General features: G+C 34.3%; 1 protein-coding gene across 3 annotated transcripts; it reads right to left on the bottom strand.

Moving 5' to 3' along the window:
• Positions 1-73,881: 73,881 nt before the first annotated feature.
• Positions 73,882-226,061, bottom strand: LOC136027658 (zinc finger protein 675-like). Of its 3 annotated transcripts, none has more exons than XM_065705093.1 (8): positions 225,848-226,061; positions 158,872-159,007; positions 145,088-145,270; positions 138,991-139,236; positions 133,274-133,443; positions 129,086-129,251; positions 95,094-95,174; positions 73,882-74,828 (listed from the first exon to the last, which is right to left on the bottom strand). In XM_065705093.1, the coding sequence occupies exons 1-8, from the start codon at positions 225,881-225,883 to the stop codon at positions 74,701-74,703; spliced, it is 1,146 nt and encodes a 381-aa protein (XP_065561165.1). In that variant the 5' UTR covers positions 225,884-226,061; the 3' UTR covers positions 73,882-74,700. The 3 variants fall into 3 exon arrangements, with proteins under 3 accessions (XP_065561165.1, XP_065561163.1, XP_065561164.1); XM_065705091.1 differs by lacking the exon at positions 225,848-226,061 and adding an exon at positions 172,598-173,196; XM_065705092.1 differs by lacking the exons at positions 95,094-95,174; positions 225,848-226,061 and adding an exon at positions 172,598-173,221.
• Positions 226,062-268,977: the final 42,916 nt, after the last annotated feature.

Below are 268,977 nucleotides of genomic sequence, written 5' to 3'. Positions count from 1 at the left end.
CATCTGATTCAAGATCTGAACCCCATCAGATCTTGAATCCCATCTTCATCCCAGGTTTTCAATTTTCAGTAGTTTGCTTATGATGCTCTTAGACGAAGATTACATTGGAGCTACATGACGTAACTTAACCACTTAGCATGAAAAATTACGTACGCAGTGTGTAGGCCGCTTTTAATTTAGAGGTTGAATTTAGACTAAAAGCCTTCTTTTACATATATATATTATATATATATATATGTATATATATATATATATATATATATATATATATATATATATATATATATATATATATATATATATATATATATACACTTGTTACCTAGGGACAGCTTAGTAATTGAAGCCACGCATGGAAACAGCTCGGATAGTAGTTCAATCCTGCCTGTCGCAAGGAAGTTTCTTCAAAGATTTAAACTTTAACTAAATTTGGTCCAAACAGGTCTCGAAAATCCCTGATGCTGGGTGAGGCGGAAACGCCTGATTTCCGCCACAAGCACTATTTTAGCAGCCTCAAGCCTCACTATTTTAGCAGCTCTGAGTTTAAGCCACAGATACCAGCAGCTTTATTATTCTTGAGTCTTTTTATTGCATGTCCAATTTCTGAGGGGCTGAAATGCTCATCTGGAGGAACATCTGTTCCAGGTCTTTGACTGCAAGGTTGGCTGGGACTATCATTAGGAGGCGCAGACGGACCAGTATTGTTGAGGAGCGAACAGAAGTGGTCCTTCCACCGCTCAAGACAAGAACCTTCGTCAGAGAGATTCGTCAGAACTGGACAGGACGGGACCCAAGGTGGGAGTTTTATTTTCAGTGAGGTCTCGGAGATGCTTGAATAGGCTGCCCATGTCTTTCTTTTTTGCAGCTAGCTCAATTTCATCGGCTTTCCTTGCAACAAACTGGGTTCTATCCCGGTGAATGAGTCTGTTCCGCACTCCATTGAGCCTCCGATATGTGGTCATGTCCCCAAGAAGTCTTGCCTTCCGTCTTTGCTCTATGACTTGCAGTGTTTCATTAGTTAGCCACGATTTTTTTGGATAACTCCTCTTGCCAAGCACTAGTTATGCTGCTTCACTGGTCTGCAATTTAAAATGCTTCCAGAGATCTTCGCTGCTATTAAGTGAGCCAAGGGCCTCGAAGCGATTCGATATCTCGATACTGTACTTCTGGCGAGTATCTGGTTCCTTTAGTTTCCCAATATCTGCAGCGACGGGTTTTCTTTCCGATCGTTGTGCATGGAGGCGAAGCCGTTAAGTGGGTCGGGGGATACAGGACCAACTGTGCCACGCCATAAATCCATATCATCGCGCACTGTCTCATTAAAGTCGCCAAGGAGAACAGTTATATCATGGGGGGGGACTATTGCAAGGCATCTGGACAAAGCAGAGTAGAAATCCTCCTTAGTTGCATCATCAGAATCATTGGTCGGGGCATAGCATACGATGACAGTCATCTTGCCATGCTTGTTTCCAAAGCGGGCCTTCATTAATCTGTCCGTTACAGCTTCGTGTAAAAGTAAGGCCTTTCTTGTAAGGCTATTTAGTGCAAGGCCAACACCATTCCTTCTCGAGCTTCCTCCAGACCGGAGCAATGAGTCACTGTTACCTATTCGCTCTTCTCCGCTTCCGGTAAGACGTGTTTCTGTAAGACCTGCAATTGACACTTTATTCTTGCGAAGTTCTTCAGAGAGTAGGTTCTTTGACGCAGGTGCATTCAAAGTCAAGACATTCCAGGTGGCTATTCGTAGCCCCCTTCGGTCCATAAGGTTTAGTCTGTCAGTCTTTCTGACGTCGTCAGCATGTCCATTGACGCGCGATGGTCGAGATCTTAAAAGGGAATCCGGGTCCGAGGCTATATTGTTACTTTTTGTAGCACTTGATTATCGGGTGGAGGGTCGCTAGCCCAACCGACCCTAGGCCTGGAATCTGATTAGAGCTAGGTTAAACCTAGGTACTGAGATTCCCGGGGTGGGCTCCACCCGCCACATGAGGTTGTGGCCGTCCTGATCGGAGTGTTTAGTTAGGGGAGGAACCCCATATCCAGAGGCACGTGTTCAGCAGACAGAGTCTGCCTCATTCCGGACGAACTCCATTCACCTCCAAAAAAAGTGATAAATAACCTCAAAAATACTTGTGAGCGTTAATGGGTAGAGTCTCTTTAAGATTGAGGGTCCTACTCTGTCCCCTTTTAATCTTAAAAAAATATATATACTGTGTTTTACTATATAGTGGCTATAAGATAAACCCGTCCATAGTTAAGCCCCTCCCCAATCCCCATCTGAGCCGAAACAGAATATTTGCTATATTCCTGTTTAAAATAATATAGATAACAAAAACTACATGATTATTGTTAGTGGTTTTAGCTATATTTATTTCAGCCTCGGGTTTTAAAGACAGTCAAAGCCAGCATATTCAAATTATCAGTAAAAATATGCGTCTATTGTGGGTATGCTGTAAAACCCAAAGCTTGAATAAACTTTTGAAACTTAGTTGTCATCATTAAAAATAATCTTTTTTTTTCATTTGGTCTTCCAATTATTTGTGTTAGATATGTTACTGCAAATATCCGCTAATTGGTGAATGTGCGAAATATATTTTTTGTTTCTCCTTGGACTTAGTCAACATTGCCAGTCAAGTTTTTCAATTTAATACAAGGTTTGATAATAACAGGTTAGATTAGGTTAGACTAAGTTTAGTTAGGTTAGCATAGGTTAGGTTTTTAACCCATTTCTGATATTTATAACCAAATTTGACATAACCTAAACTAGCATAATCTAACTTAACCCAGCTTTAACTTTTACCATGATAGCTTGCATAAGATTGAAAAACCTGACTCGCGAAGCTAATTGAATTCCAATTAGCCAGATAAAAAGGATTTTCGGACATTCACCGGTGGATATATATATATATATATATATATATATATATATATATATATATATATATATATATATATATATATATATATATATATATATATATATATATATATATATATACCAGATTTCGGACATATATATTCATATATATGTTAATGCTGTTAATATCGGTATATTTATCGACATTAACCAGATTCCGGACATTCACGGTAACACATAAACATTTCAATTACTATTATTAGCAAGATGTCTAGCCTGTATGTTTGGTTATCCTATATTTTTAGAAAATTTTACTCAACCAATCACTGAATGTTTACACAGCTTACTGCCAAATAATGGCCAAAGTGCCAAATAATACCTTCTGCTACACTAATCAGGAAATTTACACTCTTCAGGTTCCATGATGGTATGTCTTTTTTGCTTTTTTTTTTTTTTTTTTTTTTTTTAATTTACCTTTTTATGTTTGAACATGGCAACCACGAGTAAAAAAAACGGATTGAAAATTGAAGATCTTTTTAATTAAAAATTGAATTACCGGTTTTTCTGAAGTTTTAAAGACGTATATAGTTATGTAGATTTCCACTTAACCAATTTAAAGAATTGATTTTCTTTTTTAGTGTCCTTGGTAATTAAATTGTATGTATCTTTGTATACCCCAAAAACTTGATTAAATTCTTCAAACTTAGTCGTCAATATTAAAAAAAAGTAATTTTTTCATTTGTTCTTGTAATTATTATTTTATTTTAATACAATTCATTTTCGTTAAGGGGTGAGGCGTATTGTATGTCTCCCGGGTATTTTTAGTGATTTTCTTCATTTTTTCTTGTCCAATCGAGGGAAGTAATAGTGCTTGGAGCTAAGGATTAATAAGTTCAAACTTATCCAACCCCTCTTGTCTTTGCATTACCCATTTTAGGTTCTTATGTATTATACCAAACACGCTCAAGAAGTGAAGTTAGGTTAATCATAAAGAAATATAGCCAAACACGCGAAAAATATAATACTTTAGTTTGTAAAATAATATAATTTGGGCTATATATTTTGCAAGTTATGGGGGGGGGGGGTAAAGTAACCTAACCTTACCCCTCCCCCGCCAATGTGCAAATATATAACCCAAATTATACAAGTCCAATGCATTGTGTCATTTGTCTTTGTGGCTATGAAACCGGTTTTCTAAGATCTTATATTCAGCAAACGTCTCGAGTGTGTTTGGTTTCATACATTAGTACCGAATTTTAATTATACCCGTTTTGACCATTTTATAGTCACATTTTCTTTCTTAATCTACAAAGTGACGTGAACCCGCCAGCCCCTTGATTGCATCTACGAAAGGAACAATCTGAAAATCCATAACGTTTATTTTTCGTTAGCAATATTTCATCTGTTTCGGCAGATTTGCTATCAAAGAACTCCATCGCGATAATCCGTATTCCCAGCACGACTTAATCTCTTTGCACCTAATAGTTCGATTTTATCAATAAGTACCTCAACGACAATGGCAAAGCCTCTATTATTATAAATGACTCTTATATTTGTAACCAATTTGCCGCTTTTTATTGATCCGACGTCAGATAAAAGCTACCAGACTATTCAGTGTGGAGCCCTTATTGTGTCTTTTTGGCTGAACATTTGGGGCGTTGTTTAATCATGAATAATGAAAACTTAGTAATTAATGGACCACTCGCTTTTTTCATCTCTTTGCAAGTTTATTTTCAAAGACTGTCCGGAGTAGGCTTATCATCCCTAGTTATTTATCACTATTTCTAGTGGTTTTTGTATTGCCTAAACATAAAAATCACTAAATCAGCACATAAATTACCAGATTATTGAAGAAAATCACTAAATCAACCAAAAAATCACTAAAATCTAGAGTTTTTTCATTTAGTGGCAACCCTGGTCCCTGGGTTGTCAACTTTCAAAAATCGTAAATACGTTTGACGAGGCATGGCCTGACAGACGTGTGCGTTCAATGAATCCTTCGAGACTGCCTTTGCCAGTCACAGAGATGAATTATTGGCCCTATGGTTAGGTCTTTTTGGCCCTTCTTCCCTAAAACCTGGTACTTTTTTTATTTTCTTTTTAATAGAAAATGTTCCAGAAAGAAGTATATAGCCCTGTTTTCATTTGGTATTCTATGGATAGAACACCCAACAAATCTGCCAATAGAAGAAACAATTTTCTTGCCCTGAGTTGAAAAAAAAAACACATTTTCTCGCGTTTTCATTGGATGATAAATTATCCGTTATGTCTGTTAAACTGTGAATGAAAATGTTACCGTGAATGTCCAAAATCTGGTTAATGTTAGTATTTACCGGTGAATGTCCGAAATTTCTTTTCTCTACTTGGATTCAATTAGCTTTGTGAGTTTTTTCAGTCTTATGCAAGCTATGATGGTAAAAGTTTAAGTTAGGTTGGATAATGTTAGTTTAGGTTAGGTTAAATTTGGTTCTAAATATCAGAAATGGGTTTAAACTACAGCTAACCAAACCTGTCATCATCAAACCTTGCATTAAATCGGAAAAATTGACTGGCAAAGCTAATTGAGTCCAAGCAGAGAAAAAGGTATTTCGGACATTCACCGGTGAAGGTCGACATTCACGGTAACAAGGACCTGGCATTTGAAATAAAACTCAGAAATTGAGTGAAAACTAAGGTAAAATTTCATTAATTGGTTAAGGTTAATTTAAGGTCAGAAATTCAAAGAAGAAATAGACAGTGTAAATATTTCGTCTGTGTAGGCAATAAAGTGTCTCGGCACAGCAAAAAAAAAAAAAAAAAAAAAAAAAAAAATGCTAAGAAGTTCAAATTCAAGCGGTTGAATGCAGTTTTTCGGCACTTTAAAGAAAATTGCTAATTGTTCTAATTAAACGACCCTAAACTTTAATTTAAAACTCTAATTTAAACTTTAGCGTAAGGAGCGAGGTGTTAAGGAAGGGCCAACCCCCTCGTGTACTTAATGATTTCCGTTCGTTTTAAGTTTTAATGTTCCTCCTCATTTTCATTTGAATTTTTTTTATTTAAATTTAATTTCCAATCGTTTTTCAAATAACGCCAGTATACCTGGCTCCATATCTTCAGAAAAATCCCCCTCCCCTCAGAAATATCCTCTGGGCAATACAATCCAAACCTGGAAAATTACCCTTAATATCTCCGTAGCTAAAACTAAATTGGTAAAGAGAAAGCAAGACATATAAAGAAATTTCGTGTAGGGATTCTGGAAAATTCACACAGTGCAAAAATTCCCCCTGAAAAGTTCACCCCCTGGAAGCTTCCATGTCCATGAAAAATTCTCCCTGTGCAGAATCCTCCCAGCAGGAAATTTGTCCTCCCTACCCGAAAAATGTATGCATACTTTCCAATAGCAAATAAAACAATGTGTATATTTCATAAATTAAAAACCTTTCCTCAGGGGCTGTAAGGGGTCATTTTATCTCTAAAAACAGTTATTGGGCATTTCAGTTATGCTGAAGAAAAAATCTATCTCAAGATTCTGACTAGATGATTTTGGGAAGAAAGTGGTTTGGAAGGGGTCTTAGTTGCCCTCTAATTTTTTTGATCACTTAAAAAGGGCACTAGTACTTTTCATTTCCGTTATAATGAGCCCTTTAATGAAGTTTTAGGTCCACTGGGTCGATACGATCACCCTTGAAAAAATAAAAATAAATAAACACGTATCCAGTAGGCTGTCTTCCTTCTGGCAAAATTTTCAAAATTCCACATTTTTGCAGATACGAGCTTGAAAATTCCGATGGTGTGATTTTCATTAAAATTCTATAACTTGGAGGGGTCTTTGCCCTTTTTTTGGGAATGAGACAAATTTTCTGAGGCCCGTAGCTTATGATGGATAACACTAAACTTAATAGAACTTGTATATTTGTAATCAGCATAATAAGCCAATTCTTTTGATGTATCTATTTGCATCAAAATTCCGTTTTTAAAATTTGGATTACTATTGAGTCGGGCCGCAATCTCCTTACAGTTCATTTTGTTTGATTTACCATCAAAATCCAAACAGAGTTCATTGAAATATTGATCTTTTTTTCTGTGTTACCAAAAGTATTGTATACATAAAACTTCGCAGTTTCTTGGAATGTAACTAAACAAATAGAAAAGTTTTTCAACCAAAGTAAGGACCCCCTCCCCTGAACCCCCCCCCCCCCACGAAACAAATCCCCCTGAAAAAGTCTATATACTTCCCATTAGCCAATACTATGTATAAACAATGGGGAAAATGCATAGCTTGCATAACTTGCATCTCCTGGGGAATGAGGGCGATTAAGTTATCCTCAAAGACATATTTATTATATTTTTTGACTATGCTGAACAAATTGGCTATCTCAAAATTTTGATTCGATGACTTTGGAAAAAATGAGCGTGGGAGGAGTCTAGTTGTCGTCAATTTTTTTTAGTTACTTAAATGGCACTAGAACTTTCAATTTCTGTTTGAATGAGCTCTCTCGCGGTATTCTAGGAGCGCTGGGTCGATACAATCACCCATGGGAAAAAAATAAACACGCATCCGTGATCTGTAATCTTGGGAAAAAATCCACAGTTTTGTAGATAGGAGCTTGAAACTCTTACAATAGGGTTCTCTGATACGCTGAATTTGCTGGTATGGTTTTCATTTCAATTCTATTAGTTTTAGGGGGTGTTTCTTCTTTTTACAAAAATATGGCAAATTTTCTCAGGCTCTTAACTTTTGATGGGTAAAATTAAACTTGATGAAACTTATATATTTGAAATCAACAGAAAAATCTGATTCTTTCGATGTATCCATTGGTATCAAAATTTCGTTTTTTAGTATTGATTACTATTGAGCCAAGTCGGTCCTTACTTACAGGTCGTTACTACGATCTGTTTGATTTCTGGTGGCTTTGAGTTTGAGTTATTGTAGCTTTCTATTTTGTCAGATCTGAAGTTTAATATGACCTTTAATTTTCTTTAGAAAACTACTTTTTGCGCATTTTTTTTTATTAGTTTAAGGAAAACGGAGATTGTTTGATATTGAGTGTGCGATCGACTTGCAACTTTCAGTGATATTTTTTGTCAAAATAGCCAAATAGTTTGCTGTTAACGGGAGAGAGGCAATTGGCGAAATTTCCCAAAGTTTTACTTTGGGAATTGCCCAAAAGTTTTTTGGGAGTTTCCGAAATTTCCCAAAGTTTTACCTGCACCATGTGTATCTGATTTCGCCAAAGACTTACGATATCTCAAAACTGGCTGAAACTGTCGCGGAGCATTAGAAAGGGAGGAGTCCAGTGCGATTTAAATATTGACCTGAGGAGGGAGTAGAGATGAACTAAAAGTCACTACTTTTATCCGGCTCATCCAAGTACCATGTTTGTAATATCATTGGAACGACTTTGGGGATGGAGTCGAAAATTTTAGGTACTATCAGACTACGAAGTAGGAGGGGCTAAGACAAATTGAAATTTAGTACTTTAGAGGGGGAAGGGGCTAAAAAATACATCCAATCCAGACGAAATAACGCTTGTGCATCATAAGTTTTTGTTGGACTTATAATTTATGCATAGTTAACTAGTGAGGTAAATCAAAAGCACTGTATGCTCACAGGCTGACAGGTGGCATATCTGAAATATTGCAAGAACGGCTTAGGGTATGAAGCTGAAACTTCTAGGGAATCTTAATAGGAAGCATTTGCGCATACAGTTATGATTTAGGGGAAATTGTAGGGTGAATATCATTTGTATCCAGATTATCAAAATGCATACCTGCAACATCTTGGGAACGGAAATGGGCCCTTGAAATGCAAAATTAGAAATTGTAGTTGTCTTCTTAGGAGTCAATAGTGCCTGGGGGGGCAACTCCCCTCGTCTTGCTGTTTTTCTTAACTGCCTTCGACAATCTCGAAGTCATCCGATCAAAATTTTGAAATAGCCTTTTTGTTCGGAAAAGTTGTAAGATTGAACAGATATACCTCCAGGGATGGCAAGATTCGTACAGTTTCTGGGACAAAGGCTGTAAATTATGCACAAATACCTCTCTGGTGTTTAAAAGGCTTAAAAGTGTTAGCCTTGCTCCTGTTTGTAGTAGTTTCTGGTTGTTTTAAGCATGACTTGATCACCCAATGTAATTTTTGCTCCTTTTGTGTCTCATTTATCTATTGATAATAATTTGTGTTCATTTTAAGTTTCAATTAGTTCATGATTTTAGTTTTTATCGTCCTTGGTTTAGTGCCGCATAGTTCTTTACTTTTCTTCGAAAAGCTCCGTTTTTGTAAAAGCTTTTTCAGTAAAGCCTCACGTAAGAGTATATACTATGTATCCCCCCTTTTTTTTACTCTTATCGATCCACAAACTTCGTAATCGGTGTGGAGGAAAATGCGCAGAACTGTTTCCGGGGGGGGGCAACAATAAAATAACAGATTTATCTGATGATTTTAATAAAAGGTGCCCAAATATTCGCGAAAATTTAGGTTTGTTTTATTTGGAAGGGGGGGCTGAAGGACCATCTTATGTATCAGTTATAGGTGAGAAGGGACTATCTAATCAGCGTGGTGGCACCGAAGCACAATATGGTCAATTGGCACGGTTGGGGATTAAATTTACATGAGAAATGAAGATTATTGATCTGGGGGTCTTCTAAAGGCTTCAAAGTCTCAACGAAGTCTTGTTTCTTTTCGTGTATTGTATTTCCAGGCAAAATACAGCATTGGTAATTTACATTTATGCTAGTAACGATTTATTATAAGCCAATTTGGAAACAGTGACCGGTAACAAGGCCGTATCCAGGGGCGGGGGTGAAGGGGTTTGAATCTCCCTCCCAAATTTTTTTCGACTCATGAAAATGTAACGAAAAAGCACAAACAATGTCTGTGCTTTGGGTTTTTTTCCTACCCCCCCCCCCCCTCGAAAAAAAATTCTGGATACACCCTTGACCAGTAAGCGACAAATTACTTTCCAAACGCGAAGTGTATTTAACTCCTAAGGAAGACGGTTAAATACATATAAAAAGGGGTGTTAATGTTCTAAACATAAGTAGGCTTACACAACCTACCTTTCGTAAACTTTTGCCACTTCCCCCAAAAAGTGCCAGCTGGACTCCCCTTGCTAGTGTTCGCTCTTGTAAGCTCGTAATATTGGATGAAAAGGGTAATATTTTCCAATGCCATGGTTTGTAATATATTGGGAATTAACACTAGAGTCTGCTTCATCAAAGTAAATTACCCTCTAAAGCATGAAATACAAGCTGTACAAATTCTATTTCGGCTTACTGTTAGGGTTGCCAAGTGATACGAAAGAATAGGTGAAGGCCAATTCGACGTTGTGGGCAAACTCACCTTTCTGTTTTGAGAAAAGCATTTTAGGGTGTAGCTAAAAATAAGTTATTTATACTCTCAATTTGTTTTCTTAAGCAGACGGCCGCTTATTTTTTTATTTGAAAATTACTCTACAATGACGAAGCTATACCACAACCATACATATGTGCTGTTTATGCGATTGAAGAAAAATCAACAACTTAGTCATAAACCAAACGTCTGACCGAATCTCATACAATCTTGGTCTTTGATTCAGCATTGAAAGCATGCTTTTAGTTATTTTTTTTCACTGGAATGAATTGCCTTTTTCACCTTACTTGACATACCAGTCCTGGCTGTGCTTTCCTGAAGTAAGGTTGCTAGGACTGTTTTAAAAAGATTTTAGTCTTAATGGTCGTATCTCAATGTAAGCGTTTCTTATATTTTGATTTGTTTTATTTCCAAGTTTTCATTTCCAAGTGGCTTTTGATAGGACAATCGTGGCTTTTGACAATCGTGGCTTCTCTATCGGTAATTACGATAAGCCAAATTTGTAGTCTTTTGATTACTCTTGTTCTCGTCGAAAACCCCCTCATATGCTTCAAATGTCCTGAAAAGTTTATTTTCAACCGTTTCCACCTCGCCAATCTTTACAACGCTGTCGAGCTGCCTCAAATCCTCCATGTTATGCCTATTTGTGGAAGATATTCGCTTAAACTATAAAGTAAAATATATTCCACCTTTACCTGTTTTGCCAAATATTGGCTCCGCTTACCCACTATGTGTTCGAAGCTCAAAATGATTAAGAAATATACCATAGATCCAGTTATCGAAGCTTACAAACCTTTTGAAAGACATAAAAAGAAAAGACTAAAATTAAAGTACAAAGGAAAGTGAAAATTGATTATGATTATTTTAGTAGGTTAAATGGAAACTTTCGAATTCCATTGAAGAATTCAATTTTTAATGAAAAAGGCGTTCATGTGCAGCTCTGCAGCTTTTGCTAGTAGTGGGGGACAATTAAACAAAAGCATTAAAAAAATAAGCTAAAACCATTTGCCATCAAACAGTTCAAGAGCTAAAAAAAGGTGTAGCGTGAAGGTGCAGTTGTGTTTGAGAATCGCCAGCTTGTTAATATTCAAATTTTTACAGACAAAAGCGATGTCAAATTTAACTAATATATTTTTGCTTATTTATTTTCAAGTTTCATCATGGCAACACTGAGAAAAATATGACACTACCGTAAGAATTTTATAATTTTGAAACAGATAAAAGAAGAGCCTTACAAAATTGTGGCTTTCAGGTATGAAAAAGGCCGTGTCCAGGGAGGAGGGGGTTCAGTTTTTTAAACTCCACCCACCCAAACACCCTCTCTCCAACCCCCGAAATTTTTCTGACGCCCCTTAAAAACGCAACGAAAATCGATAAAAATAATTTTATAATTCGAATTTAATTTTTTTTATAAGCCCCATTGAAAAAAAAACAACCCCTGGAAAAGATCCTGGATTCGCCCATGGGTATGAATAGAAATAAGATAGGTCAAGGGTGCTGAAGCGGTTTTTATTTTGGTTTCCTTAAACTATATGTCTTCTCTCAGATATTTGATGTACGTATTGTATCAATTGCAAATTGACAAGGGAGTTTTTCATTTCAACCTCTTACTCTTCTTAAATGGGTAACGATTAACAAGACTTTTTGATTGGAAATGTCTTGATTGGGATTCTGCGTTACCTTGGCAATTGTTTTCGGATGGGGTGCATCACGCAAGGTTTTTTTTCGTTTTCAACTCAGAAAATATTGCATTAAATGGATTTTCTTCATTTTCAATTTGGAAAACGTCCTCTCTGAACGAATGATTGAAGGAGGAAGATACCTAAATGTCGGCACAGAAGTAGACATTTATTGGAATGAAATACTACTGGTCTTTGTTTCGGATTGATAATTTACTGATTTTTTAAAATATAATTTAAGGCATAGAAGTTTTCATTGTTTGAAAATATTTCGGTTAAAGAAAATTACAAAAATTTACAGGGCTGTGTCCACTCCGGAGTTTCCTTACCTAATCAATCAGTTCGTGGTAACGAACTGTAGTAAGGAGTGACCCGGCTCAATAGCAGCCGAAACTCTAAAAAATGAAATTTTGATACCAATAGCTACATCAAAAGAATTGCATTTTAATGCTGATTTTAAATAAATAAGTTTCATCAAGATCAGTTATACCCATCAAAAGTTACGAGCCTGAGAAAATTTGCCTCATTTTTGAAAATAGGGGGAAACACCCCCTAAAAGTCATATAATCTTAATGAAAATCTCACCATTAGATTCGGCGTATCAGAGAACCTCACTGTAGAAGTTTCAAGCTCCTATCTACAAAAATGTGGAATTTCGCATTTTTTTTTGCCAGAAGACAGATCACGGATGCGTGTTTATTCGTTTTTTTGTTTGTTTGTTTGTTGGGTTTTCTTCCCCAGGGGTGGTCGGTTCGACTGAGTGGTCATAGAATGTCACAAGAGGGCTCATTCTAACGGAAATTAAAAGTTCTAGTGCCATTTTTAAGTGACCAAAAAAATTGGAGGGCACCTAGGCCCCCTCCCACGCTCATTTTTCCCAACAGTCACCGGATCAAAATTCTGAGATAGGCATTATATTCATCATAGAAGAAAAACCCAATAGCTATGTCTTTAGGGACGACTTACTCCCCCGCAGTCCCCGTGGGAGGGGCTGAAAGTTACAAACTTTGACCTGTGTTTACATATAGCAATTGTTACTTGGAAGTGTACTGACGTTTTCAGGGGGATTTTTTTGGTTTAGGGGGGAGAGTTGAGGGGGGCGGGCTACGTGGGAGGATATTTCCATGGAGAAACTTCTCATGGGGGAAGAGAATTTCAATGAAGGGAGCGCAGGATTTTCTAGCATTATTTGAAAAAACAATGAAAAAATAAATACGAAAAGTTTTTTCTACTGAAAGTAAGGAGCAGCATTAAAACTTAAAACGAACAAAAATAATTACGCATATGAGGGGTTTACCTCCTCGTTATACCTCACTCTTTACGCTAAAGTATTTTTAGTAATTTTAATTATTTATTCTACGGCCTTTTTGATTCATAGGTCATTCTTAAGGAATTGGGGCAAAATTTAAGCTTTAGTGTAAATAGAGAGGTATCGACGAGGGTTGAACCCCCTCATATACGCAATAAAAACATACGAATATAGAAGTTCACTACGAAAGTTAATTCGTAAGTTACGTATATTTTTTACTAATGAAAACGTTTGTAAAAAATCAAAAGTTCTAGTTGCTTTTTTAAGTAATCAAAAAATTGGAGGGCAACAAGGCCTCCTCCCTCGCTCCTTTTTTCTCAAAATCTTCCGAAAAATTGCAAGTAATTAATATGCAAATTTCGTTTTGATTATTTATGTGCTGACAGCCAAGATCAAAACATGCATTAATTCAAAAACGTACAGAAATTAAATAAAAAAAAACAAGTTTTTTTAAATGAAAGTAAGGAGCAACATTAAAACTATTGCTCCATATATGAAAGGGGCCTTACCTACTCAACGCCCCGCTCTTTACGCTAAAGTTTCTTACTGTTTTAGAAATAGAGTTAAGAGAAAGAGTCAAACTTTAGCGTAAAGAGCGGGTCATTGAGGAGGAAAAGCCCCTTTCATATACGGAGTAATTTCTGTTCGTTTTAAGTTTTAATGTGGCTCCTTACTTTCATTTAAAAAAACTTGTTTTTTATTTAATCCTTGAATTAGGGCTAAAATTTTTTTCGGAAATTTTTATCGGATGTATATTTCTCGATGTTTGGCGTCCGCAATGGGATCGCAAGCGCCCTGGGGTATACCAAAATAAAAAAAAATGTCAGTGGCAGACAATAACGAATATAAACTTATTTCACTGGCAAGAAGCGTTAATTTTGAGTTTCAAGTCTTGTGACTAGTTTCAGAAATCATTGGGCGTCAAGGAGAGGCAATGATTACTTTACTCAGACTCAGTGATTCTGACTCAGTGACGCGACATCGGACATAAAAAACTTCAAGGTGTATCAAAACTAAGGAATGTTTGTACAAGAAAACAACCTTTCTTTGTACTTTACGTATTCTAAGAACTGGAAAAGTCAATGAAAATATGCTATAAAAACATTACGTATTAAATGTTGGTGGCTGTAAAAAAAATCTGTAAAAAAAAAAGAAAAAAAAATTCAACGGATAATTCAAAATAAATCAAACAAGTAATAAGTTATTTACGTCACGGTGGCAAGAAACTTTGAGGGAGAGAAAACATCAAGGGAAGCATAAAAATGCTTATTTGTATGACAATAATATAGGAAATTACAGGGAAGTTCTGATATTTGAAGGTGAGGGTGCGAGCCAAAGGAGTCCCAGCTGCTTAATTCCCCCTATGTGTATCTCTATTAAAATTATAATCAGTTGCGATCAGGACTAGCAAGATGGTATGGGGGTGAGCAAGGATGGTAAGGGGGTCGCTGAAGCTCAGTGTGAAGTTCTATATATGATGCAGAAATTCAAGTTATATGTTTAATTGTTTTTTCTTTTGGTTTCTAAATGAGATAATGCGCTATTTTTTTTCAGCTAATTCAAAAAGGAAAATCAAAGGGATATACTGTAATAAAACTCGAGAAAATTTACGTTACAGAACAAAATAAATCGAGGGAAGCATTGTTGCAGTTTTGAGCTTCCAATTCTCACAATCACTGCTTTAACCCTGTCATATTACTATGTGCGATAGTATATTGCCAGAAAAATAAAAGCAGAAAAAAATAAAGAGACTTAATTAAAGGAGGTCCCAGTTTTTCTTCTTGATGGCCTTTGTCCTGAGTAAATTTTTCCTTAATAAAATAAATTGCAAGGACACTACTGGCCATGCACAAAAGCGAGGGTGGGGGGTCCTAACTTCTTATAAATACAAATAACAAGTAGAAACAACAGGGAATTTATTCTTATGACAATAATTCCAAATTCTTGTAAATACAGACAACAAGTAGAGACGACAAGGATTTTTTTCTTAGGACACCTTAACCCTAAACCCTAACCCTTAAGAGCCTTAACCCTAAATGAAAATCTCGATCCTGTTTCCAAGGGCCGTCCTCAACAAAACAAATCAAAATATAAAAGAGACTCACATTGAAATACGACCATTAAAACTAAAATCCTTTTAAAACACTCCTAGCAACCTTACTTCAGGGAACCACCACCAGGACTGGTACGTCAAGTAAGATGAAAAAGGAAATTCATTCCAGTAAAACAAAAATAACTAAAAACACTCTTTCAATGCTAATCTTGCCTTTTTGGCCGCTACACTTCGTCACTATTTAGGTCCTAAATTTTCTTAAATTTCTAGGAATTTCTTGTTAAAGTTAATAAATTAATTTGTTTTGTTGTGTTATTACCTCTTGTAGAATAATCACCACATGTGTACCTGAAGACACCGTTTCAAACAATAATGGGAGTGGAGTTGATTATGGCGAAGGTATTTCGTAAAACGAACTGTAGTAAGGAACGACCCGGCTCAATAGCAACTGAAACTCTAAAAAACGGAATTTTGATACTTATAGATATATCAAAAGAATCACATTTTAATGCTGATTTTAAATATACAAGTTTCATCAAGTATAGTCTTACCCATCAGAGTTACGAGCCTGGGAAAATTTGCCTTATTTTAGAAAATAAGGGGAAACACCACCTAAATGTCATCGAATCTTAATGAAAATCGTACCATCAGATTCAGTGTATCAGAAACCCCACTGTGGAAGTTTCAAGCTCCTATCTACAAAAATGTGGAATTTTGTATTTTTTGCCAGAAGACACATTGATCACGGATGCGTGTTTATTTGTTTATTAAAGTTGTTCATTTGTTTTTGAAGGGGTTACGTGGGAGTATCTTTCCATGGAGGAAGGGAATTTCCATGAAGGGGGCGCAGGATTTTCTAGCATTATTTTAAAAAAAAACGATGAGAACTGAAACTGAAAGTAAGGAGCAGCATCAAAACTTAAAACGAACAGAAATTATTACGAACCTCCTCCTAATACCTAGCTCTGTACGCTAAAGTATTTTTAGTAATTTCAACTATTTATTCTACGGCTTTTGTTATTCAGGGGTCATTCTTAAGGAATTTGGACAAAATTTAGCTTTAGTGTAAAGAGCGAGGTACTGACGAGGGACGAACCCCTCATATACGTAATAAAAACATACGAATAAAGAAATTCATTACGTAAGTTGGTTCGTAAGTTTTGTATATATTTTATTAATAATAATATTCGTAAGAAATTAAAAGTTCTAGTTGCCTTTTTAAGTAACCAAAAAATCGAAGGGTATCTAGGCCCCCTCCCACGCTCACTTCTTTCCCAAAGTCACCGGATCAAAATTCTGATACATCCATTTATTCAACATAGTCGGGAAACCCAATAACTATATCTTTGGGGACGACTTACTCCCCCAAAGTCCCCGTGGGAGGGGCTGCAAGTTGCAAACTTTGGCCAGTGTTTACATATAGTAATGGCTATTGGGAAGTGTAGATACGTTTTCTTTTTTTTTGGTTGGGGGGAGGGGTTGAGGGGAAGGGGTTACGTGGGGGTATCTTTCCACGGAGGAATTTTTCATGGGAAAAGAGAATTTCTATGAAGCGGGCGCAGGATTTTCTAGCATTATTAAAAAAAAACGATGAAAAAATAAACATGAAAAAGTTTTTTTTCAACTGGAAGTAAGGAGCAGCATTAAAACTTAAAACGAACAGAAACTATTACGCACCTCCTCCTAATACCTAGCTCTTTACGCTAAAGTATTTTTAGTAATTTCAACTATTTATTCTACGGCCTTTGTGATTCAGGGGTCATTCTTAAGAAGTTTGGACAAAATTTTAGCTTTAGAGTAAAGAGCGAGGTATTGACGAGGGGGAGAATCCCCTCATATGCGCAATAAAAAGATACGAATAAAGAAGTTCATTACGCAAGTTAATTCCTAAGTTTTGTATATTTTTTATTAATAAAATGTTCGTAATAAAATTAAAAGTTCTAGTTGCCTTTTTAAGTAACCAAAAAATTGAAGGATAACTAGGCCTCCTCCTCCGGTTCTTTTTTCTCAGAATAATCCAGTCAAAATTATGAGAAAGCCATATACCCATAAAAAAAACATATATGCTAATTTCGTTTAAATTATTCATGTGCAGAGAGCCAAAATCAAAACATGTATTAATTCAAAAACGTTCAGTAATTAAATAAAAACACTAGTTTTTTTTAACTGAAAGTAAGGAGCGATATTAAATCTTAAAACGAACAGAAATTACTCCGTATATGAAAGGGGCTGTTCCCTCCTCAACGCCCCGCTCTTTACGCTAAAGTTTTTGACTGTTTTAGAAAGTAGAATTTAGAGAGAGAATCAAACATTTTCTAGTATTATTTAAAAAAACAATTAAAAAATAAATAACTTTATTTTCATATGGAAGCAATGAGTAGCATTAAAACTTAAAACAAACATAAAATATGACGTATATAAGGGGATTCGTCCCCTCCACAATACCTTGCTCTTTACGCTAAAGTATGTTTAGTAATTTCAACTGTTTATTCTACGGCCTTTGTTATTCAATTCTTAAAGATTTTAAGATAAAATTCAAGCTTTAGTGTAAAGAGCAAGGCATTGACGAGGGGGCAAACCCCCATCATATACGTAATAAAAATACACAAATATAGAAGTCCGCTACGAAAGTGAATTTTTAAGGTAGGCTACGTATGTTTATTAGTAAAAAAAAAGTTTGTACAAAAAATTAAAAAATCTAGTTGCATTTTTAAGTAACCGAAAACTGAAGGGAAACTAGACCTCCTCCCCGAACCCTTTTTTTTATCAAAATCGTCCGATCAAAACTATGAGAAAGCCATTTAGCAAAAAAAAATTAATATGCAAATTTTGTTTTAATTATTCATATGCGGTGGGCCAAAATCAAAAGATGCATTAATTCAAAAACGTTCAGAAATTAAATAAAAAAACAAGTTTTTTAACTGCAAGTAAGGAGCGACATTAAAACTTAAAACGAACTGAAATTATTCCGTATATGAAAGGGGTTCTCCCCTACGCAACGCCTTGCTCTTTGCGCTAAAGTTTTTGTATTGTTTTAAAAAGTAAAGTTGTGACAAAGAGTCAAACTTTAGCGTAAAGAACGAGACGTTGAGGAGGGGACAACCCCTTTCATATACGGAATAATTTCTGTTCGTTTTAATGTCGTTCCTTACTTGCAGTTCAAAAAACGTGTTTTTTTATATTTAATGTTAGCAAGAACAAACAGGAAAGTCTGTGACGTTACTTATTATCTAGGAAGGAATCAAACCCATAGATCACCCCGGCTATGGCTTTGTATTACATGCCAATGTTTTCAAGCCCTGCGTCGGAATAACAATTCTTGATGATGACATTCAGTTGAGTGACAGTTTTTCAAAGTATATTGAAAAAGTATTTACCTGATTTTTTACCAAAGAAATCAGCTTTCTGTTCCTATCGAAAATTTCTAGACACGTTGTTTCTGTAATGATCGATTCGGAGGTCAAGATTTTTTGAAAAATCTAAATTCTAGAATCGCTTCATTTTATTCTTCATACAATACAAGCTAGCTAATTTACCAGTTTCCAGGAACAGAAATTTTTGACGATTGTAATCTTTAATCAGAAACACCTGAATATATTGCTTGTGATTGCGTGATACTCGTTGGAATTTATTGCAAATCCATATTAGTAATTACACACAGTGAGGAAATCGGATGACCAGATCAGCAAACAGTTTAATTACAAGAAGCCTCAGCACCTTTCCCACGATCAAACTTAGCCTTTAATAGGCTACTGTCAGTAGATACTGTACTGATCATAGGGTATCTGTCTTCTATGCGTGCTTGTACAACTTCTTAACATCTGACATTTATGTATATTCTCAGATAATAGGAAAAGCTGAAGGTGAGGGTCAAGTTGTTAAAGTGTGCTACTGAATCTGAGCCCTGTTCAGCTATGCAAAAAGATGGCTATAAATAAGGTAAAGATGATCTAAGATATTCCAAGTACGCCTCCCAGTCGAATAAAAATTAATTAGGAACAACTTTGGTTTAGTTATGAACCATCCGTCCTACCAGATTTTTTTGTGGGACAGGGGTAGATAAAAATTATCATGGTTTTAATCTGGAAATTGACATTGCCTTTATCAGACCTTGGCCACCCCCAAGTTTTTAATATTATTCTTTCTATCAAAGTTAGCAAGACTGTTTTTAACGAAATTGTAATGCTGCCATAAATTGTAGCAGTGTTATGACTTTGAAAAACTGACAAACACTCCTGCAACATCCCACCATGTTTAAAATTTTTGCTTTACCCACCTTCCAACCGCAGAAGGTCGCCCCAAAATATCATAAGCAAATTGCCACTGTCTAAGTAATCCCTTGGGTTAATACTATTGAAATTTGACTTTCAATTTGACAAGCAAAGTTTTCAAGACTGTACAGACTTGACGCTACAACAAGATTATCGCAACCCGTGTCATATTCTTAATCTTGCCTCCCATCACAGCTTAGATATACAATTAAATAAAAAAAACTAGTTTTTTAAACTGAAAGTAAGGAGCGATATTAAAACTTAAAACGAACAGAAATTACTCCGTATATGAAATGGGTTGTCCCCTCCGCAATCCCTCGCTCTTTACGCTAAAGTTTTTAATTGTTTTAAAAAGTAGAATTGCGGCAGAGAATCAAACTTTTGATTCTATTCTTTTGATGTATCTTTTAACATCAAAATTCCGTTTTTTAGTTTCGTTTACTATTGAGCCGGGTCGCTCCTTACTACAGTTCGTTACAACGAACTGCTTGATACAGTTATGAAAACGCCTATCTTGCCCATGAGAAGCTTTTGGTACAGAGCTCTGAGCTTGGCGCCTCCTAGATCGTACTACAACACCATAGGTGGGAACACAATTTTGTTTTGTTTGTCCAATTGCTCCGATCTTTTAGATTCAGACTGCCAGTTTCCTGTCTCTAGCAGCTAGCATCGCTACTGCGCACTGTGTCCCAAAATAAATCGAGTTTTCATAACTGTATTGTATATCTAAGCTGTACCTCCCATACTGTTTAAAACGCTTGCTTTTATCCTCTCATGAAGTCCTTGGATCAGTCGTGTAAGTCACAAAAGAGTAAAATACATGTTAACCAAATAAACAAAGGAGGGACTGAAAAGTAAATCAGATAGGATGGCTTGAATCTCTCCTTTTAAAAATTTTGCTTCTGGTAAAAAATGGAGGTCTTTTATTGCGATTAAATAAAAAAAAGTTTTTTTTTAACTGCAAATAAGGAGCGATATTAAAATTTAAAACGAACAGAAATTATTCCATATATAAAAGGGGTTGACCCCTCCTCAACGCCTCGCTCTTTACGCTAAAATTTGACTATTACTCACAACTCTACTTTTTAAAACAATAAAAACTTTAGCGTAAAGAGCGAGAAGTTGAGGAGGGGTCAACCCCTTTTATATATGGAATAATTTCTGTTCGTTTTAAGTTTTATTGTCGCTCCTTATTTGCAGTAAAAAAAACTTGTTTTTTTTTTATTTAATTTCTGAACGTTTTTTAATTAATGCATGTTTTGATTTTGGCTCACCGCAAATGAATAATTAAAAATAAATTTACATATTATAAATTATTTTTTTTGGCTAAATGGCTTTCTCATAGTTTTGATCGGAGAATTTTGATAAACAAGGGGTGGGCGAGAAGGCCTAGTTGCCCTCCAATTTTTGGATGTTTAAAAATGCAACTAGATTTCTTGATTTTTTTGTTACGAATGTTTTTGTTAGTAATAAACATACGCACATTACGAATTATTTTACGTAACGAACTTCTATATCTGTGTATTTTTATTACGTATATGAGGGGGTTCGCCACCTCGTCAATACTTTGTTCTTTACATTAAAGCTTGAATTTTGTCCCAAATCTTTAAGAATGACCCCTGAATAACAAAGGCCTCGGAGGAGACCAACCCCCTTATATAGGTAATATTTTATGTTGGTTTAAAGTTTTAATGCTTCTCATCACTTCCAGTTGAATTTTATTTTCTCATTATTTTTTTTTTAAATAATGCTAGAAAGTCCTGCGCCCCCTTCATGGAAATTCTCTTCCCTCATGAAAAATTCCTCCATGGAAAGATCCTCCCACGTAACCTCCTCCCTGCGACCCATCCCCACCCCAATGCGAAAAGGTCCCCCTGAAAACGTCTGTACACTTCTTAATTAACAACTACTATATGTAAACAATAGTCAAAGTTTGTAACTTGCAGCCCCTCCCCCAGGGACTGGGGGGATTAAGTCATCCCCAAAGACATAGTTATTACGTTTTCGACTAAGTTGAACAGAATGGCTATCTGAAAATTTTGATCCGATGACTCTGGGGGGAAATGTGCGTGGGAGGGGGCCTATGTGCCCTTCAATTTTTTGGTCACTTAAAAAGGGCACTAGAACTTTCAATTCCCGTCAGAATGAGCCCTCTCGCGACATTCCAGGACAACTGGGTCAATACGATTACCCTTGGGGGAAAAAACAGCAAAAAAAAAAACAAATAAACACGCATCCGTGATCTGTCGTCTGGCAAAAAATACAAAATTCCACATTTTTGTTGATAGAAGCTTGAAACTTATACAGTAGGGTTCTCTGATACGCTGAATCTGATGGTATGATTTTTGTCAATATTCTGTGACTTTTAGGGGATGTTCCCCCTATTTTCTAAAATAAGACAAATTTTCTCAGGCTTGTAACTTTTGATTGGTAAGACTACACTTGATGAATTTTATATATTTAAAATCAGGATTGCATTAAAATTCGATTCTTTTGATATAACTATTGGTATTAAAGCTCCGTTTTTTAGAGTTTTATTTGCTAATTATTGCAGCACAACATAACATAAAGTTGCAACATAACACAACATAACATAGCATAAAACACAACATACACAACATAAAGTGTGTGTATCACTAATCTGAATACAACTACATGATGATGTACAATGGGTGAAGTATCAGAATCAGTTGATTTTTGGATGCTTACAATAGAGTAAAGATGTTTTTCTTTTTATGCATGAACCCAAGCGAGTACATCTTATTATAGAGATTGCATATATTCAGTAAGTTTCCTGAAGAGATGATAAGCTTTATAGATAGTTCGGTAGATGTATTGTTTTGTCTTACAGCTGGGGAATCGAGAAAAGACTTTGGCGAAAAGTTCTACTTGGAGGAGGCGGACTAGGGGACTTTTAGTTTCGTGTTTGGTGGAAGGTGGTAAATTAAACTAGCAACTGATTGAACTAGAACAGGTTTGGTGACTAGTTCACAAAAAAACGCAAAGCTGAAAGGCTTAGGGGTCAACGATAAAAAAGAAGGAGCAATTTACGTAGAGCAATACCACCCGATTTGAAAGTTAAACATTTTCTTACAATGATTTGCTGGGTTAAAATGCTTTATATGCAATTAGCAAATTACATTTAAATTCGCCTGTTCTTAACTTGCTGCAGACAATTGGGTCATTTCTTATGTAAATTAAAGGGCGCTATCCTTGTTCATTATGACATACTACTAATTAGTCAGTACAAGACCTGATGATAAGTCGTGAACTTCAGATACAAGAAAACTTTTCTCAGGATATTTATTGCTCATAAATTGCAATTATATCGTGGACATCAGCATTCACAACAGGTAGAGTCTTGCCTATAGTCTAACAGTAGCGGCTTCTGCGCCCAGCAGGCCACGACCATATTCGACTGCTTTTAGTCAAAATCGTAGCGTTTAATTACAGGCACAACAACCAGATGAGTCTGAGCTGTATGAATTTCTGTATAAGTACCGTCATAACTCGTTGCTTACTGCCGTACGAAAATACTCAGCAAGTTGTCCATTAATGAGCCTTAATGATCTTTTATGAACTGCGAGTCTTGTACCGCGGTACGTATTTAGTAAGTAGGAGGTCTGTCTTATGGGTACTATTACAGTACATCTAGTTGCAATGATTAGACAGTTTTAACATTTTTTTTTTGCCCAACCTATTGTAAAGAATAGAATTTTGTACCTTATGTAGGCAAGCATAGGTATCAGAGTCGTATCCAAGAATTTTTTTTTTTTGGGGGGGGAGGCTACAGGAAAAACTTTGAAAAATGTATCAAAAAATCGTCTATATTCATTTTTGTTACACTTTTACGAGTCGGAAAAACAGTTCTGCTGAGGGGGTTCTAAGGCCCTTGGACAAGGCCTTGGTACTTATTCAAGGAGGGGGATCCATGGGGTGGTTTTTTCGGCATGTGCACTCACCCAGAAGGTTGAAAGTTTAACTAACTACAGAAATGGAAAGATCAAAACACCAAAGTAAGATCCCTTGGCAATCCCCCAAACTTCAATGCTGTATCCGCCCTGTAAGTTTATAGGAATTATTTGGTCGGGGACTCTAAAAACACTCAACATAGGCGAATTATATGGTAAATACAACAAATTAGAAACAATTTGTAAAAACAATAACATTTTCTAGGGGGCATGGGGTAACCGTCTAATTAGGCTATGAAAATCTCAACCCTAACGTTAAGTTTTTTATTGAAGCAAAGTAATAAAATTGAGAGTTTAAGAACAGTATTATATTATTTTGCACCTAATTACACTCTGATCTTTAGGAGATCCCTAAAGATTGCGGCATCCCCAGTCCTGTTTGCAGTAATAACTGCCGTCTTAAGCTTAATCTGGTTATTTCTTTTAATTCTTCTTCCTTTTACGTTTAATTTTTTATTCTTAGTAACTTGTGTATGCATAAGTTTTATTTATTTATTTATTTTAGTATCGGTTTGCTTCAAGGCTGGAGCATGAACTTGTTTCCGTTTGGTCTAGGTTCCAACATCACACCACACACACACACACACACATATATATATATATATATATATATATATATATATATATATATATATATATATATATATATATATATATATATATATATAGATTTGGAACAATTTTTGGAACCCCCACTACAGAGAATAAGCATTATAGGTAAATGTTTAGTTTCGTTCCGAGCAAGATTCTGATGATCGCATATTGTTTCCTTGTCATTATCAGAGAAGCACATCCCAATCCCCTCCAACGACACTAAAAATGCGTAAAGTGGGCTTGCTTACAGCTAACATTACCTATAGAGCGAAGCGTATTAGTTCATGAGCCCCGCGGGTAGTGGGGCGAGGTCCGTATTCTATATCTATTCAAAAAAGAGTAATAAAACTAAAAAAAAAAAAAAAAAAAAAACATCAAACGAGATTGGACTGAGCTCGAATTTACACTTAGTCATTACCTAACTTTTGTCGGCATCCGTCGCCATTTTGGAACTTGGTTGTTTTGCATTAAGTCAGGACTAGGCTTTTCTAGCAATAAGTGTCGTATTAGCTCATTTTCTTGCCAAGCCCAGGACCCGGTCCTACACCGTCCCATCGAAACTTTGCCGCTAGGACTTTTTCTTTTACCAAGGAAGGACTGACCTCCTTTTCAATTGAATCAGATCTTTTTCCATCAAGTCAAGAGTTGGCTCATTCGTGTATCCAAATCAGGACTTATCCTTTTTTGTCACAATTCGGTCTAAGAATTCAATTTGATTCTTAGTCAGGACTTCACTTATTTTTACATGGATTCAGGACTTTCCTCATTTTGCACCAAATTTGCACAGAACATAGCTGGCTTTTTCAACAAGCTGGGACTTTCCCCGATTTTACTCTATGTCAGTTCTCAGCTTGATTTACTTGAAATTGCACTGATTCATGACTTAGCTTCCTACTGCACTCAGTCAAGACCTCACTCATTTTCACAGCAAGTCAGAGTTTTGGTCATTTTCAAACAATGTCAAGACGTTTTTCAGACTGAGTAGGGAGCAAAGTGAGTGTGATGTTTGTTTTTGTACCAACTTTATTTGCTGCTTGGATTTGGCTCGTTTTAGCCCTGAGATTGTGAATCCTCGTACTATTCCGGTTTAAACAAGCTTGCCTGTCTTTGTGGAAGTTCGAGGCTTAGGAAGGAGGTGGGGGATGGAAGTGTCATGGAACTGGCTTATATTTTCCATCATGTTGATTTAATTTATTTATACCCTCTGACCACTTGCAACCCTTGCTAAAACGGCTATGACTTTAAGTTTGAAGTTGAACAAGTTCCTTTTTTAAGTTCCTAAGACTATCCGTTCTATACGAAATGGTGGAGAAAAAACAAATGTTTGGGGGGTACATCACTCTTTGCTGGCTTAAGACTGCCCTGTGTTGACTCCGACGAGACAGAAATAATATTTTGAGAACAAGTTACGACTGGGATAAAAACTACATTAATTTAAGAGGATTCAAACCCTCGAGCCTCAAAATCTCAGTTTCTGCATCTAAAAGGGTCATCGTTTCTACCTGTCCAATAGTTATTGCTTCATATCACAGTAGCAAAGAACTCAGGACAATGAGATGTTCTTTTTTAAGTCCATCGTTGGGAACCGTTTCTCTGTCTTTGTGTCATCAGAAAATATACAATTATTTTAACATTCGATTGTATCCTAATTACTATAGAAAACTAATTCAGTGACTAAATTTACATGCAAAGTTTCTAAGTTAATGTTTGAAAAAAAACGTGAATGACCAGTAATTAAAAACAGACGGAGCATAATCACAATAAGAACAAAAATAAAACAAGGAGTTGAATGTATATGAAAATGAACGAAATCGTTTAACCAGAAATTACGTTCAAGTAGAACATTTTTTTCAAAACCTAAACTGGCAATGGATCTATTAAAATAATTAAATAAAAAAAAAAAGTTTTTTTAACTGAAAGTAAGGAGCGACATTAAAACTTAAAACGAACAGAAATTACTTCGTATATGAAAGGGGCTGCTTCCTCATCAACGCCCCGCTCTTTAAGCTAAAGTTTGACTCTTTCTCTCAACTCTTCTTTTTAAAACAGTAAAAAACTTTAGCGTAAAAAGCGGGGCGTTGATGAGGAAGTAGCCCCTTTTCATATACGAAGTAATTTCTGTTCGTTTTAAGTTTTAATGTCGCTCCTTACTTCAGTTAAAAAAACTTGTTTTTTTTATTTAGTTTCTGAACGTTTTTGAACCAATGCATGTTTTGATTTTGGCTCTCCGCAGAGGAATAATTACAACGAAATTTGCATTTTTTTTTTTTGCTAAATGGTTATCTCATAATTTTGATCGAATGATTTTGAGAAAAAAAGAGCGGGGGAGGAAGCCTAGTTGCCCTCCGATTTTTTTGGTAATTAAAAAGGCAACTAGAACTTTTAATTTCTTACGAATCTTCTTATTAGGAAAAGATATACGTAACTTATAAATTTGCTTACGTAAAGAACTTTTGTATTCTCATGTTTTTATTACATATATGAGGGGGTTCGCCCCCTCGCCAGTACCTCGCTTTTTACACTAAAGCTTAAATTTTGTCCCAATTCATTAAGAATGACCCCTGAATCACAAAAGCCGTAGAATAAATAGTTAAAATTACTAAAAATACTTTAGTGTAAAGAGCGAGGTATTAGGAGAAGGTGAGCCCCTCATATGGGTAATAATTTCTGTTCGTTTTAAGTTTTAATGCTGCTCCTTACTTCCAGCTGAAAAAAGCTTTTTCATATTTATTTTTTCATGGTTTTTTTTTAAATAATGCTAGTAAATCCTGCACTCCATTCATGGGGACCGTGGGGGAGTAAGTCGTCCCCAAAGACATAGTTATAAGGTTTTTCGACTGTGCTGAATACAATGGCTGTCTCAGAATTTTTATTTGTTGACTTTGGGAAAATAATTAGCGTGGGAGGGGGCCTAGATGCCCTTCAATTTTTCTGATCACTTAGAAAAGGGCACTAGAACTTTTCATTTCCGTTAGAATGAGCGCTGTCGCAACATTCTAGGACAACTGGGTCGACACGATCACCCCGGGAAAAACAACAACAAAAAAACAAAACAAATTCCTCCATTCCTTGGAGGAATTGGGAGGTAAAATTCCTCCAAGGAAAGTTCCTCCAACATATCTCCCTCTTCTCAACCCCCCCCCCAACCTAAAAATCCCCCTGAAAACGTCTGTACACTTCCAAATAACCATTACTATATGCAAGCACTGGTCAAAATTTTGAAACTTGTAGCCCCTCCCACGGAGACTGGGCGAGTAAGTCGCCCCCAAAGACATAGTTATAAGGTTTTTCGACTACGGTGAATAAAATGGCCATCTCATAATTTTGATCCGGTGACTTTGGGAAAATAATTGGCGTGGGAGGGGGCCTAGGTGCCATCCTATTTTTGGTCACTTAAAAAGGGCATTATAAATTTTCATTTCCGTTAGAATGAGCCGTCTCGCAAGATTCTAGGACCACTGGGTCAATACGATCACCCCTGGGAAAAAAAACAAACAAAAAAACGAATGAACACACATCCGTGATCTGTATTCTGGCAAAAAATGCGAAATTCCACATTTTTATAGATAGAAGATTGAAACTTCTACAACAAGGTTCTCTGATACGCTGAATCTGATGGTGTGATTTTCGTTAAGATTGTATGACCTTTAGGGGGTGTTTCTCCCTATTTTCGAAAATGAGGCCAATTTTCTCAGGCTCGTAACTTTTGATGGGTAAAACTAATCTTGATGAAACTTATATATGTGAATTCAGCATTAAAATGTGATTCTTTTGATGTAACTATTGGTATCAAAATTCCATTTTTTAGAGTTTCGGTTACTATTGAGCCGGGTCGCTCCTTACTACAGTTCGTTACCACGAACTGTTTGACAAAGGAGTAGAAGAACTTGTTTATACCGCATTGAATTGGTTATTAAAGAGGCTAAACTTAAAAGAACTATTCTGAGGCCTTTGTTGGTTTTACGAGAGAGAAAGCTTCAAAGGGAACACTACTTAAATGCAGGGGGGCTCACTAGCATTTCCTTGCAATGTTAAAAATTCAGAATTAGGCGATGAGAAGTAGGGTTTCAAGAACCACTTTTATTTCTTAGAATGCTTTAAATACCCCGAGGATTTGTGTACAATCTCGATTTCCTGGCGTTTTTTGAAATAACGGTAAAAGAGTAAATAAAAAACGATCTTTTCCATCTGAAAGTAAACATACAAAAATGGATATGAAGATCCTCCTATGAGCAATTGCTATTCGAATCGTAGAATCATTGCTGGTCGGGCGTCGAATCGGCGTTTGAGTTGATGGGTCTTTTTTTTACAGGGTCAAGTAGCAAGCTTGTTGCCCAGCCTTGCTGCGACGGGGATCAAATCCGGGCCCCCTATTGCCAAGAAGAGCATCAATCCACTATGGTACAACAAGGCTAAAGGAGCTGCATAAAAAATTAAAACGAACAGAAATTATTCCGTTTTCAAGCTGAAGCTTGACTTTTTGCCTCTATTATTTAAGAAAGACTGCTCAACCGCAAGGGTCGTTGAATTTGACTGAGAAATATTTTCAAAGCTTTAAGACTTTAGCCTAAAGAGCGGGGGCTGAGGAAGGGACAGCGCCCCTTTTATATGGAGCAATTTCCATTCGTTTTCAGTTTTAATGTTGCTCCTTACTATCAGTTGAAATAACTTGTTTTCTGTTATATAATTTTATGAAGGCATGAATCCTAACTGTAAAATCAAGTTAAAGAATGGTAAGGAACTTGCAACTGTAGCGAGTTTTCATCATTCTTTGACTTGGTTGGACAGAGAAGGAAACAAGAAAAGTTTGCCTGATCCTTTTTAGTTAACTAGAGGAATAATGTTTAATGAACGTAGGAAGTGAGGAATGAACTGGAATGAGGCTTCTTAATAAGATGAAATCAAAAAAATAAAAGTTTTTTTTAACTGCAAGTAAGGAGCGACATTAAACCTTAAAACGAACAGAAATTATTCCGTACATGAAAGGGGTTGTCCTCTCCTCAATGCCTCGCTCTTTACGCTAAAGTTTGACTCTTTCTCACAACTCTGCTTTTTAAAACAATAAAAAACTTTAACGTAAAGAGCGAGGCGTTGCGGAGGGGAGAACCCCTTTCAAATACGGAATAATTTCTGTTCGTTTTAAGTTTTAATGTTGCTCCTTGCTTGCAGTTAAAAAAACTCGTTTTTTAAAATTTAATTTCTGAACGTTTTTTAATTAATGTATGTTTTGATTTTGGCTAACCGCACATGAATGATTAAAACGAAATTTGCATATTTTCTTTTTTTGCTAAATGGCTCTCTCATAGTTTTGATCGGACGATTCTGATAAAAAAGGGGTGGGGGAGGAGGCCTAGTTGCCCTCCAATTTTTGGTTACTTAAAACTAGATTTTTTTTATCTATTTTTACGAACGTTCTTGTTAGTAATAAACGTACGTACCCTACGAATTAACTTACGTAACAAACTTCTATATTTGTGTATTTTAATACGTATATGAGGGGGTTCACCCCCTCGCCAATACCTCACTCTTTATACTAAAGCTTGAAATTTGTCCCAAATCCTTAAGAAAAACCCCTGAATCACAAAGGCCGTAGAGTAAATAGTTGAAATTACTAAAAATACTTTAGCGTGAGGACCAAGGTATTATGGAGGAGACGAACCCCCTTATATACGTAATATCTTATGTTTGTTTTAAGTTTTAATGCTGCTCATTACTTCCAGCTGAAAAAAATTATTTATTTTCTCATTGTTTTTTTAAATAATACTAGAAAATCATGCGCCTCCTTCATGGAAATTCTCTTCCCACATGAAAAATTCCTCCATGGAAAGATCCTCCCACGTAGCCCCTCCCCCTGACCCACCCTCGCCCCAACGCGAAGAAGTCCCCCTGAAAACGTCTGCACACTTCATAATTAACCATTACTATATGTAAACAATGGTCAAAGTTTGTAACTTGCAGCCCCTCCCTGGAGACTGTGGGGGATTAAATCGTCCCCAAAGACATAGCTATGAGGTTTTCGACTACGCTGAATAGAATGACTATATCAAAATTTTGAGTCGGTGACTTTGGAGAAAAAATGTGCGTGGGAGGGGGCCTAGGTGGCCTCCATATTTTGGTTGCTTAAAAAAGGCACTAGAACTTTTAATTTATGTTAGAATGAGCCCTCTCGCGACATTATAGGACTACTAAGTTAATACGATCACCCCTGGGAAAAAAACAACAACAAATAAACACACATCCGTGATCTGTCTTCTGGCAAAAAATACAAAATTCCACACTTTCGTAGGTAGGAGCTTGAAACTTCCAAATTAGGGTTCTCTGATACGCTGAATCTGATGGTGTGATTTTCGTTAAGAATCTATGACTTTGAGGGAGTGTTTTCCCCCTATTTTCTAAAATAAGGCAAATTTTCTCAGGCTCGTAACTAGTCAGGCATGAAACTTATATGTTTAAAATCAGCATTAAAATTTGATTCTTTTGATGTAACTGTTGATATTAAAATTCTGTTTTTTTAGAGTTTTGGTTACTATTGAGCCGGGTCGCTCCTTACTACAGTTCGTTACCACGAACTGTTTGACAGGCAGATATAACTGATCTATACGCCTATAGACAGGACTAAGAAATATCAGTCTGTAGTATAAACTGTAGAAGAGGCCAAGCTGGCTCCTAGCTTACACTAGACTAGGTAAATTTTGGGGACTTTGGGAACTAGGAAATTGCTAGAAGGGCTCTACATTAAAAATTTCTAATAATAGTCAAAAAGGACCATACAGAATAAACTAGACACTTAGAAAATATATAGCAAGCGCAAAAAAAATAACAAAATAAAGCCAAGTTATTTAGTTTAATATCCATATTTTGCTGGGACCGTTCATCAAATCCTTGAATAAAAGGTAGTCTCCCATCAAAGCTTAGAAGCCTCATTCTCAGTCACCCACAAGCAATATTTTTTTATTTATTCATCTGTTTTTTTTTAGCATTTGAATATTTTAGAAATTAGTCTATTTAGAACACTTACTTAAATTATAATATTCTGGTTATTTCAATATTATTTAATATTAGTTAGTTTGACGATCTGCCCCAAATCACGTATGTACTCCTGGTCGAAGGCAGAGAATCAGGAGATCGACACCATTGCTACGCGGGCCATTGGCCACCATACAAAAAAAAACAAGTTTATTTAAATAAGGATGTTTAGTACATTAGTAAGATATTTGGATTTTAAGAAATTTTTTTCATTATTCCATATTTTTTGATAAATTTAAGAAAATACTATGCAGTCAACTCCCTTTTTTCCCAGGAGAATGCGTCTCTTCTGCGTCCTTTTTTCATTGATAAAAATTTGTGCTTTTGTTGCAAGATCCATTTCATTTGAATACAAATCTATCGCTAAGAAAAATCACTCACGTAACATCAAGATGCACCTAATATTGGTTTTTACGATACAATCGAATCAAGTCCCTGATCTTAGAATAAATCAAAAGCTGTTGAGACCCAAAAGGCGGTTCCAGATCATATTGAAGAAGATTTTGTTTCTTCTAATAACTACCTGTTTATATAGCGCTCGTTTTTGGGACCGTCATATTGAATTTGTAAAAAGCATCGTTGTTCAGCCCACGATCATGTAATTTTCGAAAAGGAGCACCTCCTTCTCGAACCTTTTTCAATTGAAACTTATCGTTTTTCTCTCAACCTAAGAAAAATACATCATATAATTATGCAATCTAACGAGGGGTTTCAAACTTATATGAAGTGGAATATTAAAAGCAAAACTAGGATGAAAAGTGGCTTCAGATGAATATATAGAAAATTACAAGTTTGGAAGGGGATGAATAATTAATTAAAAAAAGTAACTCATGAGTTAGGTTTAAAATTGTATAGATTGTGCAAAGCGTTTTTTATATTCATAAAAAAGATAGGCTTGACTACCCCTTCCTTCCTGTTTGTACACGAGTTGAGTGGCTTTCTTGATCATTAGTCATACGCCATAAATAAAATAAAATAAAAAAAACTCAAAGAGTAACAGATGAATTGAGTTTAAATACACCAAAATATGAGGGGTTATGTGATATTCAAAAAGGAGGGCAATCCTCAACATTCCCTCTATGTATATAATGGAAAAGCTATAGTAATGTGTAAATTGTTTCAGTAGCCATGCACCAGTTGGCCAGGAACAAATACAAAAAAAACACAAATAAAATACAACTAACGAGTTAAGTTTAAAATGCGAGAAACTATGAAGGGGAGAGGAAGACGAATATGAACCCTCGTTATTCCTCTACATTTGTGATCAAAGTTTTTGCAACAAAAACATTAAACTAATTAATTAATTTTAAAGTAAAGACACTGCAAAGAACATTTGATATTCAAGGATGAGCATGATCTTGACCCCCTCTCCCCTACATAAATGATGGATTTTGGTGATATATAGAATGTTTTAGTTTTCATAAATCAAATCAATGCCATCGGCCTTTCTAGATATCTACTAAAGCACTTAACGATGCGAGAATCCGCATTAGCAGAAACAATGTGGACCTGCAAAAAAAAAAACAAAAAAAAAAAAAAAACAAGAAAAAAAAAACGGAATAGGCGACTCAAGCTTTTTTTTCAGCAACATTATGTCGAAGGTATTCGCGGTGTGCTCCTTTTTGTAGCATGGGGGGTGGTATCAAAACATCTAGTGATGAATCCTATTAAATGCCGAACAATTGAATCCTTAATTAAAATAAAAAATATTTTATCAAGGATTTTTTTTATGCCCAAATTAAAAGTTGCAAACATTTGAAATGTCAGTTTTTGCAAACTAATCTTAAACTTATGCTTTTCAATTGCTTGCAGCTTCCGAATAGATTTTTTTTATTTCAGAATTACTTATGTTTTTCTTCATTTAATACTCGAATGTTCAATATTTTACCGGGGCTTCCATTCACATTATGTCACTACTTTCGTCATACATGGTATGGTATCATTTGCTCATGGTATGCGCAGCTGTTGTGCTCATTTACTTGCACAACTGTTCTCATACTCATTTTTAACTGTGCTCATGGTTTTACCATGGGTGTGCCAGGATGTAACCATGTTTTAAATGTCTCCCAAAGTCCAATGAGTAACTATCGAAAATTTACCGAAAAATGTAAGTTTTTTGAACATTTGTAGCATTATTAAGATCTTTTCAGCCAGACAGCTTTTTCCTCCAATAATCTTGAAATACATCAGTACAGATTCTGCGCATGAAGGTAATTTCAGAAGAAATCTTAATGAGGAAAAATAAGCAGTAAAAACTAAAATAATTTATCCGCTATTAAAAATCGAGCTTACACAGCCTGGATCTTCCAGCTTTATTAGGGCCGTATTTTGTTTTAGGGGGGGGGGGACAAAAATCTTCAAAAATGCGTCAAAAATATAGTTATGCGTTTATTATGTTTTTACAAGTTATAAAACATTACAGGAGAGGTGGGCTAAAATCCCCCTAAAACTTCTTCTAAATACGACCTTGAGCTGTGCTTGAATACGGCCTTGAGCTGTACCGAATACGCCCTTGAGCTGTATCCTCTACATCAAAAGCAGTAATTAATCGAAATATGAATTCTACATTGCCTTAAAAAGAAACTTATTTTTATCTTGAGAAATCGTTGGTTTATTAACATCCAATGAAGCTTTTTGTTAGGGTTTTGTTCTTAATTCTGTATTCATGTAAATTCAAATTTTGTATTAATTATTATATTTAATATCTTGAGCTGAGAAAAGTTAGGTTAGAACGGAAGGTAAATTTGTTTTCGGAAATAAAAATAAAAATCTTTTTGTAAATTGAAAACAAAATGTTCTACCATTCAAAAAATTGTTTGACTCCATAAATATCAAAGCCATTTTCCATTTACATTTTTCTGCGAATTTTTTTTAGCAAAAGGGAAAAACGTATTCCATTATCATTTGTACCGCGCTCTGGCTGAAAAATTTGTGTTTTATTATAATTTTTGAGCAAGTTACTTAGAAATTTCGTAGTTCAGTCAACACTTGTGCTGATCAATACCCTGTAGTCAATGCCCTTGTGCTGAGACCAGACATATTAGCACTTGAAGCATGATCCATTGGTACATTTATCTCAGTAACTTGTTTTAATATAACAGGCTGTGCGAGTTCATCAGAGATGTTGTGTTGAGATAACTTAGATTGAAACGCAAAATAATTTTTGGGCTTTATTCGTTAAGGCCCCAATAAACAAGAATATTTTCTAAAAAGTAGTCTTTGCAACATGGCACCTACGTAGGGATTTTTCTTGGGGTCAGGGGCGTAGCTCCATTATTTTTAATAGAGGGGAGGGGACAAGAGTGGTCCATATCTAGATAATCAAGGGACATGGACTATAAAATAAGTTTTTTCTCCAAATTATTGGGGAGCCACAACCCCCCTTGCCTCGCCCTCGAAACGGAACTCCTGCTTGGGCGCATTAAAAGAAATATGGGAGAAGTGGTAGCAATGATTTTTTAAATTGATCTGAATAAGCAGTGCCCCGAAATTCAAAACAAAATTTAGGGCTTTCGGGGGCCCCGACCCTAAATCCCCCTACGTACACACATGTTCACAATTATTTACTTCCCATACAATTATAACCAAAATTTAGGGCTTTCGGGGGCCCTAACCCTAAAACCCCCTACGCACACCCATGTTTACACTTATTTACGTCCCTTACAATTGTAAACAAAATTTAGGGTATTCCTGGGCCCCGGAATATTCATCCCCCGAAATTCCCCCCAGGAAGATTCTCCCAATAGAAATCCATCCCAAGAACACCCCCCCCCCCCAAAAAAAAAGTATCTGTATATTTCCCAATAACAAACACTATACGTAAAGCTAAGCAATGGACAAATTTCATAACTTACAGGCCTCTCCCCACGGATTGTAGGGGGTCAGTTTACACTCAAAGACACAATTATTTGGTTTTTCAACTATACTGAATAAAATGGCTATTTCAAAATTTCGATCACATAACTCTGGGGAAAATAAGGGCGTGGGAGGGGGCCTAGGTGACCTAAAACCTTTTTGGTCACTAATAAAGAGCACTAGAACTTTTAATTTCCATTCCCGATCTAATAGGACCCTTATTTCGATACAATAGCCCCTGGGGGAAAAACCCAAATAAACACCCATCCGTGATCTGTCTTCATGCAAAAATAGCAAAATTCCACATTTTTTCAGATAGGAGCTTAAAACTCCTACAGTGGGGTTCTCTGGTACGCTGAATCTGACGGCGAGATTTTCAATAAGATTATTTTAATTTTAGGGGATGTTTCCCCTTCTCTATTTCAAAAATCCGGCAAGTTTTCCCAGGTTCCTAACTTTTGATGAGTAACACTAAACTTGACAAGTTTTGTATATTTGGAATCAGCATAATAAGTTGATTTTTTCGATGAATCTTTGATATTAAAGCTCCGTTTTTTTTTAGATTTTCAGTTACTTACAGTTCGTTACCACGAACTGTTTGAAAGTTTCATACTTATTCAAAAATACTTCTTATACTTCTTCAACGGGTCTTGTGTTTGAGCAGTCTTACTGAAAGAATCGTGGCAAAAAGCCAAGCTTCAGCGATGAGTCAAGCTTTAGATGATTTCTAGATGCAGGTATCTTTCCTGATGCAACATCTTTTTGCATCAGGATTTGTATGAGAAAAATAAATAAAACTTGCAATTAAAAAGTATTAAATTGACAATTAAAATCGTTAAAATGCAATAAATCTATCACACATACTGAGTGTCAGATATTTATTTTTGACCCTTTGACATATGGAAATGTAAAAACCTATTACATACCCCCAAAATATTTCTCTTTCTCTGGCCATTGCGATTTTTGACAAGCTCTTATAGCTACAAATCTCATTGCATAATTGTTCTATTGTTTTAATTTTCTTTTTTTTAATCTCCGTTTTTATAGAATTAGAGGTACCCGAAAGGAGAGACTGAGTATTTTCTTTCAAACTGGCCTACCCATATATATATATATATATATATATATATATATATATATATATATATATATATATATATATATATATCTATATATATCTATATATATAAAAATAAGTTGTCTGTGTGTGGATCTGTGGATGAATCAGGTGACGTCATGTTTGTCCGCATATGACGTCTGAATTATTTCAGACTAATACAAAAGAAGAAAAAAACTAAAAAAGGTAAAAACTACAAAAAAAACTAAAAAGAAAAAAAAACTAAAAAAGCTAAAAAACTAAAAAAAGGTAAAAATCTAATAACTAAAAAAAACTGAAAAAAATAAAAAAAGGCAAAAACTACAAAAAAAATAAAAACTAATAAAAAAACTAAAAAAGCTAAAAAACTAAAAAAACTAAAAAAAACTAAAAAAAGGTAAAAAACTAAAAAAAACTAAAAACTAAAAAAGAAAAAAACTAAAAAAAGGAAAAAACTGAAAAATAAAAGAGAAAAAGAAAACTAAAAAAATATGAATAAATATATATAAAAATAAGTTGTTTGTGGGTTATGTCTGTCTGTCTGTCTGTCGAGTGACGTCGTGTTTGTCCGCATATGACGTCTGAATTATTTCACACTAATACAAAAGAAGAAAAAAAACTAAAAAAGGTAAAAACTACAAAAAAAACTATAAAAGAAAAAAAACTAAAAAAGCTAAAAAACTAAAAAAAACTAAAAAAAGGTAAAAAACTAAAAACTAAAAAAAACTGAAAAAACTAAAAAAAGGCAAAAACTAAAAAAAAACTAAAAACTAATAAAAAAACTAAAAAAGCTAAAAAACTAAAAAAACTAAAAAAACTAAAAAAAGGTAAAAAACAAAAAAAAACTAAAAACTAAAAAAGAAAAAACTAAAAAAAAGGAAAAAACTGAAAAATAAGAGAAAAAGAAAACTAAAAAAATATTAATAAATATAAAAAATATAAATATAAATATAATATAAATTAGCAATCAACAAAGCACCGAGACACAAATGACGACCGGGACACAGGGAGTATAAATGACGACCAGGACATAAGTAAAAAAAAAAAACTAAAAAAACTAAAAAAATGGTAAAAACTACAAAAAAACTAAAAACTAATAAAAAAACTAAAAAATCTAAAAATCTAAATAAACTAAAAAAGAAAAAAAAGAAAAAAGGAAAAAAATAAAGGAGAAAAACAAAACTAAAAAACGAATGTATATACAGACCGGGACACCGGGATACAAATGACGACCGGGACACAGGGAATATAAATGACGACCGGGACACAGGGACACAACTACAATGGGGACGCCGGGGGGCACAGGGGGATATAAATGACGACCGGGACACCGGGACACAAGGAATATAAATGACGCCCGGGACACTCAAAGAGAAATCACAGACTGGAACACCGGGACACAAATGACGTCCGGGACACAGGGAATATAAATGACGACCGGGACACAGGGACATAACTACAAAGGGGACGCCGGGGTGCACAGGGGGATATATAAATGACGATGGCGACTCAGGGAATGGTCGATTAGCAATCACCATCAACAAAGCTCAAGGGCAATCATTAGAATCATGAGGTATAGATCTGAATACGGATTGTTTTCCCATGGACCATTATATGTTGCATGTTCAAGAGTCGGTAAACCTGACAATCTATTTATATGCACAGACAATGGGACAGCAAAGAATGTTGTATATTCGCAAGTTTTACGTAGTTAAAAACATATATATATATATATGTATATATATATATATATATATATATATATATATATATATATATATATATATATATATATATATATATATATATATATATATATATATATATATCTATCTATATTCACAGGTGGGACATAGGGACACAACTACAATGGCGCGTAACTAATATGGCGCGTAACGACTTACGCGTGCGGGGGGGGCTTGGGGGGGGCGCGAAGCGCCCCCACCAACTAGGTGTTGGGGTGGCGCGAAGCGCCACCCCAACAGCTAGTATATATATATATATATATATATATATATATATAAAATATATATATATATATAAATATATATATATATATAAATATATATATATATATAAATATATATATATAGCCTACATTTATATATAAATTTTATATTTGGATCTGATAAATTTTGTTGAAGTTGAGATTAATTTGCTAGCTGAAAGTTAAACTTAACATCTTAATTACCATTCAACGATCGTTCCAAATATATTAGCTGCTATCCATTTAATGTTTCCCAGCCCCTCTATTTGCTGGATGTTGCCCTTGGCTATATACAAAACTATCCTAAATTCTTTTTTTAATTTTATTATTTAGCATTATAAAGCAACTGTTGACAAGAAACCGGAAAAATAAAGAAATACTGAAAGGATACCGAAAAATAAAACAAACAAACAAGGTGCGCTATGTTTTGTATATAGTTATAGTTTAGGCCTATACCCTTTAAACATAATGATATTGACTCTGGGAAGTTTCAGCAATTTTTGTTTTCAATGTTAAAATTACGAATGACTCTTTAACATGTATAAATTAAGATTTGTAAATATATAAAAATATTTTTGACGATACATATTTTCAAAACCAATTTGTTGTCAGTTGAGTGCAAATTACGCTCCCGCCTATAGAAACTTTAGTGGGAGGGTCACTTCAGGATATTGTTCGGTTTAGGCTTCATTTGTTTATCCCTAGCAGCCAGCATCTGTTTTTTTTTGTCTGATGTAACTAATTATTTTAATTACTGTTTGTCTTTCGATTTTACTTAATCATTCATTTTGAGTTTGGATTATTAAATGACTTTTTTGCCTTTCGTTTTAGGTTTTCATGTAGATTTTGTCTGGTAAACGTTTTTATTGAATCAATGACAAAAAGTGGTTTTGATTTCCTAAAATGTCATTTCATTATTACATGATTGTATAAGCCTATTAATTCAATTCAATTCAGTTCATTTTATTTACACTCAATTACCAAAAACATACACAACTTTCACATGAAGGGCACAACCGTATCCTGTGTGGGAGCGCATGACATTTAAAAAACTAATCATCAATAATAATACACATTTCCTACTCCCCCCCCTACTCCACCCCTATCAATTAATAATAATAACCTATAAATATTTATTAAAATACTGGGAGAGATATTCCAACTTTACCTAATTTTCAAAAAAAAAAAATTCATTCTATTTTTAACACATTATTACCTCCGTATTCGGCCTGGACAAAACCATACCACAAATCACAATTAACTAATGAACAAATATTATTTCATTTCGGTCAAACATGCATTGCTTCTGACAAAAACATGCTGAATTAAGTTTTTTAGTTACTTTATTGATTTAAAGAGGGTTGATTTGAGTCGGAGGTAAACAGGGATAATTTCCAGAAGGCTGAGTTGAATGGGGGTGAGTCACCTGGGATTGAGCTGCATGGGAGTTGGTCACGATGGGATGGAATTGAATGGGTGGAATAAAATTAGGTTTCGAACGAATGGGGTTAATTGAGTTGTTTGAGCTAAATAGATTTGAATTGCACGGAATTAATTTGAATGAAGGTTGAATTAAATGGGGTCAGATGTGCAGGGGGCTGGAATCAATAGGGGTCTGGTTGCATAGGGAATGAGTTAAATGGGGTTGAGTTAAATAAGAGTTGAGTTACATTATGGTTGAGCATAACTAGGGAAAGGACGAATGGGGTTGACTTGCAATAAGACATACATATATTTTACTAGGCTGAAGGACAGGCAAGCTAGAGAAAAAATACATTTTAAATATTCTAAAAGATTAAAAGAAAAGTAGAAATTTCAAAAAAAAAAAAATTCCGGGGTAAACTTTTTTCGGAACTGAACTGCCTAGAGGATCTTTACGTGGAGGGGGGATTTCTCCGTGGAGGTGGAGCCAGATTCCAGGGATTATTTAGTAATTGATCTAAAATCAATTAAAAAAAGTTTTTCCAACTTATAGTAAGGAGCAACATTAAAGCTTGAAACGAACAGAACTTATTACGTATATGATGGGGGTTGCCCCCTCCTCAACACTTCGCTCTTTACGCTAAAGTTTAAAAGTTGTCCCCATTCCTTAATAACGACCCTTAAAACACAATCGTCGTTTAATTAGAACAGTAAGGACCTTTTTTAAAAATACCAAAAAGATTTAGCGTGAGAAGCGAGGTGTTAAGGAGGGGGTAACCCCTCATATTCGTAATAATTTCTGTTCGTTTTAATATTGGTCCTTACTTTGAGTTAAAAAAACTTCTTTTTTATTTAATGTATAAAAGGATGAGTTGCAGCTTATTAAGCTCTTAAGCACAATTGAAAAATAATTAATTGCAATAAGTTTGAATGAGTGCTTTCGAACGTAATTTGATAATTGCACATGGCAATTGAACGCCAAACATCACAAAAATCAATTGCGATCAGTTTACTGAGCAAGGAATAAGAGAAGGGTGAGACTACCTAAAATATATTTGTCAGGTTAAAGGCATGTTTTCATGTATTCAAAAATATTTGAAGAACCAGAGGATATCATAATAGAATATGTTTTGCCCATTTGACTCTTTTTAGGTCTATTCATATCTGAAAACTGCAATTTTTCAATGCTCTTTTTTTTACTGCTCCGAAATTTTACAGATTTTATGGTAGTCCCACCTTATCATCAGTGTTGCCATATTGAACCGTGAAAACAAATAATCTGAGTTAGTTAGTTGAGTTTGACAGCACTTTTTGTCCGTAAAAGTTTAGACATTAACAATCTGTAGGGTGTTAAAAAAGAAGGCTACACCTTCTTAAGTCGTTTGGTGCCATATATTTTCAGCTTATATTTTGGCCGACTTTTCACCAAAGGTTTTTATTTTCAATTTGGCTTCCGCCACTACCAAAAACTGTGTATGGAAGTCTTTTTTATTAAAAATTAAATTCCTATTTTTAAGATATCTATGTTCGTGCAAATTTCTACTTAACCGAAACAATCAGATTTGATTTTCGCTATCCTTGGTACTTGAAAAGGAAGTAGTGTTTGAACACCACCGTGGTTTTCCGCCACCATATGCTTTCCGCCACCTTTTAAGTCAGGTAGGTCAGAATAGACATATATATATATAGACATAGACACAGACTTAGATATAAGAACAGACATTGACATAGACAAACAAATAGACATAGACACAGATACAGAAAAAAACATAGATATAGATATAGACATAGACTGACCTAACCTGTCTATTCTGACACAACTAATCCTCTTGATGATGCAAGATATCCTGGGTGGCGGAAAACATACGGTGGCGGAAAACCGCGGTGGTGTTAAAACGCGGTGGTCAGGGCCTGATAGGTAGAAAAGGGTTGGGTATAGTAGCTGCAAAAATATCAAGGCCTTAGTTTGGACTGTATACCCATTCTTAGAGTTTCGTTTCCGAGACCACACTGGCTAATAATAACAAGACGAAAGAATCATAAAGAAGAGAGATACAAGGTTAATATTAGCCAATGAAAAAACAGCCAAGAGGAGAATGGAAATATTTCGGTTAAGACCTCCGCTTGACCGTCTTCAGTGCAAATGAAAAAAACACAGAAAAAATCCAAAAAGTAAATAAAAGCACATTCACCAAGGGATTGGCCTTAACACAGATACTGGAGAAACCTATCGAAGCCCTATTTAGAATGAACTTATTAATTCTAATTGTTTTTATATCCATCCACAAAATAACATTTCGCAACCTAATAGAATATCTAATAACACCATACATGGTGAATGATTGGCCTTTAAGAACGCTTTACATAAAATTAAATTTTGAACTGCCATCCAGGATTGTATTTTAAATTCAGTTACCCTTTCACCGTTGCTTTGAAAGGGTCTTAACTATTTTTAATTCCAGTGTCTTTTTTAAGGTTTAGATTTTCGCAACCCCCTTCGTCTTCGCAACCATTCAAAAGGCCACCACTCTTCCCTGAGGTATATACGTGCATGGATACTGGTCTCCCACATAATGACATTGCTGATATGAATGTCTTTTGATTTACTGAAATAAGTAGTAACAATGTTGAACTACATTCAAAACCGTATCAGTTTTTATTATCCATTTGACATCTCAGCTAAGTCGTTGAGATTAGATCCGGAATTCCCAGAAGCAAAGAGTTTGCTAATGGCTAGTACACACGATACAGTCGTCTTAGCTTATCGCAATTAGATGCTTAGAACTCTCTAATTTACTTCAAAGACACGGCGCCGGGTTGCCAACAAAAACCGGCATATTAAACTTTATCGTAGTGCGTTACACGGACCTTTTCTATGTCGTTCTCGTTGTGTGGCGACCGGCTAGCAATTATCCCTCGTAATATTCAGAGACACCAACTTTTCTCAGCTTGGGGGAAGACGCTAATTTAAAGCGATAAAGTTTATAGATCCTACTTCTTTGTCTGCGTTTCCAAAGTTAAATACATGTGCTAAGATGTTTCGCCAGAATATTCATAGTCCTTTCAGATCTCATTAAATAGTCTAATGACCATTGTTTTCCGCTCTTTACTTGTATTTGTATTGTGAGTTAAAACAACTCAGCCGTTAGCTACATTGTAAAGGGAAATTGTAGCTTCTTCCATTTTTACGGCTAATATAATTATATTATCCAGAATTTAAGCTGGTCTTTATGTCTACCATAAAAATAAATTGTCATTGTCCATGATTTTTGACAATAAATGATAAAGTGCACAAATAATTGCTTGTGGTTTTGTACTACTTGGTGGCATATGAACAGATAATGCTTGCATATAATTGAAAGGGCAGCAATAATTACCAAAATAAATTCCTTAAATTATTTGTCACCGGATGGAGCTACAACCATTTACGCTAAAGTTTCGTTTAACTAAATTGATTAATTTGGAGCTTGATAGAACTATGTCCAGTTATGTATAATTATATATTGGCCATAATGGACAACGGCTGGTAGATCTTTGTATAAGTTGAGGGAGTCTGCTTGAAGCCTCAAAAAGCATATTTCATGCCCAAATTTCCCAATTCTCCATCAGTCATAAGATAAAAGCAAAAGGAGGTTTGAGGAGGAGTAAAATTAATACCTACTCCTCCTTGATTCCCGGGAAGATTCTTGGACTACGCTTGCAATGTAAGTGCCGCGTGGTGACAGCGTCCCTCTTATAGCAAACACTTTTTTCTATATGGCGTAACAGATTAAACTCACACACTGATGCAAAGAGTGGAGAGATGGGAGGGGGGATTATGACTGTCACCAGAAAATTTCCGTCGGAAGGGGTGCAAGTACTACCAAGAGCTTTGTTTTAACCTAAATTAAAATAGGAACAATTCTCATATTTCCATTTATACAAAAAGGTTTGATGTCTTCTTGTTTTCCTGGAGGCATTATCCATGTCCTTCCCGCTGAAATCTGTGGGAAGTATACTTTTATATAAGATTTGGTTTGAGAACCTGCCTTTTAAAACGTAAGAATGATGCCTCTATAATTAATTTTGATATTTCAGGATCCTCCTTTTTCTCTTAACAAATATTTTGAATGGTATATTTTTTCAGGGATTACTATCAATCCCAAATTCTATTATACGAACACTAAACTTGAACGTAAACAGAAGAGTTAAAGGAGGGAGTAGCAGCTTCTTTTGCATTTAATAAAACCTTTGGTTAGCCTTTTGTTCGATGACAGAAAATCTTTTGATTTTGTTCGATGACAGAAAACAGTTCGTGGTAACGAACTGTAGAAAGGGGTGACCCGGCTCAATAGTAACCGAAACTCTAATAAAAGGGATTTTGATACTAATAGTTACATCAAAAGAATTGTATTTTTATGCTGATTTTAAATATATAAATTTCATCAAGTTTAGTCTTACCCATCAAAATTTATGAGCCTCAGAAAATTTTTCTTATTTTGGAAAATAGAGGAAGCTTAACGAAAATCACACCATCAGATTCAGTGCATTAGAGAATGCTACTGTAGAAGTTTAAAGAAGTGTAGAAGTTTACAGTAGAAGTCTACGAAAATGTGGAATTCTGTATTTTTTACCAGAAGACAGATCACGGATGCGTGTTTATTTGTTTTTTCCCCCAGGGGTGACCGTATCGACCCAGTGGTCCTAGAATGTCGCGAGATCGCTCAGCCGCGTTTTTTAACGTCCTATAACGAACCCCCTACCCAATATATAAAAGTGACCCCTGATTGCAGCAAAGTGACATAATATGGGTTATATTTTCTCGTCTTACAACGATTTTAAACAGTCAGTGAAAATGACAATGGCATTCGTCCGACGACAAAATAAAACCATGACACTTTTTTTTAACGACGCTTTACAATGACCGGGAAACGTAAGTAACATTGCCATTACAAAATGTAATCAAACAGTTCGTGGTAACGAACTGTAGTAAGGAGCGACCCGGCTCAATAGTAAACGAAACTCTAAATCACGGAATTTCGATGCTAAAAGATATATCAAAAGAATCGGATTTTTATGCTGATTTTAAATATATAAGTTTCATCAAATTTAATTTTTGTCATCAAAAGTTACGAGCCTGAGAAAATTTGCCTTATTTTGGAAAATAGGGGGTAACACCCCCTAAAAGTCATAGGATCTTAACGAAAATCACAACATCGCATTCAGCGTATCAGAGAACCCATTAAAAAAAATTTCAAGGTCCAATCTACAAAAATGTGGAATTTCGTTTTTTTTTGCCAGAATCACGGGTGCGTGTTTATTTGTTTTGTTGTTGTTTTTTTCCAGGGGCCATCGTATCGACCAAGTGGTCCTAGAGTGTTGCAAGAGAGCTCATTCCAACGGAAATGAAAAGTTCTACTATCCTTACTCCTACTATCCTACTATCCTTGGAGGGCACCTAGGCCCCCTCCCACGCTCATTTTTTTCCCAAAGTCAACGGATCAAAATTCTGAGATAGCCATTTTGTTCCGCATAGTCGAAAACCATAATAACTATGTCTTTTGGGATGACTTACCCCCCACAGTCCCTGGGGGAGGGGCTGCAAGTTACAAACTTTACCCAATGTTTACATACCGTAATGGGTACTGGGAAGTGTACCGACGTTATCAGGGGGATTTTTTGGTTTGGGTGTGGGGTTCAGAGGAGGGGGCTATATGGGAGGATCTTTCCTTGGAGGAATATTTCATGGGGGAAGAGAAATTCAATGAAAAGGGCGCAGGATTTTCTAGCATTACTATTAAAAAAAAAAACAATGAAAATATAAACATGTAAAAGTTTTTTCAATTGAAAGTAAGGAGAAGCATTAAAACTTAAAACGAACAGAGATTATTACGCATATGAGGGGTTCTAAAAATACTTTAGCATAAAGAGCGAGGTATTTAGGAGGAGATAAATACTTCGCTCTTTATGCTAAAAATTTTTTAAGTAATTTCAACTATTTATTCTACGGCCTTTCTGATTCAGGGGTCATTCTTATAGAATTGGGACAAAACAAGATTTAGTGTGAAGAGCGAGGTATTAACGAGGGGACCAACTCCCTCATATATATAATCAAAAATATAAGAATATAAAAGTTTGTTACGTAAGTTAATTCTTAAGTTACGTATATTTTTTACTAATAAAAACGTTCGTTAAAAATTAAAAGATCTAGTTGCCTTTTTAAGTAACCGAAAAATTAGAGGGCAACTAGGCCTCCTTCCCCACCCCTTATTTCTCAAAATCGTCTGATCAAAACTAAGAGACAGCCATTTAGCCAAAAAAAGAATGAATATGCAAATTTCATTTTAATAATTTATGTACGGAGAGCCAAAATCAGACATGCATTAATTCAAAGCTTTCAGAAATTAAATAAAAAAACAAGTTTTTTGAAGTGAAAGTAAGGAGTGACATTAAAACTTAAAACGAACAGAAATTACTCCGTATATGAAAGGGGCTTTTCCTCCTTGACACCCCGCTCCTTGCGCTAAAGTTTGATTCTTTCTCGCAACTCTACTTTTTAAAACAATAAAAAACTTTAGCGTACACCATTTTCTGGACACCATTTTCTCTACAGCATATTCTCAGAAGACTAGCTTTTGATGTGATGGTAAATAATTTTTTATTTTTTTACGTAAATAAACTAGCGTACTGACCTACTAAATACGCTTTTTCTACTGTATTTATCTTATAAAATAGATGTCATCGATGGGGCGAATACTAACTCATATTATGCCACTTTGCTGCAATCAGGGGTCACTTTTATATATTGGGGAGGGTGGGGGGAGTCGATAAATACCAACGTTGTTCAATTACAAACTTATTAACAGCAACGCATACAGTAATCGTTTGGCGGAACCTTTGTAACTGTAATATAATAAGCAAAGTTTAGCTGACGGGCAGGGACTCAACGGGAGGAGGGGCTAGAGCCCACCAGGAATTGTCGGGTTTTAGATTCTTCATTAATAACTTTATTGTAAACCAAAAAATGCTGTCGCAAAACTATTTTTATGTTCTCAAAATTTATTGTGAAACAATAGACACATTAGAAGATATGTTAGCAAAAAACTTAACCCACAATGAATTTGCAATCGACAATACAATTTGTTAGTTACACCAAATGGTTACCTAAAACAAACTTGGGATTCATTTTTAGGGTTAACAAAGGGAGGGAATTGTTGATATTACATTTAACATTTTTTTTTAATATGATATTTTATGACGGACCATTGTATTTTTGTATTTCCGTTCTGGTTATAGAAATTTTGCTTTATTCTATTCATTACGTATCATTCTAACTTATCATGCAGTTGGTAATATTTCGCATATCCTACCTTGCGTCAATAGATTATCTATCGATCAGACAGTCCGTGGAAAAAAACAATATTGTAAGTAAAGGTGGACTCGTACCAACAGTAAGCGAACTTCTAAAAGACAAATTTCCCACTACAATATGTAAATCAAAAGAATTTGATTTCTTGTTCTAATTCCAAATATCTAATTTTTTTAAATTCATTCAATGCTAATTATCAAAAGCTATTTGCATAATACGAAAATACAGAAAAGACGGTGATATTGAAAAAATTATTACACCTTCAAATATAGCATGTCCGAGAGCCTTATAATGAAGGCTTCAAGTCCATATATTCTATAATATAAAATTTCAGATTTTTTCTTACAAATTTGGTCACAAGTTCGTGTTTCTTAGTTTCTTTATTAATTTTCCCCAGCAATAATTGTATCCAACCAAAGATCGTACAATATCTAAAGAAAGCTCATTTGAACAGAAATATAAAGATTTAGTCTTATTTTAACGCAACAAAAGGGGAGCTTTCCAAAAAGAAGTACCGATTTCTGGCATTACATTGACAAAATTTTGGCTGAATTGGGCAAAGATACTATTGATTGAAAATTCAGAAATAACCTATGATTTTAAACTATCCAAAGGCTATATTCTGTTATCATGGCCCTCAAAAGTGCCAATTTCTACCCTCACCGCGATAAGATTTCGCCGCGACCAAATAAAAATTCTAAAACAGCCTATGGTTCACAGCTTAGATACCAGTAGAGTTATGAAAACTCGATTTATTTTTGGGACACAGTGCGCGGTAGCGATGCTAGCGGCTGGAGACAGGAAACTGGCATTGGTATCTAATTGGTAACAGGAAACTGGTATTGGTACCTAAGCTGTGTATGCAACAAAACAAAATTTTGTTCCCGCCTACGGAGCTGTAGTACGATCAACACGTCGGAGCGCGGGCTTGGAGGAGGCGCCAAGTTCAGAGCTCTGTACCAAACGCTTCTCATGGGCAATATAGGAGTTGTTATAACTGTATTGGTATCTAAGCTGTGCTATGGTTGCGAAGCATCCAAACGCTGTGCACACGGTCTCCGGTTTTCTGATCATGCCCCAAGAAAGTGTCAACATCCCTCATTTTGTAGACCAGAACTAAAATTTCAGACGGATTAGGACAAAAATACTGTTGAGTGGAAAATTCCAAATCTGCCAATCGCATTAGAAATATATAATTAATAAAATTAATATAAATAACATCTCAGTTTCAAATCGTCCCACAGGAAAGTGTCCTCTCCTACCATCGTATGCCCAGAGAATCTGAGTCTCAGAACAATCTGAGGTAGCATATTCTAATCGAGAAAAAGCGTTACTTGAAATTATTGATGAAATAATTGATGAAAATTGATGAATAAATCAATCTTTAAACGCGTAAAACTTAAACTGAATGTGCAAATCAAGCTTAAACGAATAAATTTTTTTACTATTAAAGAATAAATGAAACATAAACCGAACGTAACAATAACAATGAAACAATAAAAAACAAAATATGAAGTAACAATAATCAGCTTGCATAACTTGAAGCTCTTGTCCTGGGCACTGTTGGGGGTTTGTCAATCCCTGAGTTATACTTATTTGACTTTTGGACTATTTTGAACAAAGTGTCTATATCACAATCTTGATCGGATTTGAGCAAGAAGGGTGTGACAGGGAGGGGGCTGGTTACCCTCCGATCACTTTTGAATCTTAAAAAGGGAAGTACAACTTTTAATTCCAATTCAATGAACCCCCTCCAAAGTTTATGCAACCGCCCCTTCCATAAAAACCTTATAGGTTATCAATAGGCAATTAGTATAACTTATAGCCCTTTCCACAGCGAGATTCAGGCTTAGGTTAATGTGCCCGAGGACTGATTTGAATAAAATGGCTACCTTAAAACTTTTAATCGGAACAGTTTGGGGGAAAGGGTGCAAGGAAGGGCTGTTTGTCCTTCTTTGAAACTTAAAGAGAAATTAGAACTTCCGATTCCCAATCAATTGAGCTAACTCCAATGTTTATGCGACCATCCCTTCCATAAAAACCATATATGCCCTTGGGCATAACATACAACCCTTATACCCGGGCCCTGGATGGTTGTTTCAACCATGGAGGCATTGCCATATGATCTCAAAATCAAAAACAAGAAGAACAATAGGAAATTCTTTTCGTAAGACAGTGGAAATCTAATTTGAATGAACATTTCGGACCCATGTCCAAGGGCTGTCCTCAGCGAAACATAAATATATAGAAGGAAAAAAACTTACTGCAACGTACGACCAATAAAACTAAAATGATTTTTTTTAACAGTCCCTGTATCCTTACTTCAGAGAAGTTCAACTTCGCTGAACACTATTCATTGAAGGCAATTCATTGAAATGAAAGAAGAACAACTAAAAGACGTTTTTAGTGCTATTTTTTTTGGCAGCCTCAAAGAATCCTGCCCTCATTAGCAATGACCTAGGCATAAAGCAGGTAGTTCGAGAATCAATTGAAACAAGACTTAAGATTAATAATAATATTTCCTTAAATAGGGACTCGGGAGAATATTGACTAAATGCTCTATACACAACTTTAATTAAAAACGATCTTACAAACAATTTTAAGAAACCAGTAGATATTAACACAGAACCAGTCACAAATAGACCTTTGAGAGGAGGGATGACTTATTAAAACTAAATTCAAAAGGGTAAAGGACTTGTGACTTGATTCTATGTTTTGTTCATTTTTTCCTGGTATTATTTTCTGATAATTCTTAGCCTGTGGCACTCAATGGCTGACACATGGCACCCTCTGGCAAGTATTGTGACACATATGATATTTATCTGACATTTTCCGACAAAGACATAAGTTTACACTAGAAACGATCGGTTAAACTTAAAAAATCCAGAAAAGCATTTCTTCTGATGATTCCTGGCAATCAAAGCAGACGTGGTACAATGTACCAGCTTTTTCTAAGCTTTAAGTTAAGCTGAGAGGTGTTAAAACTTCTTTGATTGATGGTGGAGTGAAATCTAGCGCTAAGTCAAAGAAACGAGGCATTTTCATGAAAAGCTCTAAAAATATCTTAATGTAGTTTGAATTTACCTTTAACGAGAATATTTGAAATTTGAAGAGGAAACATTATTCACATATGCTATTTTACACCGGGACTGCATAGTTTTAGCCAAAAAAGCGGCATTTTCATTAAAAGCTCTCAGAAACATCTTTTAATTTACCTCTAATATCAACCCTCCTCCTCTCTGGAATTGGTTGCCAGCATCGCCGCCTTTCTTTAATTCATGGTTCCTTTTCCTTATATTTCATCCTTTATAAGCTTTTGACGTTTTTGTTTTCTTTTAGTTTGTTGAGTTTAAACTGCTCTTTCCATGATTTCATGATTTTATAATGTTTTTTTTATTAATAAAATTTGTAGTTGCATAAGTTTATTCCTGGATAAAACTTTAATACGTAATCAATTACGCAATGAAATATCTAAGGCCAATGCTACGTAGCATTTCATTGATTTAATACCTAACTTAAGCTGACTAGGTCACATTAGAATATCGATAACATTAGAATAGGCAGGTGCATCTAATGGAGCTAAAATCAACAGTGTTGGGATGCTTTTGCACTTTCATGTGGAAAGGACTGGAAACATCCGATGAATTTAATCATTCTAGTAGGCGCGAACAGGGGATTCTCTTTGCTCGCAATTGGTTATCATGTAGAATGTATCAGCCGAATCAAACTATTAGAAAGATTTTCATAGTCCAGCTGTCTAGGGCACAGTTTTATTGAGGAGGAAGCCCAATGACACCCTCTGACACACATTATCTAACTTTAGTGCTTTTCAACCTTATACCCACAAAACTAACTTTATAAACTAAAAATGACCATTGTTTTGATTTGAATAGCGGAAACTTGTTAGACTACGCTTGTTAGAATCTCTGTTATATTACGATGTTCCATGGCAATTCTCATTTTGTGACACTTAATGGCTAACACACGGCACCCCATGGCAAGCATTATCACACATATGACATTTTTCAGGCGTTTTCCAGCAAAAAATATCCGTAAGTAGTTTTAGTATTTTTTTTTATTTCGTAGGAATAATTATTTTGTCTGTAGGAACTGTTTCGGATTATGTTTGAGCTTTTGTATTCTATAAGAAGTATTTTAGATGCTGTTAGAATTTTGAGTTTTTTAACAAGTATTTTTTGTTCTCCACCAACTATTTTTCATTCTTTTAGAATTGTTTTAGAATAGTGAAAAATATTTTTGTATTTTGTAAGAGTTATTTCTGTTTTGATTGAATTATTTTGGATTGTGTACTTTTTGTAGTTTGTAAAGTGCATTTGGGGATGTTTTTAGAATTCTTTTGTTTTGTAGCAAGTATTTTTTGTTCTGCAGCAACTATTTTTCGCTCTGTTAAATGTATTTTAGAATTGTGCAAAGTATTTTCGCATTTTGTAAGAGATACTTCTGTTTTGTAGGTATTATTTTGGATTGTGTATGAACTTTTTGTATTCTATAAGAAGAATTTAGGATGTTTTTAAAACCTTTGTGTCTTGTAGCAAGTATTTTTTGTTCCACACAAACTATTTTTCGTTCTGTTAGAACTATTATAGAAATGTGCAAAGTGTTTTGTATTTTGTAAGAGATATTTCTGTTTTTTAGGAATAATTTTGGATTATCTATGAACTTCTTCTATTAGAAGAACCTGGGATGTTGTTACAATTTTTGGGTATTGTAGCAAGTATTTTGCGCTCTTAGCCAACTGTTTTTCATTCTGTTAAAACTATTTTTGAATTTTGCAACGTGTTTTTGTATTTCGTAGAAATAATTAATATGTTTGTAGGAATCATTTCGGATTATTTTTGAGCCTTTTGTGTTCTATAAGAAGTATTTGGGATGTTGATGCACGAATTATTTTTATTCTCTTAGAACTATTTTAGAATTGTTCAAAGTGTTTTTGTATTTTGTAAGAGTTATTTCTGTTTTGTAGGCATTTTTTGGATTATGTTTGAATTTTTTTTGTATTCTATAAAAAGTATTTGGCATTTTTTTTAGAATTTTTGCGTTTTGTAGCAAGTATTTTGTGTTCTGCACCAACAATTTATCATTCTGTTAGAACTATTTCAGAATTATACAAATTATTTTAGGTACTTTTTGTATTTTGTAAGAGTAATTTTTGTTTTGTAGCAATTATTTTGGACTATGTTTGATCTTTTTTGTATTCTATAAGAAGTATTTCGGATGTTGTTAGAGTTTCTTTGTTTTGCAGCAAGTATTTTGTGCTTTGGACCACTATTTTTTATTCTGTTAGAACTATTTTAGAATTATGCAAAGTATTTTCTGTATTTTGTAAGAATTGTTTCTTTTCTTCGACATTATTTGTATTGTGTTTGAATTTTTTTTATTCTATAAGAGGTATTCAGGATGTTGTTAGAATTTTTGTGTTTTGTGGCAATTTTTCGTTCTCCGCCAATAGTTTTTCATTCCGTTAGTACTATTTTAGAATTGAGAAATTCAGAAATTTTAGAATTGTATTTCATAGCAACAATTTTTCAATTGTTTTGGATTATGTTTGAACTTTTTGTATTCTATAAGAAGCGTTTGGGAAGTTGTAAGAATTTTTGTTTTTTAGCAAGTATTTTGCGTTTTACTTCCACTGTTTTTCATTATAAGCTCGAAGGATGTATTTTGTGTTCTGCACCAACTCATTTCCATTCTCTTAAAACTATTTTAGAATTGTGTAAAATATATTTGTATTTCGTAAGAATAATTTTTTGATTTGTAAGAGTTACTTGGACTATGTTTGAAATTTTTGAATTCCATAAGAAGTATTTGGGCTGTTGTTAGAATTTTTCTGTTTTGTATTAAGTTTTTGTTTTCTGCACAAAATATTTTTCATTCAATTAGAACTATTTCACAAGCACACACAATTGAATTTAAAACGTGTTTTATCATGAAAATATCTGTAAAATGTATTAGGAATGATGAGGGTGTGCCAGGGGGTACAGTCATAGTGTGACACGATGACGTGAATAAACATGGTGTTTTACGGAAGGTTGGCTTGCGCAAAATATGAATCAATGGATTTAAATCATATATTTTTCATTAAAATATCTGGAAAATGTATTACGAATGATAATATGTATCATCAGGGTGCCATGGGGCAGCCATATATTCCCACAGTTACGTGAATTGCTTGGACTAACATTTTCTCCAGCTTAAAGTTAAGGTGGGATGTGTTAAATGAGTTTTTTGTTGGTGGCGTGACTGAAATCTAGCATCCAATCAATTGAGGGATTTTCATTCACACCCCTTATAAATAAACCCTTATAACGTCCAAATTTATGTCTAATAGCATTACCCCTTCTGAAATTGATTGCTACGTAGGGCTAGTCATATATTGTCACGGTGGCGTGAAATCAATTTTTTAGAGCTTTAAGTTAAGCAGAGACGTGTTAAATTTTTTTTTGACTGAGGGTGGAGTGAAATCTAACGCTCAGTCAAAGAAACGAGGCATTTTCATTAAAAGTTCTAAAAATATCTTAATGTGGCTTAAATTTACCTTTAACGAGAAAATTTGAAATTTGAAGAGAAAATATTATTCAAATATGCTATTGTAAACCGGGACTGCATAGTCTTAGCCAAAAAGCGACATTTTCATTAAAAGCTCTCAGAAACAGCTTTTAATAGGGCTTAAATTTACCTCTAATATCAACCCTCCTCCTCCCTGGAATTGCTTGCCAGCATCCCCGCCTTCCTTTAATTCATGGTTCCTTTTTCTTCTATTTCATCCTTTATTAGTTTTTTCACATTTTTTTTTAGTTTGTTGAGTTTAAACCGCTCTTTCCGTGACTTCATGATTGTATAATGTTTTTGTAAATAAAATTTGTAGATGCATAAGTTTGTTCCAGGATAAAACTGGAATACGTAATCATTTACAGAATGAAATATCTAAGACCAATGCCACGTAACATTTCACTGATTCAGTACCTAACTTAACCTGTCTAGGTCAAATTAGAATATTGATAACATTATAATAGGCAGGTGCAGCTAACGGAGCTCAAATCGACAGTATGGGGATGCTTTTGCGCTCTCATGTGGAAAGGGCTGGAAACATCCGATGAATTTAATCATTCTAGTAGGCGCGAACAGGGGATTCTCTTTGCTCGCAATTGGTTATCATGTAGAATATACTAGTCGAATCAAACTATTAGAAAGATTTTCATAGTCCAGCTGTCTAGGGCGCAGTTCTATTGAGTAGGAAGCGCTTTTGAATCCTAATTTGAACATAATTTTTTTAGTCGATAAATGTTCCCTGAGAAAAAAAGAAAAGTGCCCTGAATAACACTGGTAAACATTCCCCTATTACATAACAACCAAAAAAATCTCGAAACGTCTTAAAAAAGTCTTGAAGAAAAAATGTCTTACTAAAATTCTCCCGCTGGACTATTGGAATCTAACACGTCCTATCACGTAACAATAAAAGAAACTATGGTGTAACAACCAAACCTTATTACATAACAACCAACGTAAACTTTCCCTATTACATAATTAACACCTGCGTCTTGAGGGAATTGCCGTTCAGCTTAAATCATTAAAGGAAGAAATGAGTAGTGGCTATGTGCCTCACGAACAGACTTATGGCGATACTACTTATAACTTTTCCTGCAACCTAAAAGCAGGTTGTTTAGTTTAAAAGTTAACCCCACAGTGAGAACGCCCCTTTTATTTAAAGTGGTAATTACAGTAGTTAAATAAAGCTACAGAACGATAACTTTTTTGATATGATGTTTTCTCGTGTTTTTTTTTTCATTTTTATATTTCAAGGCTAAAATCAGTATTGTTTATTTCCAGATGTTTCAATGATTTCTTTTTTGGGATTTCAACAAAACTCTTGTTTCAAACGTAAATCTTCTTTGGCTTCATGTCATTCGTCAAAACATCAAAGGAGGGCTATAATTCTCCCTGCATCCCTAGATTACGTGACCGATACCTCTTTTAGACTCTATACCAATTATTTTACCAAATACTATTTCATTTACTATACCAATTTAATGGCAAACTGTCAAAGTGACAAATTGCCAAATTACTCAACTACTATTATTAATAGTGTAATAGCTATTATAGCTTTTGACAACGCTGTTCTTATCATTATGTTACAATTAACAATGTTATTACAATTTATAGTATTAGTGACATTATTGATGCAATAAATACCACACCACTATCATTAAAAACTATTATTTCTGAGTAGCTTATAAACTGTCACTACCGTTTATACTTGTATTGCCTCACTTTCATAATATATAGCTAAATGAAACCGAATGATTGTGTAATTATAGCCATTTAATAATATAGATATAATGATGTAGCATATAATATATAGAATATAATAATAATATATAATAATACATATTATATATGCTCCATATATATTATTTTAATATATACCAATGTATATTATGTATCATTTTATAACATATAATAATACATTAATAGCAATGTGACGGGTTTTGACAAATTACAAGTAATACTATTCATAGATAGAATAACGGTAAAATGTATGTAAAACGGTAAAACTGATTATCAAATGGATAAATATTCAGAAAAGCAGCAGAAAGTTACCTTTTTCTGTTTTTTTTCTTATTATTATGGAGATGCTTTAACACACTAACGTCACCAAAATCACTTAACAAGACCTACGCTGCGTTGCTACACATGAGATTGAACCCTCGATACCGTATCCCATTGAACCAGTACAGGACAACAAAAAGCAATTTATTTCCTGATTCATTTTTTACTAGGTCAATCAGTGCTAAGTGCGCCTAGAAAAAGACAAAGAACCCCCTCAAAGATGGCATGAAATCGAAATAAAATTATCCGACTTCACACAAAAGTACGCCATCGATATAGCCATTATTGAAAACCTGGTGAAAATCTGGTCTCTCATCTTGAAGAGCAGTGAAAAACGATCTTATTATATGACTTTTTTCCATTATTTTTCTAGTGAGGGAAGATTATGGTGAGAATTAGACTTCTTGCGCTAATCCCTATGGGGTCACGATATAATTTTAACAAAATAATAATAAACCCCAAAAACTCACGAAAAAAATACAACGCATTGATCCCCATAAAGGCTGCATAGCCTGTGAAGGTGCTCGGTGTTTCCCCGGTAAAATCCCCCCACAGTGGAAAATTTCCAACGGAAAATATACCCTGGATAATTTTTGGATGTTCATTAGAACAGAAAATGAAGTGGTATTCACCTGTTAAAGTCAGAGGCATAATCCTATAGCGTTGCCTATCAGAGGTTAAGCTATAGCATTGTCCACAGTAAAGAGCCATTAAGGTTTCAATGTTTTATTACTTATCAATTTGTTTTTTTTCCCCAGATATACTTCATATAAAATGGGTCGTCATTTAAACTTCGGAAGGGGCTCGTCCGATAGGAAATTGGGAGTTCTAGTGTCATTTTTAAGATGTAAAAGCGATTGGAGGGCAACTTGTCCCCCATGCCCTTTTTCTCCCAAATAAACTCATTAAATATTTTCAAATAGCCATTTTGATCGAAACAGTTCAAAGGTCAGATAGCTATACCTCCGGGGTTGACAAAAAACACAGCCCGGGGGCAAATGCTGTAAATTATGCAAGTTGCCCGCTAATTTTTTTTTAGCACTTTAAAAAACTTCTTATTCTACTTAAACGACCTTTGTGTTTCAGGAGCCGTTCTAAGGGACAAGCAGTCAAACTTTAAATGTCCTTATTTTTAGTAAAAAAAACAAACTGTTTTTTCTATTTAATTTCTAATCGCTCTTCATGGAAAACTCCCTCCCCTCGTGAGAAAATCTCCGCGGAAAGTTCCTCCGACGTAAAGTATCACCCCCACCTGTATAAAACCCACCTGAAAGTATCGCCCCCATGAGATATTTACAGCTCTGTTACATTCAATAACAAAAATAATGCAATATGTCTCCTGGAAGGATTGGTGTCTTAGAAAGGGGACGGAAAATATTAAAAAATGTCTGTATGGGATAACACTATATTCCCATAGAAACCAGAAAAATGTCGTCATAAGCCCCATAGATACAAGAAAATATACCATTTTGTCCATATGCCCCTTAGAAACAAGGTAAAAAGACAGTAGCTACCCTAGTTCCATGAACGCCCCTGATGGCAGGTTTTGAACTCCTGGTGTAAACCATTATGAGGGTTTCTGCTGCTGATATAAATGTAAAACTTTTAGAAAATGTTTAGGGGAATGTCAACCAAACCAAAGTACACTATGTGTAGCAGGGCTGTGGAAAGGGTTCAAGAGCAATATCTAATGAATGCCGAAGCGCATTAAGTCGGAACTTTAAAATCATGTTGAGAGGGAAGTTGAAAAAGGAACGGAAGGCAACCAGCTCCCCTCCTCTTACCTTTTTAGCTACATCCCCTTATACTGATAGAAACCTTGAAAATTCATTGTATTCAAAATACTTCCAAGGTCTAATAGCTATGCCTCCATGGATGACAAGAATTGCATGGAAGAATTGCATGCATGGAAGAATTGCAAATTATCCAATTGGTCCATTCTTAATATTCAGGATTTATCTCTAGGAAAATGGGAATGTTTGATTCTGGGTGTGTCCGAAAAGACTAAGAGAATTGCAGGGAAGTGTCGGGGAATATTGAGGGATTTATGTTAAGCCAAATCAAAAAACACTGTCTGCATCTATCTTTCAATTATGATTAACCAAATGGCTATCTCAGAATTTCAATCGGATGTCTCTGTGGTAGAAAACTGGCATGGGAAGGGGACTAGAAGCACTCCATTATGTTTGATCGCTTGAAATTTTAATTCTTGTTCGATCGAGCCCTTTTCCGATCTTTTAGGACCTATGATTTGACACAGTCATCCCTGAAAAAAAAAAAAAAAAACAACGCTCATCGGTGATCTTTTAACAACGACGAAGACCACGCTGCTTTTTCATCATAAAATTGGGACTGGTTAAGTTTTTCCATTTTATTGTACGTTTTATTTCATTTATATATGTAGTTTTCTGAGGACGGCTCTTGGATATAGAGCCGAAGTAATTTTAAGGTCTTAACAAATTTCACTGTCTTAGGTAACTTCCCTGTTGTTTTACTTGTTGTTGTTTTTATTTATGATCATTCTTTTGAAAAAAATACACAATTCAAAATATTTGAATATAAGAGCTTGAAGCCTCTACAGTAGGGCTCTTTGATCGTTTTGAAGCTAAGAAGGGGGTAGACGTCTCAAAAGGTGCATTTTAACGCCAAAACATCATGACCCTCATAGAGCCTTCAGATTAAAATAGAATTCGTTCTAAGGAACGGGTTGGAGAGATGGATGTAGAAATTTACATATAGTCCCTCTTGATTTCCGGAAGTATTTCTGGTCGATGGTGTTATAATGAAAGTATAGAGGAACGTTAAACACCAGAAAAAGCAGAATTTGTTCCGCATAGGAGGGCAGCTGCCCCTTCCTTATCCCCAACCTCCCCTCATGGCCATCAAAACTTTGGAGGATACTCATTCAATCGGAAATAGAGAGAGTTCTAGTCCATTTTCAAAGTCGAAACCAAACAGCCGCTATCCTACTACCGTTTTGATATCTGGTTCTTTTTTATGGTGATTACACATGGGGTCATGGGATCTTTCTTTGGTAAAAAGAAAATGCGCAATTCCCAACATTATTGGATGAGAGCTTTGAACCTCCACAGTAGGAATCTCTACTTGTTTGTTGCCAGGGAGGGAGGCAGATGCCTCTAAAGGTGCATCTGCTGCTGGGATTCTCCGCTGGGGAATTTTCTGGGGGGAACTTTCTGATAGGGGGAACTTCCCGGTGGAAACGCCGGCTGCAACCTGTGGAACAGGGGGGGGTAAAAACTCTATTTAAACGCTAGCTCATAAAGAGTAAAAAAGAGGCGTAGAGGGGGGGGGAGACTTCATCGATTTACAAGAAATTATTCTGATCACTGAAAGTAAAACAGTTCAAAATAGGGATGAAACCTTTTAATTGACAGTGAACAGATATAAAATTATTTAACCGGATATTTCGAACACATATACAGGGTTCATCATCAGCAGTAAAACTCTTTTACTGCTTGCAGAGTTTTACTGCTGATGATGAACACTGTATATGTGTTCGAAATATCCAATTAAATAATTTTATATCTGTTCACAGTCAATTAAAAGGTTTCATCCCTATTTTGAACTGTTTTACTTTCGTCATGGAAAGGCATTGTGGTCTTCGAAGTTATCTGATCACTGAGCAAAAACTAAACTCTGGTGATGAAACCACTGGATACACATATTGCCTATTGATTTAGTTTAACATACCCCTCAACATTCTCCAAAATGTTACCTTAATACCCTTGTCCTTTTTGGACATACCCATAGTCAAACATTTCCCCTTTTCCTAATGATAAATCCTGCACGTAAACAATGGACAAGTTGCATAATTTAAAATACTTGCCCCAGGGCTATGGGGACATGCAGCCCCTCCCCCATTTACCGTATGAAGATGCTCCTCCCCAATACTGATCGAAATTTTAAAAAAAAATATTTGCTTAATATAGTCAAAAGGTCTACTAACTATGCCTCATGGGATACCGAACCCCTCCACAGCCTTCTGGGTAAGGGTTATAAATTATGCCATTTGCTCATTGTTAATATAAAGAATTTATGGCTGCAAAAAGAGGAATGTTGGATCGTGGCTGTGCCCAAAAAAGCTAAGGGCGTTAAGATGAAACTTCAGGGAATGCTAAGAGGGATGCTGAACAGTATCAAACTATGCTCTTTGTGTCCAGATTAGGTGTCTCCAAGTATCTTAGGAACGGCTAAGGGTACTAACTTGAAAATATGAGGGCCACAACAACTACTGCTACTGCGGCTGTGAATATGACTGGTTGCAACTACAACTGCGACTATGTGCATACCGATTGTGAAAAGGGCTCATCAGTAATATCTAAGGAACGGCTGAGGGCATTAGGTTGAAACTTTCAGGATATGTTGAAAAGGGCGCACCTGTGCGTACCTGTATTTGTCTCAAGAACGGCTACCGACATTAAGTTGAAACTCATATGGAATGCTAAAGGGGATGTTAAACAAAATAAAAATAATATTCCTATTTCTAGAACCATTCGTTTGTCTAGTTTTCCCAGACCCACTTGTGAGCTGTTTAGAAGAATATCCCTAGGCATATTAATGGTTACTGTGAAATAAAAATTATAGTCTTATTTTAAAAAAAAAGGGCATGTAGGCTACACGTTGTCCCCAATTCATATTAAATTAAAAAAAAAATTTCAACTGGAAGTAAGGAGCAACTTAAAACAAACAGAAATTATTACGTAAATAAAGGGGGATATCCCCTACTCAACACCTCGCTCTTTACGCTAAAGTTTTTTATAACTTCAAAAAATAGAGTTGTGACAAAAAAACAAAGTATAGCATAAAAAGCTAGGCGTTGAGGAGGGGGCAATCCCCTTCATTTCGTTTTAAATTTTAATGTTGCTCCCTACTTTCAGTTGAATTTTGTTTTTTTATTTAATTTCTGATGTTTTTTTCTATTTGAGTTCTGATGGAGAAATTCCGGCAAATTCCCCCAAAGTCAAATTTACCCTGAAAAGTTATAACCAAAGAAAATTCCCTCCCCATGCAAAATTTTCCCCTTGAAAAATCCCCCAGCAGAAAATTCACCACCCCTCCTCCCACCTTAAAAATTGTATGCAAAAATAAGAAATAGTATACGGAAACAACGGACAAATTTTAACTTAAAGACCCATCTCCAGGGATCTCTATAGGCATAGTTTTCGACTTTTCAACTTTGCTGAAAAATGACTATCTCAAAATTTTGATCGGATCATTTTGGGGAAAAAGGGGTAAGGGAGGCGAGCTAGTTGCCCTCCAATCTTTTTGATTACTTAAAAATGGCGCTACAGCTTTAATTTCCGTTTAGACGAGCCCTCTCCTGATGTTCTAGAACCGTTGTTTCAATACGATCCCCCTACGAAAAATAAAATAATAAAAACACAAATTAACACGCATCTGTGATCTTTCTTCTGGCAAAAAAAAATACAAAATATCCCATTTTTGCATAGAAGTTTGAAACCTCTGAATGATACGCTCAATTTGATGGTGTAATTTTCATTAAGATTCCTCGACTTTCAATGGATGTTTCTCCCCTTTTTTCCAAAATCAGACAAAATATTCTTGGGCTCGTAGTCTTTGATGGGTAACACTAAGCTTAAAGAATCTTATATATTTGGAATCAGCAGAATAAGTCAATCCTATTATGCATCAATTGAGATCAAAATTGGGTTTTTTAGAGTTTCAGTTACTATTGAGCCGTGTCGCTCCTTACCTACAGTCCGTTACCACGAATCGTTTGATATTCGAATATCTCATTAATTTAAAAATAAGCACAAAAAGAGGAAGAAAAAGGTAGGTTTTTGGTGCAAGTAGCAATTCTATGCATCAAGCTCAGATTATAAGTTCTAAGTAGGCTATAAATTTTAGGCATAAAAAATGAAGAAGAGCAAAATTGGACTAAAAATTTTCGTATAATATAAATTGTAACAATGATATTTCTAAGCTATTTTGACAAGACATCTTATGTTCGTCCTTTTCTTCAAATTGTGACCGGAAGTATCAATTCCAGACTCTAAACCTTAAGTTGTCTATTTTAAAAAGAAGAAAGGCTTGTTTTAAGAAGGGAAATAGTAGATAGTAAATTTGAAGTATTATTGTAATGATGATATTTCGAGAACTACTATGTTCACCATTTATTTTTAATAATGATAAATGTGAATTTTAAGAACTAAGCAATAATAATTTAAACATCTTGCGGGAATTTTCGCAAAGAAGTTACCCACCATGTCAGCCCCTAAATCGAACTGAAATTGGGATAATTACGGTCAGTTGTAACAGTTATTACTTTCTTTTCAGGATACCATAAATTGTAGGAAGCAATTAAATAAACTTGTCTCTTTTCTTTGTCCACTATAATTTGCTTCTTTTTTTACAAAACTGTAAGTTATCACATAAACTATATACTTTACATGTAATAACAAGGATATCATAGGCAGTGCAATAGCGCTGCCTAAGTAAAGAGCAAAGTGGGCACAATATGTTGATTTTTCTGACCAAGGCACTTTTTATAGATGGAATTGTCGTAGAAAATTCGATAGGAACTCATTCGGATGGAAATGGAAAGTTCTGTTGCCCTTTTTAAGAGTCAAATTTGATTGGAGGGCAATCAGCTCTTCCCTACCCCATCATTTCCCCGAACACACCCAACATAATCTAGAGATGGCCATTTTGTTCAGTATAGTTGAAAGGTCCTGTAATTATGTCTTTGGGAATGTCAACCCCCCCCACAGCCCTCAGGGCGAGGGCTGTAAGCTATGCAACTCATCCATTGTTTACAATAGTATATGCTATTGAGAAGGGGGGGGGGTGTTTGACCTTCGCTTTCCAAAAATACGAAGGGCATTCCAGTGAGCCTTTCTGATAATGTTAAACTAAATCAAAATACGTTATGCACATGCGGATTGTCAAAATACCCTTTAAAGGCCCCAAGGAAATACAAAAAAGACATATTTAGCCGCCTACACCGACCTTATGTCTACAGATACCTAAAAGCTTTTTATTGACTGTTTGGAATTGTGAAGTTTTAAGAGTATTTTAGAGCATCTTCAAAGACAAGCTACAATTTTCTTTAGCTGATTGGTGCCATGAAGATTGTACATGGTTGTGTAAGTTTCCACTTAATCAATTCCAAAAATCAAATTTTATTTTTATTGTCCTTGCTACTCTAGCCTATGCTTTTGAAGCATCTTGATTGTCTAAGGTTGCAAGAATAGCAGAAAAATTGGCCAGTCCAAACCTCAGATGTAATCTAGGCATAGTATGTGCCACCTTGAATGGGGTAGTATACAGTCCACCCTTTAAAGTAATTGCAATAATTCAAAAAACATTAAGTGATATTTTACGGTAAATTTACATTTAGAGCTCAGCCCCTTATAATAAGCATGATATATCGATTAGACAAGCCCATGCCTTTCTTGCTTTAGTTCTTAAGATCTTCTTCCATACCCGCATAAATTTATCAAAAACGTAATTCTTTATTTAAAAATTATTTTTGCCATATTTGAGTCGTTTCCTATTTGTGTATTGTTCTCAGGAATTGAAGGAAGAAGTTGTTCATACTCGACAGGGATATGGAGCTGAGATAAACTCGATTGTAAAAGGAATTATGTTTGTGAGAAAAACACTTGAAATGAAAAAAAATGTCAAAACGCCCCAATAAACAATTTAATTGTATAAAGTTAGATCTTGCTATGTTTATTTATATTGATTTTTTTTTATTGTTAGATTGTTTTATTTATACATCTAAAATGCAAAAAAAGGAAAAAAAAATCAAAACTACCCCAATAAACCAAATACTCACAAAAAATAAACCCTGTTATGTTTATTTATTTAGATTGTTTTATTTATTTATACTAGTGTTTAAAATACGGTGCCAAGACCGTTCTTATCGGCTAATCATCTAGGACCATATGAAAAGCACATCGTACCCGAATGGTCTGAGAGGTGAGTCATAAGGAAGCACTTCAGGGAAATTGGATCTTTGTAGGAGAATGTTAAGAAGAGGGCTTTAAAAAGATTAGAATGGAGGAGGAGTGTGTTCAACTGTGCTGGCCTCAGGTGACTTGGTATTACAGTGCCAGTTTGGACCTTATGGATCTAGTACCGTCATGTTACTTACTACTATTAGTTGCAGCATTTATTTATATCTGTTTCTTATTTGTTTGTTAGATTTAATTTTATATTTAGATTTCAAAAATGTCAAGTTTTATTTCATCCGAGATCACTAGGAGGATTTATTTGGTCTTAACTTTCTACGAAAATGCTCAGCTATTTGATCAGAAAATTCAATTGGAACACAAGTTTCTCAGTCAACGGCTAGCACAAATGATACTGGAATTAATGTTACCAGATATGTATAATTATGTGGAATGTAGGATAATTAGGAAACAAGAGCATCCAAGCATAATACTCCTTAGGATAGTATAATCGTAGCATAATGTAAGAAAATGTAGAACAAATTATAAAAGTACATCTAAAAATAAAACAAACCTGATGCTTTTGAAATGCATATGCCATTCAGTCCATTTATGTCCTGCTACTGCCGCTGCAGCTGAGAAATCAAAGATTTTCGAAGAATTTGTGAGGATGGTTGGGAGCAGGGTTGCCAAAACTTATTGGGACTAAAGTGTCAAATTCAGCAAAAAAGGGACACTTTTAGTGTCCTCCTAGAAAATTAGCCAATATACTTTAAAAGTTGACAAAAAAGGCTTTAAATGGCTTTCTCGCCACTACTCCAGAGCCAGATTTACGTTCTTCTTTTTCAATTAAAAGCAAAGCGGCTCTTCGAATAAGTAAAATCCCATGCAAAACCTCAAATCGCCTAATACGCGAAGAAGAAAAAGAATTCAGTACAATTTCTCGGGTTCTCTCGCACCTTCGGTTGTACTAGTTGCCGCTTTTTGGACGACCGTTTTCATTTTCGTCGTTTTTGACAAAAAATTCGAAAGTGCAGTCTTATTTCAGGAGCTCTGAATCATTTGTGCTGCGTTTGCGGTGTTACAGGAACGTAAACAAAAGTTAGAGTAGTACAACTAAGATAAATGAAAAAATGCGTTGTTTAGTTTTTACGTTTTCAGCCAAAATGTCTACTCTGTACAGCGAGAAAACCTGTCTTCACTATGAGCCTCCCCAACCGCCTCGGCCGTAAAACGCCATAATGAAGACAGGGCTTAAAAGATTTGCGCCAACACACCACATATGCGATGTCTGTTGCTGCCGACACGGCTTAATTGCCCTCGCTCCCTCTTTTCCTTCAGTAGCATATCATATCTTCTGCAAAATTTCTGTCGACCATTTCCCGCAGACTGATATCGAAAAGCGTGTGAAACGCGCTTGGCTTGGAACGTGCTTCACATCCTTTTCACCTGGCTTTCGCCAATCTGTTTGATAACGCTGCTCTCGCAAGAATACACAACCACATTATTATTTCACCCAATAATTAATGTATTCATGAGATCAATTGACTAAGAGATCAAACTTGATAAGAAGAGAAATAATGGCAAGACAAATATCACTTGTTCTGTATAAAGCTAATATATTCTTCAAAAAACAAAGAAATGTCAAATTCTTTGCAAATAGTGACAAGACAAATATTACATGTGCTTAATCAAATGTTGAAAAAAAAAAGAAAAAGCACAGAAAACCAAAGAAAAAGGCCTTTTGGTGTCAAGAATAGCTATGGTTTTTCGAGGACCGTTTCTCTCTGCCTACTCTCTTTCTTCTGAGAAGAGGTCAAAGGCGTCTGTAAAACACAATGGAAAGGCTTATTTAATCACAATCCTTTTCACCAAAAGCAGAATGGTGCACAACAAATGTCTGAGCAAATCCGAAATATTTTGAGCTAGGCCTTTACCATCCTCGCGGCTCAAGATGGACCAAACCGAAAAACCTAGAAAGCATGAAAAGACCTTTACAAGGGAAAGCCTGTGCTGGATTTCACATACGGTGCATTTCATGTTATGAAGGCTTACGAAAAGTGAGCAGATACAAAATGAATCGGATTCCAATTCAGAAGCGTTAGACAGAGGTCCAGCTTGGTTGTTTCCAATAATAGTCTTCTGTTTCTTCTCTAAACAGTCCACCAGGTTTCAGCATGTAAAACAAAACATTTTTCACTGCCGTTCTTGCATCCTTTCATCACTTTAGGCAAAAAAGCACATATCGCTAATTAGCACTTAGCACACTGGATGTGATGTCCAGTCTATGACAGTATTTCATGATCTTGACAGTTACCAGAGAATTTTCTAGTGAGACTGTACCCATATGGGACAGGGTCCACCCTCTTAAATGCATGTGAACCTAAACTGTATATTTACCAAAATCCTAATGTCTTAATCCAGAAAATCAACTGAGGTTCACCCTCGTCCAAAAAATGATCAAAAAGCAAATCAGATCAGGATCAGATAGTTTACTACTAACTACTGTCCAGGTCGCACCTTTGCATACTCCTGTAGACTACAAGTCATAAAACACCTTAAGCTTTTACTTACCAGCAGTTATATGCTTGCTTCAGTTCTTTTTATCAATTTTTTTTTCTAACCTCTCTTGAGCAAGTCACATGTTTCATCACGTTTGAATTTTCGCGCTTTTGAAAAGTAAAGTAGTGCGGATACGACAAAAAAAAAATCCCTAAGACGAAAACGAGCCTGAAAGGCGCAAAGCACAAATTAAAAGCAGTTGCAGTTAAAAAAGAAAGAAAAAAACTGAAAATAAATACATATGGTATTGATTTTGAAAAAATGCCAAAAAGTGTCCTTTTTTTCAAAAAGTTGCCTTTTTTCACTCAATAGTGGCACGGTGTCACCCAGAGTGAAAAAGTGTCAAAAAATCACTAAAAGTGTCCCTTTGGCAACCCTGCTTGGGAGGACTGTGATTCCTTTTGAAGTCCCCTTAGGTGTAAACACCAAGATGGTCCAGGAACCAAAAGAAAAATTAATCCATCACAAAGTGTTGTAGTAAACGAATTTACAAATCTCATGCAAAAACAGATAAATATTGATTCTCTGTAGTGCAAACTGCCATATGTTTTTAGTGACTCCAAAAAGAAAGGTTTGAGCAAAATGACTACACATTTGGTGTGGATAAAAATCCGTAAACTGAAAAACTTTACTAACAAGAGAGTTTTTACAGATATTGCAAGAGATAGCCGAGAGGGTCCTTTACCTGCTGCATTCGAACGTAGACTCGGAAAGAATTTTTTCTTATATTAATGAGGTAGAGACAGAAAAGCCGGAAAGGTTGAAGAAAGAAAGGATTGAAGCCATCCTGGTCGTGAAATCGCAACTAAGAACAAAATATACCGGTTGCTGCGAGTATGTCCCTACAAACAATCAGATAAGTTACCACGATTCTGAAAACCTTTATGTAGCCCCTCTACCCCTGGAAACGAGTCCGAAAAACGATGGAAACGAGTCCGAAAGCGAAGATGAAAAGATTGGCATATATGGGTTACAATTAGCATAAAGGATTTGGAGTCGGCCGCTGCGCGCCTTTGCAACCAGACCCAGCCACCACACGAAGAGGAGCGCCTTGGAATTAATGAATTTTGTATATACTTGCTTACAAGAGGAGTGCCTAATTTGCATAAGTCAGCCAGAAAGCCTAATTCACATAAGTCAGCCAGAGATCCAGATAGGTTGAGTCTGAAAGCGAAGATGAGAAGACTGGCATATATGAGTTTCAAGTAGCATGGGGGATTTGGAGCCAGCCACTGCGCGCCCTAGCAACCAGATCCCACCGCTGCGTGCCCTAGCAACCAAATCCAACCGCTGTACGAAGAGAAGCGCCTTGGAATTACTTACCTTTGTATGTACTTCCTTACAAGAGGAGCGCCTAGCTTACATAAGTCAGCCAGAGTGCGTAATTTACATAAGTCAGCTGGAACTCATATGAATCTCGTTAGAACACCTAATTTACATCAGTCAGCCGGAACTCCAGATGATTTGAGTCCGAAAGCGAAGATGAAAAGATTGGCATATATGAGTTGCGAGTAGTACAGGGGATTTGGAGCCGGCCACTGCACGCCCTAGCAACCCAATCCAGCCTCTGTATGCCCTAGTAGCCAGATCCAGCCCAAGTACGAAGAGAAGTGCCTTGGAATTATTAGCCTTTATGTATATTCCTTACAAGAGGAACACCTAATTTACATAAGTCAGCCGGGGGACTTAATTTACGTAAGTAAACTTCAGTGAAAATGCAAAAACAAATCAAAGAAAATACCAAAAAAGTAATTTAGGGGGGAGTGCAAAATCCTAGGGCACCAGAGATATTACCACCTCCTTCTAACTCGAATATTAATTCCTAGATAATACAACTTCAATATCTCTATTGACTCTCAGCGTCAAGTACCGTTTTAAACTGGTTCTTGCAGAAAACCTACCGAGGGCTAATTTGGAATCAAATACAATTACCCCTATTCGGAAAATATTGATCCTCGGTACATTCAACTCAGGTATGAGTTCCCTTTCTGTTTGTTCTACTCGTAAGCTCGCATATTTTTTTCTTCAATTTAAAATAAACTGGATGTTGAGCAAGTGCACAGTCGAAAGTTAATCTTTGGTTCTAAAACGTTTCTGCGCATAAATTTGATTGTGGTAAGTGGTGGTAACACTATGGTAAAAAGCTAAATGTTTCAGGAATTAATGCAGCTGAAAAATCCACCTATCCATCAATCTAGCAACCCGATACAGCCGTTGTGTGCCCTAGCAACCAGATCCAGCCCCGGTACACGAAGAGCAACGCCTTGGAATTACTGAACTTTATATATATATATATATATATATATATATATATATATATATATATATATATATATATATATATATATATATATATATATTCCTTACAAGATGATGAGCACCTAATTTACATAACTAAACCGGGGCACCTAATTTACATAAGTCTGCTGGAACTCTAATGATCCCTGATAGCACCAAATTTAAATAAACCAGTGGGAGAGCCTACGTAACTAAGGAGGAGTGTCTAATTTAAATAAGTCAACCGGAGCGCCCTAGCAACCAGATTCAGCAATTAACACATAAAACTAACACTTAAAATCGCTATTGATCGTCATGAATAAAAACTCACATGGATATCGCTTATCATTTTTATTGTATTTATTTCTAGAGGGAGGGAATTGTTGTTTTTTCAATGAAAATGTAAAAACAAATCAAAGAAAATACCAAATATGTAATTTAGAGAGGGATTGTAAAAATATACGGGGCCAGAGATATTACTTCCTCCTTCTAACTCGAATATTAATTCCTACATAATACAACTGGAATATCTCTACTGACTTTCACCGTCAGGTGTTGTTTTAAACTGATTCTTGCAGAAAACCTACCGAGGGCTAATTTGGAATCAAACACAATTACCCTTACTTGGAAAATTTTAATCCTCGGCACATTCAACTCGGGTACGTAGCCTTTTTCTGTTTGTCTACACGTAAGCTCGCACATTTTATTCTTCAATCTAGAATGAACTAGATGCTGAGCAAGCGCACAGTCGTAAGTTAATCTTAGGTTCTAAAACTTTTCTGCACATAAATTTGATTGCGGTAAGTGGTGGTTCTACTATGGTAAAAGCTAAATATTTCAGGAATTAATGCAGCTGAAAAATCAAACGTCGATCATACGATTTCACTGGTGGATCGGGGGGGGACCCCAGGACCCTCTTGAAAATTATTCTGGCGCCCTCTTTCCCTTCTTCGCTGTGTTTTAAAAATAAATTTGTCAATTTAGTCGATTATTGGCACCCTTGTCACATAAGACCCTTCCAAGATTTTTCTTACTGGCAACCTTGTCAAAATGGGCCCACCCACCCCCATAGCTTGCTCTAGATCCGCCCCTGTAAGATTTGGTATGTTTGGCGTGTACGTACCAACTAATTAGACTCTTGATTTCTTGACTTAAAGAGACCCATTTTTCTTGAAAAACGTTTTCTTCAAACGATAAAATATTTTTAATATGGGAAGGACTACTACCACTGTCTCCATCTTCTTATATTGGAGCTAAAAAGGATTCGGGTCGGAGGGGTAGGGGGATAAATGCCGCAAATAAATTTTATGGTCGCATTTCTGTATTTTGTAAGGAAAGGATTTCTTCCCACATTTTTTGCTAAGGGGTACTGTAACACCTCTTCCTTCTCAGCTAATAATATTTTATTTTACGAACATACATTATCGAAATAAGAGGGGGTCCAGCCAACAGTGTTCTCATTGTACTTTTATAATCAGCTGTATTATGTGTTTTTTGAAAAACAATTATTTTCACTTTTTACATGTATTTTCCTCCTCATGCCACTCGGCGTGGAGGGAATTTTCATAAAAACCAAAAAGGGGCTCTTTTGATTGTAAAGTTAAAGTTCTAGGAACCTTTTTAAGAGTAAACGGTGATTGGGAGGAAACCAGCCTTCTTATACCCTCTTTTTAGATGCCTGGTCCCCCATCCCTTGAACCCAAAGACAACCGATCAAAATTTTAAGACAGGCATTTTTTTCTCGCAATAGTCGGAAGGTGGAATAACTGTACTTCCAGGGATGACTCACTCAGTTTCTGGAGTAAGGACTGTAAATTACAAAAGTTGTCATTTTTTACACATAGGTTTTAATGTTGGAACAGGAGATGTTTGACCCTGGGTGTATGAAAATGCTAAGCGTTTTCAGGTGAAACTTTCATATAATGTTGATGAGAACGTTCAAATAACTCAAAAGACGCAATGAGCATTCAGGTTGTCGAAAGGGAGTATCAAACAGTTCGTGGTAACGAACTGTAGTATGGAGCGACGCGGCTCAATAGTAACCGAAACTAAAAAAACGGAATTCTGGTGTGAATAGTTACATCAAAAGAATTGCATTTTAATTCTGATTTTAAATATATAAGTTTTATCAAGTTTAGTCTTACCCATCAAAAATTACGAGCCTAAGAAAGTTTGCATTATTTTAGACAATAGAGGGAAACACCCTGTAAAAGTCATGGAATCTTAATGAAAATCACACCGTCAGATTCAGCATATCAGAAAACTATAGAAGCTGTACAAGCTCCTATCTACAAAAATGCGCAATCTTTTATTTTTGCCAGAAGACAGATCACGGATGCGTATTTATTTGTTTTTTTTTTTCTTTCCCAGGGGTGATCGTATCGACCCAGCGGTCCTATGATGTCGCAAGGTGTCTCATTATAACTGAAATTAAAGGTTCTAATGCCCTTTTTAAGTGACCAAAAATTGGAGTGCACCTAAGCCCCCTCCCGCGCTCTTTATTTCCCAAAGTCATCGGATCAAAATTCTGAGATAGTAATTTTATTCAACATGGTCGAGAAACCTAAGAACTATTTCCATGGTGACAATTTACTCCCCCACATTCCCCGTGGGAGGGGCTGCAAGTTACAGACTTTGATCAGTATTTACATATAATATTTGTTATTGGGAAGTGTACAGACGTTTTCAGTCGGATTTTTTGGTTGGGGAGGAGGGGTTGAGGGGTTACGGTGGGTGATTTTTCCATGGAGGACTTTGTCATGGGGGAAGAGAATTTTCATGAAGGGGACGCGGGACTGTCTATCATTATTTAAAAAAAAAATAAAAAATAAATATGAAAAAGTTTTTTCAACTTAAAGTAAGGAGTATGCGTTCTACGGCCTTCAGGGGTCATTCTTTAGGAATCGGGACAAAATTTAAGCTTTAGTGTAAAGAGTGAGGTGTTGACGAGGGGTAGACATATACATAATAAAAACATACGAATATAGAAGTTCGTTACATAAGTTAATTCATAAGTTCTGTATATTTTTTACTATAAAAACGTTCGTAAAAAATTAAAAGTTCTAGTTGCCGTTTTAAGTAACACAAAAATTGGAGGGCAACTAGGCCTCCCCCACCTACTTTTTTTCAAAACTTTCCAATCAAACTATGTGAAAACCATTTAGCCAAAAAAAATAATACGCAAATTTTGTTTTAATTATTCGTGTGCAGAGAGCCAAAATCAGAACGTACATCAATCCAAAAACGTTCAAAATTAAATAAAAAAACAGGTTTTTGAACTGAAAGTAATGAGCGACATTAAAACTTAAAACGAACAGAAACTACTCCGTATTCGAAAAAGGCTGTTCCCTTCTCAACGCCCTGCTCTTTACGCTAAAGTGTTTACTCTTTCAAGAAGTAGAGGGGAGAGAAAGAGTCAAACTGATCACGGATGCGTGTTTATTTGTTTGTTTTTTTGTTGTTTTTTCCCAGGGGTTATCATATCGACACAGTGGTCCTAGAATGTCGTAAGAGGGCTCATTCTAACGGAAATTGAAAGTTCTAGTGCTCTTTTTAAGTGACCAAAAATTGGAGGGCACCTAGGCCTCAAAATTCTGAGATAGCCAATTTATTCAGCATAGTCGAAAAACTTAATAACTTATGTTTTTGTGGACGACTTGCTTCCCCACAGTAAGTCGCCCACAGTTCCGCACTTCCCCACAGGGGGGGGGGCTGCAAGTTACGAACCTTGACCAGTGTTTACATATAGTAACGGTTATTGGGAAGTATACAGACGCTTTCAGGGGGACTTTTTTTGGCTGGGGGAGGGGTTGAGGGGTGGGGGTCATTCTGGGGGAACTTTCCGTGGGGAATTTGTCATGGAGAAAGAAAATTTTCATGAAGGGGGCGTAGGATTTTTAGTATTTTTTTAAAGAACAATGAAAAAATAAAAAAGGTTTTTCAACTGAAAATAAGGTAACAACATTACAGCATACATTACAGCATAACAGCATTAAAACTTAAAACGAACAGAAAACGCATGTGAGGGGTTCACCTTCTCCCGATACCTCGCTCTTTACGCTGAAGTGATTTTATTAATTTCAACTATTTATTTTACTGTTTTGTCATTTTCAACTATTTTTTACTGTTTTAAAAAGTAAAGTTGAGAGAAAGAGTCAAACTTTAGCGTAAAGAGCGAGGCGTTGAGGAGAGAACAGTCCCTTTCATATACGGAGTAATTTCTGTTCGTTTTGAGTTTTATTATTGCTCCTTACTTTCAGTTAAAAAAACTTGTTTTTTTAATTTAATCTGTAAAAGCTCAGGTTCGGCTATAGGCTTTAAACTGTATATATATGTTTCACCTCAAAATATGTTTTAGGGGATGCTGAACTAAATGAAACAACAGAATGTTTGCCCAGATAGTCAAAAGGGCATATCTCCAATACCACAGGAATGGCTAAGGGGGTTAAGTTGAAACTTCTAGGGCATGCTGAAATTTATGCTGAACTAAACCAAAAGATATTATGTCCATGTACGTTGTCCAAGGGACGTATATGCAATGGTTCAGAAGAGGTTAAGGATATTAAGTCAAAACTTCTAGGGAACGTTGAGGGAAATGTTGAAGTAAATCAAAAGAAACTATGTGCATCCAGGTTGTCAAAAGCGTGCATCCACAATATTCCAGGAACAGATAAAGGCACTGGTTGAAACTTTCCGGGCATGTTGAGGGCATTGTCTGAGCAAGCCAGGATAGGACGTTTTTATCACAATGTTTTAAGAACAAATAGGCGCTTTAGTTGTATGTGCTAATACAATTGAATTTTCAGTCTAAATGTGTCGAAATGCAATAGGCAATCACTAAATACAATTAACAGCCGGGTAATATTTGCTGCGTTCTAAAAGGCTTTGAAGAAAGTATTGGTCAAACGCAAACCTTAGATTGGTGGTACGATGGGGAGGGGGGCAACAACGCCCTTGTTTATGTAACGCCGAATTTTAAGTTTAGTTGAAAAGAATTCGCTTTATTTTATTCATTTTACTAAGGTATCTGAGATCAACACAGCCACCAACACTTAATTTAGAGCTGAACTTCCAAAAATCATAACTTTGGAGGCATATTATACTGATTTTTGACAGTCTAATTTACCTTTACCTCTTCTACTACAAATGGGGTACAAATTCACGAAAATTTAACAAGAGAGGGAGATTTTTTTTATTTCTTTTTTGTTTTAAGATATAAAAAAAGAGTTTTGCAAAATCCGTATTTTTATTTTTTAACAAAAAAATACTTGTAAAGATCGAGGGGGTTTACTCCGATTCCCCCCCCCTTTCAATGGACATACCTGCTACTGAGGTGCATAACAAACGCTAAGCTAATTTGTATATTTGGTACTCTGCTTAATGAGATGGAACAAGAACGTATGAAAATCCTAACCATACAAAAAACTAACCCAAACTGCTCTTCATCCATTTTCACTAAATTCATTTAAAAACAAATTTATTTAAGTCTAATTAATTTTAAGTCTAAAATTTTAAGTTAAAATTTTTTAACTTAAAATTAAATTTTTGTTTTAATTTTAAGTTTTAAGTTTTAATTTTAAGTCTAATTTTAAGTCTAAATTTATTTGAAGATACTTCCATTTCCCTAGTGACTTTTAATGAGGTGAAAGGCGCCTAAATGGAGATATTGTACTATGCATGTCATAAATATAACTTCTTTAATTTGTTCTAACAGAACACATACAATAAAACTGTTATAATGAAATAATACATAAATCAAAATTGGTCACGCGAAAAAAATGTGAACATAAACATTTTATTGCCACTTGTAACATGTTTCAACATTACTGATCACTGGGTACTCTCATAAACATAGATTGTAAAAAAGAAAATCACGAATAACTAAATAACAACATGAATATCAAATGAATTATCTCTAAGCTCCAACATGAAATCTTTTACAATACCAAGGACATCAAAATGAAAATATTTCCCCCCTCCCTATTCTTGACCCATGTTAGGTCTGATCATGTCAGAAACCCACGATTTTCTATAGTTTTTGGTTGTTTCAAAATTACATAGCATTTTTTGGGTGGCAGTACCACATTTTTGTCAGTGTTGCCGCGTTTAACCACGAAAATAAATAAGCAAAACCAATTAGTTAAATTTGACAGCGCTTTCTATCCGTAAAAATTCAGGCATTAGTAATTTATGGACTCCCAAAGATATCTGCACCTTCAAACGAAAGCAACACTCTCTTAAACTGTTTGGTGCTAAATATTTTTAGCTAATTTTTTGCTGAATTACCGTCCGCGTTTTTTTCTTCTTTTTTACACCCACTACTAGCAAAAACTACATATGCTGGTACTTTCCGTTTTTTTCCGAGCTCCCGATTTTTCCTAATTTTTCAAGATATATAATAACAATTGATATTTTGGTTTGGAAAGTTTCCACTTAACCAATTCAAAGAATTAGATTCCATTTCAATAGTCCTTGGTAATTGCAGTTTTCGTCCATTTTTTATGTTGTACCAGGCTTATTTTGAGCCGAATGAGCCACTCTACATTTGTTGCACTCTTTAACATCTGGATTTGCCGCTGGTATAAGGAAAACTCTTTCACAGCGACTGCAGGTCTCTTGGGGTTCGTCTGTAATAAGGGAAGCATGTCACTATTTATATGTAACGTTCTATTCAATATAAATAAATATCACTAATATTCTTTTAAGAATATTATATCAAAAAATAAATTATTTTGATATACAATGAAAAATTTACAAATAAGAACAAATTAAAAAAATTAAAACACGCTTCAAATATTTGTTCATATGTATTTTTGTTAAGTTTTTAGGAGTTGGACCAACATTTCCGGGGGGGGGGGGGTCAAACTCAATGAAAAATTATACAATTATATTAATAAATTATAAAAAATTATATTAAAATATGTATACTAATATACAAATCAAAATTTTAAATTAACCCTTAACTTGCATTTTATATTCTAAATTTATATGTTATATATATTGTGCATATATTATATTATATATATTATAGTATTTTATATATTATTAAATTTATATATTGGGGTTCGTCTGTAATAAGGTAAACATTTCACTATTTGCATGGAATATTTTATTGAATATTAATAAATATCACTAATATCACTAATAATAAAAAATTTACAAATAATAATGAATTAGAAAAAAACCTTAAAATAAGCTTCAAAAATTTGTCTATATGCATTTTTGTTAAGTTTTTACGAGTCGGACAAACATTTCCGGGGGGGGGGGGGGTCAAACCCCCTAGTTCCTTTATCATGATACGGCCTTGGTTGCACAAAAGAGGTATCTGATAGGGCGGAAGTACCGAATAGAAGATAAGAAAATACAAAATTTAAGGGAAATGTATAAGCATTCTAGATAGAATTTATACAGCTTTCAATATAACATAAAAAAGTACCGTCGTAAAATTCTGTAGCCTACTTTTGAGGAAAATGCAATAAAAAATTATATAACTATATTAATAAATTATAAGAAAACTCTTAATATATGTATACTAATATACAAATCAAGATTTTCAACGATATTTACTCTCTTAACTTGAATTTTATATTCTAAATTCATATATCATTGATAACTTCTACATTTTATTTAAATATTTCGCGTCTGGAGTTCCTTCTGAAATACCGTAAAAATACTCTTAATTACGTATAATATTTCATCAGATGCAAAAACATATTTATAGTATTTTGTCAAATATACATAGTTGAAAATTAAAAATAATTCTTTAAACTTTTTATTAATATATTTGACACATATCATTGGTTCGTTCAAAAGTTCTCGGAACGAATAAAACTCTCTCACAACAATTATGGTCTCTAGGGGTTAATAATAGTAAAAAAGAAGTATTTACAAATATTCAATCACATTTTTTAACGAATATCTAAAGTCGTAGATATGAGAAGACCTCTTTCACAGTGATTACAGGTCTTGGGGTTCGTTTGAAATAAAGCAAAATTTTCTTTTATTTACGATAATATTTAATTTAGTAACAACTTTCTGAGAAAGTAAAAAAAAAAAAAATATGATTTTTGGAAATATATTTGATAGCATGCATCTTTGCCTAAAATCAAAATCCGACCCGTGCACAAAAAGAAGTTGTGGTCTCAGAGTTACTGGGATTAAATTTAATAGGTGACTAAGAAGCTTATACCGAATGATGAGTTTCGGAAAAATGACGAATCGTTTAAAGTCATTGACAGCACTAATTGGTAAAGGCAAATCAAACTTGAAATCTTATTTTGCAGGGAACTGTTGGGCTGGGATACCCTCGCACTGCTCGGTTCCCGAATGGCCCGATGTCGATGCAAAGCCCTCATAAGCTCCGATTATTTTCAAATCCAACATAAATATATGTCCATTGTTAATAATTATTAAACAAACAGTTATTAATTCAATCATAAATGGCAATGTTTAATTTTGAGAGGCATTTAAAAAAAGCATAGTTTATGATTGTATCAATTCGTGACCGAAATATCCAAAATTTTCTTTCGCCGATCAGCTTGAAAGTTATAGGTAAGCTCGCATCTAGGATTTTTATTCGGAAAGGGAGGGAGTTGCAATAAAAAACAAATCAAAAATTTGTTTATATGCATCTTTGTTACATTTTACGGTCCAGGCAAAAATTCAAGAGGGTCAAACCCCTTAACCCCCCGCTTCCTCCCTGGATACTGCCTTGCTTACAGGGCGTGCAGAAAGAGATAAAGAAAGTCCAATGATTGCACGACATGTCCGAAAAATATTCAGCAGAATTCATTCGTGACTTCCGAAATTTTGCTTTAAAGTCTAAAAAGCAGAACTATTTTTATAAATAACCTAAACGTACATTTTATTTAACTCATATTTTTGAAAAATAATAGTTGTACAAAAATCACCCTGAAATATTCCCTGATAAGTAAAATATGGATTAACAAAGGAGTTTAAGCTTATGATGAATGTCACCAAATACTTCGTGGTAACGAACTGTAGTAAGGAGCGACCCGGCTTAATAGTAACCGAAATTCTAAAAAATGGAATTTTAATACCAATAGATACATCAAAAGAATTGCACTTTAATGCTGATTTTAAATATATAAGTTTCAACAAGATCAGCTATACCCATCGAAAGTTACGAGCCTGAGAAAATTTGCCTCATCTTAGAAAATAGGGGGAAACACCCCTAAAAGTCATACAATCTTAACGAAAATCACACCATCAGATTTAGCATATCAGAGAACTATACTGTAGAAGTTTCAAGCTCCTATCTATAAAAATGTGGAGTTTCGTATTTTTTGCCAGAAGACAGATCACGGATGCGTGTTAATTTGTTTTTTTTTTGTTATTTTGTTTTTGTTTTTTTTTCCCAGGGGTGATCGTGTCGACTCAGTGGTCCTAGAATTTCACGAGAGGGCTCATTCTAACGGAAATTAAAAGTTCTAGTGCCCTTTTCAAGTGACCAAAAAAATGGAGGGCCCCTAGGCCCCCCCTACGCTCATTTTTCCCCAAAGTCACCGAATCAAAATTCTGAGATATCCATTTTATTCACCATAGTCGAAAAACCTAATGACTATGTCTTTAGGGACGACGTACTCCCTCGCAGTCCCCATGGGAGGGGCTACAAGTTACAAACTTTGACCTGTGTTTACATATAGTAATGGTTAAAGGGAAGTGTACAGACGTTTTCAGGGGGATTTTTTTGGTTTAGTGGGGGAGAGTTGAGGGGGGGTGGGGGTTATGTGGGAGGATATTTCAATAAAGAAACTTCTCATGGGGGAAGAGAATTTCAATGAAGGTGGCGCAGGATTTTCTAGCATTATTTGAAAAAACAATGAAAAAATAAATATGAAAAGTTTTTTCTACTGAAAGTAAGGAGCAGCATTAAAACTTAAACGAACACAAATTATAACGTATATTAGGGGTTTACCTCCTCGTTATACCTCACTCTTTACCCTAAAGTATTTTCAGTAATTTCAACTATTTATTCTACGGCCTTTGAGGTCATTCTTAAGGAATTGGGAACAAAATTTAAGCTTTAGTGTAAAGAGCGAGGTATCGATAAGGGTTGAACCCCCTCATATACGCAATAAAACATACGAATATAGAAGTTCGTTACGTAAGTTAATTCGTCAGTTACGTATATTTTTTATCAATGAAAACGTTTGTAAAAAATTAAAAGTTCTAGTTGCTTTTTTAAGTAATCAAAAAATTGGAGGGCAACTAGGCCTCCTCCCTCGCTCATTTTTTCTCAAAATCTTCCGATTAATTGCAATTAATTAATATGCAAATTTCGTTTTAATTGTTTATGTGCGGAGAGCCAAGATCAAAACATGCATTAATTCAAAAACGTTCAGAAATTAAATAAAAAAAACAAGTTTTTTTAAATGAAAGTAAGGAGCAACATTAAAACTTAAAACGAACAGAAATTACTCCGTATATGAAAGAGGCTTTTCCTCCTCAATGCTCCGCTCTTTACGTTAAAGTTTCTTACTGTTTTAAAAATAGAGTTAAGAGAAAGAGTCAAACTTTAGCGTAAAGAGCGGGGCGTTGAGGAGGAAAAGCCGCTTTCATATACGCAGTAATTTCTGTTCGTTTTAAGTTTTAATGTTGCTCCTTACTTTCATTTAAAAAAAACTTGTTTTTTTATTTAATTTATATTAAAGGGTGTCCATAAGATGGAGGTTAGGATGGCTTCAGAAAATATGCCTCTGGAATCCCGTAGCAGAGTGAAAAATGCACAGAATTTCAAATCCGTGTGATTTGAAATTTCCTTCATGACAGCTACAAATTTTATAGCAAAAATAATTTTAAAAACTCATGCCAAACTATAGGGGCGGATCTAGAGTAAAATATTGGGGGAGGCCCAATGTAACAAGGGTGTTAAAGAGCAAAATCTTGAGGGGGACCTAATATGACACAGGTGCCAATAATTGGCCAAATTGAATTTTTTTTCAAAAGCAGAGTAAAAAGAAAAAAACAGGATGAGAGGGTGCCAGAAGAAATCTTGGGGGGTCAGGGTTCCCCTAGCCCCTTGGATCAGCCAGTCAAACTAAGACTAATCGAATGTTTTTACGGAATGTTCAAATTCTGCCAGTAGTTTAAATAACAATCCAATATTTAAGTTCTTAAGAAAAGCTTAAAAATTACAAATATTCCTATAATTAATAAACAATGTCAATTCAAGAAAATAGCAAAATTAATTGAGAAAAATAACTTTAAAAAGTGTTTAAAGAAAAGTAAAGAGTGATACTAAAACTTGAAATTTAGTAGAATCATGGTTGCTGCAATTGTTGCAATTTATTAAAAGCAAGATTAATAGTATAAGTAAAACTTAAAAAAAAACAAAATTGAGTGAATGAACAAAAGAAACCTTAAACGAGCAGAAATTGAAATGAATAATTAAGTAAACCTTAAAAAGGATAGAAATCTAATAATTAGTTCAATGAATTAATAAAAAAGCTGGAACTAACACAAATTAAAATAAATAATTAAGTCAATCTTTAATTACCACAAATTGAATGGAACTTACCCCTCTCAGCCCCCCCCCCCGAACCCTGAAAGGCCTTTGTGGTTGCTGCAATTGTTGCAATTTATTAAAAGCAAGATTAATAGTATAAGTAAAACTTAAAAAAAAACAAAATTGAGTGAATGAACAAAAGAAACCTTAAACGAGCAGAAATTGAAATGAATAATTAAGTAAACCTTAAAAAGGATAGAAATCTAATAATTAATTCAATGAATTAATAAAAAAGCTGGAACAAACACAAATTAAAATAAATAATTAAGTCAATCTTTAATTACCACAAATTGAATGGAACTTACCCCTCTCAGCCCCCCCCCCCCCGAGCCCTGAAAGGCCTTTGTGCTTTGCTGAAAGTACAAGATAATTTGAAGTTTTTCTTTCATCGGTATAATATTAAAAAATTAAAAACAGCTCAGCCATCCAGGAATTCTCTTTTATATATCATTTTGTTTAGAACAATCAATCCAGTTTCACTATTCTGATATGCAGTAAATCTTGGTAAATACTTTTCTCTTTTTCAACACATTCCTTTCACATGTATAGAAGATCAATTAGTGGATTATTTGCTGACTCTGCGATTCAAAATTTTGCAACAACAAAACAGAATGCAATGAAATTACCCATGGTCAATTTAAAAGTTTTATTTAGGTATCAATTTTTGGACAGCATAAACATTATTCCGTGTATGAGGGGAGCTGTCTCCTCCTCAACTCCTCGCTCTTCTCGCTAAAGCTTGACTTTTTGTCCAATTCCTTAAGAACGACTGCTGAAACACGAGGGCCATTGAATTGGAATAAGATCTTCTTTTAAAGAATTTTAGCGTGAGGAGTTGAGTAGGGTGCAGCCCCCTCATATATGGAATCATATCTGATCTTTTTAAGTTTTAAAGTGGATTCTTAATTTCTGTTAAAATTAAATAAAAAAAAACAATTTTTTTTAACTGAAAGTAAGGAGCGACATTAAAACTTAAAACGAACAGAAATTACCCCGTATATGAAAGGGGCTGCTCTTTCTTCAATGCCCTGCTCTTTACGCTAAAGTTTGACTCTTTCTCTCAACTCTACTTTTTGAAAACAGTAAAAACTTTAGCGTAAAGAGCAGCCCCTTTCATATACGGGGTAATTTCTGTTCGTTTTAAGTTTTAATGTCGCTCCTTACTTTCAGTTAAAAAAAAACTTGTTTTTTTATTTAATTTCTGAACGTTTTTTAGTTAATCCATGTTTTGATTTCGGCTCTCCACAGATGAATAATTAAAGCGAAATTTTTATATTTATTTATTTGGCTAAATAGTTTTCCCATAGTTTTGATCGAATGATTTTGCGAAAAAAGGAGGGGAAGGAGGCCCTTTCATATACGGGGTAATTTCTGTTCGTTTTAAGTTTTAATGTCGCTCCTTACTTTCAGTTAAAAAAAACTTGTTTTTTTTTATTTAATTTCTGAACGTTTTTTAGTTAATCCATGTTTTGATTTCGGCTCTCCGCAGATGAATAATTAAAGCGAAATTTTTATATTTATTTATTTGGCTAAATAGTTTTCCCATAGTTTTGATCGAATGATTTTGCGAAAAAAGGAGGGGAAGGAGGCCCAGTTGCTCTCCAATTTTTTGGGTACTTAAAAAGGCAGCTAGAACTTTTAGTTTTTACGAACGTTTTCATTAGTAGAAGATATACGTAACTTACGAATTAGCTTACGTAACAAACTTCTATGTTCGTATGTTTTTATTACGTATATGAGAAGGTTCGCCCACTCGTCAATACCTCGTCAATAACTCTTTGCATTAAAGCTTAAATTTTGTCCCCTGAATCACAAAGGCCGTAGAATAAATAGTTGAAATTACTAAAAATCCTTTAACGTAAAGAGTGAGGTATTAGGAGGAGGTGAACCCCTTATATGCGTAATATTTTCTGTTCGTTTTAAGTTTTAATACTACTCCATACTTCCAGTTGAAAAAAACTTTTTCATATTTATTTTCTCATTGTTTTTTTAAATAATGCTAGAAAATGCTGCGCCCCCTTTAAGGAAATCTTCTTTCCCCATGACCAATTCCTTCATAGAAAATTTCCCCCACATAGCCCCCTCTTCTCAACACCCCCTCCCCCCTCCCAACCAAAAAATCCCCCTGAAAACGTCTGTAAATTTCCCAATAACCATTAATATATGCAAACACTGGTCAAAATTTGCAACTTAAAGCCCCTCCCACGGGGACTGTGGGGAGTAAGTCGTCCCCAAAGACATAGTTATAAGGTTTTTCGACTATGCTGAATAAAATGGCTATCTCAGAATTTTGATCCGACTACTTTGGGAAAAAATGAGGGTAGGAGGGGGCCTAGGTGCCCTCCGATTTTTTTGGTCACTTAAAAATGGCACTAGAACTTTTCATTTCCGTTCGAATGAGCCCTCTCGCAAAATTGTAGGACCACTGGGTCGATACGATCACCCCTGGGGAAAAGAAAAAAAAACAAAAAACAAACAAATAAACACGCATCCGTGATTTGTCTTCTGGCAAAAAATACAAAATTCCACATTTTTGTAGATAGGATCTTGGAACTTATACAATAGGATTCTATGATACGCTGAATCTGATGGTGTGATTTTCATTAAGATTCTGTGACTTTTAGGGGGTGTTTCACCCTATTTTCTAAAATAGGACATATTTTCTCAGGCTCGTAACTTTTTATGGGTAAGTCTAAACTTGATGAAACTTATATATTTAAAATCAGCATTAAAATACGATTCTTTTGATGTAACTATTGGTATCAAAATTCCGTTTTATAGAGTTTTGGTTACTATTGAGCCGGGTCGCTCCTTACTACAGTTCGTTACCACGAACTGTTTGAAAATGTGTTTATTTTTGTTTTAATACAATGCAAGGACTGAAGCTGAATCAAATGCTATTCATAATCTATAAAACTGAGGACTAAAGGGGTCTGAGGACTCAGGCACAATTCAGTTATTATTCTAAGAGAGAAAAACTGGTCGACTCCCCCTCTCCCCTTCCTAAAACCACACCGTTAAGTTTAACTACACGAAACTAAATTGAATGTACCAAATCTACTTGTTCTAAGAAATATTTTTTTTATTTCCTGTAACCTTGAATAATATTGCATTTCTTTTTTAATTTCTTGTTTTGTATATAAGATAAACTGTCCGAATCTCGTTCCAGTAAAACGCAACAAATACCTACTCGAAGGGGGTTTGTGGGTGCAACTGTCCTGTTCTAGCTTGTGGTAATTTCTGTTTGTTTTGGGTTTTATTTGATTATTCATTTTAGGTAATGGTTTTACTCTATTTTTTTTTGTCCATATTAGTGTCTGATGCTTTTAAGCATCACTTGATTGTTCATAATAACTTCTATTGGTTTTTAGCTTGACTTATTATATGACTTTAGTTCTGCTCGTTTCAGGATTTAATATCACTACATTATTTTCCTTCCAAAAACTTTTTTTAATTGTTTTGATGAATAGTGTTGAGTTTGCAACTATAGCCTATATAATAGCACATAGTGCCTTGAAGTATTTCATTTAGTGAAAAAGGGGCTATAAGTAAGGGGCTATAAGTAAAAAGGGGCTATAAGTAAAATGAAAATATTAAAGCACAATAATGAATGAATAAACAGCCAAATGGTGATGCGGGATTTTTCAAGACTCCTCAGGGAAATGTAACCTGCCTTTAAGGATCTTAGCATTCCCACTATCCCTACTCTGCAGCAACTCATTAAACGCCACCATATTCCAATCCTCCATCACTTAATTCCCCATCTACAGTTTATCATTTCAAAATTCCAACCTGTCAAAATTTTGTCTGAATTTTCGGTATTTAGGCTAAAATGGCTATGAGAACTTTCCAAACAAAACACAATAAGTAGCTATCAGAGTAGCATTAGAGTAGTAGTAACTACCAGAAGTAAATAGTAACAAGTAACTATCAGAAGTAGCTTCTAATTTCTGCCCTCCAAGGATTGTTCAGCTTGCAAATTAGTTCATAAATATAACATTGTAGAATCCACAAAACCAAGACATGGTAAGCAAATATTTCATAAATTGTGTTAGACATCCACCAAAGATGGTATTTACTAGTTCTGAGGTATCTTTGCACAAATATGAGGCTAAAATTGCGAAGCAATCATCATAAAGCAAAACATCATTTTGCTATCGCCTTGTTCGAGGCCCAATTTTGCGCTGCCTGTGCCGAACATTCCAGCATCTGGTGCGATCAAAATTTGAAATTTGAACGTAATATTTTCAAGTTTTGAAGCCCCCACCCCGGAGCAATTAAAAAAAAAATATTAAAGAAGATACCTCACCCTGCCTTAATAAACACTATAATGGTATTTTTAACAAAGAATTTGGATACTAAAAAATCTTTACGAAGACTTAACAAAAATATCCCGTAAAAATCAGAGCGTCAAATTAAAGGGGGGTGTACCCCCTAGACTCTTTCACTCCCCTTCTAGATTTCGAAAAATATTTTTCTTTGGGGTATTTTTATTAAAAATGCCTGTTTTAGTATATTTGCCACAAATTTGCTCTTTCTCCATAGATTTTGAAAAATAAATTTTAACCCCCTCCCCCAGCTTAATTTTCCAGAATTAACACCACAAATAGCAAATTTTACGAAAATATTCTAGAAGGCTTATGAAAAAAAAAGGTGTCAAGATTTTAGAATAATTTTTGTAATAATCTGTATTGCGGTTTTAAAGATTTAAAACTGAACTATTTTTCTGAAGTCATATTTGGGGCAGAAATTAAAACAATTGACGTGAGTAGGACACTTACATTGCCAGTTTTTACTGTACAAACTGAACTTGGTGTAATTTGCATTTATATTCAAAAATATATTCAGCTAAAAAAGAAAATTAGATAAGTTTTTTTCAGAATTCCGCCTAACCACCATATTTTTTCTGTACTGATTAACTTGACAGTTTATTCTGATACAATTGGATTTTCTGGTAATGAGTGTTAATATTTGAAAATTGAATTGATTAGAATGCAGAAATTAATAAGTTTTTCACGAAATTTTGTATTGCCTACCAAGTATCCCTACCCTAGAGTTTCCCTGTATCCCTACAGGGAAACTCTACTAAATGCTGGGATACAAAACTTTTGTATCCCTACCACAGACTTTCCCTACCGACCCAACCTACCCTACCATTTGTAATTAGTGACTTCGAAAGCCCTGTTAATGTCAACTTTCGGGGAAGTCAAGTAAAATTTTACCCTATGATTCAAAAATTCTGAAAAATTTTACGCTATGTTTCAAAAATTGTGAAAAATTTTACACTATGATTCAAAAATTGTGAAAAATTTTACCCTATGGTTCAGAAATTGCGAAAAACTTTACACTATGTTTCAAAAATTGTGAAAAACTTTATACTATGTTTCAAAAATTGTGAAAAACTTTACACTATGTTTTAAAAATTGTGAAAAATTTTACACTATGGTTCAAAAATTGCGAAAAATTTTACACTATGATTCAAAAATTGTGAAAAATTTTACCCTATGGTTCAGAAATTGCGAAAAACTTTACATTATGTTTTAAAAATTGTGAAAAATTTCACATTATGATTCAAAAATTGTGAAAAATTTTACACTATGATTCAAAAATTGTGAAAAACTTTACACTATGTTTCAAAAATTGTGAAAAACTTTACACTATGTTTTAAAAATTGTGAAAAATTTTACACTATGGTTCAAAAATTGCGAAAAACTTTACATTATGTTTTAAAAATTGTGAAAAATTTCACATTATGATTCAAAAATTGTGAAAAATTTTACCCTATGGTTCAAAAATTGTGAAATTTGGTGTTGTTACCGATTAGTAAATATTTTTACAGTTTAAATGATAGGGATTTGTGTGACAAGTTGTTTGATATGAATCTATGAGACGGGGATTTATTTGGTAGGGAATTGTGGGAGTGATGAGTATTGGAGTTTGAAGCTGTGGGAGTGAATATTTGCGTGGACGTTGGACATCAGCGCTTTGAATCAAAGATTAAAATCCTAATGTAGTGTTCTGTTTATTTCCTTGTGCTTAACACTCATAAATATTAAAAACTTAAATAGGATTCTTTATTCTAAACTGATATTCCAAATGCTTATTAAAATTCAGTTTCATATTAATTATTTTCATTCATTCAGAAGTATAAAATTTGTTTTTATTCTAGATGAGTAATTCTCATAAAAAGTCATTCCAATCGATTCAATTGATTAATTCAATCGGGGCGGCCACCCCTGGTGGCATTTTCCAAGAGGCTACTCATCAAATCCCTTGAGGATTTAAAGAACAAAATAATTTGTTTATTTTCCAGAAAAGTACCAAGCATGTGCACCTTTCGTGTATTTCTATCTTCTGGGTGGAAGGTGGGATGCCTCAAAGTAGACACACATCTTGTAGTGACAAGAAGTTGACTGTGACATTCCACAAAGTAAGGAATAATATTTGCTAACAATCTTTTGCATGTGCTCATTTTAAACTGATTTTCGATAATTATTGACAATCTTCGATTTATACGAAGATAGTATACTATTTAGTAAATGGAGAGAAACAGAGCTTTGGAATATGGCTGGGAAAAACAAACAGAGCTTCGTAAATAGACGGAATATAGATTGTAAATTCATAAGCATAGTAACACCACTTAAAGGAAAATGCTGAATATGACACATTTGGCATCAGGAATGTTCTTGGGAGAGAGTGTTCCTTAGAGCCCGTTCCCCCAGAAATATGGGCACCTCTTAATCAAATTGTTAAATAAATTTTGTTTTTATACTTGCCCCCCCCCCCCATTTTTTTATTATTGCCTCCAATGAGAAAGGTTTCTTTTTCGTTGGGGGGGGGGGGCAAAAAGCCCTCCTCTCATTTTTTTATTATTCCCTCCGTTGAAAAAGGTTTCTGCTGACTTACCTTTTTGGTATAGTGAAACTGACTTTTTAATTCGATAAAATTTTTGACATAGACCATGGAAGCATGAGGATTTTCGACTAAGGTAGAGTTGGTATAATACTAAGTAAGTAAAGAGTATCGAAGTTTTAAACTATGGATAAAAAAAAACAAGCCGAAATAAACAATAATAAATAAATTAAAAAAATAAATAAAAACAGCAAAAGAAGCCAAATGATTGCAATGAAAATTGAACATAAAGGATTCACTATTTTCCGATTACACAAAGCTAGTATAATAATTACGAAGTGGAAAGCAACATAATTTTAAACTATGTCTAAATAAAACCCATTAAAACAAACAAAACTTTTAAATAGACAGAATATAGAAATTTTCTTCGATAGCAGATTCATATCGTTCAAGAAGATAAAAATGAGCATGATGAAGCATAAAAAAAGAAATTATATTTCCGTTGTATTTCCAGCCTTATTTTCAATTGTATTTTCATTGTATTTTCCAGCCTTATATTCAATTATATTTCCAGCCTTATATTTCCGTGTTGAAAGTGTACTTCAATTCCAATTACTTATGGACTTTTTTTGTCCACATTATTCTTTAAGCACATGTCAGAAAAGGAAACCAATTAGCCCCACCTCTTTACTGTCGTTGCTATGTCAAGTTTTGAACCGGTAAAAGAAATTTAAACCTGGTTGGTTCTTTTGTCGGAAATTTTAAGCCAGTAAGAAGATAATAATATTTTGAGTTACAACATTATTTATAAGTGAACTTTCTCTTTCTCTGTGGTTTGACACATTTGGTAAGCCCTATTTTTATTTAGTATGCCAAATTCGGCGAATTAAAAAAGAGCAATCTTCCCAAGCATAGATTCACACAAGTAAAGTCTGTTTGTGGAATTTATTCAGATATAACATGCAATATTTCAACTTTTTATTTCGCCTCAATCAATAAAATATGAGGATTCAGTTGCTTTAAAAAATAAAACTATAAGTAAAAATGTCGTATTTACCTTTCTTCATACTTTATTGAAACTTTTAACTTATGCTTTTAACTATGCTAAAATTTTGAAGATCTTTTGATTATGGGAAAAAAAAGTCAAAACAAAAAAGAGATACACTTTGGAAATAGACAAAGTTTAAAGGGTTTTTCATAAGGAAAATCAAGCAGCTTTAATAATACGTACGTAATTTTTCATGCCGATTGGTTAAGTTACGGTACGTTAAGCATAATCTCTCTCATTTAAACAAGTCCTTTTACGTCATGCTGATGTAAAATCATCAAACCGTGATAACTGTGCAAACTGTGCAAAAATTAAAAATGTGGAATGGAGGCGAATATTCAAGCTCTGATTAAGCGTGTAAGGCCTTTTAGAAAAAAAAGTGTATTGTTTTACTTTTTAAGTTTATTACCTGCTCATTCAGAAATTCTATTTTTTTGCAACTGTTTGGATTTTTCATAACATAACATAAGCTTACGTAGCGTAAGATTCTCCGTGGATCTCGATTCTACGTTCCGAACATAATATGTTTCGTAAGATTGTGTAATGCAACCTAAAGTCTTTTGTTATGCTAGTGGGCAAGGTATTACGGCGTAGTGTGAAAGCACCGATTACGTTGATCAAGGAGAAAAAAAAATTGGGTACAAAACATTTCAATGACAAGATTTTGACATAGGAATATAACTAAAATGATAAATTTGGTAGTTCACATTTAAAAAAAATGAGAATGAGAGAACGAAAAACAAAAACGAAAAAAAAACATGTTTTTGGCATAGAAACACAAACTTGTTGGCTATTTCTGTTGTAACAAGTCAGGAAATCTCACTGAAACAAAACAAAAGTGCCATCCTCCCAAATCCAAATTCACCCTCGAAAATTCTTTTTGCGTTTCATGAAATAGTTGTGTTAAAACTCATTTTGCATAATCAGTAAAATATTCAAATTCAGTAAAAAAAAAAACATAGTAAGAAATAGTAAAAAACAGTAAAAAAATAATTTGGTAATTAGCCATTTTGGCCGTCCAAACATGAGAAAACGCTGTTTACTTCCTGTTTAACAAGTAATATACAACAGGAGGAACTTTACGCTTAGTTTAGCTATATAAATACAACCTTTACGCTTATTTTACTAGTTGCGGAACAAAGATACTAGTTATTCCAATTAAGTATGTTTTAGTTTCAGAACATCAATTAAGGTTCATTTTTACTACGAACAGAAAACAAACAATAATAATAATAATAATTATAATTACAGCATGATAATTATAGCTTTGTATTTCGCGCAGTGTGTAATAGTAAGCGATAAGGCGCAATATAGGAACTGCAAAACCTAATATTTTCTTTTGCCTTCATAAACAAAGATTATCACATAACAAAATCTTTTGTCTACGAAACTTTCAATTTCGTTCTAAAAACGAAATGTCAAATATATATTTAACAATATTTTCAATATTTCCCTTGACATAGCTAATTGCAACTACTACTACTAACAGCTCGCTGCAGTACCAAGCCACCTAAGGCCAGAACAACTAGGCACGCCCCTCCTCCGTCTGAATCTATTCAAAGCCTACTTCTTTACAACTTCCAAAGAAGTTTTTATGTCCCTGAAATCTTTCCTTGCGACATCCTCTCAAGCCATTCTGGGGCAACCAGCTTTTCGTTTGGCCCTAGGTGGTTGCCCGTCAAGGATGATCTTGGGCAATCTGTCATTCTAAATCCGCAGAACCTGTCATATCCATCTGAGCATTTCTCTCATTATAGCCCTAGAAAGCGGGATTGGCCAACACTTTTCAAACAATTGCTGTTAGAAATATGGTCAGTCGGTCGGGTACCCAAAATAATCCATAGGCAGTTTATCTAGAAAATATCTAGCAAGCCCTCCTCAGTTTATTTGAGTAGCTTTGGAATAGCTAATTGGATTAGTGAAACTTCAGAATATGTTAAAAAAAAGTCACATGTTGGACTGCGGAGGTGTATCCTCATTGATATTTTTTTATGTTGTTTATTGAGATATTTTTATTTACTTGTTTTTTAAGCAGTGCTCAGTGGGCCCGCAACTAACCAGGGGTAACTGGGACCAAACAGTCTTCCTTTTCTCCTTCTGTCTTTTTTTTTATTTTTTTATTTTTTATTTTTTTTTTGTGTTGGTGCTGTTGCATTGGTGATTTCTCTTTTCATGATATATATATATATATATATATATATATATATATATATATATATATATATATATATATATATACATATACTGACAAAATACAATAAATGCTTCCCCCCTAAAAAATGCATACATAATATTTACAATCCATCAGGTAGTAAGAGTTTAAATGCTAACTGTAATAGACGATTACCCACACAAATTGAATGTTTGTTGTTTGAAAATTAATGTTCAGAAGACTAAGTCACTAAAACTAGGAATAAGCGAAGGTGAAAAGGTGATGTTGGGTAAGGAGAAGATCGATCAAGTGGACAGCCCCACATACCTAGATATTAACCTGTTCTCAGCATCTTACGCAGCTTATTGTCTCTGGGTGGGATGGAAAGAGGTGGTAAAAAGGATTTAAAGGAAATAGGATTTAATTCAGAAGACCAAAGTCATGGCTAATTGTAGAAAAAGCCAAGACAAATAGTCCAATGGAGTGAGAGGCAATTCTGGCATTAATCGCCCCTTATTAGGATTGTATAAAAATGAGGTTAGTTCATTTGTTAAATAGATAGGTCTATCTATTATCCGTCCATGCGTCATTCCTAGGGCAGTAGAACCAAGGTAGATAGTCATAGAGCTAAGATAGTGATAGAACCTATAGTTTTCCAAGTGTTTGGCTTGGGTAAACGTCGGAAGTATGCGGGTGCCTCTCTTATTGGATCAATATTTGTTTGTTATCTTTTAGCAAGTCACGCCTGCCTAGAGTCTCAGGCAGGTTGACCAAGAATTTAAAATTGACATAGGACCATTATATTGCCTGGAATGACAGGAAAAACAAGGGCGCCTACCTATGGTCTTAGTCAGGTTGAACCAAGAATTTAGAATTGACACAGGACCGTTTGGTAAAGACGGCCTTGGTAAAGACGGTGGGTGAAATGAAGATGTTAAAAGTGGAATAGCCAAGGCCCAAGGTATTTTTTCACAGTTGAAAAAGTTTGAAAGAATATGAAGATAAGTCTGAGAACTAAGATGAGAAGATTGGAAGCTACAGTGATGACAATAGTCAAGTAAGGTTTCGGGGTGTGGGCGCTCCAAATAACGGAGAAGGATTTGCTAGATGTTCAAGTTAGCTACGGCCCCTAAGTTAAGAAAAAGTACCATCATGCCCATTGATGTGAAAAATAGTAAAATGATATTAAATACGTTAAGTATTTAAGTAATTACGGAGACCACACTGTCTTGCTAGCATAGAAATTATGAAGTAAAGCAAAGGAACAAATAGGGCTAATTTTTCAAAATAAATAGGAACAGGAAACCTCGTAAAGAAACTCCCAAATATTTGCAGCATTCATCGTCAGCAGAAGCAGTATCAAATCAATAAAGAATTAAAACATCTTACAATAGAATACGTGAAACTACGAGCCTATTGGCATAATGAAACCGAGTTGTCAGTATGTGAACACAAAGCTCACAATTACTGATACATTGTTTTAAAGTAGCTTAATTGTTTTAATAATTGATTGTTTCTAATTGATTTATTTTTTTAACTGTTCCGGTGGTTTGATAATGCGCCTGCAGAGGCAAATTGTCACTTGTTGAGTCCAAATATTCAAGTTCTCAATTTTTTTTCAAATAATTTTGGTTTAAATTCCCCTGGTTACAAGACCAAACCTTTTAAAATCAATGTCCCCGTTTACATGCAAGGCATACAGCGTTTTAAAATTATCTATGACTAATGAATACTGAAAAGAGATATATAATACTGAAAAGATAATATAATACTAAATATAGAAAAGATAATATAAAAGATATAATACTGAAATACTGAAAAGAGATATATAATACTGAATACAGAATACTGAAAAGAGAGGCAAGGGTGGTCTCATTATTAAGTTTAATACGTTAGATTTCCTAGTAAAAACATGGCGCTAGGAAAATATAAGAGATTTGCTTTAATGTCATAAGACTTTTACCTATTACTAAAAAATTTATATATTGTTTCTTTTTAAATATTTACTGACGATTTTCGGCGTCATGGCCTTCCCTGGTTTTAAATTTTAGATTTAAAAATTTCAACGATAGGAAACCATTTTTTTTTTACTTTTTAGTGTATTGAGAGATGACTGTTTTCTTTTCTTAAAGTCGTTCTTTAATATTTATATTGTTGTTCCACTGTATTGTAAAATTTAGCCCCGTTCATTCTTAGTTCTGCTAAGCTTTTAAAAACATTACAATCCCCGCTTACACTGTAACTTTAAACCAAATATACATAAACTTTCGGATTAATCAGTAATCTGACCCCCTAATAACTTGGCTCATTAAAAGATAATCCTAGGTGAGTTCGCCAGATTAAAAATGCAAATTGACTACTCAACTCAATGGAAATACCTGAACTAAGGGGCTACAAATCTTAAGTTGCTTCATTTACACCAAAGAAAGATCGACTTTGATAATTCGAAAGGTGTTGTGTAACACGTTGTCAAACGATATTTTTTTCAATTACCGTCTCCGACCTAGCACACGACCCGACCACTTAGAAAGTTTTTATTTTACCCTAAATGTGCTATGCCCCCTTTCCTCATATTTAAAACAGTGAAAAAATCAACTTTTGATATTTAAAAAGTTTATACTGTATACTTTTTCCCATCATCCTTGCAACTATTTGTTAGAAACACTAATGTTAATAATAATAATAACAAGCAACTACTTGTTAATTTTAATAATGTTGATAACAATAACAACAAACAACTACTTATTAATTTTAATAGTGTTAATAACAATAACAATATTAACAAGGAACACCTTGTTGATGATAATGATGTTAATAACAGGAACAATATTAACTAGCAACTACGTGCTAGTAACGATAATGTTAAAACATAACACCTTTTGAATCCCTGCAGATGAGCACGGATAAATGGATGTAAAACTAAACTAAGGGTCGTTGAAGAAGTGGAGTTATTATGAAATTCTTCAAAAATTTCCCTAATGGACCAAAAAAGACATTTTTCTCTTAATGACGTTTTAATAGAGTTTTTTGAAAGGCATTTTTGTTTTAAAAAGACTTATATTTTGTGGCATAGCACCTTTAGAATTCCTGCAGCTGAGCATGGATAAGTAGATGTAAAAATAAACTAAGGGTCGTAGCAGATGTAGAGTTGTTATGAAATTCCTCGAAAATTTCCCTAATGCATAAAAAAAGACATTTTTCTCTTAATGAAGTTTTTCTTAAAGACATTATTATTTGAAACAGATTGAAGTTTTGTAATATAATACCTTTTGAAATCTTGCAGCTGAGCACGGATAAGTAGATGTAAAAATAAACTAAGGGTCTTTGCAGAGGTGAAGTTGCTATGAAATTCCTCAAAAATTTCCCTAATGCACCAAAAAACGACGTTTTCCTTTATCCTTAAAATAGAACTTTGCTTTCTTCAGTCGAAATAAAATCACACGGATTGTACCAGATGGGGTAGGGGGCTTCTAATTTAAACATGACAACGTCTCACTGGGATATGAATTAACCAGCTAAATTTGGAATTGAATGCATTTAGAGGTACCAAGAGGGACATTTAGAGGTACTCAGTTAGAGGTACTCACGTATTATGAAAAACACACCCAAGTTTTTGATCAGAATTCGGGCTATATGTTTGCACATTATGGGACAGGGGTGTGGGTAAAGTGTAGCGGGTCTGGAAGCAAACTGGATTTTCCCAGTTTGCGCACGCTTTATTGCAAATTTTTTTGCCAAAATACGAATTACATAGTTTAAAAAAATCATGATTTTATGCATTTTATTAGTTTGGAATTTTTGCCTAACTTACTTTTCTAATTCAGTTAAAGTGAGATACTTTTCCTAACTTTACTTATCCTTGGTCCCCAAAAAACGTCATGAAATCCTATTCTACCCAGCCTTCTCTGATTTGTTCTTATATCAATGTTTAAATTCTCCTTTAGCGAAATATTCCAAACTTGTAACAGGGGCATAGCTTGCTATTGGGCAGGGGGAACTGCCCCCCAGCCACCAAGTTGCCCTCCCAGAGCCCAGTTTGACCCCCAGCTGAAATTTAGTTTCTTCATAAAATTTGTGATAACTAAGATAAGCCTGCATAATTCAAGCAAGCAGAGAAACAGGTCAGTTTTCTTTAGTATAATTTTCCATTATGATACTATATGCCTCATTTTTCATTTTTCACTGTCATTTTCACTTGATTTGGGAAAGCTAACTCCGACTTTGTCCCCCCTCCCCAGGATTGATGATTGATGAAATTACACCATTGCTTATAAGCCAGTTGCTATGGTGTAATTTTTCAAACTTTTTTTTATCCTTGGGACTAAAAATAGTTGAAACAACTTGAGACGTTAATGGGGGGAGGAGCAGATGGCAGTTGTCACCTTAGATTTTTTTACCTTGCTCGAGTTTGAAAAAATATCATTTTGGTATTTTCAATGAAAAAAAAAATCTTTTTTCTTGGTATTTTCACTGAAAAACAAAAGAGAAAACAAATTGCCCCTATAAATTTTGAAAAATAGATTCTGTATCCCTCCCTCTGCCTTTTCGTGAATTAACGCACAGATGATATCCCATTTTAACCAACTTCCTTTGTTTTCACAATTTTGATGCTTACATTTTACTTAGATAAGAAACTCCAACATAAATTTGGCTAAAATTTGAAAATAGAAAAAAGTTAAAATAACGTATCTTTAACAAGAATTTCTTCAAGTAGGAACCCTATTAAGAAGCACAAGATACACCAAGCCATCTCCACTTAAAACCAGTCCCCGAATTTTTGGGTTTTACCCTAAGTTCTTCTGGAAATAAAATGCATTCATAGGAGAGTTAACAACTTAAAACTTATGTTCCTCACTTATCATGAGTTTTCACGTGAGTTTTATCACGAATTTTTAAGAAGAAAAAAATCCATAACCACTCACTTTCCCCATAAAAAAGGCCTATATGAAACGAAGACTTCCTATTACTAGAAAAACTAGAAAAAATCGCCCACTCCCAAGTATTTTGAAAACTACAATTCATTCCTTCCCGCACTAAATTTCCTGAATTTTAGCTAAATTTATGTTTTTAGTTTCTTATCTAAGTAAAATGTAAGCATCAAAACTATGAAAACATAAAGGAAGTTGGTTAAAATGCGATATCATCCGGGCGTTAATTCACAAAAAAGCCAGTCTTCCAACTGCCAACTGTCTTCCAGGAAAAAATTCGTGGAAACCACAAAAGGACTGCGTACAAGAGACAGATCGAGAGCTAGCAACCTAACAACTAAGAGCTAACAATCTAACAACTTTAAACTTATGTTTCTCACTTACCATGAGTTTTCACATGAGCTCTTAAATTACATGACAATGCAAATCGTTTTGGACAAAGATCGCATGCATGTGGCTTGTCTCCTAGAAAAAAAAATTGACAAATAAATAAAAAAAAATTAAACAAAAATAATTTTTTATTGTTGACTAAAAGCACGCTGTGTTTCAATCAATGAAATGACTCCTCATGAGACTGTATGAAAAGTTTTATTTATGCTACAATTTGAAACATACGATTTTATTACTTTTTTCTTGTATCAGTGACGATCCTCAAGAAAAAAAAACTGATGTTATGATGTTATGAGGATAATATGACATCATAATAGGACATAATATGATAGGACTTGGTGCATTTGCACCGAAGTTTCTGATATATTGAATATCATCAAGCAATTTAGGGTAATTTTTATTCTCCTATGACACAAGGAATATAAATGACGACCGGGACACAGGGACACAACTACAACGGGGACGCCGGAGGGCACAGGGGGATATATAAATGACGACGGCGACACAGGGAATGGTCGATTAGCAATCACCATCAACAAAGCTCAAGGGCAATCATTAGAATCATGAGGTATAGATCTGAATACGGATTGTTTTCCCATGGACCATTATATGTTGCATGTTCAAGAGTCGGTAAACCTGACAATCTATTTATATGCACAGACAATGGGACAGCAAAGAATGTTGTATATTCGCAAGTTTTACGTAGTTAAAAACATATATATATATATATATATATATATATATATATATATATATATATATATATATATATATATATATATATATATATATATATATATATATATATATATATATATATATATATATATATATATATATATATATATATATATATATATCTATATTCACAGGTGGGACATAGGGACACAACTACAATGGCGCGTAACTAATATGGCGCGTAACGACTTACGCGCGCGGAGGGGCTTGGGGGGGGGGGCGCGAAGCGCCCCCACCAACTAGGTGTTGGGGTGGCGCGAAGCGCCATCCCAATAGCTAGTTATGACATAAAATTTGATTGTATTACCCTTCCCCCCAAAAAAAATTTGTTTTATTATTGGGCCCCCCGGAAATAGTTGCTGGGTAATAGTTTCAAAGTTTTTCTGACGGAAGTAAAGAGCGAAGTTAAAACTTAAAACGGACAAAAAATTATTATTTCACAGTCTATCTAATATAAATCAATAGAACTAGTATAAATAAACCAATGAAATATGTTTCCCTATGTTTCTAGGATTATAGAAAACTAGCACTTTACTGAAAACATAAAAGTCAAGCATAAAAAACAGTAATATTGATTTGGCAGTCAAAAGTGAGTACGTAGCCTTACAACAATAAAATAATCTATACAGCTTTTTATAGTCTTAAACCAGTTGTGACGTCAATAACTTTCAGTATACAATTAAAATTGTCTTAAAACATAAGCGCAAAATTAAATATTTTTAACAGCCTCAAAGTCACTGAACAGCATACAGAAATATTGGATTGATTTATAAGGTAGTATTTTGGTTTCGCCAGCTATGATACCAATAGTGAGTAATATACAATCTTATATTGTAAGAAATGTGCTTTAGTATTACTCGAAATGAAGATCAAATAAGACATAATATAAACTCTGAAAATCTGGTTATTTCACAAATTTACGCAAAAAAGAATTTTCATGTGTGAATCTGGGTTTGGAAGGATGGCACTCTTGTTTACAAGAGTGCCATCAGAAATAGGCAACAAGCTTGTGTTTTTTTTAAACAAAAAAAACATGTTTTTTTGTTTTCATTCTCTTTTTTTATAAATCGCCTACTGACTAGCAGAAACTAGAGGGCTAAGAGGGGCTTTTTAACAAAAGAGGGCTGTTTAAGGGCTCATTTAAGAGGTTATTTTTAAACCTAATCGCCTTTTATAAATTTGATTGCATATTCCCATAAAGTACACTTTGGATTGTTTTTGTCCCTTTTTTCAAATGTAAAAACGGCCTTTCGCCTTTTCTAATGAAATGACCACAAAAAGGTGTTTTCAAAACCTAGGCAGAAGCAAAAAACTAAGGGAACAAGGACGTCCCTTCCCTCAATTGCTGTCGTTAGAACTAGCACACAAGCCTCATCGCAGAAGGTTCAATTCGAAACTGTTGATCTCATTCAAGCTTAATTTTCAGTAGATTTTCATTTGAGAAGTTTTTAGTTTTAGTTAATTTTTTTCGTATAATCTTGTACTTTTAAGATGGGTAGACGATTTATGAAACTAACTAAGAGGGTATGGAGAGGAATTATATGTGAGGGATCCTCATAAGCATCCAGTTAAGGGCTTTGGCAAATAATTAGTGCAATGTTACTGTTTTAGGCTTCCAAACTTTTCCACTTAAGAAGTGGCAACAAAAGTGCTGTTTTTAGTGCTATATGGCACTTATGGATGGTAGAAGTGATAAAAACCACGTAGATATGAGAAATAGCTTTAAAATGAGCCTTCCTGAGATATGCTTTAAAAACCGAGTGCATCACATTTGCAAAAATAGTGGATTATCTGAAAAGTAACCATAAGAAGGGACCTGCGTAGCTCATTAAGGGGGTCTGGAGGAGGAACATAAGGGCAACACTCTTGTAAATCTCCAGTTAAGGGTTTTGGACCATAATTATTACAATGATACCGTTTTTTACTTCCAAGATTTTTCACTTAAGAAGTGGCACCAAAAGTATTGTTTTCAGTGCTATATCTAACTTACGTATGGTAGATTTGATAAAAAGCACGTAAATATGAACAATAGTTTCCAAATGAGCTATTAAACATCATTCTAAAAAGTTCTGGTAGCCCACTAGCCCAAGCTTTTCATGACACCAAAAATGCAGATTATGTGCCATGCAGATGGCGCAATTTACAGGAAGAGCGTATATATGAGCAATATTTTTTATATGAGCTATTAAAAATCCTGCTAGCCCCACTACTTGAAAAATGGCATAAAAGTGTCACTTTTCCTGTTTTCCTGAGTGTTTCCAGTTTTCCTGTTTTCACTGGTTCCAGTTTTCCTGAGTGATGTTTCGATCTTGTTGATTCCAATGGTACTACTATGGGCTGTGGTTCACTCTTTACTAGGTTGTAGCTACTGCTGCAACCATGATAACTCATCTCGGCTGCTATTAGCATGAGTCACTGTTTTCTTAAAGTTAACTGCCACAAACAGTGTGTGAGATTATGTAACTCTATTATCTATTCAAAGTATATATTTAATTATATTTTAAAAGATTCGATCTGAATTATATATGCTGCACTTCTCTAGCATTCAATCCAAAAGAAATGTTGACAAAGTTATTGGCATCAGTGGGCCACGGGTCCAAACTTAGAATTGAACTTTCCGATGATTTCCAAACGTTGGGTTGTTCACACCCCCCCTCACTTGCTGGATTCCCTCAAAAATGGAGTTCTTGTTACGCCTCTTTTGGATCAATTATCAAAAGCTTCTAAATATTTGATACAAGGCAGTAATTTTTAATTACTAAATCAATGATGAACCACTGGGCGTTTTTAATTATATAGTTGCGGTTATTCTAGAAGTTTGACTTTCAATCCTTGGCCCATTTATAGTAGTCTGAATAGTGCTTCACTGGAATTAGATCCTTCGGATTAAATTTATTGTATACTCTGCCTATTTGCATTATCAAACATTTTACAAGGATAATCACATAGGGCAGGCAACCCTAAAATGGTTACTTATCCAGCATCTTTTTGTTATTCAGAATGTAATAGTTTCTAAGGCTGTGGTCTACTACCCTGTGTACATTACTAATACCTAAATAACAATGTTGCCAACACCTTGTTTATGCTATGTTGATACTATCAGATATAAAAAGGTTCTTTGAATAATTCATACTGTGCACTCCTGTGTTGAATTTCGCACATTGTCAGATTCAGGGAGGTAGTAGACCGCATGTCGTTATACCCTTAAAATGACTGGCAGATAATGGTATGTAGATTTTAAATTGTTCTTAGTGGGGGAGGCTGCTTCTGATGACCAAATGACACAGCAAATAAGTAGACTAATTAACGTTTCCAGGGAGTACAAATTGTCTGACTACGTATTACAGAAATATAAAAATTATAAAGCATAGACAGATAAAAATCACGCCTTTTTTCGAATGTAAGTGTTGGAGACCAAGTAAGAGCGCTGGGGGACGGATGTGCCTAAAAATCACCCCTGAATTCCTAATTTTTCGAATTTTACCCACTTCTTATTCAACTTGTCAAATTTTTTTCTGATCATTCCCCCCCCCATGGAACAAATACTTCTTATGTGCCTGGTTAAGACCTTTCTAGATTTACTATTCTCTATCCTCTTTCTTTCTATATCTTTCCTGGAGATCGTTAAGACAAATGCGAAAAACATCATAAAAAAGCAATGAGCAACAATTCGCGCAAATGAACGGGAGAGAGGCGAAATATATTTTTCAAAATCTAGATGAGTACAACTTTGTTGTTTTTCGTGTTTTTTTTAATGAAAGTACACCACTCCCCCAATTAAAGTCCCTGAAGAAGATAATTTTAAAAGAGTTAGAGAATTTTCATAGTAAAAGCAGAATCTGAAAAAGCAAAAAAAAAAAACAAATTCATGGCAGGGCCACCCAGTTTCCAGGGATTTTGTTCTTCTTTTTTTACCTACAATATATGAAAGTCTAAGTGTCAGAGAACGCCATAGTTTCTCGTTTTTGTCCCGTTCAAACACGTTCTGATTTTGATACAAAAAATAAGCAATTAGCAATTCCGGAGTACGGATTGTCTGGTAACGAGTCACCCAAATTCTTTGGGTCTTAAGTTGTCAGTTTTGCAGTGGAGATAAGCGACTTTCACATTACGAACACAATTTTCTAAGCTAAATGATTAAGGTATATTACATTAACTATAACCTTCAACACTTTAAAGAACCCTTTCATACTAGGCTAATGCTGAAACTCATCATAGTCATCACCTAAAACCATTATAATCACCATGAGCAAACTATTTGAAATTTTAAAATGTGGAATGAAGACTGATATTCAAGCTCTGATTAATCATGATAGACTTTCGGGGAAATATTCAGTAATTTGCTTCAAAATTTATTGATGGATCCTCAACAAATCCTGTTTTGTTACTAATAGATTCACTTTTCTTTAGCGTAAAATAAATTTAGATAGCAAATTTTGTAAAGCTTTCTTTCACATAGAGACTGCGTGCGATCCAGAAAAAAATTGCTTGGTAAGATTCCATAACGCAGCTCAAGGTTTTATGTTATGCCAGTGAAAGTTTCTAGGCGTTGTGTGAATGCACCATTAATCCTAGCCGTCGAAAAAAAAAAATACTTCACCCCACAGGACAGGTATCGCTTCTGAATTTTTTTTTTTGAAAAAGAGAATTCCCGTTTTCGGAAATCCACTGGTACAAAATGACTGATAGCCAACTATTGATCAACAATCAAATTAAGTCAAACTTAAAGACATATTCCAAAGAGCTTAGGTAACTTGCAAGAGTGAGAACTGGCGCTAGTGTCAACAAAAAAATAATCAACGACATCTAGAGTTAGCGACACTTGACATTTTTTTAGTAAATAATAAGAATGATTAATTTGATTTGTGTATAGTGTAGTAATAAGTATCTGATCTTAGTTCAAGACAGACAATCTATTCAGAGCTTGAAAAATACCGAGAGTCTCCAAACGCTAGATGGCGCTGATAATTTTTTTTTCTAGTTTCCACTGCACTATAAGTTACCCATACTCTTTGGTCATATGCTATCAATAAATTTAGAGGAAATTAGATTTTGCAAAAATCAGCTGTTGTAAATGTTATTCCAAGGGTGTAAAGCTTCTTTTTTACGGTGTTTAAATGTGTCATTTATTTAGTTTCAAGGATGTTTATAGATTTCCTAAAAAAGCCAACATAGCTGCACAGGTCACTCCTCCATCCCAATCTATTAAAACTTTACCCTTATCTACCTCCAATGAAGTTCCAATTTCTTCAAACCATTTCAACCTTCCTTTTATGACCCTCATTATGACTTCCTTTTGCTTTACTTTTCCCATACGGCGCTTAATTCCCGCCATTTGGTGTCCATCTCAGAACGTCACTTGTATCGGAGAGTTCCACCACGCTTGGCACGCTCCTCAAAAAGCTTGGCATAGTTCTGCCCCGCCGGGCATGCGTCAACTGGTGCACATGAATTCTGAGATAAAGTGGCCCCTCGCCTTTCCCTATTTGACCAACCGTTCGAGGATATTCTGCTTTAGGTATGACTAGATAAATTTTCAAAAACTCAGCCATCTTATCGTAGAAAGTTGGATCGAACCACATAGCATGTGGCTACCAATCTTGGACATTATGAATGAACAAAACATTTTTTCAAATGAAATTAAATAGCGAGATTAAAAGTGAAACAAACTGAAGTTATTCTGTGTATCATGGGGAGGGAGCTGTCACCCTCCTAAACCCTTATTCTTTACGCTAAGTTTTGACTGATGTTACATTTCTGTCAAGTCAAGCAAGTCGATTAGCTCTTTCATTCGCGATGCGTGCGACAAAAAAAACAAACAAAAAAAAAAAAAAAAAAAAAAAAAAAAAAAAAAAAAAAAAAAAAAAAAAAACAAACAAAAAAAAACATGATTGTTGTTTTAGAGGATTCGTTCGTTAAATTTTGAAAAAAAGTCACACTTTTGCATAATGAGTAAGGGCTCTTGAAAAGTCCCTTGAAATTTTGGTGCGCCACTATTTATTCGAAAAAAAACTCGTCTCAGAGACAAAATCTGGTCACTTTGTGCTCTTTTAAGAGCACTAAAAACTCGGTATTTCGAATGACTAAGACCTCTTCCAGAATATGATAAACACTGATTATATACGGTCAATCCTTGTAAAAAAACAATAATCACACCCATCAGACTAAAAGTACACAATTTTGTATTTATGGGCTTTATGGCATTAAAATTCTTCCTAAGATCTTCCCATAGGTGTTATTCAGGCGGTCACTTGCCCCCTCCCAATATTTTGAAAAATATTTTAATTTACTAACTAAACCTAAGAATGATAATTGGCAAGAAATTGGTTTATGCGTTGCTGGGTTAATTTTTCTGTCAAAACATAAAATCAGACTGGGTTCAGAGGTACAATTTGTATTACTTTTGTTTCAATTATCGTTAGCACGGCAAACATTACGATAGTCTTAGTTTTGCTGGCTTGCACGCCAGCGCTGAGAATCCGCTGGTAATTTTCCGCTGGTAATTCTACTAGCGTAGAAGCAAGATTGCCAACTTAATTTTACGTCTGTTTAATGTGTGTGCATTGTTTATTACGTACTGTGTAATTTTTAAACTAACCAATTAACGTCTTTGCTAAAAAGCAACTTTCCGACGTTACCGCTTGAAAAAAATGTTCTATTGAACACTTAGTCCCGGCTCATGCCACCATTACCTTTTTTACGGTTTGGGGTTCAAAACCTATTACAAAATAATAACATTTAGGCTTGTGTTTTTCACAAGCTTTCGGGGGAAGGCTCCCAGAAATCACTATTTCCCCGGAATGGTATCCCGTATCCCCCAGATTTATCTGGACCCCTTGCCCCTTCCTTAATCAAAATGCAGAAATTAGCCCTATGGGGCTGTAGGGCTGTTGAGAATCTAAAGCTTGATGGTGCAATTTTGGTCTGAATCAGGTATTATTCGAATTTGTTTATGATATTAACTTTTGCTAAGTACCTTTAAAGTTTGCATTTTTTTTTTTGCATATTTGAAACCAAAATAAAGTAAATTTTTTTTTAAATGTATGTATAGTTTCAAAATTCCGGTTTTTAGCGTTTCCGTTACTATTGGCGCTGGTCGTTCTTTACTTGCGTTCATTAGCACGAATTGCTGATCAAAGACCAATTAAAATTTCTGCCAATTTATACCACTTAATAATTTTGCTACGATAAAAATCCAAATAAAAAGTAAAATTACGCTGAAGAACAAAGAAAGTCCCGTGATGGCTACTAGCTTGCATTAATCACGCGATATTATACTGCTCAATTAACCGTAAAAATTGGTAGCATGTCTCCAAGCTGGAAGCTAAATGACCTGGACTTGCTAAGATAAGTCACGCCAACCAATCTTTTTGCATCTGATAACCAAACACGTCAATCTGTCTACCTGTCAAGGGTTTTTTGGTGCTACAAAATTTCAACCGGTAGCACAACTGCTGTCATTACCAACTATTAAATCTCAAAACCTATTCAATATACGTGGGTACTTTTTTGGTAACCTCCAAATTATATATATATATATATATATATATATATATATATATATATATATATATATATATATATATATATATATATATATATATATATATATATATATATATATATATATATATATATATATATATATATATATATATATATATATATATATATATATATATATACATATATATATATATATAGTCCCGTGATGGCTACTATCACGTGATCCCCGTTTCTTGGCCCTTCAGACAGGAAGTACAATGGGGGGGGGGCAACCATCCTTTGCTTTCGCACACCCTTCCTGTTTACCTTCCCCAGATTTTTCCAGGTACCAATTTAGAGCTGGGTGGACTCTGGCTAAGCTTACAGAGTCACGACACTGACCCTCGTCTCTACTGAACAATTGGGTAAACTGGGATTTGAACCCGCGTCCTCTCGGACTAAAGATCCTGAATCCAGGGCACCAATCCACTCGGCCAAGACGACTTTTAAACACTCATTCAGAATCCAGTTCCAGTTCCAAAATTAGTATAAGGGTATATGGACTACCAAATTAGTCCTTTCACCCCTTTCACTCCACAAGAGTATCTTCGGGTGGAAATAAAAATATCCTCCCATCAGATAACAACGGGTTCTCCCTATTACTTAATTCTAATGATGTGTTGTGAGAAGTGCGGGTACTTCAGCTGCCTGTCCCAGTAGTTTAAGCCCTATATGCCGATTGGTGCCTTTACGACTCTTCCCACTCACTCCCGCTCTCTTCTGCACATTCCATAATTATTATATAATAAACTACTTATCCGTTGTCTTCTTCATGCTTTAGTACATAGGTCAAACATTATAAGATTTCATAACTAGCAACGCTAGTTATTGATAGAAGGCAAGTCAGTGGAAAATCGACAATTCTGTTGCACCGCTCAGCAAACCTACATGGCAGTTCGTCAATTTTTTTACAAATCGCGAAAACACCTTACCGTCAGGGATATATAAACATATATATATATATATATATATATATATATATATATATATATATATATATATATATATATATATATATATATATAGATAGATAATCCAGTCAAACTACTAGCCGTAAAAATTGATATCTTGTCTCTAAGCTGGGGACTAAATGAACCGGACTTGGACTTGAGAACTGAGACAATTTCTTTTCAGCAAGCTACTTCTCCATTAGAAGAAGGTAAGATCCAAACTGAAATTAGTATAGAGCAAAACGATAATAAAAAAAAGCAGCCTATAGAGTCCAATGTAACAAATGTTTTGGAACCCCTAAAAATTGATGATCTAGCTAAAAATACGACGAAGAATCCACCGATCCAACAGTAAAAACTACTGAAGTGACTGCAGAGGCAAGAAACAAACAGAAATTACCACAAGCAGGAGTAAAGCTACTGCCACTCAAACTTTCTAAGGGGTATAGTATTTTAAACATTGGCTCTTTTCATAATTATTGAATAAAAAAAAAGTTTTTTTCAACTCAACGTAAGAAGCAACATTTAAACTTAAAACGAGCAGAAATTATTCTGTGTATGAAAGGGGCTGTCCCCTCCTCAAGCCCTGCTCTTTACGCTAAAGTGTTTTATTGTTTTAAAAAGTAAAGTTGTGAGAAAGAGTCAAACTTTAGCGTAAAGAGCGGGGCATTGAGGAGGGGACAGCCCCTTTCATATATGGAATAATTTCTGTTCGTTTTAAGTTTTAATGTCGCTCCTTACTTTCAGTTAAAAAAACTTCTTTTTTTATGTAATTTCTGAAATTTTTTGAATTAATAAAGGTTTTTATTTTGGCTCAACGTACATGAATAATTAAAACGAAATCTGCATATAAATTTTACTTTTTTGGTTAAATGGCTTTCTCAAAGTTTTGATAGGACGATCTTGAGAAAAGGGGTGGCGGAGGGGCCCTAGTTACCCTCCATTATTTTTGGTCACTTTAAAAGGCCACTAGAAATTTTAATTTTATTTACAAACGTTTGTATTAGTAATAAGTATATGTAACTTACAAATTAACTTACATAACGAACTTCAATATTTGTATATTTTTATTACGTATATGATGGGGTTAGCTCCCTCGCCAATACCTCCCTTTATACACCAAAGTTCGAATTTTGTTCCAATTTTTTCAAACGACATCTGAATCACAAAGACCGTTTAATTAGAATAAATAGCTTTTTTTGAAATTACTAAAAATAATTTATCGTACGGAGCGAGGTATTGAGGAGGGGATGAACCCCCTCATATACGTAATAGTTTCTGTTCGTTTTAAGTTTTAATTGCTGTTTATTTCATTTCTCATAATTTTTTAAATAATGCTGGAAAATCCAGCGCCACTAGTCCTACAAGGAAAGATCCTCTCACATAATCACCTCCCCCCGACTCCCCCCATACACACACCACTAGAAAAAATCCCCGACGTCAGTATACTTCAAAATAACCGATACTATGTGTAAACAATGGGCAAAAATCATAACTTGCAGCCCTTCGCCCAGGGAATCCGGGGGTTAATGCGTCCTCAAAGACATAATTATTAGATTTTTCGACTATGTTGAAAAAAATGGCTGTCTCAAAATATTGATCCAGCGATTTTGGAAAAAAATCAGCGCGGGAGGGGGCCTAGTTACCCTCCAATTTTTTGGTCACTTAAAAAGGACAATAGAAATTTTGGAAATTTCTGTTAGAATGAGCCCTCTCTCGACATTCTAGGACCAATGGGTCGTTGCTGTAACCCCTGGAAAAAAAAAAACAAATAAACACGCATCTGTGATCTTTCTTCTGGCGAAAAATACAAAATTCCACTTTGTTACAGATAGGAGCTTCAAACTTCTACAGTGGGATTCTCTGATACGCTGAATCTGATGGTGTGATTTTCAATAAGATTTTATGAATTTTAGGAGATTTTCCCCTATTTTTTCGAAAATAAGGCAAATTTTATCAGCCTCGTAGCTTTCGATGGGTATAACTAAACTTGATGAAACTTATGTATTTAAAATCTACATAAAAATGCAATTTTTTTTATGTGCATATTGGTATCAAAATTCCATTTTTTAGACTTCTGGTTACTGTTGAGCCGGGTCGCTCCTTACTACAGTTTGTTACCACGAACTTTTTGATAATTGTATAATCATATATACAATTATCTGTTCAATTATATATAATCATAGCTGTAACTTTCAAAAATCAAGAATTGTTGAGATATCAAGAAAAAACAGAATAATATTAATGAATAAATAGTATATTGAAGGCTTATGGACCTTTATTACTGGCAACACCAAAGCGCTGACTATGATGATTTGTTTTATTCTACTTTTTTTCCGAGAACCACCTCACATGAAAGAGGCGGTCATAGAAACTTTACGAGGAGCTTATTCAGAAATGGAAAATTCCAGAAGCTTTTTAAGAATGAAAAGTAATTGGAGGGCAACTATCCCTCTCCTTGCTCTTTCCTGCTTCCGAGAATGTTGAGGTGGATGTTGAACTAAATCAAAAGAACCTATATGCAACTGAAAGTTAAAACTTTCAGGGATTGTTGAGACGGTTTTTAAACTAAGCCAAAAGACACTATGTGGATACAGCTTGCATACACCTCAAATGGGGTGTATGCAATATCCCAGGAATGGCTAAAAGTGTTAAAATGAAACTTTCATGGAATGTTCAGGAGAGGGAGAGGGTATTCACCAATGGTTGCAAATGAAGCTGAAACTTTCAGGGAGTCTTATGTTTAAGTGAACATCGAATTTTTACTTTGTTACCTAAGTTGGGCAGAGGTAAATAAAAAGACATTGTGTGCATCCAGATCATCGAAATTGCATGTGTGCAATTCATTGAGGACGGCTTGGGGTTAAAGTTAAAACTAAATGTGGAAAAGGAAGGGTGACAATGTAAGGGGTTATAAAATGTTGTGCTGGGGAAGGGGAGGGTGGTACACAATTTGTGTCTCTAGTCCACAAAGAAACTTTGCACTATAAGCTAAGCTCCTATGGGACTTAATTTTTATACAGTTAAATAGCGAGGTATATCAAAAGACACATACTTTCCTATGCAGTCAAAAAAAGTGTATTTGTAATATTTTGTGAATGGCTTGGGTTTCAAATTGAAACTTTCACAGAGAGTCTAGGGAGGGGGAGAGGTGAGTGAACAACGAGCTATGTCGTTGGGGAGAGGGTTCAGCTGAGTGAAAGTCACTATGTCCATCCAGGTTATCATAAAACCTTGTCTGTAAAGTCTTGGGTACAGCTCAGGGGATAAAATCGAGTCTTTACAGTCGTCAAAACAGCATCTCTGCAATATCTTATGAGAAACTTCTTATAAACTCTTAGGTATCATTGCGGAAACAAGGGAGGAGATTGGGACAAAGAGACTTCAAATTTTAATTGGTTGATTCTACTCATATCGGTTCTTATAGGTTGAAACAAGTAAAATGTGAATACGACACTAGTTCATGGAGGGCAAGATGTTTAATATGCAATAGAATGCCTAAAAGACCATAGATTTTTAACCTGGGGCCAAAGTCCCATACTGTTCAATCATCGGTGTAGAGACAGTTGATGCAAAAAACTGCGACTCTATAAAGTGTGGAAAACGAAATGTAGATTACAAGACTGCCCGTATGTAATAGAGCTGTTAAAAAGCAAAAATGTACCAAAGAAACTATTTGTTTTTTAAGCGCTTTGCATCAAAGGTATAGTTTATAAAATAAAAATAGTGCTTTGAAAAAAAATCTAATGGAGAGAGTTTGATGTACAACTGCTTAAAAGCACCAAAACAGTACAAAGACATCTATCCACAACGGACACTAGTATAAAAAAATACTTTTCACACTGCGCCTTGTAGTGGCTGACATGCGCAGGTACCGATCTCATGATTCGATGCCTTCGGCTGAGAGTACAATGCATGGTTAGGGGCAAATCATCCGACGCTTCCAGTGTTTCTCCCCCAGATTTCTCCAGGTACTCATTTAGAGCTGGGTCGATTCCGGCTGATCTAACAGAGTCACACCATTGACCTTGGTCCCAAACCAAATAACCAGCGACAACAGGGCTCGAACCTCTGACATTAGGATTTCAAGTCAGGAGCGCTAACCAATCGGCTAAGATGGGCTACTAGCTGTTAGCTGTTAGCCGTACTGGCTGACAAGGGGGCTAATATCTCAGAGGATAACAATAACATCAAACATTCTAACTAATTAAATAGCCTAGTATTGATTAAACAATACTAGCAAGCACAGACAGAACTGCTGAAAAAGGACCATATTGTCGCCTTAAAAAAACAACAAAAACAATATCAGTATTTAGCTTGTGCTTGAATAACTGAACTAGCAATTAAGGACATGACAAAACAAGTATTTCATTCAAACACTCCTTCAGCTCCAAGAATCAAACGTCATAATTACTGTGCATTCCGTTTTTGCTGTTGAGTTTTTCTCCTTATCAAGCAAGTAATCCATGGAGACCCGGGAAGATTATCAAATGGCACGCAATCCCAGTAGCGTTTATTTCCATTTGCCAAAGACTGCTGTCATGAATCATTTAGGTATTTTTTTGGTAATGACAGGGTTGCAAACTGAATGTAATTCTTGTCAGAATGACAAGTTTGATTTCCAGTTTCAGTGTTAGGATATTTAGACTCTTTTCCAATTTAGTTTAAATGAGGTAGTAAAGAAAAGGGATTATCTGTACAAGAGCATTGTAGACTAACTTTAGCCTAGAGAAAATGTATTAAGGTTCCCAAGACAAGAAAAATATGCGCTCATTTTCAAGAGTTTTTGGATAAAGTTGGTGGCAACCCTGATCACAACTATTTACTCTTATTGAATAAATTAAAAGCCAAAGCTATCATCATTTTTATAAGAGAGGAATCAGATTGTTCGTGGTAATGAGATGTAAGTATGGAGTGATTTGGTTCAATAGTAGCCAAAAATCGAAAAAATGGAATTTTGGTAAATAATAATATAATAAATATACATTATAACGAATCATTGTAAATATAATAATAAAATGTATATATATATATATATATATATATATATATATATATATATATATATATATATATATATATATATATATATATATATATATATATATATATATATATATATATATATATATATATTTCATTTGCTGGTTATTTTTTTCATAGGCATGTGTTTTGAGGGTGATACCTGACACGGGGATGCCATGGATATTCTGTGGTAGCCACAACACTTGACTGGGTAGAGAATTTAATGTGGCCAAACCCTATAGGCAAGTGTATTCTCCTGATGAGCCCTTGTGTTGGGTTGTTGCCTCTGAATTATTTGTCTTTATTGTTTCTATTGTTTGGTAAATGACGACTTATACTTATTGACGACATGACTGCCTGTCCATGGATTATTCTTTATGGTTGATTGTGTATGGCTATGCTGTTTGACCTATGTGATTGTATGGATGAGTAGGGTTAAGGCCTCATTCAAGTGCTGGTCTATATTAGTCACTAATTTAGGAAAACAGTCTTCCTTTTCTCCTTCTGTCTTTTTTTTTTTTTTTATGTGTTTGTGCTGTTGCATTGGTGATTTCTCTTTTCATAATATATATATATATATATATATATATATATATATATATATATATATATATATATATATATATATATATATATATATATATATATATATATATATATATATATACATATACATAAATAATATATATAATATGTAATATATATATAATATTATAATAAATATAATAATATAATAATAGATATATGAAATTAATCTGGGTGCTGATTTCAAATAAAAAAAAAATTGTTAAGTTTATAAGTTTAACCATCAGAGGCTACCAGCCTGAGAAAATTACGTGATTTTAAGAAAAGGGAGAAACACTCCCAAAAAGTCAAGCGACCTTAATGAAAATCACACTATCAGATTCAGCATATCAGAGAGTGATGCCGTAGAGGTTTTAGGCTCCCATCTACAAAAATATGGAATTTTGTACTTTATGCTAGAAGAAATATCACGGATGATTGGCTATTTACTTAGGTTTTTCTTTTTCAGGGATGATCGTGTCAAACCAATGGCCCTTGCAGGATCGGAAAGGGCTTATTTGAATGGAGATGAAAAGTTTTATAGCTTTTTTCAAGTGATCGGTAAGTGACTTCGTTTAAAGCTGAAATTACATCCTCTGCTCTTAATAAATTGAAACTGTCCCTTGTAATTGTAAGTTAATGTCATCAAATTTTTTGAACAAACCTGCCAAATACGCTATGTGTGCTTTCGAATTGATCAGGTTTTCTCTTAATCTGGATCTTTAATTTTCGACAATTTAATACTGATTCAAAAATTGAGTAAAATCTTGTTAAACATTAAATAAAAAAAAAACAATTTTTTTAGCTGAAAGTAAGGAGCGACATTAAAACTTAAAACGAACAGAAATTACTCCGTATATGAAATGGGTTGTCCCCTCCGCAATCCCTCGCTCTTTACGCTAAAGATTTTAATTGTTTTAAAAAGTAGAATTGTGGCAAAGAGTCAAACTTTAGCGTAAAGAGCGAGGGGTTGCGGAGGGGACAACCCATTTCATATACGGAGTAATTTCTGTTCGTTTTAAGTTTTTTTTTATTTAATTTCTGAACGTTTTTGAATTAATGCATGTTTGGTTTTGGCTCTCCGCACATAAATTATTAAAATGAAATTTGTATATTAATTCTTTTTTTGGCTAAATGGCTTTCTCTTAGTTTTGATCAGACGATTTTGAGAAATAAGGGGTGGAGAAGGAGGCCTAGTTGCCCTCCAATTTTTCGGTTACTTAAAAAGGCAACTAGAACTTTTAATTTTTAACGAACATTTTTACTAGTAAAAAATATACGTAACTTAAGAATTAACTTACGTAACAAACTTTCATAATCTTATATTTTATTATGTATACGAGGGGGTTTGTACCCTCGTTAATACCTCGCTCTTTACACTAAATCGTAAGTTTTGTCCCAATTCCTTAAGAATGACCCCTGAATCAGAAAGGCCGTAGAATAAATAGTAGAAATTACTAAAAATACTTTAGCATAAAGAGCGAGGTATTTATCTCCTCCTAAATACCTCGCTCTTTATGCTAAAGTATTTTTAGAACCCCTCATATGCGTAATAATCTCTGTTTGTTTTAAGTTTCAATGCTACTCTTTCCTTTCATTTGAAAAAAAGTTTTCATGTTTATTTTTCATTGTTTCAAACAGTTCGTGGTAACGAACTGTAGTAAGGAGCGACCCGGCTCAATAGTAAACGAAACTCTAAATAACGGAATTTTGATGCTAAAATATACATCAAAAGAATCGGATTTTCATGCTGATTTTAAATATATAAGTTTCATTAAATTTGGTTTTTGTCATCAAAAGCTACGAGCCTGAGAAAATTTGTCTTATTTTAGAAAATAGGGGAAAATACCCCCTAAAAGTCACATGATCTTAACGAAAATCACACCATCGCATTCAGCGTATCAGAGAACCCTATAGCAAAATTTTAAAGCTCCTATCTACAAAAATGTGGAATTTCGTATTTTTTGCCAGAAGACAAATCACGGGTGCGTGTTTATTTGTTTGTTTTTTGTTTTTTTTTCCAGGGGTCATCGTGTCGACCAAGTGGTCCTAGAATGTTGCAAGAGGGCTCATTCTAACAGAAATGAAAAGTTCTAGTGCCCCTTTTAAGTGACCAAAAAAATTGGAGGGCACCTAGGCCCCCTCCCACGCTCATTTTTTCTCCAAAGTCAACAAATCTAAATTTTGAGATAGCCATTTTGTTCCGCATAGTCAAAAATCATAATAACTATGTCTTTAGGGTGTTTACATATAATAATGGTTATTGGGAAATGTACAGTCGTTTTCAGGGGATTTTTTTTTTGGTTTTGGGGGTGGGGTTGAGGGGAGGGGGCTATGTGGGAGGATCTTTCCTTGGAGAAATATGTCATGGGGGAACAGAAATTCAATGAAAAGGGCGCAGGATTTTCTAAAATTACTATAAAAAAAATGAAAAAATAAACATGGAAAAATTCTTTCAATTGAAAGTAAGGAGTACCATTGAAACTTAAAACGAACAGAGATTATTACGCATATGAGGGGTTCTAAAAATACTTTAGCATAAAGAGCGAGGTATTTAGGAGGAGATAAATACCTCGCTCTTTATGCTAAAGTATTTTTAGTAATTTCAACTATTTATTCTACGGCCTTTCTGATTCAGGGGTCATTCTTAAAGAATCGGCACAAAACTTACGATTTAGTGTAAAGAGCGAGGTATTAACGAGGGTACAAACCCCCTCATATACATAATAAAAATTTAAGAATATAAAAGTTTGTTACGTAAGTTAATTCTTAAGTTACGTATATTTTTTACTAATAAAAAAGTTCGTTAAAAATTAAAATTTATAGTTGCCTTTTTGTGTAACCGAAAAATTGCATGGCAACTAGGCCTCCTTCCCCATCCCATATTTCTCAAAATCGTCTGATCAGAACTAAGAGAAAGCCATTTAGCCAAGAAAGGAATTAATATACAAATTTCATTTTAATAATTTATGTGCGGAGAGCCGAAACCAAACATGCATTAATTCAAAAACGTTCAGAAATTAAATAAAAAAAAAACTATTTTTTTTAGCTGAAAGTAAGGAGTGACATTAAAACTTAAAACGAACATAAATTACTCCGTATATGAAATGGGTTGTCCCCTCCGCAATCCTTCGCTCTTTACGCTAAAGTTTGACTCTTTACCACAATTCTGCTTTTTAAGACAATTAAAAGCTTTAGCATAAAGAGCGAGGGATTGCGGAGGGGATAACCCATTTCATATACGGAGTAATTTCTGTTCGTTCTAAGTTTTAATGCCGCTCCTTACTTTCAGTTAGAAAAACTAGTTGTTTTTTTTTTATGTAATTCTTATAGTAATGCTAGAAAATCCTGCGACCTTTTCATTGAATTTTTCTCCCCCCCATGACAGATTCCTGCAAGGAAAGATCCTCCAACATAGCCCCCTCCCCTAAGCCCCACCCCCAAACAAAATAAAATCCCCCTGAAAAAGTCTGTATACTTCCCAATAACCATTATTATATGTAAACACTGGTCAAAGTTTGTAACTTGTAGCCCCTCCCCCAGGGATTGTGGGGGAGTAAGTCATCCCCAAAGACATAGTTATTGTGGTTTTCGACTATGCTGAACAAAATGGCTATCTCAAAATTTTGATCCGTTGACTTTGGGAAAAAATGAGCGTGGGAGGGGGCCTAGATGCCCTCCAACTTTTTTGGTCACTTAAAAAGGGCACTAGAATTTTTCATTTCCATTAGAATGAGCCCTCTTGTGATATTCTAGGGCCACTTGGTCGATACGACGACCCCTGGGAAAAAGAAAAAACAAAAACAAAACAAATAAACACGCACCCGTGATTTGTCTTCTGGCAAAAAATACAAAATTCCACATTTTTGTAGATAGGAGTTTGAAGCTTCTACAGTAGGGTTCTCTGATACGCTGAATCTGATGGTGTCATTTTTGTTAAGATTCTACAACTTTTAGGGGGTATTTCGCCCTATTTTCCTAAATAAGGCAAATTTTCTCAGGCTCGTAACTTTTGATGGGTAAGACTAAACTTGATGAAACTTATATATTTAAAATCAGCATTAAAATGCGATTCTTTCGACGTAGCTATTGATATCAAAATTCAATTTTTAAGAGTTTTGGTTACCATTGAGCCGGGTCGCTCCTTACTACAGTTCGTTACCACGAACTGTTTGATGCACCCTTTAATAACCAGCGTACTTCAGTATGTAAGAGCAATCGTTGAAATTCTTCATCATTTTCATCTCACAATTATACAAATAAAAGCGTATTCAATGCATTACTTTTTGTTTTGTTAACTGCATTTAATCACAAATTGAAGTGATTGGTGCAATTTCTCACTAAATTTTTCGCTACTGGATGTTGTCGATGGATGACGCAGTGAATTGCAGTTACCTTTGGAACTTTTTTTTAAGATGGCTTTTTACCCACGATATTGCCCGACCATGGCAGGAGCTCCATCTTTTGCCATGAAATAATGTTTGTGAATGACGATTTGTCCTTAAAAAATCACTCAGGACTAACTCTTCATGAATTTCTTGGTCCATAACAACTCGAACATATGCCAATAATTTTGTTTCATTACCGGGTAAGGTCCAGTTGAATAGAAAAATGTGTTGTTTGCAGATAATTACATAAGAAATTTTAATATCAGAGCGCCAAAGGTTCCAACACCTCCCCTGGAAGAAAATGCCATCATGCCATTGGTCAGAGCATAAAAACATAAAATATATAACACCAACTGCAAAATCATCATACATAAATAGTAGCTCTTCATGAATTTCTTGGTCCATAACAAATCGAACATATGCCAATAATAATGCTTCATTACTTGGTAAGGTCCAGTTGAATAGAAAAATTGGGTGTTTGCAGACAATTACATAAGAAACTTTTAATATCAGAGCTCATATCATCAATACGTCTTTGTACAGTGTTGTCACTCAAAGGAGTCCTTTTGATTATGTCGAATGGAGATTTGGGCTAGAACAGTTTTTAAAACCTCTTCAACAGCGGGTAAAATTAACTGTTCTCCAATGATGTGCGGTTTTCCAGATTTCGCTTTAAGTAATGAGATATTGTAAGACGCTCGCAAGCCATCATCGTTTCTTTCAGACGTTGAAGCAAACATACTGTGCTCAGTGGGTCTCTTTAAATTTTTTCCTTCAATTTTTGAAAATATTCAAGATCTTTATCTATTTTATCAGGATGACACCTTCTCAGATGATCTTTGAGCTTTGGTGGTTTCATAGCGTCATTGCTAAAACTTTGTTGCATAAAAGGCATATGGGCAAATGCTTGTCTGCTTTTGATGGTAGAAAATCAAATTTAAATAATCAACAATGTATTATCTACATTTTTTCGGCACCGTTTCGTATTAATTACTTACCTATACATTACTTACCTTATATTATATATATTATATAATATACATATATATATATATATATATATATATATATATATATATATATATATATATATATATATATATATATATATATATATATATATATATATATACTAGCTGTTGGGGTGGCGCTTCGCGCCACCCCAACACCTAGTTGGTGGGGGCGCTTCGCGCCCCCCCCCAAGCCCCCCCGCGCGCGTAAGTCGTTACGCGCCATAATAGTTACGCGCCATTGTAGTTGTGTCCCTATGTCCCACCTGTGAATATAGATAGATATATATATATATATATATATATATATATATATATATATATATATATATATATATATATATATATATATATATATATATATATATATATATATATATATATATATATATATATATATATATATATATATATATATATATATATATGGTTTTAACTACGTAAAACTTGCGAATATACAACATTCTTTGCTGTCCCATTGTCTTTGTATATAAATAAATTGTCAGGTTTACCGACTCTTGAACATGCAACATATAATGGTCCATGGGAAAACAATCTGTATTCAGATCTATACCTCATGATTCTAATGATTGCCCTTGAGCTTTGTTGATGGTGATTGCTAATCGACCATTCCCTGTCCCGGTGTCCCGGTCGTCATTTACATCCCCCTGTTTCCCCCGGTGTCCCCGTTGTAGTTGTGTCCCTGTGTCCCGGTCGTCATTTATATTCCCTGTGTCCCGGTCGTCATTTGTATCCCGGTGTCCCGGTCTGTATATACATTCGTTTTTTAGTTTTGTTTTTCTCCTTTATTTTTTTCCTTTTTTTTTCTTTTTTAGCTTATTTAGATTTTTAGATTTTTTAGTTTTTTATTAGTTTTTAGTTTTTTTTTCTTTTTAGTTTTTTTGTCCCGGTCGTCATTTATATCCCCCTGTTTCCCCCGGTGTCCCCGTTGTAGTTGTGTCCCTGTGTCCCGGTCGTCATTTATATTCCCTGTGTCCCGGTCGTCATTTGTATCCCGGTGTACCGGTCTGTATATACATTCGTTTTTTAGTTTTGTTTTTCTCCTTTATTTTTTTCCTTTTTTTTTCTTTTTTAGTTTATTTAGATTTTTAGATTTTTTAGTTTTTTTATTAGTTTTTAGTTTTTTTTTCTTTTTAGTTTTTTTGTAGTTTTTACCTTCTTTTTAGTTTTGTTAATTTTTTTTTTTACTTATGTCCTGGTCGTCATTTATACTCCCTGTGTCCCGGTGCTTTGTTGATTGCTAATCGAACATTCCTTTTGTCCTGGTCGCTTTCTCTTTGAGTGTCGTCATTTATTTTTTTCTTTTTTAGTTCTTTTAGTTTTTACCTTTTTTAGTTTTTTTTAGTTTTTTAGATGAAAATTTTTTTTAGTTTTTTCCTTTTTTTCTTTTTAGTTTTTTATTGGTTTTTACCTTTATGTTAGCTTATTTTTCAGTTTTTTCCTTTTTTTTTAGTTTTTTTTTATTTTTTATTTTTTTTAGTTTTTTACCTTTTTTTAGTTTTTTTAGTTTTTTTAGTTTTTTTAGTTTTTTAGCTTTTTTACTTTTTTTATTAGTTTTTAGTTTTTTTGTAGTTTTTGCCTTTTTTTAGTTTTTTCAGTTTTTTTTTTAGTTTTTTATTGGTTTTTACCTTTATTTTAGCTTATTTTTCAGTTTTTTCCTTTTTTTTAGTTTTTTTTAGTTTTTAGTTTTTTTAGTTTTTTACCTTTTTTTAGTTTTTTTAGTTTTTTTAGTTTTTTAGCTTTTTTATTTTTTTTATTAGTTTTTAGTTTTTTTTGTAGTTTTTGCCTTTTTTTTAGTTTTTTTAGTTTTTTAGCTTTTTTATTAGTTTTTAGTTTTTTTTGTAGTTTTTGCCTTTTTTTAGTTTTTTTTAGTTTTTTAGCTTTTTTATTTTTTTTATTAGTTTTTAGTTTTTTTTGTAGTTTTTGCCTTTTTTTAGTTTTTTCAGTTTTGACGTCACCTGATCCAGTTTTTTCAGGTGACGTCACCTGATCCACGATCCACAGACAACTTATTTTTATATATATAGATAGTTTTTTTTTTTTACTTATGTCCTGGTTGTCATTTATACTCCCTGTGTCCCGGTGCTTTGTTGATTGCTAATCGAACATTCCTTTTGTCCTGGTCGCTTTCTCTTTGAGTGTTGTCATTTATTTTTTTCTTTTTTAGTTCTTTTAGTTTTTACCTTTTTTAGTTTTTTTTAGTTTTTTAGATGAAAATTTTTTTTAGTTTTTTCCTTTTTTTCTTTTTAGTTTTTTATTGGTTTTTACCTTTATTTTAGCTTATTTTTCAGTTTTTTCCTTTTTTTTAGTTTTTTTTTATTTTTTATTTTTTTTAGTTTTTTACCTTTTTTAGTTTTTTTAGTTTTTTTAGTTTTTTAGCTTTTTTACTTTTTATATTAGTTTTTAGTTTTTTTTTTGTAGTTTTTGCCTTTTTTTAGTTTTTTCAGTTTTTTTTTTAGTTTTTTATTAGTTTTTACCTTTATTTTAGCTTATTTTTCAGTTTTTTCCTTTTTTTTTAGTTTTTAGTTTTTTTAGTTTTTTACCTTTTTTTAGTTTTTTTAGTTTTTTTAGTTTTTTAGCTTTTTTATTTTTTTTATTAGTTTTTAGTTTTTTTTGTAGTTTTTGCCTTTTTTTAGTTTTTTTAGTTTTTTAGCTTTTTTATTAGTTTTTAGTTTTTTTGTAGTTTTTGCCTTTTTTTAGTTTTTTTAGTTTTTTAGCTTTTTTATTTTTTTTATTAGTTTTTAGTTTTTTTTGTAGTTTTTGCCTTTTTTAGTTTTTTCAGTTTTGACGTCACCTGATCCAGTTTTTTCAGGTGACGTCACCTGATCCATCCACAGACAGACAACTTATTTTTATATATATAGAAGATTGGACTTCTAAGTTAAGGCTGTAGTAGTGGATCCTAATGAACTGTGTCAATGAGTGAAAAAATTATATTGTTTTATATTATATTTTATTTTGTATTTATATTATATTATGTCTTTATACAACATACCACCCCAACACCTAGTTGGTGGGGGCGCTTCGCGCCCCCCCCAAGCCCCCCCGCGCGCGTAAGTCGTTACGCGCCATAATAGTTACGCGCCATTGTAGTTGTGTCCCTATGTCCCACCTGTGAATATAGATATATATATATATATATGGTTTTAACTACGTAAAACTTGCGAATATACAACATTCTTTGCTGTCCCATTGTCTTTGCATATAAATAGATTGTCAGGTTATCCCCCTGTTTCCCCCGGTGTCCCCGTTGTAGTTGTGTCCCTGTGTCCCGGTCGTCATTTATATTCCCTGTGTCCCGCGTCCCGGTCATCATTTGTATCCCGGTGTCCCGGTCTGTATATACATTCGTTTTTTAGTTTTGTTTTTCTCCTTTATTTTTTTCCTTTTTTTTTCTTTTTTAGCTTATTTAGATTTTTAGATTTTTTAGTTTTTTTTATTAGTTTTTAGTTTTTATTTCTTTTTAGTTTTTTTGTCCCGGTCGTCATTTATATCCCCCTGTTTCCCCCGGTGTCCCCGTTGTAGTTGTGTCCCTGTGTCCCGGTCGTTATTTACATTCCCTGTGTCCCGGTCGTCATTTGTATCCCGGTGTACCGGTCTGTATATACATTCGTTTTTTAGTTTTGTTTTTCTCCTTTATTTTTTTCCTTTTTTTTTCTTTTTTAGTTTATTTAGATTTTTAGATTTTTTAGTTTTTTTATTAGTTTTTAGTTTTTTTTTCTTTTTAGTTTTTTTGTAGTTTTTACCTTCTTTTTAGTTTTGTTAATTTTTTTTTTTACTTGTGTCCTGGTCGTCATTTATACTCCCTGTGTCCCGGTGCTTTGTTGATTGCTAATCGAACATTCCTTTTGTCCTGGTCGCTTTCTCTTTGAGTGTCGTCATTTATTTTTTTCTTTTTTAGTTCTTTTAGTTTTTACCTTTTTTAGTTTTTTTTTAGTTTTTAGTTTTTTTAGTTTTTTACCTTTTTTTAGTTTTTTTAGTTTTTTAGCTTTTTTATTTTTTTTATTAGTTTTTAGTTTTTTTGTAGTTTTTGCCTTTTTTTTTAGTTTTTTGTCCTGGTCGCTTTCTCTTTGAGTGTCGTCATTTATTAGTTTTTTCCTTTTTTTTTTTAGTTTTTTATTGGTTTTTACCTTTATTTTAGCTTATTTTTCAGTTTTTTCCTTTTTTTTAGTTTTTTTTTATTTTTTATTTTTTTTAGTTTTTTACCTTTTTTTAGTTTTTTTAGTTTTTTTAGTTTTTTAGCTTTTTTACTTTTTTTATTAGTTTTTAGTTTTTTTTTGTAGTTTTTGCCTTTTTTTAGTTTTTTCAGTTTTTTTTTTAGTTTTTTATTGGTTTTTACCTTTATAGTTTTTTTAGTTTTTTAGCTTTTTTATTTTTTTTATTAGTTTTTAGTTTTTTTTTGTAGTTTTTGCCTTTTTTTAGTTTTTTCAGTTTTGACGTCACCTAATCCAGTTTTTTCAGGTGACGTCACCTGACACATCCATCCACACATCCATCCACACATCCACAGACAGACAACTTATTTTTATATATATAGATATATATATATATATATATATTATATTTATATATATATATGTTATTATATTTATATTACTATAATATATAATATATATTTATATATACATATACATAATATTATATATAATATATAATAAAACATTTTCGAGAAAAAAACTGAAAAAAAGAACAACTAAAATAAAAGACAAAAAGACAAAAACTAAAGAAAAAGAAAAAAAACTAAAAAAAAAACTAAAAAAAGTAAAAAACTAAAAAAAACTAAAAAAAGGAAAAGCTAAAAAAACTAAAACAGAAAAAGAAAAAAAGAAAAAGAAAAAAAGAAAAAACTAAAAAACTAAAAAACTAAAAAATAAAAAATAAAAAAAAACTAAATTAGGTAAAAAAAACTTACAAAACTAAAAAGAAAAAAGAAAAAACTAAAAAAACGTCAAAGAATAAAATTAAAAAAAATAAAAAAAAATAAAAAGAGAAACAAAATCGATAAAAAGATAAAAATCTATAAATGACGTCCTGTTCGCAACACAAAATCAGGCTTGCGGCTGATAGAGATAGTAAAAAAAGAAGGCGTGTCGCTGTATAACAAAAGCAATGTCTGTATAATTATCCTACAATGTCACCAAAAAGGGAGCACCAGGAGGAAACACCAGAGCAACGCAAAACCAGGTTTGCGGCTCAAAGAGAAAGGGCCAGATTAGGAATGTCAAATTTACGTCATCAATTCGATCCAAAAATATCTATCTTCATTTTTTGAAACAAAATAACAAAAAAAAGGTTTTTTTCAAATACTGGGGGACTTTTTAGTTGTTTTTTTTCCGATTTTTAGTGAAAATAATGAAAGAGGTATTTTTTGTAATCTAAGGGAGAGGGTAATTTCCCATTCCCCCAATTAGCTGCCCTAATACTGAAAGAGTGGTTCCTTATGAGTAGCAGTCAGAAAAGATGACTAAAAAATGCCCATCAATAATTTTATGCCAACTCTGCACATTATTATACTTATTCTCTTTTAGTAAAACCCTATTAGAGGCTATCTTAGGAACACTATTCCAGTATTATTGTTCCTACTGCAAAACACGCTGAAAGAAGAACCTTGAAGGAGTTCCACTGAATTAATAAATGTTTACTTTCAGTTTTCATTGGTATTATTGAACACAAAATCTTTTGAGTTCTAGTCTACAGGACCGCCAACACGCAAAAATTCAATTGGGGGGGGACTGGGAAAGATTTTCCAATATCTGGAAGGAGATTTTTCCCCGATTTCTTCAGTACCGATGTCAAAAAAAGTGTTCTCTTCAAAACATTCGGGGGAAGGGATCTAAGGGGTAAGGTGAAAATAGGAGAGGTAATTGACCTACCCCTATACCTCTCTCAAATTGGTGTCCCTGTAAGTTTGTTCAGAAGAAAGAAAATTTAGTGTTCATGGTATTGGAATTACACTTTAAAAGTTCAATTCCATGTTAATTTCGGCAGAGGTACGAAGACAGCATTGCCGAAAAATATCCACAGGAAATTCTGGAAGACGAGCATGGTAATAGAGTAGTTGTTTTATTTTGAAAAAATAATCCATAATTTATTTTATTTTCATAATTCCATTGTATCCATAAATTCTTACTTTCAGAATGCAATGACATCATAAACCCTAAACCCTAATTTTTGAAACCCAAACCCTAAACCCTAATTTTTGAAACCATAAGCCCACAATCATAAACCCTAGCTTATTCAGCAGAATGAATATTAAGCATTTATGGCACTGAACATAGACGCTATGCGCTCTAAAAATTTAATTCTAAGCATTTTCAATAAAAGCAGTAATACAACATGCAAGTTGTAATATCAAATGATGAAACTGAAATCTTGCTGCCAAAAGATGTATCCGCAGATAAAATATGAATGATCAGTTATATTTATTTATGAGAATCACTTATCATTTGTCTATCTTCTTTCACGACCTCTGGGTTAAACTCCTAGTTAGCAGCTCAGAGGGTGATTTCTTATCAAGGCATAAAATTGACGAATTACACATTCAAAATACATCATTGATAACGGATTCAAATTAGAAATTCTCAGCTCAAAACTTTAATTTTTTTTGAAACAGATTTTTACATTGCTCCTGGAGTTCCGTATGATAGTTGTGGCATACCTTATGCTTGTTTTAGTATGGGTGTGCATTATGCATACATACACGCAGCGTGTACGTCTAGGCACCCGGAGTGCGTTAGATTGGCTCCCAAGCACGGTGTTGGGATATTTATGGCAATTTGATGTCTGCGCCTGCGCTCGCCAAGATTAAAGTCTTTCAGCACTGAAGTAATAGATGGACAAAGTGTCAAGCTGCCACACAGTAGGGGCAAACAGAGTATGAGAACTTGAGAAATTTAGCTACTGTCTTGGATATGTTTCAAACAACTTCTCCGCATGCTTTCAATCCATTTTGAGAGACACTTAGATTTGCATTAAGGCAGAAACAGATCAACTATCTCATCTTAAAATGCAACATGCTTCTCTTATATGGACATGGAAGTGCTTTTACCCTTCTTAAAATGTTAGTTTTCTAAGGTGCCGTTAATGGACTAAATTATAGGTTGTATATAAAAAAGGACTTTTATATTTGGTCAAAGCTTTAACATAACTAGAGGTAACATTACCTTTTTTTAATTCATATTGCCCTTGTGGATGGGTTTACTTTGGAGCATTTGAATTTTTAACTCCTCAAACGTACTTTGCAATTTGGTAAGAAATTATAGGATTCTAATACTATGTCATTTTGTAAGTCTGTTGCCAGTGATTCTACGGTTGTGACTAAGGGATATATCGTACCATCTCAATTTAAATGCCACTTACCATATAAATAATCTTTGGGGTTGACAATTCCACAATATTCAGATAATTTGGGCTTGCATTTCTTACAATATAATAATACGAAAGATTTTCCAAAATGCAGAGTAAACGAGTAGGCTATTATTTAAGACTAGCAGAAAACAGTCAGATATGGAATAATCAGAAGTACTATGAATATGGCAGTGTCTAAGGCCGTGTCCAGGGGGAGGGTTTAGAGGGCTTGAGCCCCACCCCCAAAATGTTTGTCCAACTCGAAAAAAGGAACAAAATGTATATAGACAAGTTTTTAATTCGTTTTAAAGGTTTTTACCCACTAAAAACAACATATCGGTGCTACCTATGCCTTGGTGTTTAAAATGGAGTTTGCAAGTTTCCTCAATAGGGTTTTTGGCAATGGTTATTCCTATCGTGTACTTTTTGTTTGATAGTTACCACTCCTGAAAGAGCCACAACTAGCCATTTGTTCTCACTAGACAGTTTTTTTAACGGACTATTGCTCACTGCACTGCAGTGAGCACTACTCACTGCAGCACCGAGCTGCTTGAGGACTACACACCAACAAACTTTCCTTCTTTACCCCACTTCATTCAAAACCCTTCCAAGAAGTTCTGGTTTCTCTTAAATCCTTCCTTAAGACCTCCCTCCCAATTTGGAGACGACCTGCTTATCGTTTGGCCCTAGATGGTTGACAGAAAAGGACGATCTTTGGAAATTTGTCTGCAGAGCTTGTACTCGCCATCTTACTCATTCTTTCATTATATCCCTAGATATAACCATGTTTTTTGACAGAACCAATTTTTTGATAGTATAATTTTTTTTTGTCTAGCTTAATGTTTGAAATACGGTCAGTCGGACGGGTATTCAAAAGAATCCGTAGATGATTCCTCAGGGGAACATATAAAGAACCCCTTCGTCTTTCAGACAATCCACGTTTCAGAACCACACTTGACCACTGATATCACTGTACCCTCCAATACTCTAATTTTGGTTCGCAGACTTAACTTCCGTTTCTACCAAATTTTTTCAATTTTGAAAAAACACCCTGGGCTTTGGCTATTCTACTTTTAACATCTTCATTGCATCCACCATCTTTAATAATAATAATAAAACAAACAAGTTTCATCAATTAAAAGTAAGAAGCAACATTAAAACAAAATACGAACAGAATTTATTACGTATATGAGGGCCTTTGTCCCCTCCTCAATACCTCGCGATCACGCTTAATTTTTCGCACTTAAAAACAAAAACTTCATATTGATCTAATTAACCAACCCTTCTGTTTCAGTATCGTTCTTAAAGAATTGGAAAAAAGTCAAATCCCGAAATTAGGACCGAACGACTTTAGCAAAGATAGGGGCACGACAGAGGAGCTAGCTGGCCTCTAATCTTTTTGGTCGTTTACAAATGGCACTAAAAAATTAAATTTCCGTTTAAGTAAGCTTTCTCCTGACATTCTAATGTCACTGGTTCGATACGATCACCCCAGAAAAAAAAAACATGGATCCTTGATCTATCTTTCTTTTGGCCAAAAAAGGAAAAAATTCTAAATTAAACATTTTTGAAGAGGGCTATTGAAACCTTTATAGTAAAATTCTCTAGTACACTGAATTGGACGGAATGGTTTCATTAAGATTCCTTGACTTTTAGGGGGGACGGGCCTTCTTTTCATTAGAATCAGGCAAATTTTCTCAGGCTCGTAATATTTGATAGTAAAATTCAACTTAATGAATCTTATATATGGAATGAGCACAATAAGTCAATTCTTTTGATATATCTATTTATATCAAAATTATGTTTTTTAGAGTTTCGGTTACTATTGAGCTGCATTGCTCGTTACTTACAGATAGATACTACAAACTGGTTGGTACTATCTAGACTAATTAAAAAAAAATACGAAAAAGAAGTTTTTCAAAGAAAAGAAAAGTTCATTTTAAAATTAAGATCAGCAGATACAAATATCTGTTAAAATTCAAACTTAAGACAACCAGAAGCTACTATTAAAGAATAATTAAAACCCAAAACGAACGCAAATTGAATAAACAATCATAGTAAAAAAAAAACGTACAACAAGTAATAATATAAATGAATAAATAAATCTTAAAGGGAGTAATGCTTAAATTGAATATGCAAATCAAGCTTAAACGAAAAAAATGCTATTGGAGTGTAAATGAAATCCCAAAACGAACAGAAATTAAATAAACAATCAATGCAAGCAAACATACAATAGATACTAATTTAAATGAACAAAATAAATCTTAAAAGGAGTGAAACTGAAACTGAATATGCAAGTCAAGCTTGAAACGAACAAAAATCACTACAAAAAAGAGTATGGGTATCGCCTCCTTCTCTCACTATAAAAGTCTAAAACCTTTTGAGGCATTGGCACTTTACTGAAAACTATATGTGATTAAACAGTCACTCTTGGAAAGTATAAACAAAATCAAATTGAATATTTTATATATAATGATATCCATTGTTGAACGATCTATCAGTTCAAGATTTTATTTCACCGTAATTTTATTTTCATTTTCAATACTGTAACAACTGAAAAAGAAAATATTTGTAATATAATTCGCTTTCAGTGAAGCACCAATGACGCAGGAGGCTTTAGGTTTTTGCAGTTAAGAATGGGGGCAGCATCCAAACTCTTTTTGCAGTGAAACTATATTCGTCTTGAACAATTTTATAAAGAACTAATAAATTAAACTAACATTTGATGTATAACGATAGTAATTGCTGAAAGCTCATCAGTTAAAAATTTTACTATAATTTTAACATTTACTTTCAATATTAAGTACGAAAGAAAATATTTTTAATATAATTCCTTTTGAGTAAAGCGCCAACGACGCAATAGGTTTTTAAAAGTTTACAGTGAGAGGAGGGTGCGATACCCAGACTCCTGTTTGTAGTGATTTTTGTTCATTTCAAGCTTGATTTGCATATTCAATTTAATTTTCAGTCGTTTTGAGATTTATTTATTCATTTATATTAGTATCTATTGTATATTTGTTTGCATTGATTGCTTATTTAATTCCTGTTTTGTTTTGGGTTTCATTTCTTCTTTAATAGTTGTTTCTGGTCGTTTTAAGTTTGGATTTTAACAGGCATTTGTCTCTGCTAATCTTAAGTTTAAAATGGCCATTACATTTTGCTAAAAACTTCTTCTTCAGAATTTTTTTTAAATTAATATTTGTTCGTTTTTGATTGCAAATAGTTTCAAGTTTTTAAAAATTTCTTATTTCAAAACTTTTATTTTCTACATCAAATGTCCATAATATCAAAATTAGTATCAAAGTAATAGTATCAAAGTAAGAAAAAAACGTAAAGAAAGCATCAATGTAAACAAGGTATCAAAGTAACATTAAGCAACTTGCACAACTTACAACCCTTGCACCGTAAATTGAAGTTGCCACGTAAATCGCAAAACCTAAATATTGAAGTAAACAAAGTGTCAAAGTAACAATAAACAAGTACCGTAACTCAAAGCCACTTCCCCAGGTTTGAGACGGGGGGTTCGACCCCGGAAGCATAGTTATTTGGCCTTTGAACTTTTCTGAACAAAATGGTAATCTCAAAATTTTGACCGGATGCCCTTTGAAAATTTAGTCGGGTCTATTTGAGGAAAAAAGGTGTAAGGGAGGGGTTGGTTGCCCTTTCATAACTTTGGCTTCTTAAAAGGGAACCAGATTACTAGTCAAATGAGCTGTTTTTAGAAAATGAGAAGTTTTTAGAAAAAGACCCAATAAAATATCAAAGCCTTATGGTCTTTATGACCTTTAGTTTTCTATTCTCTATGACTTAGTAACAGAAAAAAAGACTAAAAACTAAAATAGCTTTATATAAGAGATAATCATTCACAAGCAATATATAGAGCTATCCTCCCATTTTGCTGCAAATGGGATTATATTAAGGGTTGGGTTTGATACTAAGGGGTTGGTGGGGCTGGCTTTGCACAACCTTCCCGTCGAGGGAGCTGAAAAAGTGAACTAGAACTTTTAATTTCCAATCAAATGAGCCCTCTCTGAAGCTTATACGCGCATTCCTTCTAGAAGAACCATATTCGCCCCCAGGGCATAGCTTAAAATGCCTGTGCCCGGCCCCGGGTGTTGTGTCGACAGCAATTTTTTGTTATCTGCCCTTGAACTATTTTTTACAAAATGGATGCTTCAAAATTTTTATCTGGTGCATTTGGGGAAAAAAGAGGTTGGGAGAGGAGGCTAATTGCCTTCCTATCACTTTTAACTCTTAAAATATAAACTAGAACTTTCAATTTCCAATCAAATGAGTCCTCTTTGAAGTTTATACGAGCATCCCTTCCATGAGAACCATATATGCAACCAGGAAATAACTTACAACACCCACTTCCGGGCCCTGGGGGCTGTGCCAACATTGGAATTTTTGTTATCTGATGTTTGAACTATTTTGTAAAAAAAAATTGGTCATTTCATAGCTTTTATGGGATAGGTTTGGTGAAAAAAGAGTGTCAGGGCGCTAGTTGCCCTTGGATCTGTTTTAACTCTTAAAAAGTGAACTAGAACTTTCAATTTCCAATCAATTAAGCCCTCTATGAAGTTTATACGAGCATCTCTTCCACAAGAACCATATGTGCCCCCAGGGGATAGCTTACAACGACTATCCCGGCCCCTGGAGGGTTGTGTCAACACCAAAGTTTGTGTTATCTGACCTTTCAACTATTTATTACAAAATAGTTATCTAGAATTTTTATCTGATGCATCTGGGGAAAAGGGCATGGGGGAGGGTGGGGCTAGTTACCATCCGATCTCTTTTGACTCTTAAAAGGTGAACAAGAACTTTCACTTTCCAAACAAATTAGCCCTCTCTGAAGTATATACGTGTATCCCTTGCATAAGAATCATATATGCCCCCAGATCATAGCTTGCAACGCCTGTCCCTGGGCCCTGGGGGGGGGGGTTGTGTCGACACCATTTTTTTTGTTATCTAGCTTTTTAACTATTCTGAACAAAATGTATATCTCAAAATTTTTTATCTCATGCATTTGGCAAAAAAAGAGTGATGAGGGGAGGGGGGCTAGTTGCCTTCCGATCTCTTTTCACTCTTAAAAGGTGAACAAGAACAAGAACTTTCCAAATAAATGAGCCCTCTCTCAAGTATATACGAGCATCCTTTCCATAAGAACCATATTTTCCCCCAAGGCATGACCTACAACGCCTGCCCTCGGGCCCCGGGGTTGTGTCGACCCAAGAATTTTATTATATGATCTTTAAACTATTTTAACCTTAAAAATTTTAATCGGATGTATTTGGGGAAAAAGGGCATGGGGGCTGTTTTCCGATCCCTTTTGACTCTTAAAAAGTGAACTATAAATTTCAATTTCCAATCAAATGATCCCTCTTTCAATTTTATACGACTATCTCTTCCGTAAGAACCTTATATGCCCCAGGCATTAAGTTAAAACGTCTACCCCCGGGCCCTGGACGGCTGTATTGACATCGGAGTTTTGTTATCTGACCTTTGAACTATTTTTCAACAGAATGTGTATCTCAAAATTCTTATCTGATACATTTATCTGATGATTTTATCTGATTCATCTCAAAATTTTTATCTGATGCATTTGGTGCAAAAGAGCATGGAGGGTGGGGTGAGTTGCCCTCTGATCTCTTTTGACTCTGAAAAAGTGAACTAGAACTTTTAATTTCCAATCAAATGAGCCCTCTCTGTAGTTTATACGAGCATCCTTTCTATAAGAACCATATACGCCCCAGGGCATAACTGATAACGCCTGCCACTGGGCCCTCCGGGGTTGTGTCGACCCCGGATTTTTTGTTATATGATCTATTTGAACTATTTATAACAGAATGGCTACCTAAAAATTTGTATCGGATGTATTTGGTGAAAAAGGGCGTGAGGGGGCTATTTGCCCTCTGATCACTTTTGACTCTTAAAAAGTGAACTATAAGTTTCAGTTTCCAATCAAATGAGCCCTCTCTGAAGTTTCTACAAGGATCCATTCCATAAGAGCCTTATATGCCCCCAGGTTATAACTTAGAGCACCACCCCCCGGGCCCTGGGCGGTTGTGTCGACATCAAAGTTTTGTTATCTGACCTTTGAACTATTTTTAACAAAATGGCAATCTCAAATTTTTTATCTGATGCATTTGGAAAAAAAGGCCGTGGGGTGGGGATAGTTGCCCTCCGATTTCTTTTGACGCTGAAAAAGTGAACTAGAATTTACTTCCAATCAAGTGAGCCCTAAACCATATTTGCCCCCAGGGCATAACTTACAACGCCTGCCCCCGGGCCCTGGGGGTCTTGGTGATTTTTTTTTTAAAAACACTAGTGCCAGTTTCCAGTCTTACCAGTTACTCCTACTTTTTAGATATGATGGAAATATGCTAGATTATTCCTACCTGAGTGCAATAAAAGGTGGTTTCGCAGGTTAGTGGCTTTTCCGAAGCCCCTCCCACAGACTGGACACCGGAAAGGCCACATTCCAGAGTGAACATATGCATGAGCTCGAAGATCTCCGGGAGTTGGAAATGATTTTCCGCAATGTGTACACTTGTGAGGCTTCTCCTAGAACATAGAAAGATAATGCTACAGAAGAGAAAATGTTCGATAAAATCTTCAGTTTTTGTATCTTTAACTACCAAGGGCCACAAAAGACAAGTTTTTTACTCCTCACCCCTAGACCAAGAGTGTATCCACGATTTTATTTGGGGGGGGGTATTTTTGGAGAGGGTTTACGAAAAACTTTAAAAACGCATCAAAACTTTGTTACATACATTTTTGTTTCGTTTTTAAGAGTCAAACAAAAATTTAGGGTAGGGCCTGGACCCCCTTGGGTATGACCTTGTTGCAGACCCATATTAGGTCTTTTTATGTGTGGAAACCACAATATTCTTTTCTTTTTTCCAAAATTACCAAGTTTTTGGGGTAATAACACATTTTGGTCGATGTACACGTTGAAGCTTGGAGATAAATAAGCGAAAGTTAAATTTAAAAAATAATTTTAAATTATTTTAATATTAATTTTTAATTTTAATATTACATTTTAAATAATTTTAAATTAAATTAAAAAATAATTTAAAAATTTTAAAAATAAGCGAAAGTTTAAATTTAACTGAGTTAAATTTCATAACCGTTATCATTCATTAGAATTAAGGCAATAACAAAGTCTTGATACGCAAAGGAGATTACACCTTCAAGGGACAGCTACACCTTGATAAGCTCTTTGGTGCCATAGCTTTTGTGCCATGTATTTTTAACTTATTTTGTGCCGAATTTTCACCATCTTTCCCCTAGTTTTACAATTTGGCACGCGCTACTACCGGAAAGTAAAGTGACATGCTTATAATTCAGTTGGTAGCTTTTTTTCTTCCTCTTTTACTTTATCCGTAGTTTTTCTTTTTCGTGTTTATTTCTTCATTTATTTCAGTCCCGATTTACTTCCCTGTGTTTGTAGGATTACAGAAAACTATCGCTTTACTGAAAACGCAAAAGCCAATCATAAAAAACAAGAATATCGATTTAGGAGTCAAAAGCAAAAATGTAGCCTCACAAAACAAACTAATCTATAACGCTTTCATAGCCTTACAGGAGCTGTGATATCAACAACCCGCTCTTTACGCTAAATTTTTTTATTGTTTTAAAAAGTAAAACCGTGACAAAGAGTCAAACTTTAGCGTAAAGAGCGGGGCGTTGAGAAGGGGGCAGCCCCTTTCATATACGGAATAATTTCTGATCGTCTTAAATTTCAATGTCGTTCCTTACTTTCAGTTCAAAAACTTATTTTTAATTTAATTTCTGAACGTTTCTAAATTAATGCACGTTTTGCTTTTTGGCTCATCGTATATGAATAACTAAAATAAAATTTGTATATTAATTTTTGCTTTTTTTGGCTAAATGGCTTTCTCAAAGTTTTGATCGGACGATTTTGAGAAAAAGGGGTGGGGAACGGGGCCTAGTTGCCCTCCAATTTTTTTGTGGCCTTAAAAAGGCCACTCAAACTTTTGATTTTATTTCAGAATGTTTTTATTAGTAATAAATATACGTAACTTACGAATTAACTTACGTAACGAACTTCTATATTCGTATATTTTCATTACGTATAAAAGGGGGTTCTCCTCCTCGTCAATACCTCACTTTTTACACTAAAGTTTGAATTATGTCCCAATTCTTTAAGAATGACCCCCAAACCACAAAGGCCGTTTAATTAGAATAAATAGCTCTTTTGAAATTACTAAAAATACTCTAGCGTATAGCGAGGCATTGAGGAGGGGACGAACCCCTTTATATACGTAACAATTTCTGTTCGTTTTAAGTTTTTATTGTTGCTCCTTACTTTCAGATCAAAAAACTTTTTTTTTACTTAATTTATCATTGTTTTCTTGAAAAATATTGAAAAATTGAGCGCCCCCTTCATGGAAGTAATCTTCCCCCATCATAAATTCCTCCATGGAAAGATCCACGCACGTAACCCCCCACCACTAGAAAAAATCCCCCGTAAAAACGTCTGTATGCTCCCCAATAACCAATACTATATGTTAACAATGGACAAAGTTAATAACTTGCAGCCCTTCCCTTGGGGACTGTGGGAGATGAAGTCCCCCTCAAAGACATATTTATTAGATTTTACGACTATGCTGAAAAAAATGGCTATCTCAAAATTTTGATCCGTGATTTTAGGGTAAAATGAGTGTGGGAGGGGGCCTAGTTGTCCTTCAATTTTTGGTCACTTAGAAAGGGCACTAGAACTTGATTTCCGTTAGAATGAGCCCTCTTATGATATTCTAGGATCACTGGGTCGATACGATCACCCCTGGCAAAAAAAAAACAAATAAAGACGCATCCGTGATCTTTCTTCAGGCAAAAATACAAAATTTCGCATTTTTGCATATAGGAGCTTGAAACCAAAACAGTAGACAGTTAGTTCTCTGATACGCTGAATCTAATGGTGTGATTTTCAAATAAGATTCTATGCCTTTTACGGATTGTTTCCACTTTTTTTCGAAATCAAGCTTGTAACTGTTGATGGCTAAGACTAATCTTGATGAAACTTCACATATTTGAAGTCAGCATTAAAATTTGATTCTTTTGATGTATCTATTGGTATCAAAATTCTGTTTTGGAGTTTCGGCTACTATTTAGCCGGGTCGCTCCTTACTGCCGTTCATTACCACGAACTGTTTGATACAGGCTTTTTTTAGCTTTGACAAGATTTATGGAGAAACTTAATTTCAGCTGGGGGGGAAAACTGGGTTGTGGAGAGGAGAATTGAGGTCTTATAGAACGAACTGAGGTCTGGGGTGTGCACTTTCCTCCGTCTCCCAGCCCCTTAGCAAATTACGAACCTGGTTGTGAACAGAATCTTCAAAGATTTGGTCAGGTATCTGAAGGATTTTGAAAACAAAATTGTGACTTAGACTTAGAGTCTTAGAGACTCTTAGAGACTTAGAGAGTCTTTTAGATTCTTAGATTCTTAGAGAGTCTTAAGACTCTTAGAGAGTCTTCGTGACTTAGAGATGCGTCTTTTCGATCTAATTTTCCAAAAACGTGTAGGAGTCTTAGCTCTGTCCTCTTTATTTCTAGAAACTTCCCCCCCCCCGTATTTCGCACGTAGAAACAAACATACTTCGCAAACCCATATAGTGCATTTTCTGCATAAGATAGATGAATATACACCGACAGATATGCGAATTTGATTCAGGGAATATATTATTCATAGTCTGGAAGGATGTGTTGTGTTTGTGTGTAAGTGGGTGGGTGTTTGTATTTGTGTCTGTTTGTGTATGTATGTGTTTGTGTGTATGTGTGTTTCTGTATGATAACACACTGGATGAAAGAAAAATACAATACCAAAAGTGTAAAAAAAAACTAAACGCTAGCAAAAGTTGAAAATATTTAGGATCGATGTTCATGGCCCATCATCTGTACCTAATTAAAATATATATATATATATTCTTGTGAGTTTTCTTTTTATATATAGAGAAGGCCCATTTTTTTCCAAAACTAGACTTCAATAATTGAAAGGTAAAAAGAAATACCCACTTAAACAACATGTTTGGATAAAAAAAAAACTAATTTTCATCAGATTTCATTGCAAAACCGATTAAAAGGTTTAACTGATTTAAAAAAGAGCTTTTTTTTACGGACAAGGCTCATTTTTTTTGCCAAAACTAGGCTTCTCTGATTAAAAGGAAAAAAAGAACCATTTTAACACGTTTGAATCCACAATTCTTTTTTTGGCAATTCGTTGCAAAACCGATTAAAAGGTCATATTTTTCTATTTTTGTGAGTTTTCTTATGGAAAATGTCCATTTTTTTGCCAAAACTAGGTTTCCCTGATTGAAAGGTAAAAACCGCCCATTTGAACAAAATGTTTGAATCAGCGAAACATATTTTCTTCGTATTTTGTTGCAAAACTGAGCAAGAGGTCACATTTTTCGTCAGTTTTTTAGCCTTTTATGGAGAATGCCTCATTTTTTAGCCAAGACCTTTTTTTAGAATAAAAACCGCGCATTACATTAAACTTTATGACGTGATAAAACTATTAAATATTTGTATAAACACTCTACTATTCGCAAAGATAGACTTACCTTGACATGGGTAAGTCGATGGTAATATAGGTTGGAGGAAGCTGTAAACCGTTTTCCACAAACAGGACATTGGTGAGGCTTCTCTCCAGAATGTATCCTTCGATGAGTGTTCAAGGAAGATGAAGTGGAAAAACCCTTGCCACAAACATCACAACAATGTGGTTTCTCGCCTAATGAATTGAAACAAATTGATACGAAGTTCGTGTATAAGAGAAAAATAAATATTATTTTGACTGCGCTTAATTGACAAGGCTTAATCCAGGGCATTTTCAGCTCTGAGCCCCAACCATGGATGCGTACAATTTCTTATAAAGAAAATGTATGAACTTCTCTGGGTATGCCTACTCTGGGTAGGTACCCGGCTCAATAGTAACCGAAACTCTACAAAACGGAAATTTGATATAAATAATTACATTAAAAAATAACATTTTAATGCTGATTTCAAATATATAAGTTTCATCAGGTTTAGTCTTACCCATCAAAAGTTGCGAGCCTGAGAAAATTTGCGTTATTTTAGAAAATAGGGGAAAACACCCCCTAAAAATAAAACAATCTTAACTAAAATCACACCATAAGATTCAGCGTATCAGAGAACCCTATTGTAGAAGTTTCAAGCTCCTATCTACAAAAAGGTGGAATTTCGTATTTTTTGCCAGAAGACAGGTCACGGATGCGTGCTTATTTGTTTTTTTGTTTTTTTGTTGTTTTTTTCCCCAGGGTTGATCGTATCGAGTCAGTGGTCGTAGAATTTCGCGAGAGGGCTCATTCTAACGGAGATTAAAAGTTCTAGTGCCCTTTTAAGTGACCAAAAAATTGGAGGGCACCAAGGCCCCCTCCCACGCTCTTTTTCCCCCAAGTCACCAGATCAAAATTCTGAGATAGCTATTTTAATTACCATGGTCGAAAAACCTAATAACTATGTCTTTGGGACTACTTACTCCCCTACGGTCCCCGTGGGAGGGGCTGCAAGTTACAAACTTTGACCGTTGTTTACATATACTGGCTATTGGGGAGTATACAGACGTTTTCAGAGGGATTTTTTTGGTTTGGGGGGATGGGAGTGGAGGGGAGGTTATGTGGCAGGATCTTTCCATGGAGAAATTTGTCAAGGGGGAAGAGAATTTCAATGAAGGGGGCGCAGGATTTTCCAATATTATTTTTAAAATAACAATGAACAAATAAATATGAAAAGTTTTTTTTAACTGAAAGTAAGGAGCAGCATCAAAACTTAAAACGAACAGAAATTATTACGCATATGATGGGTTACCTCCTCGTAATACCGCGCTCTTTACGCAAAGTATTTTTAGTAATTTCAACTATTTATTCTACGGCCTTTGTGATTCAGGGGTCATTCTTAAGGAATTGGGCAAAATTCAAGTTTTAGTGTAAAGAGCGAGTTATTGACGAGAGGTGAACCCCCTCTTATACGTAATAAAAACATACAAATATAGAAGTTCGTTACGTAAGTTAATTCGTAAGTTACGTATATTTTTTACTAATAAAAACGTTCGTAAAAAATTAAAAGTTCTAGTTGCCTTTTTAAGTAATCAAAATTGGAGGGCAACTAGGCCTCCTCCCCCGCTCCTTTTTCTCAAAATATTCCGATTAAAACTATGAGAAAGCCATTTACCAAAAAGAAAATTAATATACAAATTTTGTTTTCATTATTTATGTGCAGAGAGCCAAAATCAAAACATGCATTAATTCAAAAAGTTCAGAAATTAAATTAAAAAAAACAAGTTTTTTAAAACTGAAAGTAAGGAGCGATATTAAAACTTAAAACGCAGAAATTACTCCGTATATAAAAGGGGCTTTTCCTTCTCAACGCCCCGCTCTTTACACTAAAGTTTTTTACTGTTTTGGAAAGTAGAGTTAAGAGAAAGAGTCAAACTTTAGCGTAAAGAGCGGGGCGTTGAAGAGGAAAAGCCCCTTTTATATACGGAGTACTTTCTTTTCGTTTTAAGTTTTAACGTCGCTCCTTACTTTCACTTAAAAAAAACTTTTTTTTTTATTTAATACATACTTAAATCCAACGGAAAAAGAGCACATCATTAAGTCATTGTAGTATAAGTAGCCAGTTCTTTCGGTAACTAAATAAAATATTTTCTCAAATCACAGTAAAGAGTTGCATTAAAAATTAAAACAAAGTCCGTATATGAGGGGGATGCCCCTTACTCAACTCCCCACTCTTTGCGCTAAAATTTTATAATGGTTTAAAAATAATTCTTTTTCCAATGCAACGGCACTTGTGTTTGAGCAGTCTTTCTCAAGGAACTGGGGCAAAAGTCATACTTTAGCATAAAAAGCGGGGTAGAGGGGGGAGGCTTAAGTGGGGCAATGTATGGAGCAATTTCTGTTCGTTATAAGTTTTACGCTCTTATCTTTCACTTTAGAAAACTTTTGTATTTGTTTAATTTCTATTGATTTTTAACAGTACACCTAAGGTTGCCCTAAATGCAAGGAGAGCTGCTGCTTATGAAATCCAACTCTTTTAGCCAATATTTAACATTTACATCGGAATGCTTCAAACAAGAGCTCATTTAGCGCATGAATATATATATATATATATATATATATATATATATATATATATATATATATATATATATATATATATATATATATATATATACATTCACGTCATAAGAAAAAAACAAATTTCACATTTTGCAGATAGTGCCTTTAGGGCTCTCGTACAAGTTGAATTCCATTGCATAATTTCCACCATGATGGCATCCCTTTTTTGGGGATTTTAATACCTGTTTCTAAAATTATGCAAATTTTCATGTGCCAATATCTTTTAATGAGTGACTTTAAAATTAATACACTTTGCATATTTTGAATCATCACGAATAATAGATATTGTTGTTGCATATATTTTAAATAAAACTTTTTAAAATTTCTGTTTTTAATGGCAAGAGTTATTCATTACTTATAGTTTTTTAGTTGTTTCATCCACGGATCTCTTAAATGTGAAGGAGCGATATTACTCCCTCGTTTAATCCTGTTTTGGTTTATATTCCAGTTCAATATTCCCAAAACAATGGTTTGAAAATGATATTTGTCCCTGGAGAATATCCCCTTAAATAAATATCCTCAATTCTTGAGTTTTAAAAGCAGATTCTTCGACCAAACCTTCTTATAGGTATTTCTACATGGACGTCAGTAGGGGAAGGGGTTCGTTGCTCCTGGGAAACAAGAAGACACCAAACGCTGTATACGCAAAAGAATCGAAAAATACTACCATTTATTAGAGGCATTGTCCAAAAATATTCATGGAAATCAAGACGGAAAATAGATTAATTTATTATTTAGTTAAATGAACCTTTAGAATAAAATTTTAAATTAAAAAAATAGCTTGAGCAATATGTAAATATACATGCGTGAATCAATATGTGGGGTTCATATATGTAGGAAAAAAAAATATTAGATGGCAAGTAGTCTTACCCGTGCACCAGCTTTGAGGGACCATCGAAGGAGAAGATAGTTTGAAGACCTAATCTTCTCCTGCCTAATATAAAAAATAAAAAACAGAATAAAAAAAGGATATGTTATAATTTTTTCACTTTCTTATATGCAAACTCAAATGTTGAAAACTAAAGAAATGAATGAATCAAACAGTTCGTGGTAACGAACTGTAGTAAGGAGCTATCCGGCTCAATAGTAAACGAAAATAAAAAAACGGAATTTTGATACTAAAATAAACATCAAAAGAATCGGATTCTGATTTTAAATATATAAGTTTCATCAAATTTAGTCTTCAAATCAAAAAACTTTTCTTTCTTGTCATCTTGTAACTTATGTAACTTTTTTGTAATCATCTTGTTTCTTGTAACTTTTCTTGTCATCAAAAGTTACGAGCCTCAGAAAATTTGCCTTATTTTGAAAAATAGGAGGAAACACCTCTAAAAGAATCTTAATGAAAATCACACCATCGCATTCAGCATATCAGAGAACCCTGATGTAAAAGTTTCAAGCTCCAAGGTCCTATCTACAGAAATGTGGAACTTCGTATTTTTTGCCAGAAGACCGATCACAGGTGCGTGTTTATTTCTTTTTTCTTTGTTTTTTTTTTACCCAGAGGTCATCGTGTCGACCGAGTGGTCCTAGAAGGTTGCAAGAGGGCTTGTTCTAACGGAAATGAAAAGTTCTAGTGCCCTTTTTAAGTGACCAAAAAAATTGGAGGGCACCTAGGCCACCTCCCACGCTCATTTTTTCCCAAAGTCAACGGATCAAAATTTTGAGATAGCCATTTTGTTCAGCATAGTTGAAAACCATAATAACTATGTCTTTTGGATGACTTACTCCCCCATAGTCTCCGGGGGAGCGGCTACAAATTACAAACTTTGACCAGTATTTAGATATAGTAATGGTTATTGGGAAGTGTACAGACGTTTTTCAGGGGGATTATTTTGGTTTGGGGGGGGTGTGAGGGGAGGGGGATATGTGGGAGGATTTTCCTTGGAGGAATATGTCATGGGGGAAGAGAAATTCAATGAAGGGGGCGCTGATTTTCTAGCATTATTATAAAAAAAAGGAAAAAAAAATATGAAAAAGTTTTTTCAACTGAAAGTAAGGAGCAACATTAAAACCTGAAACGAACAGAGATTATTACGCATATGGGGAGTTCATCTCCTCCTAAATACCTCGCTCTTTACGCTAAAGTAGTTTTTGTAATTTCAACTATTTATTCTACGACCTTTCTGATTCAGGGGTCATTCTTAAAGAGTTGGGCAAAATTTGAGCTCCAGTGTAAAGATTGAGGTATTAACGAGGGGACAAACCCCCTCATATACATAATAAAAATATAAAAGTTCGTTACGTAAGTTAATTCTTAATTTACGTATATATTTTACTAATAAAAACGTTCGTTAAAAATTAAAAGTTTTAGTTGCCTTTCCAAGTAACCGAAAATTGAAGGGCAACTAGGCCTCCTCCTCCACCCCTTTTGTCTCAAAATCGTCTGATCAAAACTAAAAAAATCCATTTAGCCAAAAAAGAACTAATATGCAAATTTCATTTTAATAGTTTATGTGCGGAGAGCCAAAATCAAACATGCATTAATTCAAAAACGTTCGGAAATCAAATCAAAAAACTAGTTTTTTTAACTGAAAGTAAGGAGCGACATTAAAACTTAAAACGAACGGAAATTACTCCGTGTATGGAAGGGGCTGTTCCCTTCTCAACGCCCCGCTCTTTACGCTAATGTTTTTTACTGTTTAATAAAGTAGAATTGAGAGAAAGAGTCAAACTTTAGCGTAAAGAGGGGGTGTTGAGAAGGGAACAGCCCCTTTCATACACGGAGTAATTTCTGTTCTTTTTAAGTTTTAATGTCGCTCCTTACTTTCAGTTAAAAAAAACTAGTTTTTTTTTATATTTAATTACATTAAAGAATAAATAAAACTCCTACACTGTGAATACACTACCAATTATAGTGAAGCGACAAAACTTTGGATAAACTAAGCTAGGAATGGGGAAAACTGCCCATGACTGCTGTTTTTTGCAGTCGGAGTTTGATGTTTCAAACATGAAAGAGACAAGCTGTTGCGCCCATTCACATAATGCTGTAATGTACGATGAGCTACTACTTCATACTCCAGCCAAGTCAAGAAAAGTCATTTTCTTTTATGAACTGTTTAGGCTACAATTGACTTTACTTCTGGTTATCTTATACATGAGGACAAAATATTTAGTGAAATCAGAAATAATGTACATACCTGTATGTGTACGCATATGCCTACTTAGCAATGAAGGTCGGTCAAAAGCTTTGCCACATACATGACATGGTAGAAGATTCTTCTGTCTTGTTGCAGGAGTTTCCTTACAGGGAGAGCAAAAGGAGGGAACTGGGGTTGTCTGGGATGTTACTGATCTTTCTGAAAGAGCAGAAGCACATCCATCTCTTATAGTAGATGTTACTGTAGGGGATCCTCCTCTTAGCACAGTTAGGTCCAATGGTGTTTCTGTAAATATAAGGTATAGTTTTGTGGGATTTTTGTTTGGCTGGTGAGCAGAAGGAGGGAACTGGAGTTTTTTGGGATGTTACTGATCTTTCTGAAAGAGCAGAAGAACATCCATCTCTTATAGTAGATGTTACAGTAAGGGATCCTCCTCCTAGAACAGTAAAGTCGAACGGTGTTTCTCTGAATGTAAGGTACAGTTGCTTTCTTGTCACTATATTAAACAGCAGCAGCAAAACTAATATCCACATTTCTTTCTGTTGTAAGGGCTGAAAGCTTGATTGGTTTTAAGCTTTATTAGTACCATATGAAACATAACTTTTTCAGTTTAGTCAGAAATAACGAAGATGCTTTAAACAGGCTGGGGTGGAGTATGTTTATTTTGCTTTTGTAGCTAAATGCTGCGGCAAATATGAAGAAGTGAAAGGGGCGTACTACTGAATTTTGCTCGGAATCTAGCTTCAACTAAGCCCATCACATGTATTTTTAGATTAGAAGTAAGAGCCATGATTGAATTAGACTCTGTGTCGAAACGGCAAGGACATTTTGACTTGTATTTTACTCTCTGTCGGCACGGCGGGCGTTCAATTTGTATAATGTTGATTTTTATCGTTTATTAGAGATAGAAAAAAATTCATCGTTTTCTTTGTTGACAAAGAAATGGGAACTTCAAAATTGATGGTGAACTGGTGTTTGTTTAAAAAATACGATGTTTTTTGTGTTCAAGAGTGGGTTGGAGCCAAGGCTGTATCCAGGGAGAGGGGGTAGGGGTTTGAGCTCCCTCCCAAAAAGCTTGCCCAACTCATAAAAAATGTAGAAAAAGTGAATATGAACACATTTTGTATGTGTCTTTTATAGCTTGTAAGGCCCCCCCCCTGAAAAAATCCTTTTACAAGGCCCCCAGAAAAAAATCCTGGATAAGGCCCTGGTTAGAGCATTAGAATAGAATAATTAACTGATTAAAATCTGACAGCTGGTCAAATAAGCATTAAAGAGTGTTAAATTGGTATATTTCGTGGCAGTGCGGAATTACTTCAGGGAAACACTATAAAATTACAAAAATGGCTTGAACAAATTCTAAAATGCTTACTTGTAACATTCCTTAGAGTGCTTCACTTTACTGGATTCATTCTGCAATAGCAGCTTATATTTGAACCTACGCCGAAAAAAGGGCCCCACCATGCTATTCTATTCGACATAAGAAGACACAAATTGAACATTAAAGAGCAAAATGTCTACATAATGTTGACTTTACAATTCTAACCCAAAGAAATGAAACGTTCTCTTCATATGTCTCATGACGAATATATACGATTTTTTATACGACAATATAATTTAACACAAATATTTTTTTTTTACATAAAAATTGAAAGTGATCAAATATCACATGAATCACAGGGTATTGTCAAACAGTTCGTGGTAACGAACTGTAGTAAGGAGTGACCTGGCTCAATAGTAAACGAAACTCTAAAAACGGAATTTTGATACTTATAGACACATCAAAAGAATCAGATTTTTATGCTGATTTTAAATATATAAGTTTCATTAACTTTAGTCATTAACTTTAGTGTGCCCTTTAACTAGAGATTAAATTTAAAAAAAAACAAGTTTTTTAACTGAAAGTAAGGAGCGACATTACAACTTAAAACGAACAGAAATTACTCCATGTATGAAAGAGGCTGTTCCCTCCTCAACGTCCCGCTCTTTACGCTAAATTTATTTTCTGTTTTATAGAGTAGAATTGAGAGAAAGAGTAAAACTTTAGCGTAAAGAGCGGGGCGTTGAGGAAGGAACAACCCCTTTCATACACGGAGTAATTTCTGTTCGTTGTAAGTTGTAATGTCGCTCCTTACTTTCAGTTAAAAAACTTGTTTTTTTTTAATTTAATCTCTAGTTAAAGGGCACACTTATACAATTGACAATTTGTTAACGGTTTCCTAATCCCGAAAATTTCAATGCATTTATTTGAATTCATAATTTATAGTTCATAAATTTGTTTCATTAACCTGTAAGATTTCTTTAGGGGTGGTGGACCTGGGGTTGGTTGACCTTCTTTTGTTTTGTTAAAGTAAATATAATTTTCACTTTTAATAGATTCCCATTTATACACCGATTGTCGGAGAGGAAAGGAACCCATGGTTTCATTATAAACATGTACTTTGGTGTTAAGTTATTACCATCAGCGCCTGTGAGTTTTGTTTATAATGTGAGTTGTTCTTATTTTTTTCATTGTCTTTAGTTGTCGTTTTTTTTATGTTTTAAAAGAAAAGAAACGTTTTTTTCTTCTTTTTTGTCGTTTGTAATTTTTTTTTCCGTTGACAAAGGCTCCCGGACGTGGGGCTGAAATATTCAGATTATTTTTATTTTTTAGCTAAAGTGTAGTTTTGTTTTTATATTTTATTTTTTGTTTACTGCTTTGTCGAAATTAAAACCCGCTTTCTCTTTGTTTAATTTTTCGTATTTGAATATCATAATAGAAATATCAATCAACGCAAGATTTATAACATTTTAAGTACCTTTGAATGTTTAATGTGTAATACTTTTCGTAAAAAAGAGAAAAAATAATAATATTGTAATGCTATAGTCCTTGAGTGTTTTGAGTTTCATCCTGGGCTGAAAATTTAATTAAACCTTAAAACCTTTTCGTTCAAGTCAGCGTTACGTCTCTTTAAAAAAAAAAAAAAAAAAAAAAAAAAAAAAAAAAAAAAAAAAAAAAAAAAACGGGGAAAATGAATAAATGCGTCTCTTCTTTCAAATGCAGCCATCTTTCTTTTATACAAGTTTTTACTGCCGGGTTTGTAGAGTCCCGTATCGCCTGATTTGAGTCCACTTTCAGTACATACGGTTTTTATACGATTTTGCTGCCTAAAAAGAGGTCTATAAAAAAAAAATAGGGCAGATAAAATAGAGCAAGATCAACTCAAAGACATGCAATTGTTAAATTAAAGAATACTGAACTGAAAGAAAAAGGCTCAGTTCAAAAATTGCATGTTGCAATTGAACCTGGATTGGAGCCATCCGGTTCTTAATTGTTCTTCACCCAATCTGATAGGTCTCTCTGGTTTTTTGCAAGGATCCAACTATAAAAATTAATTGACTCTCAATTATGCCACACCCGAATAACGAACGGAAAAGTCTTGAAGTTTTTCTTAATGCGTCCGTGCAAGTATTTTACAGAATCTAGTTTGCCTGAAAAGATAAGGTTTTTGTCCGGAATAAGGAACTGGTATAGCGCAAAAAAATATCCTAAGATATCCATGAGGTATAACCAGAGAGACATACTCTTCTTTTCGGATTATTTGGAAACTCTAAGGCTTATTCTCCAGATGATTCCAGGCGCTAAGTCAGCTGGAATTGAGCCACGGGCTGGAATTGAGCCACAGGACCCGTATTGTCAAGCAGAGGTACACATTGTCAGTACAGAATTTAATACGGCATAGAATGTAATAGCATATGGTAAGAGTCAATTTCTTAGCAAATTAATTTTCCTTTGATATTGTCCCAATGATGAAAATATGAATCCTTTTATGTCTACAACAATTCTGGGTCTATTTATTCTAAAATAGGAAAATGTGGATGAAAAAAAAGAGAAAAACAAGAGCTAAGAGCTAATACCGCACATGTGACGAGGTCGGAAGAGCCAAGAGCTCACATGGCATGAGCTCTAGCAAAATTCTAATAATCAATAGATTGATTTAAAAGGAAAATCAGAGGCTTAATGCCAGTTGGGATTAAAAATAAGAGCTCTGAGGCACAAGGTCCTTCTAAATATCAAAATTCATTAAGACCCGATCACCCACTCGAAAGTTAAAATACCTCATTTTTCCTAATTTTTCCTCTCCTTCCAACCCCCCAGATGGTCGAATCGGGGAAAACAACTCTATCAAGTCAATTTGTGTAGGTCCCTGACACGCCTACCAATTTTCATTGTCCTAGCACATCCAGAAGCACCAAACTCACCAAAGCACTGGACCCCCCTAACTCCCCCAAAGAGAGCGGATCCAGTCTGATTACGTCAATCACGCATATACGACATTTGCTTATTCTACCTGCCAAATTTCATCCCGATCTGTCCACTCTAAGCGTTTTCCAAGATTTCTGGTTTAACCCTCCAACTCCCCCAAATGTCACCAGATCTGTTCGGGATATAAAATAAGAGCTCTGAAACGTGAGTTCCTTCCAAATATCAAATTTCATTAAGATCTGGTAAGCCGTCCTTAAGTTAAAAATACCTCAATTTTTCTAATTTTTCCGAATTAACACCCCCCCCATCCCCCAAAGAGAACAGATCCGTTCCAATTATGTCAATGACGTATCTAGAACTTGTGCTTATTCTTCCCATCAAGTTTCATGCCGATCTCTCCACTCTAAGTGTTTTCCAAGATTTCCGGTTTCCAAGATTTCTGTTTCCCCCATCCAACCCCCCTATGTCCCTGGATCCTATTCGAATTAAAAATAGAGCATCTGAGACATAATCTTTCTATATGTCAAGTTTCATTAAGATCCGATCACCCATTCGTAAGATAAAGATACCTTAATTTTCGCATTTTCCAAGATTTCCGGTTCCCCCCCCAAACTTCCCGCAATGTCACTAGATCTGATCGAGATTGAAAACGAGAGGTCTGAAGCATAAGATCCTTCTAAATTTCAAATTTCATTAAGATCTGAATACCCGTTCGTAAGTTACAAATACCTCATTTTTTCTAATTTTTCCGAATTCCCCCCCCCCAACTCCCCCAAAGAGAGTGGATCCTATCCGGTTTTTTCAATCACGTGTTTTTGACTTATGCTTATTCTTCCCACCAAGTTTCATCCTAATCTTTCCACTCTAAGCCTTTTCCAAGATTTCCGGTCCCCCAACTCCCCCAATGACACTGGATCCGGTCCGGATTTAAAATAAGAGATCTGAGTTATGAGATCCTTCTAAATATGAAATTTCATTAAGATCCAATCACTCCTTCGTAAGTTAAAAACACCTCATTTTTCTAATTTTTCAGAATTAACCCTCCCCCCCCCAACTCCCTTAAAGAGAGCGGGTCTCTTCCGGTTATGTCAATCACGTATCTAGGACGTGCTTCGTGTTTCCACCAAGTTTCATCCACAATCCCTCCACTCTAAGCGTTTTCCAAGATTTTAGGTTTCCCCTCCAACTTCCCCCAGTGTCACCGGATCCGGTCGAGATCTAAAATAAGAGCTCTGAGACACGATATCCTTAAAATTTCATTAAGACCCGATCACCTGTTCGTAAGTTAAAAATACCTCATTCTTTCTAATTTTTCCAAATTAACCGTCCCCCCACTCTCCCCCCCCCCAAATGGTCAAATCGGGTAAACGATTACTTCTAATTTAATCTGGTCTGATCCCTGATACGCCTACCAAATTTCATTGTCCTAGCTTATCTGGAAGTGCCTAAACTAGCAGAACCGGGACCGACAGACAGACAGACAGAACGACAGAATTTGCGATCGCTATATGTCACTTGGTAAATACCAAGTGCCATAAAATGAGATGTAAAATAGGCTTTGTTATCCTTCCGGCTTTTCCAGAAGAGACATTAAATCCTCAGTCGATTCTAGCGATAAACGATTATAACCGTCAAATCATTTATCTGAAATTGTAATCCGCCTAAAATTTTTGCGCCTGGAGAAAGTGACTCTTATGCCCCCCTCCAAACCGCCTCTGACCCAGGAATAGAAAATGAGATTTCGAGGGGAGAAGACTTGAGGACCACCCTTTACATACCATCCTTTACATATATATCAGGTATCATTGATTCAGAAAGTCTCAATGATAAGGCTCCATTTTCACGCATTAACGAGGTTGAACAGGTACCTTAATACGCGATGTAACGTACCTGTTTTGACTATGGGGTCCGCAGACGTTGAAAGAGACTCTTTTCCAGGCAACTTGACTGATTCCTTTTTTAAAATGTTACGGACATCCGGACTGACAACAGAATGTGTCCTCAGCAGGCTTGTTTGTGTTACAAGTTTAGTTCCCGGCTGGATATCACAGACAATTTCATATACAACCATTCCTGAAAACATAGATAAAGATCTTGAAAAATTGGCATGGCACGCCAGAACATGGGATTTGTCTAGGCGAGGAGGCACAACTAACGCTAAATTTAGGAGATTCTACAGAAACATATGCCAATAGGAGACTTTAAAATCCTGTACACTCCCTCTTTTCCACGAGAGAAGATGATAGCTTTGTTTCCCTTTTTTACTGAAACACGTAAAACTACAAATATTACAGAAGTTGTTATCTCTTATGGAAGGTATATTATGCACTGCACTAATGGACAGGGATATGTACAGAGGGTTTTGGGGCATTAACACCCAGCTACACTATGATTTTCAAAACACATCCTATAGTTTTTGTTTAACTCTCTCATTTAATTGAATTTAGCAACTTCACATTCCACCTACAAAATATTTTCTACTTACATGTATGATGGGAATTGACTTCACATATGTATGTAACAAAGCAACATCGTAATTCATAACTTATGAGACTTACAGGCGCAAATTGATAAGAAGAGCCTTGATCCAATAAAAATCTTTACTGAATAAGATCTGAATAAACTCCTATTTATATAAAAACATGCAAATAGCTAAATATCATCAATCTAAGGGTTCCCATAATTTGAGTCCATGCTGCCCAAGCGGATTTGTCCCATTTTTAGAAATACATAATTAAGGGTGATAAAATAGTGAAATCCGGATATCGTCATCCCAGCGTTTTTCTGATAATTAAAGAATGACTGAGATGTATAATCATTCTGATTGAGAATTTGTCAGCAACTGAGACGCTGATTTGGCACCCTCTTCGCACCCCCTCACAAATATTTCTGGAGGAACATCGCCGTTTTTGTGTTCATAGATGTTGAATATACCAACATTTCAAAAATAAGTTTAAAACCACAGAAAAGTCTTTTGATTGGTTCATCGACAGACATTTAGAATACAATAAATGAGACTTTGATATTAAATAGTCAAATATCCCAGTTACCGATAGGGGTAAGAAGAAAGTATATAAGGCATTTAGGGAAAAACGGCAAAATTTATATTTTTCTTGAGAATCAAATAAAATAAACGAAAATGGACAGAGCCAATCATTAAAACTAGATTTCTTTTTTAGAAAGTGGAATGCAAAGCAAATTTTTTGGGGGGAAATCACATACCGCCTTCTGAGCTAACAAAGAAAAACCTCTGTAATTACTTTTTTATAGCCTATTGCTAGGGCATATCTAAAAGTTGATTCAAAGATCCCCAGTAGCAAGGATTTACCCAGGATTTTGTTCGTTTTTTTTTAGAGGAATACAAAAAAATTAAAAAAAAAATTATATGCAGTATTGTTACTTTTTTACAAGTCAGACAGAATTTTTTTTGGAGGGGGGTCAAACCCAAAGACCTCCCTGCCTTGCCCAGTTAGTTGTCAAACATTACCACTATTTTCGTTAAAGTCGCAGGTTTGTTACACCCAAAGGAAAGTACCCAAATCCATCTCCCAAAATAACTTATAATGGGTAATATAATGGTTAATTTTATAACTCAAAGGACATGCTTAAATTCCAGCAAGAAAATTCCTCTTGAAGGAAAATCCACCCAACAATGCATAGACACTAGCTTAGTACCGAAAGAGCCCTCGTGTTTTTAGCAAAGCACTTGTTCGTTTTGAACATAATAACCGGCTATATATGATCTGGATTTTTTATAATGTATACTCGACATGTCAATGACAACTCCAATCCCATGTATTTTTTACTCTGATTGCATCTAAGGGTTCCTTTTGGGTGTTCGTTCATTCAACCTAATTACAGTTTCTCATATGAGAGTAACAGGGCAGCGGGCCTTCAAAAGTATCTCTCAATTAACTAACCGTTTTAATTCTAACTAATTAAAATTTATTCATTGATTTCACTCATAAATAATTTGTAAATTAGAATATAATTGCTAAAATAAGATCAGTAGAATTCATAATACATGAGAAAGAGAACTAAGTTAAGCTGAAATACTGACTAAGGGACGAAATATTGGGTCACATCGTATGTACTGGAGGCATGAGGGCCTGGCAGCAGAACGAAGAGACATTAAGAGGCCCAAGAAGAAGGGTAAAAGATGTAAGAGGTTGCCTCCGAGACACTAGGTCATGCAATGTATTGTATTGGTGCCAGTTTTGTACTCAAAACAATTCAACAATTAGAGGAAAACACTCCCACTCCTAGGACCAATGCAGCGGGGTTAGTCCAGGTACACTCCTCCGAATGAAGCGCTATTAAGGGCTAAAATCAGTTTCTCCTTTTTATAACTTCTAACGTGGAAAAACTTTTCTTTTCTCTTTTTATAATCTTAGCCTCTCCATTTAAAACTTAGCCTCTCCCTTCTATAACTACAAAAGAGAAAAAGCTTCTCCTTTATCCTTTTTGTAATCTCAGACGCTCCTTTTAAAATTATCCTCTCTTTTTTATAACTTCTAACGTGGAAAGGTGTTAAAACGACTTCTAACGTGGGACTGAAGAAATTGAGCTAATAATCCACTTTCTAATGTTTTTTTTCCTGGTTAAATGGACTGTTTAGTATGAATAAAATTGCCTGAGAGTTTAATAATTTTATCCAAAATGTTTCATGTTTTTTTTATATAGTAAACCTGTTTTTAAGTGTTTTCTAGCTACCATTCCTATCTTTGAAATTTTATTTAAAATCGCTGGCCAAATCTGCCGGCTACTGCTCTAATTTATACTGGTGCCGACACAACTTGTGCTGCTCCATTGGTATTTGTATATCTCATCCCTGTATATAGTACAGCTTTCAACCATCTCGGGAGTACTTGCCCCTAAAACCACCTCCTGGATCCGCCCCTGAACATCCTTTGCCCCTAAAACCGTCCCCTGGATCCACCCCTGATCATCAAACTTGGCGGATATACGTGCCTTAGGGATTGTATAGTAAGGTACTGATTACCAGTTCTCCATGTAAATTATTGCTTTACTTATCAACTGCTTTGAATCTAAGCATCGTCCTTCAATAATCATCGTGTTCCTTTTCTAGCTACCATTCCTATCTTTAAAATTTTATTTAAAATCGCTGGCTACTGCTCTAATTTATACTGGCACCGACACAACTTAAGCTCGTATATTGTTATTTTGTATATCTCAGCCCTGTATAGAGTACAGCTTTCAACCATCTTTGGGGTACTTGCTCCTAAAACTACCCCTTGGATCCATCCATGAGCATCAAACTCGGCGGAGATACGTGACTTAGAGATTGTCTGTCTAGTAAGGTACATATTACCAGTTCTCCATAATAATTTTTTCTTTAACTTCTTAAATTTCTTTATTTTTTTTAATATTTAAAATCGCTGGTTACTGCTCTAACTTATACTGCCACCGACACAACTTAAGCTCTTACATGGGTATTTTGTATATCCCAGCCCTGTATATAGTACAGTTTTCAACCATCTCAGGGGTACTTGCCCCTAAAACCGCCCCTGTTCATCAAACTTGGCGGGTATACATGCCTTACGGATTGTGTAGTAAGGTACTGATTACCAGTCCGTTAATAACCATCGTGTTCCGTTCCATCATTTGAATAGAATATTCTGGATATCATACTCAGAAGCTGTGTGTTTTCTAATTTTTCATTATTATATTATTATTTTAATTATTTATTATTATTATTATTTTATTTTTCCCATTATCTATTATTATTTTCACCATTATCCTATTATTATTCCATGCAATTCACCTTTGACTGCTGAATAGGGGATTATGCTCCATAACAAGAATTTGCCTGTGAGCCAACATGTTCAGATACAAGAAAAACTCGCCCCATGCAGGTATTCTGTAGAGACTTCATCTACTTCCCTTTTCTTCCTCAAGATGTCCAGATTATTACGAAATTTTGTTATGATTACATGTGTTTTCATGTTACACATCAGTTTTAGCGGGGTTTCGACGCATTTGACCATAAAAAAAAAATCAAAAAAATCACAAGAGTCAAGTGTGCATGTTTTCACAACGACACTCTCGCCCTTGCTTCACCAGGTTAGACGTATTTGATGTACTAGACGTGTTTGATGTGCGATGTGTGATAGATGGTTTGATGTATGATATTGACCTGTTCTTTGTTAGGGAATTCCTTTTCCTTGGTTTATTGAGAATGAAATTTTATTTATGAGGTTAATATTCGCCAGTTTTCTGAAATGTTTAAAATTTTGCATTTACATCGGCTTGTTAGCTCAATGCATTTCGCTAAAAAATCTTGTAGAATATAGATATTAATAAAAAGAATTAAATTACAAAAAACACATGTGAATGTGACGCCATGTAAATGAAAATATTTTCCAAAATTAAGGCTCTAAAAGAATTTTCCCAAAGTTGTAGCCTATCTAAATCGTTTTTTTTCATACTGGAAAATGGTAGTATGCCACTTGTCATAAAAGGATATAGTATCGTTTTCGGGGAAAATCTATATACACCTGCATTTATTGCTCGTTCAATAATATAGATAATAATAACAACGCGAAGGTATTTTCTGGTAAATACTATAAAATGTGATATTAAAATTCGCCACAATAGAGTTTCTTTTATAATTATTCAGTTGACCCCATCTTGTAGCTCAATTAAAAAGTCAATGTCTCATTTCTGCTTTTTGCTTCTTTTAAAACCTGGAGCTCAATCAATTTAACTTGTGTAACCCAAAATTTTTGAATTGCAGTTTTATTTTAAGATTTGATTGCTACCGACAAAGGCTAGCACACAATGAAATCAAAAATTTCGATGTCCCTCGATAATGAGATAGGAAACCATAACATGTAATCGTCATGTTGGGTCATCATATCGATCGTAAAAGCGCAATTTACGAAATGTCAGACATTTTATGAGACTTTGTTGCCGTTGTTATCACAATTTTATGACAAGGAGGAGCTCTCGTCGGTTTATGGTATCGAAGCTTAATTCCTATTTTGTACCACTTATTGGTTATAAAATTTTTGGATGTAACAACTACCAAATTATAGGTAGTCTACTTTATAAACTTTTATTATTATTCGCTATGATTTTCATGATATGCTTGGTAATTACACCTCAGTAAAACTACAGGTAAACTCGTAATTTTTGTGGCCCAAATTACATATAAAAAATATCGTCTATTGACATAATTCAAACAGGGAGGATGAACACAGTCAGAGGCTCGGTATTCTTGCAACTAAACAGTGACACGGCTTCAAAGTTATTCGCATTATATTTATATTTACGGTATATACTTCTATTGATTTTGAATTAAAATCAAGTAGCTGTGGGCATCTAGGCTTTTTGTAGAAAAAACCAAGATAGAGAGTACAATTGAGTTAGAGGCAAATCTGGCATAAGCCCTTATTAGGATTGTATAATAATGACTTCAGTTCATTTGTTAATAGATAATAGAAGTATAGAAGTTTATACCGTAAGTATAATATGCTTCTAATAGAAGTATACTTCTATTAGTTAGGTTAATAAATATATAAACCGTCCTTCCTGAAGGAGGCCTTGGTCTTACAACTGATTCTTATGTAAATTATCTTGATTAAAGCTAATACATTCTTTTTTTAAATTAAAAGGATATCCTTCTCCCTGAAGTGGAACAAAATTTTTCCAATCTATCCTCAAATACACCAAAAACATTATCAAAAGATGCCGACCCTTTGTCACTGAAAATGACATCGGTATGGTAGTCGATTGTTTCTTACAAGTCTCTCTCTTGTCTCAAAAGTTCAAATACAGTTTTCCACCTGTTATTGACCACAATACTAAAGGTGTCAACCCCTCAAGTTTTTAAAATGGTGCGTCTTATAAGCAAATTCTTGTGCAAAATAACTATGTCACATACTTTTTTTAACCAAAATAATTCCTTAGTTGTGTTAATCTTAAAAATTAAAGTGTAAGAGCTGGGTCCGTCTCAAGTTTGTGCTATGCGCAATAGCAGTGCTGCTAGGGATAAGTAGATAGGAGGATGTTTAAGAGTTTATACTCTCCCCCCTTGGACTGCAACTTTGCATCAACATCTTCAACTGTCTTCAAAATTTTCCCCAGCTCCAAATTAGATCTTTAGTACAGTGTCTATACCCTTTTCACGAAGACTTTGGGAATAGAGGGTGGTCGTCTGTAAACTCTTATAAACCTGGCCCAAGGGTAAAAGATTAAATGAAACTGTGTTCTAAACAGGCTGTGATATATGGTATGTTAAATGGCGCATCTGATATATATATATATATATATATATATATATATATATATATATATATATATATATATATATATATATATATATATATATATATATATATATATATATATATATATATAAAGGTCCCACATCAATCTATTATCAGCTGACACGTTATAAATGACATAACCTATCGTTTGGAATTCGAAAAGAACCAAAATCCTAGTTACTATCCAAAGCCGTATCCAGGGCAAATTCCTGGATACCGCCCTCTTACTGTCTAATCTTCTTCAGAGTAACAAGGACATCAGAGTAGAAATATCCCCCCTTGTTTCATCTTAGGTCTATTCGTCAAAACAATAAACAAGAGCTAAGAGCTCATATGGCACTTGTGATGAGGCAAGAAGAGCTAAGAGCCAAGAGCTCATATGGTATGAGCTCTAACAAAATTCTAAGAATCAATAGGTTGATTTAAAAAGAAAATCAGAGGCTTAATGCTGGTCGGGATTTAAAATAAGAGCTCTGAGCCACAATGTCCTTCTAAATAGGAAGTTTCATGAAGATCCGACCACTCCTTCGTAAGTTAAAAACACGTCATTCTTTCTAATTTTTCAGAATTAACCCTCCCCGTCCCCCAATAGAGCGGTTCCAATTATGTCAGTCACGTATCTAAGACTTCTGCTTATTTTTCCCACCAAGTTTCATCCCGATCCCTCCACTCTAAGCGTTTTCCATGATTTTAGGTCCCTCCTACAAACTCCCCCCAATGTCACCAGATCCGGTCGGGATTTAAAATAAGAGCCTTGAGAAACGATATCTTTCCAAATGTCAAATTTCATTGAGATCCGATCACCCGTTCGTAATTTAAAAATACCTCATTTTTTTCTAATTTTTCAGAATTAACCCCACTCCTCCTAACTACCCCAAAGAGAGCGGATCCGTTCCGGTTATGTCAATCATGTATCTAGGACTTCTGCTTATTTTCCCCACCAAGTTTTTTCCCGATCCCTCCACTCTAAGTGCTTTCCAAGATTTTAGGTTTCCCCCTCCCAACCCCCCCCCCCCAATGTCACCAAATCCGGTCGGGATTTAAAACGAGAGCTCTGAGACACGATATCCTTCCAAAAATCAAAATTCTTCCGAATTAAAAGGATGGTCAAATCGGGAACGACTATTTCTAATTTAGTCCGGTCCGGTCCCTGATGCGCCTGCCAAATTTCATCGCCCTAGAATACCTGGAAGTGCCTAAAGTAGCAAAACCGGGACCGACAGACAGACCGACAGAATTTGCGATTGCTATATGTCATTTGGTTAATACCAAGTGCCATAAAAACCGTGAAGAAGAAAAAACAAGGATAAAAACCACCAGTGAAAAAAACGCAGATTACAATGCAAATATTTCGGTCAAGACCCCCGCTTGACCTTCCCTAATGCAGAATAATAAAAATGCCGACAATATTCCAAAGATAATAAAACAAAAAAGATAATATAACAAAACAAAAATTAAAATAAACACAAAAAATCTAAAATAGGAAAGACCTCTCGAAGTAACAGTGAAAGGGTTTGTCATGATTAGCCAGTGGGGTCCCAGAAATTGGGGCCAGTGGGGCCAGTGGGGTCCCATAAAAACTGAAACATGTTACAGCTTTTGAAAAGAAAAATAAATGAATAAAAACAATAAAAACTTGAAACTGAAACAATCTGTTGATTCCTGGGGACAACTGTACCTTCAATGGGAAGTTACATATTCTTAAGCTGTTTGGTGCCATTTGCTTTGTATTGTTTGTTTGCTGATTATTTTCGCTGGTTTATCACCCACGTTTCTTTGTTTTAAATTACAGCCTGTTGGTTTTTGAAGATAACAGTACCTTCAATGGGAAGTTACACATTCTTAAGCTGTTTGGTGCCATTTGTTTTGTTTGTTTGCTGATTTTTTGCTTTTTTTGGCTGATTTTTCACCCACGTTTCTTTGTTTTAAATCTGGAGCCTTCTACTCATTGACATTAAAAACTGAATGCTCGATTTTCTCTTTTTTGGATATATACGGTGGTTTAACTTTTCACTTAACCGATTCAAACAATTATATTTAATTTTCATTGTTTTCGGTATTTTTTAAGTCAAAATATTAAAATTCTATTTAGGCCTTAGATGCTTTAAATAGTCTATAACTTTTCATTGGATCCGTGGAAGCATTTCAAGGCCCCACAATAAAGGGTATTTTACTCTTTGTTGACAGTCTTTTTCCTACTTAGTTGCATTTCTCTGGTCCAAAAAAATTCTTCACTTCGGGAAACTTCGATTTATTCTTTAAAATTCCCGCTAACTCAAATCAAACAGTTTGTGGTAACGAACTGTAGTAAGGAGCGACCCGGCTCAATAGTAACCAAAACTAAAAAAAAAATTAAATTTTGATATCAATAGCTACATCAAAAGAATCGCATTTTAATGCTGATTTTAAATATATAAGTTTCATCAAGTTTAGTCTTACCCATCAAAAGTTACGAGCCTGAGAAAATTTGCCTTATTTAAGAAAATAGGGGGAAACACCCCTAAAGGTCGTAGAATCTTAACGAAAATGACACCATCAGATTCAGCGTATCAGAGAACCCTACTGTAGAAGTTTCAAGCTCCTATCTACAAAAATGTGGAATTTTGTATTTTTTGCCAGCAGACAAATCACGGGTTCGTGTTTATTAGTTTTTTGTTTTTTTTCCAGGGGTCATCGTATCGACCATGTGGTCCTAGAATGTCGCAAAAGGGCTCATTCTAACGGAAATGAAAAGTTCTAGTGCCCTTTTTAAGTGACCAAAAAAATTGGAGGGCATCTCGGCCCCCTCCCACGCTCATTTTTTCCCAAAGTCAACGGATCAAAATTTTGAGATAGCCATTTTGTTCAACATAGTCGAAAACCATAATAACTATGTCTTTGGGGATGACTTACTCCCCCACAATCCCTGGGGGAGGGGCTGCAAGTTACAAACTTTGATCAGTGTTTACATATAGTAATGGTTATTGGGAAGTGTACAGACGTTTTCAGGGGGATTTCATTTTGTTTGGGGGTGAGGCTGAGGGGAGGGGGCTATGTTGGAGGATCTTTACTTGGAGGAATCTGTCATGGGGGAAGAAAAATTCAATGAAAAGGGCGCAGGATTTTCTACCATTACTATAAGAAAACAATGAAAAATAAACATGAAAACGTTTTTTCAAATGAAAGAAAGGAGTAGCATTTAAACTTAAAACGAACAGAGATTATTACGCATATGAGGGGTTCTAAAAATACTTTAGCATAAAGAGCGAGGTATTTAGGAGGAGATATATACCTCGCTCTTTATACTAAAGTATTTTTAGTAATTTCAACTATTTATTCTACGGCCTTTCTGATTCAGGGGTCATTCTTAAAGAATTGGGACAAAACTTACGATTTGGTGTTAAGAGCGAGGTATTAACGAGGGTACAAACCCCCTCGTATACATAATAAAAATATAAGATTATGAAAGTTTGTTACGTAAGTTAATTCTCAAGTTACGTGTATTTTTTACTAATAAAAACGTTCGTTAAAAATTAAAAGTTCTAGTTGCCTTTTTAAGTAACCGAAAAATTGGAGGGCAACTAGGCCTCCTTCTCCACCCCTTATTTCTCAAAATCATCTAATCAAAACTAAGAGAAAGCCATTTAGCCAAAAAAAAATTAATATACAAATTCCATTTTAATAATTTATGTGCGGAGACCCAAAACCAAACATGCATTAATTCAAAAACGTTCAGAAATTAAATAAAAAAACTAATTTTTTTAGCTGAAAGTAAGGAGCGACATTAAAACTTGAAACGAACAGAAATTACTCCGTATATGAAATGGGTTGTCCCCTCCGCAATCCCTCGCTCTTTACGCTTAAGTTTGACTCTTTGCCACAATTCTACTTTTTAAAACAATTAAAAACTTTAACGTAGAGAGCGAGGGATTGCGGAGGGGACAACCCATTTCATATACCGAGTAATTTCTGTTCGTTTTAAGTTTTAATGTCGCTCCTTACTTTCAGCTAAAAAAAATTAGTTTTTTTTTATTTAATTTTGAAACAAGGATCGCAAAGTGTACATGCAAAAAATAATCCCATATATTGGTTTCTAAAAATAAATAAATGAAAAAAAGTAAAAAATAAAATATAAGAAAGAAAAAAATTACTAGAAATTACGTAAAAGAAAAAGGGAAGAGAAAGAATTGATCACATCAAGCTGTTTAAGCTATTTTTCCTGTTATTAATTTTGAAGATAGCTAATTTTTATGTTTTACTAATTACTACTTAGGAATAGGTTAGGACATGGGATGCAACAAAGTGAGACTTTTACCGTTTGTAAATTACTGAAAGACCGGAAACCCCAATTTTATACCCATTTTATTTCGCAATAGGGCTGCGTAATTAACGCAATAAACCAGATGTTTTGACAGTTTCGCGCAGGGAAGTCTTTCAGCTGAAATAAAGTCATAAAAATACATTGCAACAGCGATAATTACTGGATATAATTTCTTTGTATTAAACTTTGTGCGGCTTTTTGTGGTCTGGGCAGTGTAAAAACAAAGCTGTTATGAAAAAAGTGAGGTCGTGCTGGCCTAGCACTAAATATCTTTGGCAACAAGCAGTAGTGTATAGATTTATAGCTCTTTTTTAATCCAAACCAACCGAACCTAGTAAATTAACAGTTTATTCCTGTGGTTGGTCGCATAATTGTTGCAGGCATTAAATATGATTCTCTTGCGGGAAAGATCTAGACATATTTCTAAATTAAACATATATATATATATATATATATATATATATATATATATATATATATATATATATATATATATATATATATATATATATATATATATATATATATATATATATATATATATACATATACTAGCTGTTGGGGAGGCGCTTCGCGCCCCCCCCCCCAAGCCCCTCGCGTGCGTAAGTCGTTACGCGCCATATTAGTTACGCGCCATTGTAGTTGTGTCCCTGTGTCCCACCTGTGAATATAGATATATAAATATATATATATATATATATATATATATATATATATATATATATATATATATATATATATATATATATATATATATATATATATATATATATATATATATATTATATGTTTTTAACTACGTAAAACTTGCGAATATACAACATTCTTCGCTGTCCCATTATCTGTGCATATAAATAGATTGTCGGGTTTACCGACTCTTGAACATGCAATCTATAATTGCCCATGGGAAAAACAATCCGTATTCAGATCTATACCTCATTATTCTAATGATTGCCCTTGAGCTTTGTTGATGGTGATTGCTAATCGAACATTCTCTGTGTCCCCGTCGTCATTTGTATATCCCCTTGTGCCCCCCGGCGTCCCCGTTGTAGTTGTGTCCCTGTGTCCCGGTCGTCATTTATATTCCCTGTGTCCCGGTCGTCATTTGTGTCCCGGTGTCCCCGTCTGTAATCTCTCTTTGAGTGTCCCGGTCGTCATTTATATTCCCTGTGTCCCGGTGTCCCGGTCGTCATTTGTGTCCCGGTGTCCTAGTCTGTAATTTCTCTTTGAGTGTCCCGGTCGTTATTTATATTCCCTGTGTCCCGGTCGTCATTTGTGTCCCGGTGTCCCGGTCTGTAGTGTCCAATCGAATATTCCCTGTGTCCCCGTAGTCATATTATATATCGTCGTCATTTATTATATTTATATATTTATAAATTACGTGTCTCTTGAGTTTAGGAAGGAGTAAAATGAAGGACAAAGGGAGAAATGGTGCAAAAACAGGGTTTTAACATGTTTTCACCTTTTTATATTTACCTTTTTGAATGCCTGTGTCTAACTTTGTCTGTCTTATACCCTGGTCATATTATAGTCACATTTGTCGATGAAATCATAAATACACACAACTGTAGGGCCAATTATGTACACAGTTTTTAATCTCTCGAGTTGAACTTTGCTTAACTTTCGAACATAAGATATTTAATTAATAAATCAGAATCAAAAGTTAAGGCAAATTTTTTCGGAATTAGAGAAGATGCAGCTTTGTGCAGCCTTTTTCTGTCTGTAGCAGAAATCTGACAGAAAATAAGAAGGCATGGAACGAATAATGAGTAATTGGGAACATTTTGGTGTTGGTACAAGCTTTTCAAGCCAACTCCTTGCTATTTTAATTTTCGCCTCTGCAACACAAGTGTTACGCTAAAAGCAAAAAAAAAACATGTCATTCATAAAACATGGTTTTGATTGACAGATGTGACTATGTTGCAGCCCGAGCATAATGGTAAAATCTTTTCAAAGTCTTCAACCAGCGATTAGCAGGTATGATATAAATCAAAGTCATTGATACGGCTACGGCTGTATAAAGAAAACGTAGGCGTGGGCTTGACACTACGTTCACCAACTAGAAGGACCATGCTACAATAATAACTTGCTAAATTTTGTTTTTATTGGCAACGCCGGACTAGATGTTACAAAATATAAAATAAAGTTCAATTGGAAATTCCGTGCCCTCCTTTCAGCCTATCTTCCAGAACTAACAGCATTGGACTACCCTCTTATTCGATTGATTTCTTGAAAGTATTGTCAAATAAGGATAAAAATTTAGTTTAAAATATAGGAGGATTGGAGGGGCTGACCGTCCTCTCGTTTTAAGGATAGGCCAAAACATAACATACCCCCTCAGCCTTGTGTTCTGTATGTTCAAGTTTGAATTTTTGTTCAGTTTTTAATGCTCAAAATCAATACGAAAATCAAAACACGAATCAAATCAACATCAAAACACATAATCAATCCGATGAAAAGTTAGAGTTTATTTTTATCGTAATTTTCAAGGGGTCACTGACTTTCAGAAATCACGCCCACCAGATGACATTCGTCTAGCGTGACAGAAATGTACCAATTGTGATGGAACTGTACAAGGTTGCGTTCAAATGTATTAGCTGTATTTTCTGCACTCTAAAATTCCTTCAGTAAAGCACTACTTTAGCGCAAAGAGTGGGGGAGGAGTGTAGGGTGCTGCCAACCATCTTATTTGCAAGAGAATTTCAGATCATTTAAAGTTTTAATGTTGCTCTTTGCATTCACCTTTTTGTTTACATTGCACTAACTCTGATGAAAATTTCCCCTCAAAACTGGCAGGGATTTAGCTCCTAGTTTGAATTTTCAGTCTGGCATGCACTTCTGGTAAGTCATGAAGCAAAAAAAAAAAAAAAACGAGTCACTTACGCTAAGACTCTTGATGAGAGTTGATCCTATAGCTATTTTGACCGAACATCGTCACCAAAAATTATACAGTACATATATTACATAGACTAAACATAATAACAACCAATTGAAAAATTAAAGACACAAAACACTGGTTGGAATTATACAATCGACATTTTTAAGGGACAATCGAAAAACTTCACCGTTCTTAAGAGACTTACCATTTTCAATAGTCCAGACAATATTAGGTTCTTTTGCGGGTTGTACAGTATTTTCTAAAAATCGGACCCAATTACATTGACGAATAAAGTGTCCATTTGGCAATTGGATGGTAGTATCGTAACTACCAGGAGGGGGCTAAAATATGAAAATAACATGATTAGAACTATGATATATAAGTACGGGCATAAACATAATCGTTGGAGGCTGTGGGGTGAGCACTGCCAGGTCTGGTACACCATTTAAAGTCATTCTAAAAAACGATGTAAGTATATATATATATATATATATATATATATATATATATATATATATATATATATATATATATATATATATATATATATATATATATATATATATATATATATATATGTTTATGTACACACACATACACATATATAAAGAACCCTTTTTAGGGTAATGGTTGACCTTTAATGGATTTTTAAAAATATTTAGAATAACTTATTTAAGAGGCATTGAGCTAATTCGTTTTATTGTCGTTACTGGGAAAATATATAGGAATGTTCATCAAAAGAAGGTTATAGCTCTTAGCTGCATTCTTTAAAAGAATTAACATAAGAAAATAGTTGTTTTTTTAACAAAGTAAAAAGTGAAACTGAAACTTAAAGCATAGAAAAATATTACCTGTACCATAACTTTGTACCATATGAAAAAGTGTCTGCACCTGCACCATATATTTATACAATTACGGCAGTAAGCTTCTTGCAAAAATTAAAGAGTAAAACTAGGACTTCACTGAAAACATAATTAAAGACAAAAAATCAAGAATATTACTTGGGACTCAAAAAGTAATTAAATAACCGGATGAAAATAAAAGACTGATTTATAAGGCTCACAATAACCATTAGCCAGCCATAATATAGATTCATTATTTTAAAATGTAAAGCAAAGAACTGGTCTAATGATATAAAGTGTGAATCGATACTTTATTATTAGTGTGAATCGATACTTTATTATTATTTGAAATGGGGAGTAAAAAGCTGTAATTTCAAGGTATATCCCAGTTATATCTATATGAAATCCAGAAATACATATCCGTTGTACGGAGAATTTCAATTTAAATTGTTTAATTTCTGAAGGTAGTCCACTATCCTAACACAATCAAAATGCCTTCACTTTGGACCTAAAAAAAGCCAGGGAATATCCATTTTAGCTGAAAGGAGAGCCCTGTAACATACAATAAACTTTCCCTAATTCCTGGACACTTCTTATTCTATTGATTAATTTTTCACTTTGGGCCTAAAAAAGCCACAGAATATCCATTTTAGCTGAAAGGAGAGCCCTGCAACCTACAATAAACTTTTCCTTATTTCTGGACACTTCTTATTCTATTGATTATTTTTTTTACTATCTCCCCCCCCAGGAAAAATATTTTGCATGTGTCTGAGAGAGTCATTCATTGGATTGGGTTCATTTTGCAAAAGTAGTAGCCAAACAAACGAATTTTAACCCTTCCTAAAATACTTTGTTTTCAACTGAAAAAAAAGAATGTAAACATTCCAAAGCTTTCTTTTGTTTGTATTGTGCAAAAATTCTGTATTGCTTTTTTTCAGTAAAGAGCTAGCTACGCATGATTCTATAAATCTAGAGAAGTATCAGCTGTCAGTTTATTTGCGTTAATTTTTATAGATATATGCTGCATAAGCTTAGATGCAACAGTTTTGTTCAGTTCAAATTCTTTTTTTTTTGCTTTTTATTTCCATCAGATTTTTTTCTAATTTAAGGAGCACTAATCAAATTTATATCGTCGTTTTGGGGAAAATGGATAAGAATGTCTAACCTAGAAGGTTTTCACATTTAGTTGAATTCTTTTCCATAAAGAAAAAAAAAGGAATACGGCAATGGACTTTGTAGTCCCTACCGACGGTGCTGATCTCCATTTTATGGACGTTTAACCAGTAAGTACAACGAGTGGCTGGGGGCCAGCCATCTTGTTCTTTCGAACACCCTTCCTGTTTACCTTTCCCGGACTTCTCCAGGTACCCATTCTCACGGGATTCCTCCATAGAGCTGGGTCGACTCTGGCTGAGCTTACAGATACACGCTACAAACCCCCATTATCAATTCAATATAACTCAATAAATACTAATCGATGATATCGATAATACTACTAAATTCTAATCGATGATACTAATTTTGTATATATATATATATATATATATATATATATATATATATATATATATATATATATATATATATATATATATATATACATATCATGTATCATATAACAAGTCAGCTCCTAAAACAACTTTGCCTATTTGTATATACGTCGCTAGCAGAGGGGAGAGGGATCGGACCCCGTGTCCCTGAAATCCAAAATTTCCTGAATTTCTAGGCACTTTTTATTCATATTAATTTTATTTTTGGTCCCTTCCTGGAGTTTCTGTGTATATGCTTGGGCTATATTGTCACTGGTATGTGTAATTTTTTGTTATATGAAATTTGAAAAAGATGAAAAAAGAATATAAGAAGTACTAATCTAATTTATATCATCGTCATTTGTGGGAAAACGAATGTCCAACCTAGGAGGGCTTTCCTTTTAATTGCATTCTTGTAAAGAATACAGCCGATCAATTCGATGTAACTCACACTACTCAATCCTGATCGATGATAGTAATTTATAAGTAAGGAGCAGAGAACACAACTTCAGACCTACAATGATGGATCTGAAAATGATAACAATGTTTCATCGTATGTTCGCCTCTCGATTAGATGAGCTATTAGGCTGCAAATTTGTAATTGGTAGGTCAAGAAGCTTAATAATGAATTGATAGCTTTGATCACCGTATAACACCAATTTTAATTTGTATATAAGTAGATCATAAGGAAAATTGAACAGTTGGGGTTCATGCATGCAATGAAAGTATGATCTGGGAAAATAAAAAAAAAAAAAAAATCTTAAAAAAAAACATGACCGAAGACCTTGATCATAGTGCATTTTCAACCTTAGATATTGACATAAAAAAAAACAAATTTAATGAAAAAATTACATATAGTATTTTGAGAAGTCCATTAGAATAACTCGATGTTAAATTTTCGTTTACAACTAGTAAAGAAAAACTGCACATTTTCCCTAGTCTAGAACAGGTCATAAGAATTACAGCAGTAACTTTTAGTATAACTGTAAGTAAGGAGCGACTCGGATCAATAGTAACCGAAACTCTAAAAAACAGAATTTTAATACCAATAGACACATCAAAAGAATCGAATTTTTATGCTTGTTTCAACTATATAAGTAAAACGGTTCAAAATAGGGATGCAACCTTTCAATTGCCAGTGAATATATATAAAAACTATTTAACTGGATATTTCGAACACATATACAGTGTTCGTCATCAGAGTTTTACTGCTGATAATGAACACTGTATATGTGTTCGAAATATCCAGTTAAATAATTTATATATATATTCACTGTCGATTAAAAGGTTTCGTCCCTATTTTGAACTGTTTTACTTTCATCATGGAAAGGCAGTGTGGTCTTCGAAGTTATCAAATATATAAGTTTAATCAAGTTTAGTCTTACCCATCCAAATTTACAAGTTTTCCCGAGAAAATTCGCCTTATTTTCGAAAAAAAGGATAAACACCAACTAAAAGTCATAGAATATTAATGGTGATAATGCTATCAGATTCAGCGCATCAGAGAGCCGCATTGTTGATGTTTCAAGTTCCTATCTGCAAAAATGTGAAATTTTGTATTTTTACTAGAAGAAAGATCACGGATGCTTGTTTATATGTTGTTTTTGTTTCAGGAGTGATCGTATTGACCCAGTGGTCCAAGAACATCACGAGACGGCTGATTAGAATGAAAATTAAAAGTCCTAGTGCCCTTTTTAAGTGACCAAAAAATTGGAGGGTAACTAGGCCACTTCCCACGCTCACTTTTTCCCAGTCACCCGATCAAAATTTTGAGCTAGCCATTTTTTTTTTAACAAAGTCGAAAAATCTAGTAACTATTTTTTGGGAAATGACTTAATCATCCATAGTACTTGGGGGGAGGGCTAAAAGTTATGAACTTTGCCCATTGTTTACATATAGTATTGGTTATTGGGAAGTATACAGCCGTTTTCAGGGGGATTTTTTCTGATGGGAGGGGGTCGGTGGAGGGAGTTACGTGGGAGGACCTTTCAATGGATGAATTATTCATGGGGGAAGGGAATTTTCAATGCGCCAGATTTTCCAGGATTATTTGAAAAAAACGATAAAATTTAAATAAAAAACAAGTTTTTCCAACTGAAAATAAGGAGCACCATTAAGTCTGAAAACGAACCAAAATTATTATGTATATGAGGGAACTGCCTCTTCGTCAATACCTCGCTCTTTACGCCAAAGTTTTTTTTAGTGCTTTCAAAAGAGCTATTTGTTCTAATTAAATGGCTTTTGTGATTCAGAGGTCACTCTTAAGAAATTGGAACAAAATCCGAACTTTAGCGTAAAGAGCGAAGTATCAACGAAGGGGCGAAACCCCTATACGCTGTTTAGACATTAAGGAGGAGGATGGAAGAAAATTTGATTAAGCTTTATAGAAGGTATAGGAAAATTACTTCTTCTATATGATCCCAATGGGTGCTGTGGATGGGTGCTTGTAAGTGACCACTATACTGTCGTCATTTGAGAAGTAAGAAAATTAGTTTCTGCTAACTTTAAAATTGCAAGTCACAACCCTTAGTGACAAGACCGTCGAAGTAAGAACTAGCAATATTCATTTTTTTCTCTTTCTTTTAGATATACCAACTTTGGCTTGTCATTTACAAAGTGTGCCTTGAATAAGTATGTACAAACCTGAGATCGTCGATATTAGTTGCGAGGGCGCGTTGCGAGGTCGATATTAGTTGCGATATTAGTTGCGAGTTGCAAGAGTCGCAGTGCCGAAATTTTCTTAATGTATAGGATTTGTCAATTATACTTGTCATTATTGGATGGCACCTTCATTTGTTACGTAAAAACATGAGGCCGTCAAAAATAGCCCTGACAGGTAATATTAAAATTCTATTAATGTGTAAGATTTGTCAATTACACCAATCATTATTTAAGGGCATGTTAAACGGGTATATAAGAACACTAGGCCGTCAAAAATCACTTGTGATGACGCCAGTTATGAGGGTGTCTAAAACAGTTCTGGCAATATTAAGATTCTCTTAATGTGCAATATTACAGACCCAACTCCTTGTCAACCTTGCTGCCATCCGGGGTCTTCCGGGAGGGACATCACAACTTGGGGTACGAACCCAGTTTGTTAGGCATTGCATTACCGCCTCGTTTTGAAATGTCTCATCCAGCATTTTTCAGTGTTTTTAAAAATAATGCTAGAGAATCTCGGCATTTGTGAAGGGACACGCATGCACGGAGAGGTGTAGCATAAATGGGAGACACTAACAACGGCAATCAAAGTGGTAAAATTAACCTTGACTGGGCTGCCCACTTAATTGAACAATCTGTCTTGGCTTTTTTCTACAATTGGCCATGACTTTTTTTAAATTCAAATTTCTCTTCTCCCATGACAAATTCCTCCAAGGGAAGATCCTCCCACGTGGCCCCCTCTCCTCAACCCCCCTACAACCAAAAAATCCTCCTGAAAACGTCTATACACTTCCCAATAACCATTATTGTATTTAAACACTGGTCGAAGTTTGTAGCTTGCAGCTCCTCCCCCGGGGACTGTGAGGGGATAAGTCAGCCCAAAGACATAGTTATTATGATTTTCGACTATGCTGAACAAAATGGCTACCTCAAAATTTTGATTTGTTGACTTGGGGAAAAAATGAGCGTGGGAGGGGGCCTAGGTCCCCTCCAATTTTTTTTTGGTCGCTTAAAAAGGGCACTAGAGCTTTTCATTTCTGTTACAATGAGCCCTTTCCTGGTATTTTAGAAGCACTTGGTCGATATGATCAAGCCTGGGGGAAAAAACAAGCAAAAAAAACAAACAAACAAATAAACACGCACCCGTGATCGGTCTTGCAAAAAATACGAAGTTCCACATTTTTCTAGATAGGAGCTTGAAACTTCCCCAGTAGGATTCTCTGATAGGCTGAATGCATTGGCGTGACTTATGTTAAGATTCTATGACTTTTAGGGGGTGTTTCCCCCCTATTTTCCAAAATAAGGCAAATTTTCTCAGGCTCGTAACTTTTGATGAGTGAGACTAAACTTGATAAAACTTACATATTTAAAATCAGCATACAAATTTAATTCTTTTGATGTAACTATTGTTATCAAAATTCCATTTTTTATAGTTTTGGTTACTATTGAGCCGGGTCACTCCTTACTACGGTTCGTTAACACGAACTGTTTGATAAATAGCTATTTCAAAACCACTAAAGATATTTTAGCGTAAAGAATGAGGTATTAAGGAGGGGACGAACCCCTCATATACGAAATAATTTCTGTTCGTTCTAAGTTTTAATGTTGCTCTTTACTTTCAGTTGAAAAGCATTGTTTTTTTAATTTAATTTTTCATTGTCTTTCCAAATAATGCTGGAAAATCTAGCGCCCCCTTAATGGAAATTCTATTCCCCCATGATAATTTCCTCCATTGAAAGATTCTCCCGCGTAACTCCATTCCCCAGAAAAAACCCTGAAAACGTCTGTATACTTCCTAATAACCAATAATGTTTGTAAACAATGGAAAAAGTTCATAACTTGCAGCCGTTCCCTGGGGGACTGTGGGGGATTACGTCGTCCTCAAAGACATAGTTACTGGATTCTTTTATTATGCTGAACAAAATGGCTATTTCAAAATTTCGATGCAGTGATTTTGGGAATAAAACGAGCGTAAGAGCGTGGGAGGGGGCATAGTTGCCCTCCAATTTTTTGGTCACTTAAAATGGCACTAGAACTTTTAATTTTCGTTAGAATGAGCCCTCTCGTGACATTCTAGGACCACTGGGTCGATACGATCCCCTCCGGGGAAAAAAACAAATAAAGACTCATCCGTGATGTTTCTTCTGGCAAAAAAATACAACATCACACATTTGTACAGATAGGAGATTGAAACCTCTACAGTAGGGTTCTCTGATACGCTGAACCTGATGGTGTGATTTTCACTGAGATTCTATGGTTTTTAGGGATTAACTTGACTAAACTTGCATATTTGAAATAAGCATAAAAAATTTGTTCTTTTGATGTATCTATTGGTATTAAATTTCCGTTTTTTAAAGTTTCGATTACTATTGAGTCGGGTCGCTCCTTACTTACAGTTCGTTACCACGAACTATTGCCTATTGTTTCTTAACTACTGAAAATATGAACTTCCATAACGAGCCTTGAAAAAACTTAAAGTTGACATAACAAAAAAGAAATTAAATCTTTAGAAAAATTAAATATAAAGGAAATAAAAAATGAACTGTCGAGACAACATTCAGTGTAATAATTTCAAGGCTTTGAAAGTTGAATATTCGTCCTGTACTATTCCTTGTGTGCTATCAAAATCTCTTGTTTCTTAACTACTAAAAATATGGACTTCGAAAATGAGAAAAATTAAGAAAAATATAGAGGGGGAGAAAAAATGAACTCTCGAGTCAGCATTCAGCATAATAATTTCGAGGCATAGAAGGCTGGATATCCTTCCTGTACTATCCCTTGTGGGCTATCAGAATCTCTTGTTTCTTAACTACTGAAAATAAACTTCCAAAATGAGCATGAAAAAAGCTTCAATGTCATTAATGTCGATGTCATTTTCTTAGTAAGCTATCTTTATGATGGATTTTACAACTTGTGTAATCCTAACAATTGCACTATTACATACAATTATGGTTTTAAGCGATATCGTTTTGTACTAGTGACTTTTGGTACCTTTTTTAACAGCGAATGTGGTCAGCTCATGACATTAAAAATACAAAGGGTCATACGTAAAAAATAAATTAAAGGTTCAAATTTTCTAAATTTTTGATTGAAAATCATCGGAAACTTTTGAAATCTTCTAAAATCACACATTAGAATCATGTTTTTTTTACTTTTTTTTGCAATTGAGGTTCACTCTCCATTTGATATCAAATTTGTTTACGAAGAACCAACTAAAAAATGTTAATTAAAAACTTTAATAAGTGTTAATATGAAGATCGAAATACTTCTCAAGCAACATTTCCAAGAAAAAGGGACTAAAAGGAATCTTGGGTTTCTAAAATGAATCTGAAGCCAAAGAAATATATGATATCCTAGAAATTATACTATTAATCAATTTCATCGCTCGTCTTTTATACTCTTGTATCCGCCAAAAATTGGGTTTCGGATTTCTTTGCTTTGAATCGACTAAAAAGCTATTGTAAAGTCATCTAGTCACTTTTATAGAACCCTCAAAAGTAATGGCGATACAATAGTATGCAAGATCGGAGATGAATTATGGTATTAAATCATTCGTTTCGTCCTGCTCACTTTCTGCCGTTTTTTTTTTTTTTTTTCTTTTTTTTTAGCGAATATGGTTAGCTCATGATATCAAATATACAAAGTGTCACACAGACGACCAAATTAACACCAATTTATGTTCCCTAGATTTTTTCAGTTGGAAAAACGTAAAAAATGGAAATCTTTTAAATCACCATTTGAAATCCTTAAGTTATCAGCTGTCAAAATTCAAGAGACTTTATTTGACGTGTTTTGTTCAGCTGAAGTTTACTATCCAATTGATTTCAATTTGGTTTAGGAAGAACGAACAAAAAACTGTTCGATTAAAAACTTTTAAATGATTTTAATATATGAAGATTTCCAACAAAATTTCTAAGCAAAAAGGCAGCAAAAAAAATTTGGGGATTTTGAGCTGGTTACCCTATGCATTGTCAATGGTGCTGATGTATTAAGTGGTATCAAGTGTATCAAGTGGTGATATCTAAAAAACTATGTGACATATTTCTATGTTTATCATTGTTTAAAAAGCTGCATTTGCTTTTGTTTCCTCATGCAAAATTTATTTTTACTAAGGGACCGCATTTTTCATTTACGGACAACTTTTGTTCGCTAAAACTTAGAATATTACTTTGGATCTTATTCTAACTATTATTAAATGCCAGTAGAAATAAAAGAAGACACAAGAAGTAGATCAGGTCTAAGGAAGCAGGGATCGATCTAGAGCCTTTTTTGGGGACGGGGGGTCATTATGAAAAGGGTCCCAATAAGCAGATCTTGGGGGGAGGGGAACGTGACAAGGGCATCGATAATTGACCAAATAGATAACTATATTTTCAAATAAATTTATGCATTAATGCATCATAAAACATCTCGGAAGAGGGGTCCCTGCGGCCCCCCTCAGGATCTGCCAATGTAAGGAAGGGTCATCTTTTTTATATTGCTTTTTATGTTCTCTGATTTGACAGAACAATGTTGATCTCCGTTTCACGAGAAGACTACGCAACCACATTGTCGGGAAAAGGAGGTATGTGAGTCTGGCACTCCTAATCAGAATATTTAAGATGTTGTTGACATAATGTGTCTATTTTTCTTCAAATTTAAATCTTTTTTTATTTTTCTAATTCTTTTGTGGACACTCCCAGGCGCAAATTTTAGTTCTAGGTAAACCAGTAATTGCGGCATAAGCTACAAATACATTATCCAGCTACAGGGTTGCAACATTCAGCGTCTAGCATTCAAATTTTGAAGGGGATATTTCTTCGCCTTATAATTTAATTTCGGTGATTTCTGCCGTCATTTGACAGCCTACGACTGGATACTGCCAAAGAAGACGAGGTGATTCAGAAAACACCTGGCGGAGAACCTATGACTGAGATCTGTTGACGGCTGAGACCTCGTCAGTACCGAAATGGGAAGACGTCACTGCTTAAGGACTGCTTTGGGACGAGTGGAGAGGCTTCATCGACACCCTATGCGACCCAAAGACTCCGGAGGAGTTAAAGTCTAAAATAAGCAAACATACAGTAAGTAAATTTGTAGCCTATTACAGGAAGGGAAGCAATCTTATGTGCCTAGGAGAAATGGTGCGACCCATTAGTGGCTGAAGTTAAATAGCTTCTAAGTCCACACTGCCGTTCCATGACGAAAGTATAACAGTTCAAAATAGGGATGAAACCTTTTAATCGACAGTGAACAGATATAAAATTTTTAACTGGATATTTTCGAACACGTATACAGCGTTCATCATCAGCAGTAAAACATTACTGCTGATGATGAACACTGTACATGTGTTCAAAATATCCAGTTAAAAATGTTATATCTATCCTTTGTCGACTAAAAGGTTTCATCCCTATTTTTAACTGTTATACTTTTGGCTGAAGTTAGGTTTTTATACCAGGTTCCAGACTTTGCCACACACTTTTCAGATGATTATTCGGGGGGGGGTAGCATCTGGTGCCAGTTCAGGAGAATCTGGGGGGCTAAATAAATGTTTTCAGAATATAGTGGGGCAAGTTTGTAGTTTTTTCGATTTTTCTAGTACAAATGTCAAAAAAATACTTTTTTAATCCAAGCGGTGGGGGGGGGATCCATGGGTTACAAGCCCCGAGTCCCTTCTCCATTGTGACTGATATGTTTTCTAAGAGGGCAATCGTCTTTGGCTCCCTAATAGCTGCCCTTCTGTTTATGTTGGTAAATCGTTATGAAGCTATGCAAATCTCCTCTATAGTGCTTATTAAATTAATAAAAGACAGTTTTTTTTTAAACTGAAAATAACGAGCGACATTAAAACTTGAAACGAACAGATATTATTCCGTATATGAAAGGGGTTGTCCCCTTCTCAACACCACACTCTTTTCGTTTTAAGTTTTAATGTTATTCCTTACTTTCAATTGGAAACAATTTGCTTTTTTTCTATTTAATAAAAACCACAAGCTGAAGACATACAATTTCTTTGGTTTATTATCACATAAAAATCATAGTTAGAAAGCTGCTTAAGGTAAAATTAAATGCTAAGATTGGCTGGAAAATAACAAAAACAAACTACTGCTTATATCGGCCACTATTTAACAAAATTCAGACTTTGGCGTAAAGAGCAAGGTATTGACGAGTTGGAGAACTTCCTCATAAACGAAATATGAGGGGGTTCGCCCCCTCGTCAATACCTAACTCTTTACGCAAAAGTTCGAATTCTGTTTCAGTACTTTAAGAATGACCCCTGAATCACAAAGGACCTTTAATTAGAATGAATAGCTCTTTTGAAATTGCTAAAAATGCTTTACCTTCAAGAGCAAGGCACTGACGAGGGGACGAAACCCCTCATATACGTAATAATTTCGGTTCGTTTTATGTTTCAATGTTATTTCTTACTTTCATTTGAAAAAAAAAACTTGTTTTTTTATATTTACTTTCTGATTGTTTTTTAAATAATGCTGGGAAATCTCTTCCCCCATGGAAAGATCCTCCCACTTAATCCTCTCCCCCGATCCTCCAACAGAATCAACAGAAAAAGTTCCCCTGAAAATGTCTGTATAATTCCAAATAACCAATACTAGGGAATATGTAAACAATGGGCAAATTTCATATATGTAAATAAGGGGCAAACTTGCAGCTCTTCCCCCAGGAGCTGCGGGGAATTAAATAGTCCACAAATACATAGTTATTAGATATTTCGGCTAAGATGAACAAACGGATATCTAAAAAGTGTGATCCAGTGACTTTGGAAAAATTGAGCGTGGGAGGGGGCCTCCCACGTTCCCTAGTTGCCCTACAATTTTTTGGTCGCTTAAAAAGGGCACTAGAACTTTTAATTTCTGTTCTAATGAACCTTCTTGCGAAATTCTAGGACCATTGGGTCGTTATGATCACCCCTGGAGAAAAAAAACACGCATTCGTGATCTTTCTTCCGGCAAAAAGTACAAAATTCCACATTTGTGGAGATAGGAGCTTGAAATCTCTACAGTAAGATTCTCTGATACGCCGAATCTGATGGCGTGATTTTCATTAAGATTCTATGCCTTTTAGGAGGTGTTTCTCCCTTTTTTCAAAAATAATGCAAATTTTCGTAGGCTCGTAACTTTTGATGGGCAGGACTAAACTTGAAGAAACTTGAGTTTCGGTTACTATTGAGCCGGGTAGCTCCTTACATACAGTTCGTTACCACGAACTGTTTGATGAACCTTCCTAATATTTTGTACTTCCAGTTCCACTTTATAATAGCTTAGTTTTATATATATATCTTATTCCTATAATGATAAAATCCAACTTAGTATTTTTGAGAAAAGAAAAAAAATCCTCTAGCTATCAGGGATTAAGAAGTGAGCAGATTTCATGGAATTAACTTTTCATATATTCTACCAAAGTTGAGCACAATCATGTAGCACAATCATGAAGTGATTTAGGTTGTTTAGTTTAGTGACTTATAATAACATGGTTCATTTTTTGAGATTATTCAACTGTTTTTGGGTCTACTTTTCATTTGAATTAGTGTTTCAGAAATAGAAGAAAAACTAAGGGCCCTGTTGGTGCCCAAAGAAATGCGATCCTGAGGTGAGCTGAAAATTTAATTTAGGAAGGGGAAGCTTGGGTTTGAAAAGCTTTTTTGTCAGAATTAGAAATTGTCAGACGAATCGCGCTTGAATGATATTGCATGGTCCATCAAGGGTATGAACACCTGATTTACCACCTCCCCCTTTTTTGGCCACAAAAAATGGTTCGAAACTGACCCATCCTCCCTCGAAATGTTTGTCCGACTCGTAAATACGTAAAAAAAATGCATATAAACAAATTTTTTATGCGCTTTTTAATTTTTTTCTTTAAAAGCCCATCCAAGAAAATTCACTCCCCCCCCCCCACACCGACAAACAAAAATATCAGTACGGCCAGGATCATGGAAGTAAGGTCTTTATATGTCCTTATATATCTAAAGTAAATAGGATAGCTAGAGATGTGTAATTCCGTAATATGACTTCAATTTGGTGTGTAAAGAAAAATTAAAGAGAAAGGTAGAGGCAAAGGTAGGAGAAAGAGAGGTAAAGAAGAGGTTATTTGTGATAATTGTGATAATTATACTTGGAAAGAGCATTAATTGGAGAATTCGTGGTACATTTTTTATTCTATCTGATTTCTGTGTTGCAAGGCAAATTTACGAATAATTCTCCAGATGGTTGAGTTCATGAATTATGAGAGCTCAATGAACTTAAGCATCCTCTTAACATACAAACTCAGATGCTCAAGAGCACAGTTATTCAAATTAGGAAGTTTAAAATTGATTACGGGCCCAATAAGTTGTTTATAATAACTTAACAAAAAACTCACAATCGTTAAACACAAAAATAAAAATTTAAATAGATTCAAGAAGGATAAAATCATGATTGTCGCAGCAAAAACATTCACATATTAACACACATCACATATTCAATCCTGTATTTGTAGAGTAATGACTTTCAAAGCTCTGCAGCAGCTGGCAAAATTTGCTATGGGACAGGGGGCAACTGCCCCTTCAAGACCCTAGTTTGCTCCCCGAGACCCCAGTTTGCCCCCTCAGCTAAAATTTAGTTCCTTCAAAAATCTTGTTATGACTAAGATAAGCCTGAATAATTCAAGTATCCAGAGAAACGGGCCAGTTTTCTTTAGTATATATTTGCCTCTATAGTACTATATGGTTTATTCTTCATTTTTCCTCTGTTATTTTCACTTGATTTGGGTCTAATAGCTCATACAACCTCAGTCAATATCTATTGATCGTATACCAAGGTTGCCACCCCCTAGGATTCTGACGAAGTTACGCCACTGCTCTGCAGCCATAACATATTACATTGTTAGTTCCAGAAAATAATGAATATAGACCGTGGTATCATACCTGGCTTCTTTCTTGGCTAGATTCCTTCGGTAACAGACCAAACCGAGCAACACCACTTGAAGGAAGATATTTTTGTCCTCGATGAATTGGTTGTTTTGCAATAAGTTCTACGTTTTTGCCGGTAATCACTGTATCAAACACATCTGGCATTAGTATCCAAGTGTCTGCTGTTTCTAGGGTCTTAGACAGTTGAAGCTTATGTTGTAGCAGCTGATTGTGAAGCAAAATTCTTTGGTTTAGCAAGGTCTCTTGATGAAAATGCATATCAAGCCGAAGCAATATTTCTTTATTGTGGTCTATCGGTGGCTTCAGCCACTGACCATATGGCCATAGAGGTGGCCTCAAAGTTTCCTGTAAGGGTAATATTGGTGGTGGTATCATAGCCGGTAAGCTGGGTACAAACCCAGGAAAACACAAATTCATATTGTCTATTGTCTGCTTGTCACCACGAGACTACCCATAATCAGAGAAGAAGCTACCATGGTAGCATACGATTGTTTCTGAGATCTGATTTGTCGGTAGTTAGATGCTACCCGTGGCAGGAGGTGTGTCTAAGGAAGGTTTGTTTGAAGATCTTGAATGCTGATAGCTCGCGCTTGAACGTAAGTGATAGACGAACTGTCTACAGTCCATTAAATTGAAGGAGTGGTATTTCTCGAAATCACTGATTCGGTGATACTTCCCGAAAAACAAAATGATACACCAAGTAACTTTAATCGTCATTAGCGGGTTAACAAAACAAAAGCTAACAACGGGGGGCCTTCCGGACGGTGTCTCCGTCCCTCAAAAACTTGGCAGTTTCTTGAAATTCTCTCTTTTTCAGTCTTACTTTTGGCCCCTCTCCCCAGAAGCTCTGCCTTTCCCCAAAATTTGCTATGTATGTGCTTATTGCTAGAGTACAACCACAAATATTTGAAAAAAAAAAAAATCGAGTTAGAAGCTGTATTTAATCCATTGCTTACATGCTCGGAAAAAGATTAAAAATAACAATGGGTTGGTTTCTGAGCCAATTGGTAATAATGAATTTACAGGGTAACCGTATCCAGAGGGGAAGGGTACCGAGTTTGAACCCTTGAATTTTTTCTGACTCGTAAAACCGTAACAAAAACGGATATAAACGAATTTTCTAGGCACTTTTGAAATTTTTGGTGTAAAACATCCAGTCTCCCCCGAAATAGCTCCTCCTGGACAAAATCCTGGATACACCCTTGAGGATAAGGGTGCCTTGTCATCTGACAATTATCGTTCTATTGATAGCAATTCTATAATTTTGTACTGACACTAAAGTGCGAATTCGGCCCTTTTGGGCTTGCAATAGCCTTTTTTTTAAATAAATCTTATCTTATCACCAAATTTACAAATTTGCTGTTCAGAGTTCCTGTTTCTTCCTCCTCCTCCGTTTATGGCTAAAACAAAGCCATCATACAAAATGTGGGTAGTCACATTGGCACCACTCTACCAAGATAGGGGCACAGAGGTGCCAATTAAAGAAAATTTAGGATGGTGGGAGAAAAAGATTTTTTTTATAAAAACAGGAAAAAAGAGAGTTTTATATAGGAAGGCAGTTCATCCCACTCCCACAATGTTATTCTTGATTTTACATAATTCTCAAGCAATAATGCCAGATTATACCATAGTTATAGTTACACCAGTCAAGATAACAATTAACCAAAATAACTAGCTTTAATATACGAAAATGGGCTTTTATATTTGTATACATTATAATGGACTTAAAGGCAAATAGTGTGCCCCTTTCTGAATGGTTTAGTGAAACAAAATTCCTATGCCATTTTCCAAGCTTGTCTTTCAAGTATTGAACGTCTATCATTGTACCAAGGGGGTCCTTGGAAGTTCATCAAATGGAACATTCTTGCAAATACTTTCCTAAAAGGGAGAGGGGCAAATTTAGAAAAGGAGTTCTTTTTAAGAAAACTATTGTAGTTTTTCAGTATATTAAACTATTTAAGAGCTCTTAAGAATATTTATTCTTATTATCTCGATCCAGTATATTAAGGATTGTTTAAGTTGAAATGATCTAGTGTTTGCTAATAGAAATTTTTCTACCACTATATGATATACAGACGTTATGTTTTTATTACTTAAAAGCATGCTTATTGAGTGTCCAGGTTTGTCTCCTGTCGATATTTTATTTCACTACCATAAGAAACTATGCTAACCAAGTTGAGCTAGAATCAAAGTGAACTTTCTGATAAGAAATTATCGTGAACAAAAACATTCTGACCATAAAACTAATATCCCAAGCCGTCGCCGACTCACCGCCATCTGTTATATATTTCAGAGCGTCGCTTGTTTCGCTAAAAGTGGCAAACTTGCCATTTCCACCACCTCGTGCATCTTCATGCGAGGAATGGTAGAATTCATCCCACGTGGCACACGCCACCGGTTTTCCATGGTTCTTAAATAGCGACGAAGACCACATTGCCTTTCCATCACAAAGATCAAAAACCAGAAGAACAATAGGAAATTCTTTTCGCAAGACAGTGGAAATCTAATTTGAATTAATGTTTTTGTTTTTGATGTTTAGAGTCCTGGTTGAACTTTGCTGAAGTCAGGATGCTGGGACCGTTTTAAAAGAATTTCAGTTTAGTTCTATTGGTCGTATGTTGTTGTAAGTTTTTCTTCTTCTATATATACATGTTTTTCTGAGGACGGCCCTTGGAAATGTGGCCGAAATATTCATTAAAATTAGATTTCCATTGTCTTGCGAAAAGAATTTCCTATTGTTCATCTTGTTTTTGATGTTTCCATAATTCAATTTTCGACCTCTCGGAATAACAATAGTTTGACAGATATTCAAAAGAAAGACACTGGGCTAAATACAAATACTTTAACCTGCTTATTTTTCTTTAGCCTGTTAAAGAGAATTTCACGAAAGAGTATTAATTTTAATTAAAATTACCAGTTACGTACGTTAGAGTCAGGATTCAAGGGTGTATCAGCGGTCCATCACACACTGTAGGGATTTAAATGCCCTATATAGAATGCGAAATTACAAGGAAATTACATGATAAGTCTGGGAAGGTAATAGGACAAACTCACTGAAGATGTAATAGACTTGTGAAATGAAAGAAAAATTTGTTTAATAGTGCTAATGGTAATGGCTAGGGGTTTTCAACCCATTCGACTCCCCCCCCCCGAAATGTTTATCCGACTCTTACAAGCGTAAAAAATGCATATAAATAGATTTTGATGTGTTTTTAAAGTTTTTTTTTGTAAATAACCCAAAACACTAGCCCCTCCCCAAAAAAAACAAATATGGAAATGATTAGCTCCTGCTGGGGATCTTTTTTAATCCCACTTCCTTTCGCCTCACTGGCATTGCATTCAGAACCTCTAGAAGACAATCATAAAATTTAGTTTTAATGCCACTACTCTTAATTCCACTTTAAAGAGTACCTCTTAAGTAAAACATTCTTTTCAATTTTAAAATATTAGCCAAATAGTGGTTTCGCATTTATCTTATTGTTCCTAGCTAGAACGTCACACAGACAGTAGCGTTACCCAGGAGGGGAGGGTAAATTTATAGCAAACAGTATTACTGGCTTTTGTATAAAGTGAATACACCACTCAATGCCTTTTTTTATGCTCTTTACGAGTATAATAATCGCTTCTACCGGAGATTCAGATTTAAGCACTTTTTGACCGCTTAAAAATGACCTAAATATGGGGTACTATAAAGGCTAAGAAAATTGGTCTTGAACCTTATATATCTTATAACATTGATCTCAAACTTACTGTTTCATTATAGATCCATTTTTTTTTAATGTTATATAATCCACAAGCACTGATTTTCCAATATTAATTTGAATAAATTAATTTTTCCAATGTTATGATGTTTTCTTCTTCCTTGACATCGAATTTTAAATAAAAGCATGTGTTTTTGGTCAAAAATCTGAAAGCCGGCTATTATGAATGCCAGTTATACTGTTTGCTATAAATTTAACTATATTAAGTACAGCAATGGTTAGTTTACATATTTAATATATGCTATGCTTTACCCCCACCCCCCTGATGTGCAAATATATAGCCCAAATTTGTTTCTAAACTATTACAGAATTGCGATTTCAAATATTCTATTATTTTGTAAAAAACGACCGAAAACGCCATAACATTGATAAAATTTATTTATCCAATTTAATTGTGGAAAATCAGTGCTTGTGGATAATATAGCATTAAAAAAATGGGTTTATAATGTAACAGTAAGTTTGAGTCCAATGTTATAAAGTTTGAGAGCTATGTTTTAAGCCTTTTTTATACCCCATATTTAGGTCATTTTTAAGAGGTCAAAAAGTGCTTAAATCTGAATTTCCGGTAGAAGCGATTATTATATTTGTAAAGAGCATAAAAAAGGCATCAAGTGGTATATTCACTTTATACGAAAGCCAGTAATACTGTTTGCTATAATTTTACCGGAGGGGAGTAAGCTTGGGTTTGACCCTGTCCTCCAAAGTATATAAAAAGTCTCATTAAAACTGAATTTAAGAAAAACATTAAAAAAAAATTTCCAAAACAATAGTACTTTGCAGGGAATGCTGGACGATGGATTACAAAGTAGGCCTATTCTAGTTGAAAAAAAAGCCGTCCTGGCCGTGTGGGTTGGTGCGCAGGATTCGGGATCCCTTGTCTGAGAGGACGCGGGTTCGAATCCCAGTGTATCCAATTCTTCGGTTTGGGACGGGGGTCAGTGGCGTGACTCAGTAAACTTAGCCAGAGTTGACCCAGCTCTAAATGGGTACCTGGAGAAATCTGGGGAAGGTAAACAGGAAGGGTGTGTGAAAGCACAGGATGGCTGGCCCCCAACCCCCCATTGCACTTCCTGGCTGAAGGGCCAAGAAACGGAGATCAGCACCGCCGGTACGGACTGTAAAGTCTAATGCCGTATCCTTTACCTTTTTTGCCTGTTCTAGTTGTATTGCAGAGGAATGCTACTGAATTAGTAGTCATCTTTTTAGTTTTTGTTCTTTTTGCATTATCAGCGCTGTGGAGCTTGTTTTTTCCCGGTATGACGATCATGAAACTAAAAACTAAATTTCCTCTCCAATTTGTAAAATTTACAGCATTATAACAGGAAAAAGGAATTCATGTCTTTGTAGCCCACCGAATAGTAGGCTATAAACAAGGAACAGAATGAAAGGGCATTAGATTTGAGAGTAAACTTCTTAGGGATCAGGTGGTGTTGGATTTTGGCAAGTCTAGACAAAATAGAATATTCTTCTTTTGCATATTAGGACCAAAAACTCAAATTACGAGCTATAATCCCTTAAAAACCTTAAAATAACATGTTTTTTTATCATTTACATTTTTACAAGTTGATTCTTTAGAACTGATTTAGTGGTTTTGTTTTAGCTAATCCAAATACTCTTTCCCAGACACCAGTTTTTCGTTAAATAAATTTGCTAAACTAATATTATCAGTTTACATAGTTTTGGGCACCCTTCCTCGGCCTCAATCTATTTGAAACTTTCATCTCTTCTCCCTCCCTAAAGTTCCAATTTTCTTTAAATCCTTCCTTGTGACCTCTTGCATCCCATTTGGGACGACAAACTTTTCGTTTGGTACAAGAAGGATGGCCGAAAAGAACAATCTAAAGCAATTGTACACCTTTCATCCGCAAGATGTGTCCTATCCATCTCAACCTTTCTCTCATTATAGTCCTAGAAAATAGGATAAAACCACATGTTTGATATAGCTTTTTTGACATACGGTTAGTTAAATATCCATCCAAATTATTTGTTGACAATTCCTCTGGAAAACATTTAACAGATCTTCTTTTGTATTCCAAGGCGCCTATGTTTCAAAACCATACTTGACATCTCCCTAATCTAAGTCTAGGAGATTTTTACTTTTCCATTTAATTTCATGCTCTCCCATAGCCTTTGTCGTATTCCATAGAACAAAGTCCTTGAAAAAAGTCCAAAAGTTCGTGTTCCAAAGTCCATCAAAATGCCAAACACCAAAAACAAGAAGAACAATAGGGAATTTTTTAAGACAGTGGGAAACAAATTAGAATGAATATTTCGGCCCTATGTCCGAGGGTCGTCCTCAGCAATACAAATAAGAAAAAACAACTTACGAGAGGATAATATCAATAAAACTAAAATGAACAATTTTTCAAAACAGTCCCAGCATCTTTACCTCAGCGAAGTTCAACCATGACTGAAAAATAAATTGTTATGAAACGAGGCAATTCAATGAAATGAAAGAAAATGATTTAAAAACAGGTTTTTAATGCCAGCCTTGCTTTTTTCGCTGCTGTGAGGTGAGGTGAGGTTTCTTTTTAAAACTCTCCTAGTCACTGACTGAGGCCCCGTTTATTCATAGTAAAATCCGTTATTTTCAAATTTGATGGGTTTATTCATTTTGTTTCTCTTTACTTAGTTTCTGCTCATATTAAGCTTGTTTTTCCTCGTTTTGAGTTTTACTTAATATATGGCTTTATTTTTCTCGTTTCAGGCATTAATATTGCTTATTACTTTTCTTTGATTTTTTTTTTTAAAGTTCTTTTAAACTAATTTTGAGGAAGGTTGTCACTTATATATGTTCATTTTATTTCCTATCGATGAACGTCGTAGATTGTCGGAGACAGATAATTTGAGTAGGAATTTAAAGTTCTAATGTCGGTTTGAAGTTACATAAAAGAGGCTAGGGCCAAGAAAAAATTGACCAAAAATCTAGATTGAATGGGTTTACAGCTGGTATTAAATAAAAAAAAAGTGTTTCAGCTGAAAGTAAAGAGCAACATTAAAACTTAAAATGAACAGAAATTATTCCGTATATGAGGGAGACTGCCCTTTTTTCAACCCCAGCTTGTTACCCTAAAGTTTTTTAGTGGTTTAAAAAAGCTTATTATTCTAATTCAACGGCCCTTGTGTTTCAACAGTCGTTGTTAAAGGATTGGGACAAAAGGTAATATTTTCCGTAAAGAGTTTGGGATTGAGGAAGGAGCAGCCTCCCCCATATACTAGAGAATTCTGGTCGTTTTAAGTTTAATGTTGCTTCTTACTTTCGATTGAAAAATCTTCTTTTTTAAATCTAATTTTTGATCGGTTTTCAAATCACGCCCAGACCTAACCGAGATATACTGACGGCTAGAGCCGTCTTAATTGCAAATTAATTGGTCAGTCCCGCTTTTTCGATTTTTTGCTTAAGAAGTAAAAAGTTCGACTGTAATTAAAAATTCTGGCAAAATTTGAATATTTAGTCGGAATTTTCGACGAAAACTAAATATTTTGACAAAATTCTTATTTACGTTTTTACTACGGGAATTTCGAAATGACACAAAGCGGAATTGTTGTTCATATGGATGGAAATTATGCGTGGCTTTTCATCCTTTGCGCCGGTGAGGCCAACGCAACCCCTGTAATTGGGTTCTCTCATCTTTGATTACATTGTATACATATATTTAAATGCATTGGCGTTTCAATACGTTTTATTGCATGTTTAAATGCATTTAAACTTTATTTATAAACAGGAAAAGAGAAATACTGACATTTAAAATCACTTAAAACAAACTTCCTGGTAGCACTTGCAACCCCCCCCCCCCTAAAAAATTTCCTGTTGAGGCATATGATCTATTCACCTTTTCCATTTCTCTGCCGGTAGGCATATGAATGTAATATTTTATACTACATAGAAAAAGATTGTTGCAAAGGGCCCTAATACCCCCTCCTCAGCACCAATAATAGAGGCGTAGACCAAAATATTCAAAGTATTGAGCGATTAGATATTCATTTTTACCTCCGCCCTCCCCAGAACTCATTCAATATTTATCTGAAAACTTAATATTTGATCTGAAAATATTTGAGATCAAATATTGATTTGAGATCAATTGAGACTAAAATATTTGATCTTAATATTTGATATATATCTGAAAACTTAAAACTTAAGGATATTTGAGTGTTTTAAAACGCACTCCTTGCACTCGCACTCCTTCATATTTCAAAAAACAATAATTTTTGAAATACGAAGCAAATCCGATTAGTTAAATAAAGCCTATTTGGAATAGGCTCCTATATGGAGCCTATTTGGAGCCATGAAATAGAACCTAACATAAATTTCAGAAACATTTTTCTGCAATAAGAAGGACAGTATCACACCTCAGCACTCCTGTTCAGGCTTAGACTAAATGAAGAGAAACCTTAATTCCTACCCCATTCCCCCATGCCCCTTTCTATGATAATAAGAAGGCTCAAGGAGAGCTAGACCATTTGGTAACTGAAATCATTTTAAGCGCCTGTCCTATCCCCCACCTATGCAATGACCCTCCACCTCACCTTTATAATAGCTGATGCGCAATTATACATCACTGACCATAAATTCATATAAAATCCAGCAAATCAACTTAGTTAAATCAAGCAATAAGATAAATGTCCATATTAACCATTCTCTTTTATGGACTACGTGACTTTTCAGGGACGAATACACCATCATGCAGTACTTTCGGTTACAATATAAAAAATATAAATATAAATAGAACTGTAACTAAAAATTTTGATCGAGTGACTTTGGGAAAAAATGAGCAGGATAGAGGGCCTAGTTGCCCCCCCCCCTCAATTTTTTCGGTCACTTAAAAAGGGCACTAGAATTTTTAGTTTCGGTTCGGATGAACTTTCTCGCGGTATTCTAGGACCACCGGGTCGGTACGACGCCCTTGGGAAGAAAAAAAGACAAAGAAACACGCATCTGTGATCTTTCTTTTGGCAAAAAATACAAAATTCCACATTTTCAAACAGTTCGTGGTAACGAACTGTAGTAAGGAGCGACCCGGCTCAATAGTAACCGAAACTCTAAAAAACGGAGTTTGATACCAATAGTTACACAAAAAAAATCACATTTTAATGCTGATTTTAAATATATAAGTTTCATCAAGTTTGGTTTAACTCATTAAAAGTTAAGAAACTGAGAAAATTTGCCTTATTTTAAAAATAGGGGAAAACATCCCCTAGAAGTCATTGAATCTTAACAAAAATCACACCATCAGATTCAGTGTATTAAAGAACTCTACTATAGAAGTTTCAAGCTCCTATATATGAAAATGTGAAATTTTGTATTTTTTGCCAGAAGTCAGATACGAGAGGCGTGTTTATTTGTTTTTTTTTTTTTTCCCAGGGATGTTCGTATAAACCCAGTCGTCCTATAATATCGCAAGAGGGTTCATTCTAACAGAATTAAAAGTTCTAGTGCCCTTTTTAAGTGACCAAAAAAAATGGAGGGCACCTAGGCCCCCTCGAACGCACACTTTTTCCCCAAAGTCACCGGATCCAAATTTTGAGATAGCCATTCTGTTTAGCTTATTCGAAAACCTAATAACTATGTCTTTGGGGACTTAATCCCCCACACTCCCCGGGGGAGGGGCTGCAAGTTACAAACTTTGACCATGGCTCACATATAGTAATGTTTATTATGTGAAGTGTACGGACGTTTTCAGGGGGGATTTTGTCGCGTTGGGGTGGGACTGGGTCGGGGGAACAGGGTTACGTGGGAGGATATTCCCACAGAGGAACTTATCACGAGGGAATAAAATTTCCATGATGGTGGCTCAGGATTTTCTAACATTATTAAAAAAAAAAACAATGAGAAAATGAATATTTTTTTCAACTGGGAGTAATGAGCAGCATTAAAACTTAAAACGAACATAATATATTACGTATATAAGGGGATTTGTCTCCTTCACAGTACCTTGCTCTTTACGCTAATGTATTTTTAGTAATTTCAACTAATTGTTCAACAGCCTTTGTGATTCAGGGCTCATTCTTAAAGATTTGGGACACAATCCAAGCTTTGGTGTAAAGAGCAAGGTATTGACGAGGGGGCAAACCCCCTTATATACATAATAAAAATAAATAAATATAGAAGTTTGTTACGTAAGTTAATTCGTAAGGTACGCATGTTTATTACTAACAAAAACTTTCATAAAAAAAATAAAAGAATCTAGTTGCGTTTTTAAGTAACCAAAAATTGGAGGGCAACTAGGCCTCCTCCCCCACCGTTTTTTTTAATCAAAATCGTCCGATCAAAACTATGAGAAGGCGATTTAGCTAAAAAAAAAAATACTATGCAAATTTTGTTTTAATTATGCGCAGTGAGCCAAAATCAAAACATCCATTAATTCAAAAACATTCAGAAATTAAATAAGAAAAACAGGTTTTTTTTAACTCCAAGTAAGGAGCGACATTAAAACTTAAAATGAAAAGAAAAAAAGGGTTTTTAAAGGGTTGTCCCCTCCTCAACACCTCGCTCTTTACGCTAAAGTAGTTTTATTGTTTTAAAAAGTAGAGTTGTAACAAAGAGTCAAACTTTAGCGTAAAGAGCGGGGTGTTGAGGAGGGGACAACCCTTTAAATATACGGAATTTCTGTTCACTTTAAGTTTTAATGTCGCTCCTTATTTGCAGTTAAAAAAACGTGTTTTTCTTATTTAATTATGCTTGTAAATTGATCGTCTGTCTCAGAATTTTCAAGCAATTTTAGCTTAGTCCACCATGGGAAAATCGTAGTTTAGCACCACAAAATGGCAGAAAACGCCACTTTCCCGTAGCACAATCTTTTTGTTTACTTAAAAAGAGCACTAGAACTTTTACTTTCCGTTCCAACAACTCTCTCCTGACCTTTTAGGACCATTGATTCAATACAATCACCATGCCTGATGGTAACTTGATTTTAATTCAAAAATCACTGGACTCGGATTTCGGAAATTAAAACAAAACCATGGCTGATTGGAGAAAAAGTCAAGACAGATAGTCAAAATGAGAGGCAAAGCCTGCTACTTTTCTGAAAAAGGTTTATGCTAGCTTTCCCTCTCACTCAGACTATCTGCCTTTGCTTTTGCTCCAATTAGCCATGGCTTGATGGCAATTCAAGTCGCCAATAAAGCCATGGCTAATTGGAGACAAAGTCAAGACAGATAGTCAAAATGAGAGGCAAAGCCTGCTACTTTTCTGAAAAAGGCTTATGCTAGCTTTCCCTCTCACTCAGACTATCTGCCTTTGCTTTTGCTCCAGTTAGCCATGACTTGATGGCAATTCAAGTCGCTAATAAAGCCATGGCTAATTGGAGACAAAGTCAAGACAGATAGTCAAAATGAGAGGCAAAGCCTGCTACTTTTCTGAAAAAGGCTTATGCTAGCTTTCCCTCTCACTCAGACTATCTGCCTTTGCTTTTGCTCCAATTAGCCATGGCTTGATGGCAATTCAAGTCGCCAATAAAGCCATGGCTAATTGGAGACAAAGTCAAGACAGATAGTCAAAATGAGAGGCAAAGCCTGCTACTTTTCTGAAAAAGGCTTATGCTAGCTTTCCTTCTCACTCAGACTATCTGCCTTTGCTTTTGCTCCAATTAGCCATGGCTTGATGGCAATTCAAGTCGCCAATAAAGCCATGGCTAATTGGAGACAAAGTCAAGACAGATAGTCAAAATGAGAGGCAAAGCCTGCTACTTTTCCGAAAAAGGCTTATGCTAGCTTTCCCTCTCACTCAGACTATCTGCCTTTGCTTTTGCTCCAATTAGCCATGGCTTGATGGCAATTCAAGTCGCCAATAAAGCCATGGCTAATTGGAGACAAAGTCAAGACAGATAGTCAAAATGAGAGGCAAAGCCTGCTACTTTTCTGAAAAAGGCTTATGCTAGCTTTCCCTCTCACTCAGACTATCTGCCTTTGCTTTTGCTCCAATTAGCCATGGCTTGATGGCAATTCAAGTGGCCAATAAAGCCATGGCTAATTGGAGACAAAGTCAAGACAGATAGTCAAAATGAGAGGCAAAGCCTGCTACTTTTCTGAAAAAGGCTTATGCTAGCTTTCCCTCTCACTCAGACTATCTGCCTTTGCTTTTGCTCCAATTAGCCATGGCTTGATGGCAATTCAATTCGCCAATAAAGCCATGGCTAATTGGAGACAAAGTCAAGACAGATACTCAAAATGAGAGGCAAAGCCTGCTACCTTTCTGAAAAAGGCTTATGCTAGCTTTCCCTCTCACTCAGACTATCTGCCTTTGCTTTTGCTCCAATTAGCCATGGCTTGATGGCAATTCAAGTCGCCAATAAAGCCATGGCCAATTGGGAAAAAAGCCAAGAGAGATAGTCTGAGTGAGAGGCAAAGGGGAAAAAATGACAACAAATGAACATGCATCCGTTATCTTTCTTATGGGAAAAAAATGGCGAAGTTCCACATTTTTGTAGATAAGAGTGTGAAACCTTTACATTTGGGTCCTCTGATACACTGAATAAAATTGTGTGATTTGCCTTCTCGGGGGACAAAATGGTGCGAACATTTGCCTTTTGGGGGATTTCCACCCCTCTTTCACAAATCAGGCTCGCAGCTTTTGGTGGCTGGCCTTAAACCTAGTAAATTTTATATATTCGGAATCAGCAAAAAAGTCAATCCGTTTGGTATATTAATTCTCATCCTCTTTTAGAGTTTGGCTTATTATTAGCCCCAGTCGCTTCTTGCTTACAGCTTGTTACCATGGACTGTATGATGAGGCTGTTAGTATTCAGTCCTAGTTCCTGGTTCTAGAGACTTTACTACCATGCGATGGTGCATTTATCCATAACATATAACCCTTGGAAAAAGTGTCTATCTTATTACAAAATTTGTATTACTTTGAAATTAAATTTTTATTAAAGCTATAAATTTAAAGTGTTGTATAGTTATTATTTTGTGCTTAACATTCCTGTCAGGTGTCTTCACACCTGGAAGGATGTGCGAAAGCACAGGATGGCTGGCCCCAGTTCCCCATTGTACTTCCTGGCTGAAGGGTCACGAAACGGAGATCAGCACCATCGGTTTGGACCTTAAGGATCTAGTGCCGTCATCCTTACTTACTTACTTATAGGTGTCTTCAATGCCTAGAAACTGCCCTCGCTAAACACACTCTAAGCCGTTTAATAGGAAAAAAAAACTTGAAGTATTTTTTAGCATTTCGTGTTCCAGCAACATTAGGTCCTTTTCAAACGACATTACCAACAGACTTTCATGATATGTAAGTAACATAGTCTAGACGTTACATTTACACTTTGAGGGTATTTGCTCCCTTTTCCTAGATCCTCCTGTATATTTTGAAAAATACCTTTTTTTGGGGGGAGGATAATGAAAAATAGCCTTTTTTGACATTGTCACTGGAAAAAAATCGAAAAACAACAAGATTGCCTCTCTCTAGATTTTGAAAATAAATTTTGCCCCTCACCCATATACTTTCCTAACTTAGCTCCACTAATTTCATACCAATACGCCTGGCAAAAAAAAAGAAAAAATAGGCACATCAATGCAACCCATACAAAAGTCTGAATTCTTTTTTGCTCAAGGTTGAAGACTCTAAACCTCCAGGTATGAGTTTTTGATCGCGATGACAACAAGACTTAGACTTCCTATTTATATTGTGGGCAACCCTTCCCTTAATAATCGTTCTACAATAGGATGAGTACGGGGAATATTACTCAAATAAGTGGATTCAAAATAAGAATAATTCTTGCGCTTTTGTTTTTGCTATAAATCAATACAAGCCCATTTTTAAACTTTTTTTACCCCCTCCCCCCTACAGCTTCCTTTTGCTCCCTAAGTCAAAGTTTGGAATCTACTTGATCGTCCCTTCTAATATTTCCTCAAGTTTTTAATGAGTCAATTAAACCTTTATTTTGCACCCTTTCGCCATTCTTGAGATACTGCAAATACACCCTTTTGACAGTCTGGATGAACAAAGTATCTTTTGATTTAGTTCAACACCTCTTTTTAATATTTTCAGTAATTTTCAACTTAATACCTTAGTCTTTACAAATAAGCCAATTTAACAACCTGAAGGCACATAGTGCCCTTTGATTTACTTCAACATACCCTGAAAATTTCCACTTAATACTAAACGTACGTATTACAGACATTGCGGATAAGGGTTCTCCGATGTTGCACATATACTGTTTTGAAAATACGGATGCTCAGATGTATATGGTGTTTTTTTTTTATTATTATTATTTAAATCAACGTTCTCTTCAACGTACATAGAGATAAAACGTAATACCCTAAGCCATGTTTAAGATATTGCATATATGCCCTTTTGGAAACCTGAATGAAAATAGCTTCTTTTAATTTAGTTTTACAACCCCACCCCCCAACGTGCCCTAGAAGTTTCTACTTAAAACCCTTAGCTACTCCTGAGATACTGTAGATACGCCCATTTAGCAACATGGCGGTAAATATTACTTTTCAGTTAGTCTATGACCCACTCCCCCAATATGCCCTAAAAGTTAATGCCTAAAGTTAATACCAAAAAGAAAATAAATCTTAAAACGCGTAAAATAAATTAAATATAGAAGTCAAGTCTAAAACGATCAAAAACCACTACACACAAGTTTGGCTAATGTCCCCTTCCCTAGCTATAAAAGTCAAAAGCCTACGGCGTTGATGCTTTACTGAAAGCTATATGTCTTGAACAGTCTTGAAAAGAACGAATAAAATTCAACCGAAATTTTGAAAACAAATGATATTAATTGCTGAAAGCTCATGAGTTCAAGATTTTATTTCACTGTAATTTATATTTTTATTGTTGTAATAAGTACAAAAGACAATATTTGTAATATAGTTCGTTTTCAATAAAGTGCCAGTTACGCAGTGGGATTTAGGCTTTTACAATTTGGGAAGGGGGCCCCCTTCCCTAGCTATAAAAGTCAAAAGCCTACGGCGTTGATGCTTTACTGAAAACTATATGTTTTGAACAGTCTTGAAAAGAACAAATAAAATTCAACCGAAATTTTGAAAACAAATGATATTAATTGCTGAAAGCTCATGAGTTCAAAATTTTATTTCACTGTAATTTATATTTTTAATGTTGAAATAAGTACAAAAGACAATATTTGTAATATAATTCGTTTTCAGTAAAGTGCCAGTTACGCAGTGGGATTTAGACTTTTACAATTTGGGAAGGGGGCACCAGCTAAACTCTTTTTTGTAGTGAAAACTATATGTGTTTCATTTATTCTTTAATAGTAACAAATTTCTTTTCATTTTCAGTTTGATTTACACATTCAATTTAAGTTTCACTTTTAAGATAATTTATTCATTTAAGTTGCACCTAATTTTCCCAAAATCAAGTGAAAATGACAGTTAAAACCGAAAAGCGAGTCATATGTTGACATAAAGGCAAAGATATACTGAAGAAAACTGACCTGTTTCTCTGGATACTTGAATTATGCAGAAAATCTTAATTTTGACAAGATTTTTTGCAAAAACTAGATTTCAGCTGGAGAGGGGGACTGAGGTCTGGCTGGGGAAAACTTGGGTCTTGGGTAGGTAGTTTCCCCCTCTTAATAGCAAATTACGCCCCTGCATGTAGGTATTTTTCATACCTACGTATTAGTATTTAGTATGTAGTACTTTCCCTATTTTAACTTTTATTTGTATATTAAAAATGGCAAGAGAAAGTCATTTTGGGCTTGTATAGGCTATTATTATTTTAATTATTAGTGTATTACCAACTTATTTATAGTCGTACCCATTATCTTCCTTGGAGATTATATTTCTGAGAAAAAAGGTCTATCTGATGTACTGACTGTACTTACAACAAATCATATTGCCAGTGAGACGGTCTTTGGGACACCATGTTAAGGTTAATTGCTATTTCGCTACCGATTTGTTGCATGATTAGTTATATAATTAGCACGTAACATGACTTTCAATGCTTTTGCCTAACTCAAACTTGTTGAATTTGCATTCTATCATAAACTTCTTGATCTTAATTTGCATATCTTCAACACGAAGATAAAATTATTTTTTATATTCTATAGAAGGGAAATAAATGATTTATATTTTTTCGCCAACATATCATTAACTACACACTAAAATTCTGCTTTTTCAAAGTGTATCAAATTCTTTATAAAAAACAAACAAAATAAAGTTTTTGCCCTTGGGACCTATCTTAGGTCTCTCCATACTTGAAAATCATAATTTTGATAGATTTTGCTAAATGGGCGTATCTGCAGTAACTCAGGAGTAGCTAAGGGTTTTAAGTGGAAACTTCTATGGTACGTTGGGGGGGGCAGTAAAATTAAATTAAAAGACGTTATGTTCATCCAGGCTTCCAAAAGGGCATATATGCAATATCTTAAACACGGCTTAGGGTATTACGTTTTAATCTCTAGGTAGCGTTGAAGAGAATGTTGATTTAAATTAAAAAAAAAAACAACAAAAAACACCATATGCATCTGAGCATCCGTATTTTCAAAACAATATATGTGCAACATCGGAGTACCCTTATCCGCAATATGTTCGTTTAGTATTAAGTGGAAATTTTCAGGGTATGTTGAAGTAAATCAAAGGGCACTATGTGCCTTCAGGTTGTCAAATGGGCTTATTTGTAAAGACTAAGGTATTAAGTTGAAAGTTACTGAAAATATTAAAAAGAGGTGATGAACTAAATCAAAAGATACTTTGTTCATCCAGACTGTCAAAAGGGTGTATTTGCAGTATCTCAAGAATGGCGAAAGGGTGCAAAATAAAAGTTTAATTGACTCATTAAAAACTTTGAGGATATATTAGAAGGGAAGGTCAAGTAGATTCCGAACTTTGACTTAGGGAGCAAAAGGAAGCTGGAGGGGGGGGGGAAGGGGGTAAAAAAAGTTTTAAAAATGTGCTTGTATTGATTTATAGTATAATTGTTCTTTTTACTGGATCCTACGTAATTAATGGACCCTATGTAAAAGATTAAATAAAAAAAAAAGTTGAAAGTAAGGAGCAACATTAAAACTTAAAACGAACAGAAATTACTCCATATACGAAAGGGGCTGCTTCCTCATCAACGCCCCGCTCTTTACGCTAAAGTTTGATTCTTTTTCTCAACTCTTCTTTTTAAAACAGTAAAAAACTTTAGCGTAAAGAGCGGGGCCTTGATGAGGAGGCAGCCCCTTTCATATATGGAGAAATTTCTGTTCGTTTTAAGTTTGAATGTCGCTCCTTACTTTCATTTAAAAAAAACTTGTTTTTTTATTTAATTTCTGGATGTTTTTAATTAATACATGTTTTAATCTTGGCTCTCCGCATATACATAATTAAAACGAAATTTGCAAATTTATTTTTGGCTAAATGGCTTTCTCATAATTTTAATCGGAAGATTAAGAGAAAAAAGGAGCGAGAGAGGAAGCCTAGTTGCCCTCCAATTTTGATTACTTAAAAAGGCAACTAGAACTTTTAATTTTTTACGAACGTTTTCATTAGTAAAAAATATACGTAACTTACGAATTAACTTACGTAACGAACTTCTATATTCGTATGTTCTTATTGCGTTTTTGAGGGGGTTCACCCATCGTCGATAGCTCGCTCTTTACACTAAAGCTTAAATTTTGTCCCAATTCCTTAAGAATGACCCCTGGATCACAAAGGCCGTAGAATAAATAGTCGTAATTACTAAAAATACTTTAGCGTAAAGATCGAGGTATTACGAGGAGGTAATCCCCTCATATGAGTTATATTTTATACTCGTTTTAAGTTTTAACGTTGCTCCTCACTTTCAGTAGAAAAAAACTTTTAATATTTGTTTTTTCATTGTTTTTATTTAAATAATGCTAGAAAATCCTGCGCCCCCTTCATTGAAAGTCTCTTACCCCATGAGAAGTTCCTCCGTGGAAAGATCCTCCCACATAACCCCCCCAAATCCCCTCCCAAACCAAAAATATCCCCCTGAAAACGCCTGTACACTTCCCAGTAATCATTACTATAGGTAAACACAGGTCAAAGTTTGTAACTTGTAGCCCCTCCCACGGGGACTGCGGGCGAGTAAGTCGTCCCCAAAGACATATTTATTAGGTTTTTCGACAATGGTGAATAAAAAGGGTATCTCAGAATTTGTATCCGGCGACTTTGGGGAAAAATGAGCGTGGGAGGGGGCCTAGGTGCAACCCAATTTTTTTGGTCACTTAAAAAGGACACTAGAACTTTTAATTTCCGTTAAAATGAGCTCTCTCGCGACATTCTAGGACCACTGGGTCGATACAATCACCTCTGGAAAAAAAAACAACAAAAAAACAAATAAACACGCATCCGTGATTTGTCTTCTGGCAAAAATGCGAAATTCCACATTTTTGTAGATAAGAGCTTGAAACATCTACAATGAAGTTCCCTGATACGCTGAATTTGATGGTGTGATTTTCGTTAAGATTGTATGACTTTTAGGGGGTGTTTTCCCCTATTTTCTAAAATGAAGCAATTTTCTCAGGCTCTTAACTTTTGATGGGTAAGACTAATCTTGATGAAACTTATATATTTAAAATCGGCATTAAAATGCGATTTTTTTTATGTAACTATTGGTATCGAAATTCCATTTTTTATAGTTTTGGTTACTATTGAGCCGGGTCGCTCCTTACTACAGTTCGTTACCACGAACTGTTTGAACATAGATTACTATAAATAAATGAGCCATTGAAGGAAAAAAATAGCGAACAATCAAGTCTAACTTCGAAAGAAATACAAGTTACGACGACTATAGGGAATGTTGCTGCACACAAACCCGCCTAAAGACTATATTACTATTCATACTTTACTAAAAACAAAATAAACATTTTGTGCACTTCTTTTTATTACTATTATTATATCTTTAAACAACTAATTACTATTGAAATTTCCAGGAACTTTTTTTTTCTGTAAAGTTCAAGTGTAACAATCAATTTAGTTTTATTGAACTAACTCATAACACGTTTTTGTGAATGGCTTCATCTTTTAAATCCACTCCTTTAAGCTTTCAATAAAGCCCAAATGCCAATATAGCCTTTTAATGAGTTTTAGTGAATCAATACCACATACCACGCTTATTTGAACTTTAATCACGGTGCATAGTATCTGTGTTAATTATTCATATGCCTTCACTGTTTCAAAAATATTTTTATTGCTTTTTTACTTCCTTCTCTGTCAAATGTATCCACTTCCTTAGAATGTTTGGAGAAAATACTTTGGCTGCACAATCGTTTCAATTCAAAAAAATCCATTTAGTTTTCAGTTAAGCACGTAAAAGAGACTTTAGGTTCTTCAGGAGTTTGAGAGGCGGCAATGTCACTTTTTTGTGAAGTTACATATTCGTTTTAAGTTTCAATTTTTCATTCATTCACAATTTTTGCTCAATTTTTTTCGTAAAAGAAAAACTTTACATTTTTTTCAATTTCATTGAAGTGTCGTACAAGATATAAAAGTAAAGCTTATGCTTTTTTGGATCTCTTAAAGTTTGAGTTTCTTAAATATTGTATTTTTTTTTCTCTTGTGTTGAGTCTCTGAAAGGTGTAAAGTGCCTAATGCTGAAAAAAAAAATTATTTGGATATGGGTATGATTTGGATATACCTTTGATAAACCAAGGATAGTGAAAATAAAATCTGATTGTATGAACTTGTTAAGCGGAAACTTGAACAACCATGTGTGTTAAAGAAAATGAGCAAAAATAGGGGATTCCAATTTTTAATGAAAAGACTTCCATGAGCAGCTTCTTAGTTTTAGATGGCAGCGAGCGGTAGCTTACCGCTCGCTGTTAGAACTGACCGCTCCCTGTTAGAACAAAACAGAGACGTCGTGAAAAATAAGCCAAAACCAATACGTATAAGTGGACCGTATAATACGCATACATATATGGGTGCAGGGTGCCAAAAAAATTATTTTGACGTTCTTCGCACTTTAAGGATAGAATTTCATATAATGCAACCGATTTTGAAATGTCCAGGAGCTAAATTCAGATAAAAGAAAACACTGTTTCCCTTAAAGGAAAATCCAATCAGATTACCCCTTAAAATAGGCTTTTAATCACCTTTGAAAGTAATTTACTTTTAGTTGATTACTTTGAATCTAAAAGCTAAGGCAAAAAGCGTAAAATCGGACCACCACTGCTAAAAAACAATGAAAAATCACCTTTGACCTCGGAACAATACATGCTGGACTTCAATGGGTGCTCGAAATGAGACCAGCGGCCTTAATTAATAGTTAATTTGCGTTTTCGACAATGGCAACTATTCATAAACTAAGCATTGGCTGTTCATTAAATTATAGTAACCAGCATAAATACCCTTAAGTTATATATTTGCACTACATTTCCTAAATTATAAATGCTGAATGTGGTGCTTTGTACCCTACTGAAGGACTAAATAGACATAGGGCAATTTACACCCGTCATGGCAATAAAGGTGTGTTCCACGTTAGATTTTAACTCAGAACATTCTTTTAGACTAATTGTCATCTTTAGAGACACTCGTGCTTTATATTCTTGCACCAGATACGACATTTGTAATTACAATGCGGGTTTTGTACTAATCAGCAAAAAAAAATTTGCTGATTAGTTTTTTGATGCGATTCAAGTTTTTTTTTTTACACTGCCTTTTTTCCGATTGTGAAATTAAAGATTTTTATTAAAAAATGCAGAACGTTCTAACATTGAAAAATAATTTAACAAAGAAAACTATTTTTTGCAATCCGAAAACTATGATTTATCACTGGCGCATCCATGAATAACAAGTAGGGGGGGGGTCGACATCCATTGAAGCACCTACTTTTTACATGTCATTTGTTGATACCGCTTCGCAACCTAATTGAGGATCTTCTCATTTCCCATTTGGCCTCAGCGTCCTGATTTTGTATTTGTCCATCTTTAAAATTTGAGTTAACCATTTTGATTTTTCTTTCATTATAACCATAGGAAGTTGGATCGAAAACATTTTTCAGTACAATTTTTCTTCAGAGATGGTCATTTAAACGAAGATCTAAGACCATCCTTAGGCTTCAAAGCCATACCTGCCAACGATTCTTACCGTAGACTAAATGAAAAAAAAAAAGTTTTTTCAACTGAAAGAAAGGATCAACATTAAAACTTAAAATGAACAGAAGTTATTACGTATATGAGTGGGTGCGACCCCTCGTCGATACCTCGCTCTTTACGCAGAAGTTCGAATTTTGTTCTAAATCTTTAAGAATGACCCCTAAGTGACAAAGGCCGTTAAATTAGAATAAATAGCTGTTTTGAAAGTACTAAAAAAACCTTAGCGTAAAGAGCGAGTTATTGATCAGGGAGTGCACCCCCTCCTTTCCATAATAATTTTTGTTTGTTTAAAATTTTAATGTTGCTCCATATTTTCAGTTGATAAAACTTGTTTTTAAGTTAATTCCTGATCATTTTTTAAATAATGCTGGGAAATCCGGCACCCCCTTCATGGAAAACTCTTCCCCCAATGAAAAATTCCTCCATGGAAAGATCCTCCCACAAAGTCCTCTCCACCTGACCCCCCCCCCTCACCAGGAAAAAATCCCGCCTGAAAACGTCTGTTTGTTTCCCAATAACCAATACTATACGTAAAAATGGGCAAAACTTAAAAAGCTCATAGCTTAAAGCCCCTCCCCCTAGGACTGTGGGGGATTAAGTCGTCCTCAAAAACATAGTTAATAAATTTTTCGACTATGCTGAACAAAATGGGTATCTAAAAATTTTGATCTGGATACTTTGGAAAAAAATGAGCGTTGAAGGGGGCCTAGTTGCCCTCCAATTTTTTTGGTCACTTAATAAGTGTAGAGCCCTCATGCGACATTCTAGAAAAATTGGGTCGATACGATCACTTCTGAGAAAAAAATAAAAACAAATAAACACGCATCCGTGATCTTACTTTTTTGCCAAATTTTAAAATTCCACAATTTTGCAGATAGGAGCTTGAAACCTCTACAGTAGGTTTTTTTTTTTTTTTTTTTTTTTTTTTTTTTTTTTTTTTTTTTTTTTTTTTTTTTAATGGGAATTTTTTGCTTATTCCTATAGACTACGACGATACCCATGGTTCTAAAATTATTTTGCGAAAAAATCCCTTTTCTATCACCCAGGGTAGGAGTAATGCCAAGCCAACTTTGTAGGAGTCTGTTGAGCAGCCAACAGAGGTGTCACTGTGCTTTCAGTGTTCTGCTTCTACAGTTTCAAGCAATTTGCTGTAACGAGCTGTAAGTAAGGAGCAGCTAGGCCCAATGTAAAAGAAACTCTAAAAACTAGAATTTTCATAACAGTAGATAAATAAAAAGAATTGGTTTTTGTGCTGATTCCAAATAGATACAACTCATTATGTTTTATGTTACCCGCCCAAAGCTATATGCCTGAGAAAAATTTGCCTGGTTTTCGAAAAGGGGGTAAAATCCTCCAAAAACAGAAGCAATCTTAATTAAAATTACACCACCAGATTCAGCTTATCAGATAAACCTACTATAGTGATTTGAAGCTCTTGTCTATAATTGTGGAATTTTTTATTTTTTACCAGAAAAAAGATTACGGATGCATCTGTTTTTTCTTGTATTTTTCCCCGGGGGTGAATGTATTGAGCTACTAATCTTAGAAGATCAGGAGAGGGCTCATTCAAATGGAAGTCAAAAGTTCTAGTGCCCTTTTCAAGTGACCAAAAAAATTGGAAGGCAACTAGCCCCCTCCCCCACCACGTCCCTTTTTTCCCAAAGACTTCTGATCAAAATTTTAAGATATAAATTTGATTAAACACAGTTGAAAGGCCCAATAGCTATTCCTGTAAGTTGCACAATTTGCCCATTTTCGAATAGGCTATAGTATTTGCTATTGGGAAATTACGTTTTCTCGAGAGGAGATATTTACTACGGGGGGATTTTCCACAGCGATAATTTTCCATGGTAAGGAAGTTTTTTCGGGAAGAATTTAAAAAGGGGGGAGGATATCCTGATGTGTATTGAAAAACGGCCTGAAATTAAATTAAAATAGGCAAGCTTTTTCAACTGGAAGTAAAGAGCAACATTAAAAAATGAAACGAAGAGAAATGATTCCGTATATGATGGGGACTATCCCATCCTCAGCTCTTACTCTTTACGTTAAAGTTCGCCTTTTTGTCACAATTCCTTAAGAAAGACTTCTGAAACATAAAGGCAGTTGAATTTGAATGAGAAGCTTTTATAAAGCAATAAAAACTTCAGCGCAACAAGAGGGGTAGAAGAGGGCGCACACACCTAACATTTAGGATAATCCCTGTTGGTTTCAAGTTGTAATGTTTCAACTTTTAGTTAAAAAGAAAAAGCTTCGCATAATGCATGTAGGCTAAAAATAAGAAGAAAATGCAATGGTAAAATAGTTAAGCAAATGTTCTAGTAAAAGAGAATTCAAAAAGAATGGAAAACAAAAACTGCCTATATTGATACCGTGTTTATATGCAATTGAATGAGGGCATAATCATCTATAATTGTGAGCTAAGTTCCGTTAATAATCAATTAGTTCTTCCTTATGATGCATACTCCTTCTTCAGGAATATACAGCTTTCTGTAACAGTTTTCACACTTTTCTGGATATTGCATTCTTTTTTTATTTATATATATGTCTTTAGGTTATATGTTATTGTCCCTCAAAAACGTCACGGACGTGATTTTCATGTGTTTAAGTGGGTTTTTTTATTTCTAAAATTAACATAAAAAAGAGTATACATATATTAAGCTTGACAAGATATAATTCAACATAATGAAATACTCTGTTAATCATTGCAAATATACGTCAAACAAAGAAGATGTAATTTAAAGACCGCTAAAAATAGCTTGCAGTTGATTAATTTTGTATTAAGACCAATGGAATATGTGCATCGAGGCACACTTTAATGTCTTTTGTTTCTTAATAACAGTTAGTTTGTTTGTTAGGAGAAGGCAGTCTCAGTTTAAGTGAAATATTTTTCGCTTGTCAAAGAGCGAAAAAAAAGCTATATACCATTTCAGTAGCACAATTTGAATCCATGCTGATTACCTTAATTATTTTATTTGTTACGCGCCCATTAAAAGTAGCATGCGAATCCTTTATGAAATTTAAGAGAGACTTATTTGTTGCAGTCCATATGCCTGGTATAAAACAGTGAAACAATAAAAGCGAAAATGTGGTTATTGAACAATTTTTGTCGGCTGAAATGCTTGGAAGGTGTTTTTTTTTTACAAATATGCAGGGAAAACGCACTCATTTGAGGAATTTGATGCAAAACACAGGGCAGTGTCCAGAATTTATGTTTTTTGGATGGAGGGTTCAAAAAGACTTCTAAAAACGCGATAAAATATGTTTATATTCTTTTTTGTTATGTTTTTACGAGTCAAGCAAACCTTATTTTTTTGGGGAGAGGGGGTTCAAACCTCCTAGCCCCCCGGATTTGACATTGGTACAACCCGCTTGGAGAAGCAATATCCAAATGGCGTTAATCTACCCTATCTGCCAGTACTAATTTGGCGGTAAGCCGAGGGATTCTGAAGTATAGTTTTACAAAATCTATAAAAAAAACGTTAAAAAAACACGGTTAGTGAGCAATGAAATAAAATATTTTTAAAGAGTTAGGAAAAAGATGTAAAACATATGATTGCTGCTTATTATTCCTGTTATTGTGTTGCGTGAGCAACTCTTTTTTTTGTTTTTTTTTTGTAATTTGCCGCCGATTTTAGTTTATTGCAAGAAAATGGTAAAGATCTAAACTCTGTGGTTTTCACGGAAAGGGATTGATAAATATATTTATTACGTCTTAGAAAGCTGTAAGTAATTTTTGCCGGGGCTAAAAAATATGTTTTTATTCTGTCCTTATGCCAGAGTCTACAGTGGAGGAACTGAATTGTAGATTTTTTGGTCTATGTCAGAGAGGACTTTGTGAAGTCGTTTCGTTAAGCTTTCGTTTAGAGCCATGATTCTACTCTCGAAAAAAAGTCTCAATTCGATATGGCAAGCAACCAGATGCTAGTGTCGAATTGAATCCAAGCTATAAGTACCTAACATGCACAATGAATTTCTGGCCCCTTCGCCGTTTTATATTCGTAGAATAAAAAATATAAATTTAGGTATCTAAAAAAGGGCATTTTCTCATGGGCCTGGCAATACTTTCATCTACTTTTACACACAGTTTTCGTTGTTGACTTCAGCATTTAGGATTGATATAGATCAGTGGTTCTCAACCTTTTTTTCCCCATGGACTCCTTTTCCCTTCTTTTTATCTTGGTGGACCCCTTCATAGCTAATGGACATAAGAACAATTTTCTATTCTTCACTAATATAAATTTTAAGGTTTTAATTATCAAAGAAATAGTATACGATTAAGCTTTACTTTTAAATGAAAACTAATTTAATACAGATAAAATATTCTACTATAATAATAATAATAAGTATTATTAATATTTTTATTATTGCTATTATTGTGACAATAACTACAATATTGCAATGTTTCTTCCATAGGAAAGCAACACAAGTTCACGGAGAGTAGAGCTCCTCAGGCAGTTTAATTCACTCCAAGGTTGATCCTTCTCGGCGAGTTTATTTATATTTGGTTCTATTGATGTTAATGATAGTCAAAGATCACCCCTTTTCATAATGTCAAGTCTATTGCGATCTTTTGATAACATTTAAGAAAGACGACTAAATCCCGCTTCAACAAGATAAGATGTAGGAAAAGCAATAACGTAGTTTATGCCAGAGCAAAGGGTACTTTGTAACAACATCATTTGTTTTCCGTATATTGTACTTGGTGATCTTTGAATTTTTCATGCATTATTTCATCACTATATAATTCGACGAGGGGCTCTTGCAAAAATAATTCTATTTCGGCAACATTAACTTCGAAAGGAATTGAAACCCAAATCGGTATATCCATTCCGAGTAGGTCACTAAACCGATTCAAAATAATGTAAATTACAGTAGAAATTGAATTCTTAAAAATAAAGAGCATTCCGAGTTGGTTTTCTTCATGGACCCCCAAAATATCATTGTGGACCCCCCAATTTGTTGTGTTTTGCCTGTGGACCCCCGGAAATATTATATGGACCCCTAGGGACCATGTGGACCCCGGTTGAGAACCACTGATATAGATGAATGGTACCATTTGTGCTTTTTAAACTGCAATATTTTTATCATTCCTCTAGTTGATCCACGACGAGAAAACCAAGTTCTCAGCTATGTGCGGTACTTTTTTTTTTTTTTTTTTTTTTTTTTTTTTTTTTTTTTTTTTTTTTTACACCTATCAACAATCGACAATCCTTTAAGAGAAAACATGAGCATATGACCTCAGTTTTTTTCGTGACACGCATAATTTTATTTTACCGTTTTCGTAAACATTGGGAGAAAACTAAACGAGATAAGCCCTGAGTTAAAATGAAAGAGGTAAGTCCTGATTTGGTGTGAAAACAAGCTAGAGAAACTTAGTGGGCCATGACCCCTCCATTTTCCCCACTATCAACTTTTTAGCAGAACAGTGTGCACGTTGCATCCTGTTTGATGTATTATCAACCTGTAGTATTAGGGAAAGTCAGTCGCTAGCCCCTCAAGCAAATCCCCCTGGCCCTCCCAATTCTAACTCGTAGCGTAAAGATAGGCATGTTCACCCTGGTTAAACAGAATACTGTCAAAATTTTTCAATCTGTGTGATTCGTGAACCAAAATCGACCCAAGTCTTCGTTGCAAGTCCTTCGGTCCAATACCATCTTCTAGCAAAAATTTAGTCCTGTAACATTTCGTTTTAACCATAACCAAGCGAAGATTTTCAACCAGTATTATTAAAAGCAAAAATTAGACCAATGGCCCCTTCAGCCCTCCTCAAATCCAGTCTCCTATTTTTTTTTTTTTTTTTTTTTTTAGAAAAGCAAGTTTGTTAAACGCCCCGCTCTTTACGCTAAAGTTTGACCCTTTCTCCCAACTCTACTTTATAAAACAATAAGCTTAGCGGAAAAAGCGGGGCGTTTAGGAGGAAACAGCTCCTTTCATATACGGAGTAATTTCTGTTCTTTTTAAGTTTTAATGTCGCTCCTTACTTTCAGTTGAGAAAAAATTTCTTTTTTTTTATTTGATTTCTGATCGTTTTTGAATTAATACATATTTTGATTTTGGCTCTCCGCACATGAATAATTAAAAGGAAATTTACATATTAAATTTTTCGTGGCTAAATGGCTTTCTCATATTTTTAATCGGACAATTTTGAGAAAAAGGGGTGGGGTAGGAGGCCTATTTGCCTTCCAATTTTTCGGTTACTTAAAAAGGCAACTAGAACTTTAATTTACTTTGAACGTTTTTATTAGGAATAAATATACGTAACTTACGAATCAAATTGCATAACGAGCTTCTATATTCGTAGATTTCTGTTACGTATATGAGAGGGTTCATCCTCTCGTCAATACCTCGCTCTTTACACTAAAGCTTAAATTTTATCCCAATTCTTTAAGAATGACCCCTGAACTACAAAGGTCGTAGAATAAATAGTTGAAATTACAAAAAATACTTTAGCGTGAAAAGCAAGGTATTTAGGATGGGATGAACCTCCTCATATGCGTAATAATTTCTGCTCGTTCTAAGTTTTAATGCTGCTCCTTTACATCCAGTTGAAAAAGCTTTTTCATATTTTTAAGGATTTTTTAAAGAATGCTAGAAAATCCTGCTTTTCCTTCATGGAATTTCTCTTCTCCCATGATAAATTCTCCATGGAAAGATCATCCCAAGTAACCCCCTCCCCTCGATTCTCCTCCCCCAACCAGAAAAAAAAACCCAGAAAACGTCGGTAGACTACCCAGTAACCATTTCTATAGGTAAATTAAATAAAAAAACATGTTTTTTTAACGGAAAGTAAGGAGCGACATTAAAACTTAAAACGAACAGAAATTACTTCGTATATGAAAGTGGCTGCTTCCTATTCAACGCCCAACTCTTTACGCTAAAGTTTGACTCTTTCTCTTAACTCTACTTTTTAAAACAGTAAAAAATTAGCGTAAAGAGCGGGGCGTTAATGAGAAAGCAGCCACTTTCACATACGAACTAATTTCTATTCGTTTTAAGTTTTAATGTCGCTCCTTTTGTTTATATTTGTTTTTTTTATTTAATTTCTGAACGTTTTTGAATCAATGCATGTTTTGATTTTGGCTCTCCACAGATGAATAATTAAAACGAAATTTGCATATTTATTTTTTTTTTGGCTAAATGGCTTTCTTATAGTTCTGATCGAATTATTTTGAGAAAAAAGGAGCGGGGGAGGAGGCCTAGTTGCCCTCCGATTAATTGATTACTTAGAAAGGCAACTAGAACTTTTAATTTTATACGAATGTTTTTATTAGTAAAAGATATACATACCTTATAAATTAGCTTACGTAACGAACTTCTGTATTCTCATGTTTTTATTACGCATATGAGAAGGCTCTTTACACTAAAGCTTAAATTTTGTACCAATTTCTTAAGAATGACCCCTGAATCATAAAAGCCGTAGAATAAATAGTTGAAATTACTAAAAATACTTTAGCGTAAAGAGCGAGGTATTAGGAGGAGGTGAGCCCATCATATGCAAAATAATTTCTGTTCGTTTTAAGTTTTAATTCTGCTTCTTACTTTCAGTTGAAAAAAACTTTTTCATATTTATTTTTTCGTTGTTTTCTTTTAAATAATGCTAGAAAATCCTGCGCTACGTTCATGGAAATTTTCTTCCCCCATGATAAATTCCTCGATGGAAAGTTCGACCAACTTATTCCCCTCTTCTCAACCCCCCCCCCCACCAACCAAAAAATCCCCCCTGAAAACGTCTGTACACTTCCAAATAACCATTACTATATGTAAGCACTGGTCAAAGTTTCTAAATTGTAGCTTCTCCCACGGGGACTGTGGTGGAGTAAGTCGTCCCCAAAGACATAGTTTATAAGGTTTTTCGACTACGCTGAATAAAATGGCTATCTCGGAATTTTGATTCGATGACTTTGGGAAAATAATTAGCGTGGGAGGGGGCCTACGTGCCCTCCAATTTTTTGGTCACTTAAAAAGAGCACTAGAACTTTTCATTTCCGTTAAAATGAGCCCTCTCGCAAGATTCTATGGCCACTGGGTCGATACGATCACCCCTGGGGGAAAAAGAAAAGAAAAACAAACAAACAAATAAACACGCATCCGTGATCTGCCTTCTGGCAAAAAATGAAAAATTCCACATTTTTGCAGATCGGAGCTTGGAACATCTACAACAGGGTTCTCTGATACGCTGAATCTGATGGTGTGATTTTCGTTAACTTTTGTGATTTCTCGTAACTTTTGATGGGTAAGATAAAACTTAATGAAAATTATATATTTAAAATTAGCGTTAAAATGTGATTCTTTTGATGTAGCTATAGGTATCAAAATCCCATTTTTTAGAGTTTTGGTTACTATTGAGCCGGGTCGCTCCTTACTACAGTTTGTTACCACGAACTGTTTGATAAATAAAAAACAAGTTTTTTTAAACTGAAAGTGAGGGGCGACATTAGAACTTAAAACGAACAGAAAATACTCAGTATATGAAAGAGGCTTTTCCTCCTCAACGCCCCGCTCTTTACGCTAAAGTTTGACTCTTTCTCTTAACTCTACTTTTTAAAACAGTAGAAAACTTTAGCGGAAAGAGCAGGGCGTTGAAGAGGAAAAGCCCCTTTCATATACTGAGTATTTTCTGTTCGTTTTAAGTTTTAATGTCACTCCTTACTTTCAGTTAAAAAAAAAACTTGTTTTTTAATTTAATTTCTGATCGCTAATGAATTAATGCATGTTTTGATTTTGGCTCTCCGCACATAAATAATTAAAACGTTTCTCATAGTTTTAATCGGAAGATTTTGAGAAAAAAGGAGAGGGAGAGGAGGCCTAGTTGCCCTCCAATTTTTGACTACTTAAAAAGGTAATTAGACCTTGTAATTTTTTACGGACGTTTTCACTAGTAAAAAATATACGTAACTTACGAATTAACTTACGTAACGAACTTTTATATTTGTACATTTTTATTGCGTATATGAGAGGGTTCGTCCTCTCGTCAATACCTCTCTCTTTAAACTAAAGCTTAGATTTTGTCTCATCCTCTCCCCTCCAAATAAAAAAAATCCCCCTGAAAAAGTATGTACACTTCCCAATAACCATTAATATATGTAAACACTGGTCGAAGTTTGTAACTTGCAACCCCTCCCACGGAGACTGTGGGGGAGTAAGTCGTCCCCAAAGATATAGTTATTAGGTTTTTCGACTATGATGAATAAAATGGCTATCTCAAAATTTTGATTCGGTGACTTTGGGGAAAAATGAGCGTGGGAGGGGGCCTAAGGGCCTTCCAATTTTTTGGTCGCGTAAAACGGGCACTAGAACTTTTATTCTTCGTTATAATGAGCCCTCTTGCAATATTCTAGGACCACTGGGTCGATACGATCACCCTTGGGAAAAAGAAAAAAAAACAAAAAAAAACAAAAACAAATAATCACGTACCCGTGATCGGTCTTCTGGCAAAAAATACGAATATCCACATTTTTATAGATAGGAGCTTGAAACTTCTACAATAGGGTTCTCTGATACGCTGAATGCGATCCTGTGATTTTCGGATGCAAGATTTTGTGACTTTTAGGGGGTGTTTCCCCCTATTTTCTAAAATAAGGTAAATTTTCTCAGGCTCGTAACTTTTGATGGGTAAGACTAAATTTGATGAAACTTATATATTTAAAATCAGCATAAAATCCGATTCTTTTGACATATCTATTAGTATCAACATCCCGTTTTTTAAAGTTCTGGTTACTATTGAGCCGGGTTGCTCCTTTCTACAGTTCGTTACCACGAACTGTTCGATAGTAAGCCAATCCAGATACTTTGTGCTATTAGTATTGAGCTTCTTCATTGAAGTATTGCTACCTGTTAGCGATATACTTATATCACAGTATTCTTCTTCATTACTATGAAGAACTGTCTTCTCGATTCTCCGTAACTAACTTTGCGTTTACACATCCTAGTTATACAGGGAAATATTAACAATTGGTTTCTTTAAACTAGTTTTATAGATATATATCGCAGAGACTGATAATTAATATTTGTTTATTTTAAGTTTAAGTTTCTAAGCAGAGAAGGCACTTGCCCATGTAGAAATTTTAGGGCCACAAAATTTCAATGAATACTCTAGCGGTTATTATCATTTGTCATTTCTAAAATTTTGTTCTTACTAATTTAAAATTGGCGGCATAGTTCGCATTAAGTATAAGCAAGTCAGATTTGAAATATTTATTTTACCCATATCTTCATCACCATTGCTTGGAAATAAAAGTAAGTTGGCCGACTTCATTTAATTTTGATTTTTTTTGTGATATTTTGTATTCAAATTTTATTAGTAAATGAAATTTGTTTTTAAACTTGGCCTTAAAGTTTTTGGGAGAAGAGGGGGAATGGCTAATCGATATTTTGCCTTCCGCGCAAGATAAGCTTGAACAGCCATTAGGGAATACCACCACTCAGTTTTTTTTTTGCACTGATTTTATAAACAAATACCTTATAGGCTAAAAACGATAATTTTTGTCCATTTTAAGTTTAATTTTCACTCTCTACATTAGAAAATCTATATTTTCTTTGTAAACCTATTAATGCATCGCTACCTTTAAGCGATACACTCTTGTTGCTATACTTTTCTTCATTAGTATGGTCATTCGGTTACCTTTATTGATGCTACTTCTGCTCAATGGATATTAAAGTACCAAGGAAATTAAAATAAGAACATGCCCCCCTCCCTGGATCTACCTTAGTCCAATTCTCATCTGAAAAATGCAAATTTCAAAGAATTTATTGGTTGCTTCAAAATTAATAATTTTTGACGATAGTACCCAGTGGCAGGGTAGTATCCAGGATTTTTGTTTGAGGGTTATTTATTTGGAAGGGGGTTACACAAAAAAGACTTTTCAAAATGCATCGTTTGTTTATATGCATTTTTGTTACATTTTTACGATTCGGTCAAACATCTAGGGGGATTTCAAGCCCCCTAGCCCCCCCTTCTGGATACGGCCTTACCCAGTGACGTCAATTTGAAAAATAGTAGGGGACAAAATGTATTTTTTTGTATATTTTTTATATATATTTTAAGTTAATGTAGGGCAATTTTCTTTTGAATGAACATGCCAGAAAGGCATGTTTTGCTGAAAATATAAAAAATTAAGTATTTTTCAAAACCTGGGGGAGGATCTAGAGGGTGTTCAGCCCCACCTACTGGTATCATACATCTTTGCTAGTGTTGCCATATTGCACCGTAAAAATAAATTACCAAATTACAGTAATTAATTAACAATGTATATCATACGTAAGAAGTAAAATATAAAAAAATATATGTTAGCTCCCAAAGACAGCTCTAGCTACACCTTCTTAAGCTGTTTGAAGCTACATTTCTTAAGCTTATTTTTACTGATTTTTCACCCAAGTTTTTTTTCTTTTTTTTAATTGGCACCTGCTACAACTAGAAACTCCACAAATGCATATTTTAGTTAAAATTGAATTTCTTCTTTTCCCTAGTTTTTTAATATGTATATTTACATCGTAAAAATAAATTACCAAATTTAAAATATAAAAAAAATATATGTTAGCTCCCAAAGACTGCTCTAGCTTCAAAGGAAAGATACACCTTCTTAAGCTGTTTGAAGCTACATTTCTTAAGCTTATTTTTACTGATTTTTCACTCAAGCTTTTTCTTTTTTTTTCAATTGGCACCTGCTACAACTAAAAACTCCAGAAATGCATATTTTAGTTAAAATTGAATTTCTCCTTTTCCCTAGTTTTTTAATATGTATATTTGCATCGTAAAAATAAATTACCAAATTTAAAATATAAAAAAAATATATGTTAGCTCCCAAAGACAGCTCTAGCTTCAAAGGAAAGATACACCTTCTTCAGCTGTTTGAAGCTACATTTCTTAAGCTTATTTTTACTGATTTTTCACTCAAGTTTTTTTTTTCTTTTTTTTTTAATTGGCACCTGCTACAACTAAAAACTCCACAAATGCATATTTTAGTTAAAATTGAATTTCTTCTTTTCCCTAGTTTTTTAATATGTATATTTACATCGTAAAAATAAATTACCAAATTTAAAATATAAAAAAAATATATGTTAGCTCCCAAAGACAGCTCTAGCTTCAAAGGAAAGATACACCTTCTTAAGCTGTTTGAAGCTACATTTCTTAAGCTTATTTGTACTGATTTTTCACCCACGTTTTTTTTTTTTTTCTTTTTTTTCAATTGGCACCTGCTACAACTATAAACTCCACAAATGCATATTTTAGTTAAAATTGAATTTCTCCTTTTCCCTAGTTTTTTAATATGTATATTTGCATCGTAAAAATAAATTACCAAATTTAAAATATAAAAAAAATATATGTTAGCTCCCAAAGACAGCTCTAGCTTCAAAGGAAAGATACACCTTCTTAAGCTGTTTGAAGCTACATTTCTTAAGCTTATTTTTACTGATTTTTCACCCAAGTTTTTTTTTTTTTTTTTTTTTTTTTTTTTTTTTTTTTTTTTTTTTTTTTTTTTTTTTTTTTTAATTGGCACCTGCTACAACTATAAACTCCACAAATGCATATTTTAGTTAAAATTGAATTTCTCCGTTTCCCTAGTTTTTTAATATGTATATTTGCATCGTAAAAATAAATTACCAAATTTAAAATAAAAAAAAAATATATGTTAGCTCCCAAAGACAGCTCTAGCTTCAAAGGAAAGATACACCTTCTTAACCTGTTTGAAGCTACATTTCTTAAGCTTATTTTTACTGATTTTTCACCCAAGTTTTTTTTTTTTTTTTTTTTTTTTTTTTTTTTTTTTCTTTTTTTTTTTAATTGGCACCTGCTACAACTATAAACTACACAAATGCATATTTTAGTTAAAATTGAATTTTTCCGTTTCCCTAGTTTTTTAATATGTATATTTGCATCGTAAAAATAAATTACTCAATTTAAAATATAAAAAAAATATATATTAGCTCCCAAAGACTGCTCTAGCTTCAAAGGAAAGATACACCTTCTTAAGCTGTTTGAAGCTACATTTCTTAAGCTTATTTTTACTGATTTTTCACTCAAGTTTTTTTTTTTCAATTGGCACCTGCTACAACTCTAAACTCCACAAATGCATATTTTAGTTAAAATTGAATTTCTCCTTTTCCCTAATTTTTTAATATGTATATTTGCATCGTAAAAATAAATTACCAAATTTAAAATATAAAAAATATATATGTTAGCTCCCAAAGACAGCTCTAGCTTCAAAGGAAAGATACACCTTCTTAAGCTGTTTGAAGCTACATTTCTTAAGCTTATTTTTACTGATTTTTCACTCAAGTTTTTTTTTTTTTTTTTTTTTTTTTCAATTGGCGCCTGCTACAACTAAAAACTCCAGAAATGCATATTTTAGTCAAAATTGAATTTCTCCTTTTCCCTAGTTTTTTAATATGTATATTTGCATCGTAAAAATAAATTACCAAATTTAAAATATAAGAAAAATATATGTTAGCTCCCAAAGACAGCTCTAGCTTCAAAGGAAAGATACACCTTCTTAAGCTGTTTGAAGCTACATTTCTTAAGCTTATTTTTACTGATTTTTCATTCAAGTTTTTTTTTTTTTTTTTTTTCAATTGGCGCCTGCTACAACTAAAAACTCCACAAATGCATATTTTAGTTAAAATTGAATTTCTCCTTTTCCCTAGTTTTTTAATATGTATATTTGCAGCGTAAAAACAAACTACCAAATTTAAAATATAAAAAAAAAATATATGTTAGTTCCCAAAGACAGCTCTAGCTTCAAAGGAAAAATACACCTTCTTAAGCTGTTTGAAGCTACATATTTTCTTAAGTTTATTTTTACTGATTTTTCACTCGAATTTTTTTTTTTTTTTTTTCAATTGGGACCTGCTACAACTAAAAACTCCAGAAATGCATATTTTAGTTAAAATTGAATTTCTCCTTTTCCCTAGTTTTTTAATATGTATATTTGCATCGTAAAAATAAATTACCAAATTTAAAATATAAAAAAAATATATGTTAGCTCCCAAAGACAGCTCTAGTTTCAAAGGAAAGATACACTTTCTTAAGCTGTATGAAGCTACATTTTTTAAGCTTATTTGTACTGATTTTTCACTATTTTTTTTTTTTTTTTTTTTTTTAATTTGCACCTGCTACAACTAAAAACTCCAAAAATACATATTCTAGTTAAAATTGAATTTCTCCTTTTCCCTAGTTTTTTAATATGTATATTTGCACCCTAAAAATAAATTACCAAATTACAGTAGTTAATTAACAACGCATGTCATACGTAATAATTCAAATATTAAAATATATGCTCCCAAAGACAGGTCCAGTTTCAAAGGAAAGATACACTCTTAAGCTGTTTAAAGCTAAATCTTTTAAGCTTATTTTTACTGATTTTTCACGCAAGTTTTTTTTTTATTTAATTGGCACCTGCTACAACTAAAAACTCCAGAAATGCATATTTTAGTTAAAATTGAATTTCTCCTTTTCCCTAGTTTTTTAATATGTATATTTGCAGCGTAAAAACAAACTACCAAATTTAAAATAAAAAAAAAAAAATATATGTTAGTTCCCAAAGACAGCTCTAGCTTCAAAGGAAAAATACACCTTCTTAAGCTGTTTGAAGCTACATATTTTCTTAAGCTTATTTTTACTGATTTTTCACTCAAGTTTTTTTTTTCTTTTTTTTTTTAATTGGCACCTGCTACAACTAAAAACTCCACAAATGCATATTTTAGTTAAAATTGAATTTCTTCTTTTCCCTAGTTTTTTAATATGTATATTTACATCGTAAAAATAAATTACCAAATTTAAAATATAAAAAAAATATATGTTAGCTCCCAAAGACTGCTCTAGCTTCAAAGGAAAGATACACCTTCTTAAGCTGTTTGAAGCTACATTTCTTAAGCTTATTTTTACTGATTTTTCACTCAAGTTTTTTTTTTTTTCAATTGGCACCTGCTACAACTAAAAACTCCAGAAATGCATATTTTAGTTAAAATTGAATTTCTCCTTTTCCCTAGTTTTTTAATATGTATATTTGCATCGTAAAAATAAATTACCAAATTTAAAATATAAGAAAAATATATGTTAGCTCCCAAAGACAGCTCTAGCTTCAAAGGAAAGATACACCTTCTTAAGCTGTTTGAAGCTACATTTCTTAAGCTTATTTTTACTGATTTTTCACTCAAGTTTTTTTTCTCTTTTTTTTTTAATTGGCACCTGCTACAACTAAAAACTCCACAAATGCATATTTTAGTTAAAATTGAATTTCTTCTTTTCCCTAGTTTTTTAATATGTATATTTACATCGTAAAAATAAATTACCAAATTTAAAATATAAAAAAAATATATGTTAGCTCCCAAAGACAGCTCTAGCTTCAAAGGAAAGATACACCTTCTTAAGCTGTTTGAAGCTACATTTCTTAAGCTTATTTTTACTGATTTTTCACCCAAGTTTTTTTTTTTTCTTTTTTTTTCAATTGGCACCTGCTACAACTAAAAACTCCACAAATGCATATTTTAGTTAAAATTGAATTTCTCCTTTTCCCTAGTTTTTTAATATGTATATTTGCATCGTAAAAATAAATTACCAAATTTAAAATATAAAAAAAATATATGTTAGCTCCCAAAGACAGCTCTAGCTTCAAAGGAAAGATACACCTTCTTAAGCTGTTTGAAGCTACATTTCTTAAGCTTATTTTTACCGATTTTTCACCCAAGATTTTTTTTTTTTTTTTTTTTTTTTTTTTTTTTTTTTTTTTTTTTTTTTTTTTTTTAATTGGCACCTGCTACAACTATAAACTCCACAAATGCATATTTTAGTTAAAATTGAATTTCTCCTTTTCCCTAGTTTTTTAATATGTATATTTGCATCGTAAAAATAAATTACCAAATTTAAAATATAAAAAAAATATATGTTAGCTCCCAAAGACAGCTCTAGCTTCAAAGGAAAGATACACCTTCTTAACCTGTTTGAAGCTACATTTCTTAAGCTTATTTTTACTGATTTTTCACCCAAGTTTTTTTTTTTTTTTTTTTTTTTTTTTTTCTTTTTTTTTTTTAATTGGCACCTGCTACAACTATAAACTACACAAATGCATATTTTAGTTAAAATTGAATTTTTCCGTTTCCCTAGTTTTTTAATATGTATATTTGCATCGTAAAAATAAATTACTCAATTTAAAATATAAAAAAAATATATGTTAGCTCCCAAAGACTGCTCTAGCTTCAAAGGAAAGATACACCTTCTTCAGCTGTTTGAAGCTACATTTCTTAAGCTTATTTTTACTGATTTTTCACTCAATTTTTTTTTTTCAATTGGCACCTGCTACAACTCTAAACTCCACAAATGCATATTTTAGTTAAAATTGAATTTCTCCTTTTCCCTAGTTTTTTAATATGTATATTTGCATCGTAAAAATAAATTACCAAATTTAAAATATAAAAAATATATATGTTAGATCCCAAAGACAGCTCTAGCTTCAAAGGAAAGATACACCTTCTTAAGCTGTTTGAAGCTACATTTCTTAAGCTTATTTTTACTGATTTTTCATTCAAGTTTTTTTTTTTTTTTTTTTTTTTTTTCAATTGGCGCCTGCTACAACTAAAAACTCCAGAAATGCATATTTTAGTCAAAATTGAATTTCTCCTTTTCCCTAGTTTTTTAATATGTATATTTGCATCGTAAAAATAAATTACCAAATTTAAAATATAAGAAAAATATATGTTAGCTCCCAAAGACAGCTCTAGCTTCAAAGGAAAGATACACCTTCTTAAGCTGTTTGAAGCTACATTTCTTAAGCTTATTTTTACTGATTTTTCATTCAAGTTTTTTTTTTTTTTTTTTTTTCAATTGGCGCCTGCTGCAACTAAAAACTCCACAAATGCATATTTTAGTTAAAATTGAATTTCTCCTTTTCCCTAGTTTTTTAATATGTATATTTGCATCGTAAAAATAAATTACCAAATTTTAAATATAAAAAAATATATGTTAGCTCCCAAAGACAGCTCTAGCTTCAAAGGAAAGATACACCTTCTTAAGCTGTTTGAAGCTACATTTCTTAAGCTTATTTTTACTGATTTTTCACGCAAGTTTTTTTTTTTTTTCAGTTGGCACCTGCTACGACTAAAAACTCCACAAATACATATTTTAGTTAAAATTGAATTTCTCCTTTTCCCTAGTTTTTTAATATGTATATTTGCATCGTAAAAATAAATTACCAAATTTAAAATATAAAAAAAATATATGTTAGCTCCCAAAGACAGCTCTAGCTTCAAAGGAAAGATACACCTTCTTAAGCTGTTTGAAGCTGCATTTCTTAAGCTTATTTTTACTGATTTTCCACTCAAGTTTTTTTTTTTTTTTTCAATTGGCACCTGCTACAACTAAAAATTCCAGAAATGCATATTTTAGTAAAATTGAATTTCTCCTTCTCCCTATTTTTTTTAATATGTATATTTGCAGCGTAAAAATAAACTACCAAATTTAAAATATAAAAAAAATATATGTTAGTTCCCAAAGACAGCTCTAGCTTCAAAGGAAGATACACCTTCTTAAGCTGTTTGAAGCTACATTTCTTAAGCTTATTTTTACTGATTTTTCACTCAAGTTTTTTTTTTTTCAATTGGCACCTGCTACAACTCTAAACTCCACAAATGCATATTTTAGTTAAAATTGAATTTCTCTTTTTCCCTAGTTTTTTAATATGTATATTTGCATCGTAAAAATAAATTACCAAATTTAAAATATAAAAAATATATATGTTAGCTCCCAAAGACAGCTCTAGCTTCAAAGGGAAGATACACCTTCTTAAGCTGTTTGAAGCTACATTTCTTAAGCTTATTTTTACTGATTTTTCATTCAAGTTTTTTTTTTTTTTTTTTTTTTTTCAATTGGCGCCTGCTACAACTAAAAACTCCAGAAATGCATATTTTAGTTAAAATTGAATTTCTCCTTTTCCCTAGTTTTTTAATATGTATATTTGCATCGTAAAAATAAATTACCAAATTTAAAATATAAAAAAATATATGTTAGCTCCCAAAGACAGCTCTAGCTTCAAAGGAAAGATACACCTTCTTAAGCTGTTTGAAGCTACATTTCTTAAGCTTATTTTTACTGATTTTTCACTCAAGTTTTTTTTTTTTTTTCAATTGGCACCTGCTACAACTAAAAACTCCACAAATGCATATTTTAGTTAAAATTGAATTTCTCCTTTTCCCTAGTTTTTTAATATGTATATTTGCATCGTAAAAATAAATTACCAAATTTAAAATATAAAAAAAATATATGTTAGCTCCCAAAGACAGCTCTAGCTTTCAAAGGAAAGATACACCTTCTTAAGCTGTTTGAAGCTACATTTCTTAAGCTTATTTTTACTGATTTTCCACTCAAGTTTTTTTTTTGTTTTCAATTGGCACCTGCTACAACTAAAAACTCCAGAAATGCATATTTTAGTTAAAATTGAATTTCTCCTTTTCCCTAGTTTTTTAATATGTATATTCGCATCGTAAAAATAAATTACCAAATTTAAAATATAAAAAAATATATATTAGCTCCCAAAGATAGCTCTAGCTTCAAAGGAAAGATACACCTTCTTAAGCTGTTTGAAGCTACATTTCTTAAGCTTATTTTTACTGATTTTTCACTCAAGTTTTTTTTTTTTTTTTTTTCAATTGGCACCTGCTACAACTAAAAACTCCAGAAATGCATATTTTAGTTAAAATTGAATTTCTCCTTTTCCCTAGTTTTTTAATATGTATATTTGCAGCGTAAAAACAAACTACCAAATTTAAAATATAAAAAAAAAATATATGTTAGTTCCCAAAGACAGCTCTAGCTTCAAAGGAAAAATACACCTTCTTAAGCTGTTTGAAGCTACATATTTTCTTAAGTTTATTTTTACTGATTTTTCACTCGAATTTTTTTTTTTTTTTTTTTTCAATTGGCACCTGCTACAACTAAAAACTCCAGAAATGCATATTTTAGTTAAAATTGAATTTCTCCTTTTCCCTAGTTTTTTAATATGTATATTTGCATCGTAAAAATAAATTACCAAATTTAAAATATAAAAAAAATATATGTTAGCTCCCAAAGACAGCTCTAGCTTCAAAGGAAAGATACACTTTCTTAAGCTGTATGAAGCTACATTTTTTAAGCTTATTTGTACTGATTTTTCACTATTTTTTTTTTTTTTTTTTTTTAGTTTGCACCTGCTACAACTAAAAACTCCAAAAATACATATTCTAGTTAAAATTGAATTTCTCCTTTTCCCTAGTTTCTTAATATGTATATTTGCACCCTAAAAATAAATTACCAAATTACAGTAGTTAATTAACAACGCATGTCATACGTAATAATTCAAATATTAAAATATATTAGCTCCCAAAGACAGGTCCAGTTTCAAAGGAAAGATACACTCTTAAGCTGTTTAAAGCTAAATCTTTTAAGCTTATTTTTACTGATTTTTCACGCAAGTTTTTTTTTATTTAATTGGCACCTGCTACAACTAAAAACTCCAGAAATGCATATTTTAGTTAAAATTGAATTTCTCCTTTTCCCTAGTTTTTTAATATGTATATTTGCAGCGTAAAAACAAACTACCAAATTAAAAAAAAAAAAAAAATATATATGTTAGTTCCCAAAGACAGCTCTAGCTTCAAAGGAAAAATACACCTTCTTAAGCTGTTTGAAGCTACATATTTTCTTAAGTTTATTTTTACTGATTTTTCACTCGAATTTTTTTTTTTTTTTTTTTCAATTGGCACCTGCTACAACTAAAAACTCCAGAAATGCATATTTTAGTTAAAATTGAATTTCTCCTTTTCCCTAGTTTTTTAATATTTATATTTGCATCGTAAAAATAAATTACCAAATTTAAAATATAAAAAAAATATATGTTAGCTCCCAAAGACAGCTCTAGCTTCAAAGGAAAGATACACCTTCTTAAGCTGTTTGAAGCTACATTTTTTAAGCTTATTTGTACTGATTTTTCACTATTTTTTTTTTTTTTTTTAATTTGCACCTGCTACAACTAAAAACTCCAAAAATACATATTCTAGTTAAAATTGAATTTCTCCTTTTCCCTAGTTTTTTAATATGTATATTTGCACCCTAAAAATAAATTACCAAATTACAGTAGTTAATTAACAACGCATGTCATACGTAATAATTCAAATATTAAAATATTTCCCAAAGACAGGTCCAGTTTCAAAGGAAAGATACACTCTTAAGCTGTTTAAAGCTAAATCTTTTAAGCTTATTTTTACTGATTTTTCACGCAAGTTTTTTTTTTATTTAATTGGCACCTGCTACAACTAAAAACTCTACGAATGCATTTTTTAGTTAAAATTGAAATTTTCCTTTTTCCTAGTTTTCAAATGTATACATTTGCACCGTAGAAATAAATTACCATAGCAGAGTAATTGATTAACAACGCATATCATATGTAAGAATATATTAGAATATATATTAGAATTTTTGTTGGCTCCCAAAGACAGCTCCTGCTTCAAAGGAAAGATAGACCTTCTTAAGCCGTTTGGAGCCAAAAATTTTTAAGCTTATTTTACTGATTTTTCAACCAAGTTTCATTTTTTTTAATTGGCATTTTAGTTTTTACTCAAGTTTCTTTTCTTTTAATTGGCACCTATTACAACAGAAACTCTACGAACACATTTTTTAGTTAAAATTAAAATTTTCATTTTCCTAGTTTTTAAAAAACATAAATGTGCTATTGGAACTTTCTAATGAACAGATTACGGCCATCAGAGTTCATTTTCACTGTCCTTGGTAATTCAAGCTCCCAGTCCCTAATATGACATTAATTGACCTGGCAATATTTCAAGTTGACGGGTACACAAATTCCAGTTTTTTGTTCTGATGAAATATGTCAAAATGATTTATGTTCAAAACAGTACTGCGGAACAGCAAAATCACAACGGAAGTAATATCTTTATTGTATTATTATGACATAAATTCAAACATAGTAATAACTTTGAAGGAAGACACTTGAACAAGTGCAGAGTAAAACAGTAAATCAACCCAAGTAGGTGAATCATAAACGTACGAAAATTAATGACCAAAAAAATAAAAAGTAATTATAAAACCTATCATAATGTTTTATCTTGTAATTTTTAGTGAGAACTGGGAGCGGGTATGGGTTTCAAAATGCTTGATTTTATCCAAAGAGGGGTTGCACGCTTGACGGGTTCGTGTGCATCAGAAGGAAAAAGCAATGTATTCCTGCGAAAAAAAAGAGCGAAATACCTGTCCATTTCGAACTGATTAACACTCAATACGAGTAACACGAGCAGTAATTACAAGGTTTTTGTATACCAAATTACCTTTCCGTTCCCAATTAAAACTAAAATATATTTGTAACGCTTAGAGAAACAGTGAAAAAAATCAATAAGATAAAATTGAATCTTCCCGCTTCAAATCTGGAAGTCTCAACGGAGATTAAAAAAAACAAAATTGTGTACAATAAACAAACAAAAAAACACAACAAATAAAAATCTTTCTTTTGTTTCTTAGTCGATAAAGTCAATTTTCCATTGTTCCATTATTAGTCCATTAGTCAATATCATTAGTCCATCAATTAGTCCAATTAGTCAATAAAGCTTGTTGTGCTTTTCTTTTTGTTTTGTTCAGGCTAGTTTTTTGCCATTTTTTTCCCATTGTTAGAGGCGTCCGGATGTAAAGCCCAAATGTTTAGCCTTTTGTTATAATTTTTGTATTAAAAACCTTTATATTTTCTACTGTTCTCATTAAGATATTTTACCTGTTCCAATATATTTTTGTTTCAATTACAAATGTCAACAAAAATTCACTTTCCTATTAGTAACTCCAAAGCATTGAAAAAAGTTAATGTTGAAAGCTGGAATACTTTCATTTCTTTTCTTTCCTTACTTCATTTCTATTCTAAACAGAACTTTCTATTATATAAACAGTTTCTTATTATATAAACAGTACTATTCTATTATACTTTCATTTCTTTTCTAATCCTTAGGCCTTTTCTAATCCTTTGCTATTTGTGGTATAGTTAGTACAAGCCATACGCTTGAGTTTTCTCTATGGGGGAGGCGCAAAACACAAGGCAGGGGTGGATCCAGGATTTTCCTTAGGGAGGGGGAGCATAAAAGGTTGCTTGGATTAACTTGCGAACAAAGAAATACCCGTTATTTAAAGAGAACCTCGACAATTATGCGTCGTAGGTCGTATGTCGTAGGTAGGTAGTGGAAATGTCGTAAGTTTAATCTAAAATCTGGTGAGAATAAAGTTCTAATAAATCTGTGGTTATTAAAATAGTATAAAATATTGATACAAAAAATAGTAGGTTATAAAAACTACCCCGCCATAAAAAAAGCTATTAATCATTTATAAAAAAAAATTATATTTAATATTTTCTGCATAATTTTTGAATTTGGACTTCTGATCCCTATAGCGGATGAGTTAAGCTTTTTATTGTATAAAAAAAAAAAAAAACATCTTTTGGGGTTATGCACTCTGTGACAATTTGTATAGGTCAGACCATTTAGCATGTCGCCTAACTTTGTGGCATCGCTTAGTAACTATGGTAGTAATGAAGAGTAGGAAATGAGGATAAAGGCATAACTTGTATATTCCTAAAATATATATCAAACAGTTCGTGGTAACGAACTGTAGTAAGGAGCGACCCGGCTCAATAGTAAACGAAACTCTAAAAAACGGAATTTTGATGCTAAAATATACATAAAAAGAATCAGATTTTCATGCTGATTTTAAATATATAAGTTTCATCAAATTTAGTCTTTGTCATCAAAAGTTACGAGCCTGAAAAAATTTGCCTTATTTTAGAAAATAGGGGAAAACACCCCCTAAAAGTCACAGAATCTTAACGAAAATCACACCATCGCATTCGGCGTATCAGAGAACCCTATAGCAAAATTCAAGCTCCTATCTACGAAAATGTGGAATTTCGTATTTTTCGCTAGAAGACAAATCACGGGTGCGTGTTTATTTGTTTGTTTTTTTTGTTTTTTTTTTTTCCAGGGGTCATCGTATCGACCAAGTGGTCCTAGAATGTTGCAAGAGGGCTCATTCTAACGGAAATGAAAAGTTCTAGTGCCCTTTTTAAGTGACCAAAAAAATTGGAGGGCACGTAGGCCCCCTCCCACGCTCATTTTTTCTCCAAAGTCAACGGATCAAAATTTTAAGATAGCCATTTTGTTCCACATAGTCAAAAACCATAATAACTATGTCTTCGGGAATGACTTAATCCCCCACAGTCCCTGGGGGAGGGGCTGCAAGTTACAAACTTCGACCAGTGTTTACATATAATAATGGTTATTGGGAAGTGTACAGTCGTTTTCAGGGGATTTTTTTGGGTTTTGGGGTGGGGTTGAGGGGAGGGGGCTATGTGGGAGGATCTTTCCTTGGAGAAATATCTCATGGGGGAACAGAAATTCAATGAAAAGGGCTCAGGATTTGCTAAAATTACTATAAAAAAACAATGAAAAAATAAACATGGAAAAGTTTTTTTCAATTGAAAGTAAAGAGTAGCATTGAAACTTAAAACGAACAGAGATTATTAAGCATATGAGGGGTTCTAAAAATACTTAAGCATAAAGAGCGAGGTATTTAGGAGGAGATAAATATCTTGCTCTTTATGCTATAGTATTTTTAGTAATTTCAACTATTTATTCTACGGCCTTTCTGATTCAGGGGTCATTCTTAAAGAATTGGGACAAAACTTACGATTTAGTGTAAAGAACGAGGTATTAATGAGGGTACAAACCCCCTCATATACACAATAAAAATTAAAGAATATAAAAGTTTGTTACGTAAGTTAATTCTTAAGTTACGTATATTTTTTACTAATAAAAAAATTCGTTAAAAATTAAAATTTACATTTGCCTTTTTATGTAACCGAAAAATTGCATGGCAACTAGGCCTCCTTCCCCATCCCTTATTTCTCAAAATCGTCTGATCAAAACTAAGAGAAAGCCATTTAGCCAAAAAAGGAATTAATATGCAAATTTCATTTTAATAATTTATGTGTGGAGAGCCAAAATCAAACAGTATTAATTCAAAAACGTTCAGAAATTACATAAGAAACTAGTTTTTTTTAACTGAAAGTAAGGAGCGACATTAAAACTTAAAATGAACAAAAATTACTCCGTATATGAAATGGGTTGTCCCCTCCGCAATACCTCGCTCTTTACGCTAAAGTTTGACTCTTTGCCACAATTCTGCTTTTTAAAACAATTAAAAGCTTTAGCGTAAAGAGCGAGGGATTGCGGAGGGGACAACCCATTTTGACTGACATGACGTCAGTCGACACACACGTCCCAGTCGTCATTTGTGTCCCGGTGTCCCAGTTTGTAATTTCTCTTTGAGTGTCCCGGTCGTCATTTATATTCCCTGTGTCCCAGTCTGTATATACATTCGTTTTTGAATTGGTATATGATGAAATAATTTTTTTTCCTTTTTTTCTTTTTAGTTTTTTTTTGGTTTTTACCTTTTTTTAGCTTTTTTAGTTTTTTCTTTTTTCTTTTTAGTTTTTTTTGTAGTTTTTACCTTTTTTTAGTTTTTTTTCTTCTTTTGTATAAATGCTAAAGCCAAGGTTCGAACCTGGAACCTCTCGGACCTAGAACCTGGAACATAACGCTTTACCAACTCAGCTACTTCGGCTTGAATCCATTTACCTTTTTTATTTTTTTTTATTTTTTTTTTTATTTTTTTAGTTTTCTTTTTTCCTTTATTTTTCAGTTTTTTTCCTTTTTTTAGTTTGTTTTTTCTTTTTCGGTTTTTAGTTTTTTTTTGTTAGTTCTTTTATTAGCTTTTAGTTTTTTTTTCTTTTTAGTTTTTTTTGTAGTTTTTACCTTTTTTTAGTTTTTATTATTTTTTAGTTTTTAGTTTTTTACCTTTTTTATTATTTTTTTGTTTTTTTTTAGCTTTTTTAGTTTTTTTAGTATTTTCTTTTTAGTTTTTTTGTAGTTTTTACCTTTTTTAGTTTTTTCTTCTTTTGTATTAATGATAAAGCCAAGGTTCGAACCTGGAACCTCTCGGACCTAGAACCTGGAATATAACGCTTTACCAACTCAGCTACTTCGGCTTGAATACATTCGTTTTTGAATTGGTATATGATGAAATAATTCAGACGTCATATGCGGACAGACAGACAGACCTATAAACAAACAACTTGTTTTTATATATATAGATATGAAGGGGATTTCCCTCTCCTCAACACCTCGCTCTTTACGCCAATGTTTTCTGAATACTCTTAAAAACAGTTATTTAATGTTCTAATTAAACGAACCATTGGTTTCATCGGTCGTTCTTAAAGAATTGGGACAAAAGTCAAACTTTAGCGTAAAGAGCAAGGTTTTGAGAAGGGCACAACCCCCTCATACACGTAATACAATGCCAAGAAATATGGCTCCACCTCCACGGAAAAATTCCTCTTCCCCATGGATATGTCCTCCTGACAATTCACTCCTAATGAAAATTTACTGCTGAAAATTACCCTAAACATCTCCACGCGTAAAATTGAGTCGACAAAGAGAAAGCAAGACATAAAAGTAAAATTTTACCCCATTGTATAATTTTCCCTGAAAAATTCAACCCCTAGAAACATCCCTCTCCATTGAAAATATTTCCCGTGCAAAACCCACACAACAGATAATTTGTCCCCGCCTCACCCAAAAAATGCATGCATACTTCCCAATAACAAATACTTTACGTAAGTAATGGGCAAATTTTGTAACTTAAATACCTTTATCCAGGGGCTAGGAGGAAGTGTCATGTTATCTCTAAGGACATAATTGTTCAGCTTTTCAAATATACTGAACAAAATGGCTATCTTAAAATTTTGATTGGACGGTTTTGAGAAACAAATGGGCGTAGAAGGGGGCCTAGTTGCCCTCTATTCGTTTTAGTCACTTTGAACGGGCAGTAGAACTGTTAATTTCCGTTCGAGTGATCCTTCTTCCGATATTCTCCGACCGCTTCGCTCATACGATCACCCCTAGGAAAACACACAGATAAACACACATCCGTAATCTTTCTTATTCTGGCAAAAAATACAATTCCACATTTTTGCAGATTGGAGCTTGACACCTCTTCAGTAGGGTTTTCTGATACTCTCAATGTGATGGTGTGATTTTCAATACGATTCTTTGACTTTTGAGGGGTGTTTCTCCCTGGTTTTGAAAATCAGGCAAACATTCCCAGGCTCATAGCCTTTGATGGGTAAGACTAAACTTAATGAAATTTATATATTTCGAATCAGCGCATTTACTTAGAACCTCGTCAATACCTCGCTCTTTACGCTAAAGTTTGAATTTTGTTCCAATTTTTTAAGAACGATCCCCCGAGTCACAAAAGCTGTTTAATTAGAATAAATAGCTATTTTGAAATTACCAAAAGTACTTTAGTATAAAGAGCAAGGTGTTGAGGAGGGGAGGAACTCTCTCATATACGTAATAATTTCTGTTCGTTTTAGTTTTAATGTTGCTCCTTTGTTTTCTATATTTTATTTATTTACATGTTTTTTATTCAATTTCTCATTGTTTTTTTTTTTAAATAAAACTGGAAAATAAGCGACCCCTTCATGGAATTTCTCCTTCCCCATGATATATTCCTCCATGAAAAGATCCTCCAACGTAACTTTCTATATTAATTTTATTCAGAGCTTTTAGTTTCATTAGTTCTCAAATTAGTGTCTATCAGACCCTACTAGGGGGCTGGGGAGAGGCACAAATATAATGGTCATTCAATTTATAAGCGACATTAAATCGGCAAGTTTTTTCTGTCTTACGTCTCTCCTATAAAACATACTACCCGAATGCAATTTGTCCCTCTTCTGATGCATATACTAGCCCCGTAGCTTTTAGTTTCATTAGTCCTCAAACATTGCAAAAGCTAAAATTCGTAGACCCTTTGTTTCTTGTTTGTTTGTTTCTTGTTGTTTTTTTTGTGTGTGTTTTTTTTTGACAAAAGAACGTACTTACACATTTGCTATAGTACCACAGGTTTTTATATAAAATCAACATAAGTCTAGTTTTTTCTCAAATTTTGAAGAAAGAAAAAGATATGACGAATTTGAACCAGGAGGATTGTGAAATTCCGAATTTTTGGTAAATAAACATAGTTTTTCGTACTTTTCTCTTCAATTCGTTTATAGTTTTCGATAGTGGTCAGGTTTTAGATAGAATAAAGTTATGACTTTTCATAGATATACTGACTTCGACTATAGAGTCATCCATTTGTGTCTTGTTGAGCCCTGAAAAAGCAAGCATATTCACATGTAATCAGAAGATGAGACGTCTACAGGGACTTGTTTTATTGAATTGGCTCAATCGCTCCAGAAGTGTTATTTAAGTCCACAAAGGTAAGCTCATTCAACATATATGTATATGATTACACACGGGTATATGGTAAGGTAGGGACTCCCTGGTTATTTTTGCCTCTGCAGCGGAAACCAATTAGAAAAAAAAGAAGAAATTTACGATTTCAGATTCCACTTCATGTTTTTTCCAAAACTAATAGCCACAACCACTGTAATTGTGCTTCAACCCCAATCCTTAACTAGGGCCATATAGGCTAGATATGGCCTTAGGCTATATACAGCATTTTGCTTATTTTGACGGATGGGGTATTTATTGTCGTTATTCCTTATGAACAGTGGGTTCAAAATTCAGAATAAAACTGCTCTAAAAACTAAAAACGCTATATTTATCCGCTATAACTAACGCTATATTTATCCGCTATAACTAACGCTATATTTATCCGCTATAACTAACGCTATATTTATCCGCTATAACTAACGCTATATTTATCCGCTATAACTAACGCTATATTTATCCGCTATAACTAACGCTATATTTATCCGCTATAACTAACGCTATATTTATCCGCTATAACTAACGCTATATTTATCCGCTATAACTAACGCTATATTTATCCGCTATAACTAACGCTATATTTATCCGCTATAACTAACGCTATATTTATCCGCTATAACTAACGCTATATTTATCCGCTATAACTAACGCTATATTTATCCGCTATAACTAACGCTATATTTATCCGCTATAACTAACGCTATATTTATCCGCTATAACTAACGCTATATTTATCCCTGTTAAGAGGGTTGAAGCACAGTTACAATGATAGTGGCTAATATATTTATAAAGAGCATTAAATGAGAATCAAATGGTAAATTTTTTTTTTGTCTGATTTCTTTCCTATACCACAGACTATCCCAGCGCAGTTTTTCCCCTCTTTTGAACAGAATATCTTGCATTTTATGCAAAAAATTCCTTTTTGATAAATTTTCAAATTTGCTTCTAGTTTCACTGCACCCCAACTCTCCACGCTCCGTACAGAACTTTCAAGATTTTGTGGCCTTTAATTATTTTTTAATTAATTTTCCCTGAACAGTTGATTGAAAATTTAGAATATAGACAATTTGAAAACAGAAAAACAACAACAAAATAAGCAAGTACATTGATTTAGCTTAGGGTTATATTCGTTCCTATTCAGGGGGGCTGTAGATAATTCCAAAGACCACGCTGCCTTTTCATGACTATAAAAAAAAGTTCAAATAGGGATAAATCCTTTTAATAGACAGTGATAAATTTCACAAGAAATGCTAGATATTTTGATCGTATATGTAGTTGCCGTTTTTACTATTGATAACGGTCACTGCATATGTGACCGAAATATCTAAGAAAACTTTTGTGAAAATTTATCACTGTCTATTAAAAGGATTTATCCCTATTTAAGTTTTATTTATCGCAAGGAGGGCTGGGATGCTAGTGGTCTACACATCAAGCATACATATTTTTCCATCATATAGTCTTTGAAATTGCTCATGCTGATGATCTTAAACCTGAGTATTGTTCCTTCCCCATACTGTATACAAAATGTTTCGTCGATTTCTAAGAAGGGAAAAGCAACTGCTCTTTGAGCTTCATCATTTCATTTCATTTACTCAGTGTCACCTATCTTAAAAACTTGTTATAAATGAGTTTGAGAGATTTCAAGTATCAAAAATTAATAATTTGGTTATGGTTTCCATGGGTTTCAACACTTATAAATACGAAAATCAATGCTAAAATGCTAAATGCTAAATACCTCACCTTAGACCTTAGTTCCTCCCGTGCTACCAAAGGCACCCAGGGCATCCAGAAAGAGCCACTAATCATCTCTCATATGTGCTGCTGCCCAAACGTCTTCCCATTGGGGTTGGACTGTCGAATTGATAAACTTCACGTCCCACTGATATGTACGAGGAAGTGTATTTTTTGGCTTTCCTCTTCTTTGGGTTTCCTCTGGTTGCGACTCGAGTACCGTTCTAGGGAGTCTATCTTCCGTCATACGGATAATGTGTCCCATGTAGCGGCATCTTCGTTTGCGTATGGCATCTGTTACCAGGGGCTGATGCGTGATAGAGCGAGCTGTCTGCTTAGTTATGTTGTCCCTCCAATTAATATTCAGTATCCTGCGAGTTCTCGAAAGCGAGAATCCTCTTTTCTTGCTGTTGGTTCAGTTTCCAGCATTCACAGCTATAGAGGCAGGCAGAGAGGAAGTAACTGTTGAATAGCCTCGACTTCAGTTTCAGGGAGTACTTTTTGGATCGCCAAACTTGCTTTAGTCTTTTGAAAGCTCCACAGGCTTGTCCAATCCTAGACTGTACCTCCTTTTCGCTTGATCCAGTTCGTTCGACTGTACTTCTGAGGATCCTAACACCACTACCAGGTCTACTGAATTGTCCCCGCACTTTATGCCAAGTGGTGAGTCACTCGTAGCGATGATTTTTGTCCTGTCCGAACTAATCTTCAGTCCTAAAAGACTTGCTTTCTCTCGTATGACATCGAGAAGCTCCTGGAGCCTTTCCTTGTTTCCTCAATCAAGGTGAGGTTGTCGGGGAAATCAAGATCTGCTAGTCGTTTATTATCGCATATTTGGATACCAAACCCTATGCAATCTTGGAGCACATAATCGATAACAAGAACATAAAGCAGGGGGGAGAGGACACATTACTGTCTGACCCAGAAATGTAACTGAAATACTTTGTATTTCCTGCATGGGTCCGAACGCAGCACTATGTACTTTCGTACAGCGCAGTGATCAGGGATATCAGTTTATCTGGAATGCCGTAATGTCCGAGGATTTTCCACAGCGACTCTCGGTGTATTGAGTCAAAGGCTTTTTCAAAATCCACAAGGACCAGGTACATCTTTTGCCTCCATTCATTGCATTCCTCAATCAACATGCACAGGAAATATATAAGGTCTGAGCAGGAACGAGATGGGCAGAAGCCATGTTGTTCGTCTCTCAAGCGCTTATCTAGCGCTGTCTGGATGCGGCGGAGAATTACCTGTGAGAATATTTTCCCCGGGATAGAAAGGAGGCTAATTCTCCACCAGTTATCATACTTCAATGCATCTCCTTTCTTGAAAAGCTTGGTGAGTGTGCTTTTTCTCCTTTCTTCAGGGACTTTCTCTGATTTCCAGATCCATGCAAAGAATGCGATCCACACTGTTATGCAAGTACCTTTAAAGAGGATTTGATCATTTCTGCTGATATCTTGTCACTTCCTGGTGTTATACCGTTCTTCAACTTGCGAGTGGGTCGAACTATTTCTTCGGTCGATGGCTCTTTTGCATGGCTTTGAAGGTCCAGGAGAGGGGTTGTGGGATGTCTGCTATGTTCGGAGGACTAGTTCTGTTATGGACTTTCTCAAAATGTACGGCCCACACTTCAGAGATTTCATTGGAGGCTGTGACCATCTTGCCATTCTCATCTTTAACTGGCCCATTTAGGTTACGTCGTTTCCCGATGATTTCATTGGTAATTTTGTAAACAGCTCTGGAATCGCCGCGTTTGGCTGCTTATTCTGCCATAGCTGCCTTCTTTCTAGAAAGTCCCCTTTATCTCCCCTTGCGCTCTTCCTCACTAGCGTGTCTTGATGTTTGTGCCAAAATATGTTTGAATGATAATTCTCAGCTAACCAATGAAAAAACTATTTATTTACCTTCCCAGTTTTAGAGGCAATAATCTCAAACTCAAATTTTGTGCTTCATTTTATCAGTTTGACAGTTTGAGTGCCATTGCAATATCGCTGTTGTGAGGCTCCGGAAAGATTGTTAATCGGGCCTTCGACTCCTTTATTCATGCAGTAACGTTTTTTTTCATTGCTAAAAGGGCTGAAAATCGTTATGTCGTTAAGGCAAGGAGCCGACATCCCCAGATATAGTTCCTGTCTAAAAATAGATTGCTAAGGTGCAGTTTCTTCTCCTATTTTGTTTAATAACTATGTTTTGGAGCCCCGAGAGTCTTGCCCGCCATCTTGCATTTTAAATGACATCAATAGATCTCTAGTTTCATATTTCGATAATATCCTTACTATCATTCAAACTATTGAAAAAATTTCCAAAATGTCCTAAAGTTTACAACATACAAAATTGAAGTTCGGTCCACACAAGATTTCAAACATTTTCAGTTTTATCTTTATAACATTGAAAATCTAAATTTGCTGAGACTTTTTAGAATTAATATAGTTATATTTTAATCAGCCAATGTAGTTACATTATTCTGATACGAATTAAATTTGTGTCCATACAAAGTCTTGTTTGCCATAGCTTTTATTTTGAACTTTGATTGGCTTTGAAATATTATTTGTTGCTGCGTTGATGTTGATGTTATGTCAAATAAAAAATTAAACACTCGAATACAAAGAGTTTAAAGTAAAGCGTGAATGACGTTCTGGTTTTTAAGGGGGGGGGGGTGCTATTCTCATTCGTGTAAGCTTCTGTTTGTTTTAGGTTTGACTTGGCAGTTCGTTTTAATTCTGTTAGTTTTAGGATTCATCCATAGCAGTATTTGTTATTTAATGTTTCACATAATTTTCCATTTTAATTTCTCTTCATTTGGGTTTCATTTATTCATTAAAAGTAATTCATGCTCGTTTTGAGAATGGACTATTATATGACTTTATTTTAGCTCGATTTAGGTTTCAATATGGGTATGTACTTCTCTTTTGGACTTTTTTTTTATAGATTAAGAAATCTACAAAATCTATCTTTTATTGATCTATCTATCTATCTATCTTTTATGTATCTGTTATTGAATTTTATTTATCTTTAATTTTCGTTGTTTTTCTCTCGAAATATTTGCTTTCTGTGTTTTCTGCAGTATTTTGTTTGGCCTTTAAAAACCCCATTTTTGATCGTTTTCTGTCTTTATGTTCTGACTGTAATGTTTGTTCGTTTTAAGTTTGTCTTGACTATTCATTTCGAATATTTTTTTTTATTCAATTTGTTTGATGTGCTTATTCATTTTAGTTTCTGTTCGTTTTTGGGTTTCACTTATTCTTTCTCAGTTATTTCTGTTCGTTTTAAGTTAAGTTTATATGACTTTATCTCTGCTCGTTCTAGGTTCTAGAATAGCTCATTTTACTTCCCTTATTTTTTTGGAGGGGGAGCGTTGTTTTAAATTAATAAAAGACGAAAATACTTACCTTGTATTTTGCTTCACTTTGTTGAAAATAAATCATCCTTCGAAATTATATCTTTCGCTGCTCATCAACTTGATTTCTGTTAAGGTTGAGGAGGTGACAACATTCAGGAATCGCGTACACCAGGTACACCAGGTGGTGGAAGTGTGTCAAGCGTGGAAAAAGCTGTTCTAAGCGTGTTAGAGACTATGTTGAGCATGGTGGAGACTGTGCCAACCGTAGCCGAACTCGGTGCAAGTGGCGTCCAAGCGTTCAGATTAGCAATTTTCCTGAAAATGGGCTGGGTCCACTTTAGAATATTAAATTTACTTCCCTACTAACTTCATATTAATGAGTTATCGTGAAGCCTCCTCGAAAACAAGCCATAGAGAGGTTACGGAGGTTAGAATTTCATTTCCTAAAAATAACTGGACTAAAATAAACTGGACCTTACTAGCTTCATAACCTTATTTAGCTGAACATTGTGGAAACAGCCTGGTCACCAATCTAATAATACCACCAAGAAAGGTTTTGTCAATGAGTCATTCAGGTTTGAGATGACAGGCGAATACAAAGAAGTCTCTAAGTGATTTGAAGTTGATAATTGCTTTTCGGCACAAAATTAAATTCCTAAGATTAGAACATATGGCAAGCATAATGCATTAAATGAAGGTGCGGTATGTATATGTTTATCTCTTAATAATGGCTATGAAAATATTCAATATATTTCATTTTTAAGCAATCATTAGTTAATGTCTTCCCTTGGGTGGAGGTTGATCAAGTGCTGAGAAAATCAAGATACATAAAGTCTATTATCTTTACAGTGAGTGTGGCTCGTAATGCGGTCTCAATTTATAATTGTCAACTTTTAAATTAATTTTTCTTGGTCAATATTAACAAAAAAAAACTTGGTTTCAATTCTGCTTAGGTATGCAACATAAAATTAATAGTTGAAGGGTTGAAGATGGATATATAATTATTCTGAGAAACATTATTACAGTAAGTCAACGAAAATGAATCAATACAAATATTGTTATATAATCTATATATATATATATATATATATATATATATATATATATATATATATATATATATATATATGTATGTATTATATGTATATATGTATTATGCACAAAACGGATTTGGGGAGTGAGCAACCCCTCGTCTCATCCCCAATTAAGGACTGAAAACTAAAATTTATCCAATCGTGGGTATTTTGAGTCGTGGGCATTTAAAGTCGTGGGCATTTTGAGTTTTTGGCATTTTTCGTGGGCATTTTGATTGTTAGCCGCGTTTTTAACAGAGCATTGTTTTTAATTATTTTTTTATCGAGCGTTTCTCCATATCGCTACTCCACATCAAATTAATTGGCTAATAATAACTGTTTTAAAACATATATTTTTCTTCTCCCAAGTTCACTCGTTGTAATGAAGAGATATAATCACATATTTTTAGTATACGATGTTTAGGCGTCAGCATAAACTGACATTGTTAAAAACGTAAATGCGCAATAGTGGATATATAAAGTGACAAAATATCACATAGTCTGGGCCCAGCACAGATAAAATCGGTCATTTATCTTCGAAGATGGACCCATAAGGGTAAGGGCTTTCAAAGAACACAAAATATATAGAAGACTTATTATATATTATAATGGTGATTAAATCTTTTAACAACGAAGTTTCTGATATATACTCTATGCCATAACGAGACATTAACATCAGATTATCTCTATATATGCGCGTATAGTTGAGTACATCACAGTTCTTTGTCTAAATTAGAAGGTGTGGGCACTAGTTATTTCTTTTGCATTGTCTTTTGACCGGTATAGTCCCTTGTTTAGTAAATTAACATGTCAACACTGGTTGAAATTTGATATTTTTATTCAGTGAAAATATATCGATTGGCATTGCTGCATTCGAAAGATAGAAATTTGAATTTATTGGTTTACATCTAGATCTGTAAATGCTTGTTCAGATATGCTTATTTAGTTGAGTAAATACTGCTTTTTGTCTAAATTTAAGGTGTGGGCACTAGTTATTTCTTCAGCACTGTTTTGACTGGTATAGCCACTTGTTAAGTAGATTGGCATGTCAACGCTGGTTTAAAACATATATTTTAATTTAATGAATTTACTTCCAATGCTGCTGTAGAAAGATATAAATTTGAATTTATAGATTTACATCTAAGCTTGCACAGAATTACATAATTACCAGGGTGCCAAGCTTCGCTCGGTGAAAAGAGAGAGGTTTTTTAATCTTTTTTGCAAAACAACTATTTTTCCGTTTTTTTTTGTTCAGAATCCCCTTTTCATACTTTTACCGATAAATTATTCAGAACTAATGAGAATGAAATTAAATTAAAATTATAAATTAAATAGAAATTAAATTAAATTATAATGTGCTTCTTAAAATATTTAGCACAGATACTCAGCTTTAGCGATATTTATTATAACTTTTTCAGATATTTGCACGTCACTCATACTAATATTTTTTTTTTCCAAAATTAAAGTCCTAAGCAAACTTCCTTATGAAAAACAAGAAAAAGATAACAAATGAATGATAAAATCAAATAGCCGAGAAAAGCAGGGGTCTTGTCAGCCAATGGACAGAAAAGAAGCATTTTTATAACATCATATAAGCAATTTCTTATATGATGTCATGTATAGCATAAATAAGATTGTCGAGTTTCCAACGCATCAGTAATTTCCATAATACAATGTCTGTTGGAAGGCCCAAAAAAACGAAAAATTGAAGTTGCTATAAATGATAATTTTTTGGAACAAACACCTAAACTATCAAACGTGATAAGATGTGAAAATCGACAATGTGGACCCTCAATTGCAACACCAATACGGGCAGCTAAAGCAAAGGCTAACTGCCTGAAGTAGTCGAAATCCAAAAACTTATCAAAATGAAAATGAAGCGCAAAGACACGGGCGGTTAGAAGATATAAGAAAACGACAAGTAGAGCATGTCAAAAATGAAGAGCAAAGACACTCCGATTAGAAGATATGCGAAAACGACAATTAAAGTGTATCAAAAACGAATATGAAGAGCAAAGATACAAGCGGTTAGAAGATATTCGACACCGAGCACGTGAGCGAGTCAAAAATGAAAATGAAGAGCAAAGACACACACGGTTAGAAGAACAGCGGTGGTGTGTCAAAAATGAAAATAAAAATGAAAATGAAAAATGAAAAATAGAATGTCGTGTGAGGGCTCATTCTAACGGAAATTAGACCAAAAAATTGGAGGGCACCTAGGCCCCCTCCCACGCTCATTTTTTCTCCCAAAGTCACCGGATCGAAATTCCGAGATAGCCATTTTATTCAACATAGTCGAAAAACCTAATAACTATGTCTTTGGGGACGACTTACTCCCCCACAGTCCCCGTGGGAGGGGCTGCAAGTTACAAACTTTGACCAGTGTTTACATATAGTAATGGTTATTAGGAAGTGTACAGACGTTTTCAGGTGAATTTTTTGGTGGGGGAGGGGGGTTCAGGGGAGGGGGCTATGTGGGGGGAACTCTCCATGGAGGAATTTGTCATGGGGGAAGAGAATTTCCATGAAGAATTTAAAAAGAAATGGAAAAATAAATATGAAAAACTTTTTTCAACTGAAAGTTAGGAGCAGCATTAAAAATTAAAACGAACAGAAATTATTACTCATGCGAGGGACTCACTTCCTCCTAAATACCTCGCTCTTTTAAAGTATTCTTAGTAATTTCAACTATTTTTTCTACGGCCTTTGTGATTCAGGGGCCATTCTTAAGGAACTGGGACAAAATTTAAGCTTTAGTGTGAAGAGCAAGGTATTCACGAGGGGGCGAACTCCCTCATATAATTAGTAAAAACATACGAATATAGAAGTGCGTTACGTAAGTTAATTTGTAAGTTACGTATCTTTTTACTAATAAAGACGTTCGTAAAAAATTAAAAGTTCTAGTTGCCTTTTTAAGTAGCCAAAAATTGGAGGGTAACTAGGCCTCCTCCCCCACTCCTTTTTTCTAAAAATTGTCCGATCAAAACTATGAAAAAGCCATTTAGCCAAAAATAATAAGCAAATTTCGTTTTAATTATTCCTGTGCGGAGAGCCAAAATCAAAACATGCATTAATTCAAAAACGTTCAGAAATTAAATAAAAAAAGACAATTTTTTTTAACTGAAAGTAAGGGGCGACATAAAAACCTAAAACAAACAGAAATTATTCCGTATATGAAAGGGGCTGTTCCCTCTTCAACACCCCGCTCTTTACACTAAAGTTTTTTAATGTTTTAAAAAGTATAGTGGAGAGAAAGAGTCAACTTTAGCGTTAAAAACTTGCGCTTTTTTATTTTCGTAAGAAGGAACTGTCGAGATCAATAGTTAAATATATTTTACTAAAACAAATTGAGAACTGATAGGAAATAAAAAGTAGAGTTGTGAGAAAGAGTCAAATTTTAGCGTAAAGAGCTATGCGTTCAGAAGGGGACAACCCCTTTCATATACGGAATAATTTCTATTTGTTTTAAGTCTTAATGTCGCTCCTTACTTGCGGTTAAAAAAAACTTGTTTTTTTATCTAATATTTTACTAGAACGAATTGAAAACTTATAAATTACTAACTGATAAAACTGAAAGCGGATGTCCAAAGATTCCGCATCTCAAATTTTGTACATAATAAAAATGTACATATTTATGCAAAAGCACTTCAAGTCTTGGCTTGAATTTAAAGGTAAAAATGAAGCTAAAGGCTTGAAAAGTCATTTAGTCTGTCCTATTGACTCTGGTAGGCCTAGAGGGATATTTTCGGCAGCAAAATGCCTCATACTGTTTTATGATGCGATTTGCTTGCCGTCTGTGGTTAATGGCTAATATCAGGCGTCGTCAACTCATCTTGTTGGCTCTAATTCAGTTTTCACAATCATCATCAAAACAAACTATTATTTCAGAGTTAACAATATCAATTCGATCGTAGCTGAGGTTCGTCAATAGAGACCGAAACTAAAAAAAAGAATACTTGTTAATTAGACAAAACACACTCAAGAATTAGGCTTAGGTTAGATCTGAGAAAACCGGTTTCATAGCCGCAAAGATGAGAGACAGAATAGAAAGCTAATGAATTTGGTTTCGATAATGAATAACTAAAATGTTGGCTTGACTTCACCTATTAATACAGGCAGATATCAAACAGTTCGTGGTAACGTACTGTAGTAAGGAGCGACACGGCTCAAAAGTAAACGAAACTCTGAAAAACGGAAATTTGATATTAATAGATACATCAAAGAGTCGGATTTTTATGCTGATTTTAAATATTTAAGTTTTACTGTTTTAAAAAGTAGAGTTGACAAAAAGAGTCAAACTTTAGTGTAAAGAGCGGGGCGTTGAGGAGGGAACAGCCCCTTTCATACATGGATAATTTCTGTTTGTTTTAAGTTTTAATGTCGCTCCTTACTTTCAGTTTATAAAAAAAACTTGTTTTTTTATTTATTTTCAAACGAGAATCGGATCTTTTGGTGGTTTTAGGGGTGGTAATGCAATGCTGATTTGTTATTTTGTGGCGAAATTTCTGATAATATAATTTATAAATAAGTTAGGTTTACCGTTTAAAGGGAATCTAATTTTTTTCTTTATTGTCCAGTTGGTTCAAATCATAGGCAGTGCAATAGTGTCGCCGAAGGAAAGAGCGACAAGACTTCAATTCATTTACTTATTTCCCCAGGCCACTTCGCATGGAAGGAAATATCCCAGAAAGTCAAAGGGGGCTCGTTCAGTTGGAAATTTGAAGTTCTAGCACCCTTTTCAAGAGCCAAAAGTGATTGAAGCGCAATCAGCCCCCTCCAACACCCTTTTTAACAGTCCTCTAAGCAAAGACATCCGAACAAAATTTTGAGCTAGCCATTCTGTTGAAAATAGTTGAGCGGTCAAACAACACTGCCTCTGGGGATGATATGACTCCCCACAGCGCCTGTGAAAAGAAGTGTAAGTTATACAAGCTGCCCATTGCTTAGATAAAGGTTTTGCTATTGAGAAATGGGGCGTGTTTGATCCTGGGTCTCCAAATAAACTAAGAGTATCGGGATGAAACTTTCAGGAAATTTGAGGGAATTACTGGACTAAATCAGAACGCACTATGTGCCTGCAAGTTGTCAAAAGAGCCTACCAGCAATATTTTAGGAGCGGCATTAAAGTTGATTAAAGTTGATTAAAGTTGAAAGTTTCAACTTTCAACTTTCGCGATTACTTGCGACTACTTGCTGCTACGGCTACTTTTGTTTGCAACTGTGACTATTTACGATTGCGATTACTCGCGACTGAGACTGCTACTACTGCTGCAACTATTGGAACTACACGAAAAGGGTTTAAATTCATCCATATTGTCAGAATGGTAAGGATGCAATGTCTTACGAATCGAATAGGGTATTTAGGTGAGACTGTCAAGGAAAAATGATGGGAAAATAAAACCTAATACAAAAAACAATGTGTATCCAGATTGTTAAAAGAGCGTCTGTTCAATATTACATAAAAAAAAAACTAGTTTTTTTTTAAGTGAAAGTAAGGAGCGACATTAAAACTTAAAACGAACAGAAATTACTCCGTATATGAAATGGGTTGTCCCCACCGCAATCCATTGCTCTTTACGCTAAAGTTTTTAATTGTTTTAAAAATCAGAATTGTGGCAAAGAGTCAAACTTTAGCGTAAAGAGCGAGGCTTTGGGGGAAAATGAGCATGGGAGGGGGCCTAGGTGCCCTCCAATTTGTTTGGTCACTTAAAAAGGGCACTAGAACTTTTCATTTCCGTTAGAATTAGCCCTCTCGCGACATTCTAGGACCACTTGGTCGATACGATGACCTCTGAGAAAAAAAAAACAAAAAACAAACAAACAAATAAACACGCACCCGTGACTGGTCTTCTGGCAAAAAACACGAAATTCCACATTTTTGTAGATAGGAGCTCAAAACTTCTACAATAGGTTTCTCTGATACGCTGAATCTGATGGTGTGATTTTAGTTAAGATTCTATGACTTTTAGGGGTTGTTTCCCCCTATTTTTAAAATAAGGCAAATTTTCTCAGGCTCGTAACTTTTGATGGGTAAGGCTAAACTTGATTAAACTTATATATTTAAAATCAGCATTAAAATGCGATTCTTTTGATGTAGCTATTGATGTCAAAATTATTTAGAGTTTTGGTTGCTATTGAGCCGGGTCGCTCCTTACTACAGTTCGTTACCACGAACTGTTGGATCCCACTAGCAGCTGAGGGTATTAGGTTATAATTTTCAGGGCTTGTTTTTAGCGGTATTGAACTAAATCAAAACACACTAAGTGCAACCAAGGTTTTCAAAAGGGCGTTTCTGCAATATCTAAGGAAGTTCTAAGTTTATTATGTTGGGTTTTCAAGGCATGTTCAGGTTTTTTTTTCTTTTTTTTTTCACGATACGATACTTTATTATAAACACAATTATAACTCTTTACTTTATACATCTACTGCAATGATGGAAAAACATACGTTTTTGTTGGCGTTAAGTAAGCCAAAAGAAACTATAGGCATCAAAGTTTTCAAAAAGACGTTCCTGAAATATCTTAGGAATGGCTAAGCGATTAAAGTTTACGAGTTTGACAAACATTTCGTGGATTCAAACCCTCTGATCCCCCTTCCTTTAATACGGCCTTGGCCCAGTGTGAAAATATATGGTTAAGCGTGAAGGCCATACTTAACCTGACGTAACTGAACAACTTGGTATAAAAAATTACGTACGCGGTGTGAAAGGTGCTTAACGTGCGAGTTTGATATAAGTTTTGTATAACTGCTATAAGATATAGTATACAATATAATTATTATAATATTAATAGAAAAATATTAGTACTTATTGGTTATACAATAGACACTATAAAATTTCGACACAAGAAACTTGTCAAGTAACTTCTTTATACCGTCGATCATTTTGATGGCAAAGATTCTGGGTATATAATTCTAAGTTGCAATTTTACAATTTTCCTAATAAAGTATTATATTTTGATCATATTTTGTTTTATTTCATTAGCATTATCAAAAGTTTGGGCTATATATTGGCACACTAGGGGGGGGGGTAAAGCATAGCATATATTGAGTGCAGCAATGGTTAGTTTACACATTTAATACATGCTGTGCTTTACCCCCCCCCCCCCTAGTGTCCAAATATATAGCCCAAATATGTTTCTAAACTAATATATATTCATCATATTTTGTTTCATTTCATTAGCATTAATCGAAATTCACTTCCCGAGTGTCTATTATATAATCGATAAGTACCAAAATATTTTCTCTTTTTATGGATTCGTGAATCTTTCTTCGCAATGATCTCATGTGCTAAGTGTTGATAATAAAAACAGGAGATGGTTCGTGCCAAAGGGCAAGATGTAACTTATAAACGAAGATTTTGACTCAAGCAATGAAACTTCGACCTCTTGCGGTTCCGGCGTCATATGGCCAGATTGTTACCTTACTGTTAACTGCACTCAGTAATTACCCCATTACACCTTGGTTGGATGTTAAAAGGGCTTCGCGTTTCACGGGCTAAATAAGAGGAAATCACCCGAAGAGATATTATTACCGAGGGCAATTAAGTTACTTTAAGATGCGTCGTGAAAACCGTTTAAGTTATGTTTTAATTTAGCGATGTCAAATTCAGAAAACTTCCTGTTATGCGGTTCAGCAATAAACATCACCTATGCTATTAAATTGGTGCACTTTGCCTCCGCTAATACAGTTAAAGTAGCTATTTGATACCTGACCTCATCAGAACCTCATATTTCATAATGGAGGTACTTGAGTTTTATTTCTTTATTCTTTCATTTGAATTTGTATGGTTCATTTTTATTACAGGCTTCCAAAATTATTCTGCGAATTTTACACTTCTAGCTTGAATACCTCAGCTGTAATTTAAGTAGAAGTAGACAATTTCTTAAACCACATTGGCCTACCATAAAATAAAGAAAGAAAACGAAAAACAAAAAATGTTTCTTTTTCATTGGTTTTGTTGTACTTTCCGCGCTCGTTTTTTGGTTTTTCCTTGACCATATTATTTTGTTCGCGCTGAAGAAGAAAGGCGGTTGTTCTTTCGATTTTTGTGCCTTATTTTTCCATGTCGTTGAAAGTCTTTTTTTTGTTAATTACATATCTGTATATTATCATTTAAACTTTTTTTTTTTTTTTACTAAATAAGGAAAAGGAACTCAAATTATTGAAATGACAACTGGGATATGTAGAGATTCCATTTGAAATAGATAAAAACAAAAAAGTTTTCAAGAAAAATTAATAATATTATTTTCACTCAATAGCAAACTTGGAGAAATATCAGATACATCCATGGAATTTGGGCGAAAAGATATAACGTTGTCCCCATAAACTGCATTGTGTGTTTCTTGACGCTTTACAAGCCACAGTTATAAGAAAAAAAAAAGGATTTTGCAATTTTTGAAAAAACATGACGTTTCGTCGTAAACCTTTTTCTCTAGTATTCCCCATCCAATCTACTGCTGCCAAAATTTCTTTAGAATTCCCTTCTGGAGTAGAGTCCATCAGGACTGCAAGAAAATTTTGACCTTGCTATAAGAAAAACCAAAAACAAATCTCAGTTACTCCCCAAATTTAGAGCACACACTATTTTTATTCAGATTTTTGGATACCCATTTTTTTTGCCAAATTTGAAAATACTTAAAAATAATCTTTTTTGCAAAAAGACATTAAAATTTCCTTTTGAAATGTTGATTAAATGATCTACATCCATCATTGAGAGGGGTCTGAGAGGAGAATATGAGCAAACCTGATCAAGCCTAAAAAGAAAATTATGACGCTCCAACCTGAGCTCCTTGTTTTTGTGTTCAAACAGTTCGTGGTAAAGATTTTTTGCCAGAAGACAAATCACGGATGCCTGTTTATTTTTTTTTTTTTCTTTTTCCCAGGGGTGATCGTATCGACCCAGTGGTCCTAGAATTTTGCGAGAGGGCTCATTCGAACGGAAATGAAAAGTTCTAGTGCCATTTTTAAGTGACCAAAAAATTGGAGGGCACCTAGGCCCCCTCCCACGCTCATTTTTTTCCAAAGTCGTCGGATAAAAATTCTGAGATAGCCGTTTTATTCAGCATAGTCGAAAAACCTTATAACTATGTCTTTGGGGACGACTTACTCCCCCACAGTCCCCGTGGGAGGGGCTGCAAGTTACAAATTTTAACAAGTGTTTGCATATAGTAATGGGTTTTGGGGAGTGTACAGACGTTTACAGGGTTGGTTTTTTGGTTGTTTGGGTTGGGAGGTGCTTGAGAAGAGGGGGTTATGTGGGGGATACTTTCCATGGAGGAATTTGTCATGGGGGAAGAAGATTTCCATAAAGGAGGCGCAGCATTTTCTAGCATTATTTAAAAAAACAGTGAAAAAATAAATATGCTTAAGTTTTTTCAACTGAAAGTAAGGAGTAGCATTAAAAATTAAAACGCAGAGAAAATATTACGCATGTAAGGGCTTTAACCTCCTCCTAATAACTCAGTCTTTACGCTAAAGCATTTTTAGTAATTTCAACTATTTATTCTACGGCCTTTGTGATTCAGGGGACAAAATTTAAGCTTTAGTGTAAAGAGCGAGGTATTGACGAGTGGGTGAACCCTCTCATATACATACTAAAAACGTACGAATATAGAAGTTTGTTACGTAAGCTAATTCGTAAGTTACATATATCTTTTACTAATGAAAACGTTCGTAAAAAACTAAAAGTTCTAGTTGCCTTTTTAAGTACCCAAAAAATTGGAGGGCAACTGGACCTCCTCCCCCTCCTTTTTTCTCAAAATCATTTGATCAAAACTATGGGAAAGCCATTTAGCCAAATAAATAAATATGCAACTTTCGCTTTAATTATTCATCTGCGGAGAGCCGAAATCAAAACATGGATTAACTAAAAAAAACGTTCAGAAATTAAATAAAACAAACAAGTTTTTTTTAACTGAAAGTAAGGAGCAACATTAAAACTTAAACGAACAGAAATTACCCCGTATATGAAAGGGGCTGTTCCCTCTTCAACGCCCTGCTCTTTACGCTAAGTTTTTACTGTTTTAAAAATTAGAGTTGAGAGAAAGAGTCAAAGTTTAGCGCAAAGAGCAGGGCGTTGAAGAGGGAACAGCCCCTTTTTTGCCGTAGCAAAAAAATGTGTTTTTTGCCGTAGCAAAAAAACAGCAAATTTGCAGTCTCCGGTATTCGTCGTCATTACCTCTAGGATTCGAATTGGCCAGAGGGGATAGCCCGCAAAGTTGGCTAGGAATAAATCACCGATTTTAATGTTCGCAGGATTCATGCCTAGTAAATGAAAGATTATACAGTGAAAGAAACTTATCTTTCCGTGAGGGCCGAGCCTCACTAATGTATCCAAGTGAACAATCAGTCCAAACTGTGCGAGGTCGGCCCAACTGCTAATCCTTCTCTACACTAAAAAGTGTAATTAACGCGCAGGCAAATTATATCCAATTTTCTCTACACACCACACTTGGCTATCGTATCTAATTTTCTCAATTCAAAACGCCAAAAATCTGATTGTGTGATAAATTCAAGTATCAGATTGCACAATTTCTGCAGTCACTGAATTAATTCATGGCTAAGGAATCACGTTCAAACAATTCAAAAGTTCAAACAGGTGTAACCCCTTTGAGAGCCAGTCCAATACTGCAGCATATCAGTATACTGCAGGCATCTTCTTTGAATTAAATTCATTTTTTTCGGTAATCTCGGTTATAACGTTTTTTTTCTGATATTATGAGAAATAGAAACATTCAGATCGAAATAAAGATTTTTAATTTTATGAATGGTTTAAGAATATTAAGTGGAAACTTTCAGGGCATGATGAGGGGGATGTACAACTGACGAAAAGACAATATGCGCATACTTCCTTATATGAAATTGCTCCGTATATGAAAGGGGCTTTTCCTCTTCAACGCCTCGCTCTTTATGCTAAAGGTTTTTACTATTTTAAGAGGTAGAGTTAAGAGAAAGAGTCAAACTTTAGCGTAAAGAGCGGGGCGTTGAAGAGGAAAAACCCCTTTCATACGGAGTAATTCGGAGAACATTAAATTCTATACGGAGAACATTAAAATCGGTGATTTATTCCTAGCCAAATTGTCGGGCTATCCCCTCTGGCCAATTCGAATCCTAGAGGTAATGACGACGAATACCGGAGACTGCAAATTTCCTGTTTTTTTGCTACGGCAAAAAAAGAGGCTGTTCCCTCTTCAACGCCCTGCTCTTTGCGCTAAAGTTTGACTCTTTCTCTCGAACTCTAATTTTTAAAACAGTAAAAACTTTAGCGTAAAGAGCAGGGCGTTGAAGAGGGAACAGCCCCTTTCATATACGGAGTAATTTCTGTTCGTTTTAAGTTTTAATGTTGCTCCTTACTTTCAGTTAAAAAAAACCTGTTTTTTTATTTAATTTCATTAAGAACCCGACCATCTCTTACATTTCCTTTATTTGATGCCCACAAAAGCACAATTTTCAACATTTATTAAAACTTGACAAAACAGAGCAATCAAATACGTTTTTTTTGTTTTTTTTTATTCTGTCGTCTTGTTACCAGGTTCTAGCCTACTGAGGTAGAAAAAAGAAGCTAGAATTGAAGTCTGATTTCAACTTAAAATCATCCAACAGAGAACCCTGAAATAAAGTGCAAAAAAAACTTCCAAAGAAAAATAGGATGAAACCTCCAAACCGAGGCAATTACTTATACCGAAGAAGAAGCGGAAAATTAACATCTATTACGTCAACGCAAATGGTTCTAAAATATACCCTAGCCACAAGACACCATTGCCTGTAAATACCGCAACGGTCTGTAATATTAGCACACTCAACCCTGCTGAAGTTAACTTCAAAAGTGACTCTGCATTAATACGGAACATCACCGTCACAGAGGGGCACTTTCAACCTTCTGCGGTTAATCTTTCGGCAGTCATACTGCACAGAATTGACCTCAATTATATTAATTGTATAGTGTCATATATAATTAATGAATGGGATAGACTTCTTCTGTCTTATATGGATTGTAGGATATATAGAGCGATGACAGGAGATAGCAACCACGTCTGGTGATTAATCGTTGCTTTTGATTAAAATTCTACCTTGCATCATAGTTGGTCTCCTCTGGGCGGTCACTTGCTATCGGAACAACAAACCGACTATTGCACCAAATTCAAAAGAACATCCATACATGGTCGTAGCTAGAGAGGGTAGCTAAAAAAAATAACAGAAACCTATTTTTTGAAAACACAAAGAAAGTTTTGGAGATACCCTCCCCCCCCCATCACCAAAGTAAGTCATGAGCACGCCTTCACTGTGCTGGTCCGTATCTGGATTATCATGAGAATATATCAATCTTTTATATATAAAAAAAAATGAGTTTTCTTCTTTTTAATGTCTTCTGTTTTGACTATACATTTCGACATTAGATTTCAAACGTACTTGTGGATGTTCAGGTTTACAATATTTTGCTTCAGAAGGGGAGGGTGACAGAGGTTTAAAAAAGTCCTTTTTTACCAGAAGAATTTCATACTTAGTTTCGAACATTATTTTCTGTAAATGAATCATCTTTTAGGGGAAAGGGAGGGTTGACCTACAAAAGTCAGAAGCCAAAAGGGAAGGGTTTGTTTTCTATAAAAACAAGTAATGCCTGAAAACGCAGCCCAAATGAAAGATTCGTTCCAATTGAAGGACAGGCAGTGTCGTGGAACCATGGTGTACGCACTAGGTCTCAAAGTAAACTGGATGCATTAACGCGCAAATATAAACTAAATTGTGGACGCAGGGGTTCAGAGTTACTAAAGTCAGGATTGAGGCAAAAGTCTGTGTGCGTTTAAGAACGAAAATGCACTTATCCATGGATAGAAGCTTAAACAATGCTCAAAACCTTTTAGATTTCGAAACATTTATGGTTAATAATAACTACAACAAATAAAAAAAAGGTAAAATCGAAGGTTTAATAAACAAAATCGAATAATACAAATAATAGTAAATTATCATCAGGCCTCAATGAACTGCAATAAGTATTGCCAAATGAAAATTGTCATACGTGTTAACTAAGAATAAGAAATGCAGAAACCCAGAAACGTTGAACAACGAAGAAAGTAAGGTAAGTCATAGCCAGTGAAAAAAGAGAAAAACAAAATATTTTGGCTAAGTCTTACGTTCAATTGTCCTTTGTGCAAGAAGAAGAATCAAAAACATGTAGATAAAGGTCCACGGCACAATGTACAGAGATAAACCCTAGCAAAAGAACTAAAATAGAAGACCCCCTTTCTTAAACAACAGTGAAAGGCAGGTGAATTAGTCAGAATGATTTCCAAAAACCTGTCTGTTGTAAAGAAACTCGGTACTTGTTAATTATTCTGAACACACTTGAGTTCTTGGTCTGAGACAATGGGTTTCATAACCACAAAGACAAGTGACAGATGACAAAATGCATTGGATTTATATAATTTGGACTATATATTTGCATATTAGGGGGCGGGGGGGGGTAAAGTATAGCGGGTCTGCATTCAAAGTGTTTTAACTACAATTATTCAGCATATTGTGAAGTAAAAATTATTTTCTATTTTTATTATATCCAAATATTTTACCACCCCCTTCCTAATGTACAAATATATATCCCAAATTGGTACCTGTGTGATATACCCACTATCACCCAAGTTATTCAAGCATAACTTGAATAAGCATGTAGCGGGTTTCTTTCGCTAGTTTCTTTTACCTTAGTGTGAGATTAAATAAAAAAAAAACTAGTTTTTTTAACTGAAAGTAAGGAGCGACATTAAAACTTAAAACGAACAGAAATTACTCCGTATATGAAATGGGTTGTCCCCTCCGCAGTCCCTCGCTCTTTACGCTAAAGTTTGACTCTTTGCCACAATTCTACTTTTTAAAACAATGAAAAACTTTAGCGTAAAGAGCGTGGGACGCGGAGGGGACAACCCATTTCATATACGGAGTAATTTCTGTTCGTTTTAAGTTTTAATGTCGCTCCTTACTTTCAGTTAAAAAAACTAGTTTTTTTTTATTTAATTTCTGAACGTTTTTGAATTAATGCATGTTTGATTTTGGCTCTCCGCACATAAATTATTGAAATGAAATTAGTATATTAATTTTTTTTTTGGCTAAATGGCTTTCTCTTAGTTTTGATCAGACGATTTTGAGAAATAAGGGGTGGGGAAGGAGGCCTAGCTGCCCTCCAATTTTTCGGTTACTTAAAAAGGCTACTAGAACTTTTAATATTCAACGAACGTTTTTATTAGTAAAAAATATACGTAACTTAAGAATTAACTTACGTAACAAACTTTTATATTCTTATATTTTTATTATGTGTACGAGGGGGTTTGTACCCTCGTTAATACCTCGCTCTTTACACTAAATCGCAAGTTTTGTCCCAACTCTTTAAGAATGACCCCTGAATCAAACAGGCCGTAGAATAAATAGTTGAAATCACTAAAAATATTTTAGCATAAAGAGCGAGGTATTTATCTCCTCCTAAATACCTCGCTCTTTATGCTAAAGTATTTTTAGAACCCCTCATATGCGTAATAATCTCTGTTCGTTTTAAATTTCAATGCTATTCCTTACTTTCATTTGAAAAAACGTTTTCATGTTTATTTTTTCATTGTTTTTTTATAGTAATGCTAGAAAATCCTGCGCCCTTTTCATTGAATTTTTCTTCCCCCATGACATATTCCTCAAAGGAAAGATCCTCCCACAAAGCCCTCTCCCATCAACCCCACCCCCCAAACCAAAAAATCCCCATGAAAACGTCTGTACACTTCCCAATAACCGTTACTATATGTAAACATTGGTCAAAGTTTGTAACTTGCAGCCCCTCCCTCAGGGATTGTGGGGGAGTAAGTCATTCCCAAAGACATAGTTATTATGGTTTTCGACTATGCTGAACAAAATGGCTATCATAAGATTTTAATCTGTTGACTTTTGGAATAAAATGAGCATGGGAGGGGGCCTATTTGCCCTCCAATTTTTTTGGTCACTTAAAAAGGACACTAGAACTTTTCATTTCCGTTAGAATGAGCCCTCTCGCGACATTCTAGGACCACTTGGTCGATAAGATGACCCCTAGGAAAAAAAAAAACAAAAAAAACAAATAAACACGCACCCGTGATTTGTCTTCTGGCAAGAAATACAAAATTCCACATTTTTTAGATAGGAGCTTGAAATTTTTGCTATAGAGTTCTCTGATATACCGAATGCGATAGTGTGATTTTCGTTAAGATTCTATGACTTTTAGGGGATGTTTCCCCCTTTTTTCCAAAATAGGACAAATTTTCTCAGGCTCGTAACTTTTGATGACAAAGACTAAATTAATTGAAACTTATATATTTAGAATCAGCGTAAAAATTCGATTCTTTTGATGTATATTTTAACATCAAAATTCCGTTTTTTAGAATTTCGTTTACTATTGAGCCGGGTCGCCCCTTACTACAGTTCCTTACCACGAACTGTTTGAAAAGAAAATAATTCGGTATTTCGGGGCTTCTGACATTATTACTCCTTTGCGGAAGTTAGGCTCAAAATTGAAAAAGGATTATATTTTTTCTCTGGGCCCCTTCCACCTCTTAGTTCGTTTATTTTCCCGTTAGTTTTCACCTGTTTTCGCTTGATAGTTGTGTTATCTCTTAGCAGTTCTTTCGTTAGTTGAGTTATGGTTGTGGTATATATGTTTTATCGCTCGTATAGTTGTGTTATTTTCAAATTATACTCCATAATAGAGAGGCTCCGAACACCCAGCATTGTATGTTAAGCTCTTAATTTGACGTTTTTTTCTAACGTGACCACATTGGTCCTGCGCCCTTTTCATTGAATTTTTTCCCCCATGGCATATTTCTCCAAGGAAAGATCCTCCCATATAGCCCCCTCCCTCAACCCTACCCCCAAAACCAAAAAAAATCCCCCTGAAAACGTCTGTACACTTCCCAATAACCATTATTATTTGTAAACACTGGTTGAAGTTGGTAACTTGCAACCCCTCCCCCAGGGACTGTGGGGGAGTAAGTCATCCCCAAAAACATAGTTATTATGATTTTCGACTATGCTAAACAAAATGGCTATCTCAAAATTTTGATCCGTTGACTTTGGGAAAAAAATGAGCGTGGGAGGGGGCCTAGATGCCCTCCAATTTTTTTGGTCACTTAAAAAGGGCACTAGAACTTTTCATTTCCGTTAGAATGAGCCCTCTTGCAACACTCTAGGACCACTTGGTCGATACGATGACCCCTGGGGGAAAAAACAAAAAACAAAAAAAAAAACAAACAAATAAACACGCACCCGTGATTTGTCTTCTGGCAAAAAATGCAAAATTCCACATTTTTGTAGATAGGAGCTTGAAACTTCTACAGTAGAGTTCTCTGATACGCTGAATCTGATGGTGTCATTTTCGTTAAGATCCTACGACTTTTAGGGGGTGTTTCCCCCTATTTTCCTAAATAAGGCAAATTTTCTCAGGCTCGTAACTTTTGATGGCTAAGACTAAACTTGATGAAACTTATATATTTAAAATCAGCATTAAAATGCGATTCTTTTGATGTAGCTATTGATATCAAAATTCAATTTTTTAGAGTTTTGGTTCCTATTGAGCCGGATCGCTCCTTACTACAGTTCGTTACCACGAACTGTTTGAAAAGACCAAGAGAAGTGATAGATGAGAAATATATAGTTTGGTCTATACATCTCTGCATTAGCGGTGGGGGGGGGTAAAGTATTTAGACAGTGTGAAGTCAGAAAACAATTCTTACTTCCTAATATGCAGAATACTTTGCATACAGAACCGCTATACTTTAGCCTACCTCCAGCCCCTAGTGTGCAAATTTATAGCTCAAATTCGTTTCTAAAGTATTATATTTTTATCATACCTAGGTTTTTTTTGTTAGGATTAACCTAATTTCACTTCTTGAGCGGTAGTGGGCACATCATACAAGTACACCCAAATTATACACGTCCAATGCATTTTGTTATCCATCACTTGTTTTTGTGGCTATGAAACCGGTTTTCTTAGATCTTACATTCAGATCAAGGACTTGAGCGTGTTCTGAATAATTAACAACTACCAGAAACTCTATTCATTCTTAAAACATACGATCAGAAAATTATGCGCAGAGAGAATGGTCCCTGCCTGAAGTCATGGTTGCCAGAAAGGAATCTTTCGAGTCAAAATGTCCCTTTTTCACCTTAAGTGGCAGTTTGCCAGGCATTTCAAGATAGCATATACAACAGTAAAAGCAACTAAATAAAACCAGTTCAGATGAGAACTTTTATGATTACGAATCGACTCCGTCACCCTTTGGCCTTTAGCTTATCTAAACCCTGCTTATCTGTATTTCTATTGGTAGTCTGCTTGAATCTCCATTATTCTCCTTTTATCTGTAAAATTTTTAGAGACTACTTTGTGTGAATTGTGTTTCGTTTTCTCTGATGTTGACTCGGTTCTTCTTTCGTTTTTACCAACGACGATGAAATCATCGCCACTGAAGCGCCACTGCAGCTTAACCGGTGACGTTTTCTATCTTTTCTGCAACCGTATCCCATAAAAATTGAAACATGTACAATCTGCTGCTACCCAAAGAAAACTACACCTTCAATGGAAAGCCACATCTTCCTAGGCTGATAGGTGCCATATGTTTTAGCTTATTTTTGGCTTATTTTCCACATATATTTTTTTTCAGGCTTGGCACCCGTTAAAAACTGCATAACCGCACGTGGAGGTCTTTTCATTAAAATCTGAACGTGTGATTTCCCCTATTTTTCTTTCCAAGATATATAAGGTTGTGTACTTAACCTTCTCGAGCAATCAAATTTCAATTATACTATCTCTGGTACCTTAAAAATGTATATATATATATATATATATATATATATATATATATATATATATATATATATATATATATATATATATATATATATATATATATATATATATAGAACTATCAAACAGTTCGTGGTAACGAACTGTAGTAAGGAGCGACCCTGCTCAATAGTAACCGAAATTCTAAAAAATGGGATTTTGATACCAATATATACATCAAAAGAATTGCATTTTAATGCTGATTTTAAATATAAAAGTTTCATGAAGATCAGTTATACCCATCAAAAGTTACGAGCCTGAGAAAATGTACCTTATTTTAGAAAATAGGGGGAAACACCCTCTAAAATCATATAATCTTAATGAAAATCACACCAACAGATTCAGCGTATCAGAGAACCGTATTGTAGAAGTTTCAAGCTCCTATCTACAAAAATGTGGAATTTCACAATTTCACACGGATGCGTGTTTATTTGTTTGTTTTTTTTTGTTTGTTTTTTTTTTCCCAGGGGTGATCATATCGACTGAGTGGTCCTAGAATGTCGCGACAGGGCTCATTCTAACGGAAATTAAAAGTTCTAGCTCTCTTTTTAAGTGACCAAAAAAATTGGAGGGCACCTAGGCCCCCTCCCACGCTCATTTTTTCCCAAAAGTCACCGGACCAAAATTCTGAGATAGCCATTTTATTCACCATAGTCGAAAAACCTAATAACTATGTCTTTAGGGATAACTTATTCCCCCGCAGCCCCAGTGGGAGGGACTGCAAGTTACAAGCTTTGACCTGTGTTTGCATACAGTAATGGTTACTGGGAAGTGTACAGGCGTTTTCAGGGGGATTTATTTGGTTTAGGGGGGAGAGTTGAGGGGGGTTACGTGGGAGGATATTTTCATGGAGAAACTTCTCATGGGGGAAGAGAATTTCAATGAAGGGGGCGCAGGATCTTCTATCATTATTTGAAAAAGCAATGAAAAAATAAATATGAAAAGTTTTTTCTACTGAAAGTAAGGAGCAGAATTAAAACTTAAAACGAACAAAAATTATTACGCATATGAGGGGTTTACCTCCTCGTTATACCTCACTCTTTACGCTAACGTATTTTTAGTAATTTCAACTATTTATTCTACGGCCTTTGTGATTCAGAGGTCATTCTTAAGGAATTGGGAAAAATCTAAGCTTTAGTGTAAAGAGAGAGGTATCGACGAGGGTTGAACCCCCTCATATACGCAATAAAAACATACGAATATAGAAGGTCGTTACGTAAGTTAATTCGTAAGTTACGTATATTTTTTACCAATGAAAACGTTTGTAAAGAATTAAAAGTTCTAGCTGCTTTTTTAAGTAATCAAAAACTTGGAGGGCAACTAGGCCTCCTCCCTCGCTCCTTTTTTCTCAAAATCTTCCGATTAAAACTATGAAAAAGCCATTTAGCCCCAAAACATTAATGTGCAACTTTCGTTTTAATTATTTATGTACGGAGAGTCAAGATCAAAACATCCATTAATTCAAAAACGTCCAGAAGTTAAAAAAAAAAAAACAAGTTTTTTTAAATGAAAGTAAGGAGCGAGATTAAAACTTAAAGCGAACAGAAATTACTCCGTATATGAAAGGGGCTTTTCCTCCTCAACTCCCGGCTCTTTACGCTAAAGTGTTTTACTGTTTTAAAATGTAGAGTTAAGAGAAAGAATCAAACTTTAGCGTAAAGAGCGGGGCGTTTTTATCATAAGAAACTACAAAAACTTTCATGAAATAATTAAGCAAAGGCTTTTTTAACCTCGGGTTGGGCTTTAATTTGGTTTTTAAGTTTTGCTGAGGACGGCTATTTGTTTTAATCAAAATATTCGTAAGCACATAGGTATATATTAGCATATAACCAAAATATTCATATTTTGACAATTGGACAGCGAAAAAAACCTATTGTTCTGGTATTAAAAAATTTTCGAATTTTAATCCATATTGGAGTGTTAATAATTCACTGCAGGTGATAGATTCTTTAACAATGGTTTCAGCTAAAAGAATTGAGTCTTTCGATTTTGCGACAATGTATACTAATTTATCACTCAATTTAGTGTTAGATAATTTAAAAACTGTTATAAAGAAATCTTTCCTCTTATCTAGTAAAAGGTTCTTAAAAATAGACAGTTATAATAAAAAAGCCATATGGACAAACTGCTTTAATACTACAGTTAACTTGAGATGTTACAGCTTGGATATGATTTTTGAGTTATTGGAATTTGTTTTATACAATACTTATATAAGATTTGGGGGTGATTTGTACAAGCAAATTATGGGAATTCCCATGGGGGGGAATGCCAGCCCATTTATAGCTGACTTGTTTTTAAGTCAACTAGAATATAAATATATGATGGATAAGAATAATCCAATTAATTTAAAACATGCTTTGTCAAATAATAAAAGATATTTAGATGATATTTTGGTCTTAAATTGTAAGGATTTCATTGATATTTCTAAAAATATATATCCATCAGAGCTTATTCTTGAGCCTAGTCATGGCGCTGGTCATGAAGATCATTTCTTAGATTTAAATATTAATATTTGTGATAATAATAAATTAAGTTTTAAAATGTATAATAAAACGGATGATTTTGATTTTGAAGTGATTAGTTTCCCATTCCCTGAAAGTAATATACACTCAAATATCACATATTCAGCGTTTTTCTCACAGTTACTTCGTTATGCAAGGATTTGTAGTAATTATATTGATTTTAAAAATAGATGTAAAATCTTAAGCCAAAAATTGATATCAAGAGGTTTTTCTGCAAATAAATTAACTTGGCAATTTAAAAAATTTAGTTTTCATTATAACGAACTTTTAAATAAATATCAAAAGAATTATCTAGAAATACTTAAAGAAATTTTTTGACTAATTTCGGAGGTTCGAGAAATGTTGTCACAGCGCCATTTATTTTGAATTGTGTTTCTATTTGAGCGGAATTTTTAAAAAATTAGCCACATGGTAAAGATGAATTATATAATTGTTTAGTTCATTCAGGTTTTTTGCAATGTGTTAATATTTGTGATTTGGTAAAATTTTTAATATTTAGTTTACCTATTGTTGCTAAAGGGAGGGATATATTAACAGGATAAGCTTGTTTTGGTTTTACTTGGTTGTTTTACATTTGCTGTGTTTTTTTTTCATAGACATGTATTTTGGGGGTGATACCTGACGCGGGGATGCCATGGATATTCTGTGGTAGCCACAACACTGTGCTGGGTAGGGAATTTAGAGTGGCGAAACCCTATATAGGCCAGTGTATTCTCCTGATGAGCCCTTATGTTGGGTGTTGCCTCTGAATTATTTGTCTATATTATTTTTTCTATGGTTTGGTAAATGACGACTTATACTTATTGACGACATGACTGCCTGTCCATGGATTATTCTTTATGGTTGATTGTGTGTGGCTATGCTGTTTGACCTATGTGATTGTATGGATGAGTAGGGTTAAGGCCTCATTCAAGTGCTGGTCTATATTAATCACTAATTTAGGAAAACAGTCTTCCTTTTCTCCTTCTGTCTCCTTTTTTTTTTTTTTTTTTTTTTTTTTTTTTTTTTTTTTTTTTTTTTTTTTTTTTTTTTTTTTTTTTTTTTTTTTTTTTGTGTTTGTGCTGTAGCATTGGTGATTTCTCTTTTCATGATATATATATATATATATATATATTATTCTTCGCTGTCCAATTGTCGCTGCATATAAATAGATTGTCAGGTTTACCGACCCTCGAACATGCAACATACAACTGTCCATGGGAAAAACAATCAGTATTAAGATCTATACCACATTTTTCTAATGATTGACCTTGAGCTTTGTTGATGGTGATTGCAAATGCTAATTGAATTGGGAATTGCAATTTTTTAAATTGAAAATGCAGATCCGTTGGAACCAAGGGAATGCGAGGAATAAGAACAGCCTCACCCTCAAAAGGCCCTGTCAAGATTGTGACCTCTATTACGTTTTCCATTGTTTTTTTTTTACGGCGAGTCGTGTGCCCATTGCAAAGCTTTGGTGGGTTGATATTTCTTAACAGTATTATTGGTACGCCTATTTTTAGTTGTAGCACGTGTGGTGGAAACCCTGAAAGATCCACGGAATTTAAAAATTCAGATGGATAATTAACCGCCTCATTTGGTTCCAAAACTATGTCGACTGACTTGTAAAGGACTGCCTGGTCTCGAATCCTGGTTAAAACAATATTGTTGATTTCGTGGACGTCTATATTTTCGGGTGCAAGAATCGCTCTTTCACTTAGCCATTTATTATTTTTATAATTGTTTAGAATATTCGGAAATATTTTTTCAATCAATTCATTTTTGGAAGTCACTAAATTACAGAATTCAGCAGGTAGTTGTATATGTCCTGAAATTGAGTCTACTGGGAGCTTTCCGTTTCCAATTGCCAGCAATTGATCTGAAAATGTTTGACCAGAGTCATGGTTTTGCAATCGGACACGCATATTTGTAGTTAATTTTAATGTTTTTACGTGTGCCCATAAATTAGAATTTTTCAGGCAAGCATTCATTTCGTCTGCAGGGGTTGATCTAGGTATTATAGGTAATGTTTGCCTGAAATCTCCCGCAATGCCAGAATTAGTTTTATCACAAACATTTTACCAGTACCTCCTGGCACATCCAAAAAGAAAATTTCTCCAACGTTGTTATCGACACAATGCATTATCGTATCATAAATGTCTTTTTGTTCCGACGTTAACTTGGAAATGTTGTTTTGTACATACGACAATAGATCACTCGTACTGTAACTTTGTTCACGATCCAATTCTACACATGTCGAAACAGCAGCGGTACGATTAGGTGAAGGCATTCCCAAATCCTGAAGAAGTTTGTTTGCCATACATACGCACAAATCTTCTATAATAACTAAAGTGTAGTTATAAATTTCTGATGTAAAATCAAAAGTCATATCTGACGTCTCTAACCGTTTTCGATAGAGTATATCTTCGGACATTTTCGATTTATATTTTCCCCATAACTCTGTAGGAGCTGAAGGAGAGAAAGTTGTTAGAATGATTCCAAACAATGCACGAATTTGACTTGGAGTTGACGTTTCGCACGCGTCATTGATGCAGTTATCCCAGTGTTGGTCATTCTCCAATAAATTCAGAGCTTGGCATGCACTACGGTAAGTGTCATGTATAGTACCGTTTACAGTTATCAAATACTCAAAGGACGTCAGACCGGGTACATTCACCAAAAGCAGGCGTAGAAAGAAGCATTCATGTTGATTGGGGTGAACGGTATAGAGTCTTCCTATAGTGGTATCTTTGAAGATGGTAGGTTGGACGTCGACTGACTTACCCTGTTTTCGACGTTCAAATACTTTATTTTTAGTATTCCACGTGTAATACGAAGGCACTTCAGTATACAGCAGTTTTTTTTTGCAAAAGAATCATTTTTGCATAGCGAAAAGAAAACAGTTAACTTTGTATCCGGTGGATTCAGGGCTCTTTGTTGCACGTTGGATTCCGAAAAATAAACACGTTGACCATTCTGTAAATGTACCGCTAAGTGAACAACAGCTGGACTACGTTCATGTATCGGAAATGAAAAAATTCGCCAAACAGCTTCATTACTGCTTATGTATCTTCCAGCCTGATATTGTACGATTTCGTCGATATCTTTGATTTCGGACTGCAAGCCAAAAACTGCCATGTCACTGCCTTTGTTGACGTATTTACATATGTATTTGATTGCCTTTACGGAGTTACAGTATTCAACGTTTATGTGTGCATTAAATGTTTTTGATAACAATGGGGAATATGGAACAACCCACTGGTTATCTACTTCGATGGTGGTACCGTTACGCTTCTTTATTATTGCTGTTTTACCGCCATCTTCAGTAGATCTTCTTCTATATTGTGGGTAACCATCATTGCCAGTAATTGTGTTGGGTACTAAAAGTCGAGGATATTGCTTTGTGCACCTTCCTTTGGCCATGCATGGTGAATTTTCGTTCAGTGCACCGCAAGGTCCGTGTATCATATTTTTTACAACAATATCATATATCCTCTTATCGACATTTTCATCAGGTATTTCAGCGGAAATCACATCATCAATTTCGTTAGAAGTAATTTTATAATGTAGCCAGATTAGTATATGGGCGTGTGGCAATCCTCGTTTTTGCCATTCCACTGAATACATCCAGCATCGCACTGACCCAGGTTGCTCTTGTGATTCCTCGGCACGCTTTCTTCTGGTGATTTCTCTTTGAGACGCAAGCCTAATTTCACGCTGTTGTTGTGATTCCTCGGCACGCTTTCTTTTCTTACTTTCTCTATCAGCCGCAAGCCTGTTTTCTTGCTGTTCTTGTGATTCCTCGGCACGCTTTCTTTTCTTACTTTCTCTATCAGCAGCAAGTTTTTTGGCATAGACTCTTTGAGCAGCTTCCTCGGCTGTTGCCATTGTAGGTTCTTCAGTCATTTTACAATTAAACATTTTTCCGTGAACGAATGTCTTAAATACCTTTAATGAAGTCATCGTCATAACAAACATGACGACAACTAACTTCATGACGACATGACATGATGACATGACGTCACTCGACAGACACACAGACAACTTATTTTTATATATATAGATACGTCAGTTGACAAACATGACGTCAGTCGACACACAAACATGACGTCAGTAGACAGACACACAGACAAACAACTTATTTTTATATATATATGTATATATAAAATATATATATGTATATATATATATATATATATATATATATATATATATATATATATATATATATATATATATATATATATATATATATATATATATATATATATATATATCTATCTATATATATAAAAATAAGTTGTCTGTCTGTCTGTGGATGGATCAGGTGACGTCACCTGAAAAAACTGGATCAGGTGACGTCAAAACTGAAAAAACTAAAAAAAGGCAAAAACTACAAAAAAAACTAAAAACTAATAAAAAAAATAAAAAAGCTAAAAAACTAAAAAAACTAAAAAAAGGCAAAAACTACAAAAAAAAACTAAAAACTAATAAAAAAGCTAAAAAACTAAAAAAAACTAAAAAAAGGCAAAAACTACAAAAAAAACTAAAAACTAATAAAAAAAATAAAAAAGCTAAAAAACTAAAAAAACTAAAAAAACTAAAAAAAGGTAAAAAACTAAAAAAACTAAAAACTAAAAAAAACTAAAAAAAAAGGAAAAAACTGAAAAATAAGCTAAAATAAAGGTAAAAACCAATAAAAAACTAAAAAAAAAAACTGAAAAAACTAAAAAAAGGCAAAAACTACAAAAAAACTAAAAACTAATAAAAAAAGTAAAAAAGCTAAAAAACTAAAAAAACTAAAAAAACTAAAAAAAGGTAAAAAACTAAAAAAAATAAAAAATTAAAAAAAAACTAAAAAAAGGAAAAAACTGAAAAATAAGCTAAAATAAAGGTAAAAAGCAATAAAAAACTAAAAAGAAAAAAAGGAAAAAACTAAAAAAAATTTTCATCTAAAAAACTAAAAAAAACTAAAAAAGGTAAAAACTAAAAGAACTAAAAAAGAAAAAAATAAATGACGAAACTCAAAGAGAAAGCGACCAGGACAAAAGGAATGTTCGATTAGCAATCAACAAAGCACCGGGACACAGGGAGTATAAATGACGACCAGGACATAAGTAAAAAAAAAAAAAAACTATCTATATATATAAAAATAAGTTGTCTGTGGATCTGTGGATCGTGGATCAGGTGACGTCACCTGAAAAAACTGGATCAGGTGACGTCAAAACTGAAAAAACTAAAAAAAGGCAAAAACTACAAAAAAAACTAAAAACTAATAAAAAAAAATAAAAAAGCTAAAAAACTAAAAAAAACTAAAAAAAGGCAAAAACTACAAAAAAAACTAAAAACTAATAAAAAAGCTAAAAAACTAAAAAAACTAAAAAAAAGGCAAAAACTACAAAAAAAACTAAAAACTAATAAAAAAAATAAAAAAGCTAAAAAACTAAAAAAACTAAAAAAACTAAAAAAGGTAAAAAACTAAAAAAACTAAAAACTAAAAAAAACTAAAAAAAAAGGAAAAAACTGAAAAATAAGCTAAAATAAAGGTAAAAACCAATAAAAAACTAAAAAAAAAACTGAAAAAACTAAAAAAAGGCAAAAACTACAAAAAAACTAAAAACTAATAAAAAAAAGTAAAAAAGCTAAAAAACTAAAAAAACTAAAAAAACTAAAAAAACTAAAAAAACTAAAAAAAGGTAAAAAACTAAAAAAAATAAAAAATAAAAAAAAACTAAGAAAAAAGGAAAAAACTGAAAAATAAGCTAACATAAAGGTAAAAACCAATAAAAAACTAAAAAGAAAAAAAGGAAAAAACTAAAAAAAATTTTCATCTAAAAAACTAAAAAAAACTAAAAAAGGTAAAAACTAAAAGAACTAAAAAAGAAAAAAATAAATGACGACACTCAAAGAGAAAACGACCAGGACAAAAGGAATGTTCGATTAGCAATCAACAAAGCACCGGGACACAGGGAGTATAAATGACGACCAGGACATAAGTAAAAAAAAAAATTAACAAAACTAAAAAGAAGGTAAAAACTACAAAAAAACTAAAAAGAAAAAAAAAACTAAAAAAAAGGAAAAAACTGAAAAATAAGCCAAATAAACTAAAAAAGAAAAAAAAAGGAAAAAAATAAAGGAGAAAAACAAAACTAAAAAACGAATGTATATACAGACCGGGACACCGGGATACAAATGACGACCGGGACACAGGGAATATAAATGACGACCGGGACACAGGGACACAACTACAACGGGGACACCGGGGGAAACAGGGGGATGTAAATGACGACCGGGACACCGGGACAGGGAATGGTCGATTAGCAATCACCATCAACAAAGCTCAAGGGCAATCATTAGAATCATGAGGTATAGATCTGAATACAGATTGTTTTCCCATGGACCATTATATGTTGCATGTTCAAGAGTCGGTAAACCTGACAATCTATTTATATGCAAAGACAATGGGACAGCAAAGAATGTTGTATATTCGCAAGTTTTACGTAGTTAAAACCATATATATATATATATATATATATATATATATATATATATATATATATATATATCTATATTCACAGGTGGGACATAGGGACACAACTACAATGGCGCGTAACTATTATGGCGCGTAAAACGACTTACGCGCGCGGGGGGGCTTGGGGGGGGCGCGAAGCGCCCCCACCAACTAGGTGTTGGGGTGGCGCGAAGCGCCACCCCAACAGCTAGTATATATATATATATATATATATATATATATATATATATATATATATATATATATATATATATATATATATATATATATATATATATATCTATCTATCTATATTCACAGGTGGGACATATGGACACAACTACAATGGCGCGTAACGACTTACGCGCGCGGGGGGGGGCTTGGGGGGGGCGCGAAGCGCCCCCACCAACTAGGTGTTGGGGTGGCGCGAAGCGCCACCCCAACAGCTAGTATATATACATATATATATATATATATATATATATATATATATATATATATATATATATATATATATATATATATATATATATATATATATATATATATATATATATATATATATATATATATATATATATATATATATATATATATATATATATATATATATATATATATATATATACATATATTATATATATGTATATATATATATATATATATATATATATATATATATATATATATATATATATATATATATATATATATATATATATATATATATATATATATATATATATATATATATATATATATATATATATATATATATATATATATATATATATATATATAAAAAAAAGCTTTGATTAAAAAAGCCCCACCCCAACAGCTAGTATATATATATATATATATATATATATATATATATATATATATATATATATATATATATATATATATATATATATATATATATATATATCTTCATACATATAGGAAGATAGTGGGAAGATAAGTCTGCAAACCAAGATTAGAATATTGGAAGCTATGATAATGACAGGGGTCAAATATGGCTCTGAAGTATGGTCGCTCAGAAAATGGGATGAAGATTTGCTAGATGTTTTCCAAAGAAATTGCCTACAGATTGTTCTGGGTACCCCGCTGACTGACCGTATTTCAAAGAGAAGGCTGTAAGAAAAGTGTGGTTCAATTCCACTTTCTAGGGCTATAATGAGATAAAGGTTGAGATGGCTACACCACGTTCTGCGGATGAAGGATGACACATTGCCAAAGATTGTCCTTTTCGGCCAACCGTCTAGGGCTAAACGGAAGGCAGGTCGTCCACGGTTGGGATGGGAAGATGTCACAGAGAAAGATTTAAGAGAAATGAGAACTTCCTTGGAGAGTGTATAGAGAGGCTTTGAATAGATTAGGATTGAACCCTCCCCCCACGAATATTTGCCCGACTCGTAAAAACACAACAAAAATGCACACAAACAAATTTTTGATGTCTTTTTAAATTTTTTTTGTAAAAAACCCTCCCCCTCCCAACGAAAATCCTGGATACGCCCTTGCTAGGACCATATAATAATTCCATAAAATGATGTAAAAAAATAGGCACACATAAAAGCACTAAAACATATAAGATAATATAATATTATCATATTCAATATAAGATAATCTCAATTTTAAGGTTGAGATGGCTAGGGAACGTTCTGCGGATGAAGAAAGACAGAGTGTTTAATATAGTTGCTGTTGGCCAACCGTCTAGAGCCAAACGAAAAACAGTTCGTCCCCGAACGAGCTGGGAGGATGTCGTAAATTAAGATTTAAACCGGAACTTCTTGGGAGAGTGAAAAGAGGAAGACTTTTAATAGATTGGGTTGGAGGATGAGCATATGCAGCTGTGTTGGCCTATGGTAACTTGGGGGTGAAGTGAGTTTCTAGAAGTAATAGTAGATTGAAAAGCTCAAATATATTTCTATTTTGGAAACACAATATTAGATAAGCAGACATAGCGCATTCGCAAAGATAGAAACTACAAACTATTTCGAGACCTAAATAAGATATAGAAGCACAGATTAGACCAATCGATCGAGCCAATTTTGCCTAATAGGATGAATTACACATAGTTCTTTCACAGAAATTTTGACATAACAATTATTGAATTACTACAGCCAAATAGATGTCAGGCGAAAAAAGGTGAATATTTTCTTTAGCTGACAGGGTTTTGAGATTTGTGTGCAACCCAGAATTATTTGTAGCCCAAAAGTGTGCAGCCTAAGAATTATGTGAAGCCCAAGTTGGATTTTCTTGAAGATATTTCCATTGAAAATAAAATTCAGAAATATTAAAAGATAACTCTGTTGAAAAAAAGAAAATATTTAAAAAGAACTTAACAAAAACGTATAAGAGAAGAAGCTTTAATAAAATAACTATCTCATTCCATTTGTGCATAGGTTAAGTAAAAAACACGAATTAAAAAAGCATAATACCAATCTAATTTTTAAACAGTTCTAATGTAACTCAACCATCGAGCAACTGAACCCCCTTGCAACAGAACCCTCGTGTAACTGAACCCTCGTGCAACTGGACCCCACTTAACTGAGCCCTCGTGCAACTCAACCCCCGTGCAAATCAACCGCATTTAACTAAACCCCGTAGAACTGAACACTTGTGCAACTGAACCCCCGTGCAACCGAACCCTCGTGTAAGTGAACTCTCGTGCAACTCAACCACCATACTTACATTAGACATTTACTTACAGGGATTTACTTAAGAGTTTACATATACTTACAAACTCTTTGCGTTTTTTTTTTGGTCTGTGCCCTTTTTGTTTTTCTTTTATTTTTTTATGCTCTTCTTGAGCGCATGTTTGTTGTGTGCAGAGGGTAACAATAAATCATTAGTACTATTATTATTATTGTGTAAAACTCAAGTTAGCATCTTTACATGTTCAACCTTCTTGGAATTGTTTGCTTTTTAAAGTCATTATATAAATGAATGTTGATTGATAAAAAAGCTCTGTTTTGTTGTCACAAAACAAAGGGAATCGGACGTCACAAACTCTTAAAGCCAGATTTATTTCTACTTTTTTAGGTCTGTTAATGGAGGGTTCCCTTCGCACTGTCACTACCTACGGGTCTAGGCGTTTACACCCCCCGCCATGGAAAAACCCTCCCCTGGAAAATACCCCCTTGCGGAAAATATGGTTTTCCAAATTGGAATATTTTATTTGGGTTCTTTTATTTTTTAGTTTAGCAGAGAAGTGCTAAGGAAAGTGGAAAAGAGGAATTTATATGTAAGTCTTGCCCCCCTCCCCCGTACAAAAAAGTTCTTCTCATAGTAAGTCCTCAAGATACTCTCCCCCCTTTAGAAAACTCCCACGCGAAAAATATCCGTATGTTTCCCAATAACAAACTCTATCTATAAGCACTGGACAAATTACAAAACTTAAAAAGGTGCTTAAACTTCTGCAATGGACTTCTCTGATTGTTTTGTAACTAGGGAGAGAGGGGCCTCAAAGGGTGCATTTTAATGCCAAAACATCCCAACTCTTATTGCACCTTCTGATAAATACAGAATTAGCTCTAGGGGAGAGACGAGAGGAGGATGGAGGTAGAAATCAGTTATAATCCCCAGGCAGTTCTAGTCTTCTTTTTTAAAGTTGAAAGTGATTGGATACCAACCAACCACAAATGGTATTTTTCAGGGGGGATTTTTCAAGGGGATAAATTTTCCAGAGGGGGGGGTACTCTCCGGAGGCAATTTCCACAGGAGGTGTTTTTCCCGGAAGGGAGGCTGGTTGCCCTCTAATCACTTTTGACTTTTAAAAAGGGTACTAAAACTTTCAATTTCCAATCGAACAATAAAACGTGATAAACAAAAACCTCCACAGTCCTTGGGGCAAGGGCTTTAGGCTGCTGCAAGTTACCCTAAAATTTAAGGATTTTATAGAAGGGATGGTCATACAAACTTTGGAAAAGGCTCATTCGATTGGAAATTAAAATTCCAAGTTCAATTTTGAAGAATCAAAGGTAATCAAAGGACAATCAGCCTCCGACCAAATGCATCTGATCAAAATTATTTTTTTTTTCAAAATAGCCTAAAGGTCAAACAACCATGCCTCTGGTGTTAACCAGCTCCTGGTGGTGTTAACCAGCTCCAGCACCAGCAACTCCTGGAGCAAGGGCTGTAAGTTAGGCTGGTTACTCAATGTTAACACATAAAAGTTTCTATGGAAAAGATTTTTGTATGAACTTGGGGGGGGGGGGGGGTGCTCATTCGATTGGAAATCAAAAGTTTCAGTGCACTTTTTAAGAGTTAAAAGTGATCGAAGGTCTTTCAACCCTACCCTCTTTTTTCACCAAATACATCCGATCAAAAAGCAAGAGCAAGAATTATAATTATACTTAGAATTACTCCCAGAAAAGAATCTAAACTTCGTTAAAAATAGAAAAAATGTCTTTTTTTAACAATTTTTAACAAACTTTCAACTTATTTTTAATCTAAAGAACTCTGTACACTAAACTCAAAGAAAATGATTCGATAGATGTATAGAACTGAATCTCAGCAATGGTGCTGGAAGATGCATAGAAAAATAGCAAATTTTCCCCTTTTTCGAAAAATTTTTAACAGACTTTCAGCTTATTTTTACTCTAAAAAACTTGGTGCACCAAACTCCACAAATATGATTCGATGAATATATAAAACTGAATCTCAGATATGGTGGGATAACAAAATTTTTATCTTTCGTTGAGACAGTAAAACGATACAAGAGCAGACAAATGACGAACACAAACTTTCTAAGGGAACATAAACCACAAGGAAGTGAAAAAAAAAAAAAAAAAGGAGCGACCCGGCTCAATAGTAACCAAAACTCTAAAAAATGAAATTTTGATACCAATAGCTATATCAAAAGAATCGCATTTTAATGCTGGTTTTAAATATATAAGTTTCATCAAGTTTAGTCTTACCCATCAAAAGTTACGAGCCTGAGAAAATTTGCGTTATTTTAGAAAATAGGGGGAAACACCCCCTAAAAGTCATCGAATCTTAACGAAAATCACACCATCAGATTCAGCGTATCAGAGAACCCTATTGTAGAAGTTTCAAGCTCTACATATCAAAATGAAGCTCTATCTACAAAAATGTGGAATTTTGCATTTTTTGCCAGAAGGCAAATTACGGATGCGTGTTTATTTGTTTTTTTTTTTTTTTTTTTTTCCCCAGGGGTGATCGTATCGACCCAGTTGTCCTAGAATGTTGCAAGAGGGCTCATTCTAACGGAAATGAAAAGTTCAAGTGCCCTTTTTAAGTGAACAAAAAAATTGGAGGGCACCTAGGCCCCCTCCCACGCTAATTATTTTCCCAAAGTCAACGGATCAAAATTCTGAGATAGCCATTTTATTCAGCGTAGTCGAAAAACCTTATAACTATGTCTTTGGGGACGCCTTACTCCCCCAAAGTCCTCTTGGGAGGGGCAACAAGTTACAAACTTTGACCTGTGCTTACATATAGTAATGGTTATTGGGAAGTATACAGGCGTTTTCAGGAGGCTTTTTTTGGTTGGGGGGAGGGGTTGAGAAGAGGGGGATATGCTGGGGGAACTTTCCATCGAGAATTTGTCATGGGAAAAGAAAACTTCCATGAAGGGAGAGCAGGATTTACTAGCATTATTTAAAAAAAAAATAAATAAATAAATGTGAAAAAGCTTTTTCAGCTGGAAGTAAGGAACAGCAATAAAACTTAAAACAAACAGAAATTATTACCCATATAAGGGGCTCACCTCCTTATGATACCTAGCTCTTTACGCTAAAGTATTTTTAGTAATTTCAACTATTTATTCTACGGCTTTTGTGATTCAGGGGTCATTCTTAATGAATTGGGATAAAATTTAAGCTTTAGTGTAAAGAGCGAGGTACTGACGATGGGGCGAATCCCCTCATATATGTAATAAAAACATGAGAATACAAAAGTTCTTTACGTAAGCTAATTTATAAGCTACGTAAATCTTTTACCAATAAAAAGATTCGTAAAAAATTAAAAGTTCTAGTTGCCTTTTTAATTAACCAAAAAATCGGAGGGCAACTAGGCTTCGCCCCCGCTCTTTTTTTCTCAAAATCATTCGATCAAAATTATGAGAAAGCCATTTAGCCCCCCCCCCCCAAAAAAAAATATTCAAATTTCATTTTGATTATTCCTCTGCGGAGAGCCAAAATCAAAACATGCATTGATTCAAAAACGTTCAGAAATTAAATACAAAAAAACAAGTTTTTTCAACTGAAAGTAAGGAGTGACATCAAAACTTAAAACGCACAGAAATTACTTCGTATATGAAAGAGGCTGCTTCCTCATCAACGCCCCGCTCTTTACGCTAAAGTTTGACTCTTTCTCTCAATTCTTCTTTCTAAAACAGTAAAAAACTTTAGCGTAAAGAGCGGGGCGTTGATGAGGAAGCAGCCTCTTTCATATACGAAGTAATTTCTGTGCGTTTTAAGTTTTGATGTCACTCCTTACTTTCAGTTGAAAAAACTTGTTTTTTTGTATTTAATTATTTGAAGAAACGACACTAATTGTAAGAGTGACGGTTTAACTCAAAACTATAGAGATCATAGCAATCAACAAATTCTGTATACAAATTTAAAGATTAACAGAGACGAAAGGTATTTCCAAACCATTTCATATAATGAGTTGTTTTCAAGGAGTTATATCGGAAAGAAGTAATTTCTTGCACGATTTTGAATTTTATTTTGCATGTTTGTTTCTTAAATCTTCTGAAGATTTTTTTTTTTTTTTTTTTTTTTTTTTTTTTTTTTTTTTTTTTTTTTTTTTTTTTTTTTTTTTTTTTAATTGCTTGAGGCTGTCGTTCTGTTAAGATAGACATTACATAAAAGGCTCTGCTCTTTGACTAAGACAATTAATCAGGGCCTTGTTCAGCTTTTCCAATATTGTGAATATGGTGTGACCAGGTTTTGGGCATCTTAGTTCGGAATTTTTACTTTATTCAATATAGGAGTTTTGTTTCTGAGATTTTTATTTTGTTTAATACCTGCCGCTCAGAATGAATCCCAAAAATCAAGAATTTGGTACAATCGTTTAATTATTATAGTATTTTGAATTATCCGGGTCTAAAAATCTTTTTGTGTAGCATATTACAGCGAAATTACGGTAGTATAGAGGTAATACTTTTTCTAGAATTTGCATGAGTAGTATTCAGTTGGTTTTTTATTGTTTTACTTGATTTTTTAGTATAATATAAAAACGATATAAGAAGTTTGCTATTTAGCTACGGGTCGAGAACAGGGTTGCCAAAACTTTTGACCGAAATGTCATAATGAGCAAAAAGGGACACATTTGGTTTCCCTCCTGACGGCTGACAGGAACTTTAATCCAAGCTGCTCGCTTATGTATTTTTTTAACAATCCAGTTATGTGTTTTATCAAGCTTAACGACGGTTGTACCAAAAAGAAAACAAAATTAGCGACGGTTGTACTTTAGAATATACAAAAATTTTCTCTTTATCAGAAAGTGGCATTTTTTTGACGTGAAAATGTGGAAAAAAGTGAAAAGGTGAATTTGGGCTATTATATTTTATATTATATTATATATTTGTGAATAAGGGGACTGGGGTAAAGTATAGCGGGTCTCTATGCAAAATGTGTTAGCTCCATTATTCTGCATATACGAAGTAAGAATTGTTTTCTGACTTGATACTGTCCAAATATTTCCCTCCCCCCTACCCCCTTATGTGGAGATATATAGCCTAAACTACGTATTTCCCATCTATTCTGTCATTTCTCTTGGTCTTTTGTCACGCTAAGGTAAAAGAAACTAGCGAAAGAAATCCGTTACAGTGCGTCAATGCATTAACAGCTTGAGCGGTAGCGGGAATATCACATAAGTACCAATTTGGGATATATATTTGTAAATTAGGGGGGGGGGGGTAAATATTTTGACATCATGAAGTTAGAAAAAACAAGATTTGGCAACCCTGGTCAAAAAGAAATAAACATTTTGCCTTAAATGGAATTACTGGTAAAGATCTATTTCGATCATTAATTATACTATAATTCATCAGAACGGTGAACAGGAGAGGAAGAAGATACTAACTTATGGGGTCTATGGGGTTGCGAGATTTTTTTCACTTTGATGCTCAAATTGGGTTCAATAATTCAATAATTTTACTTTTTCAATAATTTATTCAGCAATTTTATTATTTCAGTAATTCACATCATCTTCATTTCCATTTCCATTTCCCAAGAGGAAATCTTCCTCAGTATTAGTATTTTCAGGCGGTCTTCAGTACTATAAAGTGGTAATTTCTTCAAATCCCACAGGCAAGCACATGCAGAGAAACTTAGTAGGGGGAGGAGAAAAAGGAGGTGAGTAATGCAAAATAAGCAAACTAAACAAAACAAAGGAAATAACAGGATAAATACTAAGAGCCCAAAGTATTTTTTGGAGGGGGAAACTCCCCCTCTCGTACGTCAATGGTATGAAGCATCTGTGTTGACCATACACACAGCCTTGAAACATTTTTTTTAGGTGATACCTGTTTTTTGTACTGTCTGAAAGAATACCATGTGGACAGTTAAGTAATATCACTTTTTGTGGTTAATTCAACAAATTGAAATATACCATGAAAAACATTCTACAGTATTAATGAAGAAAGAGTGCCAGAAAAACAATCATGGTTCCCACAATAGTTGGAAGTGGGAACCTAGTAAAGAGCGAAGCTCAGCCCATAGTAAATATTAAAAACCCATTCAAAAAACTGTCTTGCGACACTATTTTGTGCCATTTCTGGTATGGGAAGAGTGGGAATCATACCAAGTGTACCATTGAAATAGGTTATCCATCATCAAAAACCCCAAACCGGAAGCTTACAATCCCCCTCTTGAATACTTTCCCTCTTGGCTAATAAGTGGGGGAAAATACAATAAAAAGAGCTGGATAAAAAAAAGTTTTTTTTTTGCTCCACGAACTGTAATTTCTGTTTCTTTTAACAGTAAAGCTTAACTAAGAAAACTCATTTTCACGAGTTTCTAAAGAGAGCTGAAACGCCTTGAAAATGGCGTTCGATCTAAATAAAAAATGTATCATTGAAGTTGCCATGGCCAAAACCCCTTGACTGGAGATTTATAATCCTTCATCTCGAAAACTTCAATCCTGACACCATATTTAAAATACAGCGTTTTTGCACTTGCTACCAGTGCTTTCAATACAAAATTCAGGTATGCACTGAAGCGTCGACTTTCACCCCCCCCCCCTAAAAATCAGTTTCAATCCTAGATAAAACCGAATTTTTAATTTTGCGATTTCTGTAGGAAATATGTTTGTCATTATAGTGTCTTCTGTCTTTTGTCATCCTATTACAGCACTTTTGTAAAGAGCACACCGTCATCTGCGAAACTATCCCATGAGAGACACTCCAACTGATAACGATTTTAACTTCTTTTCTCAATGTCAAAGTAATTTCAATTGGATTGGAAATTCGCGGAAAACACACTGTAATTTGCGGAAAAGGGCATTTTGAGCAATACATAGAATTTTCAGAAAAAAAAAATACTTGAAAAATCGCAGGCGTGATGCAGAAAATCGATTTCTACTTCTTCTTCTACAAGGAAGGTTTAAACATATTTTTTCTACACTTCTTAAAAAAAATTTTAAACAAACTTTTCCAAACATTTCTTTTAAATACTTTTTCTACAAGGAACACATTTTTTCTAAAATATGTTGAATATTATATATACATTAAACATTTTTCTCTGAGTCTGTGTGGCATCATCGAGTCTACCATGACACGCACACAAAAATAAAATCGGTGGATTTCTAACTTTCAGGGAGGAGGGGGTAAAAAAGTAAATAATCAGAACTTATATAAAATACTAGCTGTTGGGGTGGCGCTTCGCGCCACCCCAACACCTAGTTGGTGGGGGCGCTTCGCCCCCCCCCCAAGCCCCCCCGCGCGCGTAAGTCGTTACGCGCCATATTAGTTACGCGCCATTGTAGTTGTGTCCCTATGTCCCACCTGTGAATATAGATAGATATATATATATATATATATATATATATATATATATATATATATATATATATATATATATATATATATATATATATATATATATATATATATATATATATATATATATATATATATATATATATATATATATATATGTTTTTAACTACGTAAAACTTGCGAATATACAACATTCTTTGCTGTCCCATTGTCTGTGCATATAAATAGATTGTCAGGTTTACCGACTCTTGAACATGCAACATATAATGGTCCATGGGAAAACAATCCGTATTCAGATCTATACCTCATGATTCTAATGATTGCCCTTGAGCTTTGTTGATGGTGATTGCTAATCGACCATTCCCTGAGTCGCCATCGTCATTTATATATCCCCCTGTGCACCCCGGCGTCCCCTTTGTAGTTATGTCCCTGTGTCCCGGTCGTTATTTATATTCCCTGTGTCCCGGTCGTCATTTGTGTCCCGGTGTTCCAGTCTGTGATTTCTCTTTGAGTGTCCCGGGCGTCATTTATATTCCTTGTGTCCCGGTGTCCCGGTCGTCATTTATATCCCCCTGTGCCCCCCGGCGTCCCCATTGTAGTTGTGTCCCCGTGTCCCGGTCGTCATTTATATTCCCTGTGTCCCGGTCGTCATTTGTATCCCGGTGTCCCGGTCTGTATATACATTCGTTTTTTAGTTTTGTTTTTCTCCTTTATTTTTTTCCTTTTTTCTTTTTTTTCTTTTTTAGTTTATTTAGATTTTTAGATTTTTTAGTTTTTTTATTAGTTTTTAGTTTTTTTGTAGTTTTTACCATTTTTTTAGTTTTTTTAGTTTTTTTTTTTTTACTTATGTCCTGGTCGTCATTTATACTCCCTGTGTCCCGGTCGTCATTTGTGTCTCGTTATATTTATTAATATTTTTTTAGTTTTCTTTTTCTCTTATTTTTCAGTTTTTTCCTTTTTTTTAGTTTTTTCTTTTTTAGTTTTTAGTTTTTTTTGTTTTTTACTTTTTTTAGTTTTTTTAGTTTTTTTAGTTTTTTAGCTTTTTTAGTTTTTTTATTAGTTTTTAGTTTTTTTTTAGTTTTTGCCTTTTTTTAGTTTTTTCAGTTTTTTTTAGTTTTTAGTTTTTTACCTTTTTTTAGTTTTTTTTTAGTTTTTTAGCTTTTTTAGTTTTTTTTCTTTTTAGTTTTTTTTGTAGTTTTTACCTTTTTTACTTTTTTTTTTCTTTTGTATTAGTGTGAAATAATTCAGACATCATATGCGGACAAACACGACGTCACTCGACAGACAGACAGACAGACATAACCCACAAACAACTTATTTTTATATATATTTATTCATATTTTTTTAGTTTTCTTTTTCTCTTTTATTTTTCAGTTTTTTCCTTTTTTTTAGTTTTTTTCTTTTTTAGTTTTTAGTTTTTTTAGTTTTTTACCTTTTTTTAGTTTTTTTTAGTTTTTTTAGTTTTTTAGCTTTTTTAGTTTTTTTATTAGTTTTTATTTTTTTTGTAGTTTTTGCCTTTTTTTATTTTTTTCAGTTTTTTTTTAGTTATTAGATTTTTACCTTTTTTTAGTTTTTTTTAGTTTTTTAGCTTTTTTAGTTTTTTTTTCTTTTTAGTTTTTTTTGTAGTTTTTACCTTTTTTAGTTTTTTTCTTCTTTTGTATTAGTGTGAAATAATTCAGACGTCATATGCGGACAAACATGACGTCACCTGATCCACAGATCCACAGATCCACACACAGACAACTTATTTTTATATATATAGATATGCAATTACCCCTCAGGATTATTATCTTCATGTGACGTTGAACTATTTTTGTGTTATTACCTAAAAGTTCCACATTTTTTACCACGTTCGTTACATTATTTTCAAAAAACTAAACAATCAATTTTTTTTAAACATGTTTTTTATTGAAGTAAAGAGAGATAATGAAATAAACACTATAAAAAAAATTCTCAAAAACCACGTTTTACGTATAGACAAAAAAGGGAAAAATAAATTTTTAGGTTCTAAAAAATACATTTTATATGCATAATTCAAAACTTTCTGAATATTTTGAATGTTGTGAAATCTTTTCCTCAAACTTGTAAGAAATTGCTGATATAATTTAAGTGTGGTGCGCGTTTTCAGTCAATAACCTACTGATATCTAACAATCTAAAATGCACACTACGTTCAAATTTATAGAAATTTCTACAAGTTTGAGTGAAAGAGTTCGTAACATTCAAAATATTCATAAAATCTTGAAGTATGTCCAAGGCTGTATTGAGGGGGAGGTTTGGGGGGGGGGGTGAATCCCCCCCGCTCGAAATGTTTTTCCGACTGGCAAAAACGTTACACATTTTTTTTGTACCCCCCCCCCTTAACCAAAAAAATTATGTATACGGCCCTGAGTATGTGTATCAAAAGTATTCTTTGGCACCGAAAAATTTATTCCCCCTTTTTAGTCCATTTGTAAAACATGGTTTCTTAAAAGTATTTATTTAACTCTTTTTGGTCTCCGGATTCTCTGGATTAAGAATAATCCGGAGAATGATGCATAATGATCTGGATCCAAAGAGATTCAAACATACCCGAACATGAAAAAATTAGGTAGAGCAAAGCTGTATACAAATTTTGAGCCAAATCGGACGAGAGGAAGGGGTCGAAATAAGCATCTAAGATTTTGACGACAGAGAAACCAGGTTAAGTAAAACGTTAAAACGTGGTAAGAAGAGGAAAAGGAAAAAAATTAGCGCTTCACAGGTTGAGCAACATATATTTTATGTATAAAACATATACATACTAAGTATATATGTATATGTATAAACATATACATATACATACAACATATATATTAGCTTACATAAACCGATTCAAGATATTTTGCTAAATTTCAAGAATTTCGAAAAACTAGTGCTTTACTGAAAACACAAAACCACGGATAAATCGGGAGCGGAAGAGACCTTAAGTAGTCGGGAGAAAGAGAATACTAATTTATAAGACTCTCAAGTGTTTTTTATGAGCTATGATACCGTTTATTTATAGCATAAAATTCAAATTCATCGAAACTCAAGCAAAACTAAGAAATTTTGTTTTCACAACTAAAACATGATAAAGCAGCCTAAAAAAATGACCGACTGTGTTATAAGGCAATCCACTGACTTTAGTAACCCTTCCCAAAAAACCTTTACACCATCTAAAAGTTGTACCAAATTAAACGAATTCAAATCAAGGAAAAGCATAATGAAACACAATGAAATCTGCCTATAGCAGAATATCAAGGGACCTTGACGATTGTCCGTAATACCCAGGTTTGCGTTCTAAAGCAGGTGGAACCAATCAGCCTCAAATACCAATATGTTTAAGCATGAAATGCATTTAATTACTTTATTTCATATCTTCTTTTTTAAGACCGCATCGAGGAGTTCTTTCATGGGAAAGGAATATTTTTTCAGCGCGCGGGGGGAGGGGGAGAGGTACATAAAAGACTTGAAAACGCATGAAAAATTTGTTTATGTAATTTTTTTTTACTTTTTTACGAGTTAGACGAAAAAAAATTTGGCTGGTGGGGTTCAAACCAGGTAACCCCTCCCCCTGGATAAGGCCTTGCTTTCAGGAGCAAAACGGAGTAATTCAGGAACAGAAAAGGCCAAAGGTTAATTTAACAAACACGGGCTATATAAACACCTTTAATTACAGTAGAGTTACCGTATGCATGCAAAAACTTAAAAAGCTTTTAATTTTTTTAACCTGAAAGTGGGTTTTCCACATTGCACAGGCCCTATATACTAGTACAGTGTTCCCAAACTTCCTGTTTCCGCTTTAGATATGTATTCCGCATTAGATAAAGTAATTTATAGGTTTTCTAAAGGGACCAAATGCTGTTTCCGCGTGTGTCAGGTTTTGCGTTTTGCCCAAGTTCACTATATACAGGTTTCACTGTACTTAATTTTTCTACTGCAGAAAATATCCTAAAGCGATTTATATTTCTACTCAATAAAGTCATATATTTTTTCTGTGTTTTCAGTAGAGTGCCAAGTTTTGAAGACTACGCAAATTAGGATAATAATACAAATCAGTTTATTTGAGCTAGTTTTATAATTTTCTTCATTTTAAGAATCAGCTTCGCCTCTTACTGCAACTAGACAAACTTGTGTAAGAACAAATTAAGACTTTAAAAAGTCCCATGTGTTAAAAATTTCTACGAATATATGCCAGCTGTCAGTTCATTCACAGATCATTTACTGGCAAAAGTACAAATGGGTCGTTATAACAAGGTGAACGAAAAAACAAATATGGTATTATTTCCGCTAATGAGCTAAAATTGTCAGCTGTCCACTGTACCTGCATCATTAAGCAAAATGCCATCGAATCATTTTTCTGTCAAAGTCGCTCTAATGCGACTAATTATTAAGTCACTAAAATTATTAGACGTAAAGCATAATGTAAATCCGTGTAACCAAAGTCCCAAAACAATTACGCAATTTGGATCTAATGCGGCGTGAATGAGTAATTCTAAGCAAAAGATTTCCCTATGTGGTAGATCGGAGCGATCCTTGTTTTCAGAAACAAAAGGGATTAGCAGCTTGAAAGAAACAAGATCATCTCGAATTATTTTCAATCCCCTTGGAAAAACCCGTCTAAGTAAAAGAAAAACAAGAGCCAATAGCTCATATGGTATTTGTGACGAGGTCGGAAGAACCAAGAGGCTTCAGCCCCCACAGAATGTCGAATCGGGGAAACCGACTGTTATCAAGTCAATTTGTGCAGGTCCCTAACACGCCTACCAATTTTCATCGTCCTACCACGTGCAGAAGCACCGAACTCGCTGAAGCACTGAAATCCCCCTACTCCTCAAATGAGAGCAGATTCGGTCTGGTTATGTCAATCACGTATCTAGGACTTGTGCTTATTCTTCCTACCAAGTTTCATCCCGATCTCTTCCCTATAAGCGTTTTCCAGGATTTCCGGTTTCCCCCTCCAGCTCCCCCCAATGTCAACAGATCCGGTCGGTATTTAAAATACGACCTCTAAGACACGAGGTCCTTCTAAATATCAAATTTCATTAAGATTCAATAACCCGTTCGTAAGTCAAAAATACCTCGTTTTTTCTAATTTTTCCGAATTAACCGTTTTTCCACTCCCCCCCCCCAGACGGTCAAATCGGGAAAGCGACTATTTCTAAATTAATATGGTCCAGTTCCTGATACGCCTGCCAACTTTCATCGTCCCAGCTTATCTGGAAGTGCCCGAACTAGCAAAACCGGGACCGACCGACAGACAGAAATTGCGATCGCTAT

Source organism: Artemia franciscana, chromosome 5, assembly GCF_032884065.1.
Source record: "Artemia franciscana chromosome 5, ASM3288406v1, whole genome shotgun sequence".
NCBI lineage: Eukaryota > Metazoa > Arthropoda > Branchiopoda > Anostraca > Artemiidae > Artemia > Artemia franciscana.
This window is presented reverse-complemented; position numbering and strand designations above follow the sequence as displayed.

Bases quoted from the DNA above. Each gene is read 5' to 3' on its own strand.
- LOC136027658 (XM_065705091.1), bottom strand. From the start codon at position 173,020: ATGAATTTGTGTTTTCCTGGGTTTGTACCCAGCTTACCGGCTATGATA. The intron at 159,008-172,597 runs GTATGATACCAC...TTCATATTTTAG, and splicing joins CTAGCCAAGAAAGAAGCCAG to CCCCCTCCTGGTAGTTACGA. The intron at 139,237-145,087 runs GTACGTTACATC...TTATATTTACAG, and splicing joins GGACCCCATAGTCAAAACAG to AAACACCATTGGACCTAACT.